General features: G+C 34.2%; 31 protein-coding genes and 4 pseudogenes across 47 annotated transcripts; 24 read left to right on the top strand and 11 right to left on the bottom strand.

The window, feature by feature from the left end:
- Window positions 1-903: 903 nt before the first annotated feature.
- Window positions 904-4,311, bottom strand: LOC114726668 (transcription termination factor MTERF9, chloroplastic-like). Of its 2 annotated transcripts, XR_003738521.1 has the most exons (6): window positions 3,933-4,311; window positions 3,090-3,156; window positions 2,866-2,972; window positions 2,088-2,777; window positions 1,262-1,884; window positions 904-1,182 (listed from the first exon to the last, which is right to left on the bottom strand). XR_003738521.1 is itself a non-coding variant. In XM_028913341.1 (5 exons), the coding sequence occupies exons 1-5, from the start codon at window positions 4,218-4,220 to the stop codon at window positions 1,567-1,569; spliced, it is 1,470 nt and encodes a 489-aa protein (XP_028769174.1). In that variant the 5' UTR covers window positions 4,221-4,311; the 3' UTR covers window positions 904-1,566. The 2 variants fall into 2 exon arrangements, 1 of the variants encoding a protein (XP_028769174.1); XM_028913341.1 differs by having other exon boundaries at window positions 904-1,884.
- A 2,760-nt stretch (window positions 4,312-7,071) lies between these two features.
- On the top strand, window positions 7,072-8,980 carry LOC114726720 (uncharacterized). Its single transcript, XM_028913405.1, has 4 exons — window positions 7,072-7,445; window positions 7,634-7,683; window positions 7,998-8,079; window positions 8,621-8,980. Exons 1-4 carry the CDS (start codon window positions 7,196-7,198, stop codon window positions 8,665-8,667), a joined length of 429 nt encoding a protein of 142 aa, XP_028769238.1. The 5' UTR covers window positions 7,072-7,195; the 3' UTR covers window positions 8,668-8,980.
- Window positions 8,981-12,526: 3,546 nt separating this feature from the next.
- Window positions 12,527-18,778, top strand: LOC114726645 (scarecrow-like protein 21). 2 transcript variants are annotated; one of them, XM_028913318.1, is made up of 2 exons: window positions 12,527-12,531; window positions 16,851-18,778. In XM_028913318.1, the coding sequence occupies exons 1-2, from the start codon at window positions 12,527-12,529 to the stop codon at window positions 18,406-18,408; spliced, it is 1,563 nt and encodes a 520-aa protein (XP_028769151.1). In that variant the 3' UTR covers window positions 18,409-18,778. The 2 variants fall into 2 exon arrangements, with proteins under 2 accessions (XP_028769151.1, XP_028769145.1); XM_028913312.1 differs by lacking the exon at window positions 12,527-12,531 and adding an exon at window positions 15,753-15,918 and having other exon boundaries at window positions 16,638-18,778.
- A 2,335-nt stretch (window positions 18,779-21,113) lies between these two features.
- LOC114726602 (probable WRKY transcription factor 20) lies at window positions 21,114-26,185 on the bottom strand. 6 transcript variants are annotated; one of them, XM_028913277.1, is made up of 7 exons: window positions 24,464-25,021; window positions 24,212-24,298; window positions 23,268-23,817; window positions 23,006-23,162; window positions 22,762-22,920; window positions 21,562-22,116; window positions 21,114-21,444 (listed from the first exon to the last, which is right to left on the bottom strand). In XM_028913277.1, exons 3-6 carry the CDS (start codon window positions 23,776-23,778, stop codon window positions 21,639-21,641), a joined length of 1,305 nt encoding a protein of 434 aa, XP_028769110.1. In that variant the 5' UTR covers window positions 23,779-23,817; window positions 24,212-24,298; window positions 24,464-25,021; the 3' UTR covers window positions 21,114-21,444; window positions 21,562-21,638. The 6 variants fall into 6 exon arrangements, with proteins under 6 accessions (XP_028769110.1, XP_028769085.1, XP_028769070.1 ...); XM_028913252.1 differs by lacking the exon at window positions 24,464-25,021 and adding an exon at window positions 25,821-26,185 and having other exon boundaries at window positions 21,115-21,444; window positions 23,006-23,093; window positions 24,134-24,298; XM_028913237.1 differs by lacking the exon at window positions 24,464-25,021 and adding an exon at window positions 25,821-26,182 and having other exon boundaries at window positions 21,115-21,444; window positions 24,134-24,298.
- Window positions 26,186-33,453: 7,268 nt separating this feature from the next.
- LOC114725972 (FRIGIDA-like protein 1) lies at window positions 33,454-36,170 on the bottom strand. The gene is made up of 3 exons (XM_028912530.1): window positions 35,123-36,170; window positions 34,169-34,332; window positions 33,454-34,095 (listed from the first exon to the last, which is right to left on the bottom strand). Exons 1-3 carry the CDS (start codon window positions 36,009-36,011, stop codon window positions 33,454-33,456), a joined length of 1,695 nt encoding a protein of 564 aa, XP_028768363.1. The 5' UTR covers window positions 36,012-36,170.
- A 6,896-nt stretch (window positions 36,171-43,066) lies between these two features.
- Window positions 43,067-45,303, top strand: LOC114726702 (probable serine/threonine-protein kinase WNK11). Its single transcript, XM_028913384.1, has 3 exons — window positions 43,067-43,156; window positions 43,558-44,058; window positions 44,798-45,303. The coding sequence occupies exons 2-3, from the start codon at window positions 43,558-43,560 to the stop codon at window positions 45,191-45,193; spliced, it is 897 nt and encodes a 298-aa protein (XP_028769217.1). The 5' UTR covers window positions 43,067-43,156; the 3' UTR covers window positions 45,194-45,303.
- A 3,642-nt stretch (window positions 45,304-48,945) lies between these two features.
- Window positions 48,946-51,082, top strand: LOC114725963 (leucine-rich repeat receptor-like protein kinase PXC1). The gene is made up of 2 exons (XM_028912523.1): window positions 48,946-50,035; window positions 50,406-51,082. Exons 1-2 carry the CDS (start codon window positions 48,946-48,948, stop codon window positions 51,080-51,082), a joined length of 1,767 nt encoding a protein of 588 aa, XP_028768356.1.
- Window positions 51,083-56,359: 5,277 nt separating this feature from the next.
- Window positions 56,360-60,438, top strand: LOC114726680 (heterogeneous nuclear ribonucleoprotein 1-like; annotated as a pseudogene).
- Window positions 60,439-62,346: 1,908 nt separating this feature from the next.
- Window positions 62,347-64,826, bottom strand: LOC114726756 (mitochondrial import inner membrane translocase subunit TIM22-3-like). Its single transcript, XM_028913457.1, has 5 exons — window positions 64,611-64,826; window positions 63,804-63,868; window positions 63,580-63,652; window positions 63,437-63,490; window positions 62,347-63,076 (listed from the first exon to the last, which is right to left on the bottom strand). Exons 1-5 carry the CDS (start codon window positions 64,780-64,782, stop codon window positions 62,820-62,822), a joined length of 621 nt encoding a protein of 206 aa, XP_028769290.1. The 5' UTR covers window positions 64,783-64,826; the 3' UTR covers window positions 62,347-62,819.
- A 1,580-nt stretch (window positions 64,827-66,406) lies between these two features.
- LOC114726784 (heterogeneous nuclear ribonucleoprotein 1) lies at window positions 66,407-70,452 on the top strand. Of its 2 annotated transcripts, none has more exons than XM_028913499.1 (5): window positions 66,407-66,606; window positions 66,706-66,827; window positions 67,123-67,352; window positions 67,640-68,837; window positions 69,823-70,452. In XM_028913499.1, the coding sequence occupies exons 3-5, from the start codon at window positions 67,131-67,133 to the stop codon at window positions 69,834-69,836; spliced, it is 1,434 nt and encodes a 477-aa protein (XP_028769332.1). In that variant the 5' UTR covers window positions 66,407-66,606; window positions 66,706-66,827; window positions 67,123-67,130; the 3' UTR covers window positions 69,837-70,452. The 2 variants fall into 2 exon arrangements, with proteins under 2 accessions (XP_028769332.1, XP_028769326.1); XM_028913493.1 differs by having other exon boundaries at window positions 66,408-66,606; window positions 66,706-66,886.
- Window positions 70,453-72,510: 2,058 nt separating this feature from the next.
- LOC114726766 (kinesin-like protein KIN-12F) lies at window positions 72,511-78,872 on the bottom strand. Its single transcript, XM_028913467.1, has 17 exons — window positions 78,551-78,872; window positions 78,286-78,423; window positions 77,590-77,673; window positions 77,368-77,493; window positions 77,230-77,283; window positions 77,041-77,094; window positions 76,839-76,939; window positions 76,623-76,737; window positions 76,327-76,475; window positions 75,775-75,924; window positions 75,533-75,662; window positions 75,066-75,435; window positions 74,572-74,993; window positions 74,384-74,482; window positions 74,199-74,309; window positions 73,187-73,975; window positions 72,511-72,810 (listed from the first exon to the last, which is right to left on the bottom strand). The coding sequence occupies exons 1-17, from the start codon at window positions 78,836-78,838 to the stop codon at window positions 72,559-72,561; spliced, it is 3,432 nt and encodes a 1,143-aa protein (XP_028769300.1). The 5' UTR covers window positions 78,839-78,872; the 3' UTR covers window positions 72,511-72,558.
- A 6,414-nt stretch (window positions 78,873-85,286) lies between these two features.
- Window positions 85,287-87,843, top strand: LOC114726805 (uncharacterized; annotated as a pseudogene).
- Window positions 87,844-91,088: 3,245 nt separating this feature from the next.
- LOC114725843 (tubulin-folding cofactor A) lies at window positions 91,089-93,599 on the top strand. The gene is made up of 4 exons (XM_028912416.1): window positions 91,089-91,199; window positions 91,506-91,664; window positions 92,468-92,554; window positions 93,077-93,599. Exons 2-4 carry the CDS (start codon window positions 91,512-91,514, stop codon window positions 93,176-93,178), a joined length of 342 nt encoding a protein of 113 aa, XP_028768249.1. The 5' UTR covers window positions 91,089-91,199; window positions 91,506-91,511; the 3' UTR covers window positions 93,179-93,599.
- Window positions 93,600-93,909: 310 nt separating this feature from the next.
- On the bottom strand, window positions 93,910-97,365 carry LOC114725833 (cytokinin riboside 5'-monophosphate phosphoribohydrolase LOG2-like). Its single transcript, XM_028912408.1, has 4 exons — window positions 97,078-97,365; window positions 95,814-95,942; window positions 95,162-95,346; window positions 93,910-94,573 (listed from the first exon to the last, which is right to left on the bottom strand). Exons 1-4 carry the CDS (start codon window positions 97,363-97,365, stop codon window positions 94,195-94,197), a joined length of 981 nt encoding a protein of 326 aa, XP_028768241.1. The 3' UTR covers window positions 93,910-94,194.
- A 4,675-nt stretch (window positions 97,366-102,040) lies between these two features.
- Window positions 102,041-107,739, top strand: LOC114726247 (glycerophosphodiester phosphodiesterase GDPDL3). 2 transcript variants are annotated; one of them, XM_028912835.1, is made up of 10 exons: window positions 102,041-102,224; window positions 102,298-102,518; window positions 103,151-103,444; window positions 103,666-103,781; window positions 103,923-104,427; window positions 104,829-104,867; window positions 104,946-105,230; window positions 105,778-105,914; window positions 106,430-106,913; window positions 107,306-107,739. In XM_028912835.1, the coding sequence occupies exons 2-10, from the start codon at window positions 102,413-102,415 to the stop codon at window positions 107,527-107,529; spliced, it is 2,190 nt and encodes a 729-aa protein (XP_028768668.1). In that variant the 5' UTR covers window positions 102,041-102,224; window positions 102,298-102,412; the 3' UTR covers window positions 107,530-107,739. The 2 variants fall into 2 exon arrangements, with proteins under 2 accessions (XP_028768668.1, XP_028768660.1); XM_028912827.1 differs by having other exon boundaries at window positions 102,041-102,518.
- A 7,495-nt stretch (window positions 107,740-115,234) lies between these two features.
- On the top strand, window positions 115,235-120,999 carry LOC114726239 (glycerophosphodiester phosphodiesterase GDPDL4-like; annotated as a pseudogene).
- A 4,031-nt stretch (window positions 121,000-125,030) lies between these two features.
- Window positions 125,031-128,882, top strand: LOC114726221 (pirin-like protein). The gene is made up of 6 exons (XM_028912803.1): window positions 125,031-125,242; window positions 125,617-125,666; window positions 125,782-125,820; window positions 125,927-125,955; window positions 127,143-127,309; window positions 128,172-128,882. The coding sequence occupies exons 1-6, from the start codon at window positions 125,127-125,129 to the stop codon at window positions 128,680-128,682; spliced, it is 912 nt and encodes a 303-aa protein (XP_028768636.1). The 5' UTR covers window positions 125,031-125,126; the 3' UTR covers window positions 128,683-128,882.
- A 3,572-nt stretch (window positions 128,883-132,454) lies between these two features.
- Window positions 132,455-135,457, top strand: LOC114726535 (beta-1,2-xylosyltransferase). The gene is made up of 3 exons (XM_028913142.1): window positions 132,455-133,356; window positions 134,025-134,174; window positions 134,412-135,457. Exons 1-3 carry the CDS (start codon window positions 132,724-132,726, stop codon window positions 135,132-135,134), a joined length of 1,506 nt encoding a protein of 501 aa, XP_028768975.1. The 5' UTR covers window positions 132,455-132,723; the 3' UTR covers window positions 135,135-135,457.
- A 2,207-nt stretch (window positions 135,458-137,664) lies between these two features.
- LOC114726544 (ankyrin repeat-containing protein NPR4-like) lies at window positions 137,665-140,552 on the top strand. Of its 2 annotated transcripts, XM_028913156.1 has the most exons (5): window positions 137,665-137,877; window positions 138,328-138,454; window positions 138,555-138,656; window positions 138,750-139,186; window positions 139,665-140,552. In XM_028913156.1, exons 1-5 carry the CDS (start codon window positions 137,800-137,802, stop codon window positions 140,268-140,270), a joined length of 1,350 nt encoding a protein of 449 aa, XP_028768989.1. In that variant the 5' UTR covers window positions 137,665-137,799; the 3' UTR covers window positions 140,271-140,552. The 2 variants fall into 2 exon arrangements, with proteins under 2 accessions (XP_028768989.1, XP_028768985.1); XM_028913152.1 differs by having other exon boundaries at window positions 138,555-139,186.
- Window positions 140,553-141,459: 907 nt separating this feature from the next.
- Window positions 141,460-145,221, top strand: LOC114726560 (pentatricopeptide repeat-containing protein At4g39952, mitochondrial). The gene is made up of 3 exons (XM_028913167.1): window positions 141,460-143,984; window positions 144,339-144,392; window positions 144,991-145,221. The coding sequence occupies exon 1, from the start codon at window positions 141,460-141,462 to the stop codon at window positions 143,788-143,790; it is 2,331 nt and encodes a 776-aa protein (XP_028769000.1). The 3' UTR covers window positions 143,791-143,984; window positions 144,339-144,392; window positions 144,991-145,221.
- Window positions 145,222-145,331: 110 nt separating this feature from the next.
- On the bottom strand, window positions 145,332-145,637 carry LOC114725953 (putative lipid-transfer protein DIR1). The gene has a single exon (XM_028912514.1). The coding sequence runs from the start codon at window positions 145,635-145,637 to the stop codon at window positions 145,332-145,334; it is 306 nt and encodes a 101-aa protein (XP_028768347.1).
- Window positions 145,638-148,292: 2,655 nt separating this feature from the next.
- LOC114726580 (coiled-coil domain-containing protein 115) lies at window positions 148,293-151,497 on the top strand. Of its 2 annotated transcripts, XM_028913196.1 has the most exons (8): window positions 148,293-148,390; window positions 148,499-148,727; window positions 149,588-149,705; window positions 149,889-150,023; window positions 150,317-150,378; window positions 150,606-150,693; window positions 150,805-150,918; window positions 151,254-151,497. In XM_028913196.1, the coding sequence occupies exons 2-7, from the start codon at window positions 148,533-148,535 to the stop codon at window positions 150,897-150,899; spliced, it is 693 nt and encodes a 230-aa protein (XP_028769029.1). In that variant the 5' UTR covers window positions 148,293-148,390; window positions 148,499-148,532; the 3' UTR covers window positions 150,900-150,918; window positions 151,254-151,497. The 2 variants fall into 2 exon arrangements, with proteins under 2 accessions (XP_028769029.1, XP_028769020.1); XM_028913187.1 differs by lacking the exon at window positions 148,293-148,390 and having other exon boundaries at window positions 148,402-148,727.
- A 1,440-nt stretch (window positions 151,498-152,937) lies between these two features.
- LOC114726571 (probable long-chain-alcohol O-fatty-acyltransferase 5) lies at window positions 152,938-154,096 on the top strand. The gene has a single exon (XM_028913177.1). The coding sequence runs from the start codon at window positions 152,938-152,940 to the stop codon at window positions 153,961-153,963; it is 1,026 nt and encodes a 341-aa protein (XP_028769010.1). The 3' UTR covers window positions 153,964-154,096.
- A 1,508-nt stretch (window positions 154,097-155,604) lies between these two features.
- Window positions 155,605-156,618, top strand: LOC114725942 (long-chain-alcohol O-fatty-acyltransferase-like). Its single transcript, XM_028912505.1, has one exon. The coding sequence runs from the start codon at window positions 155,605-155,607 to the stop codon at window positions 156,616-156,618; it is 1,014 nt and encodes a 337-aa protein (XP_028768338.1).
- A 1,887-nt stretch (window positions 156,619-158,505) lies between these two features.
- On the top strand, window positions 158,506-159,631 carry LOC114726476 (probable long-chain-alcohol O-fatty-acyltransferase 5; annotated as a pseudogene).
- Window positions 159,632-160,646: 1,015 nt separating this feature from the next.
- On the bottom strand, window positions 160,647-162,921 carry LOC114726509 (V-type proton ATPase subunit e1). 2 transcript variants are annotated; one of them, XM_028913126.1, is made up of 4 exons: window positions 162,870-162,921; window positions 162,541-162,674; window positions 161,557-161,604; window positions 160,647-161,032 (listed from the first exon to the last, which is right to left on the bottom strand). In XM_028913126.1, exons 2-4 carry the CDS (start codon window positions 162,636-162,638, stop codon window positions 160,966-160,968), a joined length of 213 nt encoding a protein of 70 aa, XP_028768959.1. In that variant the 5' UTR covers window positions 162,639-162,674; window positions 162,870-162,921; the 3' UTR covers window positions 160,647-160,965. The 2 variants fall into 2 exon arrangements, with proteins under 2 accessions (XP_028768959.1, XP_028768953.1); XM_028913120.1 differs by having other exon boundaries at window positions 162,771-162,893.
- Window positions 162,922-164,060: 1,139 nt separating this feature from the next.
- Window positions 164,061-166,998, top strand: LOC114726466 (cell division protein FtsZ homolog 1, chloroplastic). The gene is made up of 6 exons (XM_028913074.1): window positions 164,061-164,413; window positions 164,643-164,742; window positions 164,873-165,102; window positions 165,354-165,521; window positions 165,723-165,956; window positions 166,573-166,998. The coding sequence occupies exons 1-6, from the start codon at window positions 164,153-164,155 to the stop codon at window positions 166,825-166,827; spliced, it is 1,248 nt and encodes a 415-aa protein (XP_028768907.1). The 5' UTR covers window positions 164,061-164,152; the 3' UTR covers window positions 166,828-166,998.
- A 458-nt stretch (window positions 166,999-167,456) lies between these two features.
- LOC114726454 (transcription initiation factor TFIID subunit 6) lies at window positions 167,457-172,880 on the bottom strand. 2 transcript variants are annotated; one of them, XM_028913061.1, is made up of 13 exons: window positions 172,870-172,880; window positions 172,212-172,418; window positions 171,957-172,043; window positions 170,640-170,741; window positions 170,436-170,544; window positions 170,084-170,178; window positions 169,847-169,984; window positions 169,637-169,732; window positions 169,258-169,382; window positions 169,013-169,145; window positions 168,574-168,699; window positions 168,357-168,471; window positions 167,457-168,070 (listed from the first exon to the last, which is right to left on the bottom strand). In XM_028913061.1, the coding sequence occupies exons 2-13, from the start codon at window positions 172,335-172,337 to the stop codon at window positions 167,706-167,708; spliced, it is 1,617 nt and encodes a 538-aa protein (XP_028768894.1). In that variant the 5' UTR covers window positions 172,338-172,418; window positions 172,870-172,880; the 3' UTR covers window positions 167,457-167,705. The 2 variants fall into 2 exon arrangements, with proteins under 2 accessions (XP_028768894.1, XP_028768885.1); XM_028913052.1 differs by lacking the exon at window positions 172,870-172,880 and having other exon boundaries at window positions 172,212-172,509.
- Window positions 172,881-174,199: 1,319 nt separating this feature from the next.
- LOC114726493 (syntaxin-52-like) lies at window positions 174,200-177,247 on the bottom strand. Of its 2 annotated transcripts, none has more exons than XM_028913102.1 (6): window positions 177,005-177,247; window positions 175,676-175,897; window positions 175,194-175,399; window positions 175,010-175,110; window positions 174,858-174,902; window positions 174,200-174,691 (listed from the first exon to the last, which is right to left on the bottom strand). In XM_028913102.1, exons 2-6 carry the CDS (start codon window positions 175,891-175,893, stop codon window positions 174,560-174,562), a joined length of 702 nt encoding a protein of 233 aa, XP_028768935.1. In that variant the 5' UTR covers window positions 175,894-175,897; window positions 177,005-177,247; the 3' UTR covers window positions 174,200-174,559. The 2 variants fall into 2 exon arrangements, with proteins under 2 accessions (XP_028768935.1, XP_028768941.1); XM_028913108.1 differs by lacking the exon at window positions 177,005-177,247 and adding an exon at window positions 176,514-176,597.
- Window positions 177,248-181,588: 4,341 nt separating this feature from the next.
- On the top strand, window positions 181,589-187,206 carry LOC114726484 (serine/threonine-protein phosphatase PP-X isozyme 2). The gene is made up of 8 exons (XM_028913094.1): window positions 181,589-181,903; window positions 182,426-182,578; window positions 184,649-184,711; window positions 184,846-184,931; window positions 185,443-185,518; window positions 185,614-185,882; window positions 186,190-186,268; window positions 186,685-187,206. The coding sequence occupies exons 1-8, from the start codon at window positions 181,763-181,765 to the stop codon at window positions 186,733-186,735; spliced, it is 918 nt and encodes a 305-aa protein (XP_028768927.1). The 5' UTR covers window positions 181,589-181,762; the 3' UTR covers window positions 186,736-187,206.
- A 2,115-nt stretch (window positions 187,207-189,321) lies between these two features.
- LOC114726435 (uncharacterized) lies at window positions 189,322-195,851 on the top strand. Of its 2 annotated transcripts, XM_028913042.1 has the most exons (8): window positions 189,322-190,028; window positions 190,333-190,714; window positions 191,384-192,280; window positions 192,488-192,786; window positions 192,966-193,079; window positions 193,401-193,555; window positions 194,347-194,439; window positions 195,557-195,851. In XM_028913042.1, the coding sequence occupies exons 1-7, from the start codon at window positions 189,582-189,584 to the stop codon at window positions 194,393-194,395; spliced, it is 2,343 nt and encodes a 780-aa protein (XP_028768875.1). In that variant the 5' UTR covers window positions 189,322-189,581; the 3' UTR covers window positions 194,396-194,439; window positions 195,557-195,851. The 2 variants fall into 2 exon arrangements, with proteins under 2 accessions (XP_028768875.1, XP_028768870.1); XM_028913037.1 differs by having other exon boundaries at window positions 191,384-192,786.
- A 3,495-nt stretch (window positions 195,852-199,346) lies between these two features.
- On the top strand, window positions 199,347-202,445 carry LOC114726229 (indole-3-acetate O-methyltransferase 1-like). The gene is made up of 4 exons (XM_028912815.1): window positions 199,347-199,466; window positions 199,615-200,043; window positions 201,235-201,510; window positions 202,092-202,445. Exons 1-4 carry the CDS (start codon window positions 199,347-199,349, stop codon window positions 202,443-202,445), a joined length of 1,179 nt encoding a protein of 392 aa, XP_028768648.1.
- Window positions 202,446-207,709: 5,264 nt separating this feature from the next.
- Window positions 207,710-212,172, bottom strand: LOC114726796 (65-kDa microtubule-associated protein 1-like). The gene is made up of 10 exons (XM_028913512.1): window positions 212,010-212,172; window positions 210,785-210,878; window positions 210,498-210,701; window positions 210,108-210,365; window positions 209,806-210,021; window positions 209,406-209,561; window positions 209,007-209,318; window positions 208,770-208,857; window positions 208,280-208,428; window positions 207,710-208,190 (listed from the first exon to the last, which is right to left on the bottom strand). The coding sequence occupies exons 2-10, from the start codon at window positions 210,854-210,856 to the stop codon at window positions 207,885-207,887; spliced, it is 1,761 nt and encodes a 586-aa protein (XP_028769345.1). The 5' UTR covers window positions 210,857-210,878; window positions 212,010-212,172; the 3' UTR covers window positions 207,710-207,884.
- A 6,481-nt stretch (window positions 212,173-218,653) lies between these two features.
- LOC114725933 (phosphatidate cytidylyltransferase 1-like) lies at window positions 218,654-223,829 on the top strand. The gene is made up of 11 exons (XM_028912495.1): window positions 218,654-218,725; window positions 219,289-219,545; window positions 219,622-219,773; window positions 220,349-220,490; window positions 221,193-221,349; window positions 221,946-221,993; window positions 222,090-222,176; window positions 222,653-222,781; window positions 222,858-222,914; window positions 223,464-223,547; window positions 223,746-223,829. Exons 1-11 carry the CDS (start codon window positions 218,657-218,659, stop codon window positions 223,827-223,829), a joined length of 1,266 nt encoding a protein of 421 aa, XP_028768328.1. The 5' UTR covers window positions 218,654-218,656.
- Window positions 223,830-227,070: 3,241 nt separating this feature from the next.
- On the top strand, window positions 227,071-230,652 carry LOC114726316 (uncharacterized). Of its 2 annotated transcripts, none has more exons than XM_028912894.1 (3): window positions 227,071-227,483; window positions 228,393-228,548; window positions 230,073-230,652. In XM_028912894.1, exons 1-3 carry the CDS (start codon window positions 227,193-227,195, stop codon window positions 230,175-230,177), a joined length of 552 nt encoding a protein of 183 aa, XP_028768727.1. In that variant the 5' UTR covers window positions 227,071-227,192; the 3' UTR covers window positions 230,178-230,652. The 2 variants fall into 2 exon arrangements, with proteins under 2 accessions (XP_028768727.1, XP_028768734.1); XM_028912901.1 differs by lacking the exon at window positions 230,073-230,652 and adding an exon at window positions 229,654-229,976.
- The last annotated feature ends 1,306 nt before the right edge of the window (window positions 230,653-231,958 follow it).

Below are 231,958 nucleotides of genomic sequence, written 5' to 3'. Positions count from 1 at the left end.
AAATTAGAAAAATTACCAATTGAGACCCATAACAACATTAGTATGAGTTTTGACAACAATAGTATAGATTTTGATAACAATTTTTGTGAATCAATCCTTGTATGTAATTTTTTTTAATTCCACGGTCTTTTGCTGTGATTTTCCCAAGCTATAATTCCTTAAGATATTAAAAATATTTATTTATAAAAATATTTTTCAATAATATATTAACTCAAACGTCTTTTGCTTCCCCACCCCTTTCTTAATATTTTATCTAAATGAAAAAGTTAAAAAAGATTACTTCTAAAAAAATCGGTGCCCGCGTGAACTGATCACATAATTTCAATGGACTTGAAAGCAATCCGATTGTCATGGGGAATTGAAATTGAAAGGTATGACATGACAGGAAACACATCCAAAAACTCTTTAATTCTCCTCCCTTGTCTTCAATCGGGAATAGGTCCAAGGAAAATGAAATGTGGCTAGCAAGTTTACAAATGTCAAGGACATGGAAATAATTTCGAAAAATTCTTTATAATATCCGATGAAAATTATTGTTAAACAAATCAGTAAACATCAATTGAATGTTCCATGTGTTGCACTCCTGTTTTATTATATCACCTAAAATTCTAACCAATTGAAAGGGCTAAGATAAGCAAAACTTTCAAGCACCACAAATGCCACGTATATATATTCCACGAGTACCAATGCCCTGATATGAATTATGATATGGATATCTTTATCTTTCTCACAACCATGAGTACTCCTTTCTCACACAAGAAATATACCAGACAGGATACTAAGGTGATAAGCTCTCTCTTTTCTGTAATCTGTAATAAGGAAAATGAGAGGATAAAATAACACCAAACTGATTCTCCGTGCCATGATCTAATTATAGCTCGAGAGTATTCTGTAACAAAACCATGCAAATGCATTAACAGTTTACTGTGTACGTGCCAAAAGCTCAAAAGTGAATTTTGTTTCTTATATTATTATGGTTCTTATTTTGGTGACAACTATAACAGCAGAAGTCCTCTATACGAGATATACAAAAGAATGAAAGGGAAAAAATAACAGAGGGCACTACTGCCTGTAAAAAGGAAAAAGAGGACGTAACAACCACAGCATCCGTAAGAAGGATCTTTAAGTTACAACAGCTTACTTCTTTGATCTTGACAGCTTGCTTGCAGTATTGTTCACAACCTGCGATGAGTTGGAGGTCAACTCACAGAGCATATCTAATGTATGAACTATTAAACATGCTCGTCTTAAGATGACAGACCTCAACCTCATGTGTTCTGCCTTTCTGATCACAAGAACTTCGTAAAGAACCATCTGACTTTGACATGAACAATAATAGTCAACTGACAGAAGTTGAACCGCTTTGGTGAAGATTCGACAGAAATTTGAACGTCTTGAAAGATCAGTGCAGAGCAGCATAAGATATTGCTAAATGAACTAAAGTGATTGAGCTTCAGCCACTACGGCAACCATCATGGACAATCATATCAACAACTTTAGGTTTTCTGATATTATAGCTTACATAAGACTGCTCTTCCAGTGCTCATGTAAGTGGACCAACACATTTTATTTTGATTTTTCATATTTTTCAGCAAATTTCTTGAGTAAAAGCCTCTGGCGAAAAGCCAAATACTTGTCCAAACTAGTCCCCGCCCACTGCTGACAAAAGCATTCATCAGTTGGGACCAGTGATCCAAGTGGGAATGGTCCTTTTGGAGCTTTCTTCAGAGAAACCAAGAACCTATGACGAGGACGTATTCTCTGGTCCAACGACAAGCTAAGATACATTGGATATTTGGTCAAGGATTGAACCTCATTCTGAAGTTCATTTACCAGATACAGGTACTTGGGCTTTAGATTCTCCTCCAGGGACAGGGAAAGGACCTGTAGAAGCAGAAATCAATGAAAGAGCTAAGTTATTTTGGCATTATAGCAAAGAAACATAAAACGATATTGATGACAATAATGACTATCTAATAACATTCTTTCATGTTCCAGGTATTTTCCACCAAAAACAGTCTAAAATAAAACAAAAGAGCGGGGGTTTGCAACAAAAAAAGCAGAGTACTTTTAAATCAAAGCATGACCTGAGTAAGACTAGTTATGACTTTCAGGATGTCTGAATTTCTCATTCCTATGCTCCTCAGAAAGTTAATCCTAGGCAGCAATCCACCATCAATGCTATAATGGAGAAGCTGAGGATGTTTTGTCACCATCTTCACTACGCTATCTCTGGGTGCTCCCAACTCCTTGGTTAGAAACATATACCGAATATTCCAGGAAATGTCAATACGCTGAACGAGAATTTGTGGGCTCAGTTGAATGACTTTACTCAGATCCTTTTCCTTGATGCCAACTTCCTCAACTAAATATCTTACTGTTGGTTTTAAAGAATTTTCAACACTATAAGAAAACAGGGATGGAGCAGCAGCAATGATCTGCCCTACTCTGGAAGTTGGTATTCCCAAACCCATCAAAAATGCAACATGGGCCTTTAAATTTTTCTCCACTGTATACTCCAGAATTTGTGGCTGTCTCAAAATGATTCTTCTTACATCTCTATGCTTGACTCCAACACTCATTAAGTATTCTACCCTTTCCTGTGCAGAACATACATTAATTTGAAGTGAGGACATGTGCCTTTCATACATTTGGATAAAGTGCGACTCCTTCATTCCAAATGTGCTTAAATAGTCCAGAAGCGGAATCCATTTCTTGTCCAAATTTATCTCTTCAGACAATCGAGGATATCTGTTCTCCCTTAAATTTCTACCAGCCTGCAGTTACACAAAGAATATGGGGTTCCTCAGCTTCAGTTGTACATTAAATGGACATTGTCACTTACAGCTTATCACATCTCTGTACCTTTACACTGCCATTTGGTTCAAAGGATATCACTTTATCACTTTTTAACATTTTAGGGCTTTCAAATGATCTCGCATCCCGTCCTTTTTCCTGTTGCCTACCTTTTACTGCACAGATTTGCAGACAGGACACGCAGTATTTAATTTTCACTTAAAACATCATCATCATCATCATCATAATAATAATAATAATAATAATAATAAAAATATTCAAATAAAGCATACCTTCTATCTTCTGTGACTTAAATTTCTTGTCATTAGAATTAAAGTCAGCAGGCTCTGCAAATTCTTCCTGAATTCCACAATGGAAACAGCTGTGTTTTCAGCAAAGCGAAATCTAACGAACTGTTGAAAATAAAGTTACAAGCATGCCACTGGCAGACAGACACAGCATCATAACTAAAGTGCATAGCTTCTCCATGACGAAAAACGAAAAACAAAAACCTAGAATAAAGCAAATTCACGTATAATGAATAAGCAGGGCTGTAACTACGAACAACTTGTTGAAATCTTCCTTTAATAATAAGATGGCACCTATTTGAAGAATTCATATGGTAAATTCATATACGGTGACTAAAGAAATAGAACTGTCCACAACTGCAAATAGTTTTATTGCAAAGGCGATACGCAACATTACTGACGCTATTTTCAAATATGAAAATCAAAATGCATCTCGTGAATATCAAAACACTCACTGCGCTACTAGATAACAAATAAGAAACAGACATAAAAAATGAAAAACCTCCAATAGCCATGTATCATAGGAAAGCACAGAGAGCAGAGATATAAACATCTGCCAAAAGAAACTGAATAATTCACCAAAACAGGAGCATAAAGATAAACTCAGTCAAAAAAAACAACCGATTTCTCACCGGAAACAAGAGACTATACTTTTATTCGAGAAGAATTCATCGAAAGCAGGGATGAGCTAAAAGAAAGAATGTTCAAATATCATGAAGTAAAAATGTAAAGTAAACTCATTTCCCAACAGGACATAAATTGCTCCCAACAGAGCAAACAACTGTTAACAATAGCTCAAAAAAATCAGGAACTGACGAAGAAACTTACATCAGATAGCCAATCATCTAGCACATCATCATCCTCGTCATCGTCCTCCAATGCTTCATCATCTTCATCGCTGTCATACGGAGATAGTGTCTGTCCGAACCTCGATTTCCGATTAGTCTTGAGAATTTTAGGGTTGGAATGCGCCGCAAGCACCACGAACTTGTGTGCTCCACTTCCACGAGCAGATTTTGAGACCAAATGCCAGCCGCGCAAATTCGAAAACAAAGAGGACGGAGAAGAAGCAGGTCGAACGGGATTGTAAGGGTAGAAAGTGGAAATGGTAGCCATATCCAGAGGGAGATAGTGAAGAATGAGAGAATATACTCAAAAACCCTAAACCAGAATCTCCCCGTAGCTGTTCATGAGGCTTATCCTCCATCCCTCCGCTTCATCCGGATTGAAGAATCAGTTAATTAGACGCAATTTGGCGCGTCATTAATGCGTGGGCCATGCATGAAACGGTGTCGTTGAAACCCGGCATAGGTGTGATGTCAAGAGCCCATTGGCTGTTGACAGCTCAGTAATCGTTTAATAAGATAAATGCAACTCATTTTTCAAAATAAAAGGTGTGATGCTTGTTTCCCTGTCCATAGGGGTGGAAACAAGCCAGGCCAGGCCAGGCCTCACCCTTAACAGGCCTGGCCTGTGGTGAGGCCTGTTGGCCTGAGCCTGGCCTGCGGCCTGTGAAAGGCCTTTTAATCGGCCTGAGCCTGGCCTGTAATCAGGCCTGGCCTGGCCTGTGGCCTGTTAAGAGGCCTGTTTTTTTAATAAATTTTAAACACACATAAATCAATTCAAAATTATAATAATTCAACCTAATTGATCTAAAATACAAACAAAAAATATGAAATTATCAAATTAACACAATTTGTAAAACATGTCCCCTTAGGTCCAAAAAAAAATCTAATATAAAAAATTATTAGAAAACATAATTTCATTTTGATATAAAAATATCACTTCATCCTATCTTTAGTATAAAAATTAGTTGATGACTAGATCTAGTTTAAAATATGAAACATCCTTAATCCCTTTTATATTTTAAATTTATCATTTATTCAGACTAATTTACTAACAAAATGATATTTGATCTTGTTGTTACACATGATTGTTTTTTTTAAAAAAAAATTACAGTTATTATAATTTATTTATTTATTTATTCAAATTAATTAAGTAACTATTATAATAAGAATTAGATTGAGCACACATATACACGGTCTAAAACATAATAGGTCAATTCTCTCTCTCTCTCTCTATATATATATATTCTATAAGCATGGATCAAATAAATGAATGATGCTTTTTTTTTTAAATGCACTTATGTTTTCTTTCTCTGTTTAAATATGTGTCATTATACATATATCAATTATTTTTATTATAGAGAATAGAAATGAAATGTCGCATGCAATAGGCTCTAGATAACACGTTTATGTGGATGGAGTTTTCTCAATTAACCAATTAGAATAACAAAATCCCTCCTATCAATTTATAATTTTAACATAAAAAAAAAAAAGATAACAGGCCCAGGCCGCCTGACAGGCCTACAGGCTTACTGTCAGGCCTGAGCCTGGCCTGATAAAGCAAACAGGCCTTTTTACAGGCCTGAGCCTGGTCTAATATCTAAATAGGCCAGGCCAGGCCAGGCCATTTACAGGCCAGGCCACAGGCCCCTGACAGGCCGCCTGGCCTATTTCCACCCTTACCGGTCCATACATTATACCGCTCAAATGGATGTTTGTTGATAAATAACAACGTTACTTTTTTAGTAGATACTGCTCCGGTCTTAAAATATAATGTTAAGACCGGAGGAGTATAATGTTACTTATAAATAAGATTATTAATTCTTGATATGATGTGGTTTTGAAATTTATGCATTATTTCGCCTCAGTATAAGAAGCAAAAACAAATAAGCATGATAAGCATGAAAAGGGAGAATAAATAAGTAATAAATAATAAAACACATCATACCTTAAATTTTAAATTTTAAGTTAATGTGTTGTTCCACTTATTATATAAAAGTCGAATTACTTAGATCAATTTAAAGGTATTGGGTAACTTATTATTTAGCGTAGTACTACCTCCAATATAAGAACTAGTTAATTAATTTGAGTAGATTAAGAAAATTAATTACATTAGTTATTTGTAATAAATAGATATTATTTTTCTTAAAATATCATTGTTAATCAAGTATCCAGTCAGAACTATTATTATTATAGGGACTATTTTGAAAAAAATAAATAAATATGAGAAATAAAATGAATTAAGGTTTTATATTCAGTACCAAAATAAAAATCAAACAAACTCCTAATATATGTCCTCCCTCTTTTATTTGATTATGTTTGAGAGAGTATCAATAGAGGTAATTTAGAAAAAAATGATAAATATAAGAAATAAATCTTATATTTAGAACCAAAATTAACTCAAAAATTAGGTATTATATTAAGTACGGGAGGAGTATTAAGCATTAAAGGTAATACTACCTCCGGTCCTAATTATAAGAGCTAGTTGACTAATTTGAAGAGATTAAGGAAAGAAGTTAAATTAGTTATTTGTAATAAATATGTGTTATTTTTCCTAAAATATTCTTACTAATCAAGTATATTGGCTAGAAATATCATTGTTAGAAGGATTAATTTGGAAAAAAATGTATAAATATGATAGATAAAGTAGATTAGAATTTTATATTTAGAATCAAAATAAAAATTAAACAAAATCTTATATTAAAAAAAGTAACTCGTACTACCTCCGGTCCTTAATATAAGACCTTATTTAACTTTTATTTTGGTCCTAAATATAAGACACCAATCCACTTTGTCTCATATTTATACATTTTTTTCCTAAAGTAGACATTCTAACAATGATAGTTCTAGTCAATACACTTGATTAGTAAGGATATTTTAGAAAAGACAACATCTATTTAGGACAAATAACTAACTTAACTTACTTTTTTAATCTTCTCAAATTAATTAATTGGTTCTTATAATTAGGACTGGAGGTAATATTTACGTACATATGCGCGCGCACGGGAAAGCGTATCTGAACACATTCATAACGGCATCATTAAAAATAAGACACATTTTCCTCCGTGTCAGAAATCCCAGAGGAGAAAAGCCACTGATACGACGTAGTTTCGGACAGGGAGAGCATTGCTTGAACACGGTCCACGGAAGTTACGAGCGGATGGCGCGAAGCCACGAGCCCTGGGCCCACCGGGCAGCATACAGGCTTGTGAACCGGTGACTCGATGGCCGGGCCGGGATACTGCCATGGAAGCTTCCGTCTCTTCATCTTCGTTTGTGCTTTCCACAACGATTCCCAAAACCCCGAGCAGAGTGTATTGTCGCGAATCAAAAGCAACGGTTCATTTTCCTCTAAGGAGCAGTTGCAAAAACACATCGGTTCAGAATGGAAGAACAGCCAGAAGGACCAGGATCAGAGCCGCTATCAACGATGTACAAACTTTGATTGACCCAGCTCCAGTGCAAGTCACGTGGCAAATTGTGGTCGGAACTATAGGTATTGTTTTTGGGATAATCCCTAATCTTCACAAGCATTTCTATTCCCTCCAATTATAAGCTAAGATTAAACCTTAATGGGGTGCTGTTTCGTTGTCTTGGAAGAAATAGGCGCGTTCGATTTTGTTAATAGTGTGGTTTGATAAATTGAGCTCTGTTGGTAATGATATTTTCTTTTTGTTTTTGTAGCTGGAGTTACGCCTTTTGTGGTGGCAGGAGTTGAATTTAGCAAAAGAATTGTAAGTGACTCTTGCTCTTGCTTTGTTGGGCCTTCGCTTATTGACAGATTCTTTAGTAGATTCTGACTGGAGATCATACTTGAGAAGCCAATACGATCCTGATAACAAATTGTAGGAATTGATTATCACATTGTTTAACAAAAATATGACAACCGAGTATTTTACAGATAATTGAGTAAGCTTGTTTCTTTATTTAATATTGGCTCGATACCTATCCTCCGTGGATCGGTCCCCGTCTAAGAATTTTTCTCAACTAATTCATAAGTTGTGAATCTTATTCTCACAGTGATGTGATTAATTGCATTGTTTGACAGATAGCTCAGAAAAGATGTGAGGAGTGTGGAGGTTCAGGGTTGGTTATCAGGGAAAAGGAGTATTTCCGTTGCCCAGAATGTGGTAGGATTGCATGTTCTTCTTCTGCATAGTAGTTGATTGAGTTAAACTTCTTTCTTTCTTCCATTTTTAACTTTTCTATTCTTTTGGATTTTAACTGCAACCACACATCTCAACCATTTACCAAGATAAATGCATCATTTTATCACAGCTTCTTAATCACGACCATCATGCAACTTGAAGAAAAATAGCCATGAATCCCATTGTTCTTCTAGTTGAAGAGGCCACGCATTTGCTTTGGATGCAACAAATAACAATACAATGGTTAATTCTGCTATCGGTTTAGTAATTCTAGCAGCGCAATTGCTGTTGTACTAATTAACTCTATTTCAAACCTATGAATGATGAATCCAGCGAGAAGATAACACTTAATTTCAAAAACATAATGCAATTTACAGGGTTTTGTTATTATGATCTTGGCATGCGTTGTATTGATAATCTTCTCTGCCTGTCTATGCTTCGTTTCATGCACGAATTTCCTGGTATTTATTTCTCAGTAATTAAATTGTTTAGCGTATAATCATTCATATACAATGTATTTCAGGTGGATTTCTTCCTTGGCAGTCTTGGAAAAGGTTCTTTTCCGGTTGAATGTCTGAAGCATGGCGGTGCAACATATTGTTATGTTTATACAACAATGAGGACTTCATTATAGGCATACCATAACTGAATAGTTTTCCTATTTGTGATTGTCAAATACAAATTTTATTGGGAACTTCATTGCTTGATCTTGGGGAAACTGGTGTTTTCTGCTTTATGTAAATGCCTTTGGACAAGTTTACTTCGGAAAAAGTTATCCTCACTGTGAAGACCCCTGTGAAAGCATTCTTGAAACTGGTTTAGCTTCTTAGTTATTTGTTCAAAATAACATTTGTTTTGAGTGATGTTTTCATAACTCTCTCTCCCTCTCTCTCCCCCCCTCTCTCTCTCGGTTTTCTCTCTTTACTCAGATTAAGCTGATGCAGAAAAAACAGTTGGTTGAGAACTTCTGATCTATAATCTGATTTGATGTCAATATTTTTTGTATAAGGTTTCAATTACAACCACATACACCCACCCATATCTACACTCATTTATACGAGGAAGAAACACGTGTACCCTCCACACCTACAGAAGGGGTTTCACACTGAAATTTGATCCGTCCAAATTTAATATGAATGGTCCAATTTATTGTTGTGTGAACCATTCGGGTGGGAGTTTCAACTTTGTCCATTTCTATAGGGCCCTAGTTTTAGTCAGAGAGAGTTTATATTAAGCTATCGCCTAATTTCTGGCAAAAAGTCCCTGGCCCATCTTGAGATGATAAACCCATATCATCTGAGTGGGCCCAAAAAAGAAGTAGAATCTTCTCTGCCTTCCTTCTCCTCTTATTAAAAAATCCATTTTAATTTGCAAAAAATATATATATGATTTTTTATCTTTTTTTTTAATTTTTACAGCAATTTTAACAGTATGACTATTATTTATAAATTTCTTTTATTTTCTTAGTCCTGTCAAAGCAAACAAAACTGAGGTCGGTGTTGGTGTACTTGGTGGAAAAGCTGGTATTTGACATTATTAGCTTCATTGTTGAAAAATCTCCCACTGTATTGTTCTTCTATCTAATTTTCTTCACGTAATACACCAACCCAGAAAAATCATTGCACAAAAGTCACAAGTATTATCATAAGCAGTACGAAGTCAAAAAAAAAAAGTAAATCAGCTGTGTTCAACCTCTCAAAAGACAGACATTCTATGGACTTTGCAAGTCTTATAAAATACTCCCTCCGTTCCTTATTATAAGAGACATTTGATGCTAATGGCATGTTTCTATATATAAGAGACACTTAAGAGTTGTCTCTACTTTTTTGTATTGATTTCCTATTTTACCTATATTTATTGTCTCCAACTCACATTCTCTCTCCCTCCCCCTTCTCTTTCTTTCAATAATTTAATTGTTCTTTCTCTCCTTATTAATGAGGGCATTTTTGGAAAAAAAATTATATTTTTTACACATTGATTGTTCTTAACTAATTTTAACTGCTTTTTTGATCAACGTAATTCGGTTATTCGTCTCTTATAATAAGGAACGGAGGGAGTATTGTTTAAGAAAACAGGTATTCTGACCATATTATTTTCTAATAACATGCACTATCCTAATTTTATTTATGATTTGATATTATTTTCAGTGTATTTAATTTTATTTGAGTTTCATCTAACACCATAATTTTATTTCTAATTTAAAATATTAAACGTATTATATATAATTTTATAAATGAATGAGGAAATGATACGGGGTTTCATTATTGTCAGCATTAATTGAGAACACGTCATTACTTGTGTAAAAGAGATGTGTGAGTACATTAATGGTTATTTGACGCTGCCAGTCAAGTCTCTCACCAAAAACAGCATAACTTGTCCTCATCTGGAACGTAACATCGCATTCAGTCATTTGTTCGTAGTGCGACACATTTTTCTCCAAAAAATTGGACAATTCACTAAAAAAATATAAATTTCAGTGCATACAATTAGTATTAGTAGAAATATTTTTTTTACTATTATATATATAACGTATCTAATAATTTTTATATTAATAATTGTTACATATCATTAATAATACGTTACACACAGTGAAAGAAAAATTACACTAACATATCATAGTTGTATTTGTTCAAATTTTTTTTTTTAAGCAGTTAAGTTTTTAATTAGAACTTTAACCAAATTTTCACTTTTCCTTTATCTTTTTTCCTTCTTTTTTTTGGGATTAAGTTCGTGCCATACATATTAAGATTCTCTTAAATGTTGGACAAATATCCAATAAACAATGATTTCACAAACGTCCCAGCGCAAACTCTACTCCAAATCTTATAACAATTTCCAGTTTATTTTTTTCTCTCCAAGGAAAAATGCCAAAATTCACGAAAGTTTGTTTAATTTATAAGGGTTTGATTTATGTTATATCATTGATGTAAATAACTTATATAAAAGAATACTAGCTTCAACGTGGTTTAGTTAGAAATTTAGTTTGGTTCTACATATAAAATTTCAATTCATTTTGTATCTAGTATTTATTAATTTTTGCCTTCATATAATTCTTATAGCAATTGTATATGTTAAGAAAATGCTATATTTTTAGAAAAAATAACATCTATTTATTACAAATAATTAAATCAATAATTTTTTTAATATTTATAAATTAATTATCTAGTTTTTATATTAAATACCGAATGTATGATATAAAAAAAAAACTAAGATAGTGCATGGTTATATTATATACAAGTTTATCATGCTCATGTCATTATTGAAACATTTAATAGTTGCAAAAGACCGAAGACGAATTCATACTATCTTAATTATATGAATTTATTTAGAAATCATTTAAATAATATAATATGAAAATAATTTGAAAAGGAGTGACGCAAAAGTGAGGAGAAATTGACGTAAATAAAGATAATGGATGGTGACATAATGGGTGATGTGGGCTTATAAATAATGCATATATTTGCCCTTAGCTTTTTGATTGTGCTGCTATCATTCTCTTATTTTTATCAATTTGTCAAAGTCAAGAAAGGCATTCACCTAATTCTACGCCCTCTTTCTCAACTCTCAATTTTTCTTAATTATCTGTTCTTTTTATACAATTTGCATGTGATGGTGACTTTTTGGGGAAAACAATAGCCTCACCCAATCCGGGGTGTTACCCAGATCACTCTAAAAATAAATTTTATTATTTATCCAATTATAATAATGTTACTTGTTGAATTTTTTATATTAGTGTTATACTAGATAGATTATGAGCATGTGAAGACTTTGTGCGTCAATATATTAGTGTTAAATGCTCACCTTCTCTCTCAATTTGCATTTGGAGAACATCCTCTCCAGAAAACAATATGATTTGTTTGGGTTTTTAGAATTATATAAAGCAGGTTAAATAACTTCCATAGTTCTAAACAGAAAAATCAATAGAGGAGGTTGTTTTCACCTTAAATATGAAATTTCAATTTATTTTGCTTTTTATATTTATAATTCTGTTACTGAACTTTTTCTATTGATCCGATATATTAAGAAATTTATAGATAATTAAATTCACTAATTTTTTTAATCTTTATAAATTAATTATCTAATTTCTATGTCTAAAATCAAATAGAGTATAAAATTACACATATTTTCTTATGCATTGCAATGTCACTTAGGGTCTGTTTAGTATGAAAAAATGGAGGAGAGGGAAAGAGAGGAAAAATTTTGATGAGCTTGATCTAAAAAATTAAATAAGCAGAGTTAAAAAATTTTAATTAATTTTGATTATACTTTTATTTTACATCTTTTTTTATTAAAATTTCAAAACCCTATTTTTTTTAATTTTTTAACTTGAGTTTTTGAAAGTTTTCTCTCTCCTCCTCTCCCCTCCATTTTCCCCATAACAAACAAAACGTTAATATCAAATTCCGCTAATTGATGCCTTGATGGTGTTATGTTGTTGTAATCTTATGTGTCCATCAAATCAATTTGGAGCGAGATGAGGCTGACATGTTTTTGTGTTTGGTTCCGTGGATAATGAGTTCATTAATTGCCAATAAAGTTATCCCAAAACAAGATAAACGTCTTAACTTCACCTAATCACAAATTAGGTTAGTTCAATCACTCTTCTAGAAAAGCCTTAAACCTTAAAGATTACTCAAAACTTTTGGATCAGAATTTGATTTTTCTTCTGAATAGACTATACATCTATCTGCTCAAGTGTAAATTAAATTTGCACATGCTTCGTCTATTTAAGCTAAGTTGGTTGACGTTGACTTAAAACCTTTTTAATAAAAATTTCAACAAAAAAAAAAAAAGAGTATGCAAATGACTTAAAACTGTCTTTGTCTTTGTGCTGCCCATGGCTTTGTAGAGATAGTCTAAATTTTTATCTAGAGTTTGTACTAATATTTTTAAAATATATTTTACAATAAAACCATCTAAACATAAAATAAGGATATTTATGTTTTAACATACAAAATAGTGGTATATTTATTTTCAACATATACAACATAAACTTCCCAATAAATAAAAAAATTATATCCCTTTTTCATCAATAAAAAAAAAATTATATTAAATAAGCAAGTCATATAAACTTTCTCGAAAGCTAACTTTCTAGAAAGCTGTACTTGAAAGCGACCTTTTTATATAATTAAAAAGATGTTTATTGCTAAATGATAATTATCAGAGGAAGTGTAGATTATATTAAAAATTAATCTCTCAGCATTATCTCTTCTTCTTTTTTCTTTTTTCTTTTTTTAAGGCAGACTAGAAACTCTGCCTTGGTCTAACGTGATGGTGATATGATTTGGTTTTTTGTCATTCGGTATTTGTGTATCACGCTTTGAAATTTGAAATATTGTGATTATATCATCAATTTAAATTTGGTATTAATGTAAGGCCCTCGTCACATATATTAAAGGAAATGGGACATCTTATTTCTTAATTTTTTTTTCCTAATTGGAAGCTTTGAAAGTGACAATTTCAAGATAAAATAAATGATGTGATATAGACAATAGAGTATTTGGTTTATTATGATTATTCATGACAATTGATAATTAATGAATAGCATGACCTATCATTTTTTTTTTTTTTTGCCATCGACCTATCAAAATCGGATTCAGTCCTAAAACCTAATTTTATCTCTTTCGATGTTTTGCAACATTTATCAAATTTTCTTTTAACTCAAATTTCTTGCTAAATTATATTTCAGTGAAAGCTTCTTACATGTTTGCCATATTAGATTTTTGGTATTCTGTTTTTTAGCCAGGATAGATTTTTGGTATTCATAAAGTACACAAACAAATGTTTGAAATGAAAATAAATTAAACCAAAATAGTCGCAGCTCTGTGGTCATGACACTAAATGTCTCTCCTGAATATTTTTAAGAAAAATAATATGCATTTTTTATTTGATAAATAATTAACTTAATCACCTTTTTATTCATTTCAAATTAATTAGCCAAGATCAACTATATATTTATATATAATTTATAGGGTTAATATAATATTTGATCTCTCAAGTTTATTCTCATTTTAATTTTGGTTTCCCAACTTTCAAATCATATGTTTTAGTCTCTCAAGTAGTAAAATGACTCAAGTTTTTATTGAATTATAGATATCAATGTTTTAAATAAAAAGAAATATGATTTCATACTTAGAAAACCAAAATCAAAATAAGAGTAAATTGTATTAATGCAAATTTATTAAAAAAAATAAAAAGAAACTATCCTATATTTGGTACAAGAGAAATGAAAGAAAAAGAAGGAAAGAAAAATTTTAATGAGTTTGATTTAAAAAATTTAAAAATAATATTTTAAAATTTTAATAGAAAAGAGGTAAAATAAAAAATTAATTAAAAATTTTTAATCTTATTTTTCAAATCAAGTTTATTAAAAAAAATTTCTTTTTATTTTTTATTTTTTATTTTATACCAAACAGACTAAGTCGTGGAATGATGGCCGTTGGGAGGAAGGGGAGCATAAAAGAGGCATCCAGCGGCGAAAACCGCGTGGGCCAAAGCCGCCAAAACCCTCCCACGCGTTCAGCTCGATTATCGAAATATCATCTACTTTTACCGACATACCCTTTTCTATCTTTTGTCCTTTCTTTTTTTTGATTTCCCTTTTTACCATCACTCCTTCCTTTATTTTACTTGCTCAAGTTTAATAATAAAAAAAATTATCAAATTCAGATTTAGATTATTCTACTGTTGCTGTGACCACCTGCTTGCCATTCACTATAACGAATTTAATTTGGTTTATATCTTAATAAATCATCGACGGAGATATAAAAATATTCATATTCATACATAATAAATAAACAGAGAGGAACCCTTTGAATTCAAACCATAACTTTTTTTTTTTTTTGAGCTGAATGAATTCAAACCATAACTTAAATAATAAATATTGTACTCATGCGGTCAAGGCTATTAAATGAATTTTTTTATATAGTACTCATAATAACATTAACATATCATTCCCATCAATATCATCATTGTTAATATATAATTTCTTTTGCCTCCTTGTGTTAATATATCAATATAAAATATAAAATTTGTAATAAATTCGATCATGAATAAGATACGAATAATATTATTGTGATTCTAAAAATAAACGTTAGACAATTAATTTATAAAATTTAAAATTAATTGAGTTAGTTATTTATTAAAAAAATACATTTATTGGTTTCTTTTTCTGATATATCCCTTATTATTGCTAATGAAACCACCCTCATATCAATATCCTTATTTAATATATGAGGAACAGCTTGAAAGAAAATTATGAAGTCAAGAAATAAAATAAATCAAAACAAATTTCTGAAATAATGCAGTATAATTTATTATTCAAATTTTATAGCATAACGTACAAATCTCAGTACAATTGATTTTCAAATTCCACGTAACACGGGTCAGAATAAACATGCTATTTGGTACTCATCAAAAAAAAAAATAAACATGCTATTTGGTTGACTTGAATTAAGCACGCACATCAAGTCTTCCACAGGTAACCAACTAATCCCACATATTTTAATGAACCAGGGATCCTTTATTTATTACAAGTCGACGTAATTTGAGTGCAATCATAGTGGCATTTAAGTAATTTCAAGGACCAGATCCTCATGGAGCTCGTTCATATAAATAAAACAGCAAAGCGCATTTCAGAGGGAAAAAAGGGTCTTAAGGGGACAAGAGGAGGAAGAACTCAACAACCCCTCTCTCTCTCTCTCTCTCTCTCTCTCTCTCTCTCTCTGGTGTCTAAATCTTCAATATCTGAGCTTCGCTTGACCTGGAAACTCACTGGTTCTGTAATATTCGGTTTCGAATCGGATTTTTGTGATTCTTAAGGTGAGAATCTCTGAAACTATTAAACTAGTGTTGTTTGCCTCGTTAATACAGTGAGTTTCTCATGAAGTGCCTCTGCTTTGAGCCTCCTTTGCGATGTTTAGAGAAAACTCGGAAAGGAGAAACGCCTCTTAGATTAGTTTTAATGATTTTCTTTTCTATGTAATCTGGTTTTGTTGTTGTTGTTGTTGTTTGAGTAATATCAGCAGAGTTATTGATCTGAACCTGTGCGTTCGAATTTTTCTCTTTGATGATTACATACGTGAATTCATAATATATTGTGAAGTTCCTAGCTAGGGAAAGTGGTGACAAAGAGCTCAAGGTTTTGAGTCGTTTCTTACATAATTGATAATTTTGCCTTATTTATACAAGTCAAAAATCTTGAACATCCTTCCGAGCATCTTTCTGAAAAGAAATTTATACGAGATATATGCATAAATAGACAATATTCCTATGTAATTTAGTGCATATTCAACACATATGTCATGAAACCTACGTTATTTCTGTGTATAAGTAAGCGGCTAGTCAAGTGTAATTGTTCCTTTCTTTTATTGATATCAGAAAATTTGACTGTTGAATTTTTATAGTGTTTTAGTGTAATTCTAACATTACTTGGTTCTTATTTTGGCATTAGGAATACTGCATCTTAGTTTTCTGCGTGGTTATGGCTCTTTTGTCATGCTGCTATTCCTATAATTGTTGTCTTGTTACCCTTTCTGCAGAATAACACAACTTCAGTACACTTGCTTTTACCTGGTAAAACATTGAAAGGTAGACTACACACATGGAGTCCATGAAGTGAAGAAGTATCAAACTCTCCTGTCAAAGAACGTTGGGTATACTTGCAGAAAGGCATTTGATACTTCTTGAGAGTACTCAAAGAAGTGGTTATTTTTCATGGAAACTTCACCAAAACATGGCTATGGGTCTGGAAGGTTCTATGTTGAGCACCAAGGCTATCACTCATCTGATAACACCAGCCAAGCAACAACTTACTCTTCAGTTCAAACTTTGGAACAACATTACACCCTAGAATCTTCCTCAAGGACAAACAGTTTTCCAAACCATAATAATTCTCCATCTTCTGCCAATTTCTCACCTCATGACAGCCCCGCGTCACAGCTGGAGTCAAATTCTTATGCGCTAATGCCCCAGCAGTCACTTGAAATCATCAGTGGCTCCCTAGAGGATGAATCTTGCTTGACAAATGACCTTGATGACCTGAGCCATGTGATAAGAGAGTTAGAAACTGCTATGCGGGGAACTGATACAGAAATTCTGGGGATGTATGACACTGTAGTTCCTATGGAATCTAATCGGATTTTGTCAGAGGCAGAGAAGTGGAAACTAACAATGGACGTAGCATCTAGAGGGGATTTGAAAGAGATGCTTTTTGCTTGTGCGAAAGCGATGGATGCAAATGATATAGAGATAACTGAATATCTGATGTCTGAGATGCGAAAAATGGTGTCCATTTCAGGCAACCCAGTCCAACGGATAGGAGCTTATATGTTGGAATCTCTTGTGGCGAGGATGGCCTGTTCTGGAAGTGCAATCTACAAGGCCTTAAAATGCAAGGAGCCTACTGGTAACGAACTCCTTTCCTACATGCACTTGCTGTTTGAAATCTGCCCATACTTCAAGTTTGGCTATTTGTCAGCAAACGGGGCGATTGCCGAAGCCATGAAGGAAGAAAATAGAGTCCATATTATTGATTTTCAGATTAACCAGGGGAGCCAGTGGATAAGCCTAATTCAGGCTCTTGCTGGACGACCAGGTGGGCCGCCAGCACTCAGAATAACTGGCTTTGACGACTCCTTTTCAAATTTTGCTCGTGGAGGGGGCCTCGATATTGTGGGGAAAAGACTAACAAGACTTGCACAATCGTGTCAGGTTCCCTTTGAGTTCCATGCTGCTGGTGTTGCTCCTTCAAAGGTGCAACTCGAAGACCTTAAGCTTCAACCTGGCGAAGCTGTTGCTGTAAATTTTGCCATGATGCTTCACCATGTACCGGACGAGACTGTGGACAGTCACAATCCTCGTGAACGGTTGTTGAGATTGGCAAAGCACATCTGCCCCAAAGTAGTGACTCTGGTGGAGCAGGAATCCAACACCAACCGGGTCCCGTTCTTCCCCCGTTTTGCTGAGACACTGGACTATTACTTGCCTGTTTTTGAGTCAATTGATGTAGTTCTGCCAAGGGAGCACAAGGAGAGGATCAATGTGGAACAACACTGTCTGGCTCGAGAACTCGTCAACTTAGTAGCATGTGAAGGGGCAGAAAGGGTGGAACGCCATGAGCCTTTGAGAACGTGGAGGTCGCGCTTTGCCATGGCTGGATTTAAGCCATATCCATTGAGCTCCTTCGTGAATTCTACCATCAAGAATCTACTGGAGAACTACTGCGGAAATTATACTCTAGAAGAAAGAGACGGTGCACTATACCTTGGTTGGATGAATCGACCTCTTGTTGCCTCTTGTGCTTGGAGGTGAAAATCCCCCAGAACAGGAAATTGATTCAATTTTGCCATTGAGGGCTTTTAGTGAGGTAACCTAGTTCTGTATATTTTTATTTCCCTCTGCACTCTTCATTTCATGGTGAAGTTACTCTTTACTTTCGTCAAAACCATCTTGAATTTCATATCAGCAACGTCAGTTTCAGCAAGCAAGGGAGAGTGCTGGTTTATATACTGTGAAATTTATCCAGGTATGCGGGCTTGGGCCAAACGTAATAGTCTTTTAGGTGTTGGTCTTAGGCTTACCCTAGGTTCATAATTAAAGGCCCGACATGACCTAAGGACGACTTAAGTTTGAGCTTGATACACATTTATTTTCGTATCAATAAAATTACTAGTTTTTAAAATGAAGAAAGAAAAGGCCTTAAAACTTGGAAACAAACCAAAGGGTTTCCAGCTTACTTTGCAAAGTATCTCTATCCAAGTGAGCACTTCAGAAATTGAATTCCAAGCGTGGTAAACAAATCCTGGGAATAGTGGTTTTAGGATCATTCAGAGTTATTATTAGGAGAATGGCCATCCCTAAAATATCCCTCTCCAAAAAAAAAAAAAAAAAAAGGCGACTCTCTTAACCAGGACACTCGTAGTTGTATATATTTGTAGTTCTTGGATGCTTTTGATGACTCTAGCTCTGAATGTCCTCAGTGGCTTTGAAGGGTTGTTTACAAAGTTTAACAGAAATTCTTTTTATATGTTTACGAAGCTGAGCTGTGTTAAACTTTCTTAGCAGACAAGGGATTAGGTGCAGAAAACAGAGAGATAAAGAAGAATAGAAATATCTAAGTTCCAAATTCTTATAAACTATTGAGTTGAAGAGTCAAAGCGAGATGCATCTCTACCTAACTCTGAGACTCTGATCTCTGCATTGAAGCGTATTAAGAATAAATGCTCTGTGTCGTATGATAAGAAGGATAAGATAAGGAAGAGAATTATGCAAGAGAGAAGGGGGGAAAGGGAGAGAAAGTGGACAGCTATTACCCATTTTAATCGATATGATGGGAGGGAAAAAGAAGATATTTCTTTTTCTGATTTTGTAATCCATTTTTTTGTCTTTCAGCTTGTTACATAATTATCATGTGTGGGTCCTAGAGCTCAACTTCTTGCAACCTGAGATTTTGGCCCGTTTGATTTCCATTTTTTTTAAAAAAATATGTTTTGAAAAACAAACAAAAAAAATTAAAACTTGTTTTAAAAGAACGAAAGAAATCAGAAGATTTTTGTGATGTTTTGTTGGTTTTTGTTGTATCATTAATGACAATCATGTTAATAAAGCAAACTGTTCTATTCCCCTTTATTAATGCCATTGTATTTTCATCTCGGGAAAATATTACTAGCTTCTGAGAATGATTATATTGATGGCGAGAAAAAGGAAAGGGTCGTATTGAGTCCATGTTCACTTTGTAGAGTTGTCTTCTGTCATTGAGTACCGTTATTATGAGGAAACTAGAGGGGAGGAGTAGAAAAATTTTAATAAGCTCTATTTAAAAAATTAGAGAAGTTGAGTTTTGAAATTTTAATAAAGAGAAGAAATAATCTAAAAGAATAATAAAAATTAATTAAAGTTTTTTAATCTTTTTTAATTTTTTAAATCAAACTTATTAAAAATTTTCCTGCATTCCTTTCATTTTCCCTCATACCAGCAGACCCTAAGAAAAATTCAAACCCCATACAATTCCCTTTTTTTCAAATGTTTCCAGAATAAGAAGGTGATAAATAATTTTATTCCTTTCAATAATTCCAACATCAAATTATTATACTTGGGATTTGAAGTACAATTTTTTCCCACAAACTTGTAATAACAAGGTTATAACAAGTCTTTGATTAAATTACAATTCCTTCCAGTTTTTTTTTCGAACACTTACGCTGTGTTTGGCTCGATGGAGGGGAAGGGAGGGGAGGGATTTTAATCAAGGGAAGGGGAGGGGAGGAAAGGGGAGGGTAGCTACAAAGGGGAGGGGAGGGAGGAGGAAGGGAGGGGAGGGATTTTAATGATCTCCTGTTTGGATTGATTGGAGGGGAGGGGAGGGAGCAATTTTAATAATACCTTATTTTGTTCTAATAAAAAATTGACTATTTTAACCTCATAAAATTTAAATGAATTTTCTCACTTTTTATTTTGTTAAGATATAACTATATATATAATACAATTCACCAATTTTGATTTACAAGACATAGTCACACACTCATAGAATATCAAGATAAAAAGTCACGAGTGATAGATTTCAATCAAAAAAAAGACCTTGGAGGTGAAAGAAAATACCAACAACCTCTTGGAATTAGAAGAGGAGAAAAAAAAAGTTCTAATTTTGGAGACAATTATCTTAATAACCTCTTGTTAAATGCCCAAAAAAACTCTCTTATGTAGAAATGTTTACGACTAATTAGAGGTTAACAAATTAAAAGGGTATATAAGGAATTAAAATATTATCTCTCATCTCCCCTCCAAAAAACCCCACTTTTGGAGGGAAGGTTAGAAGGGAAGAGGAGGGGAGAAGAATCCCTCCCCTCTTTAAAAAACATTTTAACCAAACGAGGGGAGGGGAGGGGCTCCCCTCCCCTCCTAAAAAATTACACCAGCCAAACGAGGGGAGGGGAGCAAACTCCCCTCCCCTCCCCTCCAAAAATCCCGTACCAAACATAGCGTTAAAGGCGAAAAAAACTAACTGCAGGTTACAATTCAAGGAAAATAAGGGTTAAAATTAATTACAACTTTTTTCCGAACATTCTAAGTACAATTTACTTGTAATAATTCGTGTACAACTGAAGAGATTTCTCATCGGCAAGCACGTCATAAAGCACAAAGTGTATTGAACATAAGTTGCTTGAGTATACAACAATCTCTCTTCTTACTTACAAACAAGAGTTCAATGAAAAGACTAAACGCCCCTAACATAAAATAGTACCTTTTACAAGGGTTTGTCTTTATAGAAGCAACTCTGAAATCAGCTTCACTTCTGTACAGATATGAACTCCAATTTTAATTTACAAATAGTAATTAGACTTCCAAGTCAACCTGAAGAAAAGCAAGCAGGCAAGCCACTAACGGTAACAAAGATGCAACTTTCAAACAGTTAATCTCCACGTAAAAATAACTTATCCGCAGTTTCATAGTGATGATAAGATGTGTTACCTTTTCATCTTTTGCCGCCAGAATGAAGCAAAATAATATTTGGATTTTTTTTTTTTTTCAGCAGAGACTAGACAATATCACGGACCAGTTAGTATTCTTCCTATGCCCTGTGGCTGCGGGCACCGATAAGTGGTATGGTTCAAAGATGAGGGCTCTCTAGAAGAACCAAATGGATTTGAGCCATTATTTAAAACACCAAAGTATGCCGGAGCTGGGGCATTATGAACAAACTTGAAATTGGAACTGTTGCTATGAGTTTGATCATTCCCAAATTCAGACAGCAGCATTTGTCCTTGTCCCTTCAATTTATTTTCAGCAGCCGAGCTGATACCCATCCCAAGGTCGAGGCTAATGGTATCGCTTTCTTCTGATCTTATTCGGGTCTGTCCAACTGGAGCTGCTGGTCCTGCTGTGTCATGGCTGCTACTCCTTGCAGTAGGTACATCATGATTGTGCTTACCCTCATATGTGGTTATTACTGCTTTGGGATCATGAGAAGCCCTCTCCACATGTTTCCTAACAGGGCAACCGGCATTGGTGCATTTGTAGTAACTCCTGCAAGATGAGCGAGCATAGTGAGAAACAGAGAAACATGAGAAGATGCAGCTGGACTCACTTCTATTGTTAGCCTGTAAACTTAGGTCCAGGGACATATATTTGATTTCCAGTTCATGCTTTTGAGCCATTTCCAGAACACCAAAAATGCAATTATTATAGCAGTAAAAACTCAGTAAAACCAACGGCACTCCCTAGCTAAGTGTTGACTTACTAAAGATTGACATCGTAGAAAGCCACAATGCTTGTCTTGGACAAATAAAAATAACTATTTTGCTGGAAAATATGTACATATACAACTTCACAACTATAAATGTAATACTAATACACCATAAAAATGAAACTAAGAAAAAAGGGGGGTAGGTTGTAAAGCCTGAGCAAAAATTAAACTTTATATGAGAAATTAAAAGAGTCCCCTAATACATGGATAATATCACTGCAAGAAAGAGATAGCACAGTGCTTGTATGATCCTTGATAGCTTGCAAACTGAAACCTCACTTCAATTGTTGTCTAGACAGTAAGCAAAAGACCAAAACAGCTCAATAATGAAAGTGAAAAATCTCTAGATGATGAACATATTTTAAATTTTACAACTAAGTTGATCAGTATGGATTAGTTTCCTTGTCATACATGTGAGAACATACCTAGGGTTGGGATTGCCTCTCACCACCTTCTGCCCATACTTTCGCCAGCGATACCCATCATCCAATATGTCAACTTCGCTTAGAGTTTGTACAACAACCCTTGGTTCTCGAATAGGCTTAACTATAGGAGTGATGTCAGCATTTCCATTCTCCATCTTCCTGCATATAAAAAAGGCCCAATGGTCGGCAAGTAAACATGGGTGAAACCATGAAAGCTGAGAGCTTGGGCCAAAATTTTTCACACCTTCGCTTTGAGAAGGGGTCGTCATCATCAACTTCATCATTGATCCTATTGGAAGCTAGTCCTGCACCCTCCCGACCATCATCACTTGCTGCTACAACAGACAACTCTGGATTACTGTTGGGCTCAGTAGTGTGAGACACTTGACCATACATATTGACTGTTTTAGATACAATGGAAAAATTAGGATAAAGGAAAAGCCAGCTAATACACTTTGGAAGAAGCAATAACAGTTGGAACTAATGCAAAGGATTTGATTGGTTACCATCTTGGCCAGACAAAGATGAAGGCTTCTCAAATCTCTCCTCATGCATAGACATAATAGTGCCAGAAGAGTATCGGCGACTTGGTTGAGGTTTAGGATGATCATGGGATCCCTTGTAAATTATCTCAGTGATCTGCCCATCATGAGAACGTTCGAACAGCTTTTTGACCTCACAGTTAGGATGTGTACATTTGTAATAGCAGCGTGGAAATTCACTCCCTTTAACATGCTTCTGCCCATATTTTCGCCAATTATACCCATCATCAGATGTTCTCTCAGCAACTGAGATACCACTATCTTTCACTTCGACTTGTGAAGCTTGAAGCCCATTAGCTACATTGCCTCTGGGGTTAGACCCATCCATATCGGCTTGAACAAGAGCAGTAGCATCAGAACAAACCATTTGGACAGGTGATGATAAACTTAATTCATTTGACGGCATTGCCATCTCACTTTTCACTAATGGTGATGAAGCAGAAGATTGAGCTTGGCTTGAACCTTGTGTTTGCATAGATGGTTCGTTTACATGGCTGTTGAAATCTGTGAGAGCCTGACATTTAGTGAATGAAATTGAGTAAGCACAAATAATCTTGACAAAACAATAAGAAATTGTAACATGAAATATGATAACCAAACTTGTTTCCAGCTAAGCTTCAGACAAAGGAGCTAGAAAACCATAACATCAAAGGGAATGATCTGGTGAAATATGATAGTGTCGTCTATAGTTAGATATTTAATTAGACTTCACATCCCGTTAAATTTAGTACGCATATTAAAGCACAGAAGAAACCCTAGTCCATATATCCAACAGATTAAACAAGATATGTTCATCACCGTATTATTAAGATCAACAAATATTCCATTACCATATTCGATCTATTGGTTGAGTTAAACTCAAAGAAGCTAGATATTTTGTCATCAACAGTATTGGTTTTGAAGCGTACAGTGGTTACAGGATATGTGGCAGGACAAACAGATTCTTGAACAGACAGAGGTTTAGTAAGAGACCCAGTAGTTGGTGAAGGCTCCACCTGCAGATTAAGAAAATAAGTAGAAGTTACAGTCCTTAAAGGGCAGCAATTGCTTAGTTTAATAGAACACACAACATGCAGGGAAAGCACATTTAGTTTCATGGAAAATAAAATGAAACGGGAGGGGGTCATGTTTAATAAAAGAAATGGCCAGTCTCTCAATACCAGCAAATCGTTAGGCTCCAAACATCAATAAAGGAATCAGCAAAACCAGTGGTAACCTCAAAAATATTATGCATATATGCCCTCCTGGGAATACCCCACAAACTTCCTGTATTTTTATCCAAAGTGAAAAGGGAAAGGAGAGAACATGTATAAATGTCTGAGATAAGCACACTAACGAGCAGATTTATAAGCCAGTTAAGGCTCACAATGTTTGAGCAAAGGAAAATTTATTTTTCTTCTCTCAACACGTTGGATGTCCATAGGACTAGATAAACATAAGACATGTGGTGGGGTGGTTATATAAATACAACTGTGAAAAACCACTCATAGACGAATCTCGCATAGAATTCTGCACAAATTAAGGCCACCTCGACGATTAACATCTAGATAATTATGTCCTTCCAAAATAAATAAAAAAAACTTGACCCACAATCTTTCTGACATTCCTTATACTATTCTCAGGGCACACTTAAAAAAATCAAGCCACTAATCCTTAAATGCATTTATTCTTTTATTCCAAACACAGATGGAAGATTGATTTTCAGTATAGCCTACTACACCGTAAACAACAGCTAACAGACGAAAAGAGGAAGCACCAACAAAAAGGGAAGATTCATTATGTGAAAAAACAACACTGACATTAAAAAAGAATGTTGAGCGATCCTTAGAGCAAGTCATATTCCAACGAATACTATATCGGGGATAGGGCATAAAGCAGCCAACACATAATTCTGCGAGAGAGCAGGCATCAGAATCCACCGGTCCCAACACAAGCAAGCACCAATATATAAAATCAATTAATTGAAAGGCCAATGAAGAAAAAGCCAACTCAAAGAAACAATGGCCACGAGAAGAAACAAGCAAATACGGTGCACTAAAAAGAACATCGAATTTTTCATTAAAGAAGGAGCATCTTAGCTCATCAGCATTTAAATCACGTCACAGAAGTAATCAATTATTCCTTCCACAGTATCATCCTAGAGGTGAAAAGCTTGCGAGGGAACAATTAGAGCCCAGCAAAGCAAGTCATGGACCTAGATACGCTCTGTTTGGCCCCAGCCTATAAGCAGGAAAATTGCCGTGAAAATAACAGATTCTCCAAATGTCACTCATTATGTAATAACAGTATAACAGGCTTTTATTTCTCTAGAGTCAACTTATTAACAGTATAACACTATCCTTTACCTCATTGAGCTGGATAAACACATTACACTAACGACTTTACTTTCCCGTTATTATTCTCAGTAGCCAAACAGAGCTAAAAAAAATCTTCAGTCTGTCCCACGCACGCACTACATTATCAAGCCAAAGGGGGAGAACCACAAAAGAAACCTAAAAGAAAGAAACCAGAGCTAACCTTGACGTTGGAGAGAAGCACGGGGGAGTCAAGAAACGACGAGGGACTAAGGCCAGGCGGAATCGTGATACAGGGCGACCTGGAGATCGGAAGACTAGCAGGAGACATGAGCTTGTACCTTGCACCTCGGGAAACGACGAATTGAGTCGGATCGGAGGAAGAGACCTGGCGGAGCCGGAGCTCCGAAGCTGAGCGAGCCTCGGCGGAGTTGATAGCGGCGTCCATTGGTGAGAGCGAGGGCGGGCGAGAGGAGTCAAAGAGGAAGGAGGAGATGGAAGGGCAAAAGGGTCATTTCACGGATAGTGTGTGAGAGAGAGTGTTTTCCCTTCTGCTCTGTGTTGTCAGGAAGAGGAGGGAAGGAGACGGCGAGAGAGAGAGAGAGAGAGAGAGACTCAGTTGACTTGTAAGTTTGGATCTCTTCTTGGGTTTGTGTGATGGCTTGTCTGAGTTCTCCTCCCATTTTAAACGTTCCCTCCTCACTTCTTTTTTACCTCCTTCAACCTCAACCTCAACCTCAACCTCAACCAAACCTACCCCCAAAAAAACATCATTAATTATTAATTATTACTTTTTTACTGTAAATTAGGCTTGGCACAGTGTGAATCTCAATAAAATTATTAAAAAAAAAATTTAAAAAAACAAAGAAGCAGGCAAAACTTATTTGCTCAGCATAACCTTATATCATAGTGATATGAATACTTCTCTTACAAATAAAAAATTACGAGTTTGGTCTCCTCTGTAATCCCCAATCACTAGTATCTGTCTCCTCTTTTTGTAAAGAAAAAAGAAAAAAAGTATTGCAAAAAAAACCTTTAAATTTATTGACACTATACCTTCTTATTGAAAAAGAGAAACTATAGGTTTTCTGGTTAAAGTATAGGTATTCTCTTATTAGAAACAATCATATTCGAGACACTAAATGTAGACACCTCTTTTAGCGGGGATTTGAACATTGGTTCACCACGTTATGAGGAACTAACCATTTTTGCTGGACCTAACCCCGCTGATAAAGAAAAACTATAGGTTTAAATATGCATTTAAGTGTGTATTTTTTTAACCAGTATAAAATGTATTATTATTGTAATAATTTTTACTTTTCACACATAATATTCTATATATGTGTGTGATATTTTTTCCAACAAATTTATAGACGTATAGATATCTTTTTGATCTCATATATTTTGTATAATATTTTTATTTTTTTTAAATTAGCTGCATTATTTGTAAGAAGGAGCCAACGGCTTATGCATTGGATTGGTTATGACACCATGGGAATCATAGCTAACTAGTGAATAAAGTGTTTTTTTCTTTAATGATTTTTATATGCAAACTAATGATGATAATTAGATCACATAATCTAATAAATTTGTAAAAATTAATTAACCAGAAAGATTTATCATGCCATTTCATTCTAAATGTCATTTTCATTCCAAGTCTAAAAATTTTAGACACGCAAGACCCAAGAGATTATTATAACAACTCAGAAACGTCCAACTTGAGTGGGACCACTCAATCCTTTCAAAAAAACTTTAAAAATAATTAAAAACTAATATTTAAAGGATTTCTTATCTGAAAAAAGCAAAAAGTGAGGATTGTGAGGATTTAACTTTTAGACTTTAAGCCAGGGAGGCTAATGATTGTGTCAAGGCATTATTTACTATTGGACAAGGATTGTGTAACAAAAATGTTTCTATTAATTTCTTTTCCTTTCCTCACTCTATTTTTTAATTAAAAAATAATTAATTATATGATAATGGCACTTTATTAGCAAGGTAAGATTTGATAGTGAAAAGCAGTGGGAAGTACCAACTCAATGTTACTCTTTACCACACAAAATCACAAAGGGTGAGTGATTGGTGCAAAACTGCAAATCCTTTTCCTTTGAGTCTGAAAGCCCAATTTAAACCAAATTTGGTTCCACAAAGGACTACATTCACATAATTTATATGACTGTCTATATCAACCAATATCACCTAAGCTATTAAAATTTTTCTTAAAAAAATTCATGTGTTCCTAAATATAAATGCTAGATAATTAAATTGAAGAGATTGAAAAATTAGTTATATTAGTTATTTATAATAAATATATTTTTTTATCCTATTTATAGGATGGAGAGTGAAATAGAGAGAAAAAATTTTTAATGGATAGTTTTGCCTTTTATTTATTATTATATTGACTTTGTTCTTATGAGTTATCATGTATATTAAATATAGATAAAGTTAAAAATTTGTTAAATCTTAAGATAAAGTTAATAAAATTTAAAATTTTTCTGGGTTTGAAACATGTTAAAAGTGACTTGTAAATAAAAATAGAAGAGTCTATTAATTTTTTAAAAAGCATATATAATCATTTGTATTGGAGACTGTCCATGATAGTAATTCTTTTATCAAGTGCACTTAATATGGATAATCTAGAGAAAAAAAATTATAAATTGAGGAGACAACATAAATTGAGATTTTACATTTAAAACCAAAACAAATCCATACACTAACTCCTATATTTAACACAGGAAGAATTTTTCTTTGATTCTTTTTCCCATCTTTTGTTAATTAAATCTAATAGGTTTAGTCTCTTTGTCGGCAATTCCCTGTGTGATTTGTGGATTCAAGTCTCCTGAAGTTCTCAGTTCTAAGATGTCTAGGTTAATTGCATAGAAGTGAACAACGAGAGGTAAGTTTGATTGGGAAATTAATTATTCATAAGCTTTGAAACCTAATCAATTATCTCTATAACCTTTGAGTTAACATACAAACTCTAAACTTTAGTTGGAATTAACTTCAATTTTTTTTTTCCTCATCTTACTTATTGGCATTAAATTGGGATGAAAGATCCCATGCAATAAGATCATAAGGCCTATTTATTTAATTTCGCCTATAATTTATTTGTTTTATTTCAATTCAATTTCAGACCCTTCTTTTTGTAAGAGTTTAGTGCTTATGTTCCTTAATCATATTCTAAAATTCTAGTTTTGTATATTAAGAAAGTTGCTGTTGTAAAATCTAACCTAATTGAATTCAAATTAATCAAAACTCAATATGACTGCCAAAAATCCACGAGCATTAAAAAAATGTATCACTTTTTTGTTTCCCCATTTTAAAGCCATGCATGCGTACATTCGTAGATAAATGTGTTTATATATATATATATATATATATTTATATAATATCAACGAGTGATAATCTAATTGTGACTTCGGACGCAAACAAGAAGTTTAATTAGATTTAAACAGGGGAATTTTTGACTCAATTATTGGTGATCCAAAATCTGATGTCCCTTCAACTTTTAGTCACTATAATAAAGAGGATGTGGTCAATTTTAATGGACGATGCTGTAGAGATCTTGAAGACAAAATAGCATTTTGATGAAAAATGATTTAATTTAAAGTAGGCAGAATTATATTCACATTTTTTAATATTTTTTATTCAATTATTTTAATTCATGGCAACAATTATTTTTATTTCTACACTTTCATGGAAATAATAATTAGGTATGGAAAAAGGAAAGCAAACCAAAATTTGAGCATTGAACGGCTAGCCATGCATTCAGAAGATTAAAAAAGATTTGGTTGGTTTTAATTTTTTTTTTCCAAATTTTTTTAGATGGAACTATCTCTATCCACCTAAATGAAATGAATTGTATAATAGAAGGTGTCACATCCATTAGAAGTGCATATGATAAATGTCTATCCAAACTCAAACATCAACTCTCTTTCTCTCTCTGAATGAGTTTTCATTTGAAAGATATTTCTTGAAAGCATGAATCATTCGTCACTCCCACTTGATTGAACCCATGTTCTGGGGTTCGATGCATACGGTCCTGCATTTATAATATATTATTTAAACTATTTATATATATGTGTGCGCGCTGAATATGAAGACAATTCTGTTTAAAGAAATATCGGATACTAAATATTGGGTATTTTTTTGAATTCAAACTTTCATTTGTCATTAAACTTAACTTTAGTTATTTTTTATATAATGTATGTTTAGATATACAAAATATGAGGCAAAATTTGGTCTTTTGATTAAAAATTTGACAAGGATGAAATTGAGATAATCCCAAGTGTCGCCTACTCGAGTTTGAAATTTTTGTGGTGTACAACTTATACCATTGAAAAAATGTACGATTAATATAATCTTTAATTCCTCAAGTTTGTCCTAATTTTGATTTTAATCTTTTAAATTTCAAATCATAGATTTTGGTCCCTCTAAGAACAAAATTGTTCAAGTTTTTATTGGATTATAGGGACAAATATTTTAAATAAAAAGAAATTTGAGGGATCAAAACCTATTATTTAAAATTTGAGAGACCAAAACTAAAATGAGGACAAACTTGAAGGATCAAAGTTTGTATTAATCCAAAAATGTATATGATAAAAAGTGATATTACACAAAACTCACGTTCTTTTTCTTCTTACCTCTCCTACGTATTTTCTACTGTAAACAATTTAAACGTCTCTCTCTGTAATTTTAATGGGTTCTATTTCGATTCATTCGGACTTTCATTAGAAAAGTCACCAAAAGAATTTGATTCAAATTAAGTGTCAATATCAATCTCATAATAATAATAATTTTGAATGACTTTAACCCTACAACTCCTTGTGTAGTTGTATTAAGAAGCGGAGAAAGCAATAATATATAACTATTTTTCTCTTCTGGAATGCAAATTGGGATAGACGAAAATCACTTTTTACGGATACTTTAAACAATTTTTTAAAAGTAGTATTTCCTAATATACTACAAGCGCATCTCCAACTAAACAATAAAAAATTTCTTTGATGATTCTTACTTTTCACAGGAAATTATAAAACAAGATAAAAAAAAATAAACTAAAGCTGACAGAAACAATAAATTATAATTATAATAATAATAATAACTTCAATAGCTCTCAAAATATTTGATTAAAATTTCCACAAATTTATGGTTTTGATCAAAGAAACGTCCTAGCTATAACACTTTAAATTGGTGTGTTATTCCTTCTTGGTGATTGAATCCAGAGCATTAACAAGTCACAAGCACAAAAGGAAGAAAGCTGGGCAGTCATGAACGGCCTATTTTCAAGGAACGCACTGAGAATACGTCTCAACCATTAGAGGAATAAAAATTTCCATACACTGAGAAAACGAGGTCTCTTACATGTTACATTACTCTCAACTATCAATACAAAAAAGAGGAACTTCTTTTGGAAAGGTGGGATGAATATTCTTGTACAAAACATCATCAAATAATAATACAGACACATCTTTTCCGCAGGTAAAAGATCAATTCAAAGGTACCACAGTTTAAAATTTCTCCAATACATCTTTTTTTTACCTTACTCCTACCTTTCCCAGACAGAGTCTAAGAACTTCTAAATGTAAAACAAATTCGAAAGAGAAATAAAAGCTCTATAGCTAATAGCTTGCTCCTGTTAGGGATGAAGAAACTAGAGCTGCGGCACAGAGACTTAAATGCAGAAATTCCAGGAATGGTCATGTATTCAGCAGTCAAAAAAAATCTACTCATTCTCATGTGGAGGGAAGTAGACACCAGGCATTTATTTACAACAAAGGGAATAAGTCCAGTTGGCAAAGAGAAATAAGACTTCTTATGAACATGAAAACTAATTCATATAGGGAACACTTCAAGAGCACGTCTGGTGCAAAATAGAACTGAGAAAAGGAACAGGAATGGGAAAGCTTTTTCCCATAAACATCAGAAACTTTCTTTCTAAGGTCATTTTGCCATTGTTCAAACGCAGCCTTAAGGTAAAATCTTGAATATGCAAGGCTGAGGCTGATGCAAGATGCAAATAAATGCCTTCAAAAATTGCCTAGGAGTTTTTATTCTCAGGCACAGAACAAAAACTCCCTTGACTACTGACACACGCGCACGCGCATGCACACTAATGTTTTCTTGAGCTTATTCTCCTAATTATCAACCTGAGAGGGAGAGGGAGGTTATCTTAATTGTCAATTATTGAGTGTTCTTAGTGTTCTTAGTTTGACCTCCTGTGAGTAATTGATATACAATCCACAATTACTCACACAGCTTGAGATTTAGCTTCGATTCAAAATCAAGGAGGCCAACCTGAGGAATGATAGATGGTACCCAAACATGCTACAATTTGGGCTTCTTTCACCTTTCTGCAAGAATGAGACATCAACATCTATGTAAATACGCATAGGCATTACCAAAAGCCATTAGTGATCACCATCATTTCAGGTCCATCTACATAAGCTAGAAGTTACTCAACGTGCATTAGGTCTCACAGTCTCTGAGAAGGAACGAATTAAAATTTTCTCTTGTCTACTCAATTTATAAGTAGACTGAGGCAAAAATCCGTTGCCCTTCACAGCCAAACCTACAAGCCCATTCAATGCAGGCATGCCAAATGTCAAATTTAAAGAGAACAACATATTGCAAACCAAAAAGGAAACTAAGAGATTGACTTCGCACTTTCAAGACAACCTCAGATGGGTCCATTGGGTCCCCCAGGAGGCCGGTGGGGATTAGAGAGCGCCCAATCCTGCTTTTAGGAGGGATTTCAGATGAAAAAGGAGGGTGGGAAAAGATTAATGTTGAAGATAGAAAATGTGTAAGAGGAAGGTTCATAAGATAATCAATAAAAATAAATAAACGTCTTTGCCATGCCAACCCTAGATGGATGGTTCATAGGACTGAGTATAATAAGATTAAAAGCATCCTCCTAAACAATTCTTAGAAACATATAATTCTTCTAGGCATTGGCTCAAGTGGAACTTACCCTGGGCAAAGGAGTCTGGGGTCCTCGTATATGTAGGTTTATCCTGTCCCTTTTATACTCCCAGCTCCCAGTCCTTCGTAGATTGTGACATTTTTTTTCAAAGGGAAAAAAACAGTCAGGAAATGCAAATCCTATGCCATAGGTTTGAATGTTGACATCTAAAGAGAAAACATATCTTATGAAGGTATATGCCCGTTTAGGGGGAGAGACAAAGTAAAATCGAAGACCAAAAATAACTACGCACATCCAGGAAATGTTTTTGATGGCAGATTACTTCCATTCCATACATTGATTTTGAAAAGGCCAACCCATTTATAACTAGGGAGTGTTTGGTTTGGACTCTTGGGCTCTCACAAGTCCTCTTGGGAAACAAGCATTTGGTTAAATGTTTGGCTATTTTCTTAGAGATCAGAAAGTCCACTTGCTTAAGTGCTGAAAGCCCATTTGGTAACAGTGGCATTCTTTTACATTTTTAAAACAGAGACGAAAAAAATCATATGTGCATATGAACTGACAGTAGACTCATTTGATAGGAATTTTACCTCAGGCGAATTTATCACCCTACACTATATACGAACACTTTACTTTTGAAATCCCATTTAAGTGCCATCCCTTGCCATGAAAAAACAGAAGAAAGCAAAGCAGTCTTGAAGGTAATGATTAACTCTCTTAAAGATACAAACTGATCAAGTAATCAAAAGCATAAACCTAAATAACCCCTCACAATTCGTAATTACAGAATCTAGTTCCTATCCTACAATCATGGTGATTAAAGAAGCAAATTATGCTTTTGATAACCAGAAACCAGAAGTGCTAAGCCAGGGAGAAACCAAAATGGTGTAACACCACCCCAAGATTCCAGTGTTTAAAAGAGGTTCAGTTTCTTGAACTATTGAGGATAGTAAGATGAATGGTAATAACGTGAAAGACCACTATAAGCAGTGATTCTATCACAATAACCAGATGGAAAATTTAGCTCTGATGAGTATGGATGAGAACCAACTTGACTGGGGTTTCCACTGGAGCCCATAGGGATACTGGCAAAATCATAAGACCCAGCTGAAGGACCTGTAGAAGGTGAGATGGTAGAGGTTGATGCCACCATGCTATATGGCATGGCTTGTGAGGTTATGTATGAAATCTGATGTTTTGGCAACAAACCTGTTGACTGAATAAGAGGCTGTTGATACTGGTGTAATGCTGAATTGGCACTACCAACATTCAGCTGGACAGCTGCAGGGGCAACTGGAACAGATATTTGAGGATGCATGCTTCCGCTATGCTGCTTCTGCTCCTGGCTGTTGATATTTTTCTGATGCAATTGATGTTGTTGTTGCTGATGCTGTTGAGACTGAGGTTGAGGCTTTGCAGCAAGAGCAGATAAAGGTCGTTTTTTACCCACCTTCTGCTTCTCCAGCTGTTCTACCCTCTTCTCAAGGCTTGCTATCGGATATTCAGATTCAAGTTTGTGGCTCTGGATGGCTTTAATTACAGACCGCAGTTTATGGATTTCTCTAGATGTGGCCTCAGCCTGCGAAGATCACCATAATAAGTATGAGCGCTAGCACCACAAGTAAGGACATCAATTATAGCGACGCACTTACTGGAGGCTTTCCTTCTTGGAGGATTCTTTTAGCAAGTTTCTCAGAGTCATTCACACAAGCTTTCAAAATGGGGACCGGTGGGATTTTATCAGCAAGATGAAACTCCATAACATACTTGACAGCCAAAACATATTTGCCCCTGTCCACAAGTTTCTGAACAAGATCTGAAAAACAAAAGTAATAGTTGTCTAATCTCTTGCCAACAAAACTACCTAAAAGGTCAAACAAGTAATTATACAAACATGACGATTAGAAACAAATGTGTGCCTCTCTATGTACACATGTAGAATTCCATCATTAGATGATAAGATCTAGCCCATCTTTTCGCTTGGCATTTTTTTATCTTTTACTTCATATATGAAATGTACACAGATCCCATATATCATGTCCACCATAACATACAAACGTCTGAACATATCAAAGAAATTCAAGAAAGGACCGATTTCTATGTCAATATGTGACAAATGCTTATATCAACACGATACTTTACATAACATATTAACACTTGAAATTTGTCTTCCCATTACATGCTTCACGAGCAGATGACATTTATCCATCAAACTAATGTTCCAACCTTGCACATATTGCATATACCTACTCCCAATTTCAATAGTTAAGAACCCATACCACCCATTTCTTCGCTTAGTTCTGAAATCTTAAAAAATCGTTCAGTCTCACTATCCATCTTCATTAGAGAACCTAGCTTCAAATATAAACTTGTGCCGAAGCCACAAACTTATAAAAATCATAATTCTAAAGGCAAGTCAATATATGATTCTCATAAATAAACCAGGTTGTCACTAATAAGTCTGTAAGCAACAACGTACTACAATTCTAACACAAAGGGTAGAATCGTTCCATATTAGTAATTGAAGTCCTTGAAGCACCAATATAACCTCTAACAACATTAAATTGAGAGACACTAACCGGACCTTAAAAGAGCAATTGTCTTACCAGGAACTTTATCAGCCAACCCCATAATTCGGCAGAGCTCAGGAACTTCCTTGTTGGTCGCAGCCATTGCGGAAATCTCAACAAGTTCATCCCTGCTGACTTCTGAAACCAAACCATAGGTCAACAAAAGATGCAAATAGGCCAAGGCCCCCAATGCGTCTGTACGATCTTCAGTCATGAACTTCCATTTCCACTCTGCCGCCAACTTCCTAGCCTTCTCTCGCGCGTTGAATTCAATCTTTGGCGATATAGCCCTTAACTTTCCCAAAAAGAGCAAGCAAAAGCTCTTGCTCCTCCGTGCGTCCTTCATGCTATTAGCCCCAGGGAATCCATCCAATGAATCCAGAATCATTGCCGCTGGGTCTGGAGCACACCGTAACGCACCGGGAAGCTCATCCTCAAGACCACTATTTCTTCTAAAATGCTGAATAAAGTGCTTCCTCAACCCTTTGCCATCCATCTTCTCGCAAAGTGCAACCAACGCCCGCCTAGGCGTCACTTCATCAGGTACTACAGACTCTCCCGCACCCAAATCAGCTCCATTCTCGGGAGGATTTGATGATGAAGATGGGTTGTTGAGAACCGAAGCATAATCTTCAACCTTTGGATTTTGATTAGGCAATGATGAAGAAGAAACGGGAATTGATTGGGAAGTTTGTGCCACTTGAGGGTCGCATTGGCGGGATTCAAGGGACTCGAGATGGTGAAAACGTTGAATTAGAGAATCTTGGACTGAGGTAAAATGGGAATCGATGTCAGACCATGAGAGACAGGAGGAGGAGGAGAGAAGAGAATGGTGAGCTTGGAGCTCATCGTACGCTTTCTTAAGGTTTTCTTTCTTCGTGTCAATGAGTTTTAGAGCCGCAGAAATTGTCTTCAACGTGGCCATTTTGCTGGGTAGCAGCCGGAAGTTGAGACTGAAACCAGAAATCGATTTACTAGTATAGTGTTGCAGTGTTAGCCAGATAACTGGTGCGCATAGCAAACCCTAACGAGACAGAATCCAGTTCCATGGAGACGAAGACGAAGTGAGGGCAACAATGCCGCATGGGGATCGGTTTCAGCGCTGTGGTGTGGGCGCTTTAAACCTTACGCCTACGTTAAAACGCGCTGAGATGGAGGGTCGTTTGTAGGAGGATTGAAGGGAAACACCCTCCCGATATCAATTCTTCGGGGAAAGGACATTTATTTTCTGAATGAAAAATGAATTTGACTCCTAATTAGGTTGAATTTAATTTGAATATAATTTATTAGGTTAATAGAATTTTTAATCTCTTCAATTTGTTCTCACTTTGATTTTTGTCCCTTAACTTTCAAACAATACATTTTGATCCTTCAAAAAAAAAAATCCAGATCTTTATTAAATTATAAAGACTAATATATTAAACAAAAAGAAATTTGAAATACTAAAATTTATAGTTGATTTATTTTACAAATATAACTGATTCTTCAGAGTTTGACTTAATTTATAAACATTGGAGAGAATAATAAAATGGTACTCCCTCCGTTCCTTATTATAAGAGACATTTGATGCTTATGGCATGTTCCTATATATAAAAGACATTTAAAAGTTATCTCTAGTTTTTTGTGATGATTTCCTATTTTACCTATATTTATTGTCTCCAACTCACACTCTCTCTCCCTCCCATTTCTCTTTCTTTCAATAATTTAATTGTTTTCTCTCATGCTCTCTCCTTATTAATGAGGGCATTTTTGGAAAAAAATTATATTTTTTACACATTAATTATTCTTAACTAATTTTAACTGCTTTTTTTATCAACGTAATTCAGTTATTCGTCTCTTATAATAAGAAATGGAGAGAGTATAATTTAAATATGATTTTAATTTTTCTAATATTCTCGTTGGATGATGGCTTTGTCAGGGTGATGATTTTAGTTGCGCTAATTAAAAAGTTAACTTTTTTTTTTTGAGTAGGATGTTATCGCTAACTCAGGGTATCCCAGCCGAAACTGACCAGACTTGTAACACCTCACATAATTATATCAATATACGCCATAAAATATTTAATTTAAAAGTCCATACATACTTTTAATACTGCAATTAAGTCAAAATTTCAAAACATTTCTAACATAACTTAACAACATAAACTATTAGTCTTATAGTCATGGCAAATAAAAATATAAAATAACATGTGTTTGAGGAGCACAAAAGCCTTCACGGCTCACTCCATTGGTGCCTTCCCTTGATTCCTACTAGATCCTTCGCCTGAAAATTGTTAATATAGGGGATGAGCTCAAACGTCTCAGTAACTACTGAAATTCTAACCTATACAAGCAAATCACATATGATAAACCAAAGATCTGTTTATATGTGTGTATATAAATATATTAAAAATCACGGATTTGAGACATTCAATTCAATTTCATTTTTTTCAACAATATACCAATATCCTTTTTCTAATATATCCAAAAATAATGCAATATGTTGCCTCCCTTATATCACCGTCCACCCTTATACCGCTAACTGGAGCCATAGGCTAACACATAGTCCGATAGGAACTAATCCATTTTACTGAATTATTCCAAGCTCACCGATACTAGAGATATATCCGGCCAAAGATATAGAGCTCAAGCTCGGACTATGGCTCCCCTCCTTTGTGAATAGGGAGGTGTCACATGTCCCACAGCTCCAATGAATTCCCGGCCAAAGGAAAACATGGAAGAAGGGGCCCTGACAAGTGCCATCCACTGTGCACTGAGTGATGGCATACCACGTGGTAATTTCATATCCATGCAATCTCCTTCTATCCTTAGCCCAACAATGCATGTCAGATGCCAATAATGTTAGATCATAAATACGTCCTCAAATATTTTAAAGATAAGATAGCAATAAAACTTATATACCATTTAATAACAACTCATGACAATTCCTCAGCCATCAATATATTTAAACATTGATCATAATTAATAGCAATAAATCTTGACAAAATCAAATAATATATCAAAACATTTATTTGAAATCATAATACTACTTTTCAGTATGATATAAAAATTAGTAAATCCACAATATAATCATACACAATTCACATGTACAAGAAAGAATTTTCAGAGTTACCTGGTACTCTTTAGCTTACAAAAATTCACACAAAGATTACTCCAAAATTCTCAAGTCTACAAAATTACACATAAATATTTATTAATATAAACTCAGAATTACTCCAGAGCTACTCTAAAATTCTAAGACTACCCTCTAAACCAAAATTTCATAAACATATTAACTCTCCCAAATCTAGGCATTTATAATAGAATTATTTTGAAAAATAATTTACATATAAGGCTATTTAAATTTAACAAAAGTATATATATATATATATATTTAATTATAAACAAACTATAGCTTTATTTAATTTTACAAAATTCTCAATTTATAATTTTTCAAGCCTTCAAAAATTATTTCAACAATATATCTTTAACTTATTCAATATTTAAACCGATTAAAACCTCAATAATATATTAAATAACTCAAATAAATTATTTAACTCAAATTTAATCGGTAAAAACATATTACAAGTCTAAATAACAAATTTTTCAACTAAAATCTTAGTTTAGAATTCTCAAAGTAATCATTCAACAAAAATAAACCGATTAAAATTCCTTAATAATGGATCTTTAAATTTCTACGGTCATATATTGTCAAAACTCCATATTTACTCTATACTCAAACGGTAAAATTTTCTCTAAACATGATAATAATACTAATAATATAAAGCTATAAATATATAGGAAATATTCATAAAGAAAATATGATAACAAGAAGTAGTTTTGTGTACCTAAATGATCTCCAAAACCGTCAGGTACTCTACAACTCGACTCTCTCTCTCTTTTTTCTCTATGCTTCTCTCTCTCTTCTCTCTTCTTTTGCTCTCTTCCTCTTCCGTCTGCTCCCTCCACTTGAGAATCATCTAGGGTGAATGTATTTAATAGCCCCAGGTTCAATTTTTTCCACTGCCTACGCCTTATCCTATTTATCTTGCAGTCGTCCCTCCCCCTTCTTTTTCCTTCTTCATTAATTAACCCCCCCCAAATTTCAACTCACCGTGGAAGGGGGGTTGTTTTTTTTTTTTTACTCATAAAGTATTATTTTAATAAGATATTATAATAAAATATTATATCTTTTTTTTTTTTGCACGTTACAAGACTAATCCCAAGATGCCTCGTAGGTATCGAGCCCAAGACCTGGCGGGTACGCGGCGCCTTGCCTTCCCCTATCAACCAGTCAGACCGACCCTTGCAGGCAAAAGTTAACTTATTTGATAGTTGCTTTGTCCCCTCCCCCGCCCCCCAAAAAAAAACATGCTTCTCATCCTCTCCGGATCATTTGGACCACTGAGAATGTAACTAGATTTAATTTATTTGAATTTAGCCTGATACATATACCGAAAAAAATTATTTTATAAAATATTTTAATTATAGTGTTTTTCTTGCTAGATACATATATCCTTCTCTATCCTATTTGAGATATTTTCAAATACTAAATGTGAATATCTTTCTCAGCAAAAATTCAAATATTAATTTATCACATTGTGAGGAATAATTTTTTTTGTTGGACTCAATATTTTTTCTTTGTTGGGTAAGTGCGGGTATTCTCTTAGTGGAAATAATCATGTTCAAAGCATCATTAGGTACTAAATATAGGCACTTCTTTTATTAAGAATTTAAACTTTGATTCACCATTTCATAAGGAACTTGTTTTTTTTAATTAAACCCAACTCTTTATTAGTAGACTTAAGCTTATTAGTTATAATAGTTTTACTGCAATACACTCCCAAACATGGATCCATCCCAACAAGTTCAGACCTTCAAGAATAGTCCAGTTTGTCCCTCCTCCGTAAATCAAGTAATATTACTTCTAATCCTCAATATAAGTTTTAAATAACTAATTTAAAAAGATTAAAAAAATTACAACATTATTTTAAAATATTTATATCTATCTCTAAAGTCTAAACTAATATGAATCACTTATAAATTAATATATAATCTAATAATACATATAATTATTTTAGAAAAATTATGTAACATATGTTATACTCTTCCGGTCCTAAATATAAGAGTCTTATACTAGTGTGTATAAATGTTTTATATTTATGACCGGCGGAGTACTACCTGTCGTTTTTAATATAAGAGTTAACTGACTAGGTTAATTAAATTAGTTATTTATAGTGAATATTTTTTGTTTTTCCTAAAATATCATTGCTAGTGCAGTATATTGATCAGAATTAACATTATTGCAAGAACTATTTTAAAAAAAATACATATGATAGATAAAAAGGATTAGAGTCTTATATTTAGAATAAAAATAAAAATCAGACAAAATTTTATATCAAAAACAGGAGATAGTAATTAAATAATTTGGTAATCTTTTCAATTTTACCAAATTAGTTAATTGTATAATACTGTATCATTCTCAGACTTAAGCTCACCGTTTCTGAAAAGCACCTTGGTAGAAAATTTGTCACGTTCTGTTTAGTCATTTGGATGGAAGGCGGAGCGGGCGTCGGCTCGGCATCTGGACCGTTCGCGTTGGTTTGGGTCTTGGAGGCGGCATTGACACGGAGACGCGCCGCCACACACGGCGTCAGACATTGACCGCGACTTTGAAGTTATGATTAAAACGATAAAATAAAACAGCACATGAGCAACTCTGGATCCCACTAACCAAGGTGAGGCTCCTGGATATCCCATTCCCATGATGAGGGAACTCGGGTTTGGACTTTGACTTGGGGTGTGTTTGGATGAAACCAAACCGTGGTTTGGAAAAGTGATTCTGGAGAATAGATTCTGGAAAAAATAGATTCTGTGAAGAATAGATTTTGTAAAAAAGTGATTCTGAGAAGTGAGAGTGTTTGGATAGTTGTTATCAGAAGCACCTTTTATATATACAAATTACTAAAAAAAAGACATAAGTTAATATGATAATTACAGAAAAAATAGATTTTATGATATATTTTAATTTGAAGAAATAAAATTGTTAATAATATATTTTTTACCAACATAATTAATAATACATAAGATAATATAATTAATAAATAATTAATGTCTATATATATTTATAAAATATAAGATTAAATATATTTATAAAAAAATATGTTTATAAAAAAAATAACAAGATACATATCATATAGGCCCTCACACTCTCCCTTTTTTCTCCAAAAGCAAAAAAATTTTGCTTTTTCCAAAACCATGGTTTTGGAGTCAAAACCATGGTTTTGGAGTCAAAACCATGGTTTTGACCCAAAACCATGGTTTTGGTTTTTGGAGAGGCTGTTTGGGTAGCATTTTCCCCAAACCATGGTTTGGGTCCCCAAACCATGGTTTGGGGTGCTATCCAAACAGAGCCTTGGTCCCACGAAACATGATGCACAGCTCTTTTGAAAAACCAAAGCAGTCAAAGAAATATAGAGGAACTTTTTGATGGCAAAAATGTAAGAAAAATTACGCAAATTCTAGATAAAAAATTAATCACTATTAGGTTATGATAAATAATTTATGAAAATACAAATTAGATAAGCTATAAATTTATAAATATAATTCGAAAATATCACCCTTTTTTCTTTTTACTTTGAACCAAATTTAAAATTAATTTTTATATTAGGTTTATATTATCAGTATCCATATTTTAAAACTAATGGCAGAAAATTTTCTATTTTTATACTTACTCAAGTATTTATAAAATCGATCATCAATAAAGAATCCATCATCTAAAAGGTTGAGAGCCAGATTCTTATTAATTGTTTCAATTTGTTAGCGCAAGTAATTTATTTTAAGAGTGCTAGTCGTTTTCAATTATTTTTTTAACATATTATGAGAGATGATGAATAATTATATAGTATGTATGTATTTAATTATTATCTATAATTATAAATGGAATTATTGATTAAGCCGAGAATTGAAACGTTTATATAAATAAATATTATAAGAAATTAGTACCAAAATATAATTTCAACAAATCACATTATTTATAGGGAAAATCGTAAAAAAGAAGACCACCAAATAAAAAAAATTACAAATAAGAACCCATTCCAATATTAATATAAGTGTTAATAATAATAGTATGAGTTTTGACAATAATTTTTATGAACAGGTTCCTATATATAATTTTTTAATTTTAGAGTTTTTTTTACTATGTTCTCATATTTATAATAGTCACGCAACGCCTCTGATATTATTATGCGGAGCGTGAGTAGAAATTTATGGCTTGAATTCTCTTTCTTTTTACCACCGTGGTTTGAATTTTCTTAATGAATAAAAGAGTATAATTTATTTCTTAAATTTCATACGACAGACAAGGCAAAAATTCAATTAAAAACAGCACCTCACAATACTCCTCTGGTCCTTAATATAGTACTCAATTATTAAATTGGTTTTAGTCCTAAATATAAGACTCATTTCTTATATTTATCAATTTTCTCTAAATTACCTTTATGGATACCCCTACAACCATAATTAAATAAAAAAAAGAAGAAGGAGTATTAAGAAAGATGATTATGGTATTTTAGGAAAAATATGTCACATTTCTTATAATTAATTAACTTGCTTAACTTTCTTAATCTAATTAAATTAGTTAAATATTTTTTATATTAAGAATTGGAGGAGTACTTTCTTTTCGTGGTCTCTTGAAATTGATAGGCCAATACGTAATTGTAACTTTTTTTTTTAATTTCTCAAAGTCAAAACATCATTAAAAAGTAAATTAAAATCTCACAAAACTACTAAAAAATATAAATATAATGTGGGTAGGGAAGGAGTTGAATTAAATTAAATATTGAATAAATAGTAGTATTTTTTTTTGTGAGATAAAATATTGAATAGCAGTATTAGTTGAAGCGTGGAAATCTAATCAAATCCGAATTATATTGGATTACCATTCAACTACACCAACCTCGTTGATTTCTATATAAGCCCCCGCCGATTTCGCCTCTTCATCGTTCTGTTGTGCTTTCCTTTTTCTCACAAAGAAGCTCAAGCTCGTTGCTTCTTCCCTCCTCCGGGGTCAAGCATTCGGTTTCCTTTCACGGTAATGATTCCTCACGATCTCGCTCTCTTCCGCATTCTATTTCTGTCGTAATTCTTCAATTGAACGCTTAAAAAATCTCCCAAAAATGAAGCATCAAACTCTGTTGTCATGTCTTCTTCTTGATTTGATGTTCTGCTTCTCTGAGTGATTTAACTTTTCAAGCACGCTATAAAGAGTGTCTTCGTAGTTACTTCAATATCTTTCTTCCTTTTTCCTTTCGCTAAATTTATCTATTTATTATCCATATCATACGTGTTTGAACTTCAAATTGTAACTGTGTGCATCATATACTTTGTTTATCGTGTTGTATTGTTTTCTGAATTTGTGTGAGTGCAAGTCTCAGGTCTAAATTGCTTTGGTTTTGCTTTTTTTTTTTTTTGCCCTTTTTGAATTGGCCATAGATGCCGATTGTGAAGCCTGACCAATCGGGAGATTCCGAACCTTTCGTTGAAATCGACCCGACCGGAAGGTACGGCCGATACCCTGAGCTGTTAGGGTCCGGTGCGGTGAAGAAAGTGTACAGAGCATTTGATCAAGAGGAAGGAATAGAGGTGGCGTGGAACCAGGTCAAACTGAGGAACTTCAGCGACGACCCGGCCATGGTGGATCGGCTTTACTCCGAAGTGAGATTGCTGAGAAGCCTCACCAATAAGAACATCATAGCTCTCTACAATTTCTGGAGGGACGATGAACGGGGCACTCTGAACTTCATCACTGAGGTCTGTACGAGCGGGAATCTGAGGGATTACAGGAAGAAGCACAGGCATGTGTCGATGAAGGCTCTGAAGAAGTGGTCGAAGCAGATTCTGAAAGGGTTGAACTATATGCATACGCACGAGCCTTGTATCATCCACAGAGATCTCAATTGCAGTAATATTTTCGTCAATGGGAATACTGGCCAGGTAACAATTGTTCGCTTCGAATTGAAAATTTTCTGTTGTTAATTTGCCCCCCATATGTTTGCTTGCTTGTCAAGTTGAAATTGGCATGAAATTGAAAAGGAAACAAAAATATTTAAATCAGATATTGTTGTCTGGCATTTGGTTGGAGAATCAAATTTGATTTTACGCAGTTATCTGTTGAGAACTTGCCGTTGCTTAAATCAATGAAAAGAGAAAAGTCGAGAAAATTAAAGGAAAGAAGTAAAAAAGAAAAATTAGTATGCACTGAATCAAGTTGGAAGCCTTTTTATGAGAAATAAAGTACGAAGATCACACGGATCAGACATTAAATTGTGAACCTGCATGAAGGAAAAGGAAAAGGTAAAATACTATTCATTATCTTGTGATCCTGTTTTTGTCATCTTTAGATGTTGAAATGATGTTACCAAGAGATTTTTTTGTCTGTACAACAGTATTGATCAAGTTCTCTAATTTCTTCAAACTGGAAATAGTTTGACACGGGCGTCTTGTGAGTTTAAAAAATATCCAATTTTCATGATTTCTTTCCTTCTAAGTTTTTTTCTAGATATATATTACTCTGATCTTCAAATCTCCGATTATTCTCTTTTTCCAGCCCGGTTTCACCTCTTAAATCATTCCCTTTCCTAAACAAATTGAAAACCACCCTAAACAAATCGATATTAAACTGAACATAGTCCATTTCTCTTGGAATAATTTCATTCCCATGGTGATCGTATAGGTTAAGATTGGAGACTTGGGTCTGGCAGCAATAGTGGGAAAGAACCACTCTGCACATTCAATTCTGGGGACACCGGAGTTCATGGCGCCGGAGTTATACGACGAGGACTACACAGAGCTGGTGGATATATACTCATTTGGGATGTGTGTTTTGGAGATGGTGACAATGGAGATTCCTTACAGTGAGTGTGACAATGTGGCAAGGATTTACAAGAAGGTTTCGTCCGGGGTGAGACCTGAGGCACTGAACAAGGTCAGAGATCAAGAGGTTAAGGTTTTCATTGAGAGGTGCCTTGCTCAGCCAAGGGCAAGGCCTTCTGCTGCTCAGCTCCTCCGGGATCCTTTCTTTGATGGCATTGTTGATGATGACGAAAATGATAATAATTCTATTTCCTAATGACTCACAAAAAATGGGTGATTTTATGTAAATTTTTACAATCATTATTTTCATTATTGGTTATCAATCAAATTATATTGCAAAATCTCAAGTTAAACCCGTTGGCTTCATTTTCTTTGATTTATATTCCCCGTCTTCTAGTTTATATGTCACCGTCGATTTGGGGCTCGGCTTTGTTACTGTCAAATTGAATTGGATTGAACGTGAGTGGAAGTTAAAAAAGGGAGGCTGCTTTATGGACGACGGTTGGTTATTTTTTGCCACTTGGTGCACAAGAATTTTTCGTTTATACGAAACTTCAATTAATATTCAACTACTTCATGTGCAAAATAAATATTCAACTTGTTTTTTAAAAGTTTCAAGCTTGACTAAGTACCTAATCATGACTATTTGAAGACCACCTAGTTAAAAATGTGACAAGTTCTTAGGGTACTATTAAAATAAAATTAAAAACCTGACATCTCGATGTAATACTGAGCAAAGAGATGGCATTATGAATTTTTGTGGAAAAATGAAATTCATGAGGCAGGATTTCCAGCAACAATGGAACCTGGGACACTTCAAATGATGGAGAAAGATTTTATCACTGAACTTTGTTGGACAAAAAGAGGGCAGTTCTGACAATGGACAAATCTTCTGTCCCTTTGCGAACTTCATTGGCAAAAGGAGATATTGATGCGACGTGAGAACACAAAAGAGGGATTTAGATTTGAACGTTAAGAGTTTAGAAGTCGAAGAATAACGGGAAAGCAAAAAAGGAAGAGAGAAGGGTTTAAACGACCTTTGAGGAACATAAAGAGGCAAATTGAATTGAAGCAATCAAAGATGAGCTGTTTGGATTCTTTAAAAAAAAAAGGAGAGAGGGGGGGGGGGGGGGGAGAGAGAGAGAGAGGAAAGAAAAGCTAAAATGGGTTGAATGATGCAAGGAAAGGGAGCTTCACCTTGAAGACTCGTGATATGGTGCAATGCCCACTCACCTTTGTTGGCAAATTATTGCACTCATCACTCTTATAAAGCACCACTCACCGTTTTCACATGTTGACTTCGCATTTTGTTCTTCATGCTTTCTCTATGTTCCATTATTCCTCTTCCTAACTAATCTTTATATTACCAAAAAATATGACTTGATATTTCGTCTCGTGAAAATACAGAATTAAATTGTAAATTTGTTCTAAAAGTTTTCGTTTAAAAGTAATATAGTCCTTAAAGTTTTTTTTATTTAATATCGCTCCAAGAGTTTTAAAATCGAGTAATGTTGGCCTATCCTGTTAAAAAAATTAATGTTGATTATTAAGAAAAATTGACTTCGACCTTTGATATTTTTAACAATAAGGGGCAACATTGTTGCATTTTAATATTTTTGGGATAACTTTGGAAAAAAAAACTTACAAAACAATATTGTTATTGAATAAAAACTTTCAAAATGAATTTACATCTTAATTCATAATTCATATAGATATATATATCGGCACACACATGAGTTGATCTTTGACCTCATAAAAGTATATATTCAAATAACACTTACAAAGATACATATAAGTATATAACCCACTAACAAGATCAATACATTTAACAATTTGTTATTATTTTTTAAGCTTAAACAAGCAGGCGTAAATTCTAGATCCAATAAATCAATTTTCATAAAAAATAAAAAATCACTTTTTTTTTTTAAGCTTAAACAAACGGCCCTTTAATCAGTAACAATTGATGCTCAATATTTGAGTCAAACCAAAATGGGTGCCAAGCTCTCTCAACAATTACATGAATAATCTCCAAATTAAATTCAATTGAATCATATCACTATAATTTCTTTTTGTCACCCGTCGCATGTTCTGTATTTTTATATAATATATATATATATATATATATATATATGTAGAGCGCATAAAATCATATAATTTGGGGAGCACGCTACGCAAAACGCACACATGGCCCCATTTCCTCAAAATGTGTAGGTCATGTTTGATGCGTGTATACTATCTCTGATTTTTAATGGTATTTTCTTGTTACGGTAGTTTTTCTAACAATAGTAATTGTAGCTAATACATTTGATTAGTAAGGATATTTTAAGAAAGACAACATCTATTTGTTACAAATAACTAACTTAACTTCTTTCCTTAATTTCCTCAAGTTAATCAACTAGTTCTTATAATTAGGACTGAAGATAGTATAATATAATAATTACTTGTATTCAGTATGAGATAACGGTGTCATTTTAAGCATTTGTTTTTTAATACAAGGCCACGGCCTAAGTCGTGATTCATGAGAGAGAGAGAGAGATAGAGGCAGACTAAGCATCTATGATTAGGTTAGACAATTAGACGTCCCACATCGTTGAAGTTAGAACAACGGAGCGTGATTAGAAAAAAAATATCTTATTAGTTGGCCAAAAAAACAGAATATATAAAGATATGATATATATATATATATATATATTATTAGTTGGCAAAAAAAAAATATAAAAAGAAAAAAGAAAAATATACAGATATAATTTGCGCCAAAATATGATTGGGCCGAGCCCATCAGCCCAAATGAGCGCACATTGTCAAATATCGTGTGCATCATGCCCATTACTTTTTCAAGCCCAGTCCCATTCAATAATTGATTGATGATTATACAACCCTATTTTCACCGTTTCCACAAAATCAATCACAGTACTGAGAAATTCTTTTTATAAAAAATTTTAAATATTATAATCAAAATTAAAGAGAAATTTAAAATTCATTAAATCTGTTTTAAAATAAAATAAAATAAACTTTCAATTTCGCCCCATTTAAACTTATGTGGTGTAACTTTGAAAAAATGAACTAATATTAAATAAGAGAAATATAAGAAAAATGTAATAAATGACAAAAATTACCATAAAAATTTATACAACTTACTATATCAAATTTTAATAAATCCATGTTAACAAAATTTTATATTTTAACGACAACTTTATAAAATTTAACTAAAAAATGCCAATATAGCTCGATGACAATGTGACATAAAAGTTCCTCTACCTTGTGCAAATTTACGAGTTTGATTCAGCCAGCTTTCAAACTGATTTAAGAAATAACAGCTATAATTCTTAAGAAACACTACTTCCAATTTTTAACATGAGAGTTTGTTTGGCTTTTATTTTATCCTAAATATAAAATTCTAATTCACTTTGTCTCTCATATTTATTTATTTTTTTTAAAGTAGTTCTTATAATAATAGTAATTCTAGCTAATACATTTGATTAGTAATGATATTTTAAGAAAGAAAATACTTATTTATTATATATAACTAACTTAAATAATTTTTTTAATCTATTTAAATTAATCAACTAGCTAACTGTTATACTAAGGTTGCGTATTATAACTGTATTTATTCCTGTATTTATTCCGTACCTATTCCGGACATTGTACGAGGTTCTTCTCATTTCACACAAAATCCGTCATCTTCAGAAATTGGTTCATCATGGACATCAACGAAGCTCCGATGATCCCAACTATACTTAATATTTACAGTTTCATGCCGATCGGCGTCGTGAAAATCCAAGCACAACACATATGCATGTCCTTATCCTCTTTCCTCAATTAAGAACCAAACCAGACAGCGCACCTTAGTCCTATGATCAAATCCGAGGTGGCTAGCTCCGCACAGACTTCTCGTTTCCATCAACCATGCAATCCCCGAAAACAACATCGTCCTTCACTTTCACTTTGTTCTTAACACCCAAGAACTTGTTCTTCCTTCTTCTTCTTGTCTTTCATGTCTTCTTCATCATGGTTTGTGCAGATCAAGTTTGGTATTCAGAATCTAAGTCTTTCTTCAGTTTTGTCAGAGCCATTGATCCCCAGAACGTGCTTCATATTGATGCGTCCTCAGCTGCGAGAATCTCATCATCAAATCCATGCATGATGAAGTTGAAGGGTGTTAGATGCGACTCTGAAGGTACCAACATTGTAGTAATCAGGTTAGAGAACATGAATCTAAGTGGGACAATTGATGCGGAATCACTGTGCAGGCTTAAGAAGCTGAGGGTTTTGAACTTAGCTGAGAATACCATCAGAGGTATTCTTCCAAACTCAATTCTTAACTGTGCCAGGTTGAGTTATCTGAATCTCTCAAGCAATCATTTGAGTGGGAAAACACCCAGTGGCTTAATGAAACCCAAGTTTCTGAGAAAACTCGACATCTCCAACAATAACTTTGCTGTGAGCCTTCATCATCAAGAATCTAATCACTTCTCTGCTCATTCGTTGAATGAAGAAGAAGGTGGAATCCAATCAATGGCAGATGCTCCCGTTAGTACCATTACTGTATCCGATGATGAAGGAGACGATTTCTCGATCCTATACGTTTTGGTCATTGGAATAATGTTGTTATTTTTCGGCTTTTACTTCGCAAGCATTCGGGTTGGGCAAAAAAGTAATAATGCAGATAATAAAAATAATAATAAGACGTTGAAGAGCATTAAGCAGTTTCATATCAGAGAGGCTACAACTGAGGTCAAGGAAGAACAAGAAGAAATGAAAAAGATGAAGAAAATTAGAGATACAGATGAGCTTGTGTTCTTTGAAGAGAATGAGAGATTCACAATGGAGGATCTTCTTCAAGCCACTGCTGAGTTAAGAAGCCAAAGCTTCTGTAGCTGCCTTTATAAGGTAAAACTCAAGAACGGCGCTCATTATGCAGTGAAGAGATTGAAGGATTTGCAGATATCTCCATATGATTTCAATGAAACATTGAGGAGGATAAGCATGTTGAAACATCCTAATATCCTTCCCCTTGTTGGTTACCGTTCTGCCACTGAAGAAAAACTCGTCATTTACAGATATCAGAACAATGGAAGTCTGCTAAATCTTTTCAAGGGTAAGTTTACTCTAATTTTTCAAGCATATCTATCTCCACATTTCCATTATAACCATCCAACAAATCAATCTAGATTTGAACATTATCAGGCCTTAAATGGGTAAGCTTTCGCGCACGCGCGCGCACACACATATAGATATATATATTTTGGTGAAAATATAAAGTCCTTTAGATCAAACCAGATTAGTGAAGGTGAGTGTTGGAACAATAATTTCCTATTAGAAACTACAAAAAATCACGTTTTCTATGGAAGCAGCCTTTAGGATCCTGCTTCTTCCATCAAAATGTGAATTTTAATGATTTCCCTGCAAGAATTCAAACATTGTAAGTTCGCTATTATCATCTACCACGTAGTTTTATTTCTGTGCAGACCATCTTGAAGGCAAGAAATATTTTCCGTGGAAGCTGAGGCTATCTATGGCACGAGCGATAGCAAAAGGATTGGCATTTATGCACCAGAAAATAGAACAACAAGGAGATATAATTCCACATGGGAATCTAAAACTATCAAATATCCTACTCAACAACAGCAACGAACCACTGATAAGCGAGCATGGATTATCAAAGTTCCTAGACACAACGACAAGATTATTCTTCATTTCTGGCCTGGCATACACAGCCCCAGAGAGGAGTTTATCAGAAAAGGCCGATGTTTATAGCTTTGGAGTGATCCTCTTAGAGCTACTCACGGGGAAGAGCATAGAACTGAGCGGAATAGATCTCACAAAGTGGGTCAGATCAATGGTGAAGGAGGAATGGACAGTGGAAGTGTTTGACAAGGAGGTTAGGGAAAGTGAACATCAGTGGGCATTTCCTGTGTTAAAAACAGCCCTTATGTGCGTTTCGAGTCTCCCAGAAACACGACCTTCCATGGAAGAGATCGTGGAGATGATAGAGAAAGTGATGATGGAGGAGAAAGAAGGTGATGATGATAATAATGTTCACACAACTTGCTGCCCTATTGTTGGATCCAATAAAAAACAAGATTTTTGCTCGCTTCATAAGATCATTCCTGATACGTGGGATTCTCCGGCATCCAATTATTGAGAGTCTCCAGCTCCTTCTTCACTTATCTGCATTTTAAAATCTGATTATAAGAAGCTGCTAGCTAGGAATATTATTCTATTTCATCATTGGGAACACTATTTTACACACACACACACACCTGGTAACATGTTCACTATCAAGGGGAAGTGAGAGAGAGAGAGACCATAACCTTTCTCTGTCTTGGTGTCCAATTGGTGATCAGAAACAACGATCCATTATCTATAGCATGTTTGAAAATTCATTAGGTTATTTTGACCAAAATAATGTTAGAGTACTTTACCTCAAAAGTTGCAAAATCCTTCCCCCCCCCCCTCCCCGAGTGACCTAAACAAATATCATGTTTCTTTCTTCTACTTAACTATTAACTAATTTAGATGGATTGCCATGCATTAGTTAATCACAGTAAACTTGACATGATGCTCCTAGAATGCCCTTATATAAAATTAGATTATACTACCTTCGGTCCTTAATTAAATAAGAGCTAATTGGAGGGTTAAATTTAATTAGTCCTAGATATAATACCTTAATTAATTTTGTCTTCTAAATCTATAATGTTTTATCTAAAACATCCCTATTAATTGTAAGGGGTTCCTGGTAATTTAAGAAAATCAATATACATTTGTTATAATTAACCAATTTAACTAATTTTCTTAATATTTCCAAATTAGTTATCAGGCTCTTATATTAAGAACCAAAAATAGTTAGGTAATTTAGTTTGAGAAAAAATGATAAATATAAGAGACAAAGTAAATAAATATTTTAAGGTTAAATTTAACATCCCAACTAATTCCTATAAATGTTAGGTGGGAACAGGAGGAAGTATGTTTTAATTACAATATTGTACTACCTCCTATTCTTAATATATAGAAGAGTTAGTTGACTAATTTGAGTAGATTAAAAAAATTTGTTAAGTTGGTTATTTGTAATAAATAAATATTATTTTTCCTAAAATACCTTTGCTAATCATGTGTATTAGTTTGAACCACCATTTGATTGAATATTTAATATGTGCAATTCATACAAGGTTTACTTTGAAAATAAATAAATAAATATGAGAGACAAAATATATTGAGATTTTATATTTAAGGCCAAATTAAAAGTCAAACTAGCTCTTATATTAACGTCGGAGCATCGGAGGTAGTATGATGATCAAATTATGAATTTATTACAGCCAGCGAAGTACTAAGGACTCAAAAATCATGTATGTTTTTCTAGAATTTATGTTTGATCAGTTTCACCTATATACAAGTTCATTCCTTGCCGGATCATGTAATACTAAACATTCAAAGATTACAAGATTTTCAGCTTTTATGTGTCGCCAGTGTTTTAATGGTTTTTTTTTTTTGGCAATTTCACTTCTACCAAATGCTCTCCATGATGTGATATACAGTTCTAAAGAGAATGATCAATCTTTGAATCTGCTTCTCCACAATAATATACTTTATACTTTCTCCATTTTATAAGTGATTACTCGTATCATTTTATATTTTCATTATGTTTCAAAAATATTATTGCTTCAAGACTTCAAAGGAATATTACTCCCTCTTTTTTCTAACTCGCCCAATTTTTAACTCTTGATTTATTAGGAAAAGAGAAAATATAAAAGAAAATTGATATTAAGAGTTTTTTTCTTTTGTTAAACACACTTCGAATTTTTTACCATCTAAACCATTTAATAGCTTTTTTAATTAGTCTATGCATGCGAAAAGGATATCCTCTTAACTTGTTTGATACCTGGATTGTTTCGATTAAATTTGGACATTTCCAAGTTAAGTATTTCATAAAAATATTAAAATTATAACATATAAAAAAATAAACCTGGTGAATTGTCAAAATTTGATGTGAATGGTTTGGAACTAAAGTGAAGGGGGAAATAAGAGAAATTGGATGGTTGGACATTTACTTGAACACCAATAATCAAAATCAATATATCAATATCAACATATAATAAAATTTATAATAAACTGCATTATTGAAAATTATGAATAATACCACTTTTTTATTGTATATTTTGTATAATACTTAAGAAAACATGTCTAATTGCTGCTTTTAAAAAATATTATGTGCAATTAATTTGTACCTAAAAAATCCACATTCCATACCTAATAGAAATGGGGGAAAAACAACCCAATGAGGCTTTTATTAAGTGATTTCTCCAACATCCACCCACACTGAAGAAATTCTGGTGGGAACATGGTCCACTACTTGCGTATAATAAAGGTATTTATTTTATTTATTTGGTTGCTTGTAAATGTGTTAAGAGAGGCATGTATCTCCTTCCACTTGAGCTGTTAAATTAAATGTCATTGGAATCAACTTTGCTTATCCTTTTCAAGAAATGCCTCTCCCTCTCACCCTCTTGACAGAATTTCACATTATTATAAATATCACAAGAATTTTATTTTTATTTAAAAAAACAAAAGACACAAACTTAAAAGGAAGAACACAACCACTTCAATATAAGTCAATAATGTTTTTCTTGTCAAATGAGTCAATAATATATTGACTCACTTATTCTTGGAAATATTCCACATAGTATGCCATTGCTTTTATTCCATCTTTTATTTTTTGTGTTTAAAATAGAGTCCTTTATTGCAAAACAAGTCCTTTAGGCCAGAGTGGTTTTCAGCACCTTTGGTATGATACTTATAATTTCATTATTTTCTTTCACTTCAATAAAAGTATTTTAATACTTAGGATTCAAACCATTGTGATATATTATTAATAAATTCTACTTGAATTGAAATAAAAACACATGCTTACGATTAGATCTGTTTTATGAATGTATGATGCAGCAAGTAAATAAAAGTTTGATAGATATAATGATTAGATATAGAGTCTAATATAGTCATATTATAGAATTGTTTGGATTCACAATCCGTAGGTATGTTCATGTAAATCAATACAAAACTCTTATCACATATTTACCTTGTATTTTGTAAATTATGATTGAAAAGTTACTTACAGTTTAATTGTTTTTGAAATATATGCATATAAAAAAGAATCAAATTTACACATTAAAAAGATAACTACATTAATGTTAGAAATAAATATGACAGAACAATATCAAAAAATAATTTTTTTTAGCATTATCAATATTATTGATACTAACATCAAGTATCAAACTTATAGTAAAGTGTGAAAAATATGATTTGCCTTTAAGCTTTCATCAACTATAGGTTTCACCTAATAATTCATATTTAAAACATATATACCATGAATATATAATAAATTGAAACACTCGATGTTCTATCATGGGAGGAGTGAAATTATTGAAAAAGTAATTAAATAATGAAATTGAGTTTGGGTGCCATAAGAGTGATGAGCGCTTTAAGTTTATTATATTTAAACTGTCTATACTTGGTCTAGACCATCAAAATTTATTTATTTTTTATTTTTATGTTTTTAAAAATAATTATTTTAATGCATATAAAATCTAAAATAAATATAATATCTCAACTATCATTTTTTTTAAAAAGATAAATTTTTTATTTAAAAATAATTAATTAAAAAATTTAAATCTAAATCTTAAATACTACCTTCGGGCTCCTGTCCTTAATATAAAACCCCATTTGACTTTTATTTTGGTTCTACATATAAGATTCCAATTCACTTTGTTTCTCATATTTATACATTTGTTTTTAAAGTAACCCTTCTAATAATGATAGTTCTAATCAATACACTTGATAAGCAAAGATATTTTAGGAAAGTCTCTTCAAATTAGTTAACTGACTCTTATAATTAGGACAGGAGGTAATAATATGTTTGCGGTGAAGGACAACCTTAATGGTGACATGGGATAAAATTGGAACGGTCACAGCGGATCAAAACATCATGTTTCCTTTCTTAATAACATGTTGTTTCCTAACTCTGAAGTAATCACTCACACAAACAAAATAATCTTTAATCAAATCATCATATTTAAAAATAAAATATTAATATATTCTAATTCAATAATTTTATTTTTTTTCTCCCATCAAATTCAATAATTTCATTTCGCTTAAAGTTTGTCAACGTTTACCTTTTATTATGAATTGAAAATTTTTGTACCATTTTTATTGGGTTGATATGCGAAATTGTATCCTAATGCGTTTTTATTCCTTAACTCATTTACACACGACACAACGCGTGTAACCCATAGACTTCTAAATAAAGAATTTTTGTATATTTTTTAAGTTAGTAGGTAAAACTACACCATAATACTACTTTCGGTGCTTAATATAGAACCTTGTTTGATTTTAATTTTGATCTTAAATATAAAAACCCAATACACTTTGTCTCTAATATTTATGTTTTTTTTAAGATAGTCCTTCTAATAATGATAATACTAGCTAATACATTTAATTAATAAGGATATTTTAGAAAAGACAATAATTATTTATAACAAATAACTAACTTAACTTCTTTTCTTAATCTCCTCAAATTAGTCAACTAGCTCTTATAATTAGGATCGGAAGTAGTATAGTTTAGGATGCCTATAAATATTTTATTGGTATTTTTAATTCTTTGCATCTTTTTAAAAAAATTATAATCAAATATTTTTAGGCTCTAAACGAGAGGTAGCTCTTTTTAATTCAATTCAATTGTTGTGCTAAAAAAAATCAATTCAACTGTTGTTTTCTCAACAAAAATATACTTCTCGTTTTCTAATTTTATATAAAAATTTAGCTTAGCTCCTTAAATTTATAAAGTATATTTTTAATTTTTTAAATCCTATCATCATTAGTTTGAGATTATATTTTTTTATGATTGTTACTTCTAAAAATTAAATTAAAAAATATCGGTACTTGAAAATGTTTTGTTAACATTTAACATTAAAAATGTAACAAAAACATTTGACGTTAAAAAATAATTTTTTTTTGTCATAACTCAAACAACAATTACACATGAGAAATTCAAATTTATTTATAGATTCACATTTTAAAAAAAATTTAAGAAAAATGTTAGGTGTAATTAAAGCCTGATTGTAACATCAAAATATACTTGGTGAAACGGTATTCTCTTACCCAAAATATTAATGCACAGATTATTCAATGATTTCTTTTAAAGTCAAATTTAAAAAAATATTTAAGCACTTTATATTATAGAGTAATGGAGTTATACAATATTATGTATATTTTCTGAAAGCAATTGTCCTTGTTTTTTCATAATTAAAACTCTAATATTATTTTGAACATTAATAAATGAAATGTTCTTTGGATAAAAAATATCACCACCTGCTGTCATCTCTTCCTCCTCCAAATATTCTTGCACCAGACGATTTGCAGTCTCTCTCTATTTATATATCTTCTCCTTCTCATGTTCGCTGCCATTTCTCTCTGTTTCTTATTTTTCTTTTGATTTAATTGAGGAGCACTGGTATCACCTACGAAGAGATAAAAATCAACGGACAGGCTTTTGGTAGAGGATGAGCACATCCTCTGTTTTTCTTCTCAGTTTTCCTTCACATTGATTTTTTTTCCAGAATTTTTTTCATCCTTAAATGGTAAATTAATATCTGGGCTTGCTTCATTTGTCATCGATCTCTTTGCCCTTTTGAGTTTCTTCTTTGATCCATGATAATTCATTTGCTTTGTTTTTTCCCTCTCCCTTTGTCTGATTCCAGATAATCCGGTTCTTCTTCTGATTGATGCACGAAAGATCCGATGCTCTCAGATCGACTTTGACAAAACCCACTTCGTTTCTGATCGAAGCTCCAACTGGGTTCTGTCTGAATTTAAAGTTGAGGTGTACCTTCTCCGATTGTCTTCATCTGCATTTTTGATCACTTTGCGTTGCTCAAGCAGGTTAATATTGTTTTTTCCCCTAGACTTAGCTTAATTATCTACCATCTGTTAAAATCTTTAATTAAATTGTTTCCGACCTGGATTGTTGGGCCATCATTGAGTTATTTAGACATCCCTGTCGGAATTTTGGTTACTTCTTGGTGAACCATGAGAATTTTGATCCAAAGTCCTTGCTCATTTGAATTTGTACAAACATAGCATGGAAATCAGTTATTGATAGTTAAATGATCATACTTGGCAGGAGAACAGATGGAATCAGATCTTGGCAAGCTTTTCATTGGAGGAATTTCTTGGGACACTGATGAAGAACGACTAAAGAATATTTTGGGAAATACGGAGAGGTGATAGAGGCCGTGATCATGAGAGATCGTACGACAGGTCGTGCTCGTGGTTTTGGTTTTGTAGTGTTTGCTGATCCTGCTGTTGCAGAAAGAGTCATTATGGATAAGCACATAATTGATGGCCGCACAGTGAGTTCATTGCAGATGTGTGTGTGTGTGTGTGCAGCGATAGTATTCACTAGAAATTTTGTTACAAATAACAACATAATGTTGGTACTTTATTTAGGTTTAATCTGTTGATGATAGAAATTTTATTTATTTCTCGCTTTACTGAGCTAAAGACTTGCACTTTGATGGCTTATTTGCATTATGTATTATCTACATTGGATGAGAATTGACTTCTGTTTATAAAAAGAAAATGACGTGACATGCAAGTATTGATCTATACGCTGGCTTCTCAATTTTCAGGTTGAAGCAAAGAAAGCTGTTCCCAGGGATGATCAGCAGATGATAAATAGAACTTCTGGTAGTGTCCATGGCTCTCCTGGTCCTGGGCGCACAAAAAAGATTTTTGTTGGGGGTCTGCCTTCGAGCATCACTGAAAGTGAATTTAAGAAGTATTTTGATCAGTTTGGTACAATCACTGATGTTGTAGTAATGTATGATCACAATACCCAGAGGCCAAGAGGCTTTGGCTTCATCACTTACGATTCAGAAGATGCTGTGGACAGAGTTCTTTATAAAACATTCCATGAACTCAATGGAAAAATGGTTGAGGTCAAGAGGGCAGTTCCTAAAGAGCTTTCCCCTGGATCCAGCCGTAGCCCATTGTTAGGAACTAATTTTGGTTTTAATAGGGCCAGTGGTTACCTAAATAGTTACGCACAGAGTTATAACATGAGTCCAGTTGGAGGCTATGGGATGAGGATGGATAGTAGGTTTAATCCTCTTACAAGTGGTAGGAGTGGAATTACGCCCTTTGGCACCAGCAGTTATGGAATGGGACTGAACCTAGATGCAGGGCTGACTGCAGGATATGGTGGGACTTCGAATTATGGAAGCAATCTCGGATATGGTCGTGTGATTAGTCCTTTTTACAGTGGCAGCTCAAGCAGATATACCACTCCTATAGGCTATAATGCTGGTGGTGGGAGAAGCGATTCTCTAATGAATTCACCTTCTCGAAATGTCTGGGGAAATGGTGGCTTAAGTAATGCCAATAACCAAGTCAGTGCTGGTGCTAGCTTGGGATCTGGAAGTGGTGGTTTTGGCATTTCAATTAAAAATAATGGTGCAAATTGGGGTCAATCATTTCCAACGCAGGGTGGAGTGGCTGCTTCTGGGTATACCACTGGGATTAATGTTTATGAAGGTGGAGACAACAGTTTTGGGTTAGGAGGAACAGGGTATGGAAGAAATAGTAGTATAGGTGTAAATTCATCTTCTACGTTTTCTTCATCAGCTGGTGGTTATGAGGGATCCTATGGGGATTTATACCACAATAGTTCAGTTTATAGTGACTCAGCTTGGCGGTCTTCTGCTTCTGATCCAGATAGTTCTGGTTCTTTTGGTTATGGACTTGTTGGTATAGCCTCAGAGGACCCAGTAAAGACTTCAGAGGGTTATATTGGAAGCTACAATGTTTCGAGCAGGCAACCTAATAGAGGTAAGACTTTTGGCTACATCAAGTGATCCTGTCTCAGAGAAATCTTGGTTATAGTTTATTGATATAATTTTTGTTTGTATCTAGATGTGACATTAAGGACATGATTTGGAAGCGACACGCCACCCCAAACACATACTAAGTGTTTGTATATCAGAAAATGAATTGTTTGAAAAGAAGTTACAAAGAGAATGTTTATTTACTGATTGGCAGTTACAATAGTCTTTCAAATTTGGATCACTGATTTTAATAGATTGTTAAGGACGCAAGAGCAGCTTCACTAATGTTTGTCCTTCGTCAATATCAATATAAAGCATAAAATCTAGGATAAGCTGCACTATTTACATGCTACGAGCAGTGACAACTCCCCTCAAGTTCATTGTAACTATTTTATTCTTCCACTATCTCTCCACACATTTTGTGGGACTCCATGCAGCTTTATTTTTTGTTTGTTTAATATGTTTTCACATATTTCAAGAAGGTGTCTTTAGTAGAAAGATAAGCATCACTCCCATGCATCTTGTGAGGGAAAATATGTCTAGGTATACCCATTACTCTAGGCTTCTCATCTTTATTTCCCCCATGGATGTCAATCCCACAAACGGCAAGAATTTTTAAATAATGCGCTTATTTTCTTTGATTGTTTGAGGTGGATTATTACATAGGTTTTTAAAGAGTTTACTGCACATTGTGCGGAGAAGGAAGGTGGTGCTAGTTTTAATAGAAATATTAATAGAAATACAGCTAGCATCTTCCTCTACACATGCCTAGTGTTGCTGATTGTCTTCATCTTAAAGTATGATGACATTGGATGCTTCCTGCAAAAAAAAAAAAAAAAATCCATAAGAAATCGACATTAAGAGTTCACGTGAAAGATGTTTAAGATGAACTTAAAGATCATCTACTCTCATGTCAGAAGCCTATAACTGATTTTGTGTGAATGAAGCATTGAGTTAATATCAAATTTGATCATTCAAGTCATTTATGTGGTCATCCAGTGAAGAAAGACTATTTGCATAGCTTTATCTATCACATCATTATGAAATGGTTGAAATTTTGGCATTTGCTTTCCTAATATGTGTCAAATGTTTTGAGACGTTCTTTCGAATTAGTCTTATGAGTTGTATTCATTTTCTCTTCATGTCTTCCTACTTCCTCCAGGAATTGCTGCCTAGAGAAGATATATTAATTCAGTTTATCATGGAAACAGTAGATCAAGTGATACTGATCAGGAAAAAAGAGGTTTTGTGAATTCTTACATTTTCAGCTTATATGGATATCATCATAAATATAGCTAACGGTGTTCTTTCATTCGAAGTATACATGTTCAAAGAAAGCAGTTTACAAGGGATTTTATGTAATGTTTGGGATTTTTTCGGTTCTCTTATTGATTTTTCAAGACTTAGGTTTCCTTTCTTGGAATTTGATTGAGGTGTAAAATCAGATTGCGGGACATACTCATGGCGATTGGTTCGAATAGTGTAGTAGCGCATCTCCTGCGAGGCATATCAGCATTAGTATGTTTAGTGATAGAGTAATATTGTTAAACTTTCTTCTTTTTGCCAACTGTTATGGCTGGCAAAGGTGTTCTTTTCACCACGTTCTTCTGAGATATGTTTTTTTTCACCAAATTGTAAGTGAGGTTCAGTTTGATTTATCAAGTGTGAAACATGAGGGATTTGCAGTGTAAGTCCCCCCCAAATAATTAAGTTTGTAAACAGTTCTTATAATTCTTGTTTAGACAGATTGTCATACAAGCTTCACAGTTTCTTTAGTCATTGTCTGTCTGCTTCTGATTGATGAATCTGTAATTAGTCAGTATCTTCGTCTCCTGTCTGGCCTTTTTAATTGCTTGGCGCAGATAATACGCATGTAATTGGAATATGGACAAAAGTTGATTGATTCAAATAAGTGGGTATGTTCCAAAATTGAAATATTTTAGAGCCTATGCTTAGTCAGCACAGACTTTTATGTTATTGAGCTCACTGTTGAATCTTTAGTGCAACTAATATGCGTACAGCATATTATTGGAATATGGACAAAAGTTGATTGGTTCAAATAAGTGGGTGTCTTTCAAAATTGAAATGTTTTAGAGAGCCTGTGCTCTGGCTGTAGAGACTTTTATGGGAAACCATCCTTCTAATAACAAATTATATTTTGATGTTACTCCTAATTTCTGTGTGGTTGCATGTAGGTGAACTAGGATTTGCTTAACCTTCAATTTTGCACGGGGTCTAATTCAATTAATATTATATACTTGAGACGTAAGAATGAAATGAAAGAATCGAACGTGTAGCAATGCAACAAAAGAAAATGATTCAAACATAAAAAGTACTCATCTAGTACTAAACACCCATTTTGTAGTGTAAAAGTAATTCAAATATAGTCACTGGCCGTTTGGCCGAGTGGCGTGGGTGTGTGTGTTGTGTGCGTGTGTTGCGGGTTCGATCCCGCCCTGATGTAACCCAAAAAAAAGTAATTCAAATATAAAAAGTACTCTTCAACTTATTTGTAATGTTTTTTATGCTATAAAATGAGTCTTGTATTTAGAATTAGAGGGAGTATTATGATTTTCCTTATCATTCATAATATGATTAGGTCATATTATAAAAGTAAGTGTGATTTTGCTCCAATTAAGAAGCAGCTTTCTCAACATAACTAATAATTGAGCACACTGCATAACTGAAGATGTGGTGTTTATACATGAATTCACAAAAAGCCTTCATGTAAGTGGTCCCATTTGAAGTCTCTATGAAAATAAATATTGCTCTCTGGTTTCTGCTTGACTAAAAAAGTGTTTAGATGAAAACCAAATTATGATTTCAAAAGTGTTTTTGTGGTTTACAAAATAAATATGCAGAAGAGTTTGTTTCGTTTTGCAAAAAAGTGAGAAGCACTTTTGAGAGTTATCAAACACTCTCTAAATTGAAAATATTTCCATTCTCAGGGCTTCTTTACAGTTTGTTTTACTATTTTTGTTGATTTAAAGGGATTTATCAAAAGAGGCTTTCTTAACAAGTTTTAAAATCAAAAGTAACGTTTGGTAATCAACTCAAAGAAAAAGGCAGCTTTTTGGGTGAGAAAACCACCCACACATTATTACATTATTACATTCATAAAATAGTCCAATAAAATAATCGTATGTTCAAAATTACTTTCTTTTGGAATCAGTATTTTCGACGCTGTTTATGGAAGGAAAGCAGAAACTTCAAACTCTGTTGATATGCGGTCAAATTACCAACATGTCCATCCTTTTTTCCCCCCTCTTAGCAACTATCATATAAATAAATCCTCTATTTATTCTCAGCCTCTTTTCGTTTTCAAAAGCTGTCAAGATATTAAAGAGAATCAAACTTCTTTCATACATGGCAACAAAACAGTTATCATTTTTACCATTGCCGAAGTTAGTCCTCAAGTTAAGTCTGTCCATAAAATTAACCCTATTAGGGTACAGGTGTTATTAACACCGCTAGGTTAATAATAATGTGGCAAAATCAAGATATAGAAACATACATTTTATCTAAAATATCATCATTCAATAAACACATTTTCTATTATTTTTCTTGAAAAGTACAGAAAATTTTCGTTTACAAATGGAGATATTTGGAAAACTTAAATCCTTGCGTTGCGAGGTATATTGGTCATGCTCAACCACCACAAATTTCAAAACATAGCCCCCACACTTTACACTCATTTTTACTACAACTGACCATGACAAAATATCACAATTTTCCATCGCATCATTGTCACGTTCAACCCACTGTTCAATCATCTAGAAAGTATTCAATGAAACCAATCTAATCAGAGGTAATTCCAGCTTCAACAGAAAGTAAACCCACCTAAGTTCTTACAGAATCATTGACATGGTTCATAGGAAGTGAACACCGTAAAAAAAGGAGAAAAGAGAGAGAGAGAGAGAGAGAGGAAGAAGTAGCAGAGAAAAGGACAGAAAAAGAGGTCATGTCTTATTTACATGACGCCGAAGAAAATCATAAAACCTTAATTTATCACCGAGACGTGGGAGAAGTGCTCTTACTATGCTGTTTCAGAGACTCGAAGAAAGAGGAAAATGCTCCTTTCATTTCATCAGGAAGGGGAAGTTGGAGGGGAAGTGCCAAGGGAGAAGGACGACGTATAGGGTAGTGCACACTTGTTTTACTGGAGATGGGATGCGCAAGGGCTGGTTGTCGCTTGTTTAGCGCTTCAACAATGAAAGAAAATGCTCCAAAAGTGAGGCAGCTTTGCAGAAGTTCTTGCGGTGCACCTGGGATCCCAGAGAATAAATCATGATCGCAAAATAACTGGGAAAAATGCAACTTTCATCTGTATATAACTGTGCGTTATATCGATTTTCAGGGCAATCAGCGATTAAAAGCTGGTCATAGTCGACGAAGTTTTTCTATTTTGGGTCATTCGATGGGGTATCCCCACTTCCCATCAGAGACCCAAAAATTGGGAGATTGCCTCAATACTTTGCCAATAAGGTGTAATTTAACTAACACACACACACACACACACACACACACAAAGACACAGATGAAGAGTTAATTGCATGTGTGCACATGAGGATGAGGAGGGCTATTTAAAGCATCATTCAGAAAAAGGACAAAGAAAAACTTGATACCTGGAAAACTTAGAGCAAGACCAGTACAACATCCAGCTACCCCAGCATTAATGACTGGTGATGAAAAATTATTCAAATATCACAAAAATATTATTATAAACACAAGTAACAAACTAACAATTCTATGGTAAACAAGTTTATACCATCATCCTTTCCTCTGAGTCTTTTCAAGATGCAGATAACAAAACTGTGAACTCCGGAAAAAACTGCAAATGACTAATACATAGAGATAAAAGATTATGAGCTGGTTAAAATATGTGTGTGTGTGTGTGTGTGTCTCCAAATGTGAACTGACTAGACAAAGCTAACAGCAGGAAGGAAGGCCAAAAAAAAGGGGGGGGGGGAAGGGCTAAGGTCTCCAATGAACCTTGGCATAAGATCCTGCTTCTACAAAGGATCCTTTAAATCCTTTCTTCTTGAACAATCCAGCACCTGAGACATTACCAACAAAGACATCCTTGAGCAAGATCGTAGGAACTGAATGTATTGCTATACTCAAAAGTGAGATTTCTTCAAAATGGTCCTATATTCATCATCTCAGAGATTATTGAATTCTCAAGTCACCAGTCAGGAATTGATTGTGTATATTTAAAACTAAAATACTTGTCGAAAATCATCACACGCCTAACAAATTATGTGCCAACGTCCATCTGCATAAAAATTGCAGAACTGCTAACACTGAGTAAGCCTTTTACTAAGCGAGTGTATCCAGCCTTGACTATCAAATCACTGGGCGAAAATGGAATTACCATAACAAGTCATAAGAGCTTGCCCCTGAAAATTGAATGTGTTTTTTTGTTCCCAAGTATATTTTACAAAAGGATTACAAGATGTTCAGCCTAAACTATATATCATTCCTCAGAGAAAGTCTTTCACTAATCCAAAAAAAGATTGCTCACTTATTGAGACATTACTTTAAGTTCATTCACATCGTGACAAGACAATAAGGTAAAGACAATTTCCACAACCGAAAAGGCTACCTTTAACGACAAAAGTTATAGTTCATACGCTGTTCAATGCACAATGTTCTCTCTTAGGTTCATCTAATCATGAAAACATCTAATACTACCCAATTAAAGCAGAATCCTCAAAATCAAGCTATTTAAGTAATGTATGTAGGAGTAAGACGGTAAGTCGCAAGGAGAAGAGATAGAGAGAGAGAGAGAGAGATAACCATAGCCAAAGATGGAGCCCATCAAGGCACCGGAGGCAGAGTCGCCAGCGAACCGTAGAAGGCAGATAGAAGGAGAAGCAGGGAGTGCAGGAACTTGAGCTGTATGAATAACGCTTGCTTTAGTTGTACCCTCTTCGTCGGAACCGGTCCTCGAAGAATCCGCCGGCGCCATCGTTGCCCCCCTCTTCGGTACCGAATCGAAAATGGCGAGGCGGAAGCTGGAGGCACCGTCACTTTTGAGATCGAGGACTGAGCGCATTATATACTGACTTCGAAGATTTTTCCCGTTCCACCTTTAAAAAAAATAAAATAATTAAAGTTATCTAATTATGATTTAATAAATTAAAATTTTATATTTAAAATTAAAATAAACCTTTTATCACGTTTCTCTGTATTTTTATCTAATTTTATATTGAGAACCTGAGATAGTAGTAGTAATTACTAATTTCTTTTTTTGTGACAAATTACTAATTTCTTTTAAGTTCTGTACATTTGATTTCGAAGAATATCTCAGGCTTTAAATTGATAAAATATAGTAGTATATCACAGCATGCATTTGAATGATGTAACTTGAAATGATTGACATAAGAATTTACTTGAACAAAATATATTTACAATTTCATTTGTTTATTTATTCCTATTTCACAGTATTTTGATATTTTTTTTTTTGATCAGAACAGTATTTTGATATTTATTCTTTGTTTTTAAAATTACTCAAAACCTAATGTCACGATCCACCATATTTTTATCATCGGAGGGATCAATTGTTTCCTGAGACTAAAATTTTTCTACTTTGGCTTGGTTCCATGCGTGAGTCCATCATATAAAGGATGACAAAAACATTAGGAAATAAAAGAATTATAAATAATAATTTCATATGCAAGTTAAAATTTACATTTAAAATTTAAATACATTAAATAATTGAGAGTTAAATTTGCAATTCTTTAAATTGATATTTGCAACTCATTTTTAATAAGAAATTGTCTAGAACCTAACTACTATTAATTTGCTCTTTTAAGACTTAATTGTCTTTCTCTTTTAAACGTATGTTTAGAGGTTCAGCCAAAAAAAACCTTATGTTTAGAGGTAACTAGGAAACTACATTAATATATAAATTTTTTAAGGAATGACAGACCAGTAGGCTGGATAAAAAAGTATAGACACAATTTCATCCAACAACAGCTTGAAGTATTTTTCTTAGCATGCAATATGTTAATTTTTTTTTAAATTTATTTTAAAGTATTTTTAAGATGCACCCTCAAATAATTTATTTTTTTAAAGAGCAATTTTACCCTTATCGTATTTATTCAGGAGTTACTTTAACATTGCCATTAATTCCTCTGCGTTAAGCACAGTAAATTATTTTTTAAGTTGCTGGACTTAGAAAAATAGTTCATGTTGCCAGATGAATCACAATATAGTTTAAAATGACAGACATATCTGAAAAAACATTTTATGATAATGAATAAGTCACAAAATATTTTTAAAATACTAAACACACATATGAATCAATTGTAACTCTTCATTTTAAGATAAATAAACAGTCTTTGTTCTTCAAATAAAGTCAATTTTTAAAAATTATTTAAATATGTTTTAGAGTTACCAATATACAATATTATAAGTATTTTTCAGATAATTTTTGTCCTTGTTTTTTCTCACTAAAAATTTATTTAATTTTGAACATTAATAAATGATACCCTTTTTACGTATAAAAAATATCGTCATCCGCTGTGCCTCTTTAGTCCTCCAAATATTCTTGCACCAGAGGATTTGCAGTCTCTCTCTATTTATATGTTGTCTCCTTCTCATGTTAGCTGCCATTTCTCTGTCTGTTTTTTATTTTTCTTTTGATTTAATTAAGGGGTGGTGGTATCACCAACGAAGCGATAAAAAGCAAGGGGCAGGCTTTCGATAGAGGATGAGCACATCCTCTGTTTTTCTTCTCAGTTTCCCTCACATTTAAAAATTTTTCACAGATTTTTCTCATCCTGAAATGGTAAATTAATATCTGGGCTTGCTTCTTTTGTCATCGATCTCTTAACCTTTTGAGTTTCGTATTTGATCCATAAAAATTCATTTTTTAATCTGATTCCAGATAATCTGGTTCTTCTTTTGATTGATGCACGAAAGATCTGAAGCTCTCAGATCGACTTTGACAAAACCCACTTCGTTTCTGATCGAAGCTCCTACTGGGTTCTGTCTGAATTTAAAGTTAAGGTGTATCTTCTCAGGTTTTCTTCATCTGCATTTTTGATCGCTTTGTGTTGCTCAAGCAGGTGAATATTGAATTGTTTTGGCTAGACTCGACTTAATTATCTATCATCTGTAAAACTATTTAATTAAATTGTCTTCGTGTCTGGATTTTTTTGGCCATCATTGAGTTATTTAGACATCCTTATTACATATTGTTTACTTCTAGGTGAACCATGAGAATTTTGACCCGAAGTCCTTGCTCGTTTGAATTTGTACAAACATATAGAAATCACTATAATTAAATGATCATGCTTGGCAGGAGAACAGATGGAATCAGATCTTGGCAAGCTTTTCATTGGAGGAATTTCTTGGGACACTGATGAAGAACGACTTAAAGAATATTTTGGGAAATACGGAGAGGTGATAGAGGCCGTGATCATGAGAGATCGTACGACAGGTCGTGCTCGTGGTTTTGGTTTTGTAGTGTTTGCTGATCCTGCTATTGCAGAAAGAGTCATTATGGAAAAGCACATAATTGATGGCCGCACAGTGAGTCAGTTCATTGTGGATATGTGTGCGCGTGTGCGTGCGTGTGCTGTGATAGTATTCACGAGAGTTTTTCTTGCAAATGACAACATAATCTTTGTACTTAAGTTTTAATCTGTTGATGATAAAAACTGTACATATTTCTGGCTTTACCGAGCTAAAGACTTGCACTTTGATCGCTTCTTTGAAATATTATTATGTACATTGGATGAGAATTGACTTTTGTTCATAAAATGAAAATGAACGTGACCTGCAACTATTGATCTATATGCTAACTTCTTATTTTTCAGGTTGAAGCAAAGAAAGCTGTTCCCAGGGATGATCAGCAGATGATAAATAGAACTTCTGGTAGTGTCCATGGCTCTCCTGGTCCCGGGCGCACAAAAAAGATTTTTGTTGGGGGTCTGCCTTCGAGCATCACTGAAAGTGAATTTAAGAAGTATTTTGATCAGTTTGGTACAATCAATGATGTTGTAGTAATGTATGATCACAATACTCAGAGGCCAAGAGGCTTTGGCTTCATCACTTATGATTCAGAAGATGCTGTGGACAGAGTTCTTCATAAAACATTCCATGAACTCAATGGAAAAATGGTTGAGGTCAAGAGGGCTGTTCCGAAAGAGCTTTCCCCTGGATCCATCCGAAGCCCATTGTTAGGAACTAATTTTGGCTTCAATAGGTCCAGTAGCTACCTAAACAGTTACGCACAGAGCTATAACATGAGTCCAGTTGGAGGCTATGGGATGAGGATGGATGGTAGGTTCAGTCCTCTGACAAATAGTAGGAGTGGAATTTCTCCCTTTGGCAGCAGCAGTTACGGGATGGGACTGAATCTAGATGCAGGGCTGAGTGCAGGATATGGTGGGACCTCAAATTATGGAAGCAATCTCGGATATGGTCGGGTGATTAGTCCTTTTTACAGTGGCAGCTCAAGCAGATATACCACTCCTATAGGCTATAATGCTGGTAGTGGGAGAAGCGATTCTCTAATGAATTCACCTTCTCGAAATGTCTGGGGAAATGGTGGCCTAAGTAATGCCAATAACCAAGTCAATGCTGGTGCTAGCTTGGGATCTGGAAGTGGTGGTTTTGGCGTTCCAATTAAAAATAGTGGAACAAATTGGGGTCAATCCTTTCCAGTGCAGGGTGGAGTGCCTGCTTCGGGATATACCTCTGGGATTAATGTTTATGAAGGTGGAGACAACAGTTTTGGGGTAGGTGGTACTGGTTATGGAAGAAATGGGAGTGTAGGTGTAAATTCATCTTCTACATTTTCTGCTTCAGCCGGTGGTTATGAAGGATCCTATGGAGATTTATACCATAACGGTTCAGTTTACAATGACTCAACTTGGCGGTCTGCTGTTTCTGACCTTGATGGTTCTGGTTCATTTGATTATGGACTTGGTGGCATAGCCTCTGAGGATCCAGCAAAGACTTCAGAGGGTTATATTGGAAACTACAGTGTTTCAAGCAGACAACCTAACAGAGGTAAGACTTTTGGCTACATCAAGTGACCTTATAAAGAAATGCAGATTATAGTTTATTATTATAATTTTTGTCAGTGTATATGTATGTGAAATTAAGTCACTGTATATCAGAAAATGAGTTGTTTAAAAGGTAAACGGAAAATATGCTATTTAAATTTGGATCAGTGAATAAATTGACACGAGCAACTTTCGCTAATTTTTTATTTCAATCAATATCCAATATAATATCTATAGTTAGCCGCAATATTTACAAGTTATGAATAGTGCGACTTCTCTTGAGCTTCATTCTAGTGGACTCTATGCATCTTTATTTTATTTCTGCAATACTTTCTTCACGTGTTTCAAGAAGGTCTAACTAATAGCAAGATGAGTATCTCTCCTGTGAGGGAAAAGATATCTAGTTATACACTACTCTATGTTCCACGTCTATATTTCCCCCATGGATTTCAATGATGACAAAATGCTGACAAACCACAAGAACTCAATAACCATGCACTTATTTTCATTGATTGTTTGAAACAGATTATCGTATAGGTTCTTTTAAGAGTTTACTACAATTTAAATAGAAGGATAGCCTTCATGTTTCTGTCCATTTGTCTAGTGTTGCTGATTGTCTTCATTTTAAAGTATGATGAAATTGGAGATTTCTTGATAAAAAATAAAAACAAATTCACATTAAGAATTAGGCTGAAAGATGTTTAAGATGAACTTAAATGAGACCAACTAATCTCATGTCAGAAGTGTATAGCTGATTTTGTGTGAACGAAGCATCGATATTTTGATATCAAATTTGATCATTCAATTCATTTATGTGGCCATCAAATGAAGAGTGGCCATTTGCATAACTTTGCATATCATACCACTATGAAATGGTAGCCATTTTGGGATTTGCAATCCTAAAATAAGTCAAATGTTTCGAGATGTTCTTCTGAATGAATCTTATGAGATTTATTCATTTTCTTTTCTTGTCTTCCTACTTTATCCAGGAATTGCTGCCTAGAGGAGATATGTTAATTCGATTCATCATGGAAACAGTAGATCAAGGGAAACTGGTCAGGAAAAAGAGGTTTTGTGAATTCTTACATCTCAGTCGCTTAAGATATTTCAGCTTATATGGATATCATCACATATATAGCTAACGGTGTTCTTTCATTTGAAGTATACATGTTCAGAGAGAAAGCGGTTTAAAAGGGATTTTATGTAAGGTTTGGGAATTTTTTTGAGGTTCTCTTGTCATTTTTTCAAGACTTAGGCTTCCTTCCTGGGAATTTGATTGAGGTGTAAAATCAGATTGCGGGATATACTCTTGAAGATTGCTTCCAATAGTGTAGTAATGCATCTCCAGCGAGGCATATCAGCATTAGTATGTTTAGTGATAGAGCAATTGTTGTTAAACTTTCTTTTTCCTTTTCTTTTACCACTGTAATGGCTGCCAATGGTGTTGTTCTTGTTACCACGTTCTTCTGAGATATGTTTTTTTTCATCAAATTGTAAGTGAAGTTCAGTTTGATTCATCAAGTGTGAAACATGAGAGGGATTTGCAGTGTGAGATCCCCATCAAATAATTAAGCTTGTAAACAGTTTTATAATTCTTGTTTAGACGGATTCTCATACAAGTTTTACAACTTTTTATATTCATTGTTTGGCTGCCTCTGATTGCTGAATCTGTAATTTGTCATTCTCTTCCACTCCTGTTTGGCCTTTTCAACTGCTTAGTGCAGTTAATACGCATATGATTGGAAATTGGAATATGGACAAAAGTTGATTGGTCCAAATAAGTGGGTTTGTTTCAAAATTGAAATATTTTAGAGCCTATGCTCAGTCAGCATAGACTTTTATGTTATTTAGCTTACTGTTTAGTGCAAATAATATGCATATTATCGGAATATGGACAAAAGTTGAATGGTTCAAACAAGTGGGTATGTTTCAAAACTGGAAGTTTGCAAGAGTTTATGCATTGGCAGTTGAGACTTTTGTGTTATTTAGCTTTCTGTTTGTTCCTTTTTGGGACACTATCCTATATAAGTAATAACAAATTAGATTATGATCTTACATTGATTTTTTTTTTTAAGCTTCTAATGGAAATATAGAATTGTATACCTTTCACTATCTCTAAATTTTAGAGGATTCTTTTTTATTTTTGTTAAGAAAAATCTGGTCGAAAGTCACATTAGGCTTGACTTATTCAAATTGCATTAAGTAGACTGCATAAGTTGAACTCTGGCATTTATATTATTGAATAATCCGGATTCAAGCCATCCAGAAAAAGTTTATCAGCATAATTTGTAATTAAACAAACCGCATAGCACTTAAAAAAAAAAAAACTGGTTTTCCGCCTGATTAATTTGAAAGTATGTTTATTCTGATTGCATTTTTATTGTTTGTTTTCTTATCTTTGTTCATTTGAAGGGATTTATCAAAAGATGTTTTTAGAAGTTGCTTAACAAGTTTCAAAATAAAAAGTAATGTCTGGTAATCAACTTGAAGAAGAAAAAAAGCATCTTTTGAGGTGAGAAAAGGGGTCATGAACCTACGATAATGCAGTGCTTTTACATCTTGTCATCTTGTCTAATGCAAAAGATTAAAACGACAACGTCTCGAATTTGCTAACCAGACGGCAATGATTAGTTCATTAAACAAACAATCTATTTGTTTCTTAAGAGTTAAGAATATTGTTTGCTTAAGATCGATCAAATTTGTGTGTATCACAGCAAATTCAATTGTGAACGTGCAACCAGCACTTGAAAAAATATTTCAGTGTATCCAGTACCCTAAAGTATTTTGTAGAGCATTTAACATTATGAAGTAATTTTTAAGATGCGTTTCATACCATGAAATATTTTTTAGATATGTCCAGCAGGTTGCTGGACGTATCTAAAAAATACTTCGGAGTGTTAAATACACCATAAAATATTTTATGTACTAGATGCACCTAAAAAAATTTTGCATGTTGGATGCATTTTAATCCTAAATTATTTGACTTGAAATGATTGGCGTAATAGATTACTTTGAACAAGAGACTTCTACAATTTCATTAGATTATTTTTTCTATCGACATAATTATCTGGTTATCACCATCAACTTACCACCCTAGAGTCTAGCGCGCCTTTTTTTTTTGTCTGTTTTTTTTTTTTTTTGCCAAACCACCTGTGGAGCTTACTTGTATGTTGTTATGCACTTGTGAATAAAATTATTGTTTTTTTTTAAATCCCCTTTCAAATTGATTATCACATTTGGCCAAAAAAAAATTGATTGTCACATTTAAACATTAAAATAAGATTAAGGGGCGAGTATGATAAATTTTAAAAAATGAATTTTAGTTGCTTGTAACAAAAATACTGAAATGTCAATATAAAACATAAAAAATAAAAACTCTAACAAGTTATATTGTGAACATTGACCCAATGAGTGAAAATTTTTTAAAGGAGATGAAAAAAAATACGGGGGAGACAATCAACTCTAAAATATTATACCTTTTTTGCCTTTAATTGCTCTGCTCCTCCAGTGTATCAAACAGAACAATGTATAATTAATACGAAGTATAAGAGAATACGAAGAATGTACCAAGTTATTAGAAAACCAAAAAGGAAAACAATGAATCAATGAGAATACACAAATGGCTGCTGTAAGGGATGCTTTTGATCCAAGGAGGATCAGAAGCCAGAAGCAGATTAACAGGCATCACATCAACCAGCTAGTAATTCACAAGCAATAGATGATAACTAGTAATGCTCTTGATAGATTGCTCCAAATTCTGCTCTCCATGCTTGATCATCATCATCATCATCATACGCATTGTTACGTGCAACATCATATGAGTCCTCTCTATATAGTGGTTTCAGTGCAGCCTCTGGTAATTTGCTCTCTGCTAGGTAATGCTTCATGGTTGTCATCTCCATCTTCTGTTTCTTTTGGAGCTTCTCTATTTTCTTTTTCAACTTCTCGTTCTCTTCTTGTACATTTGCAAAATTCTCCTGTATAAAACAGAGATATATGAGATTCATATGAGATAAATCAGAATGTTTTGACGGCGTGGATTTTGAATCTTCTAGCACACATCAACAAAGGTATAATTAAAGCTCTACGAACGAAAACTGAGAGAAGAAAACGGAAGGAGATGATTGAATGACAGCTCTCCTTTCCGTGATTTCAATAATTGTCTTCCCCAAATTAGAATTACTTTAAATAATAATGAAAGGGATTTTTGAAGTTTAGCTGAAAATCTTTCATTATCCTTCCATCTTTTATTCATAATTCCCGAAGATTTTGAGCCAAAAGTTTTCAACAAAGGAGGACTCCATTTCAACGCACTGAAGCAATGGCTAACAACCCTATAGGATGGAATTTTACCTGGGTGACGGATACTGCATGCTCGGCTTCTCTAAGTCGAACGAGTAGTTCTCCAGCTGCATGCACAGCTTCTGCAGTGTCTCTAAGTTGAATCTTGAGGCTTCTGTTCTCCTTTTTCAAAAATTCTCTCTCCCTTTCTCTCTCTACCCTCATTGTAGAAAGCTCAGCTGCAAGAGATTTGGCAAATTTAGCATGGCTCTTTTTGCCTGTCTTTGCTGCCGCATGCTTCATTTTTGCTATTCCTTGCATAATAGCAGTGTGCTTTGCAGACACGTCATCATATCTTTCTTGTAGTTCAGCATAGTGTTCAATCATTCTCGAATGCCCTTCAACCGCTCTTTTCAATGCATCTTCCAACTCTTCCTTGCACTTCTTCTCTAACATCAATTCCATCTCCACCTTCTCTAAATGTTGACGGTTTGACTCAAGATCAACTCTCAGTTCATCAGTGAGACAAATCCATTCACTTTCCATTTCTGTCCATCTTTGTCTTTCTTTCTCTGGCTCTTCCCCACCATTAGCCTGAAAAAATCCACCACTTTTTTGCAGCTGTATGGATCTGGATATCAATGAAGATCTTAATTTATCTGTAGATTTTTTAATTGGTGCATCACCACCACACAAGTGCAACTTATTTCTTAGATTCTGAATTTCCTTCAGAAGTTCTTCCTTCTCACTATCGTCAAAACAGTTGTCTCTTCGAGGAAAATCTTTTTGTACTTCTTTAATTTCTGATTTTCCCTCTGAAATTTGTCGTAGAAGATTTTCTGAGATAGAGCCGCTCAGAAGCTGCAAATGACACCAAGAAACTGATAAGAAACCATAAAGATTGATCAACTCAATCATCAAAAGTTTACTTTTTTTAAGATTCCTTTTTTTTTTTTTTAAACTTCTAATAAGAACGCAGAGTAAGCGTATTATTAATCCTTTATCTTATGAAAGTTGTATCAGAGTCAAAGAATTGTCAAATAGATGAAATGCATAGAGTAAATAAATTACTGAAGCAGCTGACCTTTTCTTGATCTTTTAATGAGTTGTACTCTTCATCTTTGATCTTCCTGTCGGTGGCTTCATCATACACAATGATGGAGTTTATTTCCTTTTCACCTTTGTATTTCTCGACCTAGAGAAGTCAAATTGTCAATTACGGAAAAAATTCACACCGTATGCCCAATTCATGAGACACAAGATTCTTACCAACTGACTTAGCTGTTCAATTCTATCTCTTTGTTCCTTGCAAATGATTTCAAGCTCCTGCTCTCTCTTCATGGCTCTTGCCATTTCATTTTCTAAATGCTAGAAAAAGGAGAACAGAAATAAACAATTAGCAATAATCACTAAATATTATTAATGGAAACTTAAAGTCACAATGCAGAAATGCAGACTTTTGGAACCCTATCTTCCAAGCTTTCTTTTTTGCCACAAGATCCACAGAGGAAAATAGCAGGTACTACATCACTTGAAGGTTTCTCCTGTGTTTGCGTAGAAGAATCAACCTCTTCGATTTCTGAGCAGGGTTTCAAGGTTAAGTGCTCAAAGGAGAAGGAAGTTGAAGATTTGTTCAATGCAGAGTTCTGCTGATGATAGTCAATTATCTGTAAGCCTCTCTGAAGACTGGCTGCCAAGGACTCAGTGGGGCCCGGCAAAACCTTACCCGATTGCCTTAACCTGTCCTTACTATAGTTCAAACTCCCTGCTGCGTTATTCCAACCTCCAAGATAACTTGACGAAACAGCCATGCTTTTCCTTTGTGTATTTCTTAGTTTTGGAGACTCAGACAACGGAGGTTCCAAGGTCGGAGAGCCAACTGAAATGCTGTTTCTAGATGAAGATTTAATCGCCCTTAAACTGCACGATGGAGCCATTTCATCCTCATGACAAAGCTTGCTCACAGTTTTTTCTGAATTTACTTCCTCTCTTGCAATGTCATCGCCCTCAATCATGTCAGCATCAAAACTTTCATCAACGGAATAAACCTGGGAACCATCTTCATCGACAGGTATGTCTTTTGGATGATCAATTTCACATGAACCGTACAAATCATTAATGTGCTTGCTTAATTGCTTTATCTCAGCTTCATCCACATTTACCTCTTCATCAGTATCATCATCTATGTGAGGTAGGAGTAAAGAGCGGTTTAAGCTGACTCTCAACTTATTCAAGCTTTCCCGAACATTGCATCCTTGGAAGTATCCATTTTTACTCCCAGTTGAATTATGAGCATTAGTCTTTTCTCTAATAAGTTCTTCCTGCGTCCCAAAAGAAAATGGTTATACATTTTGAGAATTACATTAGCTTAATCCTTGAAAAAATATATATAGTAAATTTCCTAGAGATGACATATACCTTTAGCTGCCGGATTTGATCACTCAAACCATTAGCTTCATCCTCTTGTAATTCACTGACAACTGACTTGTTCCTAATGGATCTTATTCGTTGTCCCAATCTAAGAGTACATAGTGTTTCGCCATTACTCCTGCAATCAACAAGAACAATCTTTATCTTCAGAATGGTGGGGCCCACATGTTGTCATTGGTACTTGGCTCTGTACACAGAGAAAAATATGCTCTTTGATTTAAGTACAGTACTTGTTATCAGGGGAGATGGAACATATTACTGAGAGTTTGACATTTCCACCGAGTGATCCTTGTAGCAAGCGTGTTAAACAAGAACTCCTGTTAGTAATTTCTGCGGATTTGACAGACTGAGTTTCTTCAGTCAGAGCATCCACTAGGTCCCTACACCAACGAGATAATTAAAACAGTCATTACTGATATGATGTATTGATGTGTAGAGTCCTGATAAAATTTAATCATCATATTTACATATTCATATAGGCAAGATAAGAGTAGCGATCCACATTCAGCCAACGTAACCGAAAGTCATCTATGCAGACGCTCACAAACATTCCTAAGCCACCTTTACTAGTCAATTCTAAGTGGGTGTAATACATACATAAGGACTATACATCAACTAAATGTAATTATTCACAACACATAATAAATTATAAATACTCCTCCAGTCCTAAATATAAGATCCTTTTGTAGTGGAAATTCCACTACAAAAGGATCTTATATTTAGGACCGGAGAAGTATCATTTTAATTCTATATACATGAAAATGTTCTGCACCGCATCTTACCCAATGTCAAATGAGGACTTCTTCAAATTTTTGCTTGCCCTTAGACATGGTCTATCTCCATCTTCAATTTTATTTTCGTTCAATCCAGCAAGATCAATAAGGGTAATTCTTCTTGTTTTTGAGCTCCTCAAACCCTTTGATGAGATTCCCTGAAGCATTAGTTGACAATTATGACATTTGCTATGAAAATGATAGTAAAATGAGCAATACAAGCCCCCTTTTGTATACTTCTAAAAGATACAGCATACACAAAAGCAGCAATTCTATGTTGTCAGAATATAATCATGTGCTGATACCTCGCACCAAGACTCAATTGTAAAAGTGAAAATGATGTGTGATGTGGAGCTCTCAGAATTTAAGCTTGCTGCTTCAACTTTTCTGCTTGAAAGGCCCTGCAAAATATGTAGAAAACTTTACATTAGTGGACCAGATATGATAAATTACTGCACTCGTCAATGGAACAAAGAACTTTCAATTTTGTCACCACAAAGCAGCAGTAGTTACTCAAATGCTTCCATACCTTTATAAGAATTCGTGCCACATCCTCATAGCCAGTGACATATTCCTCTGTCAAATTCTCAATATACAAGACATTATTGGAATCTTCCTTCAGCTGCGATATTTTGGACCAAGCCCTCATTAAATTGAAAACAAGTGGCACAATATAATCACTTGATGGAAAAACTGTAGCATAAGGGATGGCGCAAACCTAACCTCAAGGTTTTGCTGGACTGGATCAAGCAAATCCCCAATTTTCTCATTCCATATCTGCTTAAAAACAACAAACTAATATGAATTAACGAGGTTTATGGTCATTTGAGCAAGAAAACCCACCCCCTCCCCTCCATAATTGGCCCAAAGTAATTAATAAATAAATAAATATGAATATGAAAACAAATTTACCTCAAGGAAAGAACAACGACATTGATGATTGAACTGTTTCCCTTCGTGTCGCTCCTACGAATGACAAAACAAGCTCATTGTCAAAACTCCAAACCCATGATAGAAAATTTACCCCTAACAATTAAACTCAAATCATACTTTCTCAAGTTCAGAAAATAACATTCTGAAGATCCGAGGAGCCATTCCCTGTTTACTATAACGCGAGGGTTCTTCAACCATGGCACTTAGGGGACCCCACATTGTACAAGTCTTTCCAGTTCCAGACTAGCAAAAAATAAAAGAAAGTATCTCAGATAATCATCGTTGGTGTTAATAACCATTTACTACAAATTCAAATACATTATATAAAGCTTTGGATACCTGTCCATATGACAGGAGCGAAGTGTTGTAACCAGCTAAAGAATTTTTAACTAATGGGACTCCAACTGAGTGAAAAATATCTTCCTGTACAAACCAAAGCTTATCATTATTTTCCACCCTTAGGTGCAGAAAGCAAGAATGGAAGACTATTGAAGCAAAGAAAGTGAACTACTAGCAACAAAATCTAGGTTGTAATAGTCTCTTCTAATGATCCCATCGGGCAATTTTATCATTATATTGATCCCTTCTGGATTGGAAGAGTAAATTCTTCGCATTAAAAAAATGGAAATTCGAAGTAAAAGGAAATAAAATAAAAGTCAAACATGCCCCAGTGAAGCGTTTTAAATAAGAGGTTGATGCTTTTAAAATTCCATTGAGAGAGACGAAAACAGATAAAGAATGAGAGGAGAGCTAAGCTGAGTTAAGCCCATTCAATCCTGCAACGAAAAATGCAAGAAAAAAACACCACAAAGCTACGGAAACTTCAATCCCAGATTACAGCAACAAAGAAAAACAAATTGATTATACCAGAGAGGGAGAGATAAGAGAGGGATAAAATGAAGAAGCCCTTCTCTCTTTGCTAAAACCAATTAAGCATAGAGTGGCCCAAAAAAAAGCTCGCTCCCACCATTTATATGAAGATAAACGACTAAGCATTAAAATGCATATCAAGATTCCAAAGTGAAATTTCTTTACCTGATTGGACTTTGAATCAAAAACCGAATCAAATGTGAATTGTTTGTCGGCAATACATAATGTATCAGGTGAAACCTTCTTAATGATCTCATCTCCTTCTCTTCCTTCGTTATTAGCAGGTCTGATTCGTACTACAACCTGTCACAAAACGCGATTTTCGTCAGCCAAACAGATTATATCTCAATTCAAATTCTTACCTCAACCATTAAAAATTACAGATTCATTGTGCAGCGCCAAGCAGAAAGAAAATATATTATCTACTTGCCTTAACTGGGGAGTCCTGAGAAGCATCCGATTCAACAACTTCGGGCTGGGAAGATGGGGCTTTGGACTGTACTTGCTTCGTTGTGGCAGCGGACGATTGGTCATTGCAAACTTGGATGTTTGGATCAGATGGTGGAGTATTTTCGCTATTTGGTTTGGGGATTTTGGGGTTTGAGATAGACTTCTGTTTGGAAGAGATTGATCTGGGAAGAAAGCTTTTGATGGAAGAGGACGAAATACTACCGAAGAAACCAGTCTCGGCACTTTCCGCCTTTCTGCTTTGCCTCATGTTTTTTGCCCAACAAGCAAACAAGCCAGCCAAGAATCAGAAGTAAGCAACTGTGCAGAGATAGAGAGAGAGGGGAATTTGGATTCAGACGTTGTAGAGGAAAGAGGAAGAAGAAAGGGCATTTCTTAACCCAGCAGCTGATTGAAGAGTGACAGGGGATGAGTGAGAGAGATGACCGTTAGAAAGCTGGCATATTACTAATCTTACTGAAATGACTAAATTGCGCCTAAATCCTAAATCAATGTAATTTTAGGAGCCTGTCAGAAGAACCCAAGAATCACGCTTTTTGCCAGATTGATCCTTCTTGTCTTTGCAAGAAAACGAAATATTGTATATTTGTATCAACTCGATTTAAATAAATGGATGAATAGCTCCTTATCATTTTTTTTTTTGGGAAAAAAAAGATGAATTATTTAGGGCTTAAGAGAAATGTTAACTGTTTTTTTGGCCAAAAGAAAATGTTAACTTTGATGCATAAAAAAATTAGTTGATATAATCTTTAGTTCCTCAAATTTGTCTTTATTTTGATTTTAGTTCTTCAAGTCCCAAATCATATATTTTGGTCTCTCAAAAAATAAAATAGTCTAAATTTTTATTAGATTATAAAGACTAATATTTTAAATAAAAAAAAACTTAAAGGACTAAAACTTATAATTTAAAACTTGATGAACCAAAACAAAAATGAGTGTAAATTTGAAGGACCAAAGTTTTTATTAACCCTAAAAAAATAGTTAACTTTGGATTTGAAACAAAAAAAAAAAACAAATTTTCTGCTCTAATTTTGTCCCAAAAAATTGCTGTTATAAGAAAAAAATAGTTCCGACGGTCGCCTTCCTATGTTTTAATAATTCAATTTTTATGAAAGTGCAACAAAATCATTCTATTCATTATATACATGGAATCGTTTGTGTCTTAAATTTACTTAGAAATTAAAAAATCTCTGTACAAGTGAAAATGTAATTCATTAGACATCATGTCACATATTCTTCAATATACAATTTACAAATAAAATGTAATTAACTATATATACACCTGGTAAAAAAAAAATTAACTATATATACACACACGCAAGTCGATATCAATTTAGTAAATATTTAGTGATAATGAAATAAATCTACTTATCATATTAAGGAGGAGTGGATAAGTCATTAATATTGTCTAAAAATAAAATAATTTTTTATTTGAACTGTATTTAAATAAAAAAATTGAAATTTGTATTATGCTTGAAAAAATTCAACAATAAACCTGTGTTATATTTTACAAAAAAAATAAATACTGGTTAGCATGATAAAAATTACTCCAACCTAAAACAGTATTCGCAGTTATTAAAATATAATGATCATGAAAAATATAAAGCTTATGTGTTGTGTCTTTTTCATATTCTCAAGCAAAAAGGCGAGAATCCCATCAGCATCAGCGGGTGAGCGGGGGACAAAATAGTCCACGCAATAAGCGAGATTCAAATAAAAGTAGCCGTTGGGGTCGGAAAGCTTACCTTGACGCTGGATCACCACTGTCTTTTCATATAGCATTAGGGACCACGATAATCAATATTTAAATCTTAATCTCAATCATAATTATTTAAGATCTACCTAACTAATTTGATGAGTAGATTAAATAAAATAATTAAATTAATTATTTGTTAAAAATTTGTATTAGTTTTCCTAAAATACCTTTTTGAGCTTCAAATATTGATCATTATGGTCCCTAATGATAATATGATATTAGTGTTAGTAGTTATGATTTGAATCTTATATTTAAAATTAAAGTCATCTTCCTACTAACTCTTATACTACCTCCTGTCATTAATATAAGACCATGTTTGGCTTTTATTGTGATTCTAAATATAAGACCATAATCCACTTTGTCTGTCATATTTATATATTTTTTTTTCTAATATAGTCCTTCTAATAATAGTAGTTTTAGCCAATACACTTGATTAGTAAGGATATTTTAGAAAAAAAATACTTATTTATTACAAATAACTAACTTAACTTCTTTCCTTAATCTTCTCAAATTAATTAACTAGTTCTTATAAATAGGACAAGAGGTAGCACTAAAAATCAAACATATTATTTTCATATTAATATTAGTGTTATTACTACGTCCAGTACTCAGTATAAGAGCTACTTAAGAGTTGAGCTTGAATCTAAATATAAAATCATAGTTCACTTTGTCTCTGGTATTTTTTACAAAATATCCTTATTAATTGCAAAGGTTCCTACCGAGGGATAATTTTAATGATCACATGCACATGATTGAAGAAGCTGATTTAGGAAGATCAATACACATTTATGACAAGTAATTAATTTAATTTTTTTAATATTTTAAAATTATTTAGTTTTTATATTAAAAAGAGGATGAGCTGGTAATTTAAACAAGTCCTAGTGATATTGCGCGCAGGGATAAATTTGTGGGCCTGAGCCCATTACACAAAAACAAAGATAGAAACGAATGAAAGAAAGCAGACCAGCCCATCAAAAATGGATTGGCTTTGCTGAGCTGTAAACCAAACGAGGCAGGCAGTGATTTTTCTAGTCCAACCTTTCAATTCATCCTTTTTTCAATATATTTTTAAAATTTTCACAAATTCAAGTTGGTTCTGTATTTTCATTAAAGTTAATAATGAAATTAACTCTAATTTTTTTGAAAATGAGCCATTACCCTTTTTCTACGTAATTGTTCTAGTTGTATAAAAATGATGAGTCATTGTAAAAATAAAATAAGGGCAAGCCCTAAACCAATGAGATTTGGACGCATGCCTTTATGACATATAGCTTAACTCTTTGTTATTATGACTTGATAGGTTTCTTGAGAACTTACGCCAAAACGCATATGATCAGCTGCAAATTTTTCGGTTTGACTTGTAATTCTTTTTCCTAATTTTATGGTTTAGGATTTGCATGGAGAACTTTCTATAAGTCCTCATGTGATAGTTATGAGTCAAACTTAGAAATTTATAATTTATTTGAAACCTATTATTTTTTTCCATTAATAATTAATTTCCTAGCCAAGCGACTAATATGTAATTTTCCTAATAACACATTTTTCAAATTGATATAGTCCTAGCACTATGTGTAGAAACCAGAAGAAATACAATTTATTTAGTTTTTTGTCATGAATATATAAAGCATGGGTCTAAAATACTCACAAAGGTATGTTAAAATTAGCCACATTTTGCAAAGAAGGAAGAACAAATTTTAATGAGGTTGATTTAAAAAATTAAACAAACAAAATTAAAGGTTTTTTTTTTTTTTTTAGCTTTTTACGTTACATTTTCTCCCTACTAAATTATTATTATAAACTCGCTTTTCCAATATTTTAAAACAAACTTATTAAAAAAATTTCTTCCTTCCATTTCTCTCACATCAAACATTGGCTTAGAAACACAAGAAGTGTTATAAATAATAAAATATGTCCAACTATGCTTCATTTGCTTTTATCTTCTTTTATGGTTTTTATTATGCTACTATATACCACTTCCGGTTATTAATATAAGAGCTTGTTTGACTTTTATTTTGATTATAAATATAAAACTACAGTCAACTTTGTTTCTCATATTTATCTATTTTTCTTAAAGTAATTCTTGTAATAATAATAGTTCTGGCTAATACACTTGATTAACAAGAATGTTTTGGGAAAGACAATACCTATTCATTGCAAATAACTAACTTAATTAATTTTCTTAATATATTAAAATTAATCAATTAGCTCTTATATTAAAAATCAGAGGTAGTATATATATAGTCATCAGCTTATATTTGAGCATTATGAGATTCAATTGAAAATAATTCTCTCCAGAGTGATACATGCATTCATATTGATTCCAACTGAAGGTTTTGTTTTGATTTAAAAAAAAAAACTCAAAGTTTTGTACTTAAATGGTGAAAACCCTTTTCAATATTATATATATATATATATATATATATATATTTGTCTATCTTCTTTCACAAGCTTCTGTATATCCATTAAAAGTTCTCACATTATTGATTGATTATTGACATAGTGTCACATGATGACACGATCGCCTTTAATTTGCATTATATAAAAGTTACTCTTGTTTAATTAAATTGTTTTCTTATATTACTACTCATTCTATTCTTAATATAAGAACTATTTAACTAGTTTGATTAGATTAAAAAAATTAGACAAATTAATTAATTATAAAAAATATGATATGTTTTTTTAAAATACCATAATCATTTTCGTTAATATTCTCATTTTCTCTTTTACTTGATTATAGTTGAGGGAGTATTTATAGGGATAATTTTAAAAAAATTAATAAATATGAGAAATAGATCTTATATAGAACTAAAATCAACTCAATAATTAGATCATATATTAAGAACGAAGTATTATATATTTTCAAAAACTACTATTTCTCATGTGTATCATACGATTGAAGACTTATAACCTAAAACTAACCAAACCATAACTAAAAATGCGGCATTAAATTATTATTTTAAAGATATAAAATCAACGATCAGTGATTCTAATAAATAATAATAACAAGAGTAGGGTGAGATTTTTCAAAAAGTGAAATACACATAATTCAAAGATATTGTCAGGGAGTCGTTGAAATAGCGGGAATATGGAGAGAGACACGTGGCCCCACAATAATTAACGTTTGATTTTATAATTCAGATTTGGTGTATTAATAATTGCCCAAGACATAGGGCATTGTATATGCTTTTGGACCCACCTTAGAAAAAAAAAAAAGTGGCGGCATTTTTCTAAATCAAAGTGCTCTTGTTGCTTTCTAAAGCTGGAGATTTCTTTGTTTTAAGATCCACTGAGTTCTCACACACTTTTTTGTTTAGGTAATTATCTGTGTCTTTATACATATTTTTTGTGCATAATTTTTTATTGTAAAATTTGTTCATAGTCTCAAGGTAGGAATGATTCTTTGGATGATTATACATGATTTTGGAAAAAAGAATATCATACTAAATATAATAATATGAATTAGATATATAAGGTTCACATACTAAAAATTTGTGAGTTGAGTTTGTATAATGAAAAGTTGGTTTGAGGCAAGTTTATTTTAGTTCATATCCATTGTGAGCTTACTTGCTTTTTTTTTTATAACAATATCTTTATTTTAATTTTAATAAAAGAGTTTATTGTTTTGCATTTAATATAAATATAACATTTTTATATTTTATTTATCATTTTTATATTAATGGAATAATTATATAAGATAAATCGCATGTTTATACTTGTAATTTTTGAATTAATTTGGTTCTATAACTTCATAAAAATATAAAAATAATTTGAATTTGCTCAATAAAATTTATAATTTTATTTTAAAATTAAAAACAATTTGAAAATATAATAAAATAATACTAAAAAAAGGTGAGTTCGGCCTGCCAACCCAACTTTATTCGGCCTCAAACCAACAAAATGTCATCCTATCTTGAGAATGAGTTCTCCAATCTGACTTGTCAAATCTATAACTTGCATAAACTGGTTCTACTTAATAATCATAAACACTCATATGATCTTTAGTGTAAGACATAACTGAATAGTTGATATTAGTTTTATATGTAGCCATTTCATATGTTTATTAATTTCTTTTAAATTAATTCTATTACTACTCTCTCAGTAATAATTAAGTAAGAGAGAGAGGTAAAAAGGGAGTTAAGGAAGATGTTTAGAGTGTTTTAAAAAAATTATATTAATTAATTTAACTAACAACTTTAATTTACTTAAATTAATTAATTAATTCTTATATTAAAGATAGTATGGAATTGGATTTTTCCTTTTTGTGTTTTGTGTATGATGTTATTGGGAGATACAAAAGCTTGTCAAAATTACACCTATCAAGATCATTTTCTTCTTTTTTAGGAAAAATTCGAAGTGAGTTGAACTTCATATTTTTACTAAGACCAATCTATGCCTCGCAACTTAAAAAACATATGTACAAATATTTATAAATTATCAATCACCAACAAAAAAATTAAGACATAAATTAATTAAACTTATTTTTCTGTCCAGTTCAATTATTTGCTGCTAGTAGTAGTGACTAATTTCGTTACACTGCAGATTTTTTAAAAGGGCTTTAGTGGTGACCATGACACCAATTCAAATCATTTCATTAATATAAGTGAGCTATGTAAAAAAATGGTAATGGAGGAAGGGACCATAATAAGATGTTTAAAAGTTCGTCTGTTCGCTTCGGCAGCAACTAGTAAGAGATGTAACAAAGGCGCGCGCGCGCGTGTAGCGCCTGTAAAGAAGATACAGTGCGGAGACGAAAAAGTCATACGCATGATGCCAGCGCTGCCTTCAGATCGCACTCAGCTTCATTCCTATTGGCATTCTCATTGTCTGGGTCCACCGCGTGGGACGGTGTAGGTATCCCTTATCCCATCCTCTTCCCACACCCGACGTCCCTTTTCTCCTCTCTCTATATATATTCACACGTTCTCACAAGTATACTCTCGCATTCCCAGTTGCATTCTGCAGAAGTAGACATAGGAGTAGATTTTATTCTCTTCTTTTACATTTCTCTGTTTTCTCTCTCTTTCTCTTCAAATTCCCAGCTTTATTGTTTTTCTTTCAATCTCACCTCGATTCGTGATCTGGGTCTCTGTTGATTGTGGATTTGAGCCACAGCAGTTTCCACTTTGACTTTCGAGGCGACCCCGGCAGGGTAATCCACTTGCGCTCATTACTCTCTCCTCCTTTATTCGCTCTTTTGTTTATCCTTTTGTCAAATTTTTCTGTTCATTTGGTTTTTATGCTTTTGGTTGATTCGGATGTCGAAGGAGGATTTTAAGTGGTTTCGTTAAGAAACGTTGCGCTTTTGCTTTCCCTGTTTCCCTCCCTCGGATTCTGGCGGTACTGTTTCTGCGTCGAAAAAGTTGATAGGTGGCGGTGGTAGCTTTATTGAAATCTGATCAAAATTTGGCTCCATTCGCTGATTCTAATTTGTTCTTCTAGTTCTTTTATCTTGGTCGGTTTTGGGGTATTCTAGCAGTTCATCTGAATTTTTCACTTTGGGGCCTGCTTGAGAATCTTTCATACCGCCTAAGAGATTTGTGTGCTTTGGCTCTCCAATTTGCATTTGTCCGCTTGTACAACATTGTGGAGGATTTCTATTTAAACCTTCTCATTTCTCTCACCTGTAGAAGTAGATTGAGTGTTACATTTCTTTTGATATTATTTCACCTGCAACTGGTAGATCTGCTTGAACCAAGGTTTTAAAGTGGTCTATTCATGCTATGTTTCTATAATGTGTGGGTTATACCAAGTACTGAATCTTTAAATTTTTAGTTCTAGCCAGCTACTTTTGTTTTAATTACAGTCTTTTAGTGCTGGTGTGTAACTGTAAGTGTTAAGAATTGTCTGTGGCTTTTGTCTGGGCTAAAGCCTGTCTTTAACTTAGGGTTACTTGATTTTCTTCTAGTTATCCTTCTGTGATATGGAATCTCCGCAATCTGTGGTGTCACCTTTCAAGAGCTCTGTCTTGTCTAAGGACATTGAGGTCAATGGGAAGGAAGCTGTTATGTCTAATGTAGAAGACAACTTCATCGGTGTTCTTGAGGTTTACATACATCAAGCTAGGGACATCCACAACATCTGCATATACCACAAGCAAGATGTTTATGCCAAGATTTGCCTCACTAGCAATCCTGAGAACACGGCATCCACCAAGATCATCAATGGCGGCGGAAGAAACCCTGTGTTTAATGAGAACCTTTCTCTGAACGTCAGAACTGTGGAGTCTTCTCTCAAATGTGAGATATGGATGTTAAGCAGGGTGAAGAACTATCTAGAAGACCAGCTTCTTGGTTTTGCTTTGGTGCCTTTGTCTGAAGTGCTTGTCAAGAATGGTGGGACGCTAGAAAAGGAGTTCTCTCTTTCTTCAACTGACCTGTTTCATTCACCAGCAGGCTTTGTTCACATGTCTCTGGGATACACTGGAGCTTCACCTGATGTTATGGTGGCTCCAGCTGAAGAAGTTGCTCAGAGGGACTCGGAAACTTGTCAGTCTCTGGCCAAAGACTTGGAAAAGATTGAGTTCCCGGACCCAGAAATAGCGAAAGAAGACCACCGGATGGTTTCAGAATACTTTGGCATTCCATGTGAGGAGAGCTTTACTACCTCTTCTGATGCTGCTGAAAGCCATAGCTCTGAAGAAGCAGGTGTTCAGCTTGTAGAGAGCTTCTCAGCATGCAGTGTTGAGTCTGCCCAACCTCATAAAACTGTTGATTCCCCAAAGAGCAGCGTGTCAACAAATGGGGTTTCCTCATCTACTCCTTCAGTGCCTGCAACCTCAGATTCATCTGAGCTTGAACAAGTCTCAGGAACCAAAGAGAAGAAAACTGTGGAACACAAAGATGGTGAGAGTGATGCCTCAAATGGTGTGCCAAATGATTCAGTTTCAAAGCCTGTTGTGACTATGAAGATTGAGCCAGAACCAAAGGTGGTGCAGCAGGACATAGTAGACATGTACATGAAGAGCATGCAGCAAGTCAATGAGTCCCTGGCGAAGATGAAGTTTCCTAATATAGACGTTGAAAATGGACCAACCAGTTCAGGAAACTCGACCTCAGAGCAGAATAGTAGCTCCCGCGTGTTTTATGGGAGTAGAGCTTTCTTCTGAGCTTATGTTCAATGAGTAAACTTAGTGAAGTTCTTTAGGTGTTTGCCATGAGATCATTCAATAAAAATATGACATGTAAAAGAACTTTCTGAAATGTCTCAGGTAATACTGATCTTACAAAAGACATGACATGTCATATTTTTATTGGAGAACATATCACAAAGATCTTAAGAATAATACCTGAAGTGTTGTTGCTTAACTGGTTGAAGAAGATACTGGCAGGTGACTAATGATTTAGATTACAGAACCAAACCTGATATGAGTGATAGAAAAACATAATAATGTATTATCTAGTATTCTGTTGTGGTTTCTTCTTTGGTACTTTGAGCTATGTAGACTTGTACATGAAGAGACTGAGTCATTAGCAGAAATGAAGCTTCCTAATTTCGTCATTAAAAGCATAGTTTTCTGCTGAGCTTTTTGGCATAAATGATTAAGAAAATTGCTGACAGGTAACTGTCGAGTTTAGAACCAAAAATGATGATAATAGCATTGAAATATAGTGATGCAAGTATCTTGCAGTGTGGTTTCTGCCTGTGTACTTCAAGATTTTAAGGTGATATGGATAAATATTGTACTCACACAAGCATGCTTCTTTCATGTTAATCCCAGATGATGCTTCTTCTGTTTTGAATGAGAGAGGTAGTCAGGTAGTTACAAACAGTCTGAGCAGGATTGAACTTGCAATTTCCCATTTACAGGAAAGCTAGGGGGTGTTTGGAAACCTCTCAGGAAGCATTTTTTAGAAGTGTTTTCACGCAAATAAGACAAAACTCTTTTCACATGCTTATTTCGTATATCGTAAAATTACTTTTAAAATTTTAACCTGGTTTCTATCCAAACACTCTTTACTTTTCTATAAGTGGGAGATAGCAATGCCATTGATAACCCATATGCATCATGATCTTTCTTGTGTCACTACGGTTTTATTTATTGGCCTTGAATTTCTAATCAAATTCCACCTAACCATGCCAGCATGCATTGGTAAAATGTACTCGAGTAAAATCATTGTTTTAAATTCTGTAGATGAAACCATGCTAGGAGAGTTATCTCTGTTTATGTATAATCCAATTATAATTGGATAGTCCTTTTCTTTCATTGGTTTTTTTGGGGAAAAAAATCCATGTAGGCATGAGTTAATCATGAGTGATTATTTGATATCCCTTTCTCATGGAGAATGCAAAAGCTAATTGAATTTAATATACCTTCCTCTACAGTTATCTCAAATATAAAAATTAATTATATTTTGGATGTGTGAAATCATTGCTTCTTGTACCTATAGGAGTAAGACGTGATTTTCAAAAGGGGGAAATACACTTTCAAATATGTTGTTGGAGAATCGTTGAAGTAGTGGAACGTTGAGATGAATAGAGAGACACCCAAGACCCCACCATAATTGAACCTTTTTTTTTTTGGGTACATTTGGGCGTACAATTATTGCCCAACATCTAGGGAATGTAGCATATGATATGCTGTGGGATCCATACACCAAAGAAGATTTTTATTGCTCAGTATCTTTAGGGTTATAGGATACCCTTTTTTTATTTGGGGTAAAAGTTCTTTGGCACTTTTTGTTTTGGTAGTTATGTCTCCATTTTTTTTTGTATATATAATCTTCTACTCGTCTGATTCTTAATATAAGACTTAATTAATTAATTTGAGTAAATTAAGGATATTAGTTGAATTAATTAATATGATACATTTCTTTTAAAATAACCTAAGCATCTTCCCTAATCTCTTTCTTTCTTTCCTATTTGACTATTGTAAGGAAATATTAATAGGGTTAATTTAAAAAAAATGATAAATATATGAAATAGGTCATATATATTACTAATATTAACTCTCTAATTATGTCTTATATTAAGGATGAGAAAAGTATTATAAAACACACCTTATAGTGACTCTATATATGATTATGTATGGTCTTTTTCTCCCCTTGCCAGCTATGTATGGCCTTAAATAGTAGCTCAGACCTTCAAATGTATGTGTTCATATAGGATTATACATAATAAAAAATAAAAATTCATCTAAAAGGAATTATAGTCTTACAAATAAAAGGTTTGTATCATGAAAAAGAAAAATTAAACAAGCATGGCAACTTTACACCCATTTTTGAAACTTGCATTGAATTGGGGTCATCAATAAAAATATAAAATTTATAACAAATCATTTAGTTCTTTTCTTAATGTAATATATAATGTGATTATGGCGTGAAAAACACATTAAAATAATCAAATGTCATATTGTCTTCTTTTTTTTTTTTAACTACAGCGGTCAAAATATAGCTAAGCAATTAATATACTTTCTTCAATTCCATCCCATACATGAGAGATACTTATGACATGTTTAAAATTTTTAGTACTACTTATATTCTTAAATATAAGGTTTAGTTTATAGTGCACATTGTACTCCAAATTAGATCTCATATTTAGAACTCAAGGTAGTATCATTTTTCATTTTTTTAATTAATTATTCGTTAGTATTACCATATTAATTTTCTCTCTCTTTCGCCAAACATTCTCTCTCTTTCATGCACCTCTTGTTCACCCTCCTCCTCTCACTTATTTTTTCCTTCATAAATAAGAATATTCTTGAAAAAAAAAAGTTAATTTTTTTTATATATTTATTGTATTCAATCGATTTCAATTAACGTTTTAATATATGTATGCGTGGACATAGGAGACATATATACCTTAAAAGACTGAGTCATTTACCAGAAATGAAGCTTCCTAATTTGGACGTTGAGAGCAGAAACTACAGAAACATCACATAACAGTATTAGTTCCTTTTGTGTCTTATATAAGCAAAGGCAAAAGCTTTATATATATATATATATATATATATATATTGAGTCATAATGTCATATATTTTAATATTTATTAATTAAATCAGTTTTCCTTCACTTCTTCAATCTCTATTTTAGCCGTACCACGAGCTTTGCTGGATGTCCATAGTTGCACCCTGTAAATCAAATCATGAGTGATAGCTTTAGCCCCACACACACATGGTGAGCACTAATGTTTGTTGAGCTTGAATTAGGTTGAAAATACATTATTGTCCTTTACCACTTTCTTTCCTTTTCTTTATTTAGAAAAAAAATTGAAATCTCCTTGTCAAAAGTAATTCTGTTTGAAATATAAGGATTAATCTTTTGGGTTAAGCTCAACTCCCATCTTGTTTTTGTACTTTCAGATCATATTCAACTCCTATTCATTTTTAAAAAAATTTCGAAGTCAAATGAAACTAAAAATATGATAATAATTACATCAATAAATAAAATAATAAACATAATACAATCAATTTATTTATAATAATATAATATAATATTTTAATTTATTTGTTTATCTATTGTTTACAACAAATAATAGGTTCAAGAGAGGAAGTCATTAAGAAAATATTTACAAAGGATGTCTTGTATCAAGGAAAAGTATTTTGAATGAGAGAGAGAAGGTATCCTTGGCTTTATATATTTAAGGTACTTATAATTATTTTTTGGCCAAAAATTTAAGGTACTTATTTTCAATCAAATTAAAACATATGATTTTCTTAAATAAACATAAAATTCGGAAGAAATAATGGGCGGAAATAAAATTCCATGGTATGAAACGGTGCGTTGAAGTCAGAGAGACCGGATCTGCTGCTTCCTCTTCTCCGGCTGCTAGGGCACTGCATTCTGCGAGCAGCAGAAATCCAGCAACGAGACGGAGCCTAGGCGCCGGTCGAAATTTCACACATCGCTCGCATTCCGCAGTAAGATCTTATCTCTCGCCTGGGTATTGCCTTTCCATTTTATTTTTCCCAACGCAACTATTTTTCTTGGAGGAACTATTCGAATGATGGGTTGGATTACTGTGTTTGGTGACTAATTATTGAACTGTCATGATTTTTGTAAAATTAAAGACCTTGAGCTTTGATTATAAGTTTAATGAGTGAGAAGGCTGCGATAAAATAATTCTACAAAACAATGTATCTTGCTTTTCATTACTAAACTCACTGGTCATTGATTTTGTTGTAGAAACGAATTCTAGATGCGAGTGTTTTTCCCTTCTCTTGCAGGATTCTATGGCGACCATAAGAAGTCTGAAGATTAAGACGAGTACCTGCAAACGCATTGTGAAGGAGCTTCATTCGTATGAGAAAGAAGTTGAGAGAGAAGCTGCCAAAACAGCCGACATGAAGGAGAAAGGAGCTGACATCTATGACCTTAAGCAGCAGGTAAGACTATGCCTTCCCCCATCCGTCCAGATGCAGTGTGGAGCTCCTCAGTGTTCATGCCGTACCATATTCTTGCAATATTCAGTGAATGGTGTAATTGGTAATCTAATATGAGGCTGAAATATCTGCTTGTCAATGTAACCTTTTCTCTTTGAAATCTAAGTCCTGTAGCCTTTGGCTTCGAACCAGTACCTTTGAAATTAAACTGAAGCACAAAATGTTAATATTTTATCCTGAAATTATCAAGTGTTTTCTGAACAAAAGAGGTAGGTCAAGTGTAGCAATTTTGTCACATCAACTGGCACTTGTTACACTGGGAGAAATCCTGTCTTGCTTGGTGTAAGTTCATTCAAAGGCAGCTTCAGCACTGTCTTAATCTCCACTTCTGTATGTTCCTCCCCTCCCCACTTTCTCATATACCAAGGTCTATTCTCTATCAACACATGGACCAAATAAGGGCAACTTCAGCATTGTCTTAATCTGAACTCTTTTTATGATCCTCTCTTCCCCACTTCCTAACAAAAATAAATAACGAAAAAGTGAAAGACGCTTAGAGGCAGAAATTGATATTCTCAGCATCTTGATCTGTGAGATGGAATTCTCAATATTTTACTTGGGCTGTAATAAGAGCTAAGTAAGCATGATAGGGACTGTGTCTTTGCAATTGCATTATGCTTGAATTGGAGCATCACTTTTTTTAAAAAAATAAATAAATAGGATATTAAATTATTAATCTTTGAGTGTGCCTTTCATATGCTTCCCTTGTAAATTAGTTGTATCTTTTGTTGATATCATTTGAACAGGAAAATGTACTGGCTGAATCGAGGATGATGATACCTGACTGCCGCAATCGCCTAGAGGCTGCACTAGCAGACTTAAAAGGAATAGTGGTACTCTATTCTTGCTTTTCTTATGTCTTAGTTTTCTATGTTGTCTGATGTCATGTCATAAAATTTTCTACAAAATCAATACTTTGAAGTCTGAACTTTTGATGACTTGGCATTATTAACAAATCAGTTAGCTGACCCTACAACTTTGATTAGAGAGTATTACCCCTTTGTTGATTTTATATGATTATAAGCACGCTATTGGTATAGAAATATGGCTAGATTACCGCTGATTCTAGGGATAGTTACATATGAAAACGTTGACAACTTGAGGGCAACCAGCAACGAATCATATTCCGTTGAAGAATGCTAAAACATAATCATTTTCGTGACTTTGCCCTTCTCAAGTTTTACATAAACAAAGCATATTGTGTTTTAGTATGCTAAACCATAAACCTGTTTGTCTTATCGAATCTCTCCCTGCTTTAAGTATAACAATACCGGGAGTTGAGTCTGGGATGTGCGGGAAAATGGACTCTTGTCCGGTGCCACTATTTTATTTTAGAATGTTTGCTTCAATTTCAGGCGGAGATGGAGGAGTCAAACGAGAAGGAAGGCCCTGAAATTGATGAAGCTCGTAGCACCATCGCTGATGTTGAAAAATTATTTGAAACAACTGAAGCTTAGCAGGGCTGTTTCGTTGATGCCTTCAATGCAAGATATCAGACCGTGTTATATAGTCTTCAGGCCAAACATCCGCCATACCTAGTGGCTTAACGATCGAGGGAAAACTTTGCTTATGAGTTTGAAACTTGGATGATTCCGTCTTGTCAATTATTGTTTGTTACAATGTGATATCGATCTGAGTGTTCTAGCCTGGAAGCAGCTTATTACAACCGCTACTTAAGCTTGTCAAGTTTTTCCAATTTTATATGCATAACACATCTTGCTTGTTGCATCACGTGGATCTCTTGCACAGAGTACGCTTTTGTTCTGGATTGTATATGTCAGATTTTGGTAGCTTAGTTTAATCTCCCGCATTTCTCTCCCCGAAGCTTGTGGAGGAGACTTGGACATTTCTTGTTTAATATCAGGCTGTTATGGTTCAGCTGGTACGTACAAGCACTACTTTTGAGCCAATTTGTACATTAATTGGACGCGTCGTTTTTTTACAAAAACAAATATTGGTTAAGGATATCTTGGACGTTATTATGACAATTTTAAAAACAATTTTCAATGGGCCAAATCCCAAAAAATTACACTGCAAAATCCTTTGGTTTTTCTGAGAACCCAAGTACCTTCCTCACTGAGTTAACAACACTGATTTCAATTAGATTCCCATCCCTTATCCTTGTTTAAGAGTATATTTGGGAGTTGAAAGGAAACGACTTGGAAAGAAAACAATATGCATAACAAGATAATTGAACAGGAAATTTATTATTTACTGGTAAGTTTCCACCTCCTTGGCCAGAGGCACTGCTTTTTATTTTGGTTTTTTTTTGGGGGGTGGGGGGGTCACAATTCTCAGGATCCATCCCCCACGTTAAGGTCTCCCCTGAAAGGAAAAGCTCTCAATATAACCCCTCTTTCCCTTACGTTATCTTCCATCCAAACGAACAGTTTATTAAACATTCTACAATTGAGCTTTTTCATGAAAGAAATTATTTGATGCTTAAAAATAGAAGGGAAAAGACATTCCCTATCTAGATGCTTTCCAATGCGGTTTCTTTCTTCCTTGGATCATTGCAAGAGATGTTATAGAACTCAGCAAGGTAAGCCAAAGCCTGTGAGTTGCTTTCACAAACCTTCCACAGGGATGCAACCTCTCCTTTGTAGACAGTGCCCCAATCCTCACAAGAATCCAGAAAGTCAAGCAGCTTTGAATAGAACGAATCGTAGTTCATCAAGATGAAGGGAATGGGAAGCTTTGATCCAATCCGTTCAAGCTGTATTAACCCCATAATCTCAAACATCTCATCTAGAGTGCCAACACCACCAGGAAGAGCAACAAAGGCAGTCTTATCAGATGACTTGTTCCTCACTGCAGCATCCACCAGTCCATGTTTCCTTGCTGAGAAAAACCTGAAAAAGTAAAATCAGTCTAAAATCTATGGAAATTTGGCATAGATGTGGACAAGACTAGTATGTCTTTTGTCAATGCATGAATCAGTTTTTAAATGGTAGAAGGAAGTTGGGAATATCTAGAAGCAAGATCAAAAGCAAAATGTCTTTTTCTTCAAAAGAAAAACCCTTACTACGAAAATATCATCCAACATTATGCTATTTCTAGATATATCATTTTTTAAGGCAATTTAACAATAAAAGTACCTTTCTGAAAGATTAGCTAAGCATTCGGGGTATTGCTAGAGGTACTCACCCAAAATGCCTTTTTGTTATGGCACTTTTTGAGAAGGACAAAACACTTTGATGTATTTTGCAAGTGTTAGTAACAAGTTAGTCAATAAGAAAAAGACAAATTCATATTATTTCCAGCTCAACATCACGTGAATACATGTTTTTCAAATTTTTCTTCCACGTGTTACAATTTTATTGAAGAACCTAATGGCAAGTTCTTAAGGAACTTTACCCAAGTTTCATTGTTTCAGAAAATGTTTTATTGAAAGCACTGCCAAACTAGAACTAAGCAATCAAGGAATGGTGGTAAGTTGCCTGCAAGTGAAGTAGGTTTCGGAAGGTAAATAAGGATGGACATTGGAGCTTGTCGACTCCCCTGGCTCCCTTCCAATCTTGAGTCCACCGACTGGTTTTCCTGCTTGCATAGCACCTTGAGTGACAGCATCCATTAGCCCTGGTCCAGCTCCAGACCATGAAGTGCAGTCTAAAAGATTTGCTATCTGTGAAGACATGTATGTAAACAAGACTCATAGCAACAGCTGCTGGAGATCCAGTCACTATGATTATTGTACTTTTAGAGACAGTAAGAATGTTGTTTACAAAAAAAAGGAATAAGGCCTTATATCTTTTATAGTCTTCATGCTTATATCACCACAAACAAGCGTGCAAGAGAACAGGAAAGAAGCTCAAATTTGATACTTTAAAATCATGCAGTTGTACATTGAGAGAGAGTGATACAAAAGAATGGAAACTATATGTTTGATTCGTTTTCTCTCTTTACACTCACTCTTTCCTTTGTTTTTATCTCTTTCCGACTTTTTGTGACTGCAGAGGATTCTTATTGAAGCTCAAATGGTATACTCTATCAAACCCTATAAAGTTTCCTAAAAAAGACAACAAAGGCCAATCCTATTAAATTTTCTAATCCCCTCAAATTGGAAGGAAGCTATAGGAAGAATATACTTGCCTCTTTAGCCAGCTCTTGTGCTCGCATGTAATGTGAATGACTGGGCCCCATCCTTGAAGAACCCAGATACACAACTCCTCTCCCTTGTCTGTTTATGAGGTCATAACATCGTTTGATCTCCTCTTTAACCTTTCAAATTCCAAGACCAGAGTGAGTGTCAATTTTCTGGATTTTCAGTTTAACCGCAAATTTTCCACAAATTCTTGATATAAATAGAGAAGAAGGCACATGCTGGCCATTAGTGGAACATCCATGAGCATTATCCTAAAATACTTTTCTGGAGATTCTACAACATCGTTCCAGTTTCCAACCACATCTATACACACAGTCATGCAATACGTTTCATCATAGACAGTTCCATCATAGTTTACTGATTGTCTGGCTCAAATATGATTATCCAAGACCATTTAACCATGACATTAAAAGGCACCATGTGGAATAATAGAACTAAAAATGAGAAAAGATGTCAGAATCCGAACACGAACCAGCAGCAAATTAGTAGGTGCTAGGCATCAACTACAATGAACCCATTATTATATTTGGTCCATAATTGTGTTTACATTGAAGAACATGATACTGCCATTCCTGTCCTCATATTATGTCATTATTTTGCATAAGAATATTAGTATTATTGTAGCATTCAGACCCAATATGAGCAGGTGATAACTGTCAAGCAGTCATAAACAAACTCACTCATAATTACCTCCTTTTGGTGTCTCAGACTCCCTATAACTTCCCCCTCCCTAGACCTAAAGCCCAAAACAACAAAATGAAGATCCTAAGCAATGGCATGCGATTGCAAAATGTTACCCAATAGAACACTTCCTCGATTTACATATTAAACAGTGAGCAAATAAGGAAAAACATATTAACTAAAAATTTGTTCCTTGGATTATCAGAGTCTATTTATTTTTGGTCTCCAAAAATTACTCAATGAGCTACAGGTAGCACACATGGAAACACATCAGACTGACCCACTGTAAGGACTAACAAGCAACGATTTTGTTGTTTACTGGCTCAAGCCATTCACTCACCAGTTTTCTGGATTAGAAGCAAAATATGTCTAACAACCCAATAATCAAATTGCTGATTTAGACGAAAAATAATTAACTGAAGTATATCCCACAGTCTATTACGATGTAGCTACTTCTAGAGCAGAGAAATAGGTTGTTCACCCTTAACAAAACAGTACATGAAAATATATCGGCAAAAGCAATGCTACAACAGTAACATTTGCGTCAAGGAAGTAGATATTACAGTTCACCTCATCTGGGCTTTTCCTCTCATCAAATTCAATTGACTCTTGTTTACTCAGAGAAACCCCCACTTGAGTAAGCCTCCGCTTTGGGAACTTGAAATTAAGAGTGTTCTGCTCTGTTGTACTGAAAGACTGAAACTTGATTCGTCTTTGATGAAATCGAGAGCCTCCCACCACAACATGAGAACCTAACGAACCCCATGTTGAAAATCCCATTATGAAGGAGCCTACAAGCTTCAAAGAAGGGTTACTAATTACTATGATTCCGCCAAAAGGTTTCAGACTTTCAGTCATCTGGGAAAACACCGAAGAAAAGCTGGCTTTGTTTTCTCACGTTATCTATTTGGACCTTTAACCATGGGCTTAGGCTCGATGCACCGTGATGGACTTTTGGGCCGCATTTTTATTTTAGTTTCGAATTTGTAACGAGCATAATAGCATCCAATAAAGTTGAGTTTAGTATAAGGGGTTAGTTCCTCATAATGTGACGAACTAAGATTTGAATCTCCATTAAAAGAGTGTCCACATTTAGTACCCGATAATATCTTGAGTGGAATTGCTTCCAATAGAAAGATACCTATATTTTAGTAATAATAATAATAATAAGCATAAGCATAAGCATAAGCATAACAGCACATACGGTTTGATCATATCAAACATCGGATTCTCAGACCTCTTGGATTCCCCTACTGATCAATTTGCCAAGCATTAAGATGAGGATTGACTGGAATAATCATAGTAGCGGAAAAAGCAGATAAAGACGATGGCTTGACTTTGCGAAGGACAAAATGTGCATCGAAATTCATTTACAGAAATGTGTCTAAATCACAATTCTTAGGGATACGGTGATATTTACCCAGTAGTCTAATCACTCAAGCATAACCATTCCAGCAGTTCTTAAACACGGAAAATTGTTTCTGCAAGCCAAACAGAGCGAAATAGTGATAAGATTCCTAATATATTTTTTTAAAGTATGTCTAATATCTTAACATATTCTGTGATTTATTTATTATTTTAAAATATTTTTTCAAGTGCGTCCAATGTGTTAAATATTTTAGGATGTAATTTTACTCATAAATTATTAAAATGCTGAATGTACCTGAAAAAATATTAGAAAATACTGCATCTAAAATAATTTATGTGTCTAATGATGTACTTAAAAAAATATTTCAAAATGTTAAACCAACCACAAAATATTTTGGACTATAGAAATACTTCATAATACTAGATCAACTTTAACTCAATAAAATATGAAATCTCTTTCGTTTTTTTATTTTTTGGGGTCACATTTTGACTTATCAAACATGACTCTACTCTACAATTTTTTTTTTGCCACACACTTTTACACTTGTTAAAATCTAAATTAAAATTAGAATATAAGCAAATGCTAAGAAAATATAGGGGTTTTGTATGTTTGATATTAAAGCATCCAACGTCATCATTATGATTTTTTTTTAATTTTAGTTTATTCATGAGACCATAGTTAAGCAACTATTTTTTGAAAAAAAGAAATCAAGTGGTATTCTCCGGCCGATAGCTAACTAGAAACTAATCCTTCTAAAGTGTAAAGATCATTAAGCACGTATTTTGAGGCGGCACAATTAGGTCCATCTTCCATTTTTTTGGCCGACAAGGCCATCATCCAACCATAATCCGATTACTAAACTCCATAATTAAATGGATTAATCACAGTCAACTTCTAATATAGCAATATACTGTCATTTCTATTTAATCTCTCAACGCTTGATGGAACCACGCGGCAACATTGTAGAAATCTGGTGTTTTGTTATAGTTTGGGTTTTATTGCTTCAAATTTTTAATTTATTAATAATGTTTCTTCTCTGATACTACCCCTTGTCCTAATTATAAAAATTGATTTGTAGACTATAAACGGGGTTTTATAATTAGAACTGAATGTGGTATTAGTTACATGGTTATGTAAAAGCCTGGAGTGTTTTTATGTAACTTTTTACTTATGGTTGAATGAAATTGTTTTTTATTAAAAAAAGAGAATAAGTATGAGAAAATAATAGAATTATGCCAAATCTTACTCTCTCTCTCTCTCTAATTATGAATGAATACGAGCAAAATGGCATGACTTTTATCATATATCTCAGTTACTCTCTGATTCCATTATAAGTCATTTTCATCTCCTTAAAATTAAGAAAAAATAGTTAACTCGCTAAATCTAATCTTAAAATTAAATTAAAAAAACCATCAACTTTGCCCGTCAAAGAGAAAAAAACAGTTTCCAAGGAGCCATATAAAATATTTTTTGGCCAAAAAAAAAAAAGGAGCCATATAAAATATGGATTAGAATTAAATTCTTTTAATAATCTGGAGCAGAGATAAAATTAAAAAAAATGTTAATTAAAAATCTTTTAGGTGACTCCTTGTGAGAATCATAAATGTACTATAGAAGGCGCTTACAATGGAGATCAGATCATCAGAGGAAGTAACATGTTTAAGACTTTTTGGAATATATATGTGATGTTTGGTTGATAAAAGATATTTTATTTTATTTTAAAATACTAACAATGTTAATTTAATAATATCAATATATTTACATAAACACAATAATAAAAGTGAGGTTAAAAGCCTCCCCTACAACAAGAGGACAAATCAAAGGGCAACTAAAAACTATTACTGATCTTACTTATAAGTCACTTTTAATGTGTTTCACGCAAATAAAAAAAATCTTAAAACTTTGTTAACTCTCATTTAAAATTCAAGATTTTTTAAACTTTATTCCTATTTAATATATATTAGACTTCATGTAAACAAAATCAACACAATAATAAATTAATAGTAAAACTGTACATCTATATAAAAAATTTATCTTAGTATTTTACAAATAAGACCAACAAATATCTTTTATCTCTGGTTTATAAATAGGACCTAAGGAGTACTCTTAGCCTCATAAGTCAGAACTTTACTTTTTCCTTTCATAAATTATTTATTTAAAAAATATAAAATACAAAAATGTCCGGTTTAAATATTTAATACGCATATCCATTGACCAAGCTTGTTAATTATATGGGATGTACGTGCATCCACGTCAGAACATGACAGCCAACATGCTGCCAATTTGACTTTGTCAAAAATATTTCCTCAATTTTTTATGTATTTTGCATTAAATATATATTAAAAAAAAGACAAAGTCATACAAGCTATCTATATCTTATAAATAACACAGCTTTTTAAAAATTAATTATTGAGTGGCATTGCAAAATTTTATAATTTTAAATTATTTAATCTAAAAATGTTGCCCAAAATTATTTAATCCAATTTTACTTATTTTCGTATCATTGAGACAGTGAGACTGATAATTTTAGGTAAATAATACATACATGATCTTTGAGTTCGTAGACAGTACACTTTTCCTTTTAAAGGATTTATTGGAAATAAAAGGGATATTCATGTAATTTTAATAAAGTAAAATGTTAAAATTTTTCTATTATTCTGACAAATCTCTTTGACAGGTACTTCGAAATTCAAGTCAAGCTTGAAAATTAATTTTTTTATAAACAAATGTATCACTACAAATTATATTATTAATTAATTATACCAAGTCATGATGGGAATAAAATAAAAACTATAAATCAAATTATATTTGATGAGCAAAAAATAATTTAATTAGACGGCACTATTTGCGGGTCAAGTTTTGACATATTTGAGCCAAGTGGCAATCTCTTACTACTCCTCCGGTCCTAATTATAAGACCCAATTGACTTATTTGAGGAGATTAAGGAAGTAAGTTAAGTTGGTTATTTATAATAAATAAGTGTTGTCATTCCTAAAATATCCTTGCTAATTAAGTATATTGGCTAAAACTATCATTATTAGAAGGATTATCTTGGAAAAAAATGCATAAATATAAGAGAGAAAATGGATTGGGTCTTATAATTAGGACCAAATAAAAAGTCAAATTGGGTCTTATAATAAGGACCGGAGGAGTACATCTTTTTCTTCTCGTGGAACCTACCTTATTTATTAAATGGCAGAAAAGTAATAGCACAAATAAATAATAACATAAGCAGATAAGAAAATTATATTTAATGTGTAAGAAAAACATTGAAATATGTATAAATAAATAAAGTATTATTCATTCTTCATCCAGTTTCTTGGCGCTATTTTCTCTCTTCTAATGGTATTATATTATAATACCAGTATTATCAACCCAGGATCCAAACTTATATATTTTCAAAGATGAGAGAATAAGACAAATTCAAAATTCAGTGTTGAATAAAGACAAAATTAAATTTTTATTAATTTTTAGATAAAATTAATACGTTTTAAATGTTTTCATAATTTTGGTAAAAATTCTGGGAGTAATTTTGATATATATGCCATTGTAATGCTTATTATTTGTCACTTGTTGGAGTTTTTTACGTACCAAAAAAACTATTGAATAAATGAGATTTTTTTTACTTTTATTCTTATTAAATTAAAGTTAGTAGTATATTTTCTCTTACTTATTATACTTCTCTTCACCTTTACTATAATTAATAAGAACAGAGATGAAAACTAAACATTAAAAAGAATACAACTTACCAGTAAAAACCATCAAATTCAGAGACTTAAGGGGTGTTTGGGTAAGATCAAAACTATAATTTTAAAAATACTTTTACAATATACGAGATAAATATATAAAAGAGTTTGTCTCGATTTATAAAAAAAATACCTCTGAAAAGTGATTATTGGGGTACCAAACACCCTTAATAAGTGACAGATAATAAGTAGAGCAGTATTTTACCCGGAAGAAGACGTTGACATGATATTTTATACTTTACAGTGATGATTTAAAGCGAACATAAATACGCAGAAATGTTTGCTACGCTACTCGCTTGCTGTAGCCATCACAAGTTTTTCTCTCACCTCTTCGTCTTCTTCCTCGGCCTCGCTATGGTCTTTCCATTTTTGTTTCTTCTATTTTCCTTTTCTTCATTTCTTTCCGTCAATCGCTGAAGAACTGAAAATGCCAGCTTTGTGTGAGACTGAAGGCGTACATTTGAATCTATTTTAGTTTCAAAACCGCGTGATCATATATATTAAAGTACGGGCCTTATCTAGTCACAAAAATGACAATTCTTTAAGACTTGTCTGGCTCCAGACAGAGTCGTGAACATGAACAGAGGAAGAAAGGGACCAAGGTGGGGTATCCTATGGCTGTGATTGATATTATGTTTATATATAACAGACAGCTTCTTCACTTCATCCTTACAGGACTAGCTTCTGGTTCTACTTTCTCCTGCCGTTGACTCGTCAGTTGTCTCGCAATTCTTTTTCCCGGGAAAACACCAGGGAAACTTTTTCTGGGTAGGATTTTGAATATTGTACCATGTGGTGGAACTTGAGGACTCGCTCTCGCCTGCTTGCTCTGCTTATTCTTTATTCTCTGATAGCGTTGGTCTCTTCTTCTGGACCTGCCTGGAAAACATTGAAAGGTATGTGTTTTTTTAATTGTTTTATTTATTTGGCCTGCGTTCTTCTAAGCTTCAAGAGAAAGACGTGCATGCCCATAAGAAAATGAGTTCGATTTTTAAGGTTCTTTTTCTTTTTTTAATATCGCATGTTAGAGGTGGTATCTCGGCAAGGCATGGATGATATTAAAGTCACAAACTTTCTAATTTTGAAGATGAAGTAATTGATCAGATTTTTTCAAATTTAATAAAGCTATTTTGATTTGGTTATCGTTTGAGTCTTACTATATATCACGTTAATTGAATGGTCATTGTTATTTGTGTTTGAGAATAAAACGTCCTTTTAAATTAAATAACGTTAAGCTGATACAAACATCAAACACACGCATGACTCTGAGAAAATAAGAAATTTTGGATTTTTGTCCATTCTTTCTTCTTGGTCCTTACTGTTTTGTAGTCTTCGCCTCTTGAGTTCGTGTATCAGCGAACAAGGAACGTACTTTCGACATCTAAAGACACATTTAGATAATCGGAAGGATCGAAAATAATAAATCAGTTATAACATTTATCGTTATTTTGAAGGAGTTGGTCGCAGAATGGCGGGTCTCATGAAGACGTTATCATGCAATTTTGATGATACAATCTTTGCGATGCAGGGTCTCCGCCGCTGGTGGTGGCGCGTGGAGGATTTTCAGGTATATTTCCGGATTCGAGCGACGCTGCATATGAATTAGCGCTAAACAAAAGCGCATCGGACGTCGTTCTGTGGTGCGATTTGCAATTGACGAAGGACGGAGCAGGAATTTGCTTTCCGGACTTGAAGCTCAACAATGCCACTAACATCGCCAACGTTTACTTGAACAAGACTAGGGTTTACAATGTTAACGGGTTTCCAACGAGGGGTTGGTTCACCGTCGATTACAACTTGAGCGAGCTCGCACCTGTATCTCGTAAGCCCCATTTAGTGTTGGATGAGTTTGAATTTTACCATTTGGGCTGGAGTAATATATTATCGTCATGTTTTTGTTTTAAAAAAAGATGATTTCTGAAGTACTAAACTCGTTAATTGTGTGCTTGCATTTGATAATTGCCCACAAGGGAAGAATTTGTTTCTCTGCTTGAGTCATGAAATGTGATTATTATCCTTGACAATTCTCTTTTTACTTGTCAGTTGTTCAGGGAGTCTACTCTCGAACTGATAGATTTGACCGCAATAAATTTAGAATTCTCACAGTTGAAGATGTAGCCAAATTAGCAAAGCCACAGGGCTTGTGGTTGAATGTTCAGGTAAGTGATTGAAAATAGGCTCCTTGCCCGAACACAGAGCTTCTTTCTTGTGTTTCAAGGAAATTCCAGAGAGCTAGTGCTTGATAGAATCTGACTTTGTATCTACATTATTTGACTTTGATATTTTCAAATGCAATACAGAATGATGCATTCTTCAAGGAACGGAATTTGAGTATAAATGGGTTCTTAAATTCTCTATCTTCTCGTCAAGTATCTGTCGGCTACATCTCTTCACCTGATGTGGGCTTCTTGAGAGAAATTATGTCAGGCAAAAGCTATAGAACAACAAGAATTATCTTCAGGTTTCTAAATCAGAATGAGGTTGAACCTACAACTAATCAGACTTATGGTACACTCTTGAAAAATCTTAAGCTTGTCAAGACATTTGCTTCTGGAATTCTTGTTCCCAAGGATTACATATGGCCTACAGATCCAAACCTTTATCTAGAGCCGTCCACGTCAGTTGTAGCAGATGCTCATAGAGAAGGGCTTCAAGTTTTTGTATCAAACGTTATAAATGATCTTTTACTTAGCTACAATTACAGTTATGATCCTCTAGCTGAGTGCCTGTCTTTCATAGACAACAATGTCTCCTCTGTTGATGGTGTGCTGTCTGACTTCCCTGCCACTCCATCCGCAGCCATAAGTAAGTTTTCTTTCTTCTGAATGAGAAAAAAAGGCCTTTTAGAAATTTTTGAGATGCCTGTCATGTAGCTGAAGGCTAGAAATTGACCTGTTGCTGCACTTTCATGCATGATTCTTATGTATTTTCCAACTAAACTTCATTTCCACATAATGTCTGATTTTTGTGGCCCCCCATTTTTTTTTTTCCTTTTTTTGAGTTCGGAAGCGAAATGCTTGTTAGGAAAGACCATGATCTACATGAGTTGAGTGCCACTGAGCCATAAAGGCTTCAGCACCCTTATTCCTTTTCCTGTTGACTCCTTAATGTGACCCATGGTCTATTTGGACATGATACTCTATTACTTATGGTTTATAATTTCAAGGAACATTCCAATTGATATTCTGAATTCTTTTGCACTGCAGATTGCTTTTCTGGCATAGGGGAAAATGCAACCAGGAAAGGTATCTCGCTAGTTTTGCTCTCAATTGATATCCCTAGCTAGTTTTGCTTTTTGTTGACCTGTTCCTGCTTCTTCACAGTGGACACATGGGTCATCACAAAATACGGAGCAAGTGGAGACTATCCTCCCTGCACTGACTTGGCATATAAAAAAGCTATGTCAGATGGTGCGGATGTACTTGATTGTCCTGTTCAAATGTCCAAGGATGGAATACCGTTTTGTTTAAGCTCCATTGACCTTACAGAGAGCACGACAGCCGCTGAAACCAGTTTCAGCAGCCGTGCAACAACTATTCCAGAGATCAAGACTGGCAGTGGCATATTTACTTTCAGCTTGACATGGGATGAGATAAAAACCTTGCGTCGTAAGTTTAATGTATTTGTTTAAATCTACGATCCTTATCTTGATTTCCTTCCGTTGTTGGATATTAATTGGGGAACTTGGCATTGTTTTTAAAAGTTTGTTAGAAGTATTTTTACTTTGAAGTCTTGACCAGCCAAGGTCCTATACAACGATACATATATGGGGGGAAAAAAAAAGGAACTAATGGATCCACAGAAGAAATTATTCTTTCAAGAGAGGAAAAATAACTTAATTCTTTATATCATAGATTGAAATATTGATCTGAATAAAAATTTATATATTTTTTAGTTTCTTCTATGTCAGTGGCAGGTCTAGCTTTGAAATATTTTCAAATTAATTATGAAACCTTTTTCCTCTATGAAGGCTACTAGTAGGACCATTATAATCAACATATAATTTGCTTTCCATTAGCCATTTTAGCTTCGTAATATTTTGGCATTGTAGTGATGTTTGCTTCTATAACAAAGTACTAGTAAAAGATGTATGAAATTTGTCCCCGTAAACGCTAACGTTTTTCTATTTTCTTCATTCTTCGTTTTTTGTTGCAGCCTCAATGTTGAACCCTTATTCAAAATACACACTGTTCCGCAACCCAAAAGCAAAAAATGCAGGGACATTTGTAACATTATCTGATTTTTTGACCTTGACTAAAGATCCGAAATATGGCATCTTGGTCAGCATCGAGGTGAGTTTTTCAACTGCCGATTTCAAATTTGTTTCTTTAGGACCTGTTCTTGTGTAATTACTCTCCAACCTGTATCTTATGATTATGTTGGTCACCACATGACGTGGTATAGAGAAATAATAAGTAGCTTTATGAAAGACTTTTTGCAGGGTGACCCAAGCTTTTAAAACCTTGGCGTCATGATTCTTTGATTAGTAAAATTATTGGCATCTGTGTCCACTTTCTGGTGATTTATAAACCTCAATTTTATTTGGGCCCAAGCACTTTCATTTCTCTGTATATTAACAGATGCTTCTTGAAGATGATCATGTGAATTCCCTGTGATTTAATTCTTGACTCCTCTGAATTAGTCATGCCAGAAAAAAAACCAGAAGTGCAAGTGATTTCTGCCCAGTTATCGAGAATGATTACTTTAATCGCCAATTCGCCATCAATATGGGATGAATCATTTATGCCGTGATTATTTGCTTGTGTGATTTTATTAATGACATTTTTGTTTTGTTTATTCATAATAGAATGCAGCCTACCTTGCCGAGAGGCAGGGATTAAATGTGATCGATGCAGTCCATGATGCTTTGAACAAAGCAGGATATGATAAACCAGGGCCTCAAAAAGTCATGATACAGTCCACCCATGGCTCTGTGCTGATGAAATTTAAGGAAAATCCCAAATATGAAAGGGTATACAAAATTAAAGAGAATATTTACGATGCCCTCGATTCAACTGTAGAGGACATCAAGACATTTGCCGACTCTGTGGTCGTAAAAAAGTTTTCGGTTTTCCCAGAGGTTTCGGCCTTTCTAGTTAACTCCACAAAGACTGTATCAAAGCTACAGTCATTCAATCTCTCAGTCTATGTGGAAACTTTCAGCAATGAGTTTGTATCTCAGGCATGGGACTACTACTCAGATGCATTTGTTGAGATAAATTCATTTGTCATTGGAGCCAAAGTTAATGGCATCATCACCGACTTCCCTAAGACAGCTGATAGATACAGAAGTAAGTTGACACTTCTTTACAGAACTTTGCTTCTTTAGCAAGAATTCTAGAAAATTCATATCTTCAAGAGGCATTTTCATATCATCTTTTCCTCCCTTTTCTTTTTCCTATCTTTTTCCAAATGCACCATACATTCATCTTTTTGAATGTAGAAGATTTGAATTACTAATCTCATACCAAGCATATAAGATACCAAGGGCCGAAAGATAACAGGGTATGGGGGTGAAAAATCAACAGACTAATATTTTATGTTTATGTTCTACAAGTTGTGCACCGTTCAAATTCGTGCATGATTACTTCCAGCATTGTTTAGGATTTAAACTCTTGAACTGTTTATGTATGAAAGCCATTAGTCATGGCTACTGATATGACAGTTTATGAATTTGTTGCAGAGAACCTGTGTTTAAATCTTGGAGACAAAACTCCTCCATATATGAGCCCTATTGAACCTGGCCGTCTCTTGCAACAAGTTAGCCAGGCGTACCTTCCACCTCCGGCTCCTCCACTCCCTGTCTTGAATGATACAAGCGTGGCAGATCCACCGTTGTCTGCTGTTTCCGGGTTTAGGACAGGAGCCCCGGCTCACGCCCCAGCCCCGGCAGCGGCATCAGGATGAAGATAGGGGAAGAGGAAAAGATAATAATGTAGTATGAGTATCTATGTCATAAACATGAAGTTAGTGTTTGGTTGTGTTATTATTATTGTTATTTTGATGTTTTATTACATGAAGGAGAGGAGGTTTGAATTAAAGATCTGTTGCATAAATATTCTGCCTCCACTCAGCGTAATGTCTTAAACTGGATGCATCAATGATAGTTCATGTGTACAATCTGACCATTCATGAGAACTTATTATACATTAAACTAACAATTTGGCTAATGGGTTGATAAGCTTGTTTAGTTTTGTTTTCCAGAAAATTAGAAATTATAATTGTTTCCAAAAATTAAAGTTACTATTAAGTTTTACAGGATTTTTTTAATTAAAGATATTATAGAATATTTTTAAAGAGTTTTTTTTTTTGGGCCAACATTGGTCATTAAAGAGAACTATAATATTTAAAAAAAAAATTATTTCAATTTTTTAAAAATTTTAATCCCTTGATATTAAGCTTCTAAGATAATTATGATTTTAGGTTTATACTCCTCCGGTCCTAAATATAAGACTCTTATACTAGTATGTATAAGGATATTATATTTAGGACCGGAGGGGTAGTTAATTTTGGCACAAACTTTGTTCCTCCCTTTTCTTAGGCCCTAGAAAATTAGGGAAGTTCACAGTATAAAATCATTTACATCCAATACCTTATTTTGAGAAATATTCTCATTTACTTATTGCGATAATAATAAAAACTATATCCGACGTGCTCATATCATATGCTTAATAAATACAGTACAAATATAGAAATGCCTTATAAACTTATCCTGATCACTTATAGTAAAATCAAGGTTGGCGTAACCCATTTCTGCTCATAGTGCCTGCAAATACAAAGAACATGCTATAATGCTTTCAATTAATGGTGATAACTTAATTTAGACTGACTTGTAACATTTTTCTTATCCTTTTTCTATTCTTGCTTCCAAAGAACAATAATTCACCCAACAACTTAAATTGTTATTACCATTATTGATGGCCAAATGACTTTTAATTGGTGGCACATGGGACTTGTATTCTTTTTTTGCTTCAAACGTATATCATTGCCTAAAGTACTGCAAGGCCCTGTGATTTTCTGCATTTCTATTTTCCATTGCATCAAAAAGCTTGGTTTTGTAACCCAAAAAAAAAAAGGCTTGGTTTTGAGATTGAGAGTTTCAGTTGTATACTATTTTTTTTAATAAAATAGTAGACAACAAAATTGATTAAAATTTGTTAAATGCAAGAAATATGTAAAAATATAACTTATTTTTCAAGAACACCATTATTTATAGAGAAATAGTGAGAAAGAGAATGTGCAAATAGAAATTTGAATATAATCTGATGGTATTGAAAATTATAAAGTTATATTAAAGCAAGTGTCTCTGTGTGTGTGTGTGTGAGTGTGTGTGAGAGATGCCTTTTTATTTGTTTGGAAAAAAGGATGATGGCATGTTACCAAGAAAAAAAGCTACCTACTACATTTTCTGCATTGAAAAAGTAAAATTAATTCCAATAACAGCACAATAATTTGAGAGGGCCGGCAATGAGGATGACAATTCAAAAAGACTAGTAACGTAATGGCGCCTCCTTTCTATGGATATTGTCCTAATAAGGATTGTTATCTTTCAAATGTTTAAAAGTTATGTTGAATTAATCGTGATTTTATTTTATTCACATCTTTTAATAAAATTAATTGAGAATGGGTTGACTTGATAACAAGAAATAATTTTTTAAAATGTTTTTAGTATTAAATAACTGAAAAATAAAACATTTTTATGCATTAGTAACATTCTCCGGCAAAAAAAAAAGTCAATATTATTATTGGTGTTTACAAATTGATCCAATTTTGGTTGTGATCTTGTAACTTTAAACTATCGGTTTCAGTCTCTATAATTTTATAAGGACTTAGTCTGAATTTTTTTTTTTATAACTTATAGTATCTTTAAGTCATTTTGAATTTGTCAAAACCCTTTGAACAAGTTATATTTTTCGAGATTTGAATTTATATTCTTTTTCTTACAAAATGAGACCATTTGCTATTTCAATAACCAGTTTATTGGTTTTAGTCTAAATTTAAATATGAGAATCAGAATCAAAATTTATTAAAAAATAAAGATCATTCCTTAAACTTGAATAAAAAATCATCAAATTATAATGACTACAACTAACGATTTGAAACTATAAAAAAAATAAAATTCCATAAAAATATAGGAATTAACAATACTATTTAAAAAATTAGAAAGATTCTAAAAGAGAAAACGAAATGTGGGACTTAGGGGTGTTTGGATGTAGCCAAACCATGGTTTAGAAAATAGCTTCTAAAAAATATACTTTAAAATAATAGATTTTCTGAAAAAGTGATTATGATAAAATGAGAGTGTTTAGTAAATAGTTGTTGTCAGAAATACTTTTTTATATGTAAAAATTACTAAAAAGGTTATAAGTTTAAATGATAATTACATATAAGATATATTTCATAATATATGTTTATTTGAAGTAATAAATTTGTTAATAATATATATTTTGGCAACATAATAAATAAGACATAAATAATATAAATAATAAAAAATTAATGTGTATATATATTAATAAAATAATTAAATATGTTTTTAGAAAAGTGATTTATTTTGCCAACAAAAAACTATTATTATTTCACTGTTGGAGAAGAGGCAGAATGGGAGAAGAGGCACTGGTTTCAAATGGCACTGGATGTTTTTTACTGTTGGAGCCTCAGACACGAATAATGATGACTCCAACTCTTCAAAAGCGAAAATGGGGATGCTTATACAAAAACCATGGTCTGACTGGCCAAAACTATAGTTTTCTCTAAAAGCTGGGTTTTAAAAAGAATGGGGGTGCTTGGCAATTAGCTTCTCCAAACCATGGAACACCTTTTTAAAGACAGAACAGAAGAAACGCTCAAGGCTGAACGGACCTTGCACTTCCTCTCGTTTCTGAGTTATACGGTCACGTTATTCATCTCTCGAAATGGCGCCAACGTTCAAAAAATGTGACCGTTTTGCGCGTCCGTTTGAAACCGCCACTGAACTACCAATGACATCACGCCATGTGGATAACTGCCACATCGGGACCTTAATGCCTGGACCCACAGCAGCTCTCATCTGGTAATGCTAATCTTGTTCCTAATTGGGTCAATTCCGTCGTAATTTTTATTTTCTTTTCCCGTTGAATTGTAATTTCCCAATTGGTTTTTTTTCCAATTCCATTCTGCTTATTGTTTTTCTTAAAATTATTTTTTAATTTTCTATTTTTTGACTGATTCAAGTAATTGTTTAAAACTAAATTATAATTATATAAATCAGGGTGATGCCATAGAATTAACGTTAGTTACTTTTTAGAAAAAATCCAAAAAAAATGATTGTTGAATTTTAAAATTCTAAATCAGTATTGGTAATGACTACACTCAAAAAGTAAATGACAACATATTTTTGTAATAATCCTGATTTAAAAATTTAAAATTCAATAATCATTTAGAATTTTTTTATTTAAACAAGATTTTAAAAAAAAATTGATGCGACTTTCATATTTTTTTAGTCACCCAAAAAGGTACATATCCTTGAGCTAACCTTGTCCTTACAATACCAAAATTAAAGGACAATTAAACTTAAAAATATTTCTTATTTTTTTTATAGGCTTCATTATCACTTCTACCAGTGGTATTTTTCAATCCCACGTACATAGATTTGTCTAATCTCATGTAATAAGCAATCTCTTATACTAAAAGCTATTTTCTTAATCTCAATCTCAATACTTAACTTTTATTTTCAATACTTATTAAACGGTATCATTATTTATTAAAACTGACGTGTGGAATTCAATACGCAGTCTCTGAAGGGTCATTCTGATAGGCTACTTTCTCCTTTTTCAGCAAAGCATCGCCTAAATGCGGAGAATTGGCATATTAAGGGACTGAGACTGTCATTTTCCTTATAAACACTTACCATAATTTATATTACTCCTCCGGTCCTTATTATAAGACCCAATTTGACTTTTTATTTGGTCCTAATTATAAGACCCAATCCATTTTGTCTCTTATATTTATGCATTTTTTTCCAAGATAATCCTTCTAATAATGATAGTTTTAGCCAATATACTTAATTAGCAAGGATATTTTAGGAATGACAACACTTATTTATTATAAATAACCAACTTAACTTACTTCCTTAATCTCCACAAATAAGTCAATTGGGTCTTATAATTAGGACCGGAGGAGTATTAGATTTATAATATTCAATAATTCCACAATGCTTTTGTAGAATTAATGAAAAAGAAAAGGTGCCTATGATTCTTATAATTGTAAATATAATTAGTGAAGGCTCACTTATACCACATTTCCCTTAATTTTATGTCATATGTAAATAAATTCTCCAACTTTTGAAACTTTATGATAAAACTCTCTAAATTTTTAAATTTAACAAATAACTCCCATAGTATTAGGTTTTTAATTATTTATTTGCAAATGCCTTAAAGTTCAAGAAATTTGTTTGCATATAAGTCAAAGTTTGAAGAGATTATATACATGCAAAAAATAAAGTTTAAGGAGCATTAAAATGATAATTTAGGGTTATATGTATAGACTTGAAAATTTTGGAGGATTTATTATTAAGTTTTAGGACAATATTTAAGTCAAGTTCTTTATATTCATTATGCCAAATTCTCTAGTCATATGTAGCTGTATTTGTGACAACCGTTCTTTTAAAACTCATTTAGATCAAAATTTTCAATTTATTCAAATGATTAACCATGATAAAAAAGGAGAAACCTTAAAATTTTAAAATCACTATCATAGTTAAAAGAAATAAACTTATATTACGAGCAACATCGATCATTAATTTGGGCCTTGGACTTTCAAAGTCCAGAAATATCATTCAACCATTAGCCCAAATCAAACTTATACTTTCAAACATACGAACTGATAAATCATTTTAATATAAGTCATAGAGTCCATTAGTCAAAAGTCAACACCATCAAAAGAGCGTAATATGCAAAGTCTTAAATATCTCTAGCCTTTCAACGACCCCCATATCAGATAGTAGTAATTAAAAGTATTAGTTTATAGCATTAGAGTGTATGGGCCCTATGTGGCAATATATAACAAGTCAGCACATAAAACAAAAACAAGGAAGCTATACAAGCTATAACAGCACACTATGTCTCCGGAGCCTTCTCTGATGGGCCACCACCTGAACTATCACCTGAAGATAGTAAAAACCACGGGATGAGACAAACGCCTCTGTAAACAACTTCTCAACTCATCATACATACTAACATGTGCTCGTGAGGTGTCAAGTGGGATAATTATTAAATCTCAATATATATATCAATGAAAATACAAATATGTATATTCAAATAATTTCAATCATCCAAACCCTCATTACGGGGGCTAACACACAAGTCACATAAGTCTATCCCTTCCTATAGGGGATCAATCCGACATATAGGTTTATCCCACACTTTGGGGATGAATAAGTAGTGACAAATATTCATCCCTTATTATAGGCTTATCCCACACTTTGGGAGACGAATAAAAAGTCACAAAGGTCTATCCCTTACTCTAGGGATGAAGGAAGTCATCCAATGTGCATCAATGGCGGCCTTACCACGTGGTAGGATAGAGCTCAATCCAAAATCCAAACAACAACCAATCATTCACAATATAACAAAAATGTCTCAATCTTTTCCTAGTATAATCCATAAGATATAAATCATATGTCTTTTTTGAACTTCTCAATCACAATTCCAAAAATCTCACAAGACAATTTTTCATAACTCAAAAAGTATAATATATCTACTCAAGTTTCAAATAACACATCATTATTCTAAAATAATAAATATTCACAAACAACATATTAGCACATATAACAAGTGAAAAGTGGTTACCTCTCGTCAAAGCAATATTAAGGATTACTACAAGGTCAATCCTTTGCTTAATCAATAATTAATCTACACAATTAATATAACCAGATATTAATATTAATTAATTAATTAATTAATTAAACTTCTCTATATTAGTTGAATTTCTAATTTAATTTAATCTTTATTCTAAATTTCCGCAACTCTCATAACCCAAAAATTATTAAGTATTTTTAGGAATAACTTAAAATTTCTAACAAGCCAAATTATTTATTTACCACCTCCAAATTATTTACCTTAATAAAAAGGATTTTCCACAATTTCTAAATATAAAATTATTATGTTCTAAATTCTAAAAATATCATTTTAAGTTTAAACCTCAAAATCAAACTATTAAAAATTCAATAATACTTCAAATATTTATAAATAAATAATCTAATCAAAACTTTAATGGTATAACTACCATATATATATTTCCATAAATAATAAACTTTTTATCTACAATAATTATTTTAAAACCTCCAGTCACCCGATAAATAAAACTAAACTGATTAAAATCTCAATAATATATCAAACAATCCAAATAAATTATTTAACTTAAATTTAATTTGCAAAAATATGGTATATCCCATAAATAACAGATTTTTAACTAAATAAATTAATTTAAATATTAAAACTAACAAATAGAGAAATCTAAACCGATTAAAATTAACAACTCATTTACTTCTAAATTTCTATAGTAATCTTTTGTCAAAACTCAATACTTAGATCATATATAAGTCTCAAAATTTTCTCTAATTACTATAGTAATAATGTAAATAGGAAGCTCAAAATATACAGGAAATATTCATAAAGAAAGTTTGATGAAAAGAAGTAATTTTATGTACCTAAATTATCCTCAAAGCTTTGCCTTCTTTTTCACGAGGAGTGCTGATATGCTCTTTCTATTTCTCTCTTGCTCTCTTTCTCTCTTCCCCTCTTTCTCTCATGCATTCTCATCTGCCGGCGATCTCTTTTATTTTATCTCCATCTTCCCAACTATATTTTTCATTTTTTTTCTATCATTAAATACGTCAGCCCCAAAATTCTTCAGTCTTCTTTCAATCCTACCTCCATTTTCCACCCTACTCCAACTTTCCACCTCTCAATTTTCAATCTTCAACCTTTAGTGTTCAACTTTCCACATGTGGAAAGTTGACTCAATTAATATAATTTTTAAATTTTTATTATTATTTTATTTATATATATATTTTAATTTTTTTTCTAAATCCTAAAATAAAGTTTAGAATATTACAGTATTGCCTAATCTTTTCATGTGGGTGTATAGTTTTTGATAATATTTTAAGAATAAAAAACATGATTATATGTGAGTGGGAAATTTGACATATTAGATATAAGGAACTTAAAACAAGTATTTTTCTAGGTTTTAAAGATTGAAAAATGTATTTGTATATGATTCTAAATTCAGTGAAATTTTATATAATTTAGCCATTAGCATTATATATATTTGGCTAGATAAGGGGATTTGAATTTCCTCCTGTATCTTATCCCATTTTTATTTTTCTTCAGCAAATTATTATAGCAAAAACCAAAAAGAGTTATTATACCGGAAAAAATAAAAAATTATAAACGCGTGAAAGGGTGGCGGAAGGCTAGCATGGAGTGAAAGTATCGTGCCAACAAGCTTCAGCTTCACTCCTCCACATTTCAGTTCACACTTCACAGTGCCTCTCTGACGCATTTCCCGGAGAAACCCGCCGGAGTGTCTTACAGGAAGAAGCTGAAAGTTCGTCACGCGCTTCAAATTTCGTCGGAATGTGGAGCTTGCGCGCAATCTCTCGTCTGTTCATTCTGCTGCTGCTTCACTCGGTGCCTTTAGTCTCTGCTCGACGATCAAACAGAACCACTTGGAAGACACTCAGCGGTATGTTTCTCGTTTTACTTCGATTTTCTCTTCGTTTTTTTCCCCTCGTTTACGATGAAGAGGAAGTGTCGGCAATGCCACCGAGAAGATGTACGAAAATTACGATGAACACTCGGATGTTTGTCTTTACTATTCCATCGATATCCACTGATTAGAAAATGAGAGTATAAATTGAACTCACTCCATTGTGGCCTTTTGTTCTTGGTTCTTTGAGAGGTTGGTTTCATCAATGTGTCTGGTGGAAAAATTCACCAGAATCTGCTACTAAACAGAAATTTGTGCATTTCTTGCATGTGTGTCTAAACTCCAGGGAAATTGATGAATCTGAGCTTCTGCTTAAGTACTGTTGGGTTTGATTTCTCCGCTATTAATTAAACGAAGTTTCCTATTTCTAATATTTGCTGCGACTGCGAGCAAATTATTCCGTAATTAGAAAGCATCCGATGCTTCTTGGGTTGAACATAAAAATTATTGCTCAAATAATGACCAGTGGGGATAAAGGTCGATTAGCAACTGAATTCTATTCCGGATATACTAAGATCTAGGTCCGTTGATATTTTAAATTGCCTTTAAGAACAGAGTTTCACGAATGCTTGTCTTGCAGGACCTGATGTTCTCTTTACTGTGGCCCTTCTTCCTTTTTAGTGAAACTTACTCATTCTCTTGTTATGCAGGAAGTCCACCAGTAGTCATAGCACGTGGGGGTTTTTCAGGTCTATTTCCTGATTCTAGCGTGGTTGCCTATAAGTTTGCATTGGCAACCAGTAAACGAAATGTCGTTCTGTGGTGTGATGTCCAATTAACAAAAGATGGAGCTGGGATTTGCCTTCCAGACATCAAGCTGGACAATGCTACAAACATTGCTCAGGTTTTCCCAAATAAAGCTACAAATTATGCAGTCAATGGTATACCAACCCGTGGGTATTTTTCGGTGGATTACCCTCTGAAGGATCTGTCCAAAGTCGTGCGTAAGTTCACTTATTTCTTTCCTACTACTTTAATTGTTACTTGATGCCAGTATCAAATGCATGTATTTTTTAATGTATCTAGTTTAGAAGATCTAGTGGCTTTTAGACCATTTAGCCATCAGGCATTAATTTGACCCTCAATCATCAGTGACATTTACTGTACCTTCCTTATTGATTTTTTTGTGGGGGGGGGGTGTTGACACTAAACCTTAAGATATCAGGTTTGTTTTGTTTTGTTTTTTTTTTAAACTAGTGATTAGGCTCCTATGACGAGTGAACTTCTTGTTGTCTAGGCTTGATTATGAACTGTTCGATACTTCTGTATTTTCTGACAATTTCTTGTTTCTTAACAGTTGTTCAAGGAGTCCTGTCTCGTACTCCAAGGTTTGATGGCAATGGGTTTCCAATTCTTACTGTTGAAGACATGGTTAAACAAGTCAGCCCACCAGCCTTGTGGTTGAATATTCAGGTGAAAAGGAGACATATTTCACTTCAATAATTCGGTATCCTAGTTTCTTCGGAAGCCAACCCATTCTTTTCTTATGTTTCGCAGCATGATGCATTCTTCACACAACACAAATTGAGCATGAGAAGCTTCATACTCTCTGTTTCTAGAAGAGTAGTTATCACTTATATCTCATCAACGGAGGTTAAGTTCCTGAGAAGTATAGCAACACAATTCAACCGCAGAACAACAAAACTGGTTTTCAGGTTTCTGAGACAGGAAGACACAGAACCGTCAACCAATCAGACTTATGGTTCACTCTTGAAAAATATTACGTTTATAAAGTCATTTGCTTCTGGTATTATTGTTCCCAAAGAGTACATATGGCCAGTAGATGCAAGAAATTATCTGAAGTCACATAACTCTTTGGTCTTAGATGCTCAAAAAGAGGGATTGGAAGTCTTTGCTTCAGATTTTGTGAGCGACGTTCCACTAAGCTTCAATTACAGTTATGATCCTCTTGCTGAATACCTCCAATTCATCGATAACGGTGACTTTTCTGTCGATGGCATGCTGTCTGACTTCCCTATAACCACATCTGAAGCCATTGGTATGTGATGTCTTTTATTCCATCAGCACGCATCAATATTCAATACTGCTAGTATTTTTATGTCCTCTGGATATGGCCTACGCTCATCGTGTTCCCCAACCTTAACTGTTGTAGCCTTAGATGTATTTGCATTCATACTCTTTCTCTTTCGTTTCATTCTTAAGTATCTGAATTAGTATTTCCTGGAGTTATTGAAGTATTTTCTTATTCTGCAGATTGCTTTGCTGACCTAGGCGAAAATGCCACAGAAAGAGGTATATATGTATCACTGCTTCGTTAAAATCGTGGATCTATATTCATCTCTTATTCATTAATATTTCTCAGATTCTTTTATTTTATAAATCCCATGGAGAATAGCTTTTTTCATATTATTGATCTATTTCTCACACTTTTTTTCATGTTTCAGTTAACACCTTGGTCATCTCTAAATATGGAGCAAGCGGAGACTATCCTGCGTGTACGGACTTGGCATATAAAATGGCCATAACGGATGGTGCGGATGTTCTTGACTGTCCTGTTCAAATGTCAAAGGATGGAATACCATTTTGCTTGAGCTCTATCGATCTTATGTAAAGTACAACAGCCGCTCAATCGAATTTCAGAAATATGACGACAACTATCCCAGAGATCAAGTCTGGCAGCGGCATATTTGCATTCAACTTGTCATGGAATAATATAAAAACCCTGAAATGTAAGTCATATCAAGTCTGGCAGCGGCATATTCCTCTAATTCGTTCTAGTATAAATTATAATCCGCCTTACTTGATTGGCTCGTGTTAACGTACGCGATCCTTCGCCCATCATCTTCTTAAATTTGGCCGTATGTTGGGCGTTTGGCTCGGCCTCGTGTTATTTATAAGGGACAAAAGTCAGGCATGTGGTTTAGCCTATTTTAAACACATCTCCTTCGTGCCACAAGACCTGTTAAGGAGTTAAACATTTGCATTCAAGTAATCCGAAGGTCAAGTAGCGTGATATAATATAAATATAAATATAAACGCACACTCGATAGAACAAATCAAATAGTGCATAACACGAGAAAAGTGAGATTGCTACTTCACACCACTTGCATTCCTGATTAAGGTCATCCCAAAGTCTTAAATGCTACTGAATTAATCCTTCTGATTATAAACGCATTCATTTGAACGCATTCATTTTTTTCCCCTTTATTCGCAAAATTTTTGGAGTTTTGACCTTGATGTTTAATAAAGGAAAAGAAAAACTAAAAATTATTCTAATCAAGCATGACATCTGTGTTTTCCTATCTACTGTTTCCCTGCAGCCTCAATATTGAATCCCTATGTAAAATACGGAATGTTGCGGAATCCAAATAACAAGAATGCTGGGAATCTTGTAACATTATCAGATTTCTTGTCCATTACAAAGAATCAGACGTCTCTATCTGGTATCATGATTATTATTGAGGTGAGTTCTTGCTCAAAGTTCATTTCATGAGTTGTATATGAAATGATGATATGAATGTACACGCACGATTATTATTATTTTTACCATCAATGCATGCAATTATTATTTATGAATATCCTTGATGAAAACCATCCTCCTAATAGGAACCTTTGCTAAATGCTGATTGTGAAATTTGAAATTTCCCAAATTGGTCTTATTCTGCTAGAAGCCCTTGTTTTGATGTCTAGACTACGGAGTCTAAGCATATGACCAAATCTTGAATTATCAGTTATGCCCAAGGGACTTCCAGCTTACATGCATTAGGCTTACTCTTCTTTAAGATTAAGGTGAATATGACAAACTTTTATACACTACGTTCATTGTAAAGTCCTTCCGTAACTTATCCCATTTTTTTGTTTTTGTGTGAGTACACAAATGGCTACATATTATTATCATGGTGAATAATGATTACATGTTCTGAATATTCTAAAACAAGAGATGTTGAATAATTGTTTTCGTTGATGTTCAATTTATTCTCACAATCATGTGTTCTACTGTTGCCAGAATGCCGCCTATCTTGCAGAGAAGCAAGGATTAAGCGTGACTGATGCAGTCATTGATACCTTGAGCAAATCAGGTTATGAAAAGTCAGGGGGCCATAAGGTTATGATTCAGTCCACTAATAGCTCTGTGCTAAAGAAATTTAAAGAGAAAACAAAATATGAGCTTATGTACAAAATTGACGAAGACGTTGGTAATGCTGTTGATTCAGCTGTTGAGGATATAAAGAACGTTGCCGATTCTGTGGTTGTCCAGAAGACATCTGTATTTCCTCTCAATTCACAATTCCTGATTGGCTCTACGAGGATCGTGTCAAAGCTAAAACCCTTCAACCTCTCTGTTTATGTAGAAAGCTTCAGCAATGAGTTTACTTCTCAAGCATGGGATTTCTTCTCAGATGCAACTGTTGAGATCAACTCATTTGTTCGTGGAGCAGATATTGATGGTGTCATCACAGACTTCCCCAAGACAGCTAATAGATACAGAAGTAAGCGCACGACTACTGTATTTTTTTTTTCTTTTTTTGCTGAAAGAAATTCACATGAAAGTCGCGGATAGTATACAGCTCTTTGTTTATAGTTCCTGATTTGCAGGCGAAAATTTCGCCTTGTTTGGTTAATATTCTTCTTTAAAACTTCAGGCACTCTGTACCACCACCAGTTCTCTACCATGCTCTTAGTCGTAGTAATTTTGCCTCAGGGTAGCCGTAGACATAATAAAACTAAAAACGGACGATTAATTTTCGTTTTGTTTTGATTGAGATGACAATTTGATCCTCAAAGTATACACATCGTATTAATCCTTTAAATGTCTTCAGCCTATAACAAAGTACTCATGTTAATGCCGTCAACTTCAAGTTAATAAAAATGGTATAAGTTGCCTCAGAGCTGACACGGTGTTAAAAACTTAGCTTTGATTTCATGAACTTGATTATATTGCAAAATGCTTCTGTTTTTCACTTTTCAGCTACAATGTAGTATTTATGGGCTTGAAGACGAAATAAAATATATTGGATTGTGTGATCAGAACGTCAAAATTTGTAGAATCAAATTTTGAGAAGATATATGTTTTAAGAATCTAAGCATCATTACTCATTTGTGTTTGACTGGATCGGTTGATCTATAGCAAACTGAGCTGTATTATAAAGTTTTCCACCTCTGATTCCTGATGTCCCCTAATCTCACTACAGGGAACAGATGTTTAAATTTGGGTGACAAAACACCTCCTTACATGGCTGCTGCTCGTCCCGGTGCTCTTTTCGAACTTATCACCGATGATGACTTGCCGCCAGCTGAGGCTCCGTTACCAGTTCTCACAGAATCTGAAGTGTCAGAACCAGCTTTGCCTCCAGTTTCAAAGGTAATCAATTCCTCCACACCCAACAAAGCTAGCCCAGGTGTTTCACCCCAAGGAAATGCACAATCTAAGGTCAATATCTGCATCCTTTTTTACGGTCTAGCCTTCTTTGTCGCTCCTCTTCCGCTTTAAGTGCAGTATTCCTCCCAAAAAGGTTTCTTATGCATAACTTAGGCCTCTATGTTCCCATGTCTCTGTCGTTATAACTTAGGTAGGTCAATTTCTCCTTCCCATTTCCCAGTGTCTCTACGTGGGTTAATTATGTGAACACAATCCTAAGTTACATGTTAGGCTACTGCTGTTTGATGAACCTTTTTGGACCTTTTATTATTATATATGAGTATTTATTACGACTATCTGTGTGCGCATGTATCATGAGATGAACAAGTTGGGTTCAGATTTGTAAAAATGTAGTGATAATTTTTCTTGCTCCTGTTCCCACATGAATTTTTTTTTCCAGATGCATATTAGCTGTGTGCAGTTAGAAAGCAAAAGTACTATGATAAATCATAGGTGATTAAATGGTTTTTGAAATTCGATGAAAGCTTTTCGCAGTTGATTTGAAAATCTGGCAACAACTTTTTGCTCAATCTCTGTTCTCTGATATCATCACAAGACTTTATATTTTCTCGGAACAATATTTGTTTTCTAAAATAACAAAAAAAAGGTAAATTGAGCCAATCAGAAATTCATGCCTAAATATGTTTAATCACACACACACACACCATGCATGCCAATTTTAAACAATCATGCCTAAAGCAAATATCTATGTTATCTTTTCATTTGAACACAATATCTACTACCTTAGTGGATTTGAGAAACCTAAGAATTGGGCATGATTTTGGTGGCCACATGCCCAACATAATTAATTGACTTCAGCCATTATCATTAACTCTCCCATCATTAACTGTCTCAGATGTGCCCATTACATCTGTCTTCTCTCTCTCATGAGTGTCAGGTCTTGAGTAGCATAATCATGATCTTATTGGATTGATTAAAATACGGAATAGTTAGAGAAAAAGGCAAACAATTATAAATCAATGTGGTGTATCTAAGCATGATGTGAGGTGCTTAACACAAACACAGCTCAAAATGCTCACTAGAAAAATGGGGGGAAAAAATCTTCTGCATATTGCATCAATCAACATCTTGACAATTTCTTCATTTCTCTTCATAACTTTGTCCCTAGATATGATAATTGAAGCACATGAAAACCTTTTGAACTTTGAGTTGTTACCATAAGAAATTTATATATACCAGGTTATACAAAATGATATCGTTGCCTATATAAATATATATATATATATATTATATTTAGATGTCATAGCTCCAACCAAAATTGCTAGTTAATGAAGAGTAAAATTAGAAGAGAATTGCATAAAAAGAAATTTGACGCTACTAAATCTTAAATCAGGTTTGGTTCTCACCAGCTTAATTCACCAACCCATTATAAGGTGGTGGGCTGGATTAAAAAAATAGAAATTGTTTTGATATGGTTCTTTTAGCCTGCACTGCCAACCCGTAGCTTACCATGGGCTAGCCCGCCAACCTCTTTTTTTAATTGTTTTACAATTTTTATTTTAATTTTAATAAGAAAAAGTTTTATAATTTTTACTTAATTTACATATAACTTTGTATTTTGTTAGAAACTGATTCTAAATTTGATTTTTCATTTTTTTTTATTTTATCATTTTTATACTAATAAAATAACTATTAACAATGAATTATATGTTTATATTTCAACTTTTGAGATTAATTTAATTATATAATTATATAAAAATATAAGAATAAGAAAAATTTTGGTCTATAAAAATTAATAATTTAATTAAAAAAATAAATATAAGTGTAAAAAAAATTTTTTTAAAAAAAAAAGAAAATGAAGATTGGGGAGCTAACCCACCCCACCTCTTAGAAGGGTGGGTTGGCCAAATGTGAGCCTGATAGAAGGCGATTCTTTTAAAATAAGCCTGTATGGTTTCATATCTGTAATGGGCTAGTCTGTAACCGGTAAGTCAATTGGTTTAATCACATCTAGTTCTCATGCTATAATAGGATTGGATTCAAATTTTTTTTATAGTCCACTATTCACTTGAACTCTACTTGAAATTATGCTGAAATAAGAGTCAAATTTCATGTTCCCACAATAGATTCAAACATAAAAAGTTTTTCAATTCAAACATGGTAACACCACGAGGAATTGCATAGTACTATTAATTCTTCATTCGTTTTTCTTGACAAAAACATTGAAAAGGAAAAGGGGAGTCCCAAAAAAAAAAAGTCATGATAATCAAAAGTGGGAAATGCCATGCAAGGAAAGCAAAGCAAAGCATTTACTCATTCCATGCTTTTCCTTTCTTTTTTTTTTTTCCCCCGACCAGCCATGCTTTTCCATTTATACGCGCACACACATATAGATAGATAGATATATATATATATATATATATATCACCCTCTTTTCAATTTGACCTGCTTTTTTCCCTTGCGTCATGCTTTTGCCTTCATGATCTCACTCCCTCCATCCCCAGATACAGTCACTCATTCTTTATTTCATTCTGCATGCTAAAATGGTCCTTATATATTTATATACATAAACACTTTTTTATTCCAACTTGCATCCTGCAAATACTAGTTTAGAATAAATCACTTTTGCCCTTCTTCCTTGTAGTACAAGTCCTACCAAATTTAAAGTGTTAATATTAAAATTAAATGAAAAGATAATTCAAGGGAACAAAATGGTGTGAGATGATGATCATAAATTAGTTTAACATTTATTTAAACATAATTGGGTTAAGGTGTGTCCAACACCTTAAAATTTTTTGTTGTCTTGGTGTTGGATACACCAAAAAATATTTTATGTGCAGCACACACTTCAAAAAAATATTTCACAGTACTGAATACACCTCATAAAATATTTAAAGATGCTAGATATATTATAAAATATTTTATAGTACTGGATGTACTCGAGAAGATATTTCAGAGTACCAGATGCATCTTAATTCAAATTAATTACTAATAGGGATTGAGTTTGAAAAAAAAAACTTGTCTATCATGACATAGCAAACCAAAGATCGAATTTCATTAAAAAAAAGTATTACATGTAATATCTAACAGTGTCTCGATCATGTATGCTTTTAAGCGCGCACATACACACATATACATATAAACACATGGCATACAAGAAAAGGTAATAGCTCAATTTAAAGAAAATATCGGCTGACCTAAGAGTGCTCCTCAATTGTGGCTAGGATGGAAATTCGTGGTTAATTAGCATATACGCATCATTATTCCTCCCGGAATCAAAATTCAACTATTTGGAATTTTTCACGCGAGGGAGCATTCAATTTGATGATGATATGAGAGATGTGACTCACCTATAAAGAAACTGTGTGATCATCATGATGACAATAATGAAATTATTATGCAAATTTGAAGGACTTGTTATATCATCATCACTTAATATTGAGAACGATGTTATTAATTTCAATGATAGCTAGGTACTGAAAAGTGAAAACAGTTAAAATTAATTGCTTCATTATCACTTCAACCATTTTTTGAATTATGCAAAGATTGAGAATTATTGGCCAACATCAACTTTTCAATTTGGACTCTACAAAAATATATATTCTATGATAATTGTGGCATCCAACTTTTAATTTTTTATTGAAATAATTATTAAAAAAAATAACAAGTTATATGTCAACAGAAATTAACTTCTAAAACTTATGATTATTCCGCAAACTATTCTAATTTATATTTCATGACTAATAAAATAAATTTTGGAAATGAATTTTCATTGATATTGCTGTTTTCAATTTTTTATAATAATTAAAATAAATAAAATATCACATTTGATTTAGCTTCTGTAATTTTAATAACAATAATCAATAATTATATTAAACGCTCCTGGAGCCCACAAATTATGTGAGCCACATCCACTCCAGCCAGGTACAAAGTCTATTCTGAGTTTGAAAATGATTTTGTAGTTATAAGCAATTTTAGTTATTTAAGAACTTATACAATTAATCAATTTAAATTATCAATTTTAAGTTTATTGTTAAAATTATTAATTATGGGGCTTGTAGTTTTGCCTCTGAACTAATCCCGAACTGACACGTGGCAATCATGCAACGGCTGAGATTGTGATTGCCTGGAACCAGCATCATGAGGACGTTATGCTGACGTTGATACAAGGATCAGCGCAAAGTCTTTCGATTCAATCGAATCCCATAATCTCAAGCAAGCCAACTTCCTTTCTTCCAATTTCCGTATTTATTCGGATGTCTTATTTGGCCGCCAAACTTCTCTCTTCTTTAAATCTCTCTCTATCTCTCTCCTCTTTCAATGTCACAATCTTCCATTGTCACTTCTATAAATACATATTCCATTGTCCTCCTTTAGCTCCTCACAATTTGAGTTTGTTTCCCAACTGTTTTACAAAATGCCACAAAGAGAAATTTGCAGTTCGGTTGCAGAACCACGTCCTGTGGTCAGGAAGTTCTTGGCCAGACCTGCTGAAGGTGTCGGGGCCATTGTTAGAAGAAGCTTGGACGGTAAGCATACTTGCGCTATACTCATGAAGCTTGAAGAGCTTGCTGGACATTTTTCTTGCGCTACTTGATTCTTCTTTCTTCTTCTTTATTCCCTCTTCACTTCCTTGACTAATGGGTTTTCTGGGTTTCTTCATGTTTGAGCTTCTGTTGTTTTATTCTTGTGTATAAATTTACTGTTAAGCATCTATAATTCAATGTTTTCAGTGAAGTTTCTCTTTATGTTGTGCTTTTATTTCAATGGAAACCCTGAGGCAAGGACCAGTTAACTTTTGTCCTGCATCTTTTCTTCCTTTCTTGGGATGGAAACAACAGAATATTAAGGAACTTTGAGATTTTTTGCCCCCCACATTGATAGCGTTTCTGGGTTTATTTTTTCAGGTTTGAGCTGAAGTACTTTGATCCCTTCCTTGTACTGGATGAATTCTCAGGTGGGTATCTCTGTATTATGCTCTGCTTTCTCAGGGGGAAAAAAAAGAAGCAATCTGTTTATAGTTATTATGACGTGAATTTTCTTCTAAGAACACAAATTTTTTAATTCTGCAGTCACTGCCCCCGCTGGCTTTCCCGATCATCCACATAGAGGTTTGCAAATCGTCCCTCCTCTGTTTTATACATTTGTTCTTACAAATCTTCTTCTCTGAGATCCTGATTTCCTTTACTTCGTCTCCGTGTTTTCTTCTCTACCCAGGATTTGAGACTGTTACATACATGTTACAGGTATAGACCAAACTTCTCGTTTCATTTCATAAATTTACTCCAGCTTCCTATGAAAATTAAGTTAATATAATCGTTGCTTTTTCTGGGATTTCAAAAACAGAATGGCAAAAAGGTTAACACCCCCCCCCCCCAAAAAAAAGAAAGATAAAAGATCAAATTTTTGACTTTCAGTCCTACAGGTCTAGCTGTACAGCATCATCCCAAGCTTTGTTACAAAATGATGTTTCGGAGCAGGAGGGGGGGGGAAGATCGGAATGTTGTTTACTTTTAATTTTGAAAACTCAACCAATGATATATGAGCTATTAAATTAGTTCATTAGATGTTGAAGTTTTAATTTAATTACCTACTAATAAATATCTGGTCTGTTGGTGGCCAATCTGTGTGCTGGCGCGGCCACATATAAGCCATTACTTTATATACCTGGCCACCAAAGGAGCCTATTTAATTAGTGCTACCAAACTGCAACACTGCAACCATCTAAAGTTGACCTAGTAATTGCCAACGATAACTGATTCCATAAGCAAGAAAAGAAAACCAAGATGACCCCACTTTTTGCTGTCTTGTTTCTTGTCCAGAATAACAAACTCCAGCTTGCCTTTTGTGTTACGATGTTGTCTGCGTCCTGCATGCGTCACATACACGTTTTTGTTTGTGACACCATACTACATGCATGCATGCATACATAAATACATACATGTTCAGTTGGGATTTAGTTTGGACACAACTCCTTTTATACAACCATATCAGTTCAAGAATGATAATTTTATCTGATTTTGATCCCTCTTTGAGTCTTATCAAGATAACATGCTAGCCCTTTTTCCCAAGTCATGCTTGGAGCAAAGTTTTTTCCTAGATAATTAAATTCATGACTAGAGCTTTGATACTGATTGTTGCCCCGAGCAATTATCATTATGCTAAAAGTTATAGTTAACTGTCACAGCGTAATTTTTTTTCACTTAACCATATCAACTTAAGTGCCATCGTTTGGTTTGACTTTGATCTCTTGTTGAGTTCTGTCGAGAGAGAATATTCACCCAATCCAAGAATATAGATATGTAAATAATGGATTTTTTGTTTAATGCATGTTGGGTTGACAAGTTAAATAGAAGACAAAATTGATTTTTGGGGATGGAATTCTTGTACATAAATACTTACATAATCCGTGGCGTAAATGTTTGGTAATCAGGGAGCTGTGACTCATGAAGATTTTGAAGGACACAAGGGAACTATAGAAGCCGGTGATTTGCAGTGGATGACTGCAGGGAGAGGGATAGTCCACTCAGAGATGCCTGCAGCTCAAGGCACCCAAAAGGGCCTACAGCTTTGGATCAACCTCTCTTCCAAACATAAAATGTACGTTCACACCACTGTCAAACTTTAACTATTAATACGGTTTTAAAATATTAAAATATTTTTTTTCTGATGAGGTTAACAGTAAGTTTATGCATCAATCAGCATATGGTTGGCGTGCTCTATTATTAAAAAAAATATTGAAATATTAAAATCGTAATTTTGGCTCATGACATATATGTTACGTCACTAGACATCATCAGTGTTTGTTAATTAGTACTTTAGAGGGTTACTTTGGATATTGCATACTGGGGATGAATCAAAAAGGAAATTCTTTTCTTTTTGTACAAAGAAAAAGTCAAATGCATCTTTTATACCCTTTGCAATAGGTCAAGATCGGTGTCACAAAAGGCTTTATCTCATCATTCCACATCATGGACCATTTCATATACAAAGTGCTCTTGAATAGAGCACCCAGTGATGTCAAGTGTGCATAACCATCTGAAATGGCCACCACCATAAACCCATATTCTATGGTGATTGGTGATGATGGAAACTTCAATAACAAGATCTGCAACATGTTGGCGCTGCTAGTTTCTGAACTTTTCTGGTTTTCAAAGATTATTTCTGGGTAAAACAATAGGTCACAGACACTAGGCTTGAGTTTTGTTTTTTTCCTGCTAACTTTTTCTCTTGGCCAGGTGTTTCTGTTAATTACTTACGGTACAATGTTATCTCCTAAGTCAAATCTGTTTATTAACTTTAAAGAACTTCTGTCTTGGAGGTAACTGATATATAGTTAAGAACCCATTATAAACCTTGATTGTCACGTCAGATCTGTACCAAAAAGTTTCTTAATTTACAAGCTAAGCTTTGGTTTAACCAATCAATCATTGTGTTCTAACATCATATCTCTATCTCACAGGATTGAGCCAAGGTACCAAGAAATGCTAAGTAGGGACATAGCAGAAACTTCAAAAGATGGAATCAAAGTGAGAGTAATAGCAGGGGAAGCCTTAGGAATAAAGTCTCCTATCCAAACATGGACTCCAACAATGTACTTGGACTTCACTGTCAAACCAGGATCCCACCTGCAACAACCCATACCAGAGTCTTGGAATGCCTTTGTTTATGTGTTGGAAGGAGAGGGCGTGTTTGGTAGCCCTAAATCTCAGCCTGTGACCGCCCATCACATTCTTCTTCTTGGTTCTTCTGGGGATGGCTTGGAGGCTTGGAATAAGTCCAGCAGTAAGGTGGTTCGGTTCATTCTGGTTGGGGGTGAACCGTTGGGTGAGCCTCTGGTCCAGTTTGGACCGTTTGTGATGAACACTCAAGAGGAGATTGATCAAACTGTGAGTGATTTTGAGAACTGTGTTAATGGGTTTGAGAAAGCTAGACAATGGAGATCTGAAGCTGCAATTGGTCTTGATTTATAGTGTTGTTTTTTGTTGGTTTCATTTGGAAATTAGTTTATTTATAGAGAAAAAAATGATATGGAAATAAGTGGTGTGACCTCTTTCACTGGAAATTGCAGAAAGCTTAGGGCCTGCTTCCTTGGTTTAAAAATTACCTGTCAACAAATTTGACTTGTTGACCCCTGTTATCAATACAAGTATACTATTTTTACAGGTCAAAATAATGTGGCTAAAATGTTTTGAACTTTGAAGGCTAATATGGATCTTTTTATTAAAGGCAGATCAAGTAAAATTCTTTTTTCTTTAAGTTTTTATTTTCACATTACATTTATCAGCACCGACATTCAGTACATAAAATCCACTATAAACTTTTATATATGCATATAAATTTAATTCATTGAAAACTTAATTAAATAACATCACGATTCATCTAGTAGTATAGCTCTATTGATTTTATATTTTGTCATTCTCATGTTAATTAGAATTGTTCGTACTTTCAAAGGAAATGAATACTTATTAGTAAAATAGGAATGATTAATTTGTCTCCAACTAAGACTAAACATTTATTTTAAGATTATTTTAAATATGAGTTTAAAAGTTTGAATTCTTAGTAGATATGAGATAGATGTGTAAGTTATGACAAAAAAATTGGAAAAAATTACAAATAAAGACCATTCAATATATAAAATAGCGATTAGGAATCTTGAATTTGGAAAATAGCTTCAAAGGACCCGATCTCAAATTGCAAATATGAAATAATGGTGGAATGTTCAAAATGCCCTTCTATTTTTTCTCTTTTTCCCTCTCTAGATCTTCTTCCCTTTCATTCTTCTTTTTCTCTCTCTCTTCGTTCTTCTCTTTCCTAGTAGGAAGGAATTATTCTCATCTTCTGCATCGGATGCTCTTCATATATTGTAGCTTGAGATGAAAACGTATCATCTTTTGATTCACTCTTCCTTGACCCCATGCCTAAAGAGGGGGATTCGAATATTGTCTTCTTTGTTCTGTTCTTCCCCTGATTTATTGATTGGTTTGTAAGTAGAGAATGAAGCTAAACACAGAGGGTTCTCTTTTAATATTCTTTAGTTTGTTCTTTGAGTTTATGTTCTCTTTATTCGTAAATGATTGGCAATGTGCAAGTTCAATGATAAGCTTTATTTTGTTGGGAAGTTTTTGGAGTGTGGTCAAACTAAACTTTTATATTCTTCTATTTTTTGTTTTCAAGAAAATATATAAACAATTGAAATCAAGGGCAATGCAAAAAAGGTAACGTAGTGGACTAGAAAGCATGAGCTGTGCATTTTTTATCTTATATGAAAACCTCATCGAAACTTATCATTGGCCTTACTTAACTTGTAATTAGCCTAACTAAACTCGTCATGAATCCTATATCAGAAGTACTTGCTGTCAAAAAATCTACAAATTCTCATTTCAATAGAAAAATTTAAAATTGTATGACAACCTTATCAGAACTTGTTATTGGCTTTACTTAATTTGTCATTAGTCTAATTAAACTTGTCATAAATCCTATATCAGAAGTGTTTGCTGTCAAAGAAATCTGCAAATTCTCATTTCAACAGAAAAATTTAAAATTGTATACAAATTTTATCGGAACTTGTCATTGGCCTTACTAAACTTGCCATTTACTGCTTATCAAAAGTGGCTGCTGTCAGAAATATGCAAAGTTTAATTTCAACAAAGAAATTTTAAATTGTATGCAAATCTTATTGAAACTTGTCATTGGCCTTACTGAATTTGTCATTTATTGCTTATCAAAAGTGGCTACTGTTAGAAATCTGCAAAGTTTAATTTCAACAGAGAAATTTTAAATTGCATGAAAATCTTATTGGAACTTGTTATTGGCCTTAGTGAACTTGTCATTTGCCATAGCAAATTTGTTACTTCATAAATCCATGTGAAAATTCAGTCATTTTGACAGAAAAATTTGACAGAGATAAGTAGTAAATGACAAGTTTATTAAGGCTAATGACAAGTTCAGTAAAGCCAATGACAAGTTCAGTAAAACCAATAACAAGTTTCGATGAGATTTTCATACAATTTAAAATTTCTCTAGTGAAATTAAACTTGGCAAATTTTTGACAGCAGCCACTTCTGATAAGCAGTAAATGACAAGTTCAGTAAGGCTAATGACAAGTTCTGATAAGATTTCATGCCATTTAAAATTTCTTTGTTGAAATTAAACTATGCAGATTTATGACAATAGCCACTTCTGATAAGCAGTAAATGATAAGTTCAGTCAGGCCAATGATAAGTTCTGATAAGATTTTCATACCATTTTAAATTTCTCTGTTGAAATGAGAATTTGTATATTTCTTTGATAGTAAACACTTTTGATAAGCAGTAAATGACAAGTTCAGTAAGGCCAATGACAAGTTCCGATAAGATTTGCATACAATTTTAAATTTCTCTGTTAAAATGAGAATTTGCGGATTTCTTTGAGAGCAAACACTTCTGATATAGGATTCATGACAAGTTCAGTCAGGCCAATGATAAGTTAATTAAAGCCAATGACAAGTTTCGATAAGGTTGTCATACCACTTTAAATTTCTCTGTTGAAATGAGAATTTGCAAATTTCTCTGTTGAAATGAGAATTTGCAAATTTCTTTGACAGCAAGTACTTTTGATATAGGATTCATGATAAGTTCAGTTAGACCAATTACAAGTTAAGTAAGGCCAATGACAAGTTCCGATAAGGTTTTCATACAAGATAAAAAGTGCACAGCTCATGCTTTCTAGTCCACTACGTTACCCTTTTTGCGTTGCCTTTGATTTCAATTGTTTATATATTTTCTTAAAAACAAAAAATAGAAGGAATATAAAAGTTTAGTTTGACCACACTCCAAAAACTTCTCAACAAAATAAAACTTATCATTGAACTCTCACATTGCCAATAATTTATGAATAAAGAGAACATAAACTCAAAGAACAAATCAAAGAATATTAAAAGGGAACCCTCCGTGTTTAGCTTCATTCGCTACTTACAAACCAATCAATGAATCAGGGGAAAGAACATAACAAAGAAGACAATATTTGAATCCCCCTCTTTGGGTATGGATTCAAGTAAGAGTGAATCAAAAGATGATACATTTTCATCTCAAACTACAATATATGGAGGCATCTGATACAGAAGATGGGAATGATTCCTTCCTACTAAAAAAGAGAAGAATGAAGAGAGAGAGGAAAAGAAGAACGAAAGGGAAGAAGCTCTGGAGAGGAAGAAAGAGAAAAAAACATAAGGGTATTTTGGGACATTCCACCATCATTTCATATTTGCAATTTGAGATTGGGTCCTCTGAAACTATTTTCCAAATCCAGGGTCTCTAATCGTTATTTTATATATTGGGAGGTTTTTATTTGCAATTTTCCCAAAAAATTATCAATTTATCCAAAAAAATATCAAAAAGTTACTCCTCTGGCCCTACCTATAAGGTAGAGAGAAGGTTTTTCTTAATCCTATTTATAAGTCGTTTCATTAAATTTTCAGCGTGGATATACTATTTTGTTTTTTATTTATTATAGTGTAGATAGTTATTTTTTTTAAAAGATATACATATTAAATAGCAATAAAATTAAAAAATTTGTTATATTTTAATAAATAATTAATGTAGTTTAAGATTTTTTTTATCCGTATAAAGCAGTGTTTTATAAATAAGACGAGATGAGCGAGATAAAATGTAATTCAATAAATCTAAATCTATACCGCGTGGTTAATTTCTCCTCTTAATAAACGCCCTTGGCTTAATGCCGCGGTAAGCGCAATAATCACAGTGCTAATCCAGCCCCAAACCAGAGTTATATTGACTCCAAGTCCAACAATAGATGCCATTGGACCAAGGCAGAACAAAAGAACAAGCTAAATTTGCATCGCTACACGTGGCAACAAACGATTTGCTGTACCAGACTGAGGGAAAAAACCGGACGCGCCTTCACCATTCCTACCTCCTTTCTTTCTCGCGACGACTAGCGCAGTTGCGGTGTTCGTCGCCGCCCCTATCAGAAAGCTGAGGGAGGAGAGAGAGATAGATAGAGAGAGAGAAGCCATGAACAGAAGAAACGATATTCTTCTGAAGATCATTGTCCTCCTCTTCGCCCTCAATTCTTTCTCCCTGTTCCTCTACTTCACTTCCTACTACTCCCCCACCAAGCCTCCTCTTCCCCGACCTTCACTCCGTAACCTTCGAACGCAATCACAATACTTGAAACCTTGGCCTATCCTCCCCTCTTACCTCCCCTGGACCCAAGCCTCCACCAATTCTGTAGATTTCCGCTCCTGCGAAGCCTATTTTGGTAACGGCTTCACTCATCGCGTCGATCTCCTTTCCTCCAACAGTTCCGGTGGCGGCGGATGGTTTCGGTGTTGGCACAGCGATACATTGAGGAGCTCGATATGCGAGGGAGGGAAGCTTCGAATGTTGCCGGAGAAGATCCAGATGTCAATGGGAGGCGAGAACTTGAAGGAGGTATTGGGGAGGAAAGAGGAGGATGAACTTCCTATGTTTCAGAATGGTGCGTTTGAGATTCACGGAGGGGAGGGGCTTAGTGAGGAGAAGCAGCTCGTGAGCCGAGAGTTGTTGGATGATTATGTGCCTCGGGGTGAGATTCAGAGGCATACGATGCGCGATTTGATCAGTTCGATCAGGGTAGTGGGTGAGAAGGGCTTCGCTTGCGATGAGGTTATAGGGATTTGTTGGTTTTCACTTTTTGGTTCTAACTTTGGTGATCACAAATTCGAAACTTGATTTAATCCATTGGGAATGGACATCACCTGAATACTATGTGATTGCATTACTGTCATCTCACATGCCCCAAATGGTATCGATATAATTCGGTGCCATCATGGCTTTTTATCACAGAAATGAATCTAAGGCGAAAAGATTTGATTGCAATTTTTTATTTCGATTCGTTGGAACACAGCATTGATTTAGTTTACAGTAAACGGATCAAATCATGACTTCTAATAGTACTATCAACCAGTCCTAAAACTTATTTAAGCCTTTTGTATACCTCTCACTATCAACCAGTCCTAAAACTTATTTAAGCCTTTTGTATACCTATCATGTAGTAACGGGAAACATAGAAATCTGTATTTTTTATCTAGGAGTCTGACTTCTGTATGTTAATTGCCCTTTGAAAGCAGAGGGAAAGCCTTTTTTTTTTTTTTTTTGGGTTAGGACCTGATCAATGACGATATAATGGAATGATAAGTCATACTTGGTCAATAGCTTCTGTGACTCAGGAAGTTGAAGATGATGCTATTTGTGTTAATTTCTGTCTTGTTGAGCTTTATCCCTTTGTTTTGTGACTTCTGCTTGCCTGATTCTAACATGAATGTATGATGCAGTGGATTGAGGAGCCAACACTTCTTGTGACACGCTTTGAGTACGCAAATCTTTTTCACACTGTTACAGACTGGTACAATGCATATGTTTCTTCTAGGGTCACTGGCTTGCCAAATCGACCTCGTCTGGTCTTTGTAGATGGCCACTGCATGGTATGCATGATCAGATTTGGTCATTATTTTTCCAATTCATAATTCCTATGCCATTGGTTGCTTGAGATTTGTGTATTATTGTCCACTCTCCGTTATGGAAATCTACTTCTTGCATCTTCAATTTATTCACTAGTTTTCTCCTACTGTGAAAGGATTGATTATCTTCCTTTTCATCTTCCTCACAGTTGGTTAAAAGCTTTGGATTGACTACTTTCTTCCTCCTATTAAACATTTCAGACGCCCCTCGAAGAGACATGGAAAGCATTATTCTCAAGTATCGGATATGCCAAAAACCGCAGTGGGTCAGTTTGTTTTCGCCATGCTGTTCTCTCACCTCTGGGATATGAAAACGCGCTATTTAAAGGTCTAACCGAAGATATAAATTGTGATGGAGCATCTGCACCTCATCTATGGCAAAACCCCGATAATCTCAAAACTGCACGTCTATCGGAGTTTGGAGAGATGATCAGAGCAGCTTTTGAGTTACCCTTAAACCAACACCATGTAAGGAAACCAACCTCTGGTCACAATGTCCTTTTCGTTCGCCGGGAAGATTATTTAGCTCATCCTCGCCATGGTGGCAAAGTCGAATCAAGGCTTACTAATGAAGCAGAGGTATTTAACTCTCTGAAGATCTGGGCATCTGGCTACCAAGGATGCAAAATCAACCTTGTGAATGGATTGTTTGCGCATATGCCTATGAAAGAACAGGTCCAAGCAATTCAAGATGCATCAGTAATCATTGGTGCTCATGGTGCTGGTCTTACTCACATCGTATCCGCATTGCCTAAAACTGTGATTCTTGAGATAATTAGCAGCCAGTTCAGGCGTCCACATTTTCAGTTGATCTCCCGATGGAAAGGATTGGAGTATCATGCTATAAATCTTTCCGGTTCATATGCAAATCCGCAGGATGTTATCAGTGAGCTGAGCAGGATAATGAGAAGCCTTGGATGTTAAGGGTTTGGGTTGTTTTGGACCAGAACTTTTGATCTCTTAACTCAGCGGATGGTATCAGTTTTGCTTGTGGTAGAGCTATACCTACTATGTGTACTTGGGAATATACCAGAATTGAGTCTGACTGATAATGGTTGACAAAAGCAGCCGCTAAGGGGCATGCTATCCTGCGGCATCATCATTTGTATATTGATTCTTGGCTGTATATTACGATAGATTATTATTTATTGCTCCTTTTTTTCCCAGAGTGCTAATTGGAGTATCTAATACTGATGAAAAGAAGTATTGCATATGATTTTTGTCCCAGAGGACAGTTTCGTTTTGAATGGGTAGAAAACTGTGTTGCAAATTAAAGTGGTTAAAGATGAGTTGGACGAAAGAATTAAAATTCAAGTCATATATTGTGCTTTTTGTTATGTTCTTTTTCTGAACTTCCAGTGTAATTATTGTTTTTAATAAAATTCCTTTCTACTCAAAAAAAATTCAAGTCATATTAATGCAATTAAATTGATATATGAACAATATGTGCAGCTCGGTTGAAACTTTGTTGTGAGCCAATTTCATTAAAATTAAAGCTCGCGTTGTTTCAAACGTTGTTGTGGAATCAATAGTAAGTTATCTTAATTATTACTAATTATTAATAACATAAAAATTCTAGTAAATCACACAATCAGTGTACTGCAATGCGTAAAAGATATTTAGTTTGTTTGTGAAATACTGCATTAAAAATATGACATTTTGAAGAAGAAAAAACTCAACTCTATTTTTCTGTTAATAAAGTTTAAAGACATGCTATACGTTTGTTCTTCAAAAATCAGGATGAAATAATTATTCCTATTGTATTAAAAATAAAAATTAATTTCTAATTGGTGTTTGACAATAATTTAAAGGCATCGATTATGATAGTCAAAATTAAATCCCAATTCGATATTGTATAAAAGGTAATTCACTAATTTGTCCGAGACCGACAGAACATATAATAGCAAATGTCCTTAAAATACTGTAAGAAAAGCATTAGAAATTTAGAATATCTAACAGAACAAATATATGTTTATTGAAAAATTACCATAAACAATGCATAGGAGGGAAGGAGAATGAGAATTGAGAAGAACGAGGGATCATTTTGGCTCACACGTGTAAGTCATCGAAGAATGTTTTCTGAAAAAGAAAGAAAAAAACAACCAAAAGTACAAAAGAGGAGAGAATACGATGCTATCTCTGTTCTCTAGTTTTCTTATTTTGCTTGGCCATGTAGACTTGTGTACGAAACATTCTGATTTGCAGACTCAGCATTAGCATTTTGACAAAAGGTTGTAAGAGAGAGCATCAACCTTGCGTAGTTGCCAAGGAGGCATCTTTCCTTTTTAAATGTACTTTATTTATCGTAATAACCCTTTCGCCTTCACCCCCCTTAAGCCATTGTCTCCGCCCTGAAGCCTGCAAAGCCAATAGCAGCCTCTGAAATCACCAGAATATGGCATTTCCAGAATCGCGTTTGGTTTCTTCGGACGAGGTCAAGGATGCTATTACTGAGTTCGGTATGTGAAAGTCCCCTTCATATACATCCCTAGGGTCCCAAACAAGGTTTTGAGAGCCTGAAATCCCACACACAAACACAATGACATAACGCGATGCAGTCTCCTAAGTATAAATTAGTGTTGTGTCTGATGTGGCGTATTGTGAGTCTCACACACTCGGCTGTATTTTTGAAGCTTATGGATGTTTCAAAGTAGTCACTTTTGAACTCATTATTACGTTGAATAAATCTAAGTTAAGTGGCTCTTATTTTAGAGATATCGGTTGGTCAAAAAGGTTGGGGGAGTATGATCAAAAGATCTTTCTTTCTTTCTTTCTTCTTACTTTTTTTTTGTTTTTTTTGTCCTTGCCCTTTGTTCAGAGTCCATGGTGAAAAGGGTGAGACCGGTAGAGTACTACCTGACAGCAATATTTTACTTTATTTGAGGATCTTCTTTATATTTGAACTTTGCTTACTCCTTAGTTGAAGGTTTCACTAGGGTCCTTACTTACTTGAAAAAGTGACAATTCCACTACTACCTGCAAATTTGCTTATGCTAACAGTCCGTTCAGTTGTTCTTCATTTGCACCCTTGACAGTACTTCTACTACAATATTCATGACTTGCATTTTAGATTTTGAGCATGTAGTGCTTGACATGACTATTTGAATAATTTTTTTAGTCTTGAATTTTCTTGCTTCAATATGATTCATTCACATTTTTCTCCTGCTATTGCCAAAAGCTAGGAGATTTAACAACAATTACTACCACCCCTTGCACCTAGCAATACTCAAAGGTGATTGGGAATCTGCGAGGGCATTCTTCGAGCGTGACCCTAGTGCAGTGACAGCAAAGATCACCACCATTGCCAGGACAGCACTACATGTGGCAGCTGTAGCAGGGCAGTGGAAAATTGTGGAGAAGTTGGTGCAGCAAATGCCGGTAGAAGCGCTCACTGAGTTAGACTTAATGGGATGTACTGCCCTGCACTATGTTGCATTGGGTGGAAATACAACAGCTGCTAAGGCATTGGTGACCAGGAGTCCTCTTCTGACACAAATAGCTGATCTTGAAGGATTCTCTCCTCTTGTCTATGCAATTATCTCTTCTACAAGTAAAGAGTTGGTATGGTACCTAGCTTTGGTTACTACAGATGAGAGACCTGCGAGTCCATTCACCGGTCCTTCTGCTAGTCGTCTTGTTGCTTTGCTTACTGCTGGAGGATTTCATGGTAATTGAAACGCTTTTCTGGATAATTTGTGGCTATTTATGTTTTTAGAATTTCTGGTTGATATGAATAGTGTGGTGGAGACAGTGGCGCGTCATAACGTGTCATCTCATGTTAGCCTACCAACAATGATAGCATTTAAGTCACCAATGACAAGGGGAAAAAAACATTGACTGAGACAACAATTGCCTTTTAGTGATGGTCAATAGGGTTGGATTCATGTTGTCAAAAACTAATTAGATGAGAAGCTACTGGACTTGCAGGACGTTAGTTTATATCATACAACCACTAACATAATTTTCATGGACCATGAAAGAACACTTATCCATTGTTTCGGTTTTGACCCCAAGCTTACCAAACTATTCAACTCTTATAGTTTCATACTCTCTTTTCCTTCTTTTCAATAATTATGCTCCTCTCTAATGCGCAGATATCACTTTGTTTCTTCTCCAGCGCTATCCCAGCTTGGCCACTATGGCAGACTCAAATGGGAGTGTTATATTCAATGTGTTGTCCAAAATGCCATCAGACTTCCAAAGTGGAAGTAAGCTTGGGATTTTGGGAAGGTTCATTTACCACTGTAAGTATTCATTTCGGCATAATTCTTTTTCTCTTTCCAAGCTTCATTTTGGTTCTTGCGTTTTATGAAATGTAATATTCTTCTTCTACTATCACACTAGTTGTTCCAGAGGAACTTGATCATTTACAGCCGAGAGGAGATTTGAAGGATCTTCATGACGCACCTAGCAAAGGTTTCGTCTGGAAAACCATTGAGAAGCTGGGTATGTTTTTCATTGTAGTGGAAGTACATTTTCAAAGATCCTCAAGATCCATTCTTAGCCTCACTTTCTATGTAACTAAATTTGCACCTGCAGTTCCAAGCATAAAGCTAGTAAGAGACACAAAGTTGAGACATAAATCTGCTGAGAGATTAGTAGAGCATGTTTGTTCACAAGCCTTTATCATGAACAACTTCATTTTCTGGCAGTCTTTCGTCAGTGCAGACATTTTGTACAACACCATATCATCTGGGATAGTTGAAATTTTAAGGATATGTTTCAAATTCTTTCCTGATTTGATTTGGACTAAAATGCCAAATGAAGGATACATAATGCAAGTTGCCATTAAGAATCGGCAAGAAAAGGTCTTTAGCCTTTTGTGTAAGATGCCAATTGGTAGGCTGCTAGTTTTGGTGGTAGATGAATCACAAAACACCACATCACATCTTGCAGCAAGGTTGACTTCTTCTCCTCAGCTAGCATCAGTTTCCGGCGCGGCATTTCAGATGCAAAAAGAGTTACAATGGTTCAAGGTATGTCTAATCTTATTAGTCACCTCCTTACAGGCTCACAGTTTAATTTCTCACAGATAGCAACAATGAGATAGTCCCTTTCATGCTGAACAAGAAGGGGGGTGGAATGAAAGAACAAAATCTCCAAACTTCAAGGATCAAATCAATGAATCAATAAGTAAAGTATAACAACTACAATTGAATAGACACATATTTAAAGATAAGGAATGGGGATAGTGGCTAAGAAAACCCAAAGCATAAAAGGTTTTTTTTTTTTTTTGCTTCAAATTCATAATGTGATCCTAAGTTCTTTAATTGCCCAACTATATCGGTTAAGAAAACCCTAAGCATAAAAGGTTTTTGTTGGCTTCAAATTCATAATATGATCCTAGGTTCTTTAATTTCCCAACTACAAACCCAAATCGCCAAATAATAATTGCATTGTTACATGGCAAAGAAGATAATAGATATATCTTCTTATACTGCATTGCCCTTGTAGGAAGTGGAGAAATTGGACCATCCTCTTCATAAGCAAGTTAAAAACCAAGAGGGGAAGACAGCTTGGCAGTTATTCAAGGATGAGCATAAGGGTTTGCATGAACAAGGAGAGAAGTGGATGAAGGATACATCAAACTCCAGTATGTTAGTGGCAGCTCTTATTGCCACAGTTGCTTTTGCTGCCGCTGTCACTGTTCCTGGAGGCAATGACCAGACTAAAGGAATCCCAATTTTCTTGAGGGATAAAGCATTCATGGTGTTTGCTGTCTCAAATGCTTTAGCTTTATTTTCCTCTGTAGCTTCTATTTTTATGTTCTTATCAATCTTAACTGCGTACTATGCTGAAGAAGATTTCCTCAAGACACTGCCTCGGAAAATAATTCTGTCTCTGGCCTCTCTATTCGTTTCTATAGCAACTATACTGATAGCGTTTGGGGCAGCTCTTTCTTTGGCACTTAGGGAAAGACTCAAATGGGTGCCAATTCCAATTACTCTTCTGGCTTCTCTCCCACTTGCTCTATTTGCAATGCTCCAAGTTCCTTTATTTGTAAGAATGATTGTATCAACTTACGGACGTGCAATTTGTCAGCCTCGAGATCTTTGGTAGGTTCATTCCCTAATGCAATATAGATCAAGGGAGAATATGGGAGATTAAATGCCTGAGTTAAACCCTAGTGCAATATGCCCTAATGCATCACTCACAATGGTCACCAAAGTTGGTGCTGGTCCAGGAAGTTTCAGAGGTCGCAAACGTGTTCCAAGTTCTAACAGCTGGAGAATGCAAGTACAGTCATGGCCTTGCTTCCCAATTTCATTTCTGAGCAATAGGAGCTTTAGTTAAGAATGTAAAGAAATATCAGTATCGTATATAGAAACCAATCCTTCGCCATTTGGGAGAGTCTTCTTCTTGTGATCTAACATCTTAAGAAAAGATATGTTGTCCATTTCTACTATAAAGGGGCAAGGACTAAGACGAAAATTGAAAAATTCCTTTCTTGACTGCTAATTTTTTTTTATATGTGATGTGATAATTTAAAGGTATCCCCAAATAGACTTGAAAGTCTAAGCTTAATCTAACTTAATATATCTTGTTTTCTTGTATACCAACAAGCTCAATAATTTTCTATTTGCATGTGCTAACTTCAAATTATATATGGGATATTTATAAAAAAAACATTTAGAGTCTGTTTGGAGCCGTGAATCTAGTTTTTTCCCTATGGACGACCCCAAAAAAATGATGTTTAAAAGGTGGCCACTTATCTTCACTAGCATCTTCGTTGTATTAACACGCTCAATTATAATGATTTATTACCACGCGCTCAATTATAATGATTTATTACCTCCGATTTTTAGTATAAAATCTCGTTTGATTTTTATTTTAGTTTTATATATAAGATTTTAATTTATTTTTTCTATCATATTTATGTATTTTTTTAAGGCAATCTTTTTAATAATAGTAGTTCTAATCAATATAATTAATTAGCAATGATATTTTAAAAAAGACAGTATATATTTGTTATAAATAACTAATTTAACTTATTTTTTTAATTTATTTAAATTAGTTAACTAATTATTATATTTAGGATCCGAAGTTGTATATTGAAATATTAACACGTTCAATTAACGGCCAGGATATTTTAATAACCCATGCGGCGTCGTTAAGTAGCACCATTCGTCGATGCAGAGTTTCAAGGGGCGAATCGCATGCACTGCTTATTTGAAGCAATGCGTGTGAATGTAGGCTGGGGATTTTCGCCAACCATTTCCCCTAGTCCCTATGCGAGCAGCCCCTTGCCATGCGCGTGCTCTTCAAAGTTCGAAGCTGCTTCGTCTGCAAAATCTCGTCGGCTTTGTATTCCTCTCATTCCCCCTACCTCCCTCACCAACTCACTACCCTCTCCACCAAAATCCCAACTTTCCAATCTCTACTTCAATTTCACGCAATTACTGTCACTACAGGCAACTCCAACAATGTCTTCGTTGCATCCAAGCTCATATCTCTCTACGATTCCTTCAACCACCCCACTTCCTCCACCATGGTATTTCATTCACTTGATGATTCCAAGGACGTCTTTGCTTGGAACTCCATTGTCAAATGCCATTTCTCCCATGGCAATTTTTCTCAAGCTCTTAGCTTCTACTCCCAAATGCGAGAATCCGCTGTCTTGCCTAATGGCTTCACTATCCCCATGGTTGTTTCTGCGTGTGCAGAGCTGATGTTGCTAGACTATGCAAAAAACGTTCATGGCTTGGCTGCCAAGCTTGGGCTTTTGGCTGATGGGTCTGCAGTGGGTTCATCTTTTGTGTCCTTGTATTCCAGATGTGGCCAACTGGATGATGCATCTCACATGTTTGAGGAAATTCCTGTTAAAGATGTGGTTGCTTGGACTGCGCTTGCTATAGGGTATGTGCAAAATGAAGAGAGTGAGAAGGGATTGAATTGTCTTTGTGAGATGCATAGGATTGGTGAAGTTGATGTGAAGCCCAACTTTAGAACATTGGAGGGTGGATTTCAAGCTTGTGGGAATCTTGGTGCTCTTTCAGAAGGCAGATGTTTACACGGGTTAGCATTAAAAAGTGGAGTTGGATGTTCACAAGTCGTACAATCTTCAATTTTGTCCATGTATTGCAAATGTGGGATTCCCCAAGAAGCTTACCAATCCTTTTGTCAATTAATTAACAAAGATCTACTATCATGGACATCAGTCATTGGTAATTTTGCAAGGTTTGGGTTGATGACCAAATGTATAAGGTTTTTTTATGAAATGCAAGAAAAACAAATATATCCGGATGGAATTGTCATATGCTGCATCCTTTTAGGTTTCAGTAATTCCATGAATATATCCGAAGCAAAAGCATTTCATGGGTTAATCGTAAGGAGATATTATGTATTTGATGAGATAGTCCACAATACGTTATTGTCTATGTACTGCAAGTTTGGAATGTTAAGTTTAGCTGAGAGGCTTTTCCACGGGGATAAAAAGAGCCTAGAGTGCTGGAACTCAATGGTTATTGGCTATGGTAGAATAGGTAGGAGTGTGAAATGTATTGAAACCTTGAGGGAGATGCAACATTTAGGTATTCATTCTGAATCAAAAAGCTTAGTTTCTGCAATTGCTTCTTGTACTCAGCTAGGAGCAACCAAAATAGGAAGGTCAATCCATTGCAATGTGATAAAGAATTTTATGGATGTCAATGTCTCAGTGGCCAATTCACTAATAGACATGTATGGAAAATGTGGGAAGATGGCTTTTGCTCGGAGAATATTTGATAGGATGGAGAGGGATGTTGTCTCGTGGAATGCCCTGCTATCGTCTCTTGTTCCAGCTGGGCATCACCAAGAGGCTATAGACCTATTTAATAAAATGGTTGTAGAAGAACAAAAGCCAAATACAGCCACCCTAGTTGTTATTCTTTCAGCTTGTTCTCACCTCGCGTCTCTGGAGGAAGGAGTAAGAGTTCACCATTATCTAAATGAAAGAGGTTTTGAACTCAATGTACCACTTGGCACAGCTTTGGTTGATATGTACGCTAAGTGTGGGCAACTAGAAAGGTCAAAACAAATGTTTGACTCAATGGAAGAGAAGGATGTAGTTTGTTGGAATGCGATGATTTCAGGTTATGGAATGAATGGATATGCAGAATCTGCTGTGGATTTATTTCAAAGAATGGAAAAAGCAAATGTTAAACCAAATGAAATTACCTTCCTTGCTCTTCTCACAGCATGCGCCCATGCAGGACTTGTTGAAGAAGGAAAGCACCTGTTTGCTAGAATGCGGAGTTACTCTATGAAACCCAATTTGAAGCACTACACTTGTATGGTAGATCTTCTAGGGAGGTCAGGTAATCTGCAAGAAGCAGAAGCTCTAGTCCTATCCATGCCCATCTCTCCAGATGGCGGTGTTTGGGGTGCTATATTAAGTGCTTGCAAAACTCATAATCAAATTGAGATGGGAATAAGGATTGCCCAGTACGCTGTTGACTCAGATCCAGTAAATGATGGATACTATGTGACGCTAGCCAATATGTATAGCTCCATTGGGAAGTGGGAAGAAGCAGAAAATGTCAGAAGGATGATGATAGAGAGATGCTCAATAGGAAAGAAAGCTGGTTGGAGCATGCTCTAAGCTATGAGGCATCTCTAGAAGTTTCGGATGTGAAGGCTAAACTGTGGACATGTCAAAGGACAGTTAGCTTAGAAACTTGGCATCGATCTTGAACCCAGTGGCATTTAAACCAAGTTTTAATAGATTATCCATGATTTATTTTGGCCCTATCTGGAACGCTTGCAGAGCCTACTGTTGGGTTAAGCAGCTGATAGGTGATTCCCGTCTACTTTTGTGAAAATTTTACTTTGAATCATGATGGTTGAAAGTGTGACAATTATGTTCCCAAGAATCAGTGCTTTGTGATAAAGTTAGTGTTAGTGATGCTCGAGTCAAAATGACTATATCTTTGAGAAGTTTTGATTGAAACATGACAAATAGTGATTACAGAAACTAGATTGAGAGAAATAGTGGAGGTTATAGTTCGTAAACCTTAGCCTCCAAATCTCTTATACTAGGAGATGGTGAAATAGTTATGGTGCAAAAAAAAATCTCTAAATAGCCCTCTTAAGTCCCTCTTGTTCCTTCCAATTCTTACCCAATCTCACTTTCCTTGTTTCTATTTTCAGAAATTCCTATTGGAGGAGGCTTGTTGATGGCTTTGAGGACCCCTTAATCCTGAGGTAATCAATCAAAGTTCTAGGATAAGCAAATGGCTAACATCAGTGATGCCCTTGGAATTTGATGAATCAAATATTTCGGTTCGATTTTGAAGTTTGATAGCTGCCTTGAATGTTCAGTGCCGATATATATGATACTCAGTTGGAGTTCTATCAGTGAGTCTGTCCAGCTAACTTCTAAATATAACAGGAATTATTAGTCGTAACTCTGTGCAAGTGAAGTTCTACAGTGAGTCTGACCAGATAGCTTCTAAACATAACAGGGATTCTTGGCCATAACTGTTGCAGCAAGTTTGTAGTAGCAGTAATTTTTTAAGCTTATTTGTCATTTTGAAATAATGCTGGTAGATAATGTATATGTTCTTGTTTTATTGGCCTAATTTCATGAACGAGGGGGGATGATTCGGTCATGATGCCTTTAAATTGGATCGTCATATTTCATTCTGGCCTCTGCTCTTGGCAATGCATTCATATTTTACTGTTTATTGCCGTAAATGGCTGCAGAAATGTTTTAGCAGATTGCACGAGGGGTAATAGATATTTTAATATTCTTGTAGATTTATGCAGAAATGGATACTGAAACTTTCGAGTTGTTTTACAGACAAATCCTGAGTAAAATTTTACAGTACAAGTGGGACAAGACACATTCATACATCAACTTTTGCGTGCAGACACATGAGATGAAGCCAATGAGTGCAGATACACTAATTGTTTATTTGAGAGGCACAAAATGTTAATTCAAAAGCCTTTCGATAGTCAATGGAGGAAATGAAGGCAAACCAAGAGTTTGCCTGCAATGGGATATGGTCTTCAAGAGTTGGTTCACTTTGCTGCAACAACAAAGAATATTGAGTTACCAAAGCGTCCAATGCAAAACAAATATTACCAAGTATAAATCCGAAGTTGTACCTAAATATTTCATTCAAAGTTGAGATGAATACCTCAACATCGACGAGGTGTTCTCAGACCACATTTACCAGGCAAGGCCAATGCATTTCTGGGGTTGATTCCAGCTGCAGGTAATAGAGACTTATAACGACATAGACAAGGCAGATTGGCTCGCCTAATGACCGCACAACATCTCCTCGAGGGGGGTGGCGGGTGCCTCCCAGTACTTGCTGCACGGCACAAGTTCAGCCTGGATGTTTCCACGTTACATATCACAACAGCTTGGGCACCACTCAACAAGGCAATGAGCAGTGCTACCACCAGCCACTGCCCCAAAGCTTTGCCACTAGTCTGAGCCATACTTGACCAGGTAGAACTCAGAAGCAGTGAATTAGCTAGGTCTAGTTGATAATGCTCTCATGTCTGAACGTTAATTTATAGAGAATTCGTATTGATATGTTGGAAATATTTTGCATTAGTTTAGTTTAGCGTCAAAAGTTCTCCTTGTTTTAGGCTTGTCATGTGAGGCCAGTCTGTAAGAGAGGTTCACGAGATGGGTTTGCATGAAAATAAAAAGGAGGGATCATAATCATAAGCAAGCAAACAAACAAGCTTAAACTAGCCCATCACTTGCTAACAAACAAAAATTGGTTATTTTGTTTGAGAGTCAGCAGGCAAAACTTATTATTCTTTATGTCTTCCTGCAGTAGATTGCTCGTTAGGTTTTTCATGGTCAGAGATTGCTTGCTGGATACTGGCCCGTGAAACCATAGTATTGACTTAGAAAAAGGAATCTCGTTTTGTTTTGAATAGAAGCCAGCATATAAATAGTGCAGAGCTAATTAGCATGATTGGACATGAAAATGAAAATGAGCATGAATTTTGATGGAATGAAATCTTATGATCTTTAATTATATTTGACTAGAGATGAAAAAAAATTTAAAAAAAAATAATTATAGTTTTTCCCATGAAAAGAGAAAATAGGTCTTCTTAACAACTAAACAAGCTTGATGAAGAAATCAGCTTTCCCTTTGTTTATATTCAACGCAAAGGGTGTTTGGATTAGTGAAAATATACTTTTTAAAAATATTTTTTTCTTAAATCGAGACAAAATATCATATATATTTATTTTATACATAATAAAAACATTTTTAAATTTATGGTTTTGTTTCTACTCAAATATTCCTGTGACCATTGATTTTCCTTAGAGGAAAACAACTATAATTTCAATTTGTCGGCATGCTGACTTATTTAGATTATACGATATATGGTGTTGAACATGTCTTTGAAGTATGCTTGAACGTACTGGGGTCTGAGTGGCCAAAATTTTCTATACAAATTTAAAAAGTGCAAACACTATAAATTATTTTAGACCATTTATTTTTAAGGAAAACTAATTTGGAGGTCCTTATAGTTTTTATTAATTTTGAATCAGGTGCCTAAGCTTTTTTTATTTATTTAATTGAATTCTTTAACTTTCTATCATTAGATCCGTTAATCCCGTTGAATTAAAACAAACACTGTTAAAATCTCTATTAGTAAGCAAAGCTGAACATCTGAAACACTGTGCCCATCCTTCTCTTCTGCCATAAGTCCATAACCCAAGCTGAGAGACCAAGCATACGGAGCGTTTCGTGAAGAGTTGAAATTGAACTCATGTCGTTCATTAAAAAAAGAAGACAAACCTTTCATAACAGCATGATTTTATTTTCTTTGCCTTTTTAAGATACTACCTCCGGTTCTTAATATAAGATCCTATTTTATTTTTATTTTGATCCTAAATATAAGATCCTAATCCACTTTGTCTTTCATATTTATATATTTTTTCAAAGTAGTCCTTTTAATAATAAGAGTTTTAGTTAATATATTTAATTAGCAAAGATATTTTTAGAAAAACAATACTTATTTAGGAAAAATAATTAAACCAATTAAATTCTTTAATCTTCTCAAATTAATCAACTGGTTCTTATAATTAGGACAAAAACAATAGTTTGAAGTGAAAAATGACGTGAGGGATCGGATTCACAGGGTAATGTCTTTTCCTGCTAAGCCAAAGAGTAATACTTCTTAGTGGAAAGCATTTTTCTCTCTCTATAGAATGAATCCCCAATCTGTTACTAAAAAAGCATGAAACTCCAGTCATTCATCCTCCATTTCCAAGCTTCACTTTAACAGGGAAATCTCTATCCACTGTGCTTGCTCCATTTGTGGCGATCCAAGGCGACACGATAAAACCCCATTTTTTAACATAAAAAATATATATTATACGAAGAGATGGAGGGGGGAGCTTGGTTTCAAAGCTTGGGATGTGATGGAGGAGATGGACGGATATGATTTTTCAAATCGAGAAGATGTTTCAAAGCTGTGCTTACTAACGGAAATTTTAACTGCGTTTGATTTATTTGACGACAAAGACTAACAGATTTAACAGTATAAAATTAAAGGACTCAATAAAAAGAGAAAGAGTTTAAAAACCTTATTCAAAATTGATAAAAATTATAAGACCCTCTAAATTAGTTTTTCCTATTTTTAATTACAGATTGGGTTTTACGATCTATAAAGTATTAAAAAAACACAGATAGTGAAAGAAACTGGGCTCTATATTCATTTTAATGACGAGTGTTTCGCACTCATTATAAATTTAAATGGAGAAAATCCCTTATAAAGCTAATTAAATAACTTAAATTTTAATTTGGGTCAATAAACTTATAAAATTTTTAACCTAGTCAGATAATCTGAAGAAGGATTTTATTAGTTCAGGCTACTTTATATGAGATTTTCTCAATTTAAATTGTTAACGAAGCCCAGTTTTTTAGTGCAAAATAAAACTATTTTTCCAGTAACTATTCTTTATAAGGATTATTGTTGAAAATTCAGCCTACATTTTTTTCTCAATTGAATATTCAAAAACTTTTAACTTAAATTTTATTTTATTTTTTATGAAGTCATCCTCAATAAAAAAAAATTTGATATTTTTAAAATCCCTAAAATTTACTGTTCTGTTCTCAGATGTGATTATCGAGCTTGTAACGTGAGATCCTCGGGCTTCATTTTCTTCCTCAGAAATTAGCAACACGAAAATCGAAGTCGAAGTTTGAAGTTCTCCTCCACAGGTGCATTGCCATTTATAATTTCTGATATAAACTTAAGCGAATAGGTCTGTTAATTATGGATAGTCCGGCCGGTTTTTCATTCGCTTAGCGTTGCCGTTGACAAAACAGAGCTGCCCCAGTCAGAAGCTGCTGGTGAAGTCCCATGGAAGAAGAAGATCGGAGTCAGAAAGAAACAGGAAATGAGCCGCGGGAAGTAGATAGAGCACAACCACAACAGCTGCAACTGCGACGACCACGGCTCCATCCTGGAGTGGAAGAGAAACTTGTCTTGCAATTCATGGATTCTATGCATAATTACCTTTCCCTCTTTGATGCGTTGTCTTCGACACTTCGTCAGGTAGAAACATCGATTCTTACCTAATCACAGCCATCTTACAGCTGCTTCTGCCTTAATTGTGACCTTTAAATGTTTGGGTGTTCTTTGAATTAGTAAATTGTTCATTATTTTAAGACGACGGGAGAATGAAGATGTTTCTATTCATTAGGTTGCTTCTGTTGAAGAGGAAAAAAATTTTAGGCTGTGTTTGGATAAATCCCTTCCATAGAGGAATCGACATCTGGGTTCATAGCAAATACTCAATAGTCAGTGCAGTGTAATTTAAACTAATGTTTCTCGTATGATTTGGAAACCATTAGTCCCGGAGTGCATCGATTTATTCATGCAACTGGTCACAGACTATTGCATTTCACAAATAATATGAAAAACCTGTACAAATATCTTTCATCGAGTTCATTCTTCAAAGAAAGTTGCAATATTTAATTTCAAATAAGCGTGAAAGTTCTTGAGCTGATTAAGCTCATTCTCATTTGGCTCAAAGTTGTGTGACAATTTCTGCAAATTTGATACCAATATAATTGTGTAGAAAGATTATGATAAACATTCTCTTCCTCCTCCTCTTTCTCCCTCACTTGTTACCTATTAATTGGTTTTATAATATACAATGAATTGAATCATCTGTAAGTTTTTATCCTTTCTGATGAGAAGGAACAGAAATATTAATAGGATTTGGCAATCATAACTTAATGATGGAATCTCGGTGGTTTAATTCTGGTTGTCTTATCGTATAGATTATTTATTCGCCCTCCCTAGAAAAGCTATAAAAGCTCAATTTACACTTGAGTTGCCAGCTAAGAAATTTTATATTGTCCATTTTTTTCAGTTGATGTGGCATGTTTTCTGTTCTAAAAATATAACAGGGATGGCTGGATTTAGCAAGTGCTCGACACTCTATGGGTGGCTTACGCATCAATAGTTCTTTATTGAACATGAAACTCCATTCAGCTGCTACAACAGTGAAGATAACCCAATATGATGGTAAAGACTGTTCTATTTTTAAAGGACACGCATGCCTGTAACTGCTGAATCGTACTACTTCCCTTATACCAACTCTCTAACAGCCAATCCCTAAAATAATCTCTGTGATTTCTTCACTGTGGCAAAGCTTTCATTTTGCTCTATGCTTTCCCTGCATTGAAATTGAGGAAGCATTTGTTTCAGATGTTGCGGTTGATTCCGTTGCAGTACAACCATGCTTCACTTTGCGCAAATGGGTATCATCTGAACATGGAAATAGTCAATTAGAAGATAACAATGTGCATCTCCATGAGAGTGATGGTATTCTGCAATCATCTGGTATGGAGACTTTCTCGCTTTGCATTGATTGAATGGCATACTTTTCTCTGTGGACCCTGAATAATGTAAGGGGGAGGATTTGTGCAGTGACCCTAAAGCAAATGCCCCCCGCCCAAAAAAAAAAAAAACGAAAGGAAGGAAGGAAGAGCGCATAACTTTAGCTTTATGTTTGAAATGAAGCAGACACATCAGAGTAAAGTTCAATTGAATTTACAAGATGATTCCGCTGCAATATGTTATTAGAACTTAAGAACCGTGCAAGCTGTTTCTCATCTCGTCGTATATTTATTCAGCTGAAGAAAATGCTGAGGTGACTGTTTCAAAGAACTTGTCTGAATTTGCAGACAATGATCAAGTAGGTATTCTGCAACTGTTACTGCTTCCTGAACTCCTGTGTTATATATTTTCTTTTTCTGTAATTAGCACATCCATTAGAAGTACCTCATGCTGGCTTGCTGGTATAACTGCTATTTTGTGTTTACTTGGTTAATAAATAATACTATTAAATACTTCAACATTTATCTTCACGTAACCCTGAATTGCCTGTTCGTAATTCCTTGGATCTTATTCGTGCCTTTTCAGTTTTGTAAGGAGCGATCCAAATCACTGTCAATGTTTGGAATTTTGATTTCCCCAAAGCTTCGAGCCGCCCGGTTGTCATTTGAGAGAGGTGAATATCAGAATATAAGATCTTACTTCCCACCACTCTATCGGCATATTTGCTTTTAATTTTCTATAGCCAGGAAATCTGATTTATTCTGCCTACGAAAATTCTTTGCAGCACTAGAGACGCTTGTAGCAATAGCAAACATGCAGTCCTCTGTGCTATATTCTTTTCATCAACTTCATCAAGAGGCGGAAGATAATAAAAGATGAAAAAGTAGGAATTTTTCAGGTATACGTTGCTGCTGCTGCTGTGTTGTTTGTTTTTTTTTTTTAATTTGTGCCAACCAGATATACTAAATCTTGACTACCTGTATTTTTTTCCCCCTATTTCACGTTTATCTTCTCTAGATACATCTATCTTTATCAATTTTATAGCTAGATCCTAGTTTTTATTTGGTTGTTTAGCTGGTGGATCTATGTCATGTATCATATGTTGTGAAGATTCATGCAAAATAGATACAGAATACCACAGTATTGGACATGCTGGGATACAAAGAAACGACGTGACATTGGTAGTAACTTGTACAAGGAGTGACTGAATATAGTGATTAATTTTTACTCCAGGTTGCCGATATGGTCTGAGTGATTTAATTTGTCTCCGTGAGATTCTTCATCAGCTTTAAACGGTTGGCCTCGAAATGACACCAATCCTTCCAAATAGCAAGTGCCATTTGCGGGTCATTTTTCTGGACCTTAATTCCACAATGTAATGAAGAGATAGGAACTTTCCTTATTATATTTTGTTGCATTTTTCTCAAATGTCTTTGCTACATTACAAATTGCAAAAGTTGGGAGATGTTCTCATCAATTGGTTCCGTCTTGTTGTGACCCCAAGTGATTGATTATTTTTCGCCAAATAGAGACACAAGCAAATTTTATTAGGGTATGTTTGGCTCAATGAGAGGAAGGGGAGGGGAGGGATTTTAATGGAGGAAGGGGAGGGGAGGGGAGTGGAAGGATTTTAATATCACCTTGTTTGGATTTATAAAAAAAGAGGGGAGGGGAGGGAAAAATATTTTAATATGGACAATTTTGCTCTTATTTTATTTAAAGCGTGGGCATAATAGTCACAACATGACAAAATATAAACATAATGGTCACAACATGACAAAATATGAACATAATGGTCATAATATGACAAAATATTGCCTTTTCCCTCCAAATCCTCCCAATTTTGGAGGGGAGGTTGAAGAGGGGAGGGGAGGGGAAATTTTAAAAAATTTTCCCTCCCCTCCTAAAATTTGTGTGTTGCCAAACAAGAGAAAATGATTAAAATCCCTCCCCTCCCCTCCCCTCCCTTCCAAATCCCTCATACCAAACACACCCTTAGTGTGGACTCCATTAAAAGGCTAAAAAAATTTTTAAAACAAAAGGTATTAAATAATATTTAAAGCGTAAGCCCACATTATCGGTCCAACCGGGAAAAAAGAATTCTGATATATTATATCAAAATATGCTTTCTGAATAAACCAAATTCGAGTAGAACTGCCAAGTTTTGTTTTCTTGATAAGATTTTGGAGCACTTTTACTGGTACCCCCTCTCATGAGCCCATGCTAAAGTTTCAATCAATTCCTGCCAATATCCGCGCCGGGAGATTAAGAACATAAATCCAGTAGCCCAAACAAAGATTTCGTGCGATTCTTTCTAGTATGAAATGAGTCAATCATCCACTTTGGTAACTTATTGGACAAAAATGGTGATATTGTTCCTCTATGATCAAATCCTTTTTTTTTTAAATTAAATTCAAACAACCAATTTAAAAAAATTGGTTAACATTAGTTAAAATAATTAAAAGTGATAAATATGAAAAAAATGTATTTTTTTCCAAATATGTCCATATTTTAAGATGGTAAATAAGGGAGAGAAATAGTAAGGAAAAAAATGAAAAAGAAAGATAATAGATATAAAAATATATTAATATTTAGAAAAGTTTAAAGAGAGAATTACAATGAAATCCCAAGTAAAAAAAAATTGAAAAACAAGTACCACAAGTTATTATTTTCACTATAAGACTTATTATTATATACTGTTAAGATTGTTATTGAGACTTTTTAATAATTATTTTTTTATGAGACTTGATCGTAATTCTCTCAAATTTAAACTGTATCTTATAAAAAGAATTGTACGAATTTAAAAATTAAATGTTATAAAAGGCCAAATCAATCCTCCCCATTAGATATTCTCACCAAACAACCACGTCCAATAAGCTTACCAGCAGAGGTCAAAGAAAAAGAAAGCAGAGAGAGTATGGACGATGAAATCCAGAACTTCCTCAAGCTATGGATCAAAGCCATTTCATGCCTTTGTTGCTGCTACTTCGTCTCTTCAAGGATACCAAAAGGCTTCTTGAGGCTTCTCTCTCTTCTTCCCATCTTCTTCATCTTCCTCCTCCTTCCCTTAACCCTAACCCCCCATTCTCTTCTCCACATCGCTGGGCCCACCATCTTCTTCCTCGCTTGGCTCTGCCCTTTCAAACTCCTCCTTTTCTCCTTCGATGAAGGCCCTTTGTCACCCCTCCCTCCAAACATCCTCCATTTCATCCTCATTGCTTCTCTCCCAATCAAAATCGATCCTCAAGGTCTCAAAAAAAACCCAGAAAAACAGAGATTCAAACCGGTTCTCTTTATTAAAGTGCTTCTCCTCGCTGCGATCGTCTCCGCTTACGACTACAGAGATAATCTACACCCTCATTTGATCTTGTTCCTCTACTGCTGTCACATGTACCTCGGCTTGGAGCTCATGCTGAGTCTCTTTGCGGCTCCGGCTCGAGCCGTGTTCGGCTTCCAGATCGAGCCGCAGTTCAACGAGCCGTATCTCAGCACGTCGCTTCAGGACTTCTGGGGTCGTAGGTGGAATCTCATGGTCACCAGTATTCTACGGCCCACCGTATACGACCCTATACGACGTATCTCTACGCTCGCATTGGGCCTGCACTACGGGCCAATGCCAGCCGTGCTGGCCACTTTCATTGTGTCTGGTATGATGCACGAGTTGATGTATTATTACCTTACACGTGTGCCTCCCACGTGGGAAGTCACGTGGTTCTTTGTGTTGCATGGCGTGTGCACAGCGGCGGAGGTGGAGGTGAAGAAGGTGGCTGGTCGTCGTGGATGGAGGTTGCCCCGGGTTGTGTCGGGTCCGCTCACGGTGGCGTTTTTGGCTGTCACCGGTGAATGGTTGTTTTTTCCTCAGTTGAAGAGAAACAGTGTGGATGGGAAAATCATCGAGGAGTATTCAATGATGGTAGATTTCGTGAAGTCCAGGTTACGATGACATTGACATTTTTGGAAAATATTCTGATTATTATGGGAGGATGACAAAAAAGAAACTAGAAATTGTGTAATACCGAATGAAGAATTCATGTAGTTATTTTCAAATCAAATGAAATTAAAACGTATTAAAATGCAAGAAATAAATTTGATTTGAAATTTAATAATTTTCAAGGTTTTTTTAATGTCATGTTCCCTCTCATTATTCTTCCCACAAGTCTATGCATCTTTTTTGTATTTTTACACTAAAAACACTATTTTTTTTACATGCTTCTTTGTATCGAATACTAATGGGTTAGATTTAAGTATGGTTCGATTTTTGATAAAAGTATGTAGCTCTCATTCTTCATATTTGCGTTATTTGATGCCTACTGCTTTTTTTTTTTTAATAAAGAAATTTTAGAAAAAAGGTCGAGTTCATCCACAGTCTAAAATAAGACAACTAACTTATGATCCACTAGAACATATCCTTATAGGTATGGAAGCATGACAAGTAAGTCTTTTTTTTTTTTGTCCTCAATAAGTAGAATCTCTCAACTTTACTAAGCTGTAATATATCTTCCCTAACATCTCGACTATTTTAGGGATCGAATCCACTTCATTTGTGAGAGTATTCCTTGCCAACTACACCCAAAGATGAGGGGGTGATGCCTAATTCTAACAGATCGTATTTAAGCTTTTTTTTTTTTTTGACGTTGGTATTTAAGCATTGTTGAGACCTTATTGTAAAGGCATTTTTCACATACATCATGTTGCTAACAAACAAATTCAAGCACATTATGAAACTCTTGATGGGATTAGCTTTTATAAGAATATTTTTCACGTTCGTACATATTCAAATCCAAAATTTTACTAACAAACTGTTGGTTGATGTAACAAAAAATACAAATTCGAATTTCGAAAAATATACTTATTGTAAAGAACAAATATCCTTTTATGTTCTAAACTTTGAAAAAGAAAAATCATTAGTCAAATAAAAAACAAAATTGACACCCATGCTAATGGTTTTATAGCTTAGTAGATAACTAAAAAATTGTAGGTGAGTATTGTTAGTTCAATCGTACTTATGATCTATGCTTTCAATATCTAATTATCTATCTCTTTCATTTTCAAAAAGAAAAACAAAAAGCTAAACCACAGTATCTGTCTAAATCTCTAATAAGTACGTAAAATTAAAATACATTCCAAAATTAAAACAACTCCGAAAATAATAATTAAAGACATACAAGCGTCTACTTTTTGAGCAGTAAATAAATGTCTTTCTTCGTTTTTTTTTTTCCTTTATTCACAGATTCTCATACTCAAATGTCCTGGGTAAACTCCTGCTAAAAAACAATCAATTTATTGATTATTTTCACCAAATATACACGATTAATTTAAAAAAAACAAGAAGAAAAAGCGTCGACTCCAATATTATTATTCGTTTTCTTCATGAGATTTTTGACGAACGAGTGGTTATATTTTATTTTATCATTACCAACTGCCTCGATCTTCCAACTAATTAGCGCCCCACATCACATTAACTCATAATAAATATTCTAAACCAAAACACGTTTAACAAGCTGTTTTTTTTTTGGTAAAAAAAAAAAACACATTTAACAAGCTTAAAGCAATTGGAGTAGAAGCAGAAAGAGCAAACCAGAAAATGGACGACGAAATCTGCAAGTTCTTCAAGGTATGGATCAAAGCCATTTCGTGCCTCTGTTATTGCTATTACGTTTCTTCAATAATGCCAAGAGGCTTCTTCAGGCTTCTCTCTCTTCTTCCCATCTTCTTCGTCTTCCTCCTTCTCCCATTAACCCTCCATTCTTTCCACCTCGGTGGGCCCACCACCTTCTTCCTTGTTTGGCTCTGCACTTCTAAACTCCTTCTTTTCTCCTTCGATCAAGGCCCTCTATCGCCCCTCCCTCCAAACATCCTCCATTTCGTACTCATCTCTTCTCTCCCAATCAAGATTAAACCTCAGATTCCCGCAAAGAACTCAGAAAAACGAGTCTCGAAATCGATTCTCTTCCTGAAAGTGCTTCTCCTCGCTGCCATTATCCGCGCTTACGACTACAGAGATTACCTCCACCCGCACTTCATCTTGTTCCTCTACTGCTGCCACATGTACCTCGGCTTGGAGCTCGTGCTGGCTCTCTGCGCAGCTCCGGCTCGAGTGTTCGGCTTCCAGATCGAGCCGCAGTTCAACGAGCCGTATCTCAGCACGTCGCTTCAGGACTTTTGGGGTCGTAGATGGAACCTCATGGTCACAGGTATCCTACGGCCCACAGTATACGACCCTATACGACGTTTATCTTGGAGCGTATTGGGCCCGTACAGCCCAATCCCAGCCACGTTGGCCACGTTCGCTGTGTCCGGTTTAATGCATGAGTTGATGTATTATTACCTTGCACGTGTGCCTCCCACGTGGGAGGTCACGTGGTTCTTTATGTTGCATGGCGTGTGCACCGCGGTTGAGGTGGAGGTGAAGAAGGCGGCAGGACGTCGTGGATGGAGGTTGCACCGGGCAGTGTCAGGGCCGGTCACGGTGTTGTTTTTGGCGGTCACCGGCAAGTGGTTGTTTTTTCCTCAGTTAATTAGAAATGGGGTGGATAGGAAGGCAATAAAGGAGTACTCAATAATGATACGTTTTGTGAAGTCCAGGTTATTACAGTGAGGTCGACACTGGGAATTGAAGCCATTCTATTGCGGTTTCGACTTAACCACCGTTGGTTGAATTGAATTATTAATTGTTGGGTGTTAATCTTTCAACTGTTCAAACAAATGCTTTCTCCGCTTTTCTTGACGAATGCATTTTTGATATATTTTATACTCTCTCTTGCTCATACTTTTTATGAGTTATGTTATATACTACATCTAGTTCTAATTATAAAAACTAGTTGATTAATTTGAAGAGATTAAGAAAATAAGTTGAGTTAGTTATTTGTAATAAATAGGTGTTGTCTTTCTTAAAATATCATTGCTAATCAAATGTATTTGCCAAAACTGTCATTATTCAAAGGACTATCTTGAGAAAAATATATAAATATAAGAGACAAAGTGAATTAGAGTCTTATATTTATGACCAAAATAAAAGTCGAATGAAATCTTATATTAAGAACCAAAGAGTATATTTTTTATTGCCTTTGATCAATTTTAACTAATGTTTTAGTTTGTATAATTTAGTTATATAAATAATCTGATACTACTTGCGATCCTTAATATAAGATCTCGTTTGACTTTTATTTTGATCCTAATTACTACTTCCGATCCTAATTATAAGAACTAGTTAACTAATTTGAAGAGATTAAAGAAATAAATTAAGTTAGTTATTTGTAATAAATAGGTGTTTTTTTTCCCAAATATACTTGCTAATCAAGTGTATTCACTAAAATTACCATTATTAGAAGGACTACTTTTAGAAAAAAAATACATAAATATAGGAGACAAAGCAGATTGGGGTCTTATTTAGAACTAAAATAAAAATCAAACGAAACCTTATATTAAGGACCAGAGGTAGTATAAAACTCTAATCCACTTTGTCTCTCATATTTATCCAGTTTTTCCTAAGATAATTTTCATAATAATAGTAATTCTAGTCAATACACTTGATTAGTAAAAATATTTTAAGAAAGATAATATCTACTTATTATAAATAAATAACTCAACAAATTTTTTTAATTTACTTAAATCAACTAATTAGTTCTTATACCATGATTATTAAGTGTTGATGTGAATGGAATCCACGTGATTGGACAGTTAATACCACCCTGGCTCGGTTTGGCGGGTATTGGTTTGATTGGTTTTGGTCAGAAAATATTTTCTTTTTCAGATTTTAGGAGTACTTTTTACTTGTTTGATTTTTATTCATTGGTTGAATTTTTTGGCTATGGATGATGGAACTAGAGAAGTTCATCAATCATCTCAAACTCATCTTCCAATTCACAGGGGTTTTAGTCCTATCTATGTCAACAATTAATTAAACAAAAGAAAGTTATCTATTGAGACCAACCACGTAGTCTCAATTAATGAATACTACTTAATTTTATGCATCACAAAAAGCGAAAATAATAATGGTTTTGAGAATTATTGATGGTATTGGGTTCTTCGTGATGAAGGTGATGGTTCGGAAATTATCAGTGATGGTTCCTTTTCAGCTGGCGGCTGTTGCCATTTGCCAATGTGGATGGATTCTGAGTGGGAAATCACAGCTTTTGCAGAGCTCATGACTCGCCTCTAACGAAATGGAAGATGTCACTTCTGAATCTGACTGTACCACCCTCATTAACTGTGTTCAGAGATGCTCTTAGTGGAAGGGTGATGCCATATTCTGATTGAAGACATCATTTTTACAGTATTTATTTATTTATTTAATAGACAAGCAGAGCTTGTAGTTGTAGGCAGGGATTGACCCCAGATGCTGGCATAAAGTATTTATTTAATATGGATAAAAATAGCACCATTTCGAACTTTCATTTTGCAGTCTTGTATGAAATTTGGAGTGTCCAATCCCAATCTGAAAATAAAAACCAGAGCCTGGTACGGACAAGAGAGCTAGAGAGGGGGAAAAAGAGGGAGAGAGAGAGATGTCAAGACCAGAGGGTATGCATAAACAAGAGTTCAATAACCTAATCAAGGTTCATCTCTCTGTCTTCTTCTCACTATCCTACTCTTTCTTCATTGGCTCTAGAATTCCCAAAGGCAAGCTCAGGTTCCTCTCTCTTTCCCCAGTCTTCTTCGTCTTCATCCTCCTCCCTCTCAAACTTTCCTCTGTTTTTCCCACTGGTCTTATCGCGCTGTTCATCACATGGCTCTCCACCCTCAAACTCGTCCTTTTCTCTTTCGATCTAGGCCCTCTCTCTTCTCACCAATCGAAATCTCTTCAGAATTTCCTCCTCATTTCTTGCCTCCCAATCAAAACCAGCCAAAACCCCAAGAAAACCCCCAAACTTCCCCTCAATTCCCCGATCAAATCCCTTCTCTTCGTTCTCCTTTTGCCAACTCTGAACCAGAAACAGAATCTCCACCCGATCCTACTCCTCGCTATCTACTGCTGCTTGCTGTATCTTCTAGTCGACGTCGTTTCTGGAATCTGCAATTCTTTTACGAAAGCCGTTTTCGGAATGGAGTTGGAAATGCCGTCCGATGAGCCCTACCTCTCAACATCGTTGCAGGACTTCTGGGGAAGACGGTGGAATCTCATGGTCACGAGCCTTCTGCGAGATGCCGCGTACAAGCCGGTGAGATCAATTTGTGGGCCTTTATTGGGCCGCACTGTTGGAGTCGTGGCGGCTTTCGTAGTTTCCGGGCTGATGCACGAGCTGATATTCTACTACGTCACGCGCGAGGCTCCGACGTGGGAGGTCACGTGGTTCTTTGTGCTCCACGGAGTAAGCGTGGTTGTGGAGTTTAGGGTCAAGAAATTGTTGGGCCGGCCCAAGGGGGGGTTTGTTCGGTTGTGTATGGGCCCATGATGGTGGCGTTTGTGATTGTCACGGCCCACTGGTGGTTCTTTACCCCGGTGGTGAGAAACGGGGCGGATGAGAGAGCCGCAAAAGAAATCATGAATCTTCTGGAATGGATGATGGGAAAAGCAGGCCTTACCTCATTGCATGGTTAAAAGTGTTCATTTGAACTTCTTGTTTCGGGGCTTACAGTCTCCAAAGACATCAAAAATTACCACTATGTCCGCTTCTTAATATAAGAGCTAGTTAACTAATTTGATTAGATTAAAAAAAATTAGTTAAGTTAGTTATTTGTAATAAATAAGTATTGTTTTTTTTAAAATATCTTTACGAATAAAGTGTAATAGCTAAAATTACTATTATTATAAAAACTATCTCTTCTCTTTTTTAAAATATCTTTACTAATAAAGTGCAATGACTACAACTACTATTTATTACAAAGACTACTTTAAAAAAATAGATAAATATGAGACGAAATGGATTGAGCTCTTATATTTAAGATCAAAATAAAAATCAAACAAATTCTTATATTAAGGACCGGAGATAATATTATACAATTCAAATCATTAACTCCAGGCATAATATTTTAGATGTGTTGTGTCACTCTATTCTATTTCTTTTTTCCTTCTTTTTTTTTAGATGAAAGGGCAAGCAAAAGCTTGGTAGAAGATATAGATGATATCTAGAAATTAAATTCCAAATGTCATCCTAAGGATCTATAAAACCCGGTTGACCGCAGCAACGCTTATCAGCTAAAAATAACCCTGAGTGCTCTGTTCTATTTCTGTAAGTCAAACTTTCATCCCTTATCATCCTGCGTCAATATATTCATCATACGTTTTCGTTTTATATATGTTCACTTTATCCCAACCTAATTAATTAGTAGCGTGTGGTTATATAAACTAAATTATTACTGCTATTCATAAACTATTCACCTTATATTTGTACATTTAATTTTTAATTGAGTTAATTGAAAGAGTTCACCTGGCAGTGCATTGCAATCTTGCATGAAACTAGATCTGTATTCAATTCCATACGTGATCCCAAATTCTTTAAAATTACGAGGATGAGCATAGCCTTTCAAAGAGAAAATGATAACAAACACTTTGAAGCCGCATCTCATTTTCTTATCCTAGAAAAATTTATTGTTATAGCAGATTGTATCCGCGCGACATTTTTATTTCCACAGTTTCATAAACCATCACCAAAGTTCGGAAAATGGTACATGACATTACCAAAATTCTCCTCCTCTCTAAACTTTTGACATATTTTATTTTTCAAGAAGATATTCTTCCATCAACTTATTGAACAAAAATACATACCTCAGTAACCTTGTCTACAGAGTCCTCAAAATGAATAAGGATCAGTTACAACAATATCAAGAGAGGAACTAATGAGGCAATAATGCATATTGAAACTTCACTGTCCGGCAAGAAATACATATGAACCCAACCTTGGAAGACACTGATAATTCACAATAACGACAACATGTTCTCTCCAGGAGCCAATCTGTGAACCACATTTTCTAATTCGTAAATAAATACCTTACGTGCAGAAATTTATTCGCCCTCATTCAGCACTGGTACTATGAGTGGTTTCATCTGTGCCAAATATACAATCGCCCACCTAGTAACGCAAAGGAAAGACCCATGTGAGCTCATTAAAACAAGGGGGAAAAAAATTGAACACGATTATTCACATATTAGAATTACTATTATCCGATGACAACGTTATCAAAAGCAAAATAACAATAAAGTTCATTAATTCAAGGCATACAATTTATATTCGGAAATTAGCTCTCAAAGAATAATACATATGATCTTCGTTTATGAAAACAGAAACATAATTGAATAAAGATATTTTCTTTTCCATGTCCTGTGTCCATCCAATCTCAAGTGAATAAGTAAATTACTGTTGTAAAATCATTTAGCTAGAATGCAGCTTTTGTATGACACGGCAGTTGTAAGAAACGACAGCCTTCTCTGCTAACTGAATCACAGACTACTCAGAACAGTAACATCACCAGAAGTATATTAGAATACTTTAAGCATACCCATAACCACAAACGAGGTATACAAGCCATACATGTTCCAATTCCTATTCTGACCAGCACAAAACAAAAGAAGAACACTAATCAAGGATGCACTTACATCATCCAGCAACATACTGTTGCAGTGATAACCAAAGTAAGGTGAAACCTGCAGTAGAGTGATAGACGTTCAGTAACATGTAAATGAGAATAGCACATAATTGCACAAGTGACGAATTACAAACGCAGCAAGAAATTGGGGTGAACAATCAATGACAACATCAAGCACTGATCAATATTCGGCACAATATGTGCAAGGGCGTATAGTAATATTTAAATCCAGTAAAGGAACTCGTGTGAAGGGTCTTGGCCCTCAGTGATACAAAAATGATAAAGAGTTAATTAAAGACAGAAGCATGGCAGCAGCTGGACTATATAGTTCTAGCAGCTAAAGATTTGAAGTAAAGTAGCATTTCCGAAACTATAGCCTATTTACGTTCTCTAGGTTGAGTAAAAATGCCCGTTAAAGTCAATTTATTCTCTGCAGGATGGGCATCAAACTGTTTCAATTATTAGGTAGCCTTCTCTGAATTCCATATTGATAGCTGAGTCCAAAATGGTAGAAAATACCATTCCATTTTATCTAAAAAACAAAAAGAAAAAGAAATACAATTCCAGATAAACAATGAAGAGTTATTATCGTCCAGCTTTATCTGCCTTAGTAATGAAAACGCAATTTTCCGCCATTCGCTCAAAAGGTGTACCGTTAAGATGCCAATAACAGAACCGACTTCCAACTTCAAAAAATCGACAAAATTTAAAAATGAAACAGCGAAGGACAAATTAGATCAGGAAACCATAAGCGGCTTCCAGTTATGTGGTTACTTCTCTGATAGCAAAAACAGTTAATAAAATAAGGCCATCCCGTAAACCACTCCACACATTAGTATAGAACCCTGAATCAACAAATGCAGTAACTCAAGCGTGATGAGGACCGGAACATCATCAAATACGTGAGAAGAAATCAAATTAAAGAAAATCCGAAGAACAGTTGAGAGACCAAATATATGCAGATTTCAGAAAGAAAAGAAGATGAGAATCATACAAATTAGTAGAAGGTCCTCTATTGCAGCAAATTCTGGTACAAAGGGCCGCAATTATCCCAATCACAACGAAAATTAGCGTTGTTATCAAGAAACCCATGCCGATTATACCAGATCCTAATCAGGATATGAATTCCTGCAACGAGGGTCAAGGAAAACGAACTAATTTTACATTCCAGTACAAGCAGAAACCAAAAAATTAAAACGTAAAAATAGTTTCGAGACCGCTTACTATTGAAATGAATCACAGAATCGCCCCTTCAATTGGTGTCCTTGTGCCGAGAAAGTGCAGGAAAAGAAAAAGCAGGATTTAGGAACAGGAAGATCTTACCCGGAGATCCGAAGCTCGTCGTCGTTTAGATCTCACGGTGCTGTGGCTTGATCTGCCCACTCGCGGCATATAGATCGTCCAATGATTGAATATGAACTGGGTTGGGCTTTAAACCCACTGGGAAAGAAAAGGCCTCTTGGTTTTTGGTGAAGGAAGAAAAGGCCTCTTTTTATTTGGGTCTTTGTTGGATCCAGTGATTCTTAATTTTGAATCCAATTCCATTGGGGTTGATTAATCGAAAATTTAAAAAAGAAAAATTACATCTCAGAATTCGATTTAATATTAAATCAATTTAAAAAGTATAATTATAGTATTTAATTAAAAAAACCATTTTAATTAGGTTAGTGATATTAATTTTTGAATTTAGTCGCAATATTATTTTAAGTCTTTAAGAACAATTATAGTTTTTAACATTTGTATTTTTAATTATGTTAAACTAGAGTAATAATAATATTTCCAAAATGAGGTGTTTAAAAAATTTAGGAAAATATTATAAAAATAAAGAAAGAATAATGGAGAAGAGAAGATAAAAATATTTCTTATTTATTTAAAGTACTAAATACATGATATATGCTCTCTATTTATAGTCACAACTTTATAATTTTAAAAGAATCTACCGATTACATAATAATAAAAAATAACTATAAATCATAAAGATAAAATAAGATAATAAAAGAGATATAAAATCTATATAAATATTATTATATTCATAATACTTTTTTTTAGATGTCTGTCACATGTTATTACTAGAAAGAAATATAATTTTTGTATATCAAGAAATGAGATTATTTTAAGTGTTTTCAAAAAAAACTTATTCTTATTTGTTGACTTGAAAAACTATAATACGGATGACATGTTCCATTTATAAATACATTTTCATACATATTAAATGTAGGATAATAAAAAATGAAGATTATGTTCGAATGAATAGATAAATGGGGTGAGGGGCATGATAAATCGCACAATTCTCTATATTCATACTACTTGTTAGGTGTTTTAATTTTTTTAAATTAATTTTTATATTACTTAGAGCTAGGGATTAGTTAAAGATTAGTTAACAATTAACATTCTCATTTGAAGGCGGCAAAAATGCGAGGCCGTTGGTTTTGTAAGAGGAAGCCGTCTCTTCGATCCATGTAAGATGGAGGGGAAACGCATATAAACGAAATGGAAAACCTTTCCCCGTCTTTTTTACTTCTTTTCCCTAAAACCCTAATTCTAAAATAGCAAAATAGGATTCTCATTCCTCGTCTTATTTCACACCGTAAGATTTCAGAATAATCATGGCCACGCTTCCCCTGTCAAGCCCGACCGACCTGGTCTCTTCCTCCTCAATTGCCACTCTAATTTACCCCAGTGCGTTCTCTTCCTCTTCCTTTGTTTCTTGCAACCCCAGAAGAAAAGGTTCCTTTGAACGCCAGAGTCGTCGTTCTGTGTCCGTCAGCTGCTCCTTCGCATTGCTTGACAATGCCAAGATTAAGGTGGTCGGCATCGGTGGTGGTGGCAACAATGCTGTTAATCGCATGATTGGTAGTGGTTTACAAGTGGGTTTTTTGGTTCTTCTCCCCTTCCCTTCTCTCTTCTTTTTTGGAATTTCAAATCTTTTCCTATGCTCTTACCCTGATGAAGTTCGGTTATTTTAGAATGCTCTTTTAATTGGGCATCTAGTTAAATGAATTATCTGTCAATGTGGTGCTATCTACCTAGAAGCCTCGGTGTTTTCCTGCATCTTTAAGTGATTACTGATGTTAAACTCTGATTCTTTTTTATTAGGGAGTAGACTTCTATGCAATAAATACTGATGCCCAGGCACTGTTACATTCTGCTTCCGAGAATCCAATTAAAATTGGGGAGCTTCTGACTCGTGGATTAGGTCAGGCACTCTCTCTCATTTGTTTTGGAGCTTCCTTTATTCGACTTTCCTGTGAATCTGAACTTATGTTCATGACTACAATCTATACTTGTGTGGCCTTTGATTGAAATTACTTGATAGAGATGTGCAGGTACTGGTGGGAATCCATTGTTGGGGGAGCAAGCTGCAGAGGAATCACAAGAATTAATTGCTAATGCTCTTAAAGGTTCAGATCTTGTGTTCATAACAGCTGGTATGGGTGGGGGCACAGGATCTGGTGCTGCCCCAGTTGTGGCACGAATATCAAAGGAGGCTGGTTATTTGACAGTTGGTGTGGTTACATATCCATTCAGTTTTGAAGGACGCAAAAGATCCTTGCAGGCAGGTGTCATTTTGTTCTTATTTGGAATATGATTTCATCATTTTATCTATCTAATAAATTACATTTTTAGCATTGTTTGTCATGAATTCATGCTATAGAGAAAATGCTGGAGCCAATGGTAATGTCAGTATGAATATAATGATTAAAGTTCTGAGCTGATAGCTCACCACAGTTAGAATTCTTTGAAAACATTAGTTTGTTATTTGAAATTTTGAAACTAACTATTTAGTTTCATTTGCTCTATCTTCAGGCACTGGAAGCCATAGAAAAACTGCAGAAAAATGTTGACACACTTATAGTAATACCAAATGATCGTCTGCTTGACATTGCTGATGAGCAGACACCTCTTCAGGACGCTTTTCTACTTGCAGATGACGTTTTACGCCAAGGAGTACAAGGAATAGCTGACATCATCACAGTGAGTTTATTGTGAATAATGTAATTATGTTTTCTCAAAAATATGGGTAACCTGTCAAAAGAAAGAGCCTCCATTGAAGCCCAAAGTACTAAAGCCCTGCATTCACACATTGTTGCATTCATAATTGAACTTTTACTCAACTAAGACATGTGTATGCTGGTTTTTATCGATAATATTAATGGCTATGTCATTGATTCACAGATACCTGGGCTGGTAAATGTGGATTTTGCTGATGTTAAAGCTGTGATGAAAGATTCTGGAACTGCAATGCTTGGAGTAGGTGTTTCCTCCAGCAAAAATCGTGCTGAAGAAGCAGCAGAACAGGCTACTTTGGCTCCTCTAATTGGATCATCTATCCAGTCAGCTACTGGAATTGTATATAACATTACTGGAGGAAAGGACATAACCCTACAAGAGGTGAACAGAGTGTCTCAGGTACTAAATCATTTCATCATATCAGCACTCGTCAAATAAACATTCTGTTATTTACCTCTTCAACCTTCTGAATTAGAAATGTATCATATCAGTACAGAAATTACTCCTAGAATCATGTTGGATAATGGTTATTGATTTTATGTGACTCCAATTTGAGTTCTGCAACGTTTGAATTTTTGATATGCTTGTTCTTTTTTTCGGTGGACTGGTTTTGCAATGTCTATTGTGTCCTTTTAATACTTAATCTGCAATTTTTTATCTTATTATTATTTTTAAAGTAATGACGCCAGGAACATTTTGTGTCTTAAAAATTTATCTTTTTTTCTATATTTAATTGCATGGTAAACAGACCTAATAATATTTGACTTGCCTCAATACTGGAGCTTTGAGCCTTTGATGAACAACCCAGCACTTCATTAGAAAAGCAATATAGTTTCTACTTTCATGCAGCTGAGGATCATTAGTTCTTTCTCAGAAGGACCTAATTTAATGTCTAGGATTTTACTATTTTGTTTGCTTTTGATTGACGGTTGCCTTGTGCTGTTTTCCCTGATCATTTGCTTCCTTTCTGCATCCTCTTTCCTCGAGCTCTATCTTGAACACTGGTAATTCGCAGGTTGTGACAAGTTTGGCAGATCCTTCTGCTAATATTATATTTGGGGCTGTTGTTGATGATCGCTACAATGGAGAGATTCATGTGACTATAATCGCAACCGGCTTCTCACAGTCATTTCAGAAGACACTACTAACAGATCCTAAGGCTGCAAAGCTGGCTAATAAGAAGGATGGAGGCCAAGAAAGCAAGGCAATGTCTCCTCCACTCTCAACAGCTCCATCATCTAGAGCATCCTCACGAAGGCTCTTCTTTTAGTTGCTTGCTTAGGTCTTTTTACCTTGTGATTTTATTCTTCTGTAGTCAAGTTTTGCTGTAGTTATTCGATTGTATATTGATCTTGAAGCTTAATTGAGAGATATATTGCTGTCATTTTAGCAGGGTGAGATATGAATATGAAGCATCTGCCTCAGATTCCAAGTTGTGGTTTGTTTCTTTTTTCTTGATACATTCGGTATTAGATTAATCATTTACGAGTAACGCAAAACCCTCCGCAAGTGCTGAAACAGTTTTTTCCCCCGTTCTAGCGACATTGATCTACTATCACATCCAAAGCTAATCATAGTTCACTGAATTCTATCAAACAATAAGATAGATAGATCCTAATTACTTTATTCAAGATTAGTCGAAATTTGTAAAAACAAAATGTGGGTCCTGTGTAATGCAAGTCCAAAATATGAACATTATTTATAATTGATAAATAATATTTCTCGTTATATTTCATGAAATCAGTAAAAATTGATTTATTGCGAATCGAACAAATAGTAATTTCTAATTAATATTCATACCCCTCGTGCCTCCAGCCATCCCCGAGGTATGCAAAAATTTGATATGATGCAAGTAAAATTAATACGTTCAGAAAGACGAGACAAATTGTAGGCAAGCAATGACAAAGATTTCTCTTATATTCATGCTGCAAGAATTTTAAAACAACTTATTTACACAACGATTGAAGTGTGAGGGAAAAATGCTTATTCAAATATATTCACACTACCGTGCTACAATGTTTTTCCCAGAACAATCAAGGACAACTCTGGAACTGTAATAAAATATCAATTGATTGCATACATATCGTTCTCTCCTAGCCTACAAGGACAAACGCGTGCCCAGTAATTACCGGTATAGTATTGCACCTTTCACAAGAATATGGATGCTTCAGCTTTTGGAATAAAGGAGAATACACCGTGACCAAATATTTCATGCACAGATGATAGCAAATGTCCAGCATCGATGTCATCCTTCCAAGCCTGAGCAAGAGTTGCCGATACCTTACCTTGTTGACCTCCAACCTCTCTTCCTTGGTTTCTTTCATTTAATAACTGACGACTCACAGAGGATATGCCGGCATTAGAAGCTACCATTGAATTGGAAAATCCACCTGGCGTGCCTTGCATATCAACTGGCAAGGAGTTCATTGGCATCAAACCTCCAGAAACATCTGTTGCAATTTTCTTCAGTGGAGGTTGCTGCATTAGATTGTCTGTGCTGGCTTTACGTTTGCCTTCATTCATCGGGAAATAAGAAATGGCACAAGGATCAAAAAATTAAAAACTCAAGGTTTAATGTAGACTTAGGAAAAATGAGTACCGAAAGAAGCAACTAAATTGATGGAGAAGGTTAGTTCTAAGGGGAAAAAGTTTAAGGGCAATCACAAACTCATGCCTCAGTACCCTTTCAATGAAACGCAACTGACATATTGAAGGTTCTTAATCCATCATTTTGAAATTTCTCTCGTAGTGATGTACCAATTTACTACGTTAAGCTTCTTTGTGAAAAGGAAATCATACTTGGCGTTGCTGTGACCACTTTTCCACAGCCGCTTGAAAAAGCACGAGTAGAAGCAGGAGAGAGCATACGGCTGTAGACTTTGGCTCTTTCGTGAATACATTGGCCTGCGGCGCACTGAAATGTTTATGAGTTCAGTAATTAGCCTGAGGGATGTTCAAGAGAAAAGAACTAGATCCCTATTCAGTAAAACCTATTTATTTTATAGGATGAACTAACCAGCAATGCTCCATAAACTTGCCATGCTTCATCCCTCTTTAATGCGTTTTTCTGTTTCTCAATTTGCATTTCTGGCTCAAGAAGGAGTAGATATGCCTCAAGATTCGGAAGTATAAGCATGCGAACCTGCTCAAATTGAAAAGACACCATAACTGTCTGAATCCAATATACTGAAGGTCTTACATCACCAAAGAAGAACACATGCATGCATGCATATGATTGCAATGAGAAACAGGGATTAACAGTTGCATATATTTGAGATGCTAAAGGAGAAGCCTCTTTGTGTCTCTGGTATATCATGTCGAGCTTTTATGTAACTAACCATATTTACTCAAACAGACAGCCACACAGCTCTCTAGTTTGAGTCATAGCTCATAGCTCACAAGAAAGAAATAATTTATGTCAAAACTGAAAACAGCTTCATGAAGGTCAGAGATACCATGTTGGATCCAAGAGCTGCTATCCCTTTAATTGCACCATAATGTTGAGGTAGAGATTTTTTAGGGTCCAAGAAAGCATGAAGCAATGTCTTTGTCACACGTGGCTGAAGGTTATGATAAACATGCCCAAATCTGCGAATTTTCAGACTCAGAGAATAAGATTCAAAATACTGAGGGAACATAGCATGTTTATCATATTTCTATTCTTCTGTAATTTGAATTACTCAGAAAAAAGGTCACCCACCCTTTGCATATTGAAGCAACCAGGTTTGCACTGAAGTTTCTGAGTTCCCAGTGATTATCAGATAGTCTATTCCCTAGCCTTTTTGCAACAAGGCAGGTCATAATAGATGGCATCAGTTGATGTAACTGACAATGGAAAGACGATATTAGATGGCCAATCAAATCAAAGTCCATTTGCATTAATTACGGCTAAACATTAGTAGAGTATAACAGCCATCCATGTGTGACCCAAAAAAGGTAGAATTGTTCGGTCTATGCATGGTAACTAATAATTAATCAATCTCAGCAGAGTTTCACACGCAAAAGAAAGAAGATAATAATCATCTGGAGTTAATACGTTATAGATGTAAATGCATTTACAAAATTAGCACCATACTTACATAGGGCTCTATGTGTATGTGAGGATTTTGCGTAAGGCTCCGAACAAGGCGTATTGAAGCAAATAAAAGATTTAAATTATTTGAATTTCGAGCCACCTGAAATGATATTTGGAAAAAAGGATAAAGTTGACGAACGGATGGCTTTCAAACAAGAAATGTAGTGCACAAGGTCAAGAGAAAACAATAACATTGATAAAATCTTGACTGTACCTGATCAGCAACAAAGTATGAGAAATAAGGAACCAAAGGATGGAGCCCTGAATCTGTTGCCAAGCTAATTAATGCTCTATTAAAGAGAACGGTATTTGGCTTGTTTAATATCAGCTCAGTTATTTTGTTGAAGTAAAGCTGTAGAGGAAAACAAAGTTTATAGAGGTTTACCATAAGAAAATGAAACCCAAAAAAAAAAAAAAAAACTGTGCATGCAGTATGATAGTTAGTGCATACCTGAAGCTCTCTTGAAATTACATGTTTAACAGGTAATTTAATATCAACAGGAAGTCCATCTTCCTTATAGTCGGGTTTTCTTGTGTCAAAGGGAGCTGCAAGTAACCATAAAACAGACTGAAATGACAATGGAAGGGAAAATCAAAGGACTGAAACGACAATGGACAGGAAAATCAAACTTTGCCATCATAATATTATGGCTCGTAGTAATTAAAAGAGAATGCACATTATAAATTCAAAATTTTGCATTGCAAAAAATCAAGAGCATATAGCTGGCAGGTGGTAATGCACCTACATCCGGTGCACTAGGGACATGCATATAGTTTAATTGCACCTCAGTTGATAAAAATACCTTCAATTGGAGCGTTTTCAGGAATTGCAGGCTGTACGCCTTCAATTGCCAGCCAATGAGAGGCAACTGACGTATCAAGAGGTGCTTTTGGCAGTGGTGCTTCAATCACCTATTCAAATTGGGAGCAATGTCAAGATTGAGAATCATTTCAGAAAGTGGCTCGACCTTTTTAGTACACGAATCTTATACTTAGTGGATACTTACATCCTTAAATTCAACATCTTTGTCATCAACGTAGAACAAATCCTTGTGTCCATCAGCTCTTTTGAACCGCAGAGGATCATTAGAGGTGAAACCATATATTGGCTGATAAATAAATGCAAGAAGTAAATGAAACCAAAAAGAGTATCATAAGAAAAACAGCAATTCCAACATAATGAGAGCAGATTGGAACTGGCATTAAAGATTTTATGGGTAAACACTAAACATAAACACAACACACCAAATAGAGAAGCACATGGTAACTTTCCTAGCATGCTACAATTTACCGCCCACACATGCTTACACTGGCAGAGACATGACATCTTTATGTAGATATGCCACCACGGCTTTATAGGTTCCCAGCTCACAAAAGCCAAGCCAGTCATAAAGGACGTGAGTTCATGTGCATGAACTGTACAAAAGTCTAGCCTCTTGAAGCCCAATTTTCAAAGGGAGATTACAGACTACACGCATGGTCAAATTCACAAAATTTTTGGACCAGCACTGCAGAATTTTTTACCAATCTACAAAGCATCAATGGTGCCATTCACTGTAATATGACATCTCTACCATTGAACTATGGCACATACCAATCACGCACTGAAGCATCATCAAAAATCTTAAACTGAAAAGTGTGATCCTATAAACTAGTCTAACACTTCCTGGTTCCAGCACACTTCTTGTACCTGCTTGTCAAACAAATTCAGAGACATACTTAACGGAACTCCCATATGCAGCTTTTTGAAATTTTGTTTCTGATAGTTATATGGTGTGTGTGTGTGTGTGTGTGTGAGTGATGTGAAGTGTAAGAATCTCTCACATGTTTTGACTATGTTAGATTTATCTATTCATCTATTATCAAGGGTCTTTAAATGAAATTTACATTTTCTTTGAACAAGATCGTAACATTGTTGTGCCGTTACTTTCCCTTTCCTTTTCCTTTTCCTTTTCTATCCCCACTACGCCGCAACTCCCTCAAGGCATATTTCCAGAGAAGTGTTTCGGGTAAAAAAGAAAAAGAACAAGAACAAGAAGAAGCAATTTTTTATGCAAGGAAAAGAGGAGTGCTTGGATAAGCTGAATTGAATAACAAACATGATGCAAAACAGAAAATAATCCATCTGAATCTGACCGGTTGTCCATGAACTCTTACCTACTAAACCAAGAGATAATATTGGGAAAAAAGCTCGTACGTGTGGAAAGATTTAAGCATGGAACTACCATTAAAATGTATCCATGGTCTTTTCAAATTCAATCGAGGTTACCATTCCTAACATGTAACTGACACTAATAACAGAGACACAGCGTAAAGCAACTTACCTCCAGATTTCTTAATTTAAGTGCACTATCCACATCATCTGACGTAAGAACAGTTCGCTTTGAATGGCGCATGCATTTTATAGACTCCTATACATGAGAATGAACAAAGAGATTTGTCATCCACTAGCACTAGCACATGATCAACACAAACCACTTGAACATTCTACTTAATGACAGCTCTCAAGTGGCCCACATTTTACATTTAAATTTGCCCAAACAAGGGCGTTATCGTAGCTGCTTCTTAATAGTTAATACCTGCATAATTTCGCGAACCCTGTACTCCACATCGGGAGCGAGAGCGAGGGCGACATCAGGAGACAAATTGGGGATGCCAATGCTCTGCGCAATGACTTCAATTGACTCTTTCGGAACGGCACTCATCTCAATTCACCTTCTTTGCTAATCAATCAATGGTCGCAGAGGCCTTCCACAGATTTGGCAGAACAATCAACAAAAACCTAGCTGAACACTAGCATAATAAATAATTCAGGTTTCCAGTAAATGAAAATCGAATAATCAAGTGGCTATATTTGTCCAAGACTCAATTAGAAGCATTCTGCATTTCCCGTCCTGAATCGGACAGTGTTGGTTGAAATAAATGAAAAAAAAAAAAAGAGGAAAATAGGGAATTTGATGCGTTTAGGACAATCAGGACTGCAAAGCGAGGGAAACTTTAAATAAACATTATTTTTTGAAAAAAAATAGATAAATATATTGTTAATTACAGATGTTAAGAACAAATTTTTGGCCACCAAATAAAAATGTTAATAATAGTTAAACATTTTAAAATATTATAAAATTCATTTTTAAAGACTGTCAAGATGGAAATAAAATTATACGGAGTTATATGAAATATGGGAAGAAAGAACAGAAAACTTTTGAAGAAACTTATATGAATCTTAACGTGACTTACATTATTTATAACATCTTTATATAAATTTTATATAATTTGATTTAAATAATTATTTAAATTAGAAGTGTAATGCCAATGAATTGGGTGTTGTAGCCAAATGTTGTGTTTAAAGAAGTGTTTGAATAGAAACCAAACCATGATTTTAGAAATATTTTTACGGTTTACGAAGTAAAGTAAATATATGAAAAATTTGTCTCGTTTTGCAAAAAAGTACTTCTAAATCCATAGTTTTGAAGGTTGCCAAACACTAAATTGTTCAAGAAAAACTGCATCCCTTCTTAGAATTAAACCAAGCTGATTATAAAAGCTTTTGCTAGTTTCGTTCCTTGTTTGTAATGAAACTCTTGTAAATATTTTTGATTAATAATACATCTTTTCACTCCAAAAAAAAAGAAACTACATCCCTTCGTAATGTAGTTTTTCCCCCCCTAAAACGTCGATTTTTCTCTAAATATCCTGATTTAAAAATTTCTAATTAATTAAACATGTTCACTAACTAAGCAATCTCTTCTAATTAATAAATTTTATTAAAGACCATTCTGAAATTTTATAAGAATTGATTAGTTCTTAATTAATTTTTTTAATATAGATAAAGTTAATAAGTACTTATAAAATACATTGGAGGAGTATTGTTAAGAAGCCAGCATGGTTCATACAATTTTGGTTCCAAATAGTCTTAAAACGATTGACATGTACATGAGCAGTAAATTTTCTCATCACTGATGTTTGTTGAAGTTAACCCTACGCACATACGAACACTTCAAGATAGAATGAATTTTAATTGAATGATCATTATTTTAATAAGATTATTTATTTTAAATAATATCCCATAGATAATTTCAGGAGAAAAAGGAATAATTTGAAATATATAGCAATCCCCTGGAAAAAAATTATTTCTAAGGGATTATTTGAAACAGCCATATCGACGACTTCGAATGCTTTTAACGAGACTCAAACCAAATATAGAGCAATCCATCCTACATTGCCGTAATGAAGAACGTATACTTTCATATTATGCTGGAAAAGTAGAGATTCAACCTGGGGCTGCCAATGAATCCATTCAATGCACATATCCACGGAAAGAAGCAAGAAATTTACTCCGATTCATCATTCAAGGTTACCATGACATGTGGAAAAATATTTTTACAATAGTCAACGAATCAATGGAATATTTAGAAGGGCCAAAAAAAAAAAGGGAATATTTAGAGGGAAAAAACTACCCATACCACGCGTTAGGATAACATTTAAAATCTAAATTGAAACCTTCTAGGAAAATCTACCAGAGTTCAGTTTTAAAAAAAAAAAACAGAGAAAACCTACCAGAGTTACGTCCAAAGAAAAATGGCATCCCAGGTTCTGAGATAGGAACCAATATTAATGTCTGGGCCTTCTGGCTAGGAACAAGTGATCAAGTGATCAAGTGCAGGCTTAAGCATTCACACAATTACAAAATAGATAGACAGCAGACACGCACACAACAGTAGAATCTGCCAGTAAGCATATAGTTATCTTACAAAGCCTTCCAAGACTTCAACGACTTCAAAGGCGGTGACAAATCACTCATAAAAAAAGTCAGGAAACCCAGTTACAGTATAACAACTCACAACAAGACACATAGGTGAGAGGAGAAGGCAATCGAGTCCCTGAATCAGTATCATTACTTTTTTTGCCAACTCCAGAATCAGTATCCTTACAAAAATTTGATCAACAGAAATATAACACCAACCAAAACCACTATACCAACAACTGCTAAAAGCAAACACAAGCAGGAGCAACCACCCTTCGTACGCTTATTCAAAACTGCCAAGTTCTTCTGCACCCTCTGTTTCACACCACAAAAGGAACAATAAAGGCATGCTTTTTAACCAAAACTTCAACAATATTGAATTATCACTTTTCAAAAGACAAAACAATATCAGTACGGATATATTGAGTAAATTGCAAGTTATTTTATCAGATAAAGTTATAGAATAAAATGTATGTGTTACCCGCAGCCGAGAATCTGTAACATCTACTTGCTGGTCCAAGTCATCCTGACAGGGAAGTCAACAGGATTCAATTTTAAAGACACAGATAAAGATGGGCCAACAAAAAGTAGGAAGAAAAGCACATCTACAATTTGCAGAGAAAGGGAGCATACAATGAGTCTTGTGTGTAAATCCAGTTCTTCATTTACAGCCAGTGCAATATGTTTTGTACTTGTTACAGTCTGCTCCAATTTCTCAAGGCCCTCATCTTGCTCTGATTGAGTACCATTCCAGATCAAGATCCAAAGTATAAAACTACAATATATTTGAATTTTCAAACTATTCAAATTAACTGACCGCTCATAATTTGCCGTTGAAGTCCAACAAGTCCACCGTTATCCAAGCCAACTGTTCTGGTCATGGCATCAGCCGGTTTTGTATCTGGTCCAAGCAAACTATCCCTGTTTGCAAAGCCAGACATATTCAATGTTGATGCCATTTGGTTAACTTTTGACCTCAAATTTGCAATCATGTCCTTACGCCGATTCAGCTCCTTGTCAGATCTGTCATCATCAAATGAGGCTTCAGATAAAGATAATGAAACTTTAAGATCTAGGGAAAGAAAAAGGCACTGCCTTTACTATGGCCTCTTGGTTAGTACCAGAATAGAGTATAGCCCTAGAGACATCCCAGCAAAGAGATCACTGTGACAAGGAATATTCTTCAAAACATTAATTTCAAAAATTGAAAGTTCAGAGGATTGGAGTCACCGAACTCTCTCTGCTGTGATAGCAAGACCCATTCTTACTGACAAAAAAAATCAATTATTAAACACTCACATAGGCTGTTTCCCAGGAAGCTTTGACAGAAGGGATTGCAAGCTATCAAGTCTAGTCCCTAATATTGTTATCTTCCTTCTTATAGCAGATGCATGGCGCTGGGTTTCAGGTCCAGATGTAGCAAACGAAGTCCGTTCAGAAATCATGCCACTGATATCATCAGCAAGTTTCACGGCTTCATTATATTCCTTCATCCATGAGTCTGAAGACGATGCCATTGGCCTGACAAAAATTGACAAAATAAATCATTGCTAGGTGAAAAGAATACAGTATCTACACGCAAACGGTAAGCAGGATGTCACATTAAGTGATGTAACCTAGAATCTAGGATTATCAACCAAAATTCAAATATTATCTGGCAATATAGAGAACTTTTCCAATCCATATGATAAGCAAGATACATGTTAACAAAATAGTCCAATGTCCAAAAGGATTGCAATCTACCACCCTCTGGATGCATTGAATAACCGTGGAGACATTACAGCAAGCTTGTCTTATTCAACTAAGGTATATTCATCTCAAGCAACAGCACAAACAAATAAATTTCTTCCGGGAAACAACAAATTTTCAAGCAACCAAACAGAATATAAAGAAAAATAAAATAGTTTGCACCGATGATATAAAGATAAGGTGAACTTTATCCACCACTAGATGAATTTACAGTTCTACACCATTCTACTTTAGGTGTTTGGTTAACATTCAAATTACTTCTATAAGTAAAACACGGTATCTCATGGGCGTAAGTTAAAACTAATGCTTGTCACCGAAAAAAAAAATTAAAACTAATGCTCCCTGTATGATTTGCAGCAAGGAAGAGGTATCAATTTTATGTTCTCACCAGCTATTGAAAAAGGATAGAAATTCCCATTCAACAGAGAAATTATATGATATTCAGTAAATATTTTGATGTCTGATCAAGTCATCTATACTTCAACAACGTCCCACCGAAGTGATCAATTATATTGATGCACCAGAAGAGCTCATAATTAAAAAAAATTAAGAATTTGAAATTTATACAAACTAGAATTAATTCGTTTGAGGATCGCCCTGGGGATTGGGGGTAGGAGATAAAAGTGATAAACCAAACTATTCCCAACAACCGTAGGGCCCCCGGGCAATAAACCTCCTAGAACACCATAATTGACATATAAATGAAATCAAAAGATCAGGAAACAACACATACGTCCCCTTAAAACGCCATTTTCAGCACATTTACGTAATGAAATTTGAAAGATTCTGCCCTAAACAACATACATAGGTTCAACAGATCCAAGATTTCAATTCGAAAGGAAAATCGACCTCCGATTGAACAAACGGAATAGGGTGCACCTTTAAGGAGGCGAGAATTCTCGTCTGGGGGATTCTAGAGGATGGGGGTTCGAGGATGGCGATCAATTTAATATCTTCTACACGCGATCAAGATTCACAGAGCGTTACGTACGGCTCGACCACCAACCGGCGACTTTTGTCCGCTCCCGTCGTCGTCTACCTCGCCCAAGTATGAAGCCTTGCCGTTGAAAATGCTTTATCACCGCCGTGTCGTTTTTCGTGGCGATTGCGCGATAAGCATCGTCACATGCTTCTTTTCTTGGTTTCGGCAGCGATTTGATGCGGGAACGCACAGGGAGCGATTCCTGCTCCCCGCACGTGTTTCATTTCATGATACGTATCTGGTTTTTTTTACACCAGTTTCATGGTACGCATCAAACCGGATACATGCTACCACGCCACCTTTTAACGGTAGTATATAGATTCAGTTAGCTAATTTCAAAAAATTAATAAAATTAAAAAATCATTTAATTATAATTTATGTTACATTTTTTTTAAATATTTATGTGTATAATTAGATTAATTTTTTTAAAAAAGATTGATTTGAGTAGATTAAGAAAATTTATTAATACTCTTACTATCATGTGATGAAATATTTAAAATGTACAATTAATATAGAAACTAATTTTAAATAAATAAATAAATAAATATAAAAAACAAAGTATATTATCATCTTATATTTATGATTAAATTGAATATTAAGCATAAAAGGTAATATATAATTATATTCATCAAATGAATTAAGGGTGAGTATTCAGTTTTTCGGTTCGGTTATCAGTGATAACTGAATTAACCAAATAACCGAATAAAGCAAATTTTAAACACCGAACCGAAATCGAACTAACCGAAATATTTCAATTTAGTTAACCAGTTAATCGAAACATATAAATATAAAAAGTGATTTTAAATTAAAAATAATAATAAAACACAATTATAACCATTAATTAATAAATATTTCATCATTCAATGTGATTTATTATAACCATATTTATTGAATATAAATATATTTAAAGAGTTCATATAAACCCACATATATATATTTATTATAATAATATTTATTAAATATAAATATATAATATATTTATTTCGGTTTTTCAGTTATAACTGAAATTTTTTTTTCTACTAACAGAACTGAACACCAAAACCGAATTATTTGAAAAATAAAAACTGAATATGTAACCAAAAACTAAAATAACCAAACTGAAAAACCGAAATTAATTCAGTTGATTTGATTTTCAGCTATGGTTTTGTTTTGTTCACCCCTAAAATAAATGGTGCCATTTCTTTCAAATTTCGCACAGGAACATTAGGTCGATGAGGAATCAAGTTTGGAAAAGTAATCAGCGGTTGATCAATCGCCCAATGAACATTTGCAAACATACTATTATAGCCGTTAACAAGATTTTTGTTCTAGGAAAGGAATTATATCTCCCGCTCATTACTTGTTGGGAGTATTTAGATTAGCTTTTTAAGAGTAATTTTATAATATATATAAAATATTCACAGAGAATTTTGTTTGATTTATATGAAAGTATTTCTGGAAAATTGATACAAACCCAAGTTGAATTTTTACTAGTCACCCAAATTTTTATCAGTAGCCATGCCAACAAAAAAAGATCATTTCAAAGCAATTTTTTAATTTTTTTTAGAAGTGGTGATATGTTGCCACATTAGTCGACTATCTATTAAATACTACTTCCGGTTTTTAATACTATCTCCGATCCTAATTATAAGAGCTAGTTGACTAATTTGAAGAGATTAAAGAAGTAAGTTGAGTTAGTTATTTGTCCTAAATAGGTGTTGTTTTTCCTAAAATATCTTTGATAATAAAGTGTATTGACTAAAACTATCATTGTTAAAAAGGTTGCTTTGGAAAAAAATGTATAAATATGAGAGACAAAATGGATTGGGATCTTATATTTATGACCAAAATAAAAGTCAAACAGGGTCTTATATTAAGGACCGGAGGTAGTATAAAAACTCGTTTGATTTTTCTTTCGGTCTTAAATATAAGATCTCAATCCACCTTGTCTTTCATATTTATTTATTTATTTCAAAGTAGTGCGTATAACAATGATAATTGTAACTAATACACTTGATTAGTAAAGATATTTTAGGAAAGATAATACATATTTATAACGAACTTCCTTAATCTGTTCAAATTAGTCAACTAACTTTTATATTAAAAAATGGATGTAGTATAAGAACTATTACCTATGATCTACAAATGAGATATTATAAATAGAATCGAAGGTAGAAGTTAACCAATTTGAGTAAGTTGAGAAAATTAGTTAAGTTAGTTATTTGTAATAAATATGTACTTTTTTTCCTAGTATGTCGTTGTTAGTCATGTGTATTAGCTAGAATTACCACTTAATAAAACATTTAACATTTACAATTACTATAAATACTGCAGTGAAAAAAATGAATAAATATGAAAGACAAAGTAAATTAAGGCCTTATATTAAGGATTAAATTAATAATATCAAACCAGCTCTTATATTAAAAACTAGAGATAATATTACTAAGAAAATGTGTTTAGTTGTTCTTTAGTTTGGTAATGAAATTTACTTTTAATTAAAAGCAATAAAGGTGTCGCGTCTATTGCCTCCCATCTTTCACTATCGTCATCTCCTCCTGTTTTGATCTCTTCCATTCTATTATCATCATCTACTTCCCAGTGAACATCTTCCTCTGAGGAGGTTTATTTTCCATAAATGTCTTTTTCTAGAGAGGTGTTTAAATAGAAACCAAATCATAATTTTAAAAATGTTTTTACAATTTATGAATTAAATATATAGAGGGGTTTATTTTGTTTTGCCAAAAAATATTTCTTAAAAGTATTTCTGAGAGTTATCAAACACCTCCTAAATCTTATTTCTTTGCAGATAGTCAGATTTGCGAACAAACTAAGATTTTCACGCTTCTGTGGGATTTGTATTAGCAGATATGCTCAGATTTGCTATTTGCTATTTTTTTTTTAAACACGTTGTCATGTTATTCTTAGTTATAAGAGCCATAAAAAGGCATCGTTCATCAACATGCACAAGTTACAAATAATGCAATTCATTGGGAAATTATTTTTCTTTTTGGCATAATATGAATTGAGAATGATAATGAATCAAATAATACGCCGACAAAATGATATACTCTTCTGGTCCTTATTATAAGACCCCATTTGACTTTTTATTTGGTCCTAATTATAAGACCCCAATCCATTTTGTCTCTTATATTTATGCATTTTTTTCAAGATAATCCTTCTAATAATGATAGTTTTAGTCAATATACTTAATTAGCAAGGATATTTTAGGAATGACAACATTTATTTATTATAAATAACCAACTTAACTTATTTTCTTAATCTCCTCAAATCAGTTAATTGGGTCTTATAATTAGGACCGGAGGAGTATAAGATTACAAATTAAATTAAACTGCATCAAGTCTAGTGTACGATTCAATATGTGGTTAATAAATGAGATAACATATTCCGGCATAAGTTTTCTGTGTCTCTTGTTTCTTTTTTGATTAAATCGGAATCAATATTTTTACCCAAAAAATTGGCATGAATATAATGCTATTTATTTTAAACTTATTTGTCATATCAACTCATTTTATTCCACCTACAAATAATACTCCTCCGATCCTTAATATAATACTCATTTAACTAATCTGATTAGATTAAGAAAGTTAGGTAAGTTAGTTAATTATAAGAAAAGTGACACATTTTTTCCAAAACACCATAATCATCTTTCTTAATACTCCTTCTCTCTTTTACTTGATTATAGTTGATGAAATATCCATAGGGGTAATTTAGAGAAAATTGATAAATATGATAAACGGGTCTTATATTTAGGACTAAAATTAACTCAAGAATTGAATCTTATATTAAGAACCGGAGGAGTATCAAATTAGTTAAAATTAATAAAAAATAACGTGTGTGTATATATGTGTGTGTAAGAATATACTTTTTTTTGTCCTAAATACATTTAGGGTAAGTGAGAAAGATAACAAGTAAGAAAATGAATGAACAAAATGTATAAAAAAATATAATGAGAGAGTTTACGAAAAAAAAAAGAAAACAATAAATAATTAGAAGTAAAATTTAAAAAATATTAAATGTTAAAATAAATTTAAATTAACCTCTTGTGTTTGAAATACGGTTAATCAAATGAATTAATCCTGCTACGGGCTAGGGAATGATCAATGAATCAAACACTCGAGCTTATAGATAAAATTACAAATTAAAATTAGGGAAAACCATATTGAAGGTACCTATACTTTCTCTCAATTTTGAATTTGGTACCTATGTGTTTTTTTCCCTTTTAATTAAACATTTAATTTTATCTTTTTAGCAACATTAGCTCTTATAACTTTGTTCTATTGATATTTTTAGTCTCTACATGAGGATTAATGATATTAATAGAGCAAAATTAAAGATTTAGTTAATAACAAAAAACACATAGGTACCAAATTGAAAATTTAAAAAAAATATAGGTACCTCCAATATGGTTTTCCCTTAAAATTAAACTACAGTGAAAAAGAAAGTGTCCCGCACGACCCCCTCGCAAATAGGGAAACCCAGAAACGGACCACAAGCAGTGATATTCATATTTCCCGGACAGCGAAGCGAAGACCTGTGTGGGTCACATAGATTCAATTGAGACAGCCAGGGGGCGGGGGAAGCTGGCTGCGCCTCTAGGTCCGGCGAAGTAGGCTAGAGGGAGTGAGATAGAGAGAGACGTAGAGAGTAGGAGAGAGATGTCAGACCTAGACAGGCAAATAGAGCAGCTGAAGAAGTGCGAGCCCCTCAAGGAATCGGAAGTGAAGGCTCTTTGTCTCAAGGCCATGGAAATCCTCGTCGAGGAGAGCAACGTTCAGAGGGTTGATGCCCCCGTCACCGTGAGTAGTCGTTTCCGTCGCTGGGGTCACTCTATTTTTGTTGTGCCCTTGTTGTGGTGTTTGTTCGATTTGCTTAAACCGAATGCTGTCTCGTTGGTATGAACTTGGTGGTTTTGATTGATTTCTTGTTTGTGATTTTCGCCGGTGGGTTGGGTTTCTTTCCTTTTTTCTTTTTTTTGTTATAATTTGAGCTGAAATGAAGCAAGAAGTTGCTTCGTGATGATTTTTCGTTGGGCGCTACTGTTAAATCTGGTCTCCCGACACTGCAATAAACTCTGGCCTACTAAATTAAATATACGGTTGTAGGATTAAAATTTTACGTTACATAAAGTAATGACACAACGCGCTATTTTTTGGATAAAGTAAGTTGGTTCCGTTAATGTTGATCCTTTAGTGGAACCAGGTGGCTTTTGTGCCCTTTTAAGTTAGTATTTAGTAGTGTTTATTTTTCTGCCAAGATTCTGACTTTGATATTGTTGTAATGGGACTAATTAATTGGTTGTTGTCTCAATCTTAACATAGATATGTGGTGATATCCACGGACAATTTTATGACATGAAGGAGCTATTCAAAGTAGGAGGTGACTGCCCCAAAACAAACTACTTATTTCTTGGGGATTTTGTTGATAGAGGATTTTACTCAGTTGAAACTTTTCTACTTCTGCTGGCTCTGAAGGTGATAATCTTAAATTTCTCTCACCAACTTTTGTTTTCGTTAGACCCTCCACTCAGATGCATGCTGTGTTGTTATTTGGAGGCTCTTCTAACTTTCTGGTGTTTATCTATTTATGCTTTTGAGTTTTCATTAAATTTGTCTTGTGCCTTTTAGCAAGTTCAAAATATATCAGTCAGCTTATTCTCCAAGGCTTTCACATAATAATTAGTTAATAGTGTCTTACGTGGTGCATGTGGATCTGTCTGTGAACACCTATTTTCTATTCCATGAATTAAAATCTGCAAGTCTTTGTGCTTGATGATACAATGTGATGAAAGATTTAAATGTCTGAAAGAAGTTTTTGGGGGGAATGTGATTTGGAGAATGAAGACAACTTATGGTTGGGAATTGGAGATTAAAGACAACTTATGATTGGGAATTCTATTTTGGAATTATTGAAGTTGATTAGATAAAATGTTGGCCGCAATTATTGGAATTAATGCCCCATTGCGTGTATTTGAACTCTATGTCTGGAAGTGGAAGTGGAATTGGGTTCTTTAATTTTGGGTGTTTGGTGTGTTTAGATGAACCTCATTCCATCAAAATGCCTAGAATTCAGTTCCATCTTAGGCGTGATGGAACTGGCTTGGATTCCATTGAACCATATTTTTTTAAGACAATTATACCCCTCCCCTTTTGTTGTCACCGAGGCCTTGAAAAGTTAGAACCAAAGTGTGTGATGGCGAGGAGAGCAGCAAGTAGACAAGGTGCTGCCTCCATCATGGTCATCGGCATTGGAGTTCTTGGCACCAGCAACTTGTGATTTCCCGTAAAGGAATTTTCAACATCACCAGTGAAGTCATCTTTCTCGCCATAGATGTTTTGTAGGGATATGATCTCAGGGTTTGTCATCTTTCGGTTCTATGGTTCAATCTGTGCAGAAGATACAATCTTCACACCCATGAATGCGAATCTGGTTCAAATTCAATTGTCAATCTGTTCTGGGGGCTTTTGTCTCTGCAATTTTGGCTTTCGGAAAACATTGAGACATCAATATTGGCAATTATCTAAATGAGAGATGAAATCTGGTTTTGATTCTTGTAATATTGTTCTGATTTTCTTTATGGTTTGAAACCATGGTTCGAACTCTGCTTTTGATATTTTCCCATTCTAGCTTGAATTCTATCTTTGTTGGTTGATGTTCTATGGGTTCAATTTCTAGATTGTTGTTGTTAATTTTTTTGATTTCTTGATTTCTGGAATGTTGCTCCTTGGTTCTGGTGGTCTCCAATGGTGATTTAGTTGGTCGCTAGTGGTGGCGCTTGCAGCTCTTTTACTGGCCTTTTTCTTTGTTTAAAGGATATTTTAGTCATTCTATATTGTAAATAAACACTTCAATTAAATATTATGTAAGACTTCTATAGACATACTAAACATGCTTTCAGACTTCATTTCCATTCCACTTCCATTTCCAATTCCTTATAAATCTCTTCCAAGATGCCAACCGAGGGATACGCTTCTTGGTGGTGGTAGTAGAGGATTTTTTCTAGGATGTTTTGAATGGTCGTAGCCATAGAAGGAACTAGTTCCCGATTCTTCAATTCTTTAATACACTTGACACTTATCTGTTCATTTATTATGTCATAACCCTTGAATTTGATTACACTGGAACTGAGACAAAAGATAGATGCAGTGGACCATAATTAGGCGCCAGACATAAACATATATAAATGGGCTTTTATCTCATTCATAATCATTCAGGCTCTTTATATAGAAATTAGATTGATGAGCAAACCTTTATTCAATTAATTATTGGCATTGGTTATCTTATAAGAGCCCATTCATCTGGATCATTGAACTCTGCCAGGCACCAACTGGGTTGGGGCTGCTGCATTGCCAGAGTTTTATCATCATAGGTTATTGCTGATTTTGAGCCAAAATGCACTATTTAGCATTCTTTTTTATGGGGCTTTGTGCTGTCAGGTTCTGTTGGCATTGAACTAAAAATAGCTTCTTTATAAATGTATTGTTACTTTGTTAGTAATAATTATTCTCTTCTTTTCTCACAACTAAGAAATTGCATACTATCAGGTGAGGTATCCAGATCGAATAACACTCATCAGGGGTAACCATGAGAGCCGTCAAATCACACAGGTTTGTTTATTAACCAAAATGGAAGCTTGGAAGGATTGTCAAATATATATTGAATATTATAAAAAATAAAGTAGGGCTTAAGTTTTTGTTTCTTTAGACCACTTATTGGATATTCATCTTGTGAGTCATGACAGGTATATGGATTCTATGATGAGTGCCTTCGTAAATACGGATCAGTCAATGTCTGGAGATATTGCACTGATATATTCGACTATTTAAGGTTTGTGAATATCTTATGCATATATGCTTATGGGAAAAATACGGGCCAGCTCACTGCCACTAAATTTGTTAATATTTGCAAGATTTATAACTTTGTGTTTCAAAGCACTGGCATGACAGTGAAAGTGTATATGGATTTAAAATACCAACAATTGCATTATTTTCTTTTTCCTTCTCAAGAAAAATGACAATTATTTGCACGTAAAATTTATAACAATTTCACTGAGGTCATAATTTCAAGGGCCAAGATATAGTGGTGATTATAGAGACCAATAGAGCATTTACAACATGACGTGCTACAAGTTGTTCAAGGGTATAGTTGACCAGTGATAAAATGTTAATATTAAGCAGATGGACGGGTAGGTATTTGCCTATTTTAACTAGTCAACCATGAAAAACTAGAGTTTGGACTGGATGCATTTTACTTATGCTGCTTATAAGAGAACATTAAGATGTGATATCTTCCGCAAATGGCATCTCAATGTTAATAATGAATTAATGTCCAACTGCAGCTTGTCAGCTCTAATTGAAAACAAGATTTTTAGTGTTCATGGCGGTTTATCTCCTGCCATCTCTACATTGGACCAGGTTAGAATCTCTACCCTAACTAATTGGCTTTTCAGTATTTTAAGATTTGTATAAAATACGAGTCATATCTTATATATATACATGTGTGCACACAGATACGGACTATTGATCGGAAGCAAGAAGTACCTCATGATGGAGCCATGTGTGACCTTCTTTGGTCAGATCCTGAAGATATTGTAGATGGATGGGGTCTAAGTCCCCGTGGTGCTGGTTTCTTATTTGGTGGCACTGTTGTTTCTTCTTTTAACCATTCCAATAATATAGACTATATTTGCCGTGCTCATCAGTTGGTTATGGAAGGGTATAAATGGATGTTCAATAACCAGATAGTTACTGTATGGTCGGCTCCGAATTATTGCTACAGGTACGTTGACAATTTAAATGTCTGCCCGGACCCTGCCCGGACCATCTACGTTCACTAAACATTTTTTTGGTGAATGTAGAGGATGCTTTCAGAGAGAGAGATACAGAGGGGAAAAAAATTAGAGTGCTGGACCTCATACCTAGTTATGAGATATAGGTCCCTTACACAATTACATTTTTTTTGTGTCACTCCCTCTCTTAATGCCCTCTCCACATTCATTATGTGAATGGAGAGGATCCAAGGGCTTAAACGTAGTTTGCTTGTGCACTTAAATTTATGCCATATGAAATCTTTTTATTTGTTTCAGATGTGGTAATGTGGCTGCAATTTTGGAGTTGGATGAAAATCTAAATAAGCAGTTCCGTGTTTTTGAAGCTGCTCCACAGGTTTGTAGACAAAATCTCTTTTAATATTGATTATCTTCCTAAATGTAGTCCATAAGGTTAGTTATTGGTAATTAGACCTGGGTAAGATCCTTTGGGTGTTAGCTATGAGATTCTCTTTTGAAAATATGACATGGACATTTTCCCCAAGTCAGCACTAGACTATTTATTGTAAAAGCATAATTCTTCAAAAGTTATACGTTTGAGTGAACTTGAGAATAGCACTCAAGGATTGTGTGATTTATTTCCTTGAGAATTTTTATTTTCTTTGACGGTAAACTTTGTCTCATAGTGGATAATGCATATTCTCTATTGCTTCATGCCTTACTTCTCATTATGAATTTCTGCCCATGAAAATTTATTTGTATCTTGAATTGGCAAATTGATTTTTACAATGCTTGGTATTCAATGAAACACAGGAATCAAGAGGCGCGCCTGCCAAAAAACCACCGCCTGATTACTTCCTGTGATAGAGATTTTTTTGTTATGACCTAAAATGCTCAAGTTGATAAGTAGAGACTTGCATGGAGGGGATGATTCTGCCCAGCACAGAATCATCAAAATCAAAACGTCGGTTCCTGAGGCAGTTCTTTGTCCCCAGCAATGATAGCCGTATATTCATGGGGTTGCTTTTCCTGTCCGCTTTTTCCTCATCCATCTTTATTTTTTTGGCTTATTATTGGTGTTGTGAATTAGTTGTGATTTGCAATATAGGGTTGTTATCTTTGGTCACCTAAAAGTAGTGGGGGATAAAGGTTACAGGGTTAAAATTCTGTTTGCATAGGAGGGAACTTTAATGAGGAGAAATGGGTTGCGTCAGAGAGAACGGAGTCAGTACTCTCCAGATTATTTGCGGAAAAGCCGCAGACGAATTGCATATTGATTTCATAAATTTTTTTTATGGTGATTATTTTCAAGTTATGTGAATATACCGTTGCTAAAATTTTACTTTCTTTTTTTTCTGATAGCAAAATTTTACTTCTGTTGGAGTTGCGAAAAGCTTGCACCAGTACAGGTTCATGGAACCAGTGTAGGATTATTTTTCAACAGAAACTTGAGTATTCTTGGGGGAGAAATTGACATTTGGTGCATAACCAGCTGGTCCAATAATCCCAAAAATCAATAAAACTTGCTGAAATGGTTATCATGGACTCTACAAAATGCGTTCGTTTTATATTTTTAAAATTGCTTATGTGATATGCTAGCAAATGATTTGCTAATAGCTTAAAAGTTGTTTATTGCAAATTAAACCTTATAACATGCTCGAAAATCCAAATAGATAATTATATTTGTTTGAACATTCCTTTATCAAACACCGCTGTGCAGCATCATAGAGGGTCATCAGTTTCTCGAAAGCTCCATCAAAACTGCGTTCTAACGCTGGTAGAACCCAACAATAAGAAAACTGGAGTTGCAGTTTCAAAGATCAAGATCACTCACTGATGCAAAAGAAATGCAATATAAGACTCAACCATCCATCAGCAAACGGATGGATGATAACTGATAAGCCTGACCCAAATATGTTAATAAAATCCCTTTTAGCCGCATCTTCTCCTTGTCCTGTGGGCTCTGCTGAGCAAACAATTTCTGAGGCATCTACCTGTAAAAGGGAGAATCTTTTGGTTCAGAATCAGAAGGGCTTCCTCATTTGCAATTGTCAAAACAAGTTGGACAAGATGAACTGAAGGGAATCTCATGTTTGATTTTATGATATCAAACTCCGTGACCGATGTGTTTCATCACATATCAAGTTCTGCAACACGACAGCTCTTTAATGGCAGATCAGAAAAGTCCGGGAACGGGAACAAGTACTGATTAGAGAGACCAAACACTGCCTTGTATTCAGATGGCTGGAATGCACTGGAATTGGCTGGTGATCTGGTACAACTTGTTCCTTTTGTTACTTCTTTTATTTTTTTATTTATATTCTCCTTCTATTCCAATCCTATTAAGTATTATTTATGGAAATATTCTCCTTTTTTTAATCATACTAAATATTGTTGTTATTTTGATAAACTATTTTATGATAGGTAATTCTCTCAATACTACTCTCTCTCATGTGATGTAGTGTGTCAATTTAGTTGGGCAAAATAGAAATTTTTTTTCCAGCAGTAAAAAAGTTTATTTGTTTGATGCTTGGTTTAATGTTTATTTATGGCCTTTTTGCTTAGAGACTCGAAAAATAATTTTACTTTTTTTTTTTTTGGTTTAGTTGGGAAAAAATGGAGGGAAAATATTCCCATCCCCTTTTTAATTAAAAAAATTTCCTCTTTTTTTTTTTTTTACCAACAATCAAACATAACATTTCTTATAGCTACTTTCTTGATTCAACAAATTTATTAAAGTGAACTTTAATTAAAATATATTAGTCTTATTATACAAAAGAATTAAGAAAGCCTAAAAACTTTTTGAGCGTTGCATCACTTTCTTCCTCAATGCTTAGATCAAATTGGCACTCCAAAATATAAAAAGAATCTATAGAAAGGATTCGGTTCCATCAAATGGCGATCTTTTAAAGAAAAATTGTTTGTTTGCTTGCTTTTTGTGTCTTAAAAAAATTATTTACCAGAAAAAAATTGTTAAAATTTATTATCAATTCATCATTGGCCAGAATGATCTCTTGTCATTAAAATATTAGTAATTATTAATTAATTTAATGATCACTCACTTAAAAAAATTAAGATTCAAAACGTCCAAAAAATAAGATCAAATTCAACAGTTAAAATAACGGATTTTAATTTAAATCCAAAATAACTAGATGCAATTGCCTGATTTAAATATACTGTCGTATAGTAATTATTGGTAAAAATATTAACTTTCCTTTAAGAATCCTAAAGTGATATGATTATTATTTTTTATTTTTTCGGTGAAAAATTGTTATCTCTGCTATTTACTTGTTTTTGGTTAAAGAAAAAAAAGGAAAGCAAGCAAAGGCCATGGGAATCTACAACTCGTTGAGTCAAGGTCCGAGTCATCCGAGTTGAACATTATAAGTCCTTCTTTTCTCTCCAAAGCTCGGTATCGCTCTCGCTCTGCTCAGCCACTCGACCTCTTTTCTCTCTCAAATCAAAACTCACCCCTATTACGAATTCCATCTCTCCCAAATTACCCGCCAAAACCTATATATAATTTTACTCCTTCCTTATTCCTTCCCTTTTTTTCTTTTTCAAATCTTTCCCCCTCCTCCGTTTTCCCTCCACCATCCCGCTCTCTCTCTCCTCTGTAGGGTTTCTTCCCCATCTCTATCTCTCTCCCCTTCATCTCGCTCTTCACGGCCTTGCTTCTCGATTTCGCTTCTTGGATTTAAGTGTTGGTCATGGAATTGGCGATGGTTGCTGAGGGAACGGAGCCGCCGGAGGAGACGCAATCCGAGGGCTTGCCGGTGAAAAGGGCGATTGAGAATGGTGGGAGTGAGGAATTGGCCAAGAAGCCTAAGGTTGAAGCAGCGGCGGCTGCGGCTGCGGCTGCTGCGTCTAGCGGGGAGTTGAAGAGAGTGGCGGAGCTTGTGCTGGTTTTGTCGACGATGTCGGCAATGCGAGGCGGGAAGAAGCCCACTAATGTGGAGATTGAGTTGATGAAGGAGGCGAGGATGAAGTTGGTGGAGTTGTGTCAAGGGATGGCCCCCAAGGATATTGTGGCAAGGGAAGCTGTGGGGACTGTGATTGAGGATCTTGGATTGAACGGGAAGATTAAAGACCAGGGATTAGGGTTTCAAACTCCAAAGATGTCTATAACCGAAAGGTTCTCACTCTCCAAGTTGAAGGTAAGTTCTCAACCTGAAAGATTACTCTTGTTTAATGCAGGCTGATGTTTGTCAATCTTCTATTGTGTCATTTTGAAGCTAAATTGTGGAACTTATTTCAATTCGACAAAACTGAAAGACAATTTTTCTTAATGTGAGATGTATAATTTAAAAATTTTAAATCTTGTTTCTCTCGATTTATATGCTGCGTTGCTAGGTGCCCGTGTGAGAGTGTGAGAGTGGCGCTTCCGTTCTCACTGTGTTTTTTTTTTTTCATGATTTTTCTCTTTTGTTCTCTTATAAATTGTATCTTTTTGTTTCCCAGATGGAAGAATCAAAGAAGTTTCATGAACATTCTGCTCCATCTACTTCTCAGCCATTGCAAACAAGCATGGGTAGTGGAATGGTTGAAAACCGTATGCCATCTCATACTGTTCGAATGTTTCCTTCGGACAAGTCAAGCCACACAGGAGTCTCGTCTTCTGGTACCATAACTTCTCCTCACGTGACTCATGTTCCTGCTGGATCTTCTTCTGGTTTGCACTATCAGTCAACTACTACTGAAGTAAAATCACCTATAGTTTCTGGCGGAATGCCTAGCAGTCACTTGGGCAGAAATTCATCTTCATCAGCATTGCCTAAAGTTGAACAACCACAGTTCAAAGTTGATGGAGGATCAAGTGGGCCTTATTTGATGCATGCTCAAGGTAATATCCCTTGAAATTCCATCGAACTTCCTCACTTTTTCCATGAAATGAGGGGGGCTACTTTTTCTTTTAAAGAATGTCTAATTTATGATTCTTTATTTTCATTGCAATATGCATAGACGGGAGAGCATGTAGACTTGGATTTTGGATTTTCCTTTTATATGTTGTGAACTGGTTATCTTTTGCAAAAGTCTAACCAGCCCCTTCAAAAAACATGAATATGCTGCTTAGTTAGTTTGATATAATCTACCTTAGATGGCTTTCCTGGTTGCGTTGAAATATTAAAAAAGCATCGTCTATGCTAAAGCACCTTTAAGAACTGTCAAGTAAGCATCTTTAAGCATCTTCAAGCATCTTCTCTCTTCCGTTGTACTATTATTTGCCTTTTCAGTTTGTATTTTATTTGTTCATGGGTGAATGTTTTGGAAGCTTTAATTTATGTTACATCTGGCCATTGACCTTTATTTTTGCTTGTAATATCCTTTATTTCTTTACCTGAAAAATTGGTAGCCTGCTCCTTTTTTTTTTTTTTTTTAATCTTAAAATTTGTGTGCATTGTCGCCTTTCAACTATGGAATTGGGTTCTGAAATTAATCTTAAAATTTGTGTGCATTGTCGCCTTCCAACTATGGAATTGGGTTCTGAACGTTGATAAATTTTAAAATGCAGCAAATTCTTCAAACCAACCGTTGATGAATGCTCCAACATGGTCAATACAAACTCAAACTCAATCTGGCTCATTAGCTAGGAGTACACCAGAAAACAAAGTGACTGGACATAACCCTGTCAAGGTTGAGGGAATGGGTGACCTAACTGGGCCCAGGGCTGCTTCACAAATAGCTAGGGATCAGGGCTATAGACCCATAGTAACTCAAACATCCCCTGGAAATTTGTCTAGCTTGCACCAACCATTGCAGGGCATGAACATTGTTCAGCCTTCTTCACTTCCTAATAATCACACTGAAATTGCAAGGATTGTCCAGAGACTGTTACAACCAAAGCTGCCTGAGCATCCCACATGGACTCCTCCATCAAGGGATTATATGAATAAGGCATTTACTTGCCAAATGTGTGATCTCACTGTCAATGAAGTGGATACTGTGCTTCTTTGTGACGCTTGTGAAAAAGGGTTTCATTTGAAGTGTTTGCAGCCATCACTTTTAAGAGGAATTCCTAGAGGTGAGTGGCATTGCATGAGGTGCTTGACATTAAGCGGTGGAAAGCCTTTGCCTCCAAAATATGGTCGCGTGATGAGGTCCGCAAACACCCCACCAAAAGTGCCCTCTAATGCAGTTGGAGTCCAACCATCGTTAGAGAAGAAAACTGGAGTTGTAGCTCCAAAGGTCAGCTCACAGGAGTTAACAACAAATGGAGGCTCTGTGTCAACTGATGCCACTGGTAACAATAAAAATGTTGAGCTTCCATCTGTCTCAAAGGTCCCTGATGCAAAAGAAATTCAGGATAACACTCATTCATCAAGCAGCAAACACATGGATGAGAAGCCTGACCCAAATATCTCAATAAAATCCCTTAATGCAGCTTCTAGTCCTGCTGTTGGCATGCCAGGTGAAAGTTCTGCTGAACAAATAATTTCTGAGCCATCCACCTCTAAAGAGAGAACCTTTGCCTCAGAATCAGAAGTGCTTCCTCAATTAACTGAGTCAGTTAAACCTGACAATTTGCAAATGTCAAAAGCTGTACAAGTTGAACTGACATCACTACCAAACAATGTTGACGTTTTGTCATATAAACATGTTGAAAATAATTTGACAGGTAATAACAGAAAGGAATCTCATGGGGGAGAAAGTTTGACATATGATATCAAACGTGATGACCAATATGTTGCACTAGCAAATTCTGATAAAAGTTCTGGAACACATGGTGAAGGGAGACAATGCACTGCATTATATTCCGATGGCTTACATGCAGTAGAATGGGTTGGTGATCTTGTGCAACTTGTTGATGAGAAAAGGTTTTACCAATCATGCCAAGTTAATGGAGTTACATATAGGCTGCAGGATCATGCTCTTTTTAAATCCAGTCATGGCAAGCTAATTCCATCTAAACTGCAGGTAAGCGAATTGTTAGTATAACTGTAATCATGCAATTAATTTTATATGTTGAAGTTTACCCAAGAACATGATATGCAAATGAATTAGAGGACATTTTATGTCTTAGCAATACACTCTTTTCTCTCGGGATTTGATTTATGTTTTCAATCTGAAAGCTTTTCCCCCCATTTTTATTGCAGTCTATGTTTGAAGATAGCAAAACTGGATTGAAGTGGGTAAATGTGACAAAGTGCTACTTTCCTGGTGATTTACCAGGGAATATCCCTCATCCATGTATATCTGAAGTCAATGAGGTAATTTATTTATTGTTTTTTATCCTTTACATTTCTCTCTCTTGAGAGTGATGCTCATGCATGTGTTTGTGGGAAATTGTGGAGTTAAGCCATCATTGTTTTGCCTTTTGGGTCATGCATGGACTTATACCCCATAAGCTCTGTATTGGTTTAAAGCTTTAACTTCTTTGTGATCAGTTTCTGCTCCACCAAATGATAACTCCCACATCTTGGACATATGGACTTATACCCCATAAGCTCTGTATTGGTTTAAAGCTTAAACTTCTTTGTGATCAGTTTCTGCTCCACCAAATGATACATTTTGCATTCTCTTTCCTGAAGGTTTATGAATCTAATAGTGATAGAACTGAAATGGCTGGATCCATTCAAGGTCCCTGTGAAGTCCTCCCGTCTTTTAAATTTCAACAAGAAAACAATAGACGAAGGGGGTTAGAACCTGAGGAAAGTGCTAGACTTCGGCCCATTTTCCTATGCAGGTTTGATTCTAAATTTCTCTATCATTCGAAACAGCTTTATTTCGTTTTATATCCAATTTAGAAAGTTTATCAGTTTTCTGATTCATTCAGGTAGTAACAAGCAGGGAATATTTATTGCACTTGATTGTGAAAGCATTAGTTAATTTGATTCAGTTCAGAACGGAGATTTTGGTGAATTGGGAAACAAATTCATATTTATTGCCATATCTCCCGTGAAAGTTTTCAAAATGAATCAGAAGAAGCGCCACCCCCCAACCAAAAAAAAAAAAAAAAAAGCACATGCGCCATATGTTCCATGAAACTTGAACCTTTGGTCTGCAAAGTTCAGTGATCTTGCGCATTCAAACAAGCACCAGAAAACCATGATGCTTTGACGCAATTTGCTTTTGAATTGTATAATGATTTTTGTCCATATGATTTGTTGAACTTGTTTTATTCCTAATTCCTTGTTTCACTGCATAGTGCACCCAAATCTGCGTTTCATATGTGACCATTGTCAGTCTCCAAAGGTCCTGGGATGGCATTGATTGCTAAACTTACTAAAATTCTTCCTCTTTGTAACCATGTTTTCCCTTTTTTGTGTGTGTGAATTACATTTCTCCCTTGCACATATTGTGGACATAAAGGGATACTGTTAGTGTTGAAAACCCAGGGCTGTTTTGCTCATCCTGTAAATAATCAAGACAGTTTTGACTCTAATTCATGGGGCTGATTCTTGCTTGTATTTTTAACAGTGAAAATTGTAGTTTGTCCTGGATAATCTTTGACTTGACGTCTGTTTTGTTTTCTAGATGGTTCTATGATGGAGTCAAAAAATTATTTCAGCCTGTTACCAGTTGATGCTGTCCTACGCACCATGATTTTCCTGCACTTGGCTGTTCCAGGTGATTATTCGATCCTGCATTTGTTAATTTTTCTTCCTCTTCTCATTTATCTGCTCATGAGACTTGCCCTTCTTTTGCCATGTTTATAGAAAAGCCCTTGAATACAAAAATTGTGAGAACTTCTTTCTCATTTTGCTTAAAGGCGTTGTTTTCTCCCCCCCTGATCATGCATGTCTGTTGGGTGATGGGTCAAATAGAAATTATTTTATCCTGCAAGGATGTTTCGTGTTTCCTCTCATTTTCAACCTATTTTTTGAGATGGATCGTGACGCCTAGGCCATTTGGGACTGCTAATGATATTTGCTGAAAGGTAGAATTGTAAACGTTTGATAAATATTATTAACATGTTTGGCAAATCTTTCAAAGGAAGTGCTTCTTCCATGTCAAATTACTAAAAGGGCTTGTATGTGAAAGGTTAGAGGTAATTGATGTAATTTATGTTTTGGGTGGGTTTTCTTATATATGTGTCTATATATGTGTGCGCACGTATATTTTGCTTCTGTTTATTTTTCGAAGTTACAATGTCTGATTCTCTCACAGCAGAGAACTGTTTTTGCTACCTCTAAGAAGTGTTTTTCCCCCGCTTTCTTTTTTTTTTTTTTTTTAATCCCTGCAGTTTTAGAGTATCCAGCTGCATTCCTGCTGAAGCATGATGCCTGGATAATTGAGGATTTAATACAATATAAAACAACATATTGAAAAGTGTGGGGTCCATTTTTACTGTTCTAATCCATATGATGGGGTGGCAGACCAGAATTTATCCATACAAAAGACTTATTGAGCATTGCATTTAGATTCGCAGGGACAAGAAGTTGTTTGCACCGCAGAATGAGCCCCCTTTGGGCTTTTCCTAGAGAAGTTGAACAGAACAAGAACACTTTCCTCTCTTCTTTTGCTAAAAGAATCTTTCTGCTCTTTGATTTCCTCAATGCCATATCCCAGAACTCTAGGTCTAGCTTTCATTTGATTGGTTGGGAAGGGATCCTATAATTCTGGCAATTTCCATGTCCTGGTTGATATTTTTGGTTAGCTGCAACGTTATAACTGACAATGGTGTCAGCTCTTGTTTTTCCTGGGTATACTTCTTGGTCGTAACACAGCTTTTGTGTCCATGCAGGTTTGTAGCTTTCAGACACTAGACGAGTTCGAGTCTGTTTGATGTAAAATATGTAGGTGAAGCTGTGACTTGGTTTAGTTTTTGCTTATGATAGTTATTTGTATTTTCTGATTCTTTTTGGGTCTTTAGGTGCATTAGGCCCACTAATAACATTATCAGGATATCATGGAACAAATAAATTATCCATGTTGTATTGTAGTCTGCTTAGGATGCTGGAAATGTAAAATGTTTCCTTTGTATACAGCCGTCTTCTTTTTGTGTAAAATTAACCGCTTGAAGCCATTTCTTCTAGGAACCATAGTCGGGGGGGATTGTTCTGTTTCTTCATTGATTTGTCAATAAAAATATTACTTGCTAGCAGAGCTTAATAGCCATGAGTGATTAGATTAAGCGTTGGATGTTTGTGTTCATTTTCTCTTCCTTGAAGACCAACCAAAAACCGAGAAGAAAAAGTGCAAAAAAATGCAGATTAAAACACAGAATGACGGAAACAATCTTTAGCTGGACGTCTTGGCTCTTCAAGACTCTTCATTCACTGAAGATAATAATTATGATATCATCTTCTCATCTCTTATCTTCTTCATATGCCATTGTCGATGTCAATGGACCCTTGAAAAGCCAAGGGGATTAAATATCTCCTACCAAACTACATGAGTGCCACTGACGGCTTTTTTTTTTTTTTTTTTTTTGGGGCGCCCCTCAATTTTTTTGAAAGTTTTCAAGTCTGAATCTTTTAAAAGCAGAACATGACTTGAAGCTTATTAATGATCTAATGATAAAAAAATAAAATTTAGCATATTATAAACAGGTACCTGTTTTGTGAGTGCTTGCACTAAAGTTATCCTTAAATTTTTTCTGCATTCTATCAACCAGCCACTGGAATTTGCTTCTCGTTCTTGTACCACTTGTCCGATGGGATCCCCAGTATCTACCCAATTCTAATGTTTTGCTGAAACCCATCTCTTCTAATGAATCTCCTTTCATCATCCATCACGTTTCTAGAGGACAACACACTTGTCTTCTGTCCAGAAATGCTGCCAAACTTGCCAATCACCTGTAGCACAACTTATAGAGGTATTCACATATCCTTGAGTCAACAATAATCAACAATAAGATTAGGTGACTTGGGTCTTAAAAGCTCATTTAGTCTAGGCCTCAAAGCTTGAAATAGTGCCAATCATGTTTTTGTTTACTGGACTAATCTTCGTTGATAGTGTTCATATCTTAATTTCTTGTACATAATTTAAATAAAAAAAAGAGAGAGAGAGAGTCTATTCACAATTTTCATTTAAAAATCCTGGTTTAATCAACATATTTCTACTTATCAAAGTTAAATATATCAAACCGACTCAAAGAAAATTAAGAATATGAAAAGAATAGAAATGAATGAGAAAAAGAGGGAAAAACAGAACTCTACACATTTACTTTGACTGACTGTAGTATTGGAGGATTCCAAAACCTTCTTTCCATCTGTTATATATGAAATTTCCATGATCAGAGACAATATGTTCATCTCCATGCGACAATCGACACTGGAATTTGGCATATTTTGCGTGTGCGTGTGAGAGAGAAAGATGTGGCACATATTTGTAAAAGCAAATATATTTTTTTTTGCTAAGCAGTTCGAGATACTATCATACACTAAATAAGAACATCTCTCTCTCAGTGAAGGTTTAAACTTTAGTTCATTATCTTGTGAGAAACTAAACGTAGCTTCGTTGGTTAATGTTATTGCTTTTTGAATCTATTGCATGGGCATATAGCGAGGAAGGCGGGAGGTCTGATAATAAAGAGCCAAATTAAAGGTCAAAAGTCAAACCAAAAAGAATAACATTCCCAATCAGATACACTTTTGTACTAACTTGAATGGGATCGAGATCCACAACAAATCAACAGAAAGAAAATTAAAAGCCGACAAAGATTGAAAATAACTGTTTAACTACCACACATCTTTTTGACCGTCCCACTACATTCTGCAGATGCCGTCAACAAATGTTCTTGAATCAAACGCTCTGCGATATTATAATATATATTACCTTCGGTCCTAATTATAAGAGTCAGTTGACTAATTTGATGAAATTAAGAAGTAAGTTGAGTTAGTTATTTGTCCTAAATAGGCGTTGTCTTTCCTAAAATATCCTTACTAATCAAGTGTATTGACTAAAACTATCACTATTAGAAGGGCTACTTTGAAAAAAAGTGTATAAATATGAGAGATAAAGTGGATTGGGAGTCTTATATTTAGGACCAAAATAAAAGTCAAACAGAGTCTTATATTAAGGACCGGAGGTAATATATATTAATAAAATATAATATTGATAATATGGTTCTATATAACACACAGAGTTAATAGAAAGCCTTGTTTCATGTGAACAGGCGATCATCACGCGGCTGTGACTTTGAAAGAGCCTCAATAAAGCAATGCATTTAGATGTACATAAACGATAAAGTGTTTGAAGAGAGATATAATCACAACAGAAAGTAAAAATAAGTGTGAGACATGACTAGGTTTTTCTCCCCCATGTTTTTTAACTTGGTGCATGAGATCCATGGACGCATGGGGATGGATCGGTCAGTAGAATTCTAAAGGTTCCAGGTTTAGACTTAAAATTCTGCAATCGTACTACCTCCAGTCCTTAATATAAAACCCTATTTGATTTTTATTTTGATCCTAAATATAAGACCTCAATCCACTTTATCTTTCATATTTATGTATTTTTTTTCAAGATAGTCCTTCTAATAATTGTAGTCCTAGCCAATATAGTTGATTAGTAGGGATATTTTAGGAAAATCAGTATATATTTATTACAAATAACTAACTTAACTTTTTTCCTTAGTCCCCTCAAATTAGTCAACTGGGTCTTATAATTAGGATTGGAGGGAGTGCTATATAAACCTCTCTTGGGATGAGGTATTCTAGTTATTATTACTGATACTGATTTCAAAGAGGGAAAAAAAGGAAAAAAAAAACAAAGAAAGGAAAAGAAGGGAAAGGTAAATGATAGAAAGAAAAGATAAATAATGGGAAAATGAGGTTGCAGCAAAATGTGCATGTCTGGTGAGTTGGGTACAGAAAGAACCTTGATTTTTGGGGGATGACTCCATTAATAATCATAATACACTTTGACTCTTAATTATATCTGATAATAAAGAAAATATAATAAATATCATATTCCACCATAAAATATTAGAAAGTATGTAAAAGTTGCTCATTAGTGGGAACTCAAATTAAGGTAAAGTTTTATCCCTAACAATAGTATTGACCATAACCTAAGGGAGTAATTTTCCAAGAATGCTCGTCGTATACATCCTTCTGATCGAAGTTTCTGAAACAGATCGATCATAACTAACATTTCTAAAATCACAAAACTTTCAGTTAGCTAGTCCAGCTTTTTTTAAACTATATTTGTCATCAGGACCAATTAATACAGACATATATTCATCGATTTCTTAAACAGAATAACTTGCTGAAAGGTCCCATCTTGCAATTGGTTTCCACAAAGATGTAAAACTTTCGGTTAGCCCAACTTTTAGAAACCCTGTTCCCAACTCTTGTATGTAACCGAATCCTTTTTCTTTCAGCTTATTCTAGTTTCTTGCTTCTTTTTTCTCGGCCTATAGCTAGATATATAGCTGCAGAAGCTACATATATATATATATAGAGAGAGAGAGAGAGGGAGAGAGAGAGAGAGGGAGGGAGAGAGAGAGAGAGAAGCAGACATCGCCTTCTGCTTTTGTCGTTATATATTTAAGTCTTTCTGTGTCATTTGGGCAGCTTAAGCCACCTTCAATGGCGCCTGCAAAGGGAGACAATAATGTTGCAGTAGTGCCAAGTATGAACTTGGAGAGATTGCTTAGCATGAAAGGTGGCAAAGGAGAAGCTAGCTATGCCAACAATTCTCAAGCTCAGGTGATTATTTCTTTACTGGCTTTCTTAACCAAAGGTTTAGTTCTTGATCAAAGAACATAATAGCGTTGAACGATTCATGTAGCTGACCCTATTTAATGGAATATGATCTTTTTTTTTTTTTTTTAAAGCTTATCTATGATTTTTGCAGGCCATACATGCTAGGTCTGTGCTTCATCTTCTCAAAGAAACCCTAGACACAGTTGAGCTTGAAGATAACCCTAATATTCCGTTTACAGTTGTGGATTTGGGATGTTCATGTGGAAGGAACACCATTGATACGGTGGACATTATCATCAAGCACTTCATCAAGCGGTACCAGGACTTAGGGTTTGTGCCACCTGAGTTTTCTGCTTTCTTCTCTGATCTTCCAAGCAATGATTTCAATACCCTCTTCCAGTTGTTTCCTCCTTTGTTGATCAACTATGGCGGCGGCGTTGGCAGTGAAGAGTGCCTTGTCGCCGACAACCACCGCACTTACTTTGTTGCCGGAGTCCCCGGCTCATTTTACCGGAGGCTTTTCCCGGCAAGGTCCATCAATTTCTTTCATTCAGCATTTTCACTACATTGGATATCTCAGGTTGGTCAGTTAATATCCAATAATATCTTTGATTCTTCATTATCTATCATTGGTCGGTCAAATTTAGTAAAATTACCACACATCATGCGAATTTTCTAGGATTGGCTTTATCGATTCTTTCTAAGATTTCTTTTCCCTGTTTGATTAGAACCCATACTTTAAGGAACCATGCACCGCATTCAATCTTTTCCTGATTGACTAACAGGTTCCTGGAAATACGACTTTCATTTTAAGCATCATTTCTTCTTTCGATGACTTTTCTTACAGTAGAACCTTTTAAACAATCAAAGAATTTCTTATAATGCTATTTATAAGTCACTTTTAGCGTATTTTATTATTAAAATTAAGAAAAGTATTCATATTTAATATATAAACTTTTAGGAGAATTACAATGAGATCCGAACAAAAAAAAATTTATAAAACAAGTTTTAGAAGTTGTTATTTTTTACTTTAGCACTTGTTATTATATACTACTTTAGTTGTTATTAGAACTTTTTAGTAATTATTTTTTTCTTAAAACCTCATTATAATTCTCCCTAAACTTTTAAAGAAAATAATAGTTTATACAATAATAAATGAATGATAAAATTGTATATTCATATAAAAAAAATCTAATAATGTAACTTGGAATTAAAAAAATTCTTCCTCTAACTTATGAATAAAAAATTCTCCCTCTCCTTAAATAAAATCAAGAGATCATCAAACTTGACATAATAATACCAAATATCATATGTATGTGTATCTATTAAAAAAAACAAAGAAAGAATGAAACATCCATGCCACTAATTCAAAAAAAAAAAGAAGAAGGGAACAATGAAGTCCCAAAATTCAAATGGATAAACCCATAATATGATGATGAGGTTAAAGAGAAACAAAGTTAATTAATTAATGCCATATATATAGATATATATATATATATATATATATATCGTCAAATTCAAAAGCATGCATGGTCTCTCATCTCAATGGTTGAACCTTAGTTCAGACAGATGTTGACCTATATCTGAACACTACTTTTCTAAAACATGCATAGCAACAACCACATACTGTTCACGATCATGCATATATTTTAACATAAACATTAACTGTGGGGCCGGCTTGATTAATTAATTAATTAACCAGAAAGAATGAAATAAACTAAGAACTGGTTCTTTTCTTGTTTGAAAAATTGATTGGGAATATGAATGGCAGATACCAGAGAGTGTGATGGAGAAGAGAGGAAGAGAATATAACAAAGGAAAAGTGTTCATACATGGAGCCACTGAGAGCACTGCCAACGCATACAAGAAACAGTTTCAGTCCGACTTTGCTGCCTTTCTCAAATGCCGCTCCGTTGAGATCAAGAAAGGCGGGTCCGTGTTCTTGGTCTTCTTGGGTCGGACCTCACCCGACCCCACTGACCAGGGTGGACCCGGCCTCCTCTTTGGAACCCACTTTCAGGACGCCTGGGAAGATCTTGTTCAAGAGGTATGCACATTCATATATACTGATTGCTATTATTCAAACTGATCATTTTCTATTTAAAAGACTATTAAAATTAATTTTTTTTCCTTTGTTGGTTTATGAAAATATATTTTCTAGTCTCGTTTTTAATTTTTAAACTATTTTAACCAAAAATTTTAATTTTTAGACTAGAATAATATTTTTTGGCCAAGAAAACAAACTAAAATAATATTTAATTATTAATCTAAATGCATTAAACCAACGAATATATACGTTCATATATTTAATCTATTCCTGGATCTAATAGTTTCTTAATTTTAGGTACGCGATTTGACTCTCAGTAGATTTTTTTTATCACTAAATTCACTTTCCTCGTACGTAAGTTACTAGAAATAATCTTATAAATTAATCATATAAAAACATGTGGATAGCTAGTATAAATTTCCCTTAACTAATGAATTTGTAAAATTAAATATTTTATAACTATATACTAAAATAATAAACAGTGGAAAATGATGTAAGCAAATTCTTTCTCATATTGATTTGTTTCATTTCTCTCTTCAATTAATTAAATTATAGTGAATTATGAATGATTTTGAGGGCAGGGATTAATCAGTAGTGAAAAACGAGACGACTTCAATATTCCTCTGTACGCATCGAGCTTACAAGACTTGAAGGAGGTGATTGAAGCCGACGGCTCATTTGTGATCAACAAGCTTGAGCTGTTTAAAGGAGGAAGCCCTCTTGTGGTGAGCCGCCCTGACGACGAAGCCGAAGTTGGCCGAGCCTTAGCCAACAGCTGCCGTACTGTGTCCGGCGTCCTTGTGGAGGCTCACATCGGCGAGCACCTCAGCAACGAGCTGTTCTCCAGGGTGGCGCTCCGAGCCACGAGGCAGGGCAAACGGCTCTTGGACCAAATTCAGTTCTTTCATATTGTAGCGTCCCTTTCCCTCGCTTAATCAGAATTGTTAGGTACGGTGGTTTAATGTAAACCCACACAACACACAAATTATGTGTAAACATGTTACGTATAGCAAAATTTATTACATATTGGTGATAAATGTATATGTGTATATATATTTATTTGTGTAGTTTAATTTCTGTTTCCATATATAAATTAAATCCGTTTTCCATACACGCACAGTCGCACATATTGTCATGTACAAAAGGTGACGTCAATATATATAAAATTTAATATCATTTTTTAATATTGCAATATTTACAATAATATATGCTTTTTATTATACCACACAGATGTTAAAATAAGCCTGTAAGCCTCATAAATTGTGTTTTATTTTTATATATAGTTTCATTTGATGAATGTGGTGTGAAGTTGTGAGTGAAACGGCGCGTTTCATATTAGATTGTAGTACCAGCTAGCTAGATATGTTTAGGAAGACAATATTTTGATTTCGCATTTATATTTGGTTTGTATTGTGTTTTTTCCTCTCATCATCACCTTTTCTTCTACTTTTTTTTTGCGTCCCATTATGTTTTTATTATGTTTTAATCAACTTCCGTGCAAATTGCGTATGTGCTAGCATGTAGTTGGATTAATAATAGAAATGCCATATGATTCATATCTTGATTTTCTCTCTTCATACATAATAAATATTGGATAAGCTAATAAGTAAAAGTGTATCGTCTTAAATGATTACAATATTATTGTTAAAATTATTGCCTAAAACTGTTAGAAAATTAATATAACGGCTAGAATATTGTTGGCTGAAAAGGTCCTGCTGATCCTTTTTGCGACGAGTCTTATTATGAGTTTAGTTAGTTGCAATAAAAGTTTGAAGTAATTAAAAGAACTTTAATAATCTTTTAAAGGCACTAATTAAACAAGCTACATATATTGCCAAAATGATTTTATTGATGATTATAAACTCATGGGGATCTCAATGAACCCAAACAAGGTACAGAATTGATTCATCACTATTCATATTGAAATTAACTAACTGTTGAAACTAATAAAGAGGAAATTGCTCAAAGTCAGTGTTATTGTTTGAGATTTCATTTCAATGCTGTGGGGAATGGAGAATGATGATATCAGAAGCTTCTGGAAGTCTGAAACTCACCTTCCTCTCCCTGCTTATAATTCTTCTGCTTTTAGTGAACGAATATAACCCCACTTCCACTTCTTCTTCAGTATCCTTCTTCTCTCTCATCATCAGAAGTTTCTCCAACGACGAACTCAACTCCCTGCTTGATTCACTGTAACTAAACTCGCTAATGTTCAGAAGCTCTTCCAATGAAACTCCACTACTACTGTACTGCCCAGAAAATGAAACACCACTGCAACTTTCATCCTTAAGCTTAGAACCACCACCATTATCATTATGATTCTTGCAGATTCTCTTGTTTCCTACTGATGGTGATTTGGCAAACCACTCCTCTAATGAGATGTCCTTTGAAATTGAATCCGCCATTATCAGTGGTTCTTGATGATGATGATGACGATGTCGCCTCCGATCTTTCTTCTTCTTCGTCTTCTTCTTCTTCTTTCTCCATGAGCAGTTGGTCTTCATATTCATATTTAGGACGAACTTTGGCAAGAAACTGGGCTTTTTCCCTTCATGATGAGGAGGCAAACTTTCTGGACTAGAACAAGGATCCGAAGAACAGAATGACAGCTTATTAAGTATTGTCATTATTAATTATTATTAGGTTAATAATATATGGAGAGAAGAAGACGAAGGAAGACAAAGTGTGGCGTCCACTTGAATGCTGATGAGATGGAGGCTATATATATATATATTTATAAAGGAAAGTAAGGACGTGTTTTCCAACAACTAAAAACATATATACATTTGGTTCTGTTTTACATATATACCTTAGTTAGCATCAACCTGCAACTAAGTCTAAGAAAGAATATTTACTCCATCGAATGCATCTTCAATTATGATATATATGAATGTCTATTTTAATATATGTGTTGTTGAATATTTTGGGGGTCTAGTACACAATATAATGAAACAATTTGAAAGCTACTAATGCATAATCCCTTCACGAGAATAACTTTAAACGATATGGACGAGGACGAAATTAACTAACATTTGATGTAGATTGATGAAAACTAAATAACTTGTTAGCTTGGCTTTCGCTCATATATTGGGTAGGAAGTAGAAACAAGTGGACAAGATTCTGGCATTTCAGGTTGGCGGCGAAGACGACGATGGTGTGTGTGTGTGTGTACGCACACTATAGGCCACATATTTTAGATTGGCGTTGAAGACAATGATAGGAGAAACACGATATGTTCAGCTAATTAGCGTAACTATTTGCCTTGGTTGCATCTACGTACGAAGCAATCACGTATGAAACCTATGTACACATGCACTTGTTAAAGAGTAGTTGTCCCAACCCCGTCACGTTTAAATGTGATGATAATTACATGTTTGTGTGCGTGCGTGCATTTAATCATATTAAATTAACAAAACAAAAAATACACACACACACACGAGTGTGTAGAAGCTGAAAAAAAAGGCTACCTAGGATTTATGTAATTGAGAGCTAAGAAAAACTTATATACTCAGGCTCAGGGTGCCTATTTTCAATCAAATCAATGCGGGTGAATTTTTATATAGTACTCCCTCGTTCTATGTATAAACTTCACTTTTGGAGATGAGTCTGGTTCAAAATATAAGTTTTTTTTTAAAGTTTGTCCGAGTATTTATTACTTTTTTTTTTCTATTTTTCCTTTAGTTGACTAAATTTAATACTCTCTTTCTCTAATTAATACTATCTTCATATATTCTCTTTTATCATTTTTTTTCATTTATTACCTCTCATTTACTCCCTCAATAAATAAGGGCAAATTTTTAAAAAAATATTTTGACATTTTCTTTTATTTTTAACTAATTTTAACTACTGGTTCGTTAAACATTATTTAGTTATTTGAAGCTTATATATAGGACTCCTGCTATTAATGTTATTAACACTTTAAAGTCTACTTATTTTAATTTGATTGGATATAAATATATTAAGTATATGAGGATTAGTACGTAAGTCTTGTTCAAAATAGCTATATAAAGATATTATGAATTAATGGTATTACGATGATGGTGTTGGGGAGAATGCAAGAGTTGTATTTTAGAAAGGCCAAGGAGTAACTAGCTTGAACAAGATAACTAAGATTGGCTCGTATAAAATAGCATCTAACAACCAACCTTAATTGAGCTGAGTAATACCATACTAAGTTAGCTTTTAAATTCTAGGCTTTGAAGATATAAAATATTTATGTTGGGATATTTTTTTGCCCCAAAATTAAAATCCTATCCCTTTCGAATCTGAAATCAAACAGTATTGGATATCAAATAGTGGAACTTTTCAGGAATGGGATGTCCCTGAAGCTGTAGATCTCCTTGGAACCGACCAACAAAGTTTCTTTATTCATTAACGAGGCACCTCATTATTCTTCGCCCAAAACCTCAAAGATAACTGGAAAACGGGTTTACTTTTTTTCTTTTTTCAAAGAAGAAAAAAGAGAAAAGAAGTTAAAAAAAATCTATAATATACTACTTCCGATCTTTAATATAAGACTTTGTTTGACTTTTATTTTGATCCTAAATATAAGACCCCAATTCATTTTGTCTCATATTTATGTATTTTTTTTTTTCCAAAACAGTCTTTCTGACAATGATAGTTCTAGCCGATACATTTGATTAGCAAGGATATTTTAGAAAAGACAACACTATTTATTATAAATAACTAACTTAACTTCTTTTTTTAATCTCTTTAAATTAGTTAATTAGCTTTTATAATTAGGACAAGAGGTAGTAATAATTTGGGAAACATGGACAGAAATTTAAAAAAATTTTGTGACACGAAACTTGCAAGTTTCTATGCAAGGAGCCTCATTCACAGTGAACAAGAATTTGGTCGTTAAATTTATTGGAGTTTGACTGCTACACGCTCCAATATTCTAATTCTCAAGAGCGCATCACTTTGCACGCAACTTCCTTCGCATTTAACAAGAACAATTATTGGACGCCTCATACTGTTAACCACTTGAGCAAAGTTGTATAAGCAGATTTTACATCCAGCCTTTTTTATATATTTATATACTCCTCCGATCCTTAATATAAGAACCATTTAACTAATTTGATTAGATTAAGGAAGTTAAATAAGTTAGTTAATTATAAAAAAAAGTGACATATTTTTCTTAAAATACCATGATCATCTTTCTTAATACCCCATCTCCTTCTTCTATTTGATTATGGTTGAAGGAGTATCCATAGAGGTAATTTAGAGAAAATTGATAAATATGAAAAATAGGTCTTACATTTAGAACCAAAACCAACTCAAGAATTAGATCCTATATTAAGGACAGAAGGAGTATAATTTCATCAGTCGGAGTAGCACCTTTCCGTATACGGAAAATATTTGAAATTGATGCCCTACCCATTTTAATATATACCACTCTTCCTTATTATTTGCCGTTTTTCACGTACCAAGGGCAAAAAGCATCAAATAGATGAAATTTTTTATTTTTGCTCTTATTAACTATTAAGGAGAGTATTAAATGCTTGCATATTCTCTCTCACTCATTCCCTTTCTCTTCATCTTTACTATAATTAATATGAGCACAACTAAAAATAAAGCATTAAAAAGGATACAAGTAACAAATAAAAAGAACTGATCATCTTTTTTTACAAGTAACAAATAACAAGAATCACACTGGTATTGTCAAGCTATTTCGTTCTTGGAATAAAAAATATATCACAATCTAAAATGACGCTAGAGCATCTTCCCATAGCGGAGACTAATGTCTTTCAAGTTCAAGATGTTAAAAATAAAGAACAGACTACATTTGCTTCATGCATAAAAATTGTACATTCATACCAACCTGAGCTACTAAGCATACATTTTAGAAACCCATTGACCGCAATTTGACAGAAATAACATGAATAATCGTCTCGGGAGTTGTTGGCCAACTAAAAAAAAAAAATCGTGCATTTTGGGTTCTAAGTATGCATCAGGTATTCAGGTGCAATATAAACTGATCAATATATCCCCACCACATGGTCGATATCATTGTGATACGTCGTTTTATGGACCCCATGCACAACTAAAAGACGATTTCACTACTTCACAGCTGTGCGTATATTAAATGCTTTGGTTGAGATAAGGATCAGGAGTGGTCGGAAGGTTCCGCCAGGTCAAATACTTGTCGATGTAAAAGCCGGAGGAGACAAATGAAACAAGTAGAACGGGCTAAACATGTACTGAAAAAACCTCCAAATGGCAAATACCACATACACAGAGCTTAGTAATTGTTTCTCTCCCGCTAATTCTTGCTGGCGCATTATATTTTTCCTACAGCAGCAACTAGTAATATGATCATGCTACAAAGATGCAATTATATGGGGTTGAATGGAATACAGATCTCGTCATCGTCAAGGTGAGGTCGGCACTGGATCACTGCCAGAGACATGGGAAGCAGCATCATCTTTGGATATGGCCACATAATTCACTGGAGCTGCTGGTCTGGTATTATCCCTCTTTCCCTCTTTGGAGGACCGTGTTCCGTTCTGATGAGAGTTGAGAGATAGCCGTCTGCTAGGAGTCCCGTTGGCTCCTCCATTTGTGCGAGGTCCTATTACCTTCTTGTTTCCAACAGAAACTGGTCGAGCAGGGCTGGGTCTTGAACCAAAGATGGCTTCCTGTTCTGTGTGTTGCTGATCCTGATGCTTCTTCTGGTCCTACACCATGCCAAAGAGTATTTCAAAACAAGAGATCAAACTGCAAACAGGCCTGACCTGAAAGATTATTTTTGGTCATGGAGACATACCCTTAACCTGCGTTTTTCTTCTTCCCTTTCATGCCTGAGCATGGCATATTCTTCTAGCATGGCAAGAAGTGGAACACCATCATACGTGAATGACATGCCGTGATCTTCTTCCCATGCACGAGTTTTAGCAACCAATGTGTCAACCAAAGCTGCAATTTAACGCAAGAAAAGGAATTTAGTAAATCCAGGATCTTGTGCATGCCTAAGAGAACATGCCACGATGAACACTCCCATCTTGTCAGCCAAGCACAGATGACATTCATTTATTTCCTTCTACAGCGTAATTGAACAACTAGTTTCCATAAAATGGAATAAATGCAACACAAATGACAGTCTATTAAACTCTAATAAAGAAGTATAAATCTTTGAAGCAATCAAATATCTTTACCTTTAATTATCATCCTATTCAAATTTCAAATGAAAATAGTAAGAACAATTTTAGCGATAACATTTTTCTGCAGGCTATTGCAACCGCATCCAACAAGTCTACCTGGAATTTTGTTGACCAGTATCCGAGCTTTCTCTGCACGTTTAAGGTTCAAGTGTGCACCTCTGCTTGCATTATACCTGTTTTCATCCTGTTTTGCATAACAGTGAGGGTAAAATGAGATTCCAAAAGACGAAAGATCTTTACATGTTATGACAAAGATTATAAATTACCATCAAAACTAGAGGTAAAATCGAACAACTTTTCCACAGATAGAATAAAGAGGGAAATCAAAAGTACCCGATTATAGTCTTCAAGCCAACTCTCTTCTTCACACGCTGACATCCATTTCTCAACCTTATCCAATATCTCTTTTCGGCTTAAAGCTTCCTCTCTTGCTTGTGCTATTTGATTGTCCATGTCAGCCAGTAATTCAGCAGGTTCAATATTTCCAGAATCAATCAGTGCCATGATTTTCTCTCGAGCAGCTTCTGGATCTATTTCTATGTGAGCACGGGCAAATATCTCCTCAAGTTCTGCTTGCTTCTTGAAAGCAATTTCCTTCATCCTGCTGGCTTTCAGTTGATCCAGTCTTTCAACTTCCACTTCAGCCTACATAAAATGGAGGGGGGGAAAAAAACCTTATATGTTAGCACATTTTAATAGTCCCAATCTGCAAATTCAGTAGCTCTTATGTACCTGCTCAATCAGATCCAAAGCAAGGGCCCCAGGAACAGTGACTTCATCCACAGTAGCTGACATATTACAAGTAACATGGTCGAATAGTCTTCTTTCTTCTGGAGGAGTATCCATTAAATTCCACAGATCAATTAACTGAGAAGCTAATTCTTGGAGCTGCAAGGGATACACAGGTCAAAGTCAGACTGAAGATTGTCAAGAAGGATTAAATATCATTTCCAACGACTGAAATCAGAAGTGGAAATTTCACAAAAATCTTGATATGCACAAAAATAAATTCATAGTTTTCCAGGATTAGTAACCTCTGAAGCACGTACACTGATAACCACAGTAGGAGTTAAAAAGCATAAATTAAGGTGGTAACATAAAAAGAAAGAGTATGCAGGATCCAATGCTTTACCTTGTGCAGTCTCTGCTTTTTATCTTCTTTGAGCGTTAACACTGTCTTAGCCAGTCTAGCTAGGGTGTCATTGCTGATGCTTTTGGATTGAACACCAGTAGAATCATTTAAGCTTGGATGAACCTCAGTCACAGTACTGAAGAAGTCCATCCCAAGAACGGCACAAAGATCGTGCACTGTACTCACAAATTCAAGAACTTTGTGCAACCTATCACTCTGCCAGATGCGATGCTAAGTGAATCAACTTGGGTATTCAAATTTATGATTAAGTGATTTATCAGTTGGCAGTATAGAAGAATTACCTTTTCCTTTTGAAGTTCTTGAAGTTGAGATTGATATTCATCTAACTTCTTCAGAGACAGGTCAGATTCATCAACTGCAGGTGTTCCTGTTTGATCACCAAGGCTTAAGCTCCCAGCTATTTCTCCACATATTTTTTGGATTTGTGACTGCACATCTGAAAATTCCTTTATTCTCTCCTCCTTTTGCTCCCATAACTGCTTAAGTATCGGAGCTATAGCTGCAAGCTGTTCCTTGATAGTTCCAGAAGTGTTTTCAGGCTGTGATCAAACCAAGAGCATGAACAGGAGATTAGTTTACTACTTTTCAACATAGATAAAAACTGCACCGTTTAAAATGCATTTAGAAACTATAATTTCACTTGTGAAACATATGTTCCGACAATTACTAACAATTTCAGCAAAGCTTTTTTCCCCAAGGGCTGATTGAAGGCCAGAAAGCTCAAGTTTGGCATCAGACAAGGATTGCAGCAGCTGTGCCCTTGACTTTGCAGCCTGCTCAACCTTTCTCTTGTATACGTCCAAGCACTCTTGTTCTAACTGAAGAAGCATCTTGTCTCGTTCCTCATCACTTTCGCCAACCTCATCCCATATTTCCTACAGTACATAAAAATAACCTAACTGTTCTGTACACCACAAGCATCTGCAGCATCGTAGATAAAAGAGCTGAAGAAAGTTACCTGCAGTTTCTTTAACAACGAACCACAGGTAGTTTCTCCAACAAGAGGATTTTGTGCATCTGTCACTGCCATTGAAGTTCCAGCAAAACCCAACCTGCAACATGAAGCGATCATAAGAAATTCTTTCCTTCTACTCAAGACAAAAAATGAATATCTCTTTTGAAGAACATGAGGAAATAGCTAAAATGATAAATACGTAACAGAACTAAATGACAGGCACGCAAGATAATCGAACAGGCCAAACAAAAGCAAACAAAGGCATACATGTATTTGAACTCTAGAAGTAGAGTAGTAGTAGTAAAGGGAAAGTCTTAAGATTACTGAAAGATGAAAAGAATACTCGTGGGAAAGCAGAAAGCCCAAAACAGAACGGAACTACAGAAATTATTACACATTGATAAATATTGAGTGAGCTCTAAATGCCTGACGGCTAATATCGAACTCATGCGCCATGTACTACCCATCCAAATAGACGCAACGATGAGTTGAAAACTTCACCGAGAAGTTACGCCAAAATTTCCCCGCTGATTTGATGAAATTCTAAAATTGCACACGCTGAGTTTAGACCAGAAAAAAAACGCATACGCTGAGCAAATGTCCCGTCGATTTACCAGATCCAGACTCCGGTCAGCTAATAAGTACAACAAATGAAAGAACAGTGAATCTACTCGATCAATCTCATACGGAGAGAATCACAATGAAATGAATTCACTTCACCGAAAGTACAACCGCCAGTTAAGTCACCGCAATACTGGAGAAAATGCGATGCGTCGCAAGCAAAACTAATTCTAAATCTCTGAAGTCCCCCAAATTTCCAGACCTCAACCAAAGTAGAAAAGGAAAATGCTTGATGTTGAAGTGAAGAAGGACTCTACTCCGGGGGGCTAAAAAAACTAGACACAGATCAATTCTTCCTTAGCGATTACAAATTGACCGAGTGAAAACTCACAATCAACAAGAATCGGATTGCGACCTCATAGGAAATCCTGAGAAAGCTCACTGTCAAGAAACAGTGACCTTCACAGCCAATGACGACAGAAATCTCGAACAACCTTGATAATGCATGATCAGGAGTTAAGTTCATAGTGTAGACTCACAGAGGAAGCAATTAGAACTCTTATGAAACAACCAGATCCTGGGCATGGGAGATCAAGACAACGAGAACCGACTAAAAATCAAAGGCAGCGAGAGGAAGAGCTGCATTTGGAGGGAAGAAGTAAAAAACCTGTTAAAATGCTTTACACAGATCGTCCTTCGAGCTTAGGGTTCTGTGTTTCACAGATCTAAGCAGCCTCTCGCCTTCAGTGTCTCTGCGAGTTAGTGAGAGCGGGGGGGGGAGAGAGAGAAAGAGTGAGTGTGTGTACAATAGAAGACGCAAAGGACAGAGAGGGAGAGTGAAGAGATTATTGCAGTGTGCAGGGAAAATGGATGGAGTTGTGGGACCATCGAAGACTATTATATCTGTGATTGTTCGGTTATTAAATTCCATTATTGCCCTCCTAGTGGTGATTAACTACGGAAATGACACTGCAGAATCGTGTGTGGACTGTGTCAGTGCCCATGTGAATCGATCTTTCCGACGCAGAATTTCCCATCTAAGTACTGAAATTACCTTTCTCTCCCTCCTACGGTTTGTCATGTGAAAATAATTATTTTGCAGCTCCTTTTTTAGGGAAAAAAAATACCAAATATAAATGATCGATTTTATAATTATAATAATATCTTTAAATATATTTTTAACAAATTATTTTATATTATTTATAATTTTTGAAATAATATGGTTTATTTTTTTTTTTTAAGAAAACTGTGAAACAAAGAATTGGAGTAAAACTAAAATCTATGAATCATCCATTTTAATCAAAGTTGTCAATTTTTGGTTTATATTTAATTATTTTGAATGTTAAATGAATAAATTTTATGATTAGAAAAAGTATCAGCGTTTTGCACGAAGGACGAGGCAATGGTGTAAATAAATAGAACGCAAGGGGGAAACGACCAACGCCAAAGCATGCATTTAATTAAATTTGGCATAATTAGTTAATACAGTATAATGTAAAAGGGGCAAAAAAGCAAAGTATAACCCAAACAAGGAGCAAGGCACAAGCGAGCGTGGTGATGAGGAATCAAACACGTGTGTCCGAATGAGCAAAGACGGAGCTTCCCAAACAGAGTTTTTTGACCATAATTAATAATTAGGGTACGTGTGCTTTCATTATTGGCAAATTATTATAATGGCCGGTTGATATATTTGTAAAGCAATTATTATTAGTATTAGCCTTGCCATATATGGTCCCATTAATAAGAATAATTATTAATTTGGGTGTGGAAACTGGAAACATCCCTCCCACTAATATGCTTACTAATAATTTGATTGAGGGGAGGAATTTTTAGCACACTCTTTCTAAATTAATTAAACCCAAAATAAATACTACTTCTGGTTTTAATTATAAGAGTTAATTGACTAATTTGAGAATATTAAGGAAAGAAGTTAAGTTAGTTATTTGTCATAAATAGATATTGTCTTTTCTAAAATATCCTTGCTAATCAAGTGTATTGACTAGAACTACTATTATTAGAAAGACTATATTAGAAAATAATACATAAATATTAGAAACAAAGTGAATTGGGTCTTAATTTTATATTTAGAATTAAAATAAAAATCAAATGAGGTTAAATATTAAAGACCAGAGGTAGTACATATCTTTGGAATTACTGCCATAGACATGTCAATAACTAATTAAAGTTTTTATATTTAGTTGATATTCGATTATTCAGCATTGTCTGTCACAGCTAACTCAATTTTCGTTAGAAAAAATATTATCTAATTTATATACTATATAAATGATTGTTAAACTTTCCATTATAAATGGATGGGAACATGTGAGAGTTATTGATGGAAGTTCATAATTAAGCCTGTGCAGCTCTTTGGCTGATGGCTACTCATTAATTGGGACGTATTAAATTTCTTGTTGGAAGTGGCTGAAACACACTCCATTTAGTCATTCATAAAGCTACGTAACCACTACAGTAATTTTTATGGGCTGAGACAATTGTTAGATTAGTTATGTGTATTAACATGATTTATATTGACACTGCTTATTGATGAAAACTTTTTAAATATTTTCAAATCAGAAAAATAATTTGAGAAAAATATTAATTTAAAAGAAAAAGTTATTTGAGATCTTTACATTTTGGATCAAAGGAAATTTTACAGTTGACTTTTATATTTAGAACCGAAAAAAATATTAATTTTGAGTCACTATTTGTTTTTTTACTACAAAGGAAAAGAAAAACACAAGAAAACTATGGGCCTGTTTGAATTCTTGATTAAAAATACTTATAAGCACATTTTATATAAATCAAAACAAAATTCTTCTCATATATTTATCTTGTATTTTATAAATCATATTGAAAAACTGTCTGTAGATTATTCCAGATGAGCTTTGAATAAGCCAACTTGCAGATTATTTTTGAGATGCCTTGCAAACATATGTTGAAATTCATAAAGAAAGAGGTAATTTTTTTTAGGTTAATATCATTTTTAATCCTTAAAATTTGATTTTAGCCCCAAATTTTAAAACTAATAGTTTTCTTTCCTAAAATTTGATGTCATTTGATCAGTGAAAAGAATTTTAGTCCTTTGAATGATATTTTTATCTCTGAAACAATGAGCAAAACCAAAATAAAGTCAAATTTTATAGACCAAATATCACAGATTTTAAATTTTAGGAATCAAAATTAAAATAAAATAAAATTTAAAGATTAAATATGGTGCTATTAACTTTTTTCCCTTGCAAGACAATCATCTTCCACGTTCTAATCTCCTACGTATGAATCAAATCCACCCCCAGGTCCCTCTGGTTGCTGTTTTTGTTGTGTGTGTGTGTGTGTGTGTGTGTGTTGAGTATTAAATTCAGCCCTTAAAATAATTAATTTCGTTTAGCTGACATGAGTTCGAGTTGGCTGGATTGGTTTTAAGTCCGCTTATGCACCACACAAATACCCCAGTAGTTTTTTTTTTTAAAATGAAAAACAAAAAAGATATTTCCTCCTCTTGTCTTTAATATAAAAGTTGATTTAACATTTAATTTGGTCTATAACACTGTAATTCATTTTGTCTCTCATTTTATCTATTTCTTTTCAAAGTATTCATTGTAGTAGTTACATATGTTAAAAATTCCATTAAATGATACTACCTCATGTCCTTAATATAAGATTTTGTTTGACTTTTATTTTAGTCATAAATATAACACCCCAATCCACTTTATCTCTCATATTTATACTTTTTTTTCAAGATAGTCCTTTTAATAATAGTAGTTATAGCCAATATAATTAATTAGCAAGGATATTTTATAAAAGATAACGCATATTTATTAAAAATAACTAACTTAATTTCTTTTTTTAATATTCTCAAATTAGTCAACTAGCTCTTATAATTAAAACTGGAGGTAGTATTTTTATATAATATACATGACTAGTAAATTTATTTTAAAAAAGATAACATTTACTACCTCCAATCCTTAATATAAGATCTCATTTGACTTTTATTTTATCTATTATATTTATCTATTTTTTTAAAGACAATGTTTTTAATAATGGTAGTTCTAGCTAATAAACTTGATTAGTAAGGATATTTTAGGAAAAACAACACCTATTTATTACAAATAACTAACTAAACTTTTTTTCTTAATCTACTCAAATTAGTCAACTAGCTTTTTTATTAAGAATTGCAGCTAATAGTTTGTTAAAAAAAAATCCCAAATTACTATTTTCAGTCCTTAATATAAGAGCTAATTGACTAATTTGAGTAGATCAAGAAAAATAGTTAAGTTAGTTATTTGTAATAAATAGATGCTGTATTTTCTAAAATATTCTTGCTAATCAAGTATAGTGATTAAAACTACTATTATTGTAAATGTAACTTTGAAAAAAAATGAGATAAACATAAGAGATAAAGTGACTTAGAATTTTATATTTAAAACTAAAATAAAAATTAAAGAAATTTTTATATTAATGATCCGTATAATAAGAAAATTAGGAATTAGGAATTACGTAATTATTCAAACAGACGGACGGTTGTTGAGTTAGCATATCAAAATGTTGATTTAATTAAAGGGTACTTTGACTAATCGCTCGCTGCCTCACATGAGACGGGACGTTCTTGGCGTGTCCTTATGCTTCGATGATCACGTGCGAATCAGGCCCCACCCAATCCTGTGGCCCTCATAACTATAAAGATAGCGAACCCATGTCGTTTTCCTAGCTGTCCTCATTCTTATTCTCAGTCTTATGGAGTAATTACTATTTTTTTTACCATATTATTATAAATAGGGGTACCTCCTTTTATTTATACAATTATATACCCAAAAAAAAAAGTTTCCAAGTGTATGTTTTGCCGTAAACAGGATTTATAAACATTTTAAAAATTGCAGAGTAATGGAACATACTATTTTTTCTCCTAAATATAAAAACTGGTTGAAAATTCAATTTAATTCTAAATATAAAACTTAATACACTTTTTTTCATATTTATTTATTTATTTCAAAGTAATCCCTATATAGTGATGAACATGTTAAATGATTTTCATTCCAAAGTATATGATTTTAAAAGATATTTTAAGGAAGACAACATCTATTTATTACAAATAACTAATTTAAATAACTTATTTAATATTTATAAATTAGTTATCTAACTTTTATATTAAAAACATTAGATTGTATAATTTTTTTAGAAATCATTGTAATATTATTATTGTAATAGTCAATGTTAAAGTAATTTTTGGAGTAAATTAAAAAGTCTCATAATTTGCACTAACAATAAAATTTAAAATTGATTATTAAAAATTTCAATACATATTACATCAAATTGCGTGCCAAAGTTTTTATTCTTTCAAGTCTCTTTAAACATTTTATTAAGTTTTATGCAACGACCCTGAAAATGTTACACTTGGTGGCACGTAAACTTATTCGTAATAATACAGTTTATGGATACAATCTTTGATGAAACTTGTAAGCTAATACTCCGTCTGTCTTTTTATAAACTACTAAGACCATTATTTTCATGTTTCTAAATATAAGTAATATTTATAAGTTATCTTAAATTTTTATAACAAATTTTTTATTTTGTCCCTGTTAATTACTTATCTTAAGACTCAATATATTTATTATCTCATTTTCTAAACAATCATTTCTCTTTATACACATTCTCTCTCTTTCATAATTCTCTTTATTATAATAAATTTTTTATTTTCTTTCTTATACTCCCCCTCTCCCCTCTAAATAAAAATATTTTGGAGAAAAAATTTTTAATTTCTACTTATTTAATGTTTTTAACTAACTTTTTAATTTATGTTATGCACTTCAATGTTGTTTATAAAAAGTGACAGGATGAGTATTTAGGTACACAGAAACATTTCTTGTGCATTAATAGGCATAATTTTTAGTTGATGATATATTAAACATTATAAGTTGCATAATGACTTTTTCTTGGATGATTCTGACGTGCTACCAACATAGCATTATATATAATATAACTCCCTTCACAATTACAAAGTTGGCTTTGTTTGATTTGCTTGTGTAGGATTGAATTAAGCAATATTTAAGGTGGCACATCTGATTTGATAATTATCTTTTTTCCTTTATTTTGATCTTAGTGGAAAGGTCGCTTAAGTATAAGGTTTTAAGTTAAAGTCCATCTGCATGTAGGAAATGTGCCTCTGTTTGACATAGCAACCATGCATATAATTCCAAAACCTTTGTTTTTTTTTTTAATTTTGATTTCGTCTTTTAAATTTATAATTTTTTTAAATTATTCTTATTAATTATGCCTAGGGCCTTAATTAATGAAAATACTCCTTTCGCTTCTTATTATAAACTTTAAATAACTAATTTACAGGTAATGAATAATTAGTTAAAATTAGTTTAAAATAATAAATATGTTAGAAATATATTTTCTCTTTTCAAATATACTCTTATAATAAATGAGAAAAATGATGAAAAACAATGTGTGAGAAAATGTGATAAGAAAGAAATAATTAAAGATAATATTGAAAAATATATATTAAATAATAAGACAAACTCAAATTGAAATTTATAAAATAAATCATACCATTTTTCAAATTTAAAGTTTATAAATAGGAGGGGAGGGAGTAATAGTTAAGGGGTGATTGAAAAAAAAAAACTAATACATGTTTATTATACATAATTAATTTAACCGTAGGTCTAATAACACGTGAGATCCAAGATTTAGGATTGATGAAAAAAGAAAAACAAAACACAATCCAAATGCCGTTATATAAAGCGCACCATTACGTTGGGCGCAGGTGACTCCGCAGTAAAAGGAGGTTTATCATGCATACTGACTGGGCATGGTTTCGCGTCGTGTTTCTCTTTTCGCTTCGTTCGCTCGCTGAAAAAAGTACAGAGCAAAGCACATTCAGCGATTAAGCTTTCTTCCTCATCCTCATTGCTTCTTTTTCCCCTTTATTTATATCAACTCAGGTATGGCTTTAATTTCATCTCTAACTAGTCATGGATATTACAACTGCAGCTTCCTTCATTCTTCATAATTTCCTATCATCTTCCAAGAGCGATCCCATTTCTGGATTCAATTTCTTCAATATGCATGCCATATTGATGATACTTGTGAAATGCATCAGTTTAATGACAATGATCTATGATCCTAATGTATATACACTTTGATATTGCAAGAATGATCTCTTTTGTTATATATGTGGGGAATATTTTCCGTGCATATCCTGGTTCTGAGTTTTGTAATCTTCAATCGGATGTCTCAGGAAAGTTAATCCGTATACATGTGTGTGTATTACTCAAAATAAATATTTCAAGCATCACTTCTTCCACAATAAGAGAGATGCATAGGGATCAGAGTTGTAGTTCACCACGAACACCGAGAGCTCGGCAAAGAAGACGCTCAAACGAGGTTGGTGTGATCTCTTAATTGACTTATACAAGTGCTTGTCTTTGTTCTTAGGTAGGAACCTCGTGATTCCAAATCTAGTTCTCATTTGCAGTGACTAACAACAAACTATGACATTGCTGCGATTATAATACCTGCTACTATTGAGATTTCGGAAATGTTATAATGTATTATATCCCAATGTACAACATCTCCACTTTATTTCCTATCTAGGTGAACATTTTATTGAGGAGTTATACATTTCTTAAGAAACAAAAAGTGCATCAAGGATCCTATCATCAGAAATGGTTTATTATTATTATTATTATTATTTGGTTAGGTGAATGTTTAAAGGTTACGCTGCCAAGTGAAAGCTCATGGATAATTTTTTTTGTGATTCATTCAGGAATTTATATTGCTAATTATGTCTTGCAACTTACACCTACATATAGTTTATGCAATCACTTATCTTATGCTTTCAAGTATTCAAATGAAAAGCTGGGCCACAACGGTAGGGAATAGGGACATGAGATAGCTAAATATTGCTTTGGAGAATTCAGAAACTAATTCTTACCTTTTGGTGACAGATTCCTTCCGAGATAATCAGGTCGGATGGAAGCCAATTGTTACTTGTCGATGATCAATTCAAATATAGGTCAATGTGGGTACGTGCACACTCATCTCTGTGGATGCTTGTGGGTGTTGCAGCTGCGATATACTTGGGTCATCTTTACATCTGTGCGATGGTTGTTGTTGTCCAAATATTTATGGCAAGTGAGCTCTTCAATCTCCTGAGAATAGTTCATCAAGATAGACGCCTCCCCAGATTTAGGCTCTTGAACTGGTAAGCTTTCATGCTGCTTTAATATACCCCTTACTAAAGAACAACGCACAGGATGAATTCTGAGTACAGTGTCCAGGCATTTTTTCTTCACAGCAATGCTCTATGTATATGGCCGAATACTCCGCCAACAGCTTGTAAAAACAGTGACATCAGATAAATTCTTCTATAGACTTGTGAGCAGCCTGATCAAATATCAGATGGCTATATGTTATTTCTTATATATTGCAGGTTAGTGCTTTCCAAATATAAATAATAATATATCACTGGCTTCTTGCCCCACCCTACCAATCCTGAAACCAAAGCTTCATTTGATCAGGAAACCGGAATGACAATACTACTTCTAATGGATGTATGCCTCAGAATATCTGAGTCCATTATAATTGTATCTGCTATCCATTTAGAACCTAACCATGTGAATTCTCTGTGGTTAAAAACAATGTGACAAAGAAGCGATATAGTGCTTGGCCAAATCTGTCAATATATTTTGGATAATATTTGTAATCTTTTATTTGAGTAACATTTATTTCTGCTTTACCGGAGAACTTCAATTTCTAAGTTATTGCTTCTTTCAAGCAATAGGAAGTTTTTTCTATCTTTTGCAGTTTTTTTTTTTTTTGGTTTGTGTCTGCCTAGATCAGACAGGAATAAGATAAAATACGTTTTCCTCTGAGGGAGCATCATTTCTTTCTTCTGCTGCATCGCAAAATAGGATCTGATTCTGGTTTTCTGCTTCGGATGTCTTCCACCTTGCAGTAATGTCGAAAAGATCATTCATAAGTCATTTCACCTGCTTTGATTATCAGGTTTTGTATGGTTTATACTTTCACTGAAGAAAAAGACATACAAGTATCAATTTGGCCAGTATGCATGGACGCACATGATACTTATTGTGGTGTTTACCCAATCTGCTTTTATTGTCGCCAATATATTTGAAGGGATATTCTGGTATGATGACTGCTACAATGCTTTATTTCTCTGACTCTTTCATTTAAATATAGTGATTCACTTACCTTCAACATTTTCTTAAATATGGAAAGTATAATGATTATTTATACTTATCAAGAGATTGTATTTATTTAAATTTTTAATAAATTTAATATTTGATTAGAAGTTCTCTGATAGCTACAGCGTGTTATGCATCTTTTATCTTCGATCTTTTCCTTCATTGTTTCAAGTCTAAACTCTGAATTGCTCTGTTTGTGGAAAGAACTTATTTTGTCTACAAAAGTATTTAGAACATATATATATATATATAATTTTTTACGTGTTGAATTTGGCACTGCCATGTAGCAGAGAATGAAACAAAGATTGGGTTGTATATCATATTTTAATGACATGATTATTAGGTGTTTGTAAATTTACTTATAGTTGCTCAAAGATTTTCTTGACGAAGCTTGTGGTGTAATTGACCTAAAGTGACAATGGAAAAGAGTAGAAAGAACAAGAATTAAAATGAATGATTTTTAAGAATCTGTGATCATCTTATGATGCTGAGCCCCCATCGCCCAGGGGCAACTGAAAAAAAGTCTTCTCATATGATTAATAAGGAATTCCTGATAACCATATTACCACCTACTACTTTGTTGTTATATTATCATTGTTCATGTACATAAAGGTGTTTTCTAAAATGTTAATTTTATTATGAAGGTTTCTCTTCCCCGCATTACTTATTGCCGTCAATGATGTTGCTGCATATTTCTTTGGTTTCTTTTTTGGGAAAACACCTCTGATCAAGTTATCTCCAAAGAAAACATGGGAGGGTTTCATCGGAGCATCTGTTGCCACCATGATTGCTTCATTTACAGTAAGCATTGTTTACTTGATGATTCAATGATATACCGGTGATTAAACTGTTTTGGTTCCAATCGAAAGATGGATCATTTTACCTGAGAGTTGTGGACAATCATATAAGTTCTGTTCCCTTGGGTACGTGCTAGCTGCTATCGGATTTATATCTCAAAATTTGGAGATGTTAGAATTATTGTTTATGTGATTCTCTTAGGACCATTTGGTTCCTGTAGAACTTTGAATTTAGCAGTGATTCATCTTTTGCATTTCACAGATTGAGGTGAGTGATCTTGTCATTGCTGCTGATTATGATTCCTAACAAGTTCATAACTCTTATCTTTGTGTTTTGTCCCCAGTAATTACCGTAAAAAGGTTTCTTCTTTGCATTTTAGGATTTGTCCATATACTCATGATCTACTTTCTTTAAGCATAAAAAGCTTTCTAAGTATATTTTTTATTTCTTCATGATGAAAATCTAAAGATGTCTGTTTAGAAGGTGTTTTTAGCAAATAAATCACAGGTGTTGAATTAGCACCAAGGTATTACTTTTCATAACCGATAATCTAAGAAAATTGATGGGTCATCTGCTTGAATGCTTCATTATTTTTGCAGTTTGCGAACATTTTGGGCAGCTTCCAGTGGCTAACATGTCCAAGGAAGGTAACCATCTTGCTTATGTGCTGTAACCCAAATCCTAAAAGACATATTTGTACTGTTTTTATTCATAGAGATGCTTATTTGGTGGAACAAATGCAGGATTTATCTACTGGTTGGCTTCAGTGTGACCTTGATCCACATTTTATGCCTGAGTATTACTCCTTACCAAGATTAATTTCTTTTTGGGTAAGTGAAAGTTGATAGCTATTTAATAAGGTCAATTTGAAGTTTGATCTGCACATCCATGAATGTTTCCAACACTTGAATGCAAACTACAGAACAAAATTTATTGAGCGAATTAAATGCTATAAAAAGGTCCTAAAATATCCTTCATCAACAGTGTAAGAGTATTTCAGATTTCAAAAAAGTTATGCAGTTAGGTTAATGAATGATCTCTTAGTCAAAATAGAGGGAGTTATATGATCTTAGCAATAAATTAAGAGAAGCACGTTGTATTTTATTGACTGTTGATGGCCGATAAAAAAGGCTACTTTTATGTTAGAAGTGCTTTGTAGTCTTGATCTAGGGATAATCAAGTGAGGCACCCCAAAGGAAAATCTAAAGAAGAATTTACTGATTGATCCATCCTTAAATATAATCATATCTGAGATTTATCATTAGATTTATGAAAGATAATTTACTCCCTTTTCAAAATGTTATAGTTTCCTTGGAAAGAGGTAGCAATTTTGCCAGTACAATGGCATGCCTTGTGGCTCGGACTATTTGCTTCCATCATAGCACCATTTGGAGGATTTTTTGCCAGTGGTTTTAAAAGAGCTTTTAAAATCAAGGTTCGTATATGGCTTTGCGGCAAGTGATTTTTTTGTAACTTTATCCCTGTCTCCTGATCTCCTCCAATCGACACAGGACTTTGGTGCTAGTATACCAGGACATGGCGGATTCACTGACCGAATGGACTGCCAGGTAAAAGATTAATCCCCACAGGAAAAACTCTTTTACAATTTATTGTAGTTTTAATGTCACTTCCATTGTATCACGGGGAAGTTATTATGGCATATCTGCTATGATCTTTTTCTTTGTGTGTTTATATTTTAGTTTTTTTGCTCTATTATAGCCCATTGTTTGTTGAGTTGGGAAAAAATTGGACATTTTTCTTTCTTTTTTGTGCCCCGTTAAACTTTATAGGATAAGAAGTCATTCATTGGTAGAAGTCATTATTCAACATACCTTGCTAGAAAGTTCCCTTTTATTCTGCTAATGATGATAATAAGGATCAGTAATAAAAAATCTCAATTCTACTATGCTGATGTGGACATGTTAAGGAAGTAAACAAATCACTACTCAGACATCTATTTAACATGGAGGTCAGCTCAGCCATGTCCATCTATGAGTATTTTTTAGTTTTGGCTACAGAGGATTCGTATTCACTAACTATTGGCTAATAAGATTATACAATTGATGAAGATTCCATTTTGAGACTCGTGTTATATATTGTTTATTGCATGTTTTCAGATGGTAATGGCTGTTTTTGTGTACATCTACCATCAATCATTTGTTGTCCCCGAAGACTATTCAGTCGACATGTTTCTGGATCAGGTGACTTTTCATTTGAATTTGTGTTTGGTTTCACGTTAGAAATCACAAAAACCATGATTTTGATGCCAACATGCACTCAGACACGCTCTTAAGTAATTGCCCAGAAGACTATCTTCATTAGACACTGTTAAGGAATATGGTATGTTTGGAGACACCAGAAAATTAAATAATTAACTTGTGCTTTTGGAAATGGTGTAGATAACTAGGAACCTTTCATTTGAGGAGCAGCAGGCTCTTTATGGAAAGCTTGGGCAGATATTAAGTGAAGGGCATTTTATCTAAGTCATACACATTCCACCTTGGTGATCTCCTTGATGTTACATTATGTCCGTTAATGTTGAGCCTCTCACTCTCAGAACTGCCGGTGGAGACCGGAGAAGTTGGTCTGGTTCAGACTTCTCCATATGTTTGATTATTGCATCACTTCATTTATTGCATGGCTTAACACCAATGTTCTAGGAGAACTGCTTTTGAGATCAGTGATATAAGGAACTTTATTTATTTGATTCTGATGTTTAAAGAGCTGCTCTTTTCTCTTTTTCTGGCTGAATATGGCCTTCCCCCACAAGAGAATAGTTAGATATGGTGAAGTATTAATCATAGAAGTCTCAGAAAGGAAACATGTAATTATACTCAGCATCCCGTCTCCAAAGAACAGCAATAAAGAGGTATTTTTGACACTGTGTTCGAAGAAATCAACTTCAGATGAAATGTGTGCGTATGTGTTTGGGACGTGCGTTCAAGTTCAATTGGCGGGGAGGGGCCTGCTTGATAATTCAGATGCACAAGTTATGGTAAAATTAGTCGGAACACTGTTTGACTCAAGCAATATTCCAAAAAAAAAGAAAGAAAAGAAAAAAAGTTGTATACAATGTAATACCTTATATACTTAATATAAGAGCTAGTTAATTAATTTTAATATATTGAAAAAATTAGTTAAGTTAGTTATTTATAATAAATAGATGTTGTCTTTTTTAAAAAACTTTTATTAATCATGTGTATTAGCTAGAACTACTATTTGGTGAGACAATGACTATTTTAAGGAAAAAAATATAAATATGAGAGACAAAAGATATTTGAGTATTATTTCACCAAAAAAAAAGATATTTGAATCTTATATTTAGGATTAAATTAAATGTCAAATTAGTTCTTATATTAAATATGGGTGGTAGTAATTTCATGATTCTTTTCATATGGTGGTGTAGTAAATTTTTAAGATCACAGGATATGTAGATATTCTTTTATACATAGGTGTGTGTTTCGCATCCATTTTTTTAAATAGCAGTACATTATATTAAATTCTCCAACCCATATAATAACATTTAATTATAAATTCACATGAGAAACAAAAAAGAATATATGATTATGTGTAATTGGAAAACTTGACAATGGATATGACACACTTGACCTAGATTTATTTAGGGTATCCAACCCATAATATTTAATTTATATAATTTCAATAAAATGAAAAATGATAACAATTATATGATTTGTTCTGTAAACTATATTAAGAATACAATTTTGATCAATTTCCTTTTCTCTATGTAAAACATTATCACAGTAGGTATAGAGTTGGTAATGTGGGTTGGTGATGCGGATATGGACCAACCCACAGTGGTGCGGGTTGACAGCGGTATAGGCTGAAGTAGCCCGCACCTTGGTGGGCTGGAAAAATGCCATCCTGAGACCCTCGAGGCGGGCTGGCAGGCTAGCCTGCTGGCTTGCCTAAATATTTTTTTTTAAAAAAATTATTATTATTTGTATAGGTTGAGTTTAATTTGAAATGTTGAAATTAGATTTGAAGTTTTAAACTTAAGTAGTGGGTTATAATAAAATAATATGAGGATTAATTTATAATTTGAGAAGATATTTTAGAAAAACTAACACATATTTTTTCTAAATAATTAATTTAACTATTTTTATCCAAATTAATTAAGAAGATCCTTTATATGTGTATTACATATGCAAATACATGAATGACGAGACGTCAATGTGAAATTTGAGGGTTAAAATCCTCCAACTATATTGTATAATATATTGGGAATTGTATAAAAATAAAATTTTTTTTACAAAAAAGCTGGTTAGCCTGTGACAGAGCGAGCTGAAGTAGCTCGTAACCAACCCAAGCCTACTATTTTTGACGGGCTGGCGAGTTGGGCCAGCTCTAAGTAGGTACCTAGAAAACTTTAGGTAGATTTTTTAAATTTCAACAAAGAAAATCAATTTAATTTTTTTTCCAGATCAGATGCGTGTGATTGAACATAAAAGGTGTATTTGGGACAGCGGTGGCAAAAGTAACTTTTTTCAATTTGACTTTTACAAAATTCAGATTGAGTAAAAGCAACTTCTTTAAGCTTATTGCATAAATTTGTTTAAATGGCAGAAGTCAGATATACAAAACGTGGATCCAAACATGATTTTTCAACTTACCTGTTACTTTTCCGGCTGGGATGCACGTTTGGACCTCTAAATGTGACCCCAAACATGCCCAAAATCATTTGACTTGTTTTTAGACCCCTCTATGCAAGGAGAACATGTGGACCAAGACCATGGACATTTTGTCATGGAAAAGCATTATGTTTTTTAAAGATTAAAAATATAATGTGTGTGTATATAAGTTTGAATATATTATCTCATGTCTTTAATATAAGATTTTATTTAACTTTTATTTTAATCCTAAATATAAGAATTCAATTTACTTTGTCTTTCATATTTATCTATTTTTTCTCAAGATAATCTTTGTAATGAGGTTAGTTATAACCAATATATTTGATTAACAAGGATATTTTTAGAAAAGATAATATTTATTTATTACAAATAACTAACTTAACTTATTTTCTTAATCTATTCAAATCAGTCAACTAGCTCTTACATTTAGGGTCGGAGGTAGTATCATTTAGTGATAATAAACAATTAAATTTTGGGAAAAATGACCAAAAAAAAGTTGAAAATTGTGAAATTTAAGTTAGGCAGCTAACACTTCAATGACAAGTGATGTCTGATCTGGTATTTTATAAACATAATTAAATGAATAAAATGCCCTACTTTTGAAAGGTTTTTTAACATGCTGTAAACTAGTAATAACAAGTGTTGAAGAACAAATGACAAAAAATATACCGGTAATGACATATTATTTATTAACAAACTGTAAGCTAATAATGACAAGTCTTGAATAGCAAATGATAAAAAATATACTGATAATGACAAGTTTAAAATAGAGGTATTTTAGTCATCTAACTATATTTGTAAAATACCATATCAAACATAACTTTTTTCCCAAGATTTTGAAGTATTAGTAGTCTGAACTGAAATTTCACAATTTCCAGCTCTCTGTTTTTTTTGTCTATACCCCTTAAATTTTTTTGGCCAACTAGTTGACAATTAAAAATTATTTATTAAAATATCACTTTCGCAAAAGTCAAAAACATTTTTAAAACCAAGAAGGAAAAAAAAGGAGGAGGAGGATTTTATCTTCCTACGCTGTCAGCATTTAGTTGGTTGTCAGTTCAAGCCGAGACAGGGACGTTGTCCTCAGGGGGCGTCAGCCAGAGACCAGAGCTGTCACTTCGCCTTTCTTCCTCCGATTGCCTTCGTGTCAACCTCCCAAAAACCCTCCCTTCCCTCCTCCTTCCTTCACCGCCACACATGGAGGCGGTCGGCTCTCGGTTGGGCCGAGCATCTTCCCGCTACGGCACTCCCACCGTCTTCACTGGCCCAGTCCGCAAGTGGAAGAAGAAGTGGGTTCACGTCTCTCCCCCTTCTTCCTCCTCTGTTTCCTCCCATAACTCTCACCACTCCAACTCCGCCAACGGCTCGGACTCCCGCCTTCTTCTTTGCCGCTGGACCCCTATCACTGCCTCCTCCGCTTCTCCTGCCGACAATAGCTCCGCTAATGCCTCCGATGAACCTCCCAGGAGGAAGTTCCGCTACACTCCTGTATATACTCTCCTTACTCTGTATTTATTTATTTTTCAGACAGCTCCGATTTCTAGCTTTTTTGGGGTCTTGGAAGGACAGTAATCTTTAGTGTGATTGAGGCCCTTTTATATGAAGATTGTCGATAATAGCATGAAGCTTGAAGATGAACTGATTTTGTGCTTTTTTTGGATTTTTGTATACGGACTGAAGTTAGGGAAATTTCTGCTAGTTTTGTGACGCTGGTTTGTATTAAGTGTTCATGTGTTTCTACTTGTGAAAGTTTAAAAACTGTTCATAAGGTTCTTAATAACTAATTAGTTGCTTTAACCGTTGAGCCCTACTTACCCCGAGTCCTTGGTAACCAAGAGACTGATGGCACCAAAATCTTTCTCTATGGTAGTTTCGATCTTTTGAATAAAGTTTAGGTTTTTTGTAAACCTAAGAATCATACGCTGTCGTAAATCTATAGATAGAATTTGAAGTGAAATTTAAAGAGTTGCATGAAGTGTAATACAAGGGTTCAATAAATGTCAGCTCTATTTTTGAGATGTCCGTGCTTCCTAGGTATCAACTTTTGAAGTTTGCACTCTAGTGGAAACAGGGTATTATATTTCACCAAAAAAAAAGAAAAAAGAAACAGGGTATTATTATCCTTGCGGTGGGTCTGATGCATTGCATGCTTGGTTTGCTGGTATGACTTCAGTTTTATTCAATTGGAGTTGGCAAAGCAAGTAACTCACACAATTCTAGCTTTGCTTAGTCAGACCCTCCAAACAAGGGGGGAAAAAACAGAAGTAATCCAAAAAGGGGGAAAAATCTAGCGTTGAATTATCTTTTCATTAACATTTAACCTGTTTTTTATGCATCATGATTACCATGAATCATCGTTTACATTATGTTTGATTGTTGGTCAATCCTATCGTGCAGATTGCTGTGTTAGAAGAACAGAAAAGGGTGGCAGTGGGAAAGGCTGAAAACGGACCAACAACTGAAACAGGCCAATCAACAGCTAGACCAACAACTATGACTCAAGAGACACGTGGGAAGCTGAACATGAATGAAACCTCAGAGGAGGAGACCCAGGTAAGGATACTGAATTATCCGTCTCTGTCCTGAATGGTTTTGAACATTTCTGTGGTTTCAAAGTCGGCATAATTCTCTAATTTTCATCTTTTCTACTAGTACCACACTGCTTGTAGTTATATTTTTCATTATTATGCTTTTGATCATGGGCTTAGTTGGCCATTTTCGTGTTGCTTGATTATTTAATTTGCATAATAATGCGGCTGAATTTGCAGAGTAATCATATTATCATGAAGTAGAACTGGGTTTTATTTTGGGAAGACTTGCAGAGGAAATATTACAAGTTACTGATCCAAAACGCTGATAACTTTTTAAGAGCTCTCTGTTAATCTAAGCCTAGGTTAGATATTGATGGTTTTCTTCCAGAATCATCTATACTGTTGTTATGCTACTCTTCTGTTACGTCCGCCCGCACATACTTTGTGCAGTTGTAGAACTGTTTGAATTGGATTGCCGGGCCTGTAATGCATGTGCATACTACTGCTCTGGCTTTGAAACTCTCACATTTTCTTATTATGCTCAATTGGTTCTATTGAATCTCTTTGATAGTGTGCCATGGAGGACCTGTGCCAAGCATTTGGTCAGGTTGGCATTCTGATGTAAGATGCAGATTATTTAAGAGTGAATGAACATATTTCCTGTGGCCGATATCACATCATAGGGTGTTACTTTGATGTTTTTTTCTTTGTTTGTCTTTTATTCTCTTATTCATGCTAATAGTAGATATTTGCTCTTTCTTTTAGCGTAATAGCATAGTTTCCTCAACTATGCTTTGCTGGTGTATTCTTCATGTAGATATTCTTAGATAAATTTGAATTTTTTTAAAATAGGTAGTTAACCTAATCATGAATAAACAAATAACATGCTTGCAAATGTACTTATGATTGTCTAATCTACTTATCTACTTAAAGCGTAGTTTCCCAGCTATGCTTTGCTAACGTATTTATTATATAGAGATTTGTTATCTAAACTTCATATGCAGAAAAATTAGTTAGTCAAACTAGTAATGAAAACATTCCAGAAAGTAGTTTTTACAATAAAGTGTATTGAAGTGTTCACATGTTTGTGATTGTTTCGATATACTTATCTTTTGTCGTTAACACAGATATTAGACATAAGAAATGATGTGCCCTGTGTATTCGTTCGCAATGAATTATTATGCAATAAAGAGAATGCAATGCCCTGTTTCTAGTGAATATGGAAATCATTCCCGCCAAAGACTTGAACCAATTTTAAAGAGCCAATCGGGTACATTGGACACGCGTTTCAGTAAAATTACATGTATTTTTCAATCATGTTTAACTGGCTCTACATATGCAAAAGCCAAATTTATTCACTAATATTTTCTCGCCACTAGTCAGCCCCTCTGTGCATGCACAGACCATGAGAAATGAATTGTACTATTTATGTCTTGTAAAAGTGTAACTTGTTATAAGTTTTATATTTTATATTAATTTATATATTTGTATGTGATATCACATTAAAGATACATGACATTGGCCTGCTTATCAATCGGTGACACAGGAATCAAACATCAACCAGTTGGAGCTTGTTTTAGGCTTCAAAGGTGAGGACGATGACTACAGTCAAAACGTCGATGAAGAACAAGTTCTGGTGGGAAGTCAATGAGCTGAATCTCTGAATTGGTTGGCCCCAGAAAGATGATGTCTGTGAGTTAGGAAGATAGAAACTGAGTTAGTGTAGAAGTAGGTTATGTATTTTAGGAAATAGAGTGGATTTATTATGATATGATGCTCTGTGACTCGACATGATTAACACGTACTATTGTATAGATTGGTGTGGTTACCTATCGTTAGTGTAGGATTAGCGAGTGTGGGTGAGAGAGTGGGATTATCATTATCAGATTGTTGTATTATATATAATTTGAGACCACTCAGTAGCAGTAGCGCATGATACTAAATCTGCTTGGTGCATGCTTGTCAGAAATAAATAGCCTGAATTTGTATGTTGAACGTCGAGATGATAATGTCCTGCTATTCTAGATTTTTAGGTCATTCCTTCAGACCAGCTCATGTAAGCCTGAAATGGGAAGGGATATGTTTGAAACATGAACCTGTGGCTGATATGCTATATTTTTGCCACGTAATTTTCATGATTCGTGCTTCTATTACTGGCAGCTAAGTTATGTAGGATGTGAGTGAATATATGGGCTAGCAAACTGCTGTTCATGCCGAGGTTAAAAAAACTGCTATCCATGCTTTGGAAAAATGGGATTATTAGTTATAACAATTTTTTAATTAAAAGGATAAGCATCAGCAATCTGAAATTACAAAAGGAATTGAATTTACAACTTTCAGTTTCTCAGTTTGTGTCCTTCGGTTATAAGCTATTAACCGTTGACAATAATAAATTCTTTTTCATCAAAAAATTCTATTTATATTAAAGAAAACTTAGAACAAAAGATTTGAATTTAAATTCTAAAAACATCTAACTGTTGGACAATAAGTTTAAAATATAATTCAGGTTAAAGTGTATATTTCTTTAACTTTATATAAGGTTTTAGTTTAATTCATTTTAAAAATACATTTTTAGTCATTTAATTCTAAAATCATTGGTTAAATAATGATTTTTTTATAACAATTAGAATATGCTAACATTTTAGAATATTTATTAACATTAAAAATCTCAATATCATCATGTTTTTATTAACAGTTTTAGAATAAAAAACCAAATATATTTTTAAAATTAAAAGACCAAACTTGTTATAAATAAAGAAGAAATAGAGAAGAAGAGATAATCAATAAGAAAGGATATTTCTCATTTCATTCAAAAGTACTCAATACATTATATATGGCCTCTATTTATAGGTACAACTTTATTTTTGATAGAATTATACAGACTACATAATAATATGAGATAATTATGAGATTTAGAGATAATGAGATATATTGGAGATTATAAGAGATATAAGAAATAATGAGAGATATATGAACATCCACAAAGATATTATTATATTCATAACACTCCCTCTTTGATGTTCAATATATATGAATGTACCTCATTAAAAAACTTCAACCAGGAAAAACCCTATGGGAACAAAACCTAGTTAAAGAAAAAGTGTATCTCATTTATTAATACACTATGTAGTATGTAATACTGCCTCATTAAAAACCTTGCTAAGAAACCTAATGGGACAAAATTATAACCAAGAAAAAAAGTATAGCGTGTATCAACTTCCCCTTGACAACATTAGTTGACATCTTCGAGCATATAAAGTTTAATATAACGAATAAGCCTTTCAAATACTATAATGAAATAAAAACGTCAAATATGAATTTTATAATCTTCTGAAAATCATGAAACAAATAGTCTTTTATGATTTACCCATATATAGATTATACTATGATCTCTCAACATAAAGATCAAACAGAAATATTTTATCTGTATAG

This window comes from Neltuma alba, unplaced genomic scaffold (genome assembly GCF_004799145.2).
Source record: "Neltuma alba isolate B1F8T4 unplaced genomic scaffold, ASM479914v2 tig00002420_pilon, whole genome shotgun sequence".
Lineage (NCBI taxonomy): Eukaryota > Viridiplantae > Streptophyta > Magnoliopsida > Fabales > Fabaceae > Neltuma > Neltuma alba.
Note: the sequence above shows the minus strand (reverse complement) of the source record. Positions and strands in the feature narration are given on the sequence as shown.

Bases quoted from the DNA above. Each gene is read 5' to 3' on its own strand.
- LOC114726668 (XM_028913341.1), bottom strand. From the start codon at position 4,220: ATGGCTACCATTTCCACTTTCTACCCTTACAATCCCGTTCGACCTGCT. The intron at 2,973-3,089 runs GTATGCTTTATT...AAATCTGTGCAG, and splicing joins TAAGTCACAGAAGATAGAAG to TAAAAGGTAGGCAACAGGAA. The intron at 1,885-2,087 runs GTCATGCTTTGA...CTGCTTCTACAG, and splicing joins TCATAACTAGTCTTACTCAG to GTCCTTTCCCTGTCCCTGGA.
- LOC114726720 (XM_028913405.1), top strand. From the start codon at position 7,196: ATGGAAGCTTCCGTCTCTTCATCTTCGTTTGTGCTTTCCACAACGATT. The intron at 7,684-7,997 runs GTAAGTGACTCT...ATTGTTTGACAG, and splicing joins TTGAATTTAGCAAAAGAATT to ATAGCTCAGAAAAGATGTGA. The intron at 8,080-8,620 runs GTAGGATTGCAT...AATGTATTTCAG, and splicing joins TTTCCGTTGCCCAGAATGTG to GTGGATTTCTTCCTTGGCAG.
- LOC114726645 (XM_028913312.1), top strand. From the start codon at position 16,813: ATGGAAACTTCACCAAAACATGGCTATGGGTCTGGAAGGTTCTATGTT.
- LOC114726602 (XM_028913237.1), bottom strand. From the start codon at position 26,045: ATGGACGCCGCTATCAACTCCGCCGAGGCTCGCTCAGCTTCGGAGCTC. The intron at 22,921-23,005 runs GTGTGAAAAATT...TTTTATATGCAG, and splicing joins GACCCCTTCTCAAAGCGAAG to GAAGATGGAGAATGGAAATG. The intron at 22,117-22,761 runs GTATGTTCTCAC...CTCATCTTGCAG, and splicing joins AGAGGCAATCCCAACCCTAG to GAGTTACTACAAATGCACCA.
- LOC114725972 (XM_028912530.1), bottom strand. From the start codon at position 36,011: ATGGCCACGTTGAAGACAATTTCTGCGGCTCTAAAACTCATTGACACG. The intron at 34,333-35,122 runs GTAAGACAATTG...TTTGTTTTTCAG, and splicing joins GTTGGCTGATAAAGTTCCTG to ATCTTGTTCAGAAACTTGTG. The intron at 34,096-34,168 runs GTAAGTGCGTCG...TGATCTTCGCAG, and splicing joins TCCAAGAAGGAAAGCCTCCA to GCTGAGGCCACATCTAGAGA.
- LOC114726702 (XM_028913384.1), top strand. From the start codon at position 43,558: ATGCCGATTGTGAAGCCTGACCAATCGGGAGATTCCGAACCTTTCGTT. The intron at 44,059-44,797 runs GTAACAATTGTT...GTGATCGTATAG, and splicing joins TCAATGGGAATACTGGCCAG to GTTAAGATTGGAGACTTGGG.
- LOC114725963 (XM_028912523.1), top strand. From the start codon at position 48,946: ATGGTTTGTGCAGATCAAGTTTGGTATTCAGAATCTAAGTCTTTCTTC. The intron at 50,036-50,405 runs GTAAGTTTACTC...ATTTCTGTGCAG, and splicing joins TCTGCTAAATCTTTTCAAGG to ACCATCTTGAAGGCAAGAAA.
- LOC114726756 (XM_028913457.1), bottom strand. From the start codon at position 64,782: ATGGCGCCGGCGGATTCTTCGAGGACCGGTTCCGACGAAGAGGGTACA. The intron at 63,869-64,610 runs GTTATCTCTCTC...GTAATGTCTCAG, and splicing joins GGGCTCCATCTTTGGCTATG to GTGCTGGATTGTTCAAGAAG. The intron at 63,077-63,436 runs GTATCAAGTTTT...CTGGGATCCCAG, and splicing joins TCTTGCTCTAAGTTTTCCAG to GTGCACCGCAAGAACTTCTG.
- LOC114726784 (XM_028913499.1), top strand. From the start codon at position 67,131: ATGGAATCAGATCTTGGCAAGCTTTTCATTGGAGGAATTTCTTGGGAC. The intron at 67,353-67,639 runs GTGAGTCAGTTC...CTTATTTTTCAG, and splicing joins ACATAATTGATGGCCGCACA to GTTGAAGCAAAGAAAGCTGT.
- LOC114726766 (XM_028913467.1), bottom strand. From the start codon at position 78,838: ATGAGGCAAAGCAGAAAGGCGGAAAGTGCCGAGACTGGTTTCTTCGGT. The intron at 77,674-78,285 runs GTAAAGAAATTT...TGGTTTGTACAG, and splicing joins TTGATTCAAAGTCCAATCAG to GAAGATATTTTTCACTCAGT. The intron at 76,476-76,622 runs GTATCAGCACAT...CTAATGCTTCAG, and splicing joins CAATTGAGTCTTGGTGCGAG to GGAATCTCATCAAAGGGTTT.
- LOC114725843 (XM_028912416.1), top strand. From the start codon at position 91,512: ATGGCGACCATAAGAAGTCTGAAGATTAAGACGAGTACCTGCAAACGC. The intron at 91,665-92,467 runs GTAAGACTATGC...TCATTTGAACAG, and splicing joins TCTATGACCTTAAGCAGCAG to GAAAATGTACTGGCTGAATC. The intron at 92,555-93,076 runs GTACTCTATTCT...CTTCAATTTCAG, and splicing joins CAGACTTAAAAGGAATAGTG to GCGGAGATGGAGGAGTCAAA.
- LOC114725833 (XM_028912408.1), bottom strand. From the start codon at position 97,365: ATGACTGAAAGTCTGAAACCTTTTGGCGGAATCATAGTAATTAGTAAC. The intron at 95,943-97,077 runs GTGAACTGTAAT...GGAATTTGAAAG, and splicing joins AGAGGAAAAGCCCAGATGAG to GTTAAAGAGGAGATCAAACG. The intron at 94,574-95,161 runs GCAACTTACCAC...TTACTTTTTCAG, and splicing joins GAAACCTACTTCACTTGCAG to GTTTTTCTCAGCAAGGAAAC.
- LOC114726247 (XM_028912835.1), top strand. From the start codon at position 102,413: ATGTGGTGGAACTTGAGGACTCGCTCTCGCCTGCTTGCTCTGCTTATT. The intron at 105,231-105,777 runs GTAAGTTTAATG...TTTTTGTTGCAG, and splicing joins TGAGATAAAAACCTTGCGTC to CCTCAATGTTGAACCCTTAT. The intron at 106,914-107,305 runs GTAAGTTGACAC...AATTTGTTGCAG, and splicing joins GACAGCTGATAGATACAGAA to AGAACCTGTGTTTAAATCTT.
- LOC114726221 (XM_028912803.1), top strand. From the start codon at position 125,127: ATGCCACAAAGAGAAATTTGCAGTTCGGTTGCAGAACCACGTCCTGTG. The intron at 125,243-125,616 runs GCATACTTGCGC...TTATTTTTTCAG, and splicing joins AGAAGAAGCTTGGACGGTAA to GTTTGAGCTGAAGTACTTTG. The intron at 125,956-127,142 runs GTATAGACCAAA...TTTGGTAATCAG, and splicing joins CTGTTACATACATGTTACAG to GGAGCTGTGACTCATGAAGA.
- LOC114726535 (XM_028913142.1), top strand. From the start codon at position 132,724: ATGAACAGAAGAAACGATATTCTTCTGAAGATCATTGTCCTCCTCTTC. The intron at 133,357-134,024 runs GTTATAGGGATT...TGTATGATGCAG, and splicing joins AGGGCTTCGCTTGCGATGAG to TGGATTGAGGAGCCAACACT. The intron at 134,175-134,411 runs GTATGCATGATC...TAAACATTTCAG, and splicing joins TTGTAGATGGCCACTGCATG to ACGCCCCTCGAAGAGACATG.
- LOC114726544 (XM_028913152.1), top strand. From the start codon at position 137,800: ATGAGAGACCTGCGAGTCCATTCACCGGTCCTTCTGCTAGTCGTCTTG. The intron at 137,878-138,327 runs GTAATTGAAACG...TTTCTTCTCCAG, and splicing joins TACTGCTGGAGGATTTCATG to CGCTATCCCAGCTTGGCCAC. The intron at 138,455-138,554 runs GTAAGTATTCAT...CTATCACACTAG, and splicing joins GGGAAGGTTCATTTACCACT to TTGTTCCAGAGGAACTTGAT.
- LOC114726560 (XM_028913167.1), top strand. From the start codon at position 141,460: ATGCGCGTGCTCTTCAAAGTTCGAAGCTGCTTCGTCTGCAAAATCTCG.
- LOC114725953 (XM_028912514.1), bottom strand. From the start codon at position 145,637: ATGGCTCAGACTAGTGGCAAAGCTTTGGGGCAGTGGCTGGTGGTAGCA.
- LOC114726580 (XM_028913196.1), top strand. From the start codon at position 148,533: ATGGAAGAAGAAGATCGGAGTCAGAAAGAAACAGGAAATGAGCCGCGG. The intron at 148,728-149,587 runs GTAGAAACATCG...AAAATATAACAG, and splicing joins TGTCTTCGACACTTCGTCAG to GGATGGCTGGATTTAGCAAG. The intron at 150,379-150,605 runs GTAGGTATTCTG...GTGCCTTTTCAG, and splicing joins AATTTGCAGACAATGATCAA to TTTTGTAAGGAGCGATCCAA.
- LOC114726571 (XM_028913177.1), top strand. From the start codon at position 152,938: ATGGACGATGAAATCCAGAACTTCCTCAAGCTATGGATCAAAGCCATT.
- LOC114725942 (XM_028912505.1), top strand. From the start codon at position 155,605: ATGGACGACGAAATCTGCAAGTTCTTCAAGGTATGGATCAAAGCCATT.
- LOC114726509 (XM_028913126.1), bottom strand. From the start codon at position 162,638: ATGGGTTTCTTGATAACAACGCTAATTTTCGTTGTGATTGGGATAATT. The intron at 161,605-162,540 runs GTATGATTCTCA...ACTCTACTGCAG, and splicing joins AGAGGACCTTCTACTAATTT to GTTTCACCTTACTTTGGTTA. The intron at 161,033-161,556 runs GTAAGTGCATCC...TTGCGTTACTAG, and splicing joins ACAGTATGTTGCTGGATGAT to GTGGGCGATTGTATATTTGG.
- LOC114726466 (XM_028913074.1), top strand. From the start codon at position 164,153: ATGGCCACGCTTCCCCTGTCAAGCCCGACCGACCTGGTCTCTTCCTCC. The intron at 165,103-165,353 runs GCAGGTGTCATT...CTCTATCTTCAG, and splicing joins GACGCAAAAGATCCTTGCAG to GCACTGGAAGCCATAGAAAA. The intron at 165,957-166,572 runs GTACTAAATCAT...GGTAATTCGCAG, and splicing joins AGGTGAACAGAGTGTCTCAG to GTTGTGACAAGTTTGGCAGA.
- LOC114726454 (XM_028913061.1), bottom strand. From the start codon at position 172,337: ATGAGTGCCGTTCCGAAAGAGTCAATTGAAGTCATTGCGCAGAGCATT. The intron at 170,545-170,639 runs GTAAGTATCCAC...CAATTTGAATAG, and splicing joins AAGATGTTGAATTTAAGGAT to GTGATTGAAGCACCACTGCC. The intron at 168,472-168,573 runs GTTAGTTCATCC...TAAACATTTCAG, and splicing joins AAGTTTATGGAGCATTGCTG to TGCGCCGCAGGCCAATGTAT.
- LOC114726493 (XM_028913102.1), bottom strand. From the start codon at position 175,893: ATGGCATCGTCTTCAGACTCATGGATGAAGGAATATAATGAAGCCGTG. The intron at 174,903-175,009 runs GTATGCTCCCTT...CTTCCCTGTCAG, and splicing joins ATTTACACACAAGACTCATT to GATGACTTGGACCAGCAAGT. The intron at 174,692-174,857 runs GTAACACATACA...GGTGTGAAACAG, and splicing joins TTACAGATTCTCGGCTGCGG to AGGGTGCAGAAGAACTTGGC.
- LOC114726484 (XM_028913094.1), top strand. From the start codon at position 181,763: ATGTCAGACCTAGACAGGCAAATAGAGCAGCTGAAGAAGTGCGAGCCC. The intron at 184,932-185,442 runs GTTTGTGAATAT...GTCCAACTGCAG, and splicing joins GATATATTCGACTATTTAAG to CTTGTCAGCTCTAATTGAAA. The intron at 186,269-186,684 runs GTTTGTAGACAA...AATGAAACACAG, and splicing joins TTTTTGAAGCTGCTCCACAG to GAATCAAGAGGCGCGCCTGC.
- LOC114726435 (XM_028913037.1), top strand. From the start codon at position 189,582: ATGGAATTGGCGATGGTTGCTGAGGGAACGGAGCCGCCGGAGGAGACG. The intron at 190,715-191,383 runs GTAATATCCCTT...TTTAAAATGCAG, and splicing joins TTATTTGATGCATGCTCAAG to CAAATTCTTCAAACCAACCG. The intron at 192,787-192,965 runs GTAAGCGAATTG...TTTTTATTGCAG, and splicing joins TAATTCCATCTAAACTGCAG to TCTATGTTTGAAGATAGCAA.
- LOC114726229 (XM_028912815.1), top strand. From the start codon at position 199,347: ATGGCGCCTGCAAAGGGAGACAATAATGTTGCAGTAGTGCCAAGTATG. The intron at 199,467-199,614 runs GTGATTATTTCT...TGATTTTTGCAG, and splicing joins CCAACAATTCTCAAGCTCAG to GCCATACATGCTAGGTCTGT. The intron at 200,044-201,234 runs GTTGGTCAGTTA...TATGAATGGCAG, and splicing joins CACTACATTGGATATCTCAG to ATACCAGAGAGTGTGATGGA.
- LOC114726796 (XM_028913512.1), bottom strand. From the start codon at position 210,856: ATGGCAGTGACAGATGCACAAAATCCTCTTGTTGGAGAAACTACCTGT. The intron at 210,702-210,784 runs GTAACTTTCTTC...TATGTACTGTAG, and splicing joins CGTTGTTAAAGAAACTGCAG to GAAATATGGGATGAGGTTGG. The intron at 210,022-210,107 runs GTAATTCTTCTA...CGCATCTGGCAG, and splicing joins AAGAACTTCAAAAGGAAAAG to AGTGATAGGTTGCACAAAGT.
- LOC114725933 (XM_028912495.1), top strand. From the start codon at position 218,657: ATGCATAGGGATCAGAGTTGTAGTTCACCACGAACACCGAGAGCTCGG. The intron at 219,774-220,348 runs GTTAGTGCTTTC...TTTGATTATCAG, and splicing joins TTATTTCTTATATATTGCAG to GTTTTGTATGGTTTATACTT. The intron at 221,350-221,945 runs GTAAGCATTGTT...TTATTTTTGCAG, and splicing joins CCATGATTGCTTCATTTACA to TTTGCGAACATTTTGGGCAG.
- LOC114726316 (XM_028912894.1), top strand. From the start codon at position 227,193: ATGGAGGCGGTCGGCTCTCGGTTGGGCCGAGCATCTTCCCGCTACGGC. The intron at 227,484-228,392 runs GTATATACTCTC...CCTATCGTGCAG, and splicing joins GGAAGTTCCGCTACACTCCT to ATTGCTGTGTTAGAAGAACA. The intron at 228,549-230,072 runs GTAAGGATACTG...TCGGTGACACAG, and splicing joins CCTCAGAGGAGGAGACCCAG to GAATCAAACATCAACCAGTT.